We start from the raw sequence: 288358 nt of genomic DNA, 5'->3' as shown, positions 1-288358 counted from the left end.
GTGACAACTTGAATCACCTCGCTTGTCAGTCAGAAAAGAAATACACACATGCACACGTACACAAATACACAACACAATTAATGTGAAAACTGCAGCTCTAGCCATCCAAAGTAGGGCACCCGAGTGCCTATCATTCAAGGGCATAACACAGCAGGACAGTTTTCATTGAAAAGAGCTGCGCAATTACCGGCAAAGAAATAGCCTCCAAAGCCATCTACCTCAGTCTTCCTGTGCGGGACCAGCTCCCCAGACACACTGAAGGGTCATTATCAGTGCATAAATGGAGATGACGCCACCTGCAGCCATCTCAGGCTGAAATATACCATCGCCATTTGCCTCTACAAAGGAGGGTTGCATCACCCTAGTGAATGGGAGCATTACAGTCAATACTGTCACCAATGTGAATTGTGGAAAACTAGCATATTATGACTTATTTTGTTATGAAATGGACCGTTCTAATATTTTTCACCAACATATAAGTGAAATTTGAATAAAGTCAACATTAATTTATTTGCTAATGGGTTGAGCCGTTTTATGTAATAAGTGTTAAGTTCATATGAATATCACCAACCTTAGCTGTGCTTTGCGTTGGCATGCTAATTTGCTATACAAACAAGGAAGCATGCTAACGTGTAATGCTAACATTTTAAACAGAGCTTTAGGCTACACTGTTAATAGTTGATAAGCTAGTTTCTGCCCATAAAAATGCTAGATGTCTGCTGATATGGTGAATTGTTACGTACATACCTCCTGGCAGCCACCTGTTGCTAGAGAAAATGAACATATATTCCCCAAATGATTAGCAAAAACCTCCTTTATCCTTTTGTCACAGTGCTGTGGTGCTAGTTTGAATGGTTGTGAAGTAAGTAAAAGTTGTGCCTTTTGAAAAAAGCTTTTACTTGGAAGAAGATGCTTATCCTTTTCTGGTTTGTGTCATATTTATTCACGGTGTACTACTGCTTGGCAAGTAGTTAGCAAGTAGCTGCAGACAAAATATAGAAAACCATGGCAATCTGCTGGCACCCAAATCAATCAGTGTGAGGTTTTTGGCGCAGTACTTCCTTTGCAACCATTTTCACCCGTCAACCATCAACCTTAAGGAACAACTGCCAAAAAGTCAGGAAATATATATATTTCCCTAGCAACCAGGTGTTGTATCACATCTAATATGGGAGACAACCTTCAAGCAATGTGCACATGATGTGTTAAAACTGAATTATATAACCATTAGCGTGTTAGCATATTCATTGTGCAAATGTTAGCATGATAAATACAGCATCAAAAAGCTGCTAGCATGGCTGTGGCCTTTTAGTCTTATTATTTATTGTTGAAATACATATTTATAGTTGTAGTACCTGCTCATAAATGTAATGTACTATTCATTTGGAAATACTTTTGTAATGTTGATTGTAAAAGCAAGACTTACCTTATATTCTAACTGAAAATATCCATGGTTTTCAGTAGCCTAAAATATTTTTTCATCTACTTGTTACAAAAATGGTGCTCCCTGACCTCCCTTACACCTACAGGTCTTAGTCATTTGTCGACTCCACAGATATGAAAGTTGTTGATATGTTGTTGTGGTCATATCCAATACAAGAAGTGGTTTCTCAAGTTCAGTTTCAGACATAATTTTTCAGTCAATAAGAAAAGTCCACAAAAAGCAACAAAACAACAAAAACAAAAGAGAGTGAACAAATAATGTCAGGGGGGATACCAACACCTGCGTTTCTGCGCCTTTGGATAGTACCCCTCTCCCTCACACACAAATACACACACAATCACACACTCCCTAGAACAAAAGTGTTGCTCTCTCATCACCATAGATACCCAATAGAAGTTTTCCAAAGAAACCTCACAACCCTCAAAGTAGCCAAATCCCTACCATTCTGCGTAACCGCCGGCAACAATACATACACTTGTTTGGCCGATTCATTTTGTAGGTCTCCTTTGTGTGTTAGGTTGAAGAGAAAAAGGAGGGGTGAGGCAGGCTGTGGGGGTGTCTGGAGAGGGTTTTGGACACTTTTTCTGGGCAGTGGGCAAAGATGGTGGGGCACATCAGAAGCTTTGCCAGAAAGATGCCTTAAGCATCAGCCAATGTGTTTGCCTGCGAGTCTTTCTATAGCTCCCAAGTGGCTGTACCTGTGTTATGTTTGTTTGGGTGGATAATTGAAGCATCCCTGTTTCATTCTTTTATTTTGTTATTCTCACTTCTTTTTTTTTACTTCTCCAGTCTCATATATTTCCATCTTTGGCTTGACCTGTAGTCTCCTCCTATCCTTCAATACCCCACTGGCTCAAAACCCTATTGTCTCAAATGGCACACACTGAATTACGTGCACACATACATGCACACACGGCCTCCAGCCTGCTCCATTGTCCTGCCACTGCTGGCTTTAGTCCTAATGCTATGTTGGACTCATGCCCATATAAACAAGCTCCCGGTCTGTCTGTCTGTCTGTCTGTCTGCCTGCCTGCCTCTCTTTTGCATCTATTCATGTCGCTGTGATCACTCTTTTTATTTTATTATGCCAATGTTCGTCTCCCTTCTTTTTCAGTCTTTATGTCTGACTCTTCTCCCATTCATCCCCCTCCGTTCATTCTGTTGTGCTCCGTAAGCTGGGCTGAGCAATTAGTTAATGTACCCTCCACCCCAGGGGTGATTCTGGCACAGCCAACTGCGAGTGCTTGTTTGTGTCTGCAACACTGTGTGTGTGTGTGTGGCTTTGGTGTGGCCATTGAGTGGGGTTGCTGGGCTAATGGAGGCCCATGCACAGTGTCTTGGCACTGGCATCCTTTGGACAGCCCTCACCTCTTCTCTCTGCAGGTCCACTCAACCATAGCAGCCAGCCCTCTGTCCGGGGCTCTAGTAAACAGCCTTTTAATTACCACAGGGAAGGACCCAAACATATAAGATGAACTGATTCCAGTAGCACATAAAAGAGGGGTGTTATGATAACTATGATATTTTATAATGAAACAACAATGTCATGACTATCAAGAAAATCAATTATGTAGTTATTGTTTTTTTGTGTAAAACTGCAACAGGCATCCGTGCTTGCCATTTTTTGTTATCATTTAGCATTAGCATGTTTTGACCATGATCATTTTAAGTGAAAATTCTTACATCCCTATTAAATGGCCTATTACCCCTATATGATAATGTCTTTTTTACTGTATTGCACACATTATAAAATACTTTCTGCTAAGGGCAGATAATTGCTATGGTACTTTTTGCTATAGGTAGATGTTTCATTTTCTGGCATATTTTTCATTGAAATTATTTATGCTATCTTCAATTATCAAAAGTCAGAGTTTTGTGTACACACTTTAAGCTTTTTTCTAATCCGTAGATTAAAAAAGGCTTTAGCGCCACTTCAGCAGGAATTATACACCGGGAGAATAGCCCACAGTGTGTCTACAGTGCATGTCAGGATTTAAAATTAATATACTCAGAACTGTGTTTTTAAAAGGCTTTTTCAATTTGTTTGTTTTTTTGTGTATTTTGGTAATTGCACTTTTGCCATTGTGCATGCAACATCTTAAACACCAGCGTCTCCTGAGGTTTCTTCCTCAGGAGATTATTAATTTAAATCAAAAATATATACAAAATGACCCAATTAATTTAAAATATTTGTTCCAAACAACACAATTCTAGGAACAAATTATTATGATTTTAGCTTCTCATAACAAACATCCAATTCAGTCAATTTGCCCCATACGTCTGAGTTTGTTCTATTTGCAGTTGTACACAAATTTGAGCTTGAAACTCCTATTCTTATGTCTAATTTCCCAATGTCTCCGTAAATGTCTGTATGCTTTGCATCATGGACAATATGATCCCTTATAGAGGAAAACAGCAAACCCATTCACGGTCATCTCTCGCATCATTCTCTCCATGCTGTACTTTAATCTCAACCCCACGTTGGTGCCTTTCAAGCGTGGTTTGGTCCTATGAGGGTGTGTAAGGCCAAACAGGCGCCTTGCTGGACACCTCAGTACTTTTGTGAAGGCCTTGAAGGACACCCAGCATGCATCCCTTGGTACAAACAAGAAATGACTAGAGTGCGTCACAAAGGGACACCAACATAGATGCAGCAGAACTGGGTGTACCACAGGGGGCAAGTGGAAATCCGTGGGATTGAGTCTCTGTTTGTGTTTGAGTGTGTGTGTGTGTGTGTGTGTGCATGGTTGATTGTCAGCTGAATCCTATTAACAGGCATGGGTCCAATTAGAGCTTCTTGGATGCAACCAATTCAATATATTTATAGCTAAGACAAATAACTTTACAAATGAGCAAATGATGCTTGTGACGCAAACCCCAGCCCTCTGCCCTCCTGTTTACTACACGGGCAATAGCTTTAACCTTGATTTTACACTGATGGCATTAGATCATGGTTCTGCACAATAGATGCAGACAGTTAATGGCTAAGGGCTAGGTCAAACAGTGGAATAGAGCCCTTGTGTGTGTCTGTATGTGCATAACGATTAGCGTGTGCACGTTTGTCTGATATGTAACACAACTGGACATAGCCAGAAGGACAAAAGACGAGACAGCAGCTCAACCTTTCACCTCCCCACCCCCACCCTCACATACACACACACATAAACATGCACACAGAAAAATTCTTGCTCTCCAATGATTTCCTAACGCCACCATTTCATAAATAAGAGCAATGTGGTTTTTCATGCCCTGAAAACAGTGGTGTGTATTCCAACCCCTTGCTGTGTAATTACATTAGGGCAGACAGACAGTAGGATGATTGTGATAGGACTTTGTTATGTTTGTATATTTCTGTTGTTATTCTCGTGCCCCATAGAGAGATGACCCACTTCCACAGCTCAGTCTGTATGTCTGTCTGAGCTACACGGCTGTTTTAGTGTGAGCTAGTGTGTGACATTTGTGTGTTGTTCTTTAAGGCAGAGGCGTAAACTCTAGAGACACACAAACACAGCTACTGTCTGTCTCCTCCCGGCTAGCTGAATGCTGCTGCTGTGGGTGTGTGGGTGCTGAGTGGGTGCTTTCCAGTAAATTGGGGAATTTGTAAAAAGCACACATCTGTTAAAATCTGTCTGCAATAAACATGAAAAAGACTATTAAAGCGATAATCAGGTTATTCTAATCTTCATCATGTTAAATTTCAGATTGGACCACCAGCATTTACAGCTTTGCCGCTTGTTGTGGCTGCTCAGTTCAAATATGCCATCCTGGTATTTGTTTCAAGCCCAGATTAAATTTTTGTAGATTTTTTCCCTGCTCCCGTGACCCATTAATTAATGAATTTATCTTATTCATGATCGAGGGGGTTCATCAGTGTCTGACATTGTGTTTGTGCGAGCGCGTTTATGACCATAACCAGATGCTAGGTCATCTAGGAGTAGTGCTAGTCTCTCCTAACGGTTATGGATGAATAGAGATCTCAGTGAAACGCCAGAGGGACCACAGCCTAACCTCCAAGGAAGTTCAACTTGTTTCTAATAAAATGAGAATCATGACCACTGCAAAAGCCTACTGGCAGGTTTGTCTACTGACAGAATCCTTTTCATTTTGATAAATGTCACCAATTTTTGTAATTTTTTTTTCTTGTTATGGTTGCTATGCAAAGTCTGCAAAAGTTGCTTTACTTGTTTTTCTTCTCTTTTCCTGCGGTCTGAAAGTATCTATCAAAATCTACCCACATTAGTCAGCCGGTGTGCTATTTTTCTGGGTACACCTAGCACTTATTACTTGATTATGCAATTTTAGTGCATCACCAATTCAATCGTGCATGCATTTACATTCTGCAATAAATGCAGAAGTGTAGAAGAAGAACTTAAGATTGGAATCAGCAATGTTCGAATCACTTCTGTTATATAGTAAAGCAAATTTTAAAAGATCTTATTCTGTAAGAATTTTAACTCTAATTAAGTACAATATTTGAGAAAATGTTTCCTTCCTTCTCTTAATGCAATGGTGTGAGACAGAAGTAAATACTGGGCTTAAAATGACAAATTCTAATTTTATCATGCCATCACACTGTGTCAGAAACTCAAAAGTAGATCACGAGATTATGATATAATATATTTTGATCCTTATTACCTATAATATAATTCTTTGTACATGCCCAAGCTTCTCCTTCATCCATGCCAATATGGCATCTGCCGTGGTCTGGAGGTGACCGAGAGGTAACAGCAACCTGAGCCAGGCTGGCTCGTGGTCATCTCTGCGCCCATATGCCCACTCCATGGATACACACTCTCCTAGCAGAAAAACTCCCACACAGTTGATGCTTCGTTACCTCAAACACACACATACACACACGCGAGCAAACCACATATACATATACATATACAAACACCGAGGTACACTTTATGTGTGTTGCCACTTCATCTGTGCAGCAGTGTGAAGGGAGTGAGAGAGTAGCAAGGGTAACACTGTGCTTCTGCCAAATCACCACATAATGAAGTGTTCCAGGACAATCCAACCATGCCAACCATATGGCCTCAACACTTCAGTGGAGTGATGGACCCAACACTTACATACAACACATACGTGGAACACACATCTTTAAAACCTTGTTTTCTGGCAGCTAAACACAAACATAACATGTTGACTCTTTATATTGTGCTATATAAGAATATACGTTATGATTTAATGAGTTACACTAAACAGTTATATTTTTGTCACTGGAGCTGTATATTTTTTAATACTAATTATACTGGTTATATTCAACTTTCATCATATATCAGACAACCCAACTAAAAGCTCAAAACACTGATATAGTAACAAAAAGTCTTCAAATTCTTCATTTAGCATTTAGTGGCAACTTGAATTTAGTTGTGGACACAAATATTGATGATCGTTAAGTTACATATACCCGTTAACCATTACGTTAAAACAATTCCCTGCAGATGTGAATACAAAACATGAGTGATGAATACTAAAAATATTTTTATTTAACTTCTTTTTTAAATGAAGCAGAAATAGCAGATTATTAGGGCCCTTTGTTGGCAACCCCAACAAAAATTCATCATTTACTCTCCAAGCTTTAGTGAAACTTAATAATAATAATATAAATTTTCACTACTGCACTGAGAGCAGTTTGCAGAGAAGTCACCATCTTCCATGCAAATTACTGGCAACAGCAACAAGCTCCTAGTAATCAACGAAAATGCAAAGAGAGTTTCAGTGCAGTACCATATATGTCTTTTTCACACCAGCAACCTCCAGTAACCACTCACCAACAGGTCATGACCCCTTGGCAGCTTGCATGAATGCAGTTTTAGCAAATGATTTCACAGTAACCAGCACCAAGAACCAGCACCAAGAGCCATCCCCTAGCGGTCAGGAAATATTCATTTTTCGCCCATCAACAGTGTTTGCCAAACGGTCAATTTCTAGGCCTTCAACAGCTTTCAAAAGTTTGAACATTACGTCACTTTTCTAACTTCATCTAAATTAGGTTCTTATTTCATACCCAAGTGTTACAGTCAGTTGCAACAGAAGAAATTTTAATGTGGATATTTTCTAGATGCACATCACCAGTGGACACAGGTGTTCCTCCCATTGTCCTTTCATCGCTGGCAGACTTTGTTCTGCAGGTGGTATCATCTGTGGCGGAAGAGTTGCGTTTCCAGCTAATGTATTTCATCAGCTACAGCTGTTTGGGACGCTCTTCAATGGGGTGGAAATTAGGGTCGTCAAGTCGCCAAGTAGCTCCTTCATCCATATTAGAGGGATAGAGAGGAGGGGTGCTGCTCATTTATACTGGCTCAGGTGGGAAAGTAAAAGTGTCGAGTGTGTTTCCATGTGTGTGCGTGTGTGTGTGTGTGTGTGTGCCAAAAAGTGCAGAGCATTTTTTTTATTCCCTCAAGTCCTGGTATGAGGATGGATGGCCCCATTATGAAGGGTTTTAACCCCTGACTGGGAGATTGAACCATCACAGTGCAAAATTGCCACAGAGATGCAAGAAGATACTTGACATTGGTACAGAGATTGTATGACGGTGGTGGTGGAAGATAACATCTTTATCTAAGGTTTCTTGTGTTATATAAACACAAAAACACAATATTCCAAACCAGCAGAGTATGGAAAAGCTTTTGTTTAGACAATATTTTTATAAAGAGCATACAAATTGATTGCAGATCATAAACTTGACTGTTTAATATAAGAGGTATTGGAACGTGCAGTGTCCCAGCTGTTTTCAAATCCCTTGTCTTGTACTTCTTAAACAAAATTCTATATTTTTCTTTGAAGAACACAGGAGGCTTTATGTGGGCCCTTCTGAATTAGTCAATTCTCGTACAACCACGATTCTAGAAGACTAAAGGCTTATGGCTGTGTTGTTAAGCAGTAATGCGTTCACATGTCAAATGTGATACACTGCTTGCGCAGCATTTGCATGCTGATGCCTTCAACGCTACTTTCAGTCCATTTTCATATTTCTCGAATTCCTCTGACTACGGGAAATGGAACAAGTGATGAAATTTAAATGGCTTCTATACATAATCATAGAGCACATTCAAAGGTGCATTCTCTGCAGGGATTGGCTCTGGCTTGTTCTTTCCACTCACTGACAATGCCACTGCAAGTGAGCAAAACAAAAATCCCTCTTGCGAAGCAAAAATAAATTCCAGGGAAGAAAGCAGAAAAGCAGATAATGGAATATCATAAATACAGAGTGAGTCTGTATTGTCTTTGGAAAATTGATGCTCCTGAGGGTGGCAACTTTGATTTTAGGCTATTCGGGTATAATGAAATTTTCATGTGTGTGTTTTTCTGTGAAGCTGTACACGCCTGTGACCTTTTATGTCATCTACCGTGTCCGTGTCCTCACTGTTTACAGCCCTCACCACCTATAGCGATAAATCTTTCACATGAGCGTCGCCTCTGCACGTATATCACACCCACCATAAGCTGCGCACATGGAACAACATTTTATCTTAATGGCGCACAAGATTGATGATGAGTGCACCCTTTAATTATTCTGTCCTTCTGTAATTACTCTATGTCAGTGTTATCTCTCTCATATATCTTTAGGTTATTGCAAGAAGGCAGTGCAGGGAATACACATCAGCTGGTGAATTAAGGCAAGCTTAAGTATTGTGCACCAATTTACAGAAATATCTTGTAGGTTTGAACTCTATGTATAAAATTTATATTCAAGATATGCAGAAAAAATAAAAACTCTCCGCAAACAAGAAAAAACATGGGATGAGTCAAAGGGATAATATGTCCTAGATGTTCAGAAGGATAGGGAGAGCATCTAGACTTCCACAGAGCCAACTCTAATGAAAACCATGGGAGGTGATCAAAAGCTCTAAAAAAATGCAAATGGACTTTGGAATATGGAGACAACGGGTATCAAACAAACTAGCAAAAACATTTAGATATAATTAAACTCGATATGACCTCAAAAACAAGAAACCTTTATAATAATTGTGAATGATAATATAACACCCAAAATGTGGCATGTAAATCAGCCCAGCTTAGAGTAAGCAAACTGGATTAGAATTTTTTGCTGTTGTGACTTTTCTGTAATGTACAAACCCAATTCTGAAAAATCTAGCATGCCCTGTTAAATTCAAAAGAAAAAAGAATGCAAGGATTTCCATATGTCATCAATCCATAGTTTATTTACTGCAAACAAAGAAAACATATGCAATGTTTAAACTGGGGAAAAAATGTACATTTTAAGAAACATTTGTGTTGATTTTTGAGGGAGGCAACACATCTTAAAAAGCTGGGATGCTTCACACACATTTCCAGTGTGAAGCATCCCCAGACAACAGTCTGTAAACATCTGGGAATCGAGGAGACCAGCTGTTGGACCTTTGGCAAAGGACTGTTTCCTATACTGAGAAAGGATTCTAGCTACTTAACAGGCCTGGCTCTTCTCTGTTGGATTTTTAATTTGAATTTCTTTGTTTAATATCAGCACATTACAAAATGACACTTTTGTATTTGGTTAAACTAAAACAAATGACCAACCGTCAACCCAAAAATAAAATAAAAAATGCTATTGGAAACAATACGAAAAATGCCTCCTCTAACATGGTTTACAATACCAGGAATCTTCCCTGAAGGCTTTAATGCTACATTAGTTTCTTTCAGACATCATTTCCAGTAACTGAACATGTTAGATGGTTATCTGCTCGCTTTGAATGTAGCACAAGGCTAAACTGCGGGCAGCTTCAGTAACTGATGCCTATTGTCTACTGCCTATTAGCTGCTCGACATCATGACTGTTTTGGAGATTAACCAAACATTATAATAAGAGACAAAATAATCCCCTTGAAAACAGCAAATAGTTTCTGACCTCAGCATAAAGGGAAATCACTAGAAGTGGGTGAATTGATGCAAATATCAATAATATCAATACCAGTGCTGGTACAAGTATTGGGCTGGTGCTGCACTATATGAAAAATGTCTGAACCTTTTTGTGTAGACTGTCACATCTATTTTATTCATAGCCTATAGCACATTTAAACCACAGAAGTCGACCTGAAATCCTTAATAGAAAGGCAAATTTACATTCCAGGTCTCTAAAAACCCAGTTTTAAGGGTAAAACTGGGTTTAAAATACATGAAAATCTGAAAGGTGTGTTTTGTTGTGTTAACTATTAATGGATTAAGAAATCACAGTGACTTGGAATTTGCAAATTAATGTTAATTCTTCTTATATCATATGCCATGTCTCGCTACTCTTCCCTACATAAGCTGCCTTCATAGGTTCAGAGTATCTGTATTTCATTGGCAATAGTGGCTCCATTTACTTGGTATCGAATCAATAAAAAAAATGTCCAGAATTAACCAGAAATGAGACACAAATATCCATCCACAAATGCCCTTAACGCATTATTGGAAAGTTGGATTTAATTTAATGCATGCTAGTATATTAAATGTTCCAAAGGGCTGTTTTTAAGTCGTAAGAAGATTCACAGCCTATAACACAGACCCACTGATTAAACTATTTGTGGACCAATTGTGCTTACGTGCACATTCACGCACCAACAGCTCATTCTGATCCAGGAAAAACCCTGTACATGGTGTACTGTTCAGACTCCTTTCATCATTGTCATGCAGGTCTGAATAAAGGACATAGTGACATCTGCATGGCACAATGCCACTTTAACAGACCGATGTAGCCAACAATGTTGTATCCTGTTAGCAAAAAACAAAAAAACCCTAAAAGGATGTCTCCTTTCTATTGTTTCACTCAGCATACACCTTAAAAAGCACCATTTTAGCCCAAGGCGATCATCAGCTTCTGTTAACATGAGGCAGTGGGCCCTACGCCCACCATATAACTCCTTCAGCCATGTCACCTGCCCATGAGACCACGGTCCCCTCCCTCGGCTCAAAGAAAGAGTTACATGAACACAGCAGGAGTAACAAAGGGGTGCGAAGCATATTCTTTTCCTCGGATAATGAGTTTCACATATCAGAGGGAAAGCTGACCTTGCCTTCCTCTTGAATGTATCTTAATGCTCGATCTCTCCCTGAAAAACCAATTACAGAATGCTTTCCGTATGCATGTGCATGTATGCGTTTGTTGTGTTATGGTTACATGGGGGCAGTTAATGGTGCAGTGATGGCGAGTTTGCGTGAGCGTCATCTGAGGTCCTTGGTGCAATCATGACATAAGAACGCGCTAGATAACACAGAGCCACCCACAAAGCGCAGGTTTGGGCAGGAATGAGTCACCAAAAGAACGGCAGGAGAGCTGTTTACATAAGCACATCAAATGGCAGCCCCCATTAGAGTCTGTCATTACATAATACTGAACACAGCAGCAGTTGCTTCATACTGTAAACAGCTAAGCATCACACAGAGAGAAACAATAGGAAAGACATTTCACTTCAATACAAACTGGCCTAAAGTTGCTCGCGAAGCAACTGTTCTCTAGTTTAGAGTTTAATAATAACACAGACACAAAAACCACTTTAAATTTAACAGTGGAGGAAACAGCCTGTCTAATGTTGAATGGATCATTTCAAGGAAACCACACAACTCTGCAGTTTCTCTCAACAGTATGAACTCTTTTATAGTGTTTTTAACTCATTGCTTTGTTTTAACTACTCAGAGTATCATATATATGCTCTCATAAACCACAATTCTATGTACTGCCAGGGTATAAACTATTGCCTTATTGTGGATGTAATGCATTTTGTTTTCCAATAGCTTAACAGATTCAATGACAAAATTTGCAAGCACAGCAGGTAAGAATAGTGCGCTGGATAATAACGCAGACTTCTCTTTTTCTTAAGACCAGAATTTACTCGTTTCAGAAATAACCTCAAGTAATTTGTGCAAAGTCCCACAAGCTCTGCACACATTCACAAGTCTTTGCACAGGGTCAGTTCTTTGATTATTGCTGCTCTAAAATCAGTTGGTTTCCGAGCACAGACCCAGCTCAGGCTAAAATTTTCAAAAGGGTTTAGGCTGAGGCTTTGGGAGGGCCATTTCAGAAGTTAACCAGTTTTGAAGGATGTCTGGGATCATTGTGCTGTTCTTCTGCACAATTGTTTGAGCAAATGATCTTCCCGACATGTGTAAATTTACAGTTATTCTTCTTCTTCTTCTTGGATCTTTACTGAGTTCCTTGGACTTTGTTGTGAGTACTGACCAATTCATTAAGTGCTGTCAAACAAATCAGTCATAAAGACATTGTAGAACTCTCAGCACCAAATATTAAATGATTTAAATGAGTGGATGTACATATCTGAGGCTATATGTACTTTTGAACCTGTGTACATAAGTGAAAATCCAAACTAAAGTCAAACTTGTGCACCTTGTGTTATTTTTCAAGTCATTAAAGATGTTTGCAGTACATTAACCCTGGAAAACAAACAAATCAGTTAACAACAAATCCTTAATAGCCCAAAATTACGATGCTATTCCTGCCCAAGATGATTGTCTGGCCACCAACTAAATAATGTTATGAACACAAGCTAAGTTAGCCTGTGAAATACTACTTAATAAGTACTTCAACAACATAACAAAGAGTGGTGAGGATGGCCTAAATATTGCAGTAACCGTAAGGACGAACGAGTGTGTTGCATGGAGTCCTGATGGAAACAGTAGGATTTTGGCTTTTCATGTATTTGGAAACTGGGATGCCCTGTTGGCATCATATTTTGGTACACTTTGTTTTTCAGCTTGCAGGGTAAATGTCATGAAACGGCAAATTTTAAAATAAACGCTTTTTTGTTTTTTGGTTTTTTTTACTAGTTTTTACTGGTTAAACCTAACCAGGAAGTGAAAATGAAACTAGTGGTTAGCAGACTTACTGTCTTACATAATCATCTCCAGTATCCATATGTGGACTTGAGTAAATATGAATACTCAATAAGCAGCACATAGGCATCAGACTAAAATAAACCTTTTTCTCAAAAGGCACTCCTACACACCATCTAAATGTAACAATATCCATCTTATTGCTCAATTTTTCATCATGTCGCCAGTCATTTTGTAGATGCTGCTGCCAATTGTACATCCAGACAAGCCACAGATGTCATTGTTGTGCAGCTGTGTTAATTGCTTTAATTACTGTCTGTTACACAAGTTCATATACTGAAAAACACCCTGCCTCTGATTAATTCAGGTTCGTCCATATTACTTACAGCTAATGGACTTTCTCGCTATTCATAATCTCCTTCAGCATGAACACACACACCGTTAAATGTGTGTGCCTGACAGTACTGTGATTACAGTACGTTGCATCAGGCTGCTGTTTATGCTGCACCCTACAATTCATAGACATCTCCTCTCTCGCTGTGCCGCCCCAAATTGCTCCACATATTCACTGCTTACAGCCAGTCAGATGATATCAGTGATTAAGAAAACACTTTGCATCCATAATAACCAACGACTAACATGTTTTGTAGAAAATCACCAACTATTTTCAATATGCAGTTTATGTGAAATTCACTAAAGAATGGATTGCATTTATATGGCGCTTTTCGAGACCCTCAAAGCACTTTACAATTCCACTATTCATTCACTCTCACACACTGGTGGAGGTAAGTTACAGTTGTAGCCACAGCTGCCCTGGGGCAGATTGACAGAAGCAAAGCTGCCATATGGCCCCTCTGGCCATCACCAGTAGGCAGTAGGTAGGTGAAGTGTCTTGACCAAGGACACAATGACCAAGACAGACAGAGCTGGGGATCGAACTGGCAACCTTCTGGTTACAAAATGAGCCCCCTGAACCATGGTATTAATTATAAGATAAAATGTAACTTTTTTTAATATCTTTATATATATATATATATATATATATATATATATATATATATATATATATATATGTGTGTGTGTGTGTGTGTGTGTGTGTGTGTGTGTTTGTTTGTTTGTTTGTTTTTTCAAATATAGAAAAACTACAATATTAGAAATCTCTTAAAGTGTACAGTGTGTTTGAAAAACCAAATAAAGATGAGCTACTTTATGATCTGATGATCATCTGTCCATGACCTGGACATTCACAGCTTCTCTAAGTCTAGTCTCAGGTCCTGTACTTCCCAGAAATCTCACAATCATACTGCAATTTTTTGAAAAAAATATATGACTTAAAGATAGAGGAACTGACCTTTTCTATTTTGAATCAGAATAATGCACTGTTTTGTTTTTAGAAGCAGTTTATGCTTGCTAAACATGACTTTACTCTTAGTCTAAAACCTACATTTTTCACCACTTAGGAGACAGAGAAAGACTAAGCTTTATTTTTCAAATGTAAGCTACAACGGGCAAATGTTAAACTAACTATGCTAAAACCACTTAAATATCCAATTATGCCTCAGCTAAGACTAAGTGACAAGTAGAGGGTGTGTATTTAAACCACAATTAGACAGAAGAAATTATAATTGAAAGGTAAATAGGTAAATTGAAAGGGAAAACAATTACTAATGCTAGAGCTCATGCAGACTATCCCTCAACATCTTATTGGACTCTTTGTGCATTCATTGTTCATTAACCTCAAACAGCCAAAGGATCAAGCCATTTTTTTCTTAACAGTTAGTTATGCAGCACTCAAACAGTACTTCAATATTTAGAATTGCAAGTAAATTTGGTATGTCGTACAAATTGCATTAAGTATCAGGAGACAAACATGTGATTACAACGGTATGAACTTAAACCCAGAGTAAGGGAAGAGTCAAATCATTACAGTAAGCGAATTTTGTGTTGCCTACATGAACAGTTTGTCTCCTTCCCTAAAGTAGGAAGCAGACCGACATAGGGAGAAAACCAAGTGATTGTGACTGATCATTGCATTATTCATGCTCATGCAAAGGCCTCGAGCTCTGTCCGTATGGTGAGCTAGGCTTTGCAACATTGCAAAAGGTTAAGGAAGCTACAATCTAGACACAAACGACAAGTACTCATCTCAGATTCCCCTCTGTCTGCTTTACATTGCATATGCAACCAGATACACCTGTCCCCACACCTCAAAAAGAACATTCAAAGAGAGGAAACCGTAGACACGCTCCTTTCACTGTCAACCACAATCCAACAGCCCTTTCTTTATTACATCACTGCATCCCACTCATGTCCTCATCTTTTCCCCTCTTTTTTCCTGCTGCACGTCACCACGCTTTTGAAGCTTTTTTCCTCTCTCCTTTCATCCCTCCTCCTCTTCCAGTCCTGAAAGGTTGATCTGTGACTGAGCTTGTTGCGTCTTTTATCGGTGTCTCGCAGCAGCCCGGGGACAAAGGGGAGCTGAAATGTCACAATGTCTCCATATTCTGCCCGTGTGCAGATGCACACACATGAAAAGAGGCTGACATTCAATCATCTGCACTGAAAAGCTCAAATAAAGTAGGGGATGGATAGAGGCAGACAATGAGCATGAGGGCGAAGGAGAGAAAGAGAAGGCAGGAGGAGGAGGGGGGCACATTTTGTAATTGATTATGTTAAATCCCAACCCAGGAGCTAAATGAGAGACTAGACTATGGATAACCAGGAAAAAGACAAAACCATCTCTTGAGCATTTTACCGAGTCTTTATTTGTCCTTTGTTTTTAGTCCCCTGAGTCAAAATGCAAATGACGAGCTTCTCCAAATATTTAGCCAGTACATCACTTAACCCCTTCCTTTGTGTGCATCAAATGTAATACTGTCTCAGCTTAAGGGGCAAAGGGCAGTAAGCCATCACCTCTTCAATCAAATGGGTGTATTTGTATATATGTGTGTGTATGTGTGAATGAGACAGCATGCGTTGATCCCGTATCTATATCTGCTTATCCGTCTCTACTGTCTGACTGATCCCTGACTACCCACACAATCATCATGCTTCTGCACAACAAACACTCTGACACTGTGCGTGTGTGTGCGTGTGTGTGTGTGTGTGTCTGGGGATTAATGTTTCAATATATTATGGGCAATCAGTTCCATATACGAAATGAGAAATTTCAGCCTGCCATTATGAATTTCTGTTAATCTACCTTATCCAGCTCTGCTGTTCCATGATAGGCTTCTTTCAAAATCAGCGCACCAATGAGTCTCCAAGGAGCTTTCTCCCTTCCTGTGCATCACAATCACCGACAACCTCTGTGGCACTGGGGAAATTATTCGTAACTGTGTTTTGCAATGATGAAAGACACTTTTAAAAAATCAATAAATGAATGCCATGTTTACTCAGGAGATATCCCACAAACTGCGTTTGCTGTCATTATTTACCCAAAATGATATCAACATAATAACATTCTCACAATGACACTACTAAGATACTGAGTTTAAAGAGTTCAAAGATTTTTTTAAAAATTTAGGATTTTCATGTAGACTCTCAAATCTTTGACTGATGAAAATTAGTCCATTTGCTATACATAGAGTCAATATTCATTGTGCTCATTGTCAGCTTTATGTTTTATTGCCAGGCTGAATGGACCACACTACAAATAACCCTTAGTTCCTATTGCACATGGCCTTCATGCAGGATTACAGGTCATCCTCTTTCTGAAACAAACAGGTGTAGCTCCTTTGCTTCTAACTCAACTATCTGCTGATTGGTCCTCGTGAAAAGAATGTTTGATCAGCAGATGATAAGCCTCCTCTGCTTGCACCCAGAGTTCTGTACCTAAGATGATTTCTAATCTTAGTTACATGATACAGAACCAAGAGTAGAAAAAATGTCTGAAACGGTTTTTACAGTCTTAAACATGTTTTTTTGTTTTTTGCTTACAGAGATTAGTTGTAAATACATTTTTGATACTTTGTTAAAGTGAATATGATCATCCACCGCTTTCAAAGTATAAATGGTCACGTGAAAAAGATTTTTCACAAAACTATAAGGCCCTCCAGGATTCAGTAACTTGTATAAGGCAACAACTTGACTTTATCAGTCTCTCACATCATTATGGAAGAATTTTGAGTCACTCTCCTTTACAGCTTTGCTTCAGTTCATTGAGGTTTGTGTGCATGTTTATGCACAGCGTTCTTTAACTTTATCAGGTCGGGGTCTGGACTTTGACCGGGCCATTGCAACACCTTGATTCTTTTCTTTTTCAGCCATTCTGTCTGCTGCTGTGCTTGGAGTCGTTGTTGCATGACCCAGTTTTGGCGCAGCTTTAGCTGTTGGACAGAGCCTCACATTTCAGTCTGAAACACTCTGGTATACAAAGGAGTTCGTGGCTGACTCAATGCCTGCAAGGTGCCTACGTCCTGTGGCTGCAGAGTAAGCCCAAATCATCACCCTTCCACCGCTGTGCTAGACAGTTGGTATGAGGTGTTATGAGCTCTTATGCTATCTTTAGCATTTGCAGTCATGGTGCTGTGCATTATGCCCAAACACCTCCACCCTTCAAACTTGTTTTTTTTTCTTTGTTTTTTTGTCAAAAACGTTAGCATTTGGTATGCTAGCTTAGGTCTGTAGAGTCTGAGATTGCACAGACATTGCATTGAACATTTTGAAATGGGGTGAACTTGCTGTGACATCCACTCCTCGATATATTGGCACTTGTAAATAATCTTTCTAGAATGATGGACTTCAGATTGCTTGGAAATGGCCGTATAACCTTTCACAGATTAAAGGGCAGTAATAATTGCTTCTCTAAGATCATTCCTTATCATTTTCCTTTTTGAGATTGTGTGAAGACATTTCTGAAAAGGCGAGACCAGCAAACTGCTAAAATGTCATCTTTTATATAGATGGTCACATCTGTTGATAATCAATTATTCAAGTGCATTTGATTATCAGCACCCGATTGTTACTTATCTCCTAATTCGTATGGAAGCTGCAAGAGTGCATTTTCACCTGCTGTTTCTGCATTTTTTCTTCATCTCTGTAACAAACTGAGGATGGAAAACAACTTCAAATAGGTAAGTTCGACACAGATGACAGATGTTAGACGTTTTCTGGAAGGCAGCACTGTTAACTGATTGTTTTATTTGTTTATCATTTTGAACTTGCACATTGTAAGTGATGTAACAATTTGGTAAAACGATTTAGTTTTGAACAAAATCATATGTGCTGTGTTTGGGTTCCAGTAAATTCCCCAAAAATCTTGGAAGGGGAAAAAAAATAATAGAGCAAAATCATTTCATCACATTTTTATTTTACTCCTTCAGGGTTACAGAAAGGGTTACTGTAAACTTAACCATTTACATATCCATCTATTCATCTTTCGCCTGATTCAGTTTCATTTACAAGTCCTATTTTAGTTAGAAAGAAAGACGCCTCGCTTCTTTCTAATTGTAAGAGGTGGGCATTTTGAATGAATGTGGGACACAAAATCAATGGAGCTTTGATCAGGCCGCTGCTCAAGCTCTGCGAATGTTAATGTTACACGACTTGCCCGCTCGCTGCTATGGAAACTAAAGGGCGTCCGAAGGTCGCCTCACTTCAAGAAAGCACTAATACATGCATGCAGTGGGCTGTAGTAGGCCCACCTGGAGATGAAAGGAGGGAAACAGGGGAGGAGATGAGATGGTGGGGGAAAGGAACGATGGGCCAGATGGATGCAGTATACTCACTCACACAATACCCCAAGGGGCTCACAGCCTTCCACACTGTGTTTTTGTGGATTCAGTGAGCGTGTCCTAAAAGACAATCCCATCTTTAGCCTGACTGCACCCACACCTCTGCTCATCCTCTGTCTGGAGTGCAAGAAGATTTAAATACTCTCAACTCAGCATGCCTGGATTTTTCTTTCTTAATCCTGCTACCCATGGTGGAGAAGCTACAGACCCCGAATTTGCCCATAGAGCACAATGAAATGTATTATTGAGCCATCAAGAGCTTAAGTAACATTTCACTTGGAAATTAGAGCAAAGAATTAATATCATGGCATAAACATACCTACTATAGTGGGCTCCCTTTTCCTCTTGTTAGCTCCATCACCATGAATATTGAAAAGGGATAGAGAGGCACTCTGCCCATTCAATACATTCTATAAATTTAAAGTGGCATGTGCAATTTATGAAGATGTATTGGCTGCTGTCTGCTGCCCTGCATATGTGTATGACTGTCCCTGCTGTTGTGAGGCTCAAAGGTGACGTACCTCTGCTGTTATTTATGCATGTATCAGAGCACTGAATCAATCTGCCTGCAGTGTTTCTGGTATAAATTTGATGTAAAATGAAAATGTTCCTGACCCTGAGGTCTTTTGTCCCAGTGTTGCCTTTACTACAGCAGTGTACTTAATCATAAGCACTTATGGAGTAATACATAAGTGATTTTGTGTGCTTCTGTTAAGAAACAAACATCACAGAATTTTTAAATGTCTTCATAAAAATTTCAGTAAGTCACTTTTCATTGTTTTTGTGACAGTTGCTGTTCTTTATATTGATATCATATAATGTAACTCACACTATATTGGTACATGTGATTTATATAAATTCGCTGACACACATTCACCATAAAACATGCAAAGCTCACACAGATGTTGGTCTCAAACCCTGGACTTTCTTCATCTGCAGGAACCGTGCTAGTCACTGCACCACTCCATCGTGTGAATGTGAGCTTTGCCATCAAAATACTTAAGCTGTGTTATTGGTTTGGAGTTTTTTTGCTTTGGTATTTTAATTAAGTTTTGCATCAAGCTCTTACATTCGGCAATATTTTATTCTTTCATGCATTAAAGAAGGAAACAACATTATCTTACTTTTCTGAGGTCAGTGAGACACACACACAGTGGAAGGCACAGGTAAAATGAATATGTATCAGCCATAAAAGTGTGTAATTCCCAGTTTCCGCTTTCCAGTACTACAGTGGAACTAAAAATGATTGCTTTACCATAGAAGTACAGTGCAACTGAGGTTTACATTAACATGCTCAGAATGACCCCTACATAATGACTGAGACAAAAAGTTTGACAATTGCAGCTTGTCCTTTACATCGTTCTTTAACCGCACCCATAAGACCCATACATTTCTGTCACTACTTTTGATTACTAGTTAATTTGTCTTTTCCCAGCACGGGATGCTTCTTCTCATTCTCCCTTCAGCAGACAAGGACAATGGAGGGCGATGTGGTCCTGTGGTCCGCACAGGGATTTCATCATGGCTTCCTTCCAGAGGAAACACACTTAAGCACACTTACACGGAAATGGGGTCAGTAGTGTCATCGAAGTCTCTGCCTTGTGTCCTCTAGCACCTCATGCTTTGCTTTGTGTGATTATGTGCATGACCATGTATGTGTGTCTTAACATCCAGTCTGACTGAGTGCATGTGTGTTTGCGAGGTTACTGTCAGGGCATGGGTGTTCACCACAGCGTGTTGTCTGATTGGCTGATCGGTGTAGTTGTTTACATTGTATCTCTGTGCCCAGTGAAGAGGAACAGACCCCCTACAGACAGTAGCCTCTGCACCAGACAGTCATCTCACCAATCACGCGCACGCACACACACACACACCATTATTCCCCACGCTTGGGCAGACCTTGTTACTATGCAGACACACTTCTGCTATCCCACTTTGGTAGGCTCGCTTCCCAGACGTGAGCATGCTGCTCTTAAAAAGTTGACAGATGTAGGGCATGACGGGGGCAACTGACAAACATGCGGATATTTATGCTAATATGTTTACGCAGGTTTTGCATCATGCTCATAAATTTAAAAGGGACTAATTTTTCCACCCATTGCCTTTTATTTTAAGCTTTCAGGTACTGAAAACTACTTTTTGTTTATATGCTAATTCAGCCGTGCAGAAGAAACACGCATTTATGATTATTATTCAGAATTATTCACTTGCAAATTTAAAATTTCAGGGGGGTTTAAACATGCAACTATAAAACAATCTTTTGGAAATAAAAGTGAAATATAAACAATTTGATCGGCTGTTTAATTAAAACTAATCTTTAGCCATTTAGGGAAACTAAAGGACAGCTGACAAAGAATGCATAAATAATAAATATGCGTCACAAATATCAAGGACCACAGTATCTGGGCAGAAAAGTGTGTTCCTAATCAGTGGGGTGGATGTGTCTGTGTGTCCTTCATGCATTTACATGCATTTACTCCCCATGAATGCATGTAAACAAACATTAGTTAGCTCAGGAAGAGGCAAAGGTGCCAGCCTCCAGTGTTAATTGTATAATGATCCATGTATAATCTGTACATATATTCCTAGCGTGTGTCAAAGGATGTGTGCAAAAGCCTCTGTGATGCATGTAAAAGACTTCATGTTCTCAGTTTTGTGGTAATGATGTAGAATTGCTTACAGGATACTGTGTGCATGTCTGCCTGCGTCATTGCTGAGGAGTGAATATCACTCTCCATCTGTAGCCAGGATGATATGATGATTACTGCTGTGTCTATAGAAGTGCGAGTATGTGTCAATGTCCAGGTGTGTCCCATGGCAACAGCAATTCACCACAATTCTCAACAAGGGCCTTTTTAAAAATTAAAAAAAGCAATACGAATGTTTTTTTCTCTTTGTTAAGCTACTTAACACTGACCTATAAATCGTTCAAGCATAAAAAGAGCACATAACCCAAAAAAATGAATCAGTGTTGTCTCTGCATGCAGCAGACAACTTAGCAAATAACAAATTGGCACTTTGTTTCTAGTAGCCCGCAAAAACAAATATTTGTTCCCATTTCTTTAGTTGAACCTACAAAAAACTGCCACATTTGTGTGCAATGTTTCCTTAAAATTTGAGGAACCCGGACAAGTGAAAGACAAAGAAAGAAGTGACAGTCGATGAACAGTATCGGTAAGTCATGTTCTTTTTGAAATAGGAAAACATCCAGAAAAGACCTAATACAGGACCTGACAGATACATCTGGACCTTCAGTTGATCCGTCTTCTGTTCACTAAAGCCTCGTTAGAAACGGTCTCAATAGAACAAGCCTGAAAGGAGTTTGTTACGGAACCTTTCTTGTAGTTACTAGCAAGTATTCTTCAGGAAGAGTTTTCCAAAGTTCAGGCTGAGATGGAAAATAAAGATGCTCACACCACATGAGCTCATTGGAATTATAAAAACTCTGGGTTTGCCTTATATACAGAATTTCCATTTGTGTTTGCACATGCTCAATAAATTGCTCCACCTATTTCATGCATTTCCTTGCAAAATATGTCAGATTGCTCAAGACGGTTGCACAATACTGCAAATGCACCTTTCCACATCTGCACTACAATCTATGAAAGAGATCATTTCTTTCACAAGAATATTATGTAGGCATATAAACACTATTAGTCTGAAAGGCATTTTTGCACACATGTGCACGTGTCTTGGTTCTGTGGATTTTTTTGTATTATTTTATACTGTAATATACTATACTCTTAAACTGCAAAAGGTTTTTTGCTGAGCCATGCCCATTAACATCAAGCATCAATCAATAAAACAGAATTACTTAATCTCCCATTTTCACTCCAGTGTGTAAGCTACTCTCAACCATGGAAAGAAAACTTCTAACAGCATATAAAAGATGTTTAAATAGTAAAAATAAATTTAAATAAGATTCCTCACAGGAAAGAAAGATGAGCTGGAAGAAAACTGGAAGATTTTCACATAAATGCTGACCACATCCGCCAGTCATGCGTCCTGTTTTATCTTAACATTACATGTCCATTGCAGCTTTTACAGCAGCATTCAGCATGAACACATGGAATCTTCCATTTTCATCTCTGAAGAATCCGAAAGTGGACTCTTTGAAATGCCACTCAGACTCTGTTGCTACCTGGATCTTCACTGTGACGCAGGAATCACAGTCCAACAAGAACGCTTTGTCTAGCAGACAGGGGAAACTTACTAAAGTCATTGAGCGAAGATTCCACGAATGCAAAGGAACATTTGGGGATTTATTGTTTCAGGGAAGGGGCGAATCTTGGATCTGTATTGCTCTAGACACCAGGTTGCCTTGAGTTATAATGTATCTGCTTTTCAAGCTAGCGAAGTACAATTTTGTGCAAAAAAATCATTTATCTTGCTCACTTTGGTCTTGAAAATAGCAGTTTTGAAGGTAAAAAACATACCATTGTGGGACATTATCATTGTATGAGATGAAAAATACAGTAGTAATGTGACAAAGACAGCAGTGTTTTCAACTACTGCTTTTCATTATCAGCTATTTGCTTGCTCAAACTTGTTCACACGCAAGCATGAAAACATACACATGCAACTGTTAAACAATTAAGGTCCTTAGGAGAAAACAATTGTTTCCCAGTTTGAGTAAGATATCCTTATTTGAGTTCGCTGAGTCAGATACTGACGCAGGAGGCCATCCAGCCGAAACATACTGTTTCTATGGTGAGCCTTTCCTTGGGGCAAAGTTCCCTAATTTAAAAGGTGACGTAAAAGCCTAAATACTTCAATTGCTTAATCTCGTTGAGCCTGCTTGTGATTTGAGAGTGTTTATTGTCCCAGTAATTAAGCTTCCTTCCTGGAACATCAAGCAAAGGGGCAAGTGCTTTACTGCCCATGGAACATCAGTAAGAGATTTGCCACATGAGCCAAGATGCCCCTAACAACAAAACCTATCAGCTGTTTATTTAAATGCCGCTGATGTTAGCAGTCAGTTACACATTAAACTTTTATTGCTGGATGGCTAATAATGCCACCAATTTGCTGCCTACGCAAGTCTAAGGACAGTCACCCACTCCATATTTTAAGGGTATGACATGAGTTCAGGAATTCTGGACCAGGATGTCTAAAATTGTGCCTTTTCTAAAGGAGTTAATTTATATTCAGTCCACAGCATTTGACGTCATCTTATAAACACTTTGCAAGCTTGTACCAGTATGTATCTGGAGCAGGAGCCTTTTAAGAGGGTTCCTAACTTTGGCCTGCAGGAAAAAAGGTCAACCATCTCTGCCACTTGATTAGCACTGGCACAAATTTATATTTGTTTTGAAATTTCTAATTTCACAAAGGATAGCCTGCTGACAAATCCATCCATCCAAATTATAGCTGCTGAGCCTATCCTAGGGTGAAGGACTGGGCACACCCTGTATAAGTCACCGGGCCATCACATGGCTAACACAGACACTGACAGAATCAGATATCAACAAATCACCAAGCCGCCTGATCCTGCTGAAACAGACCTAGTTATAAATTATTTATACAGTCTGTTTTAAAAATTTGTGCCTGTTGCATCTGCGTATAAAAAAAAAAAAAAAAAAAAAAGATTTATTTTGACAGCCAAGGCCGTTTGTCATTTGTATACGCAGTTAAGCAGCCGCCACAGTTTGGAGTGAGGGGTGCATGATGCATATTTGATGGTGTACTATGGTGTAGACGTTTTACATAAAACCAATGTAAACAAAAACAGGAAAAGTACATGCCGTGTATCTTTTATGTGCCTAATTTAAAAGAAAACTAGCCAACAGCCACTGAGATAAATATCCAGCTAAACTGAGTGAGCTTTGGTCCCGTTGATGACTCAGTTCAACATCTGGACCAGGGCTGATTTAACATTTGATGACTCAGGTAACCTGAAAAAATGATTTTGTAGACAAAGGCAACATTTTTGCTCCACCTCTGCTGATTGTAAGACACAAACATCAGTGCTTACTGGTCTTAAAACCTCATAGTCTAATCACGGTATCTCCTCAAACAACCTTGTCACTGTTGTAGATCACCTTCACCTTAGGCCACAACAATTAAGATGGAGGTGATATCTCAACACGCCTTTTGGCTCGTTGCCATAGTAGCACTGTTCTCCCAAGGTCAAAGCTGTGCCCCATGAAATGGTTCACTGGAGTCTGCTGCAGAGGTGAAAATGAACTTTAGGACCTTCTCAGTGGGAGTGTTTGAGTGGTTCCACAGAGAGAGGATTAGGGAAGAAAAACAGGAGTGTGAGAAGAAGAGGAAGAGGGGAAGTGGAGCAGGGACTTAAACTGAGCCACCTCAGGGAAAGAGGAATAAAGGAGGGAGATAATGAAGGGGGGAAGCAAGGGGGAAAAGTGACAGCGAGTGACAAGCGAAATGAGGACGAGAAGGGGTTGATAATCAAACTGGTGGAAGTATAAATGGAAGGGAAATTGGCTGAAGTGAACAGAAGTCGTTGTACAGATTAATGGAAAGAAAGTCATGGGATGGGGGAAACAGTTTAAAGCAACGGGAAGGTGAGGGGGGAAAAGCAAACTAAATCCTGAGGATTACTTCCACACTTTCTTGGCATCCCAGGTCACAGCCGTACCCAAGGCTGGTGCAGGGATGGCATTTGCTTTCACCGATTACGGTCTGACTCCTCCTGTCATGTTATAGAACCTCCTGGATCTGCTTTCTTTCTTGGAAGCTCTTCTATTCTGATGCCCTAAAGTAGCGGGAAGATTAGCCTGCAATGGCCTGCGACAAATTCTTCATTACAAAATGGGAAAGTCACACGACTACAGAAATTTACCTCTTCTATGGGCTTATATGCACAATCATAAGCTGAGTGATGCCAATAGACATTTTATCTGTGAAGGTGAAACTAAAGCAGACCTCTGCTTTAAAGAGATTTATAGATTTTTTGTTACTATTATTATTATTTTATTTAGGCTGTGCAAAGTGTACTTCTATCAATTTGACACAACACTATGACTTACACATTATTGTACTTAATGCATTGGTGTGTTTTGCTTTGGTTAGGATTTACTATTTAAATCTAGTCCAAGGTTTCGCATGCTCAGCATAACAGACCTGATAACTACGTGGCTTAGATTGTTTTTTTGGTCTGGTACAAACTCAATGAATCAGCACTGTCCAAGTTTTAGGACCGTTTGTGCAACTGATTACAACAGCAGACTGAGTTTGGTTTGATGAACAATAAGCCGGTACCACAGAAGCAAAACTATTTATTTCTCATCTGTACTTCAAGGCAGTGCGCACAATGTGAGGATTGCGGGCTGACACTTGTTATTAGACAGGCTCATTCGAAACCAGCTAAACATTCATTGATGCGCCAGGAAAGCCTCACCGAAAAGACGTGTTGAAATAAACACGGCACTGGTTTGTTTGAAAGGGCAGGGGGGGAAAGCAAAGAAATCACGACAGGGTTGGAAGAAAATAGAGGAAAAGAACACAAGTCAGTCTGAACCCAGTTCTAATGTCATCATGACATACAAATTCAAATTAACAGCACTTGAATGGTATTACAAGCCTTTCTGTTTGGTTTTCAGTTATAATTTTCTCCTGAGAATTCGGCTTTTCAAAGTGATTCAAAGTGCTCAGGTTATTTTTTGTCTTGCAAGTGAAGTAACAAGTTAATTATGAAACCAAGCCTTGTATTAGTATTCCACATTTTGGGATATAATGTTGTAGTCAGTCCACTTACATGCTATTTTAACTAGATGCTCAAAGTGGAGAATAAAGCCATACCTTCAAATGCTTCTGAGTTTTGCCATTAATAACCAGGGTTAAAATAATCAGTGGTAATGGCATCCATAACATGAAAAACAACTTTGGTCAGCTTTTGACTTTTTATCTTCAACCGCAGGAAGTTGACACTTGTAAAATCATTGTTTCCTTGATCATTTCCTCATTTCATTTTTTTTTCTTTTCATCTAGGGCCTGTTCACAGGGCCTGATTTTAAACTGAGTTTTACCTCATTAAACTCCTTTTTTATCTTTATTGTGTTAATTATAACTGATTTCCAGGGTTGAGGGGACACAGTTTTATTTAGAAATCAGTAGTAAAGAACACGGTCTGAATTTTAACAAAGTTTAAAGTCAACACTATTATGTGGCCATGCCTACAGACTGGCCTTAGGAGCATGTTTCTGTATTTTTTTCTTAGTCACATAAACATAGAACGAAAACAAAAAGCATTGGCCAATTAAAATATTTATGTAGTGGTGTACAGCGTATGGATTTGATTCCACCCATGTCACTAATGAGTTAAATATTAGTCCAAATCCACATGACTTAGTCCTCTTGGATGCGCAGATGGATTTAAAGCTCTGGACGCAGCCAAACTCTCTATCAACTCTCTCTTGCTTTTAAAATGCCAAGACTGCAAAAACTCTCATCTCAAGGCTTCTAAAGAGAAAATCACTAACCTGACGTCACGGCTAAATCCATTTTTTATACTGTCTGTGGCCTACCTGCCTTTCTTTCCTGTTATAGTTAAGCTGAAATATTAATGTGAACTTCTGCAATGCTATTATCAAAGGAGTATAAATCATTGTAGCCGTTTTCCTTTTCTGGAAAAAATGACGTATAATACAAATATTTCCAAGCCGGTTGTATAACTCAAACAAAATCAGATTTACGCCTTATTTGAGTTTATTTGTTCATGAACCTCCACGTATACAAATTCCAAACAGCACACAGGAATAGCAGGGATACAGTAAATTTGTTAGCTCACAGAGCAGATTCATGTGGCTGCAAAGTGCGGTGGGTTAGTGCCTCGGAACCGAGGTGGTCCATACAGGTTACCATGGCAGCTACATGACTGCTCTTATATAACAGCTGAACCAACGTAATTTATCCCAAAGATGTCTTTAAGAAAGCTATCGGAAAAGAGTTTCACATTATATTTATCAGGCTAATAATAACTATAGAAATCAATAGAAATTTGAAGGACAATGTTTAGTGTGTTTAGGATATCTATGGGAGACTATTGCTTGGCATTAGATGGCTGAAATATGTGAGATACACTCAGGGGTTAAAGAGGTATTTGGCAGGTTAGGGAACTCTAAGATCGGGTGTAGCGGTGCAGCATGGGGAAAGGAAGTACTTAGAAATAGTTCACAATACTAACTTGTTTTGTGAGCCTCAGTAGATTTTTCTTTGTGTACAGGTTGTGATCGTTTAACCTGTGTTGTTGCATTTTGTGGTTTAACTAGCTAAATTTAAAAACATAAAAGCAGATGTTTCACAAACTATATCACTGATTTTCAACTGCTATACACTATAATGCTAGTATAAAAGGCAGGATCCATTCAGCGTCTCTAATCAGCATCATCCCTTTAAATTTTTAAAACTAACTGATGTTTGCTGCTCTGTATGTAACGTAGCATTGACCAAGAACACACCAGCCTGTTCTGTACCAGAACAATGCAGTGCACATTAAGCAGTTTTGCATGCACTAAAATATACCAGACGGCCTTGTACAGTATTACATGCAGTTTTTGAATAACACAACACTAGTACACTCCAGCTTATTTGGCAAGCTGTTTCATAAAAATATAATTCAGCAACACATCAGGTTGAGAGCCGATATCTGAGTTAAATAATTTGAAACGGATTAGGTTTAACTGGCGAGTTTATACAATTTCCTTAGTAAGCAGTGGTCCTTCTTACATTTTTCTCCATCACTCAGTGCACATTAACTTTTTTGTTTTTCTCTCTAAGAAATTCAAGAATGTGTCTGCTAGCTAAGAACAATTAGGTAGCAGTAGTGACGAACTGAACAGAAACAGTTTACACGTTTGGTCATGTTGAGTTTTTAAAAAGTTGACTCCTCTGTAGCACTAGCTAGATCAAGGGCCGGTGTCCTGCAGGTTTTAGATCTCACCCTGGGTTAACACACCTGAATCACATGATTAGTTCATTACCAGGCCTCTGGAGAACGTCAAGACATGTTGAGTTGGATCAAGGACATATCTAAAACCTGCAGGACACCGGCCCTTAAGGCCTGGAGTCTGACACCTGTGAGCTAGATACTGAAGTGCTATGGCTCGAACTTTAACTCGTATCCATCTGCAGCATGAACGCAACTCGGGTACAACAAGGATAACAGGATGTTTTGAGGGTGTAAGACGTCTGTGGGATTGCATTATTTTCTCTTTAAGTAGTGAGGAATTATCTCCACGATGTCCTTGGAAGCAACTTCAGGCTCGACAGTAGCATGCATTGGAACAGATTTATACTGCTTATGAGTTGAAGATGCTGGTGTTGTGCCAAAAAGTGTTTGATTTTTAATGTTTTGATGTTTCCATATGTTTTTTCTGTCAAATATGTTATGCATTTATTGGTATAGACTGTGGTCGACAGATTTTACAAGTATCTTTACAACTCTGTGTTATTGTGCCTGCAGAATCCTAATCTAGTCCTTTTTTCTCACTCAAAACTGTGTATTTGTTGCAATTTCTGCTCCAAAAGAAAATGCCAATGACCCTTTTTACCTGGATATTTAAAAATATAAAAAAATGATTCATTAATGAGAGATGTGTTTAAGATATGTTTGACAACCAGTCAGTTTTTGGTAGACAATAACTTTTTTGGCACGATACTGAATTGCCACCTTGGATTGTATCAATAAGAGCTGCTTGGCGAAGCTTCCAGCATACCGTTTTTGTGCTGATGTTAATACCAGAGGAGTTTTGGAACTCTGCAGCTAATGAGTCAGCTTATGTTGTCTGCAGCTTTGTGGCTGATTTGGTGTGGTTTCTAAATGTTTTTGCTTAGTTCAATGGAAAAAGCCTCATAAACTGACTTCTTGCAACAGTTTCATCCTATGAAACTGTTTGAGTACCTCACTCAAATTCAGTGAGCTCTTTAGAACAACCCATTCTTTTACAAGTGTTTGTAAAGGCAGACTGCTTGATTTTATACAGCTTTGGCAACGGCACCGAAAACAGCTGAATTCAAAGATTTGGTGCTGCAGCCTAAAACTTTTGTCCATGTGATGCTGCCTGTTTCCTTGCGCTGTTATTCTAAATATTGCATTTAGTGCTGCCATGTTACGGTTGGAAGGAGGACTCAAGCGCAGGACTCCGGTACTGATGCTTACAAGAAGAGTTTATTTACAAGTCACCAGGTGTATATACAAGAATGTGCAGGGGGGTGTTATATACAGCTGAGTGGGGGAAGAAGGGGTCTCCAGGGAAGTCCAGGGGAAAGCATACGTTCTTCAGAATATCCACTCACACGATCACAGGTTCACACTCCAACACTGCCACACGGGAAACACACGGGGAAAAATCCAAGAGGTTCTGTAGACAGGGAGACAGGGTTAAGGACGATGCACAGAGGAAAACACTCTTCACTAAACTTGCTGTAGCTTTGACTTTACTAACGCGTGGTAGACAACGATCCAGCGACGAACAGCAGTCACCTCCTGGCTTAAATGCTGCTCCCCTTAATGAGACACCTGGGTCTCATCTCCCGAGGGCGTGGGCCAAGGGCATGAACCCACAATGAGTTCCGCCCCGACGAGAGAGAAGAGGAAGAGAAACAGAGAGGGCTGATCAGCGTGCAGCTGATCCGCCTAGCCGTGACATGCCAACTTTTTCCTTGTGTTTTATTCTCCTAAAGCTGCTCTAAGCTATAGGACAGAAGTTCTTCTTTTTTCCCCCCAAATATATTTATGCAACACTTTCATACTCCCCCAGTATGAAATATTTACTGACAGAATGAAAGAGATTTGTCAGGAAAGATCAGAGAATTTCTGCAGTGATGGGCCAGGAATGTGCTTTGATGCAAAGCTGGACTAAAAGCCATTGAATCTGTCATCGGCTGCTAGAGGGTTATGATCACACTGGCTACCTGAGAGCACATTAGAGACCCCTAATCACTCAGTACGTTTTCATGAAGCTGGTCACTCCCCCTATGTCAAAGTAGATAAAATGTGTCTGTGCAGGGGTTTTTGCATTTGGTCACGTGCATGTTTGTTGCTTTCAAAAGGCCTAACACCGTTATGCACTAAAAATGCCCGCATCTTTTCATGGACTCTAGATGTCATAGCAACAGCATGACAGTAGCCTCCAGCCCACGCAATAATCATCACTGATGAGGTAATTAAGCTATAGCGTTCCAAGCGATGTCAAAATACAGCATGCTGTTTTGTTTTGTTTTTAACACTATGAAACAACTCCTTTCACGCAGTTTAACGGAAACGCTCACATGCATTTGTTTTTAAAAAAGATGCACACTTGGTCTCAATTCAAAAGAGAAAAGTGTCAGGAAATGGAGCAAAAGCTCCATTCTTTCTTTTTGGTACGGCATAAACCTTTTCAGATGCAGATTACCCACAGTGAACTCAGACAGAAATAGAGGGAAAGGGGATGACATAAGTCTCACGGATTCATCTATGCATTATTTAGCGTCAACCCCCTTTCACTTCTGAAACAACAGCAATCAGTTCGCAAAGATGTTCCTTCATCACCTGAAGTGTCTGCTTTCCTGCCAGTTGCACCTGCTCAAAATGACAATTTCTGAAAGCACCAAAATGGAAGATGTGAATAGCTTAGGCATAGCGTATTAAAAGATGCACTGGAACATAAAGTGTTCACACTGAAGCCTCTGCCACTAATAGATTAGCTAGATCGCTTGTGAGACATGTGAGATATTGGTTTGCCTGGAAGTCTTCTGGGTCTGTGTAGACAGTCACATCACCTCTGCTGATGAGTCTGCAATCCCAAAGGTCAGGACTGTGAAAACCAAAACTCACTTTTGAGCATGAAAAAAAAAAAGAATAAAGGAATGAAAGGAATCATTGAAAACTTTATTCAGATGTAAATGTTGAAATAAGCACTTGAACTGAATAACAAACTGGTTGTATAATACATGACTGTGAGTGTGCAAATTACCAAAAGGACTCACTTGATATTTCTTATTTTGATTCTTGCTGGTGTTTTTTTTCTTGAGATTTCTTGGATTTCTTTTTTCTGTTATTTCGCCCCACTCAGTACATTCTGGGAATACATTTAATGCTTTTTTTTAGAGCAATATAAGCAAAGTAAACACAATTCAGGCATGTAGCTACATCAATATTCATCTGTGTGGGAAGCAAGCAGCAGTGTCCAAGATGAACATGGTTATGAAATCGTGGCTGAGTAGGTTATGCAAACACATAGGCGGACGCACACGCGAAGGGGACGGGGCGTAACACGGGCTTGACGAACAGCGCTGACGCATGTCTGTCCCCATAGTGACAGCACAGTAGGAAATGAACAAGTAAAACTGACAAAATAATAGCTTTTCCGTCATGTTATAGATCCTCTCTCTATCCTCCTTTGTGGTTATTCGATCTGCTTTTTTTTTTAGTCTGCCACACTCACACAGTCATTGCTTTCCAGGTTAAATTAAAGGTAATTGCATTTTACATCATAACTGAAATGAGAGCGAGAACGCTAGCCTGACAGCACACGCTTATAAAACAGCCAGTCTTTAAAGACTGTGTAGACAGCCACATCCACTTCTACAGCCAATAGAGCTGGTCATACACTTATTTTGTTAGGCACACCTGGCCAGTTGGATCCCCCTTTGCCTTCGGAGCTGCCTTAATTCTTTGTGACAAAGATTCAACAAGGTGCTGGAAACATTCCTCAAAGATGTTTGTCAATGTTGACATTAATGCAGTTGCTGCAGAGTTGTTGCAGAACATCTATGATGTGAATCTTCCATCCCAGCCAGTGTTGGTCAAGTTACTTGAAAAAAGTAATCAGTAACTAATTACTGATTACTTCCCCCAAAAAGTAATCCCGTTACTTTACTGATTACTTATTTTCAAAAGTAATTAATTACTTAGTTACTTTTTAAAAACACGATTTGCAACCTGAATAGGTAATAAAGTGATAGATCTTTCAACCCAATTCTACTTTTTCTGCATAATCCATCATACAAAATGTAATCAACTGGAAAAGTCGCTTTTTTTTTAACTTGTTTTATCAGTTTTAATCTTTTAACTTTATGCATCAAACAAAAATGTAATTATATGCGACATTCTCTGACTTGAATAAATTAGTTTAACATTTAAACCTATTTTCTGCACATTCCAGCACATAAAATAAAATATTTTTTGTGTTTACACTCACTCTTTCAAATAGATGCAAGTAAAACACAGCAGAAAATAAATAAAGTCAAAGACTCAGCGGTCCTGTTGCTCTATTTTCACCTGTAAAGCAGGACTGGGGTAGGCGGAGGTTTACCCTGGTGCAGGTGTGCCGCGGTCAGTTGAAGAATCCGCGAGTTTCTCTCTGAGTTTCCCATTACATCGTTGCGCACTCGGTGCTTGCTTGGAAGTTTAGGGTTTTTTTTCGCTGTAAAAAGTTTTCTTCCCACGCACGATGGACGCTAATGTTTTTGTCACTTTTTATGGAATCAAACTCAAAGTAAGGTCAGTACTTCCACGCTTTAAACGCTGCACGCTCATACTCTCTCCCACAATCGATATGTGATCCATTATTGATCTGCACACAGCTGTTGTCACCACCGGCGCACTCGCTTACGTCACTGTCATGAGACATTCTCGCAAAAAAATCACGGTTTTAGTAACGCAGTTCCTACGGGAAAGTAACGGTAATCTAATTACCGATTTTGCAATAGTAATCCCTTACTTTATCGTTACTTGAAAAAAGTAATCAGATTACAGTAACGCGTTACAAGTAACACGTTACTGCCCATCTCTGATCCCAGCACATCTGAAAAGTGCTCTGCTAGACTGAAATTGGGTGACTATGGAGCCCATTTGAGTGAACTTCATGTTCAGAAAATTAGTTTGTGGTAATTCTAGCTTTGTGACACGGCACATTATCCTGCTGGATGCAGTCATCAGAAGATGGGTACACTGTGATCATAAAGGGATAGACATGGTCAGTAACAACTCAAGTAGGCTGTGGTGTTTAAAAGATTCTCATTTGGTACTTAGGGCCCTAAGTGTGCATAGAAAATAATCCCACACACCATTACACAATTAGCAGCCTCAACTGTTATGCAAGGCAGGATGGATCCATGCTTTTTCCCAGTAGATTAGCAATTCTTGAAAACAGCCCATCAGGCACGAACAACTATGCCTCTTTCAAAGTCACATATATCATCTTGCTTCATCATTCTGATGCTCTGTTTTACCTTCAGCTGTTTTGGGGTTGTTGTTTTTTTCTTTTTCTTTTTGCTCAAGTGTAAATGCATTGACCTTTTCCCCTATTTTTTTGTTATTCATCCCCTCTAAAGAAAACCAAAGTACAAACAGACCCCTGGTTTTGGTGAAGTGTTGCACCCCTAGTCATATTCAGCTTAAGCTCTTCTCACATTACGAATTAATTAACTCTAAATCTGAAGAGGACTAAAGTAAAATGCATTGTCTTGTGGTCATACTGGTTTTTCCAATAGTTCAGTACTATCACTCAGTCATTGTCAACTCAGAATATGAAGGACAGTGTAGCACAAAAAGCAAACAGGGAAGAAAAGATAGGACCAATGATATATTTGAACACACACAGGCTGTCCTTGCTTTCAGTCAGTCAGGGTTAGATTATACAGGAGGGCCCAATGTCATCTGTGTGTGCAGCATGCTTTCAATGTACTGTACTGTGCAAAAGCTTCAAACCGCCCCTCACTTCTTCATGATTCTGTAAATTTTGACAAGATCCCCAACACCACTGGCTAAAATGGATCCTCAATGCATAACAGAGCTTCCACCATGTTTTACAGATGGCTGCTCTTTATTGTGCTCTATTTTTTTTCTTTTGTTACTCTGACACACAGACACCCCCGCACACATGTACACACAGGTTCCAGCTATGAGGACAGGGTGTTCTGGTTGTGCTTGAATCCACTGTATGCTTTAATGAATGTCTCTGAGGCCACTGTGAATACAGCAAGCAGAGAAAACAAGCTTGTTTTTTCTGTTTCATCTTTTTTTTTTTTTCTGTTGTTAATGGAGGTAGCACAACTGTGGACCTGTTGCAGCAACACCCTATTGTATCTCTTTTGTGTCTAAACTAAAGGCCAGCAACAAATCTTACGTTTAAAAATACTGTCACTCCCACCTCTTCACATACTGAAGCTTAGAGAGGAGACTTTCCTGTCACATTTAAAAGCACCGGGTACCTCTTCAGCATTTCCCATTTTTCAATGCGCAGGGTAGCACTCCATGATACCATACTGCTAGATTAAGAAGTGTAAACATAAAAAGTCCACATTAGCAAGTATGTGAGGTGATGGTAGACTTTTACTCAGAGTGCATGATTAGATCGTACCCAACTTCAGTAGGAGCTTGGAGAATCTGGGAATGGATGGCTTTAAACGGGTCATAGATGGCTAAATTCATTTTTTTAATTATGGGAATGAAGGGGAAATGAATTGAATTGAAGTGATCACATTTTCAGTTTATTCAAATGACAGCTGCTTTTTTCTTTCATCTACCTATTGATGAGACAATACGTCTAACTAACTAGAGGGTTAGGGTTCAGCTCAAAGGCTCAACAAAAACATTAGTTCTGGGTTCTTTACCTTATTGGTTGTGCCACACAAGCATTTATCAGTGGTACAGGACAGCAAAAAATGATATATATATATAGATAAATATGAAGGCATGCCGGCTCGGACGTCGCCCGGATCAACAAGGTCCGCGTCAGGTGTTGAGGAACCAGGGCACCCTGACGAAAAGTGGGCTACTGGAACAAGAAGGCATCGGTGGGCAAGAGACGAAAACAGGGCGTTGTTGGAATGCTACTACGCAAGTAACCCCGGAGGAAGGGGCTACATGAATAGGATGAGGGACCTATGGATTCTTCGATACCCAACATCCACAATGACGGCGAAACAACTAGTACCTCAGTGTTCCAACATTCGAAAGAAGGGACTGCTCTCACAGCTAGAGATTGACGAGGTACAACACAAATGCTACGGCAAGGAGGAGTCAGGACGCCAGGTCAGGGGGGAGATATCATCACCCGAGATTGGGTACATAGCCCCAAGTGCGATAGGAGAAGGATCGTTAAGTGCGAGAGGAACTGACCTGAAAAATAGGATCATGGCCAAGCTTGAAACCTGGATCCCCCGTAGCCGGTTACCAAGATTACGTGAAGTACCCTCAGAAGGTCTGCTAGATGATGTTAATGCAGCACTACGGGCAATACCTACAACCACGATTACCGACACTAACAGCTGAATGGTAAGAACAAGATCCGGGCCATCAACACGTACGCCCTGCCCGTGATCAGGTACCCTGCTGGGGTAATAGGCTGGCCAAAGGAGGAGATAGAAGCCACTGACATAAAGACAAGAAAGCTCCTTACCATGCATGGAGGGTTTCACCCCAAATCCAGCACCCTGAGGCTGTACGCTAAGCGGAAGGAAGGGGGCCGGGGACTGGTGAGTGTCAGCACCACAGTCCAGGATGAGACAACGAACATCCAAGAATACATTGGGAAGATGACCGAGTGCTCAGTGAATACCTCAGGCAGCAGAAACCCAAGAAAGAGGAGGGAGACGAGGAACCATCATGGAAGGACAGGCCCCTGCACGTTATGTACCACCGTCAGATAGAGGAGGTGGCTGATATCCAGAAATCCTACCAGTGGCTGGACAAAGCTGGACTGAAAGACAGCACAGAGGCACTAATCATGGCAGCACAAGAACAAGCTCTGAGTACAAGATCCATAGAGGCTGGGGTCTATCACACCAGGCAAGACCCCAGGTGCAGGCTGTGTAAAGATGCCCCAGAGACAATCCAGCACATAACAGCAGGGTGCAAGATGCTAGCAGGCAAGGCATACATGGAACGCCATAACCAAGTGGCCGGCATAGTGTACAGGAACATCTGTGCCGAGTATAACCTGGAAGTCCCGAGGTCAAAATGGGAGATGCCCCCAAGGGTGGTGGAGAATGACCGAGCTAAGATCCTGTGGGACTTCCAGATACAGACGGACAAAATGGTGGTGGCTAACCAACCGGACATAGTGGTGGTAGACAAACAGAAGAAGACGGCCGTAGTGATCGATGTAGCGGTTCCGAATGACAGCAATATCAGGAAGAAGGAACACGAGAAGCTGGAGAAATACCAAGGGCTCAGAGAAGAGCTCGAGAGGATGTGGAGGGTGAAGGTAACGGTGGTCCCCGTGGTAATCGGAGCACTAGGTGCGGTGACTCCCAAGCTAGGCGAGTGGCTCCAGCAGATCCCGGGAATAACATCGGAGATCTCTGTCCAGAAGAGCGCAGTCCTGGGAACAGCTAAGATACTGCGCAGGACCCTCAAGCTCCCAGGCCTCTGGTAGAGGACCCGAGCTTGAAGGATAAACCGCCCGCAGGGGCGTGCTGGGTGTTTTATATATATATATATATATCACCAATTTTTAAAAAAATAGTCTTAGCTCTGCTACATTTACTTGCTTCACAGACCTGCACACACCCATCTATGCACAAACACACACTTCAATTCACAGTGAAATCTCATGAACATGGAAATTGTGGCACGCACACACTCATGTGCTATCTCGCCACACATAGCAGTTAGCTGAAAAGGCAGGAGGACCTGCTGATGCACCCGCACCATATTCTGTGATCCATGTCAGTCCTGTTCACACAACCGAAAACACAAGACACGCCTCCCCAAAGACCCAGAGATCCTTTATTCCCCTATCTCTGCACTTTGCATATGCAAATAGCCCCTAAAGGAGTTTTTCACTTGGTGAGTTAGTCACTAAGCAACCAGAGATAACGGTTAAACTTCCAGTTTTCAATCTTCCCCTGTATATGCACACACTGTCAAGCTTTTCTGAGTCAATTTTTCACAATTTGTCTGCATATTTGTTACATTTTCATGGCACATTTATGAAGCAAATAATCCATTTTGAAGGTAACTTTTATTGATTTTCTGGTAGCATGATTACGCTTCAGAAACATGACAAAGAATTTGAATACACTGGATATTGCAGAACCATAAAACACAGATGACCTGATGTTGTGGTTCTGTTTCTATTAAAAAACAGACAGAGATATCCACAAACATGTATGCATAGACAAAGATTAAGAGATTAAGCTATTCCCTTTCTTTCACCGCATCTTTCAACACTTTGCTGCCTAAATTCAGCGGCATGTAAAGTGCATAATGTGGATATAAGTATACTAACGGATGGACTGGGCACAGCAAATGTTTCAGCACCTCTTGGATATTTGCAGTAATGGAAAAATGCATTCTGTCTTACTCAAAAATGTAAAAATCAGCATAAAAGATCAAGTTTGTTGTCAGAAATAATTGAATTTACACAATTATTGTGTTATCATGTCAGTTTAACTTGAAGCCTAATTTCATATAAATCATTATTGTTATATAACACTAATGTAGAACAATATTTTTGCTGGACCAGTGCATTTCAGCTCGTGGTCTTCATTGTGGTCATGCTCGTCGTGTTGCCTTTGTGAAGGACTCTTACCAAGGCCACAGGCTGACAGTAAGAATATAATTGTTCTGTAGAATATAAAATAAAATACTACCACATTTTAAGTATGTTGAGTATCATAAATATTTAAGTGTGGCTTGAAATTTACACTACATGTGTGGAACATTTTACAGGATTTTTTTTGTGGCACATTATTTTGTTTATGATGTAGTCTACTGACTTTCTTAGAAGTGTGGCTGTATAACTAGACACAAACGCATGCAGGATAATAGGAAACAGTAACAGGTAATTGATTTAGCAGGTAATTCCAGGAAGGAATGCAGGAATGTACTATAACCCTGAAGTGCTTATGTATCTGGATACGTTATGTTTACATCATTAGACGCTGTGAACTGGTCTATTTGCTATTGTTACAATCACTGATGCTCATCATCAGTATTTATCCAGTATTAAACAGCGCCCTGCGAAAAAGCTGCTTGCCCATTGGCTCAGTTATAGTTTGATTGAAAACACACATTTTCCACAGGAATCGAAGCTAAAACCATGCGCTGTCAGGCAGCGAGTCATACACGTACATGTACTGTTACTGTTATTCTGTCAGACTGATTCAGTTTTGTCGAGATATAGCTTACCTGTACATGAACATTTAGCATAATGTTAACAATACGCAAGATCTGATAGTACATCAGCTGAGCATGATGGATAGATTTATGTAGCATGGGGTGCGTGTTCTTAAATTTGGCCTTTCCATTTTGGTAGTTGCTTTGAAGTCAGGAGGCCATGTCTAATATGATGTTATGGGAAGTGCACTCTTGCAGACTTTAGTAAACAGATCAAATAATTATTTAACTGTAGCTTAAACTCTGTGTGACAGCTCATTTGCATGAAATGGGCGGTACACTGTCATCTGCTGTGAGACCCCAGTCAACTCAGTCTCACTGTGGGTGATAATAATTAGGCAATTAAGGAAATTACTGATGTTCTGCAAGCAACTATCTTCCTCTATGTCATTACCCTTCAAAAAATACAGTCAGTTGAAGGACTCCAGTACAAGTCAAAGTGAGACTGAAAACTGTTACCCTGATCATTTCTCATGTCTTTTGTTAAATCAATGATCTCTTTTATGGAACTGAGCAACTCACAAATATATGGTTTAAGTGCAATTTTTATATAAAAATGACCAGGGTGTCCATGCGGCTATGAAGCCGACATATTCAGATGCCATCAGTCGAAAGGGGGCTTATTATGGAAGCAGAATACCAATGAAATATACCAGCATTCACCCAGATAGCAAACCTCCACTGCACTGAGGAGAGGAATAACTTAAGTGTATACATAAATTAAGGCAACTGACGCCAATCTACATGTTCCCAGCAGTGTTTGTTAACGCCGCTGCAAAAGTCCAATACAACACTTTAAATCTCTGGCCTCTTTGAAGAAGTATTTGTGTATGAGACTTGATCACAGCCAATTTCACAAATTACAGCAACTTTTGGCACACCAGAGTTTTAACTCTGACTGTAATTGGCTGAGATTTGCTCTGAACCCATCTAGTAAACAAGGCTCCCTTCTCTGAGGAGAAGTAGGCAGGCTTCCTAAACTTGCACACACACACACACACGTATATGCCACCTCACATATTTTTTATTCATTTTCAGTAACACCAGCATCAGGGTCAATGTGGCCAGTCATGGTGCAAAACTAATCCAGTTTACATCACACACATATTTCATTCATCCATTTTCAGGAAGCCCTTTTATTGTCAGAGAGAGGAAAAATAAAGTATTTGAGCAACCAGGGGAATGCGTCCAGACCACTCAGTTTTTAGCCAGGGATGTAAATCACAGTTTAAGTCAGGAACCTTTACACAAAACTGCTCATCATCTAATTCTACACAGCACTGTGCTCAGAGATAATGGCACAAAAGAAAGGTAACAGATGGAAAATGCTAGTAGATGAAATACTAACAAAATATTGTATTTTTTAGTGCTGTCAGCGTTAACCTCGTTAAAATGAAGTTAATGCCATAACCGCATTAACACGGCAAATCTCCGTTAGCGAGTTAGCGCGGATTGCCCCGTGCGTGGGGCTGGACAGCACTAACGCGTTAACAAGCTAACCGCGCTAACGAGCTAATCGCGCTAACGCTTTGACGCCGTGCATGCCGCTCTAACTCACTAACTGAGATTTGCCGCATTAATGCGGTTATGGCGTTAACGTCATTTTAACAATATTAACGCTGACAGCACTAATTTTTTATGTTTTACTGTGTGGTTCAATGACTTCATTGAATGTACATTTAAAGCATCTAAGAAAATGGATTTAATCATATTAGATGTGCTAGTGTTTGCTGTGTCTGGAAGTACGTTCATAAGGGGATGGTCGCTCTAGCTTTATGTTTTGTTTGTTGGACTTTGGTCATTTTATTACAACATATCTTGTAAACAATTACTGGCAAGCAACATTTAAGCACTCTTTCTTTCTGCTTACAGCTGCTTGAATGGTCACATGCAGTCTATGAATGCAGCTACTTCCTACCAAGCCTACTGTTCACTTTTCGACAAAAATGACTAAGAAATAAACATAAATTAATTAATTAATTAAATGGTTATAAAGCTAGCTTAGTTGAAGGTTCAAAAGCCCCAAAAGGTGATGGCTGATGGCATGTTGGCCATGTCCATCTTTGATGTACAGTCTATGTTTCCAGCTTATTGGCACTATAATCAAAGCCCTTCTTGTTCAAGTCCAAATCACGTAGCACAACACGATCAGCTTTTCATTAATTTTAAGCAAGAATGTCTTTTATATTACAGGAAATGTACTGAACAGCAGCACTTTTTAGAAATGGTCTGCACAAGCACTTCAAGCATGGAAATGGGAAATAAAGCTGGTAAAAGCAGGCATGCATTAGTACAAAAACCACATCAGTGGTTCAGCACATTTTTTTGCTGGGCTGAGAGGAGAAAAATAAGAGCAGTGGAAAGCTCCCACGTCCAATGAAAAGTCCTGCTGGAGCTGCCAGTGCTTCAAAACAGTCTCTAAACCATCTGCTCTATGATCACCTCATTCAGAACCAATAAGATATACTGACGTCCACCACCCTCCTTCCAAAACACATATTTGCAGGAAAATGCCCAGAAAAACTTTCACCCACAGGGAATTGTCTCCAGGTGCAACTGTGTTCTCTTCCTTATTCACATACTTGTTTTCAGCCATTCAAAAAACATGCACTGGATCGAAACCATCTGCTGGAGCTTGAATTCACAAGCTGGCATAACACATCCACCAAGAAATATGTATCACAGTCACTATGGCAACATGTTTCCAAGCACCAAACAAAACAAATCTGCATCAAACCATATAAGGGGAAATCAGCATTAATGCTTTGTTTGTGTTGTGTGGAGTTGATCTTCTAAAATCTACCAGCTACTAATCTAGGGAAATGAGAAGTGTAATCACCCCGCCCAATAAAACTATAAGATGCGTAGTGAGTTTTACACAGGTTTAATGCATGGAATCTGTGTTCATTTTTATAGTTCCAATAATCCTGTCTTTTTTTCGATAATGCAGAGATGGTGGGTGGAGCAGACATCGTAATCCTGGACTGGACTTCGAGGATTAGGCTGAGATTGTCTGGACAGCACAGTGGGAGCAGATTGAGGCTGTTTTCTCACACACGCAGTCTCAGAAAGAGCTCAGGGGTAATTAACGATTTGAACTGTGATTGGTCCATTTTGTTAAACTTCTCAGGATTTCATGTATTGTTACTCACTCAGTGCAGTTTTGAGTTTATGCCCCATGGGTGACCCTGAGATTCCAGACCACACATACAGTGTGTGGTCTGAAAAAGACCGTTTATAGCCCCCAGATTATATAGACAGCCTAAAAACAAGCTGCTCTTGCACCTCCTTGTTAGGTGTAGTACAATCCCAACAGGTTTTCATTCATGTCAAGCTTTAACATTCAGTTCAGTACAAAGCACATACAGCTGAGAGCTCAGCAGCCAGTAATTCATCACTGAGCTATCAGATTACAGTTGTTTATGTGACTTCTGCTGTTTTTGCTGAGCTTCACTCATGAAATCTTTATCAGTCTCATCAGTGTAGTCACTTTCACTTTAGTCAGTTTCTTTTGTACATGTAAAACCTGTGGCAGAAATATAGAAACAATGAAACCATGAAAAGAGTTAATGTGGATTCAAACTTTACATCTACACGAACACATCGACATTTAGACCTTTTCAGCTTGTGATTTGGGATGTTAATATTAATGTATAAGACAAGATTTTCTTATAATATAGTTCAGCCAAATTGTTCACAATGTTCAACATGGCCAGGGGGCACCGATGCAGAAATATCAAAACATTACAACATCATCCCTGACAGAGAAGAATTTAAAGCAACAGCAGTGTTTGACACATAGGCAGCGAAGTCAGATAAACAGTAGTATGACTTGTTTCTTGCCAGGGCCTGTTGTCTTCCTCTTTGACACCTGTTAGAGCCTGAGGGTGTGAGAGCTGCCATTTCGAAGTAAACCAGGTCATGAAAATGATCAACAACAACTGCTGGAGTGTGTCTTTATTGAAACACAGAAGCACAAACACATATGTAACCTTTTTCTTTTGTAACCGGGGGTTAAAGTGGGTTGGATATAGATATTCTTATTTAAACATTTCATGACACCACTCATACCCTTAACATATCCCTTCTCTACCTCGTACAGATGTAAATAAAGATACGGTGGAAACTTGAAATTAAAATCTGTCGTCTTTATAGTTTTAAAGTCAGGTCTTGGATCAACACAGAATGTTTTTTTGTGAAACATCTTCCTAAACTAGTTGAAGTATACTAATTTTGTGTTATTCAAAGGTTGCATGAAAATACTGCACTAAAGAGTTTGGAATAGTTCGGTGCAGGATAAACTGGTAGGCTGTGTTATGGTGAAATCTGATCAGGCTTTGATGTTCGTGGTCAAGAACAGCAGACATCAAATTATGTTTAAGGTAATGATGGTGATTTGATTCACTCACCGAAAGCAGTCAGTATCGGAGTAGCAGTACAGTTTAGCTAATCATAGCCTGCAAACAAAGAAAAATACACTGGAACTCACAAAACATGTTATCATGTGACGCCTAATATGATTTTCCTCACGCTGCACTGCACCAAATCCCATCTTACTCCCCGGTTCATAATGTGATATAGTCATTAAAATTTTGCAAAATTAAATAATAATTAAACCTTAAAAGGGGGGCATCTAAATTAAACTGTGATTTGCCTGGTCCTGAAAAGCTAACAGTGGTTCAATCAATTTGTTCTAGGAACAGAGGAAAATTCAGCTAAAGCCCTCCAGGCGTGAGGTTTCTTTAGTCTCTCAATCATATGCTGACAAGTGGGTTAAAATTTGGTTTACTGGTTTGCTTGAATATGAAAGTAGCTTGCTTGCTTAATAAAACTGCCATCTCTTTGTCGCCTGTTGGGACATGTCTGCTGTGCACAGCACAAAAGATGTGAGGGCATGACATCATCAGAACTTTCTGCCTCTTTAAGCAAAAAGGCCCAAGATAAATGGTTTACCATAAACATGCACAATCCTCATCAAGCAATTCCTTAGATACGTTAACCTCATTTTACATATTTAAAAAAAAATCAAGGGGTAAGACTTGTATGGATAACTCAAAATAAACAAATCTGTATTTTTGGCTGGTTTTACTGTTAACTGGCACCTTGATAATCAAAATTATTATTAATCAGCCAGTTGATTAACTATCATCAAACATTAAAGTATAAAAACGGCATCGCAAATATTCTGTTTGAGCAGCAGATTTAGGTCACCAACATAATCTCTGTGGCAGATATCCATGTACTGTGAACTGTGTCAGCTGCATCATCATCATCATCATCATCACCATCATCATCATCATGGTGCTGCTGGTGGCTGTCAAATCCACTGACTCATAAACACCCACCACTTTGCCATGTCAGCATATCGTAATGTCAGTGTGTTTGTACATTTCATACTGACAAATGGCTGCACAGACAGTGCTTATGTGCATGTGTGCGAGAGAGGTTTGTGTGTGTGTGTCTGCCAGAGCGTCTGTGTGTAATCAGAAGAGTGTTTGCACATGTTTTTAAAGTAAGCAGACCTACGCAGTTTATAGCCCCCTTCTTAACCACATCACACAAGCCACCTCGCCTGTGCCATGCCTGTGTGTCTCTTCACAGGTCTTTTTTGTTTTCTGGAGAAACTGCAGTTGAGATTTCAGAAGAAGTGTAACCTCCAGCGGAGAAAGGAGCTGTGCATCGTGCGTTCTTGCAAAAATCTGCGGGCCACTTTGATTAGTAATTGCAAGATATGCTACATGTGAGTTTGAATCCACCCACTTCACTTTTCTCACAGATACACAGTAAACAAATGCATGGTATACACTCAATACCCACAGAGGATGTATAAGATGACATACAGAGAAAAGATATTTAGACTAAAACGATGCATAGAACCGCATGCTTGTTTATCGCCCATTTCCAAATGTTTTCCGCTCTTCTTTCAGCCTCACATCTACAACCGCATGCGTCACGGCTACTGTAAGACAAACACCTATTATCCTCGAGAGACTGTTGACTCAAATCTACCGGTAAGTCCACTCGAAGCCCTGGAAACACTCGTTTTGCAATGGCATGTCTCTGCCTGCCAAACACAAAGCCGATAGCATCAATAAAGAAAAGTCACCGCCTCCTTGTTGCCACTCAATGCAGGCACTTATCTGGTTGATGGATCCCAGAAAATGTGTATATGTAGTTGTTTTATTTGTTGATACAACCCTACATCAGTAATCTGATTTTTTGGCAAATCTTTCAGGTCTCAAGAATTTCTATGACTAGTTGACTGATTGTTAGCAGTTGTATCTGATATATAATAAACATGAAGGATTTCTTTCCTTTCATAATTGCTACTGTGGCCTTTTTAAGGATGTCAGAGCTAACAGAGTGCGACACAGAAATCTAGGCTACAAAATACAGGATTTGAGAAACATTAAAAGATTTCCATGGTAATCTGTGTGAAAGAGGTTAAAGCTTTAAAAAGTGCTGCCTTCTAAGTATGATTAGTATGTAGCTGTCATTCTGCTTTCTCCGTCTTATCACTCTCTGTTGGAAACACGAGCTGATGTCTCTCCAACTCTTCTCGTGTTTTTTCACGGCAAACTTTCTCACAAGCCTTTCTGTTCTCTCTTTCTCTCTGTTGTGTTTTTCTCCCCCCCCTGCACTTCCTCGACTGTGGCCTGCACGATTGGTCGGAGGAGGTGGAAAGTTGGCCAATGAGAGGACAGTTGCCAGGCAGTCTGTACCTTGTTTGGAGGCGGCTGGAGGCTCACACAGCTGTTCCATTGAAAAGCAGCAGGACATAATAACAGGGGCCCCTCGCCAGACACATACACACACACACACAAACACACACCCACACACGCACACACACGTTCGCTTCACGCACAAACACGCTCGCTTCCACAAAGGCACACAATGCAGGCTGAATTGAATTCTGTGGTCTGAAAAGTTAACTGCGCTACTTTTTCTGTCGACATATGTGTCCGTTTAACATAACAAATGTGGCATACATGTGCTTAGCAGTTATTTTGAGACATTTTTCCCGAGTTTTGTCTAGTCCAAATGCGATGTTTATTTTCTTTTGCGTGCAAAAGTTTGCTCTTGGGGTAATACCTGGCTCTTTAGTGGCAAAAGTTTCTGCTATGTTGACCATTTATTGATTAACTTTGTTTTTCCTCTCTTGGGCGAATTTTTCGGAAAAAAAAAAAGGACTAAAACAAGCTCTTGTATGTCATAGATCATCAGCGCTGGATGCACTGTTTTTCATGCTGTACTAACAGAGGAAACCACAAAAAGAAAAAAGAATATAACAGCGATGTTGTGTTTCAAGGTCAACGACTTGTTTTGCAGTGCTGCAGCGTACCTAATAACACTGGAGAATTGTTAACTGGGCCCAATGACCCACATCACCCGGCAAAACACTGTGGATCCATCTGTCTCTGTGTCCCGCTTTAACAATACAACTCCTTTACGCTGTGTGCACTTTTTTCCACCCACATTTTTGACACCTGTTGCCTGTGAGGACAAAGAATCAATCCAAGCTGCCCTTGAGAATTAAAAAGATTTTAAAAAAAGCATATACATTTTAAATGCACAGAGCCGAATATGTATATACATGAACTGACACATGCATTGTGTGGCATATGGTGAGCTTTTCTTGGCTGATGGCATCAATAACAGCTGTCAAAAGTGGCTTCGGTAACATGAGTCACTCTAGATGAACAAAGGGGTATTTTAAAGGACAAAAGCATCCGCTCTGCTACAGTGCTTCAGCATTGCTTTTGTTTCATCTTGCAATATGTGGTAGCCAAATGTCAAAGCTTCTTCAGATTGTTGCTTTTACACTCTATTTTTCTAAAAAGAAAAAAAACTAATGGATTGTTGCTGTTTTCTCCATGGGAAACGTCAATTTCAAGGGTGTTTGTAAAGGCCTGTACATGTGAGTCTCTGTGTGTAAGCAATCAATAGGCCTCCTGAGTTGTGTTGCTGTTATAGAGATGAGTCTTCTTCAACAAAGAAGTGGGAATGTAAAACAATTTCAAGGTTGGATGTCTAGGGTCATAAAGAAAAATCTGCTAGTATGAAATTGCTGTTCCCTCTTTTCCCACAAGTTAATGAGTTACTAATTCAAACACAGTATAAACCCATGTTGAAACCCATGTTGATGACTTTCTTTGAGTTAGCAGTGCCCTTGTCATTTTAGACCTAACTGTGCTTTGATCAGTCTGTCCTGACCGTTGATGTGATGTTTATGAAGAACTGACTGACCCACAGGTTAGATAAGCTTCATTAACACTAAAGAAAAATATGTTTTTTGCCAGGGTGAGGCTTTCACTTCAAAGGCCTTCTTCCTTCAACTTCAAATTAAAGTGTAAGGAAAGAGCCAAAGTCCTGTTATAATCTATGTTTTTCTGCCTCAACCTCCTGTTTTACTTTCTGAATCATTTTTATTCTTTATCCTCATTTCTCCAATGCTTCTTGCCATGTTGACACAAGAACTAAAACAAAACCACCTTCATTTGGTGAAGCTATTCTAGGCAGGGTTAAGACAACAGTGTTGTGGGGTGCTCATGATTACTTCTATCCTTTTTGGCCAGAAGGACGAGAAAATATTTAGAAATTCTTAAAAAAGTATGCAAAAGGATAGCTAAAGTACAATCTGTGCACTTCCTGTTTTCATGCTCATGTAAGCTCATGATTTTCCTGAAATTCCTCTTTTCTTTTTAGTGCACTTTTTATATCAGGAACACAGTCTGGAATTTTTTAAAGAACAATCCATAACCTTGAAAAATTCCAGTCACTAAAAATCATTAACCATCTACGACAATATCAGATCTTCAAACAACTGAACTGGACTAGTCAGTGTGTTAATGTTTACCTTATGTTCTTCTGCCTGATAACAGAACTGCTGACATTTATAAAAGGAATAGGAAATACACCACGAAAGGCACAACCTTCAAACTGTTCTTTTCTCAAAGTTTTTCTGCAAATTAGTTATGTTAATGAATTGGTATAATATAGCAATAAAAACATCACATTATATTTATATCCAAAATACAACAGATCTAATACTTCCAAGAAGAAGTATCGGGGTTGGTGCCAGGGGAAGAGAACTGTGCGGTCAACCAACTTTGACAAGCAGTACTTGGCTCAACTTGCTTTACTATTTCATTTAAAAAGAAAAAAAATGAGCGGCTTCATGCACACACTTGCACTCAGACTATGCCCATAAAACAGAGGTTATAAACTAAGATGCACAGTCACAATATACAAAATAAGAGAGGCAATCCTATAATTCTATATAATAACCTATACACCGGGCCACCGTTACAGGCGACACAACAAATTTAAGGATAAACAACCTACTTTAAACCACATCATGAACGGGTATGCATAATACACGCACAGTATGCTCATAGTTTTAAAAGTTTAAAAATATCTGTCTCAGAGGCCATAATATGCAAAAAAGTAGACATTTTTCTCAACTGTTAGCACAGAATATCCTCACCACCTTGTGAATGAGTCTAGCACTAGCTCTAATTATGGATACTGTGGTGGTTGCATGTATGACTTGAGCAACTAAAAAATCTGTGCTCAATTTTTTTGTGAGTGAAATTCTAGTTGGCCTATTACTTCAATGATTTATTAACAAAAATTAGCAGATATGTGTCTGTGTGCTAGCTAGACATGCTACTTATTGTTAGCTTAGCACTCCACCCTGTTGACCAAATGTGTCACTTCTGGCTGCAAAACAAATAAGATGGCTAGCCTACGCTAAATATGCTATTAACTGTGCTAACTTTCAAAGCTGGCAAATAGTGACCCCCAACAAATGAATGATGAAGGAATATAGCTTGGATTCATCCTATTTTTATTACACAGTCATAGAGGTGAATATATAACCACAGTATATGACCCTATACATTCAGATAGTATAGATCCAAACACATGCTAGGTTTACACAAGTAATATCATTTGCCCTTGAAGGATAAGAGTGAATGTCAGTTGTGTGTTCTCCATTGCGTCATGCACACTGCACAAATATGGGTGCGACACATTTAGTGGACAAATTGATCACAGTCTGTGTCCTTTGCCCTTTGTTAACCCCCACCCCACTGGTGCTACTGCCAGCAGACAGGCTCCAAGCAGATGGGATAGTTTGAGGGGGGAGGGTTTATTTTTAACAGGCTTGTTGTCACTCAAGACTTTTTCTTCTACTTCTTATCTCTCACTATTTGATTTTACTTCATTCTTCTCTCTCTTGGTCACTTTCTCCCTTAGTTTATGTCCTCAAGTTACACAGTATTCATGTTTGGTCTTTTTATTGTAAAAGAGACTGTGCACTAGTAAAAAACTGGGTTGAAAACTGGGTTAATATTCTCATCTATCACATGTCCAGTTATCAACCAAGATCAGAAAAAGGTCCACTGTGGCTCTGCACAGAGAATGAACTGAAATCATACATCTTTATGTGTGACATTAATTCAGTCATATCTGTGACACACATGCAACCATTCAGACCAATACCACACCGGTCTGTGAAGCTGATCTCAACTGTTTGGAGACAAATACGTTACACATACCTGTCTTTGAGTTTCTTCTTTTCCACTAAAGCCAAATTTAAAATAAATAACTAAAAGGATAAACTTCAAACCAAGCATCTGATCATTTGAAACCTTATAGACGTAAAAATCCGTGACAAGGTTGAAAAAAGTACGATTAAAAATGGTAAATTAAAATGATATCTGAACATCTGTTTTTCATTTGCTTCTTTGGGATTTGGAGCATACAACAACAGTAAGGAGTAACTGGTGAGGCTGATGGGCGGCTTTGAGGATACACTGGGGGAACAATCATTCAACTGTAAAAGTGATTTGGCTAGGAGGCAAAAGTCCAGACAGACAGATTGTGGGGTATATCATACGCTTTGTCTGTGAAGGGGGAGTTTGAAGCTGTCGATGGGAGAGACAGATAGCGAAAGGCTTTGAAATCGGTTGAAAGGGAGGAGGGGCAATGTTCTGTATAAAATATCATTTCATTTAAACACATACACGCATACAGCAGGCCCACATGCTGTACAGTGAAACACTCTCCCATATTTATAGCCTAAACAGGTGCAACCCTACGATACCACCTCCACCTCTGTTCCTTCCAGTATTGCTGCTTTTCACACCTACTCTCCTATACATTACGTCACCTCTGACAGGAAATGAGCCACTACTATTCAAGCAGCTGTAGAGACCGCTCTCTTCTTATGGGCTTTCATTTAGGTTCCCTTCCATGTCATTTATTATTCATGTGTATTAAAGTCAATATTGTTTTCTTCTCATGATCCAGAAGAACAGAACTGATCTAGACCCATACAAAACATTAAAGCCCATCTGCTGTGTTTTTTCAGTGCAGTCTTATGCAATAGGAGGCTCTTTTGGGGCAACTTGTGAACATGCTGCCACTTTGTGGCCTTGCAATGCAACTACTATCAGATTGTTCTTTCACATGACATATTTTCTACACTAGAGGTCAGCATTTTAAAGGCGTGCCAGTGTGTGACCATAATAAAGTAGTGAAACTGCTTTGGTTTGGTACAAAAGGGCATAGTCCACATTTCAAGTGTTTTTGGCTTCTAGTGAGAAAACTCAGTAAAGCTGTTTCTCACATTTGGATATTGTTTTTGAACAATAACCAATTTGTAAAGAGTTTCATCATTTATTCTATCTTGTCTAGTGTGGTTCTATACTCATGGATAAAACTGACTGAAAAGCATTGTTTGTCAGCTCTGCCTTTGTGTATTTTCATGACCATTTATGTTTATCTGTTTTTTTTTTAAAGATAAACATAAATACTCACATTCCCACACATAATAATGCAATGGAAAACTAAAAAGCAGTGTTCACTAAATGAGTTCAAATGATTCACGATGCAACAAAAACACATTCACAGATTATGCGCTTTAAAGACACACATATAAATAAATAAATATCTGAACACTGAAGGGGAACGAAACCATCTGTTTGACATTTGCAGTTCGTTTTTCATTATTTTTAAGATGTGTTTTATACGGCATGGGAAAATTCTGTCCAAAATATTTACAGCATTGAAAATTGGCCCTGATTTTCAGGCCCTCGCTGAGCACGTTGTGCTTTAATCCACATGATCTTAAAAATAGTGTGGTAATGAATGGTTGTTTTTGCACAACACAACTTTGTTCAGCTAAAGAAATAACACAACACAAATCGTTTATTTAACTGTTTCTATTTGAAATACACATGTAACCTGATACAGCGCTGTTCTTCTAAATGTACATTAATTCCAGTGATCGCCAGGACAAAAAAACTGCATGTGTGGAATTGTTTGTCAAATCTGATTAACAACAAAAGCACAAGCTCCATGATTTGTTGCTCCCATTGCGAGTGAGATTTCTACTTTTTTGACATTTAATGTGTTGCAGTTTTTTCAGGGTTGATAGCAGTTTAATTTATACTGAAAATAATGAGTTGCTGCCCTTATCAGCACTCATGCTGCATACCTTAGAGAGTTATTATCTCTGTGCACTGTGGGGCTAGGGCATGAGTCATGAATTGGGTTGTTTTCTGTCTAAGCTAACATTGTTGTTGTTAAGGCAAAACCTATCATGGTCTACTACAGCAAGTATGCTAGGGCATCTCAGCCAAGTTCAAAATTAAACCAGACCAGACATTAATTTATTAGAAGTTTGTAGGATAAAGCCTTGATTAACCCTTCATGTCTTTATATTTTGCTGGGGAAAATAATATGCACGTGTGTTTTGTGGCAGGCTGCTCTTAACAAAATGCCTAAAGATAAAATTTTAAATCGGATCTTTCCTAAGTTGTGTGTTATCTGTAGAGAAAGGTCCATCTTTTGAGTTAGGTGATGTTTTTATGGTTGAATTATGTAAAGGTCAGTGTTAAGTGGCTTAAGAAACATTAAAACATTCCTCTAAAATGGTCAAGTACACAGAATGAGTGAAAAAGCATCCGATGTCCAAAGAAAAATTTGCTAGACCTCCAGGATACCTAGAGAGTTATTACTCTAGACCGAGTCGCAATATGATCTGGCTCCTTGGCTGCAAAACACAAGAACTGAAGGCTGCAACAAGACTTTTGTGCAGTACTGTAACCTAATGCTGAAGAAGAGAATAATACATCTAACCATTCATCATAATCAAATTGCTATCACTGGTTTTTGCACTCCTGGAGTACTTCAAAATATTAGCATATGAGTGAAAGGCCAAGCAGTTTCCAGGATCCACTTCTCACCCTTATATAACCTCTTAGATGCAAATGCCTTCGCGTGGCAGATAGTAGCCACTGTAAAGCGGCCATCACCTCTGACCCCTCTTCCTAAAGTTGCCCCATTTTCCCACTATTGATCCTTCAGATTCCTCTGACATTGAGAGTAAGTGTGACAATCCTCTTCCAGATAAAGGCATTTTAGGAGTTATTACCCATGGCTTACCCAGAGCTTATGTGTGAAACCTCTCCATACAGAGAGGGGCACTGAAATGGACCATTAAAGTTAACTATGCCGGGGTAGTGTGTGGTTCAAAGGTTGCACTCTTTCTCCTGGAGTATTCTGTTCAGTAGCTTTTAAGTCTTCTGATGCTACAGATAGAGGCACGTGAGGGTCAACTGGAAAAGGCAGACAATAAGGGAATTCAGCATGATGGGTAAGCAACTCTCATACATCAGTTGAGCAATGTCTTTGTTGTGCTGTCCTTAACCTTCATTGTTTTACTCTATTATCATATTTAATGTATTATTTTACTGTATTCATATTATCCCTTTATAATTTTGGGATTCTGCATTCTATGTGTATTTTATTAATTTATTTAATTTTTTAGTTTTTTCACCAAAAAGTTATTTAAATATGAAGATGTGTAAATTGTTATTATTTGATATCGGGTTTTTTTAGAATGTGTTTGAAGCCAGAAAGAGGTCAGACCTGTTAAAAGGGAATGAAAATCAAAACCAAGTACATGTTATGGGACCTAAAATGTAGCACACATACACATGGTCATTTATTATATTGTATTACATACAGAAGCCATTCGTAACTTTCTAGGAAACTGGAGATTCATACAATCAGTTCATGTTTTTAAACCTGTTAAGGTTTAAAAGCTACTGGTCAAAAACAAATGTTTAGCACACTTTAAATATCTGTGGCTCAGGATAAATTTATCAGAAGGGGTGAATAAGGCTTGTACAAACAAGTGCTCAAACAGATTAGAAAAGTGCCATATAAATAAGTGACAGGCCATTTATTGATTCAACAGGTTTATAAATGTAACCAGATTTTATTTTTAACGCTGAGAATGTTCTTATGACTCTTGTCTGAAATTTGTTTTACTGATATGTGTCCCTCAACAGAGAAAATAGAAGTGCTGACGCTCACACTTGTCCTGCTGTGCACTGTCTCTGGATTTTCACAGAGTACGTATTACATTCCAGTAAGTTAAAGCTAGAAAGTTTTTAGCAGTTTTGAGTTGACATTCTTTCAGTAAAGATAATCGTTTACAGACCTAAGCCCTGACATTCCCGTAAACACCTTTCATGTTAATTATGCTAGTTGTTGTAACGTGAAAGTGTAGCTTTTTAGTGCTTATTTAAATGTATGAACTTTCTGTCATTGCATTGTACAACAGGACTGACTTTCGCTCAGATAGACGGATGGAACAGCCCTGACCAGTCTGACTTGAGAAATAAGGAGCTTAGCGATGTCTTTACATCTGCAGAGATGAGAAAAAATGGCGCCGAAAATATTACTGAGGAATCCACTCAAATGACAAAAACTGAGGAACAGAGGGGTGAAAGGAATACCTCAGAGAGGAACCCTACTAGAGAGCTTGTCGAGAAAGTAAAGACTGTGAAGGAAAGAAGGGGAGATGGACTGACTTCACAGATAGAAACAGAAATGGAGGAAAACACAGAGCGTGAAACGACCACAGCTGGCAGTATAGAAGGACTCTTTGTAAAGAAAAGTGATGAAGGGTACACCCCTGAGACATTTCTCACAAGTAGTCTTTTACAAGAAGGAACAAAAAGAGAGATCTACTCTGTACCAGACACAGCTGAATATGTAGATACAGATAAAGAGGTTGCATCGAAAATGAGAGAAAATGGACCGAGTTTGGACCCTGCCTCAAAGACAGAGACACACAATGAGAGCAGGAGACTGATACGTACTGGGGGAAAATGGAAAATAGATCATGATCATGATGCAGTGATACCAGAGGAAGCGAATCACAACAGGATAGATGTGAAAGTGAAGAGAAGTGATCAAATAGAGAGGCTAAAACAAAAAATGGTTGAAGAGGAGCAAGAAGGAGAGCTAGTTGCAGGGATCAGTCATCAGGAGAAGAGAAGAGCGGCACAAACTATAAAAGAAATAGGAGACAAGGAGAAGGGCACAAAAAAGAGTGAGGACATAGCCCATGCAGTCTATAAGGAATTAATAGAAAAAGAAGATCAGGTATTAATTAACAACATTGCATCTCCTTTAAGTATATTTCCTGCTCAGGTAGAAAATGCCACAATTCAAATTATCATCCATTCTCAAAATAAGCCTCCCGCTTCTCACATCTCCCCTTCACTTCCTGTCACACCCACACAAATTCCTCCAGACTCCTCTCACCCTCCCACCCTTTACACCACGGATAGTTTTCAGTCTCCTTCTGTCAATATTCACATTCCTAACTCAGTCAGTCACATCACAGACTTAACAGAGAGTCTGGGGGGCCATCTCAAGCAGAAAGAAATGGAAGTGAAGGCTGGCTCAGTTATAGAAGATGTAATGGCTAAAAATGTTTTGTTGAAACCAGCATGGAAAGAGGTACAAACACACAGAGCAGAGGACAAGGGGGAAATAAACAGAGTTGTGCAACCATATGAGGAGGAATTTATCTTGTTGGTCCAAACAGCAACAACACAACCCAATGAAGCAAAGTTTTTCACCAGAGAGCCAAACTCAACATCAAAAATAAATGCAGTTTTATCTGCTGAAGTGCCTCGGCTTGCACACAAATCAAACACGTCGCAGTCGATGGGAAAATACCGAAATGTTGAACTGATGGAGAATTACACCAAACTTACAGGGAAGCAAAATAAAGCATCTTCTCCGCAACTACAGCTGAACAAATCTTCAGCCAAACCACAGCTCGGAACTGCCAAAACACCTTCACCGAGGCCAGTGAAAAACAACAAGCAAAGCAAAAATAAGACCATCAAGAAGTCCAAGGAAAAGAGAAGGAAGAAGAACAATAAAACCCAAAAGCCACCAAAGAAGAAGAAAGAAATCTTACCACCAACGCAGTTTCCTTACTTTATGGACAACTATTGTCCAATCGAGTGTGCCTGCTATGGAAGGTAAGACAAAGGATACTAAAATGAGACTAAGATACCCTTTCAATATTCTTAATATTAAATCACTAATGATTCTTTAATTGTATGTGTTGTTTTTAGAGTGGTCCAGTGCTCAGACAAAGGTGTGGATACGGTTCCTTATGGTATCCCCTATAATTCCCGCTACATCCTCCTTATGAATAACTACATCAACAGCATCCAGCTGGACCTGCTAAATCAATATGACTCTATGGAGTTCCTTGTACTAAGCAACAATCGTCTCACAGATGGTTCAATTGAGGGAGCTTTTGAAGGGGTCCCAGCTCTGAAACGCCTCTACTTGGATAGGAATCTCTTACAAAGGGTGCCAGCAGACCTTCCAGCTTCTCTGGAGGAGCTTCGTCTGGACAACAACCGCCTGACCGTGATCTCGAAGGCAGCCTGGGCATGGTGCCCTGGCCTCTTGGTTCTGAGCCTCAGCAACAACAGCCTTGGGAATAATTCAGTTCCTAATGGCGTGCTCTCCCCTCTAGGGAACCTGCGCACTCTAAACCTGGATCACAACATGTTGATCTCAGTACCTCTGGGGTTACCATTGTCAATCAAAGAACTCTATCTTAAGGGTAACGTCCTTGAGAGTTTTGGCCGAGGAGCTTTCAACGGGAAATCAGGGTTGGTGGTGTTGGACCTGAGTGCAAACAGACTGATAAACAAAGGGCTAGATAGGGATTCCTTCCTCAATACAACGTTCTTGGAAAGCATCAACTTAGAGGGGAACAGACTAAAACAGGTGCCACAACACCTTCCTCTATCTGTTAAAACTCTAAATTTGGAAGGAAACTTCATATCTTCCATAAAGAAATCAGCTTTCATAAGTTTGAAAAAGCTAGAGCACCTAGGCTTAGCATGGAATAAAATCTTTAAAGTGACAACAGGTGCATTCAGGATGCTGCCCGTACTGCACCAGTTAGACCTGAGTCACAACACACTGAAGCAGGTGCCCAGACAGTTACCTAAAGGTTTGCACTCAGTAGCACTCAAGCACAACAAGATTCGGTCAGTGCCTCGTGATGCTTTCTGCTGGGGCAATAAAACTCTCAGCGGACTTGTGAAAGTGCAGTTGGAGCACAATTTCATTGATATGGCAAAGCTGGATGCACATGCCTTCAGATGCTTACGGGGCTTCCAGGTGGTGCACTTCTATTGAGCATCTGAAAAGTTTCATAGGCTTGGATTTTTTTATGCACACAATTGAAATAAAAGTTTATAGTACTGAATCCTGCTTTGAAAGTTTTATCCAAGTGAATGCCACTATTACGAGAAACCAATGATGAAACTCAAAAACAATATTTATTGTGTGTGAAATTCAGTTTATTGTGTGTGACCCACCAAAGTCTCAGTGTCCGACTATTTTTATGACTCAGGCTGCTTTTCCCAAAAGCCCTTATATGGTAGGAAAACATCTGTTTGCATGCAGCATGAGCAGCCTAAGGTACCTAGAACCAGAATTGTATGACTGCAAATCATCATGTTATTACTGACAGTTTTTATTTCTGGCAGTTTTTCCATGACCAACTAAAGCAAACATTATTATTTTATCCTACAGTAATTAGGTTTTTTTTTTTTTAAAAGCTGCTCTGTTTTATTAGGCTAAAAGTTAAATTAAGACTACTTATATGAAGGTAACTGAAGGGATGAAGGAATTAGAAATTAAAAAAAAAAAAAAGAAAGAAAGAAAGAAAAGCAATTATGTTGAATGTATGTAAACTTGTTTAATTTAATTATTGGATCCAAATTTACTTTTCTTTTTAACATTTTCAGCATTGTTTTCATTTGTCCTAGTTTCTAGAATGTGGATATGTCAGATATGCTGACAGTGAGAGACTCTCTGTGGCCTATGGATTCATGTTTGTTTTGGGTAAAGTGTGAGCTCACTGATTGCAACCATCTATTCTTTCCTCTGTGTGTACCAACAATATGTTTTATGAGTCACTGAATAACAAAGATTCTACTGATTATATACCATTGTCGTGACACTCTATTCGGCTTTTCGTCTCCACTATAACATCTTACTTAACTAGATGTCTGTTTTCCTCAAATCTTCAACGAAAAAGTTTAATCATGTAAATTTGTCAGACTCAATAAAAAACAAGTTAAAATAAAGAACTCGTTTGCTGGTGTATTTGATTGTTTGTTCCTCTTTCCCTGTTTGTAACTATTCCAGCTTTCTGGTTCTTAGTGAAAGAACAAAGACAGTGTGATGGGGCAGTTTAAAGGTTCAGTCTTAGTTATCCTGTCGGTTGACTTATTGTTCCACGGTAAATACATGGCCCAAAAATGTAAATACATTCCTAATAAACTAGCCACTAGATGGCAATAATGTATAGAAGAACATTTCCAATGAGGACAGCCTTGGGGTATGTGTGCAAAACTAAAGACAGAAATGTGTTTTTACCTGGCACAAATACAACACTGTGGCAGTTTAAATGCATATGCTTCAGGAAGCTCATCCTGTCAGGAAAATTATATATTTAAGGTTATTTATGGCTTCAAGGCTCACACTACAATGGGAACTTAATGTGAGCATCGTGCACAAACACAGACAGGGGCAAGAGTCATAAAAAGATTTTCACTCTGAAGCAAATGTGTTTAGGATTTCACTCGCAAAAATTAGAGAGGATTCAACCTGACCACAGGCCTGGAAAAAATATACATGACAGAAGATAAATGAAGAAGGGGCATCTTTTCTATTAGTGAAAAGTAAGACAGAAGGCAAGAATGGGGTAAAAGCATTAGCCCACGTGGAGGTGCTTAGCACTTTTCTCCCTTTTCCTTCTTTCCCTCAGTCTAATAAGTTCAGTCAGCAACGTGGCACTGCACCCATAGGGCCTGGGAAAGAGGAGCAGGAGGAGGGGGCAAGAGGGAGAGCCGGGATGAGGGGGGAGAAAAGTAGAAGAGAGGCTGAAGGAGAGGAGGGAGGGCTCAAAGAATGGATCCAGGCTCCACTGGTTCAGTGCGTGTCCAGAAGGGAAGAGTTTTGGCTGCAGAGCTTACCAGCACCTCCTTACGGTCCAGCAGGACCCTGACCCTGAATCTCACCACCATATCTACCTGGGTCTTCTAGAAATCCTACTTATTTCTTTTTATACCTTTGTGCCTTTCTCTTCCTCCATCTGTCTCACTCACTTTTTTTTCTTTGTTGCACATTATGTTCCTGCACCCACTCACCTTTAAACCAAAGTGCATATCAATTTATGCATATGTGCATGCCTGCGCGCATGCATTTTTCTTCTCTGTACTTGTGTGGGAGTCAGATACGTCATGATCATCTGAACTGCTCCCTTGACACAGTCTGAGCCCGTGTGCTCATTTAAGCAGTTTGGCAGATGGTTGATTTGGCAGATTTGTGTACGTCGGTATCCTGTGCTCGATGCTATCTGATATTTAAGCTTATCCTAACAGGAGGAATGCAGGAGTAGTAGTAGTAGTAGTAAAAGTCGGGGCTTTGCCATTCTTTATTAAGAAAAGCTTTTGCACTGATTGATTTTCATTCAAACATGACTTATAAGGCAAAGCAATCATGTAATATTTGACTAAAGCCCCAACACCACTGACTTAAACATTCTGTCTATTTAATTTAGCATTGCAATTTTACACTTATATACAGATTTCACTCAAACAGTCCCATAGGTACAAATGCTGTGACTGAGAACACAAAATATGCAATTTATTTAATTTTTTTTTTCACTCTAATGCTGACCAAAGTCATGAAACTCCTAGAGGAATCTGACCACAAAAGAGAGAATAGGAAGACAGAAAAGAACAGACTGAACAGGATATTAAACCACACCCTAGATGTGATCCAGCCAGACAAAACACACAGGCTGACTGGACTGAGTTGTGGTACTATTCAGCTGTTCAGTCTTTTCCTTTCCCATATTTGTAAAACTTATGAAACTTGTATACATTATCAGATGATTTATATTTTATGCTAAAAGTTTTATTAGCTACAGCAACAATTTTATGGAATACGTATAAACGAAGTGATGAAGTGTTTCAGTGATGGTTGACACTGACAGCATATCATTTGTGGCTGGCCTTTTTCACATACAGTAATTGAATGCAGTTCTAAGAAAGACACACATAAAGAAATCATTTTTGCTGTGTATATGTGCTGGGTTTAAGGGTGTCTTGCACAAAGACACACATACACATACACACCCATCTCTCTCTCTGTTTATCTTGCTGTTCGGCACTATACAAACCAATGGCTGAATTCATCCCCTAAGCCGAGCTCAAACTCTAGACTCCACTATAATTCAACCCCTGTCAACCCTTAACCTTAAATCAAAGAAAAGATGAATCCTAACTCTAACCTTAAGCCCAGACTCTGAAGATAAGATTGACCAACATGACCTCAGTTCTAAATCTCAAACGTAATCCTAAAGAATATAAAAGTCCTCGTGGAGATTCAAATGGCAGCTCGGTCCAAGCACGGTGACATTTCAAAAGCCAAAGGTAGGTGGCGCTTGAGTTAGCCCGGAGAAAGGGAAGGCAGAGGGAAGTAAAAGAGGGAGGGCAGCAAGTGAAGGAGGAGGCGATACAGAGAGAAACCATGGGAGCCAGAGGGACCTCTAGACACACACATACACACAAATTCAGCCCATCATATGGCTCTGCCTCAGGCCTGCACTAACAATACACACAGGCATGAGCACAGAAGTCACACACGCACATATACAAAATGCTAAATTGCTCTGCACCATCAAATTTTAGTTACACAAAGCTACTAAGGAACATTTAACGAAGGCACCCATTGCAGGGCATTCATTACTAACACATGTGTGCACACACTGTGCACATATGTTACTCAGACTCCACAAGGGGGCCTGTAAATGTTTATCTTCTGGAGCGAGACCGAACATCTTGATCTAAAGCAAAGCACAGTGGTATAAGCAGTCGTTACACTCCAAATGGGCCACATAATGTTATCTAAAGTAATTCATTTGTTGGCCAGTTTGAGAAAGCAGAGAGTGGTTTAGGTGGGATGAGGGAGTCTCTAGAAATGTCACACAACAGATAAGAAAACTTGCAGCAGGAAAGGATTTCCTCTTCTCTTCTTTGTTACAGTTGAAAACGTGTCTTATATTTGCTATCATTGATTTAACATTTTACTACTGGCATTAAATCCACCTGACACAGGCTTCTAACTAAAAAAAAACTTTGCAGGGTTGGAGTATGCAGAAATATAATTGCCTGTGAGTTATTCCCAGCCTATAAGTACTCAGGAAACATGCTCACAATAACCTGATTTATCAAGTCTTCTTTACGTGTTCTATCCCAGACCTAAAAAGCTGGTTGACAATTCATTTCACATAAAATAAATCTTCCAACTCAGTCTCCTAGCATTAAACTTGATGGTTGTTTATCATCAAGTCAATGCCTGTTTAGCTTTCAGCTTTCCTGTAGCTGGCCATTTGTTTGAAGGTGTTTGCACAGGGGTTCATGCAAATAGCAATTACTGTACGTGCATGGAGCCAATCAGGGGTCCCTATTCTCTATTCACAGTGAGGACAACTTTGATCTTTTCCTCCCTTTTATCTCTGCCAAATAATTAATAAGCATATTCCATTGCATCTTACATATTCCCTCAGCCTTTTTAAAGTGATCCATATGATCCTTCCAAATAAAAGTAGAGACAGCACGGACTTGTAAAGTTGTCCAATTTCCAAGCTGTTCTGTTTTTTGAGAATTGTAAAATCACCAGCCAGTAATCTCCTGCAGGATTTCCCAGAGCACACAACTTTAAGACCCCGTAAATCTGGTTTTGGAGCCAATCAAAGCACCTTGTTTGTCTCATTCCCAGTTTGAGGAGCAATAAACAGTCTGACTTCATATCCATTCATCGAAATAAGTTTGAAGACATTAATCATTGCTTACTATTACAACAGTGATAACTGGGTTTTATCCAAAAGGACCTCCTGGAATTGGTGTTTGTCAAATAGTCATGCATAAGATACAAACCAACCATAAGCCACTTTCGCACAAATACTGCAGCTTCCAAAATTTGTATTATCTGATGCAGATGCAAGGGAGAATTAAAATATCTGACACAGATTAAACTCTTTAAGTTGCCAGCTCACCAGTCGAAGGTCCATGTGAGAATATTGCAGGTACATTCACTTGGATCAATACCAAGTGAATGGGTGCCATGCTCAGCCTCTGCTTGCTCTAACCAGGCGGCACCTTACCTAAAACCATACTGAGTATTTCCAGTATTTGGAATGCAACCAACCTAGACTATTTCATGCTTTGCGCTTCATGTTAGAAAGGGCATCTGCAAGCAGCTAAATATGCAATTTGAAACATACACTTATACGTATACATATTTTGTTTCCAAATGTGACATGGCTTTACTTCTTGTAATCTTTTAATCCTGGACTCAGACCAGTCCCATAACTATGATAAATATTGAGATTTGAATACATATTATAATGCAAATGTGGAAATATTTATTCTAAAGCCCAGCTACATTTTCTACATTTCTGTGGTCTAAATCCATCTTTTTAGGTGTCTCAGAAGTCTGTTGTGCTTGGTTCTACATCAGCAGCGATAATTTATTCACCAAAGCCCACAAAGCAACCTAAGAATGCACCTTTGCCTTCAGGCCTCTAATTCAGTAAAGAGGCACTAACACTCACGTTTAGTTCATGAACTGGAATCTAACTGAACTGACTTGTGTGTTTTCTCTTGGTTCAGTCTTGGGTTTCGATCATTAGGTTGGTGAGTCAAAGGTTAAACCTGACTCTTGGAAAATTCCTCATTTTAAATTGAAAACCCGCTGAGCTTTCAGGTGTAAAGTAAATGAAAACAAGTCAAAACCACAGACAGGATGCAATGGCATTCCACTTGGTGCATGTAATATAGTTTAAAGACTTCATTAGGGGACAGACGTTTAGCAGCTGAGTCATGTAAAGATCACTGAATGACAAGATTTGTGCCGATCATGATACTCGGCAACCCATCAATCCATCTACGGTTCCAGTGATCTTCTGTGTCTCACTTTTTTATTGGTTCTGAACCATATGTCTGCCATCAACATGGGAAATCTATAAACCAGGTCACCCTCAGGAAGCATGTTGTTTGTTTCTCCAGCTTCCTGTGTGTTGGCTTTTGACATGGGCTTCAAACAGGTTTGTCTGAGGCAAATCAGGTCACAAAAAGCAAAAAAAAAAAAGAAAAAAAAGTAATTCAAAGAAACCTTAGAAATATCATGGGCTAAAAAAAGCCAAACAGTGACAGCTGGCACTTTAAATAAATAAAGATCAAGTAGAACATGGGGTTTTCCATGGTAGCAGACATTACCTAAGAAATTGTTTCCCCACCCCAATTTTACTGATGTCTGTTTTGAATGTCAATGAGCAGAAAGTACGACAGACAAAGCCAGTGGTTTTATTAAAGGGCAAGTAGGGAAAGAACTACTAGGAACTCTCCAACGCCACTTAGTGACATTTTTCTGGACCTAATCCATAACAGCACTATATTACATGACGCAAACACATTCAAACAGTAGTCAACAAATCACCTGACACCACAAATCATCACCCAGCATTAAAACATCTGATAACGCTGTTTCTCCACTTCCTGTTTTGCCTCTAATCTAACAGCTGTAAAGTAAATTAGTAACACTAGCAACAAGATGTTAAATTAGAGGTAAGTTCATTCTCAGCAGGTATTACACAGCTTTAATGTCAACAGTGGGGGTTGTGACACACAATTGGATGTTTTAAATAAGAGGCAAGTCTAAACACATGACGATGTGACGCAGACGTGGAGTAGAGCGGTGTGTATAGACACACGATTGGTGAGTGCTCAAAAACACTGTCAGAGCTAATTTATCTCCCTCGCACACTTCGGTGAGATTAACAAATGTGCCACTGCACGAACAAAAACATGACTGACAAATTAGATCATCTGATTATGTTAACGTGACAGCAAGATGAGTTGGCTGGATTTCAATAATCAGTTCACCCCTCATAGCAGACATTACAGTCAAAGAGTGACTGGCAGAAGTGATTCAGACATTATCTGTGTTCCCTGCAGTGTTATTGGCACTTATAATCTAAGTGGCATCAACTATTTTTATGTGAGAAACACTAAGGATCTAAGGATAACCATACTGTTCAAAGCTGTACTTGAGCAGCATCCTAATTGGTTTTGCATGTATTTTTCTCATAAAATATCAAATAGGTTATAAATTTGAACCCAATAAAGAAAAGACAAGGATTAGCACGTATAATTATGTTTGTCACAAATATCATGGCAATCAATCAAATTTAAAGTTTATTATTAAGTATTCATGTTAATATTTCATTAAGACCCCAAAATAATCGTTGCCATACACTATGATTCATTTCCTTACAATCCATAAAAATGTTGTGTATGTTTATAGACTTGCTGGACACTTTCTTAGGTACATCTTGTTAGTACTAAGTTGGACCCCCGTTTGCCCTCAAAACTGCCTTAATTCTTCATGGCATACATGCAGTAGGCTGTAAACAATCCACAATCCATGCACATCCTTGATGAATCTCTTGTTCCATCAGATCCCAAAGGTGCTCTGTTGGATTGACATATAGTGATTATGGAGTACTTTAGTACTCAGGGCTGTGTGTCGGACAGGGTCGTCTGCAGTACGGGGGCCCCACAGGGAACGGTTCTGGCTCCGTTCCTCTTCACCATCTACACTGCAGACTTCTTCCACAATTCCACCCAGTGCTTCCTGCAGAAGTTCTCTGATGACTCTGCAATAGTCGGCCTCATCACTGATGGGGACGACAAGTAGTACAGAGGTCTGACCCAAGACTTTGTGGACTGGTGCCAGCTGAACTACCTCCAGATCAACGCCAGTAAAACCAAGGAACTGGTGGTAGACTTCCGCAGGCACAAGCATTCTCCACTGCAACCACTGAACATCCAAGGTATGGACATTGAGGCTGTGGACAGCTACAGGTACCTTGGTGTTCATCTGAACAATAGACTGGACTGGACTCATAACTCAGACGCCCTCTACAGGAAAGGGCAGAGCAGGCTGTACCTGCTGCGGAGACTCAGGTCGTTTGGAGTGGAGGGCCCACTCCTGAAGAAATTCTATGACTCTGTTGTGGCTTCTGGTATCTTTTATGGCGTGGTCTGCTGGGGTGGCAGCATCTCTGCTGGGGACAGGAAGAGACTGAACAGGGTGATCCGAAGGGCCAGCTCTGTTCTAGGATGCCCTCTGGACCCAGTGGAGGTGGTGAGTGACAGGAGAACGGCGGCTAAGCTGTCATCCCTGATGGACAACATCTCCCACCCCATGCAGCAGACTGTGACAGCACTGAGCAGCTCCTTCAGTGGGAGACTGCGGCACCCACGGTGTGGGACGGAGAGATTTCGCAGGTCTTTCCTCCCCACTGCTGTCAGACTCCATAATAAAGACTTTAACTGATCAAACACACACATCCATACATATGCAATAATACTAAGTGCAATAATCCTTTCTGTCATCGTTGTATTTTTACTCAGTTGTATATAGTATTTGTATTTGTATTCTATTTTTATCTTATTGTATATTTATTTTATTTTATTCTACTGTATATAGTATTTTATTTTATTCTATTCTGTACAGTTGTGTACTGTATTTATTCTTATTGTATTCTAATTTTTGCCTCATAACTTTTGCACTGTCCACTTCCTGCTGTGACAAAACAAATTTCCCACGTGTGGGACTAATAAAGGTTATCTTATCTTATCTTATCTTAGTGACATGAATGAATAAATTAATTAATTAATGTACTGGGATCATAAAGAGATGGACTTGGTCAGCAACCATACTCGGATAGACATGCCTGTTTACATGCATGTCCATTTCAAGTTTTGGAGAGGCGAAGCGTGAGATGGACACCCTTGCAGAAGTTTCATTGCTGCATGCAGAAATTGCATTACCAGCAAGGGGAGATAATGTATTTAAAGCTATGATGTTGGTAGTGAGCAAACAGCAAGTTAAGTATATTCCAGCGTGTCTATTACATGCTTTGTCGTGATGTGGAACCATAAATGTCGTGACATGGGTTGTCATATCACCTCAGACCGGCCATCCTCCTCGAACATTTGTGAACAACCGGACATTTTCATCCATAGAACGGCTATTCGCTGGCTATTTTCTCCTTCCTGGTGCTGTACAATTCCAGCAGATCAGCAGTTTTCGAAAAATCTATCTGGAAGGTTCAAAGTCATTCAAATCACCTTTCTTCACCATTCTCGCATTCAGTTTGAGCATTGAGTTGGTGCCATGTGACTGGCTGAGTAGTTATTGAACTGAACAAGCAAAGGCTTGAAGAGGCGTGTCTAATAGGGTGATTCTAGTTATTTCAGTTGTAACCCATATGCATTATTGACAGTCTCGATGCATTAAAGCACAATTTTTAATCAAATGTTTAGAAAATAACAAGCAAAAAGTTTTGTCTTACACTTGACACCGTCAACCTAATCAAGATCATGTCGACTTTGGTCTTCAAAAGATCCCTTGTCCTGCTGCATCAGCAGGGACTGAAACAGCATTTGGCAACAACATAATACACTTAATTCCTCGATCCGGGGCAGAGTTTCCCGGAAAGAATGAGCTGTTACATAGAAAACAGATGCACTAAATTCGTGACATTGAACTCTGATTTTCCACAGTGAAACAAAGTTATCCATCCGGGTTTAATTAATTTCGATTTAAAGTTAAGAAACAAATTGAACCATTTAAAAAGGTGGGCAATAGTTTCTCTTATTTTGTTTTCCATAAAAAACTAAATAACAATGGAAATTTCCACACAAAAATGGATTACCATCATGTTTTTTTGTTTATTTGTTTGTTTTTATAACAGCACTATGATATACAGTTATTAAAACAAAGTATTGCATCTAAATGTAAAATCCAAAATCTAAATAAAGAATATGCAAACTATAACAGTTACTTTACCAAAAAGAAATAACTCCAGTTAGCATATTTAAAAAAAAAAAAGATTTATGGACCAGTCAACTGTTTGTGCCAGGTATTGTGAAACAGTGACTTCTTTGTTGCCATATATTTTCAGTTGTGCAACAGTTCAATGACTGTTACTTAAATCAGATATTTCATCCATGTTTTTGTGTGAAAATACTACCGCCAACTTTAACATCTGCCCATTTTTCACTGCCAGGGTCATCAATGTGTCTGACAGAGAACTACAGAAGGATTATGGGAAAACACCCCAGTGGGTGACTTGGATCTGTGAACAGCTAACACCGATGAATCAGTGACTCTTCCTGATTGTGACTTTGATGTGGTTCAGATCCAGTTTTGTAGTGAGTGCTACATGTGTTGTGTAATTTCAGAAAGATAATATATATTCTTGTTGTAAAACAGGTAAAAAGAGGACTCGTGTCTGAAACAACATCAGATTTAGTTTCCTTAGAGAACTGCTTCCTCTTTGTGCTTGAGCTTTACAAACTTTATAAACACTCATAACCGAAGAGGCGGAGGTCGAGATGTCCTGACTTTGAATCCCTAGAATGGAAAAATCTTCAAAAGAAAGAACTGCAAATTCTGTGACGCAAACAATGCGATCTTTTGTTCAACCCAAGCTTTTAAATGTCTTGTCGTTGAAACATTATGCTCTTGCCTATCAAAGACTTTCTGCAGTTGCCAGCTTCAGACTTCAGCAAAGCTCGTCTAGAACCTTTTATACAACAGTCTAAAGGCAATTATGCTGACATTGGCAAGTTATCGCTGCCTGGAAACTGGAAAATCCCACCACACAAGTCGTTCATTGTTGTTAAAATTTCTGTCTGTATTAACAAATGAGAATTTTAGAGTGATATTTGCGGAAAAAAGATCACCGTGTCTGTCAGAACACAACATTAAATGATCTTCTTCTTACTCTAATCAGCTCTTATAGTACATTTCCAAATTTTCTTGCATTTAAATGAAAACATGATGATCTGTGACTCAGCTCCAAAGCCATCAATCACCCGAAACTCTATGGTCCAAGGAGCTTTCACGATGCACATACCTGGGAAACTGATTCATTTAGTTCAATAATATGACTTGCTTATATTTATGTCAAATGTGTTAAGCTTCTACTTGCATTTGGTTGCCATGTGGCTACATACTTTACAGGCTGGCAAAGCAAGCCTGCGTATCTGACATTAGGCTTTCATTGCCAGGGTTACTAATACAGACCATTTTAAAGGTGGAAAAGTGGTTGTGACTACACCCTTGTTTTTGTGTGGTCATCTTTCCCATCAGTAGACTCGAGACACTGTAAAGCTATGCAAACCTGGATGTGAAAATGTGAAGTATGTGGAAAGAATGGGGGCAGACTGTGGAGTAAACTTCAATTGATCCAAGAGTAACTGAATGATCTTTTGGCCTGCTGGTAAAATATCCTGGTTCAATCAGTCAGGCAGAGGTTCTGTACGAGAAATGATGGGCTCTATTAGTACAAGATTAGGCTTAGACACAGAATTCTGACCCTTTGCCACAGGTTTTCTGCTGCAGCAGCATTTAGCTGATCAGACATGGCCACTCCAAGAACATTTCATTTCATCCTAGAGTGAAGAACTCCATGAAAGAGAGGTTTTTCTCTTTTCCTTTTTTGTGGTTTTTTTTTGTTTTTTGGAGAGTTCAGTGCACTTTGGAAAGCTTCATGAGAATACTAGGGAAAACTCTGACCACATCTCATCCGTTCCATGGATAGCCGGTCTGCCATCAACCACGGATAAATTATCAGAGTCTGGGAGAGAACAAATGTGGCCAACACCTAATTGGCTCCACCAACACTCTTTTTGTGTGTTAATCCTTTTCTCCTGTCAGTCTGTATTGTCCTTTCTTCGAAAATCAACTTTGCTTTCTCCCCTGCACATAAAAGACAAACGGAACAATATTCATCATTGTTTTGAAGTTGACCTTAGCATGTGTTTTACACATAACAGGTACTTGAAAGCATTTTCCATCTTTCAGTGAATGCTCCCTTCAGTTCCTGTACAAATTTTTCCAATCACCTGAAATGCATTCCCGTGGAATATCAAGCATTCATGCCAATTCTATTTCTGTCCCATGTGATTTGGGCAATCTACGAATGCTGACGTGTGTGAAGCAATAAGTGAGATAGGATATGTTTACATAGTTATGCTATGAGGTTATTGAGGAACTGGGAGTGAAAAGTAAACGTCTCATATGTCATTAAAAAAACAGAAATAGAGGACTACTTCCTTCAAAACTAAAACATACAAACAGCAGTTTATTTTGTCAGTTTTACTAGCAATAAACAGTAAAATTAACAAAAAAATCTATCCACTGAAGTAGCAAGCAACAATGTTTGTGTTTTCTTTCACTTTCTTCCTTTTTCTGTCACATCTGGTCCAGTAACAAAGTACATGTTCCTACCACACCTCGATGAAATAAACTTAAACAGCTAAAATGGGAAGTTGGACTGCAGCTCCTTTTGGCACACTGAATTATAAATGTGGATAGAACAGAAAAACATTTCTCAGGAGGCAAACATCGCCATTAGTCTGTCTTACTGTCATTCTGGTTGGGAACTGCCATCCAACATATACAAAGGAAGTGTTTTGTCTGGTGAAGATACAATTCTTCTCAGTTTAATTACAATCCACGTTGGTACTTGAACTTCATTGGCCTGAATTCTTGGTGAAGATAGATGGTTGACCCACTATTCTACAAAAGCCCACATGCTGCTGCCAAAGTAGGGTGTGGACACTGTGATGGCTCATGAGGGACAATGTGGAGACATAACACATGTAAGTGTTTTCTTATGGACGTGTCTGAAAAAGGGGGCAGGAAATAGGTCAAACAAAGTTTCCAAAGACACTGTACAGCTGTTACAGAATAATTACTAATGAAAAGCAACACAACAAGATTTAACACCATGCTGCTCCTTTACAGTAACTGTTCTTTGTTCCAAGAGCACACTCAGTTATTAAGGTCTATGAATAGATTAAGACTCTTTCCCTGTTGTGGTGATGTTCAAGAATTTTCCACTGGATCTGCTAAAAGTTGCATCAGTTATGTCCAGTACTGGCCCAAGTTGGTGATAAAATCAATAGAGCCTGTAGCGGTCTGTTTGCAGTAACTGGGTAGGAACACTTAGTCATGGCAAACACACAGAAACCCAAGTCTGAGGTTCCCAACAATGTCAAAGTCCGAGCCAAATGAAGGGAAGGTATTTGAAAGTCCTAACTGCATTCCAGACTTTAAACCTGTGGGCGTAGACCTGGAAAACGTGATAGCCGGAGGATAGATTTAAAGTAATAATCAGATATTTTGGGAAAAGCATGTATTTGCTTTTTTGGGCAACATTTTTGTGAGTTTACTTTAGCATAACTACTAAAACCACTGAAAAAAAATCACAGAAAAAGGTGGAGTGAGGGCGATAACACTAGCTTTTGAGGTTTGCAAACTGCACCTGTAGACTGGGTGTACCACATAGATCTATAGTTCAACTGAAAGTGAAGAAAACTTCAGCAGGGACTTTTTGCAAGGTGTTAGTACAATTAAAGGCCCAGAAAGTGATATTATCTGTTAGTTAGTCATATTAAAAATGCTCCAAAAAGGACTAGTATTAAGGGGTCGATTTTAGTGAATTAAAATGAGCTAACTTAAGTCTATAAATGCTAGCAAAAATATAGAGAGGGATAGTAGCTACATATCGGCTATTTTACTCAGTCAAAGGACTCGTGTTGGAGTTGGCATGTCAATATCTGTGGTAAATTTTGTAAAAAAAAAAAAATATTTAAAACCACCAATAAAATGCACGCAACTGATTGACTAGTTATTAGTGTTACTAGATTAGGCTGTGTCCTTCAGGAAAAAGTAAAAATGCCATTTTGAAAGCTGGCAATGAGGGAAATGGATACACAACAGCAGCAAGTATACCATCGACTCAACGTCCTCCTTTGTTGTAGCATTCATGTTGCATACCAATGACATTATGGGACGTTGCTATAACGACCCATTAGGTGGTAATGGAAAATGATGAAAGTTGAGCCACATCAAGTAGGTACTAGTGGAAAAGGACTACTAGGGCTGCACCCTCTTTCCAACTAATTTCACCTAGCAACAGCTAGCAACCACCATCCACTTGCCAAGTTGCCAAGACGTCACTGACCTTTCCCTAGTTCTGTGTGAACCAGACAGCAATTGGTGAGTTTTGGTGTGAAGTGGATGGATTTTGAGGCAGAGTGAGGCTCACAGTGTGTGCAAAGCTAAAACTGTTGACAAAAACCAGCTGTTTTTGAGCAAAGCAGTGTTCCAGTATATACTCTGGACCAAATGAGAACGAGTTGCCCAAGATTTTGACCTGAGGGGAGCAGTGGGACATTTTTCCATTTTTATTGTAATCATGTTTGCAGCCATTTGGCTTCTTTGCACAAACAGTGTTTTTCTCTATCAGCATCCTGCTGTGTTTGGGCCTCCTGTTGTTCAGATTCAGGAACATTTTAGTCTCATCTTGCTGACAGCTTGTTTATAATCTGCCCTCCACTGTCTGGCGAGGCTGATGGAGATACTCTATTTCACGTAACGCTTTATTTGGACTATGTTGAAAAAAACTAAAGATATTTGACATTTTGGGAAATAACTGACCCCACATTCACATGTGCGCTGGTCAAACAGGATCTCTGTTGGACTGCTGCATTAAATATTGCTACTATCCATTACTGTGTCTGTGTATGTGTCTCAACATCTGTTTATCTCATTACTTTGCAGATGTGTTTTCTCCAAAGTAACAGAGTTGGCTGACTAACACCCAAACTTAGCTCATTATGTCCTGTTGTAAGTTCATATTCTGTGTTTTCAGCTAATGAATTACTTTAAAAAACTACATCCTCGGTAACTTAGAACTTTCTGTCTTCCTAATATTGCTATATTAGAGCTCTTTACAGCTATAAACACTCTTCAAACGAATACAGTGACAGTCAGGCACAGACTAGTGCTTATTAGGTGGATTGTCTCTCCCATTCTAAGCTGACAATGCCACGGCAGGGTTTGACTGTTAATGTGTTTCCCATGCACACACTTTCTGCTTCAGCCTTACCAAATGACACTCGAGAGCCCTGGACTGCCTGCTGAATACATCACCCATTTTACAGCCACTCTTTTCCACTAAAACTCTCATACTGATACTATTTTCCAAGGTTTCTAAGTATTAATCTACATTTAGTGTGAATAAATACTGCATTTATACAAAATAAGTTAATGCAACATTTGAGAAGCAAGTAAGTTAGACATGGCAGGACAAAGCAATGCAATATGTATGGCATTATTATTAGTAAGCATCTGAAAATCAGCATTTTGTTGATGGATGGCTTCAAAGCTGATACACATTGGCAGTGCCTACTCTTGTGCAACAGGACAAATTCCAGTTTTACAAAACACACCTATGGAAAAATATCATAAATCTACCAATCTGTAGCCTGATCCATCCCGGCCTTGCTTTCTTTTGATATCTAACCTTAACACAAGCCAAGTTTTGTGTTATAAACACTATTCAAGCATCAACTGCGCCAACATTCCCTTCAGTCGCATCAAACCTTTACCCTAATTCATCTCATGATAGCTGTTAAGAATACACTGAAATGTTAGGACAGATTCACCAGCTCTTAGGAAGAAAGACTGACAGAGCAGTTTAAACAGATGGTGCAGAAGTCCTGGACACTCCCTTCAATTTGGTTTGGACAGACATCAAAATGGACCGTTGGGAACATTTGAATTTGTAATGTGGTTGTAATCGGTTTGTACATCTTCACTGGTCATTGAATAATTCATTTAGTAAGAATTCTGCACATCGTGCCTCATACGCTCCTAGTATTTTACTCCCGATATGTTTTTTTGTTTGTTTCTTTTACTAGAGGAAATTAACAAATCTTCGCATGCAAACATAAATTCTTGTGCTGGGATGAATTGCAAAGTGCACTGCCATGCTTATTTGAAATGTGATGTGAGTATTTCTGTCAGAAATACTTTTTGTGGTTTACCCATCCTCACAAATTGCTGACTATATCTTCTGCCATAATGGATTACTGGAACATCCCAGTGAATTACCATCATTGGATTCAGACCATTAGAGATCATGTCTAATGTGCTGCTTCTTGGGGGGAAAATTAAAGGCATACATTTAAGGAATAAATGTTTGATATATATATTTCACCCACCATTAAACCTTTTTATACTAAAAAACTTTACTAACTTTACTATAACTGCCTTCACTTGCTGCTTGTTTGTGGGTCTTTCTGTATTCAGTATTGTATTTAATAAAAGCATGCTATGTTATGGACTGAATTTGAGCAGCCCTGTATACTTCATACTTCCCTGCTGTTTCTATCAGCAGTCACATCATCGATATGTGTTATGATGTGTTATTCATCAGATCATAAGCTGTTTCTCTCCTTCTCCATTACAAGTTAATCTTGGTTTTGTCTGTCCAAAGAATTCTTTGCATAATCGTGTGGCTCTTGTAGACGTTTAGTGTAACCAGTGGTTGGCGCCTAGTTGTAAACCGTCTGTATTTCATCCATGGAGGCACTACCTCTTGATTGTAGACCTTTACAGTGATACACTGTATTTCTTCAAGAGTGCTCCTGAGTTTGTGAAGTTGTTTTTTTAAGTATGAAAATCTGACATTGTGCACGTTAGTTGTCTTCTGTGGTCTTTCAAGCCTTTTGGTGGTACTGATCTGACTATTCCCTCTTCTTGATTTGCCCACTCCTGAAGTTTTCGTGTCTCTCCTGTCAAATTATTTTTGAGACTCTGAAAAAAGGAAATGCATTAAACTGGTTCTAGTTCCTAAACAGTTAACCTAAAAAAAAAAAAATCTGTAAACCCCCAGTTTACAGATTAAAGCTGTCTGCACTTCAATCACATGTGGATTATCTGATTTAAAATCTACAAAAAATTGTTTCTTTGTCCAACACTTTTTGGGCCTATCTGTATCCCAGGCTACTTGATGCTGTAGTGTTATTAAAGGTTTGTCCTCCATGAATATTATCACACGCACACATAATAATCGAGTTGATGAATATTAGTCCTGTGGGCAAAATAATTAATTTCAACCAAAGGTAGAACAATATCGGAAAAATGTTGTTTTGCCTCATGTGCATGGAATGTAAAATGTGTATAAAAGACATACAGCCCTTAAATGCCTACAGATTGTCTGGTGTTGTGTGAGGTTAATAGTATATTAATAGAGCTGTCACTGAGACACACCGGCATGTAGCATTTAGCTCATACAGTGTTTTGTGGATCATCTGACTCTGTAAATACACCACAGTGTTAACGCTTAACTTCATTTTGTTTCCATGACTTGAAGGTTGAGCGGAAAGTATTTGTGTAGCTCTCAAAGCTTGGTTCACTATAAAGCTTGGCACCTAACATATCTGTTTAAAAGCAAGCGGCTCTGGAAGGGTCAAACTTCGTTGGCAGACAAGAGAGCTGCTTGGCTGCTCACCTCAGCTCAGTTAATCAAAAACAGACTGAAATGGAAAGAAAAAAATGCCCACCAAACACATGCAAGCCCATACGAATGATTAATGAAGTCTCTCAAACACCCAGTGGCCATTTGTACTTTGCGAAAAAACATTCAAGGCGGGACGCTTGCACATAGTTAACCCTGTATCCACTGCAGATTTGTGGATGTGAGTAATAGCCACTTATATTCCTTCACCATTATTTAAAAGCAGCACAGATTACACGCCAAAAAAGTGTTCACCCTGTGAAAATGTTGCTAATAGTTGAGCAGAAAATAAAGCAGCTTTGGTCACACTTTTGTTTAAGCTCACAATGAACTCAAACCAAATTGGATAAAATAAAAGTTAATTGTGTAATTAACGAAGAAAAACAATAGGTCAGCTTGACCTCCTCACCACCACAATATTTTATTGCCTTTTTAATGACACCACCTTGATACACTGGTGTGGTTTAAAAATGATAAAATCTTTTCCTTTGTTTTCTACCTCAAAGCGTTGGATCAGAAAAGTGTTTTTTATTGTTCTTTTGTGGTGTTCCACAATAAAACACCTGCCAACTGATGGGTGTATTTTCTTCTAATGAGCTTAAACTCTGCTGAATCAAACCACTAAAATCTAGCCATCGTTGCTATTGTTCTCACTTTTTGCTGCAATAGTCAATTTAAAACTGCTGCCTTAGTAGAAATGCATTGGCTTTTTAAAAAACATCAGTGTACATTTGTTGAGACAAAGATATCCTGTCATTTAAAATACAGTTTACAGACAGGCTTGTCAGTGCTTTTGTTTTTAAGGAAAAACAAATAAATTTAGTCTAATCCCACACACTGTCAGGAAAAAAACAACAGTAAAGTTCATTTTCTATCCCTACAGGTGCAATTTACCCCCCAGGGATAATTATTATTGAACAACAATCTTATTTTTATATTTCCAAAGGCTAAAAGGGCAAATATTTTATTCCAAGGCAACAAATGGTACATTTTTGCATTATTTCTTTTAGCAAAAAATCAGAAGAAAAATCAGTCTTTGACTTAATACAAAAGAAATAAATAAAATCTGTTAGTTTTACTCTGAAATGATCATTCTTTACAGTAAAAAGAAAAGAACTGAATCCATAGCAAGCTTTTGTATCTGTCTTTTATATCAGTGGCCTGTCAGCTCACAGCACCGTGTTCGTGACTTGATGAAGTTGACAAAGTGTGATGATGTGAGAGACATAAAGATGTGATAAATGTGAATCAATTTCCAAGTGTTTAAATTATATAAAATCAATTATAATTAAACATTTTTGATACCATTTGATTAAAGATTTGGCTTTTTGTGAAGTATAAACTGTAAGGGAACATAACAGTAGCTAAGAGTGTTCTGCCCACTCGTGAGCACCCCTAAAAGTATGGTGAGGTTCCTTATTTTCACAGATTTCTCAGCACATCAAACATTTGTAGATTTACTCATTAGCTGAGCTCAGCCACTACATTCATCTACCATAATTGATTCATGCTCACCTGAAATTAACAGGCTGTGATTTGGTTAAATTCTGAAAATGCCTTCAGTTCTGGTTGTGGTGATAAGACTGGACGTGTAGCTGGAAGTTCCAGCCCAGCCTTGCGGCAATACAGCCGGCGTGCCCTTTTAAACCTCGAGGTTCAAATTCAGAATGCATAAATGTTTAATTTGGCACGAAAGCAAAATGAAAACACAGCAGAATAAGCTTTGTTAAATATCAAAAGATCAAATCAATTAAAACTGATTTGTTCCCAAGGTTCCATATGAATAATCCATTTTTTATGCCATATGTTGCACTTCCTTAACCTAATTCTGCTTCTTCGATTTAAAACTGTATAATACAACTGAGTCAATATTCTAATACAAAAGCTTTCAGCAACTTTGTGACAAGGTATTTATATTGCAACTACAATACACGAATGATTTTAGAAATCAAAACCTGAGCAGTGCAGAGAGTACTGAATCTCTGCTGCACATCAACTCTTATTTGTCCTTTTTTCTCCTTTATTGTACAGAACAGGTTAGTAAAGGCTTTTTAACCTAAGAAACAAAATTATGAATGTTTTAACAGCACTGCTCAGCAACCAGGCGTCTGTGTTTGCCGATTCCATCGTATCCCTCTCCTCTATTACCGGATGTGATGTAAACTTGGCTGATCGTGTGTTCCGTCTTTCACTTCATTTTCTGCCACACGGGAGTCTGTCTCCATGGACACCGAAAGTCCTGCCGGCCCTGAATGAGCACGTTTGTATCAAAACACTTCTTGAGCATGTTTCCGTCGTCTGTGTGACTCATGTGAGGGCCGAGGTGAAATGCAGAAGGAGACATCTATTTGAAAAGACTTGTGCATTGTTGTGACGATAGGTGGCTCACCTTAATATGGACTAATTTGCAAGGAACATGAAAAAAACAAAAACAAAAATCAGATTTAGCCCCCATCTCTTCTTTCACTTTGTATTCATCCATCTTAGTTTCAATTTCCCACAGTACTTTGAGGAACAACCTCTTACCAAGAGATGATAAATGACATCTCCCCTCTATACACTACCAATGCCACAGTTACTCATTTGTGCAGCGGCACAGCACCCATCTCACCATTAAGGCTGGCAACTGAGTTGCCCAAGCTTTGTGTGTAGCTCAGAGGAAAGGGTGCAAACAGTGAACCAAAGTGACAGGATTCCTCCACAGCAATTATCATATGAATAAGTATCAACACAGCCTTGCTTTGATTGGACCAAATAAGGTCATTTCCCACAGTACTGCTGACCCACAACCCGATTGTCTGCCTGTCACTGCCATCACTGGTGCCTCGACTCTCATTCGTGTGTGTGTGTGTGTGAGACAGAGAGCATGCATGTGTGTGGAGGGTCTGTTTTGTCCATTACAGCTGAGATACTCCATTCAGAGCAATAGGAATGACAGCTCTCCTACACCTCACTGCTGGTGAATTACTTAGAGAACCTGGGATGGGATTTGTGTGTTCAGTCCTGCACTTTAAGGACTTCCGTTGGTTTGTCACTGAGAATTACAGAAAAACAAAACTTTATTTGAAAAGGAATGTCACCAATGTGTACAGAAGCTGTAAATCTATAATGCAGGAACAGGTAAAGTATTCAATTATTTATTTATATTTTCTCTACCATTCGGAAGAATTATAGAAAAAAACTATTTCATGAATTCAAAAGTTTCCTAATTTGTTGTATTAATTTCCTTAAAAATGTAACTAGAACCACAATGGTGCCGGTATTTCACTTCGTGCCATCTGGTTTTGTAGTTTTACACATGCAGCGATTCAGTCCCCCCTCCACTTGTAAATCAAGCCACATTAAGGCTCACTGAGCGCTGGCTCTCTAAATGAAACATAATTTTAGCTCATTATGGTGAAGCAGAGTTTGCTGTCCAGCTGACCACAAACGACACTCAAGGTCATTCTCAGTATGTGAGAACATGACAAAGATTTTTCTTCCCAGAGTTGGTTACGTGCAGGTTACACACATCTGTCTTGTCACAGAATGTAGTATAAAAGCCACTTTGGTGGCAGTGGCACCATAAGAAGCCGATAAAATCTTGGAACGATAAAGATATGTTCCTTTACCCAAAACTTCCCACCAGAATACCCCTCATTAATGCTGTAAGGCTGCACTGTAGTGTAGTGCATTATAATTTCTATAACGCAATATCCATCCAGCTTCTTACAAAATATATCTACTAAACTGTTTTCACTATTTTATGACAGTAGAAATTTCTATACACATCTACTACTACTCTTCCTTGACAGACAAACACAGCGGAGCACTATCAGTCATGGATTGGCCTCCCCAGAGCCTGGACCTCAACATTTTTAAAGCAGGCTGGGATCATCTTGAGAGAGAATGGAAAAATAGGCAACAAGCATCCAAAGAAAAGCTCTGAATGTTCTTCAAAAAGCCAGCAGAACTATACCTGAAGACTACTAAAATTACAAGAAAGCTTGCTTAAGAAAGTTTAAGCTATGTTGAAGAATAAATGTCATACAAAATATTGACTTTCAAAGTCATTTGAATTTCACAAACTCTGTTTTTAATATACTGTATTTCCAGTTATGTTTCAACGTGTTTCAATCAATCAGTCACCACAGCAATTTCTCATTTTCTAAGAAAAATATAAAGAAATGTGAGCTTAGCCAGATAGTTGAAGTGATACCAAACAGCTTTTTTTTCTAGTACTAAATACTTATGCTAAGTACCTAATAGGATAAAGTTCGAATGGACTTTTTCGTATTTTCAATTTATTCTCAAGAACAGGAATAGTGACCAACACATATGCACTTCAAGTTAAAAGAAAACAGTACTCAGGAACTCAGCGTGTGATAAGCAGTGATCTGGTAGCCAGATTAAGCCCAGGTTCAATCAGCACTGCTGTCAAAGTACAGTTGATAAAATGGCAATCATTCTAAACATTAAAAAGGCAAGGTGTTTAAACAAGTTGTTCATCTAGACATTACCCAAGGCTACATTTCTTGCTTGAACCACACCCAATATCCATCTGTCATACTTGGCCAGACTTAATGATATAACCTAAACTAGCCTCTTAGCAACAATATTAAATGTTTGCCTTTAACTTTATCACGCATATTCGTACTTTACAAAGTCTGTGACTTTCAGCACAACCCTTTGTTACCCACTAGTAGCGGTAGAGTACGTGTAAGAGAGGCAGTACATGTAAATGGTGTAGACTCCCTGGAAAATGTATTTTTAAAGGAAAAAAATGACACAGTGAACAGGTTGCATGAATGGTTGGTAGATTGCCAAAATTGAGAGAGGCACAGTAAATACAGAGAGATGAAATAGAGCATATATTTAGCCTCCAGCTCTCTGCAGCAGATCACGTATGTGTGTGTTTGTATGGTGAGTGACGGATCAATGAATCATCACTCCCGTCACTGAATATGTTAGCACAGGCAAACAAACCTTCACATGCCTGTGTAAAAAAAAAAAAAAAAAAAGTAAAACATTTCTAATGCCATTGAAATGTCTGGAAATGGTGTTCAAACAATCTCTGATATGAAGGGAACAAATCCAGCCAGTGGCTTTCTTTAAGACGGAGATCAACTTTTTTTCTGCCCAGAGAATTACAACTGTGAACGGTTATTATTGTCTTGGAGAAAGGCATTGTTCTTTTGTTTTTGGCAAATCCTCTATGATTTAAAAAGAAAATAACCCACTGCTGAGGTCACAACTTGATGCTGAGCTTTTGACCTTTCTTTCTGACTTCTCTTTACAAGAGATTAACCTGGCCACCTTCCAATCTCTTTTTTAGGCACACAAATATAAAGCTATAGGCTACCTGAAATCCCACTTGTAATAGTGTATGTGCTTTCTGCACTCCTCTTCCTTAAACCTATCTTCTTTCTTCATCTCTTTTTTGACTGCTCCCAGCTTATTCTTACCTCTAAGTCCTATCAATATTTCTGTCTCATGAAACTTGTTCTTTTTATTTGCGTCTGCTTTTGACTTTAATTAGTGTTTGTAATCCGACCCTCCTTTGAGCCTGCAGAAATATACTGTAGTCTGCCTGAGGGAGGTCGGATTGAGCTGCAAGGTTCAGCATTCTATATCAAAGCAGAAGACTTCATCAAAACACCCACCCTGTAAGCATAAGGTCAGGGGTTAAATCTTCTCAACACATCCACATCTCCACAACAGCCACGTGTCACGGCAAAACCACCTTCTGTTTTCCATCATCTTCCAAAGATTGAAGGCCGCAGACAGGTTGTTTGGGGTTTTTTTCCCCCTGTCTTCATCCAGTTATTGCTATATGTGCCAGGTATGATCTCAGCTTTTATGCTGGACACCCGATTTTTTTCAGTTCCTCACACAATGCTGTAATCTTTCTGGCCTCTGACCTTTTTCCATGCTGGTGTTTGGCTTGTGTCCTTCCTCTCTCCTCTAGTTCAAGTCTCATTAGAGCATAGATCGTGGATTTTAGTTAAGGTCACTATTTTGTACAAAAACCAGAAAAATCATGGTGCTTTTTCCTCCAAAGTACAGTGTTAAGACAAAGATGGACCATTTCAACACACTTGGGGGCCGCACCATGTGTGGTCTGCCCTTTGCCTTTTGCAGTGAGAGAGTAAGCCAGACAGGATAGAACTTGCTCCTCTGCTATCTGATACTTTTTCAAAAGGAAGAGCCGGAGACAAAGAAAAGGCAGAGGAAGAGTGTAGAGCTGAGATGGTGGAACTAAAATGTATCCTCCTAATGTCTTTTTGATTAGCTGAGTTTTCACAATAAAGACTTCAACAAAGACACGAGAAAAGAAGAGGAGAGACATGAATTTGAGAAAAAAGAAAAGTAACAGCTTCAGACCTTCATTTAAGGTCTTCCCAGGTGTTCATCTCTGCACTGGCTTATTTTACTTAATAATATATACTCACTTAACTCATTCACTGCCAGCCATTGGCAGTGAATGAGTTAAACCCATTGACTCATTCACTGCAATTGACGGCTATAGACGTCAATGGCAGTGAATGAGTTAAAAAATAACTGGGTAACACCTGAATAACACCAAATATAGTCGTATGAATAAAAAAAAGTACAGTACAGCCTTGAGTTATGTCTAGATGAACAATTCAAACTAAGCCAATATACAGAAGCAGCAACTGTAAACCATGTTGATTTGTTACACACAAATCAAAATGGTTTACAGTTGGTGTTTGCACTGATATGCTGTATTTGGTTTTCTGTGCATTATGGCCACACATCTCAACTTCGGTCCCAGACGTTTTGTGGTTTGTTCAGATGCAACTTTGCAAGCCTAAGCTGGGAAACACTTCTAAACAAGCCACTTCAGCTTTTTTCTAATTGTTTCCAAATGCATTTTAAAGTTTAAAATGCTACCTAAGGTCTGTAGTCTGGCAGTTGTATCTAAGATCATTGCTCCCTTCCTCAATGGGTTTGTCTTAACAAACTTGAATGCTCCAGACCAGCAAACTCCCAAAATTTCTGCTTTGTAGGTGGACTTACTTGCTGATAATCAATTATTCAAGTGTATTTAGTTAGCAGCACCTGGCTACTAAATACCCTCTTAATTCCTCCCTTTCATTTTTCCATGGTGCTGTGGTGTACTTGTGTATGCATGAAAACCCAATTTATAAAAAAGCGAGAGAGAAAAAGGTGTGTTTTCCCTTTTAAATGAGAGATGTAAATACATCATCTTAACTTATCTGCACTCTCAGTAAATCAGGTTATGGCACCGGTGATGCAAGGCCTGGTGCCATAAACTGATTTTGGAGGGAAAATTGAGATTTCATTATTGCAATCAAAGCAGAAATAACTCTGCAGGGATAAAATTTGTGACATAATGCTTTTATCCATGTTTCATCATTTCCATTCTAAGTACAATAGCTACTTTTATGACCCAGAGTAAATTACTACAAGGAAGCAGATAGAGGCTTGCCAACTGAACACATGGCTGCACATGGAGATATTGGGTAATGCATAAGTTGAACTTAATGCGACCTTCCTACAGCAGCAATACACTTTCTCTAAACACCACATTTCTGCCTTTCAGTCATGATTATAAGATGACATCTGCCTCACCTGAAGTTGAAAAACTGAACCGCTCAAGCCCTGATGAGAGCATGCTTACACTCATCCAATCAAACACGAACAAAGGCAAGATTTAACACAACCTCACTTATTAGAAGTTTTCTTGAACCTGATGGCTGATTTGGTACTCAATGCTCACCACCCTCTGCCAATGGTCAGTGCATTGCAATCTGGGAACCAATGAGTTCGTCATCTCACTCAACGTTTGGATACTAAAACCAATATTTCAGTGTTTTAGGTGTAGTCAGCAGATATCAAGGCCAAGACTTCACCTTCAGCTGACCATTCTTTGCTTATTAAAACAATCTGAGAAGCTCAGACCACAGCTTTCGGGTCATTTGGGAAATGTTATATTTCTTTACAGTGATTATTATTGACTTTGTAACAATTACCCTTCTTATGGTTTTTCCCTTGCAATGATATTAAGTACTTATTGACTAAATGGTAAATGGACTGGTACTTATGTAAGGCCTTCTGACTAAGTTTGAGCACTCAAAGTCTTACTGCAACGTATCTCATTATTACAACGGTTTTATTTATGTCTAAGTGCTTTGTCTAACTTTCACACGTTCACACTTTGATGGCGTGCATTAGGGGCAGCTCGGTATTCAGTATCTTGCTCGGGGGACACTTCGACATGTGGACTGGAGGATACTGATCCACCACCTGGGACACAGTCGCTCCTGAAAGAGTGAAATAGTTTTGTTGCTAGATAAATGAAAGCTAATATGTCCTTTACCTCAGTCTTTCCCCATCCATAACCACAGCAATAGGTGGGCTGCTGTGGTAATTTTTTAAAATAACACTATATGAGTTTCAGGGTATTTTTTTCTTTTTAATAAAAATATATTTTAAAAATGTAATTTTTTTTTCTCCAAGGACTAAGATTGGAGGGCTCCTCCTCTATTTTTGTCTGGTAAAGCCCAACACACCCTGATTCATGACGGCAGCCTAAACAAACCTCATTAAGATTTGGGCAATGGGGTTAAAAAGGAGAAAGAGGTTTGTGTGTGTGTGTGTGTGTGTGTGTGTGTGTGTGTGTGTGTGTGTGTGTGTGTGTGTGTGTGTGTGTGTGTGTGTGTGTGTTTTTTTCCTGGAGGTAGTCAGTGGAGTTTGAATGAGAATGAATGACAGAGCGTGAAAGAGAAAGAAAAAGAGTTTGTGTGCAGTGTTCTCTGCTGAGCTCCACAGAGGACCTATCATTACCAGATGTCTCAGTATTTTGCTTCCAGACGAATCCCTGCTCACCGCCTTTAATTCGACTCTGCCTCTTTCTCTTTCTATCTTCCCTTCTTTCTTCCTTTCTGTCTGCTCGCCCTCTTTTTCTCTCTCCTTCTTTTCCTTCCTCCCTTCCCCATTCCCAGCTGTTTTTGGAGCACACAAGCACGAAGGAAGTTCTCCACCAATTGTTTCGGTCCTGAGAGGAGCTCCGCAGTTGGACCCCTCCCCCTTTCTGTCTCACTCCCCTTTCCCTCCTGCTACTCTTTTCCTCTCTCACCCTCTCTCTCTCTCTCTCCCCTCCCCTTGTTGTGACAGAGCACACCTGCTTGATCTTGGCTGCATGCGCTCCGAGTCCAATTACCCCATAGGCCCTCTCAGCCACTTCACAGTCTCATCCCCCTGCTCGACTGGATTTTGGGAGTCAAGCTCATCTCAACCACTCTCTTTGCCTAGCTTCCACTGAGAACAGGTAGGTTAATCTTTTAACTCTGATAAAGGATGAAAATCTGAGAATGAATGAGTGATCTTAGCTCAAGAACAACGACTTGGGCTTGACTGTGAACAGATTTGTTTAGTTTGAGAATAGTTTTGAGATAACTCTTCAGATTTTTGTATCATTTAATGTCTTGCTTACACATATAGGGATGAATTAGGAACATCTCTTTGTCCATTATATAAAACTGACATTATTTGCTGACGATGTTATTTTCTAAACATGTGTCTACATGTGAGGCAAAGTGGGTTTAAGTGTGCCTCCTTTCATACTTAATTTTGCATCTGTGTGCATGTGTGTGTTGTATATATTCCCGATTTGTTGCCAAGCCTTGTTCCCACAGCACTCTTGGCTTTGTGATGAGACTTTAATCATTCCCAGTCCAATCTCCATACAGCTCTGAAAGCAGCGACTAGGGAAGGGGGTGTGGTAGTGCTGTTGATACCAGTACCTCGCTCGTCTGCCAAAAAAGTATTATTTTTTCCCCGTATTTGATCTCCAAAGTATCCACCAGTGAGGACTGTGTGAAGTTCTCTCACTTTACAGTTTTAACTTGCATTTCTAATTTGTTGGTTTTTATGGCAGCTGACCAGAGAAGTGTTTGGCCACTTATTTGTTGACTGTTTAGATGTAACCCTTATGTCAGGGGATTATTCAAATGTGTTGTATTTTTACATGGCAATAGAATCAGATTTGCAATGCTTATGGAAGGGTTTAAGAGAGGAAAAGGGAGAAAACTTGGACTTTCTTTCTCCTTAACTTGGTTAATTCTTTTTGTCATTATTTGCTAACGTCAGTGGAAAAGATTCTGATTTGTTGCATTCATTTTTCCCTCTCCCTCTCTCTTTCTCTCTTTGTTTAGCTTTCTTTTTCTCTCTTTTTTTCCTTTCCCTGTGGCGTATTGGCCAGTCTACAAGTAAATGAGTGGAGAAAAAAAGTTGAAACGACAACAATGAGGATTTCTTTGTGTTTATTCAGCCCATCACTGCATGTCAAGATGTTGATTGGAAAGGTTGTTGCTGGTGCTTCTCACACTTTCCATTTCAGTGACTCATTTCAGGCCATTTTAACCCCAATCCCTTATCTGTCTGCTCAGTGAACCTGTTTCCTTTCAGTACATACCTCCTCTGTCCGCCGTGGCATTTGCAACTGTGTTTTCACAGAAGCAGAGCAGCGCCCAAATTGCTAGGGGCAACTTAAAGTGAGAAGAGGAGATGAAAAAGGAGGAGATGAAAAAAACCCTCTACCTGGCAACACACAGCACCATTAATCCTGTAATGGTACAGCTTCCTCTATCAAAGAGGTCTGAAGACTTCCCGGCAAGCCACCACACAACTCTGAGCTAACTCATTACATCCTTTCTTTGCCAGCAGAGAAAAAAACTTAATAAGGCTCAGCTGCACTGAATGACACTGAATGGAATGGAGTAAAACTGGGGAAAACTTAGAAACAACACAGAAAGAAAAATGTCACTTAGAATAGAATCGAAGCCAAAAAGAGGCATACACATTGTGCTAAAATACACCCAGAGCAATAAAAGTACTCCTCCAGATCATAGTTTCTTGGGCTAAGCAGCTGTTTAATGTTTGAACCAGAAACCAGAAATACCAGATTTTAAACTAAAAGCTGGACGGCATTTTTTTCCATTTGGAATTCAATTGTTTGGGTCAAAAAAAGGAAAAGAACAATGGAACTTGAATGGACATCAGCCTTGAAGTATTTTCCCCCTGTGTGTGTTGGAATACCAGAAAGTTCCACATGTCAGTCCTTCAGGCCAAAGTTAAGGGGTCAGACAGAGAAAGAAAATACCAAAAGCTATGAGAGAAAGGCTTGGCAAGGAAGGAAGAGAGCACAAAATGGGAGGAGGAGATGGAAAGAGAAGAAAGGTGGAGAAGGTTGGGCAGTTTGTCCACGTCTGTACAGCACAGACGTTTGATAATGGGACTGAGGCTGATGGCAGGTTGACAGCTCTTCACATGGAACAGCTGAAATGTGGTTTAACCACTCACTGGCTTTCTCATACTTTGATTCCAAACACCAGGCAAGGTTTTAAGACCCAAGAAGTTCTTTCAGTTATATTTTTTAGTCTGAAACTTTTAGTTTCTCTATGAAGAAACTACTTTGAATCATAGTGGTGAAAAACCCTTGGGTTTTTCTTGGAGCCTAAAACATCCCATCATGCAGATATACACGGAAGGAAAGACTGATTTGGCTTTACTCATATTAATTTTAGAGAACTCGTTGGCACTGACATTGTTTGTTGGCAGTGCCTGTGCATATTTTCAGATGTTCATGTTCTCCCTCACAAAATCCCCCAAGTATGTATCAGAAATTCGTTGACTGTAACGACCACTGACTTGTTGGGTAACTGCTGAATTAAAAGTTCTCAGTAATTTTACCATAGTCATCAATCAAGCATATGTGTTTGTGCAATCATGTGGGAGGGGGAAACATATTCATTTGCTGATAGGTTAAAGGGGCCACATGTGTTTTAAATGTCCTGTGGCCTTGTAAATACCTTCCAGTGATTCATGGCCTGCAGACACTCTGCTAAGTCAGGAGCAGGCCTGTGGAGAGTTAAGAGAAGAGGAGCGAGGTAGCAGACAAGGGTCGAGAGTGGCAGTTAGCGTCTGCTTTATGGTGATTGGTTCATCATGGTTTGATTTGTTCAAATTAAAGCCCTGTGGTGTTTAAAGCTCGAATCTGTTTCTGTTCTGCTGTTGCACTTTGGTCGATCGAAAGTGACGAAGCATAGAAGGGAAAATTGCTTTACTCCCTCTTGCAGGCTCCGTTTCCTGTCTGGGATTCATTAGTAATGCTGAGGCCAGTTTTAGGGGAGAGTGGAGGGAGGGAAGGGAGATGAGACAAAAGTTGAAGACAGGAGAACTGACAAGGATGCCACCGCCACAGGAAATGTCAAACCCTTCCCCCCCTTTTTTTCATTAGTAGCCTGGACTGATGAATCCCAGGTTTCAGATACGTAAGAAAATATTGTTGAATGGTAACCTTATCGATTAAAGCTTTTCACAGTTGCCCGAGCTTTTCACATTGCTATACCTAGTTTGATTCTTTGGTCAATGCTTTGAGAAGCCTTTGATGATCACTGGAAGCCCTTTCAAAGTCTTTGGAAGTCATTAAACCATCAGTTGTCTCAGTGCAGTAAAATACGACGATTAAAAATTGCTACTACACCAGTATCTTGATCCAAGTGTGTTTTAAATCTCACTATAAAGCCAAACATATTTCTCAAGTTAGGTTCCAATGAATGGCTATATATCACTTCTGCACATGCTAATCTTTGTTTTACTGATGAGGACATTTTTTGCAGCACTGTTTCTCAAACATGCATTTGTTTTTAAAGTGCAAGTGTTTGCTTCATAGCTCAATAACAGGAAACCTTTTGTCTAGCAGCTTTTGCCAATTAGTTTCTGTCCACTTTTTGTCAACAAAGAATTTCTCATTGTCACCTTCCAAGCTGGCATACAGCCACACCATCAACAATATTCGTCATGTTCCTCGAATAAAGCCACTCTGACCTGAAAGATCAAGCAGGGAGGTTTGGAAGATGGTTTAATGCGGTTACTATTTGTTCACACTTTCATGCGCGTTTAATTTGAAATGTAATTTAGAGATTTTACAAACATTAAATCACTAAAAAAATATATTAAAGTTGGGTTTTTTTGTTTTTATTTTTAATAGAAATAAAAGATGTTTTCTGCATTTTAGGAACAAAATGATAAAATTTTCTAGTGTTATGTTTGTATCTCCAGCTTGGTGGTGTCCTCTGTAAAACTGGAAGTGATAAAGTGAATCACATTTATCCTGTAACAGAAAGTTGTATCTTCTTAGAGGGAATTAGAAATGCACACACTGGTGTGATCTGGGGTTTTGCAGGGTCAAGTCATGTTCCTGCATGCTGTTCAGGGCTGACAGCCCTTCGGGTTGTTTGAGAAGCCATATTTCAGATTTGCAGGCCAATCCTTCGGGGCCTGTAGATGCATCTGAGCAGACTGGTAATTAAGGAAGCAATGCCTGGGGTGCAGCAGGTTGAATTTTAACTTTTTCATTGTGTCTGTGGGTTTTTAGAGTAAACATTAAAGCTTACAGAAAGACTTTGGGTGACCAAAATTTTTAGTTACTAGTTACTAGTTTATAAATTTCTACACCTCTTGACCCAAAAACGCCTAACTTAATAATGCTAATACCACTTAAAGTTTATTCTGCAGCTATGATTCCAATTTCTTAGTTAACGTCCCAAAGAACAATCTCTGTCTGAAAAGCTTTTAGTTTTATTTTTCTTGGGTTTGTTTCAAATAATTTTACTCTCATCATCAGCAACTCCTAAATCTTTATATAAATCATGAAGTAGTAAGCAGTAAGCTTTGTGTTTGCAGTATTGCTGCAGCAGTTAAAGGCTAACAGAGCTCAGTTTGAGATTGCTCTCATCTCGTTCTTCCTTTTGCATGTCTGGCTTCCATTAAAAGATGCTGAAGTGTTTATGGACACCGTCTGACAGATTGATGGCAGGGAAACTGAAATTCTGCACCAGTGAACATGTTCATGTATATCTAGTTGTGTGTTTTTGGCCAGAGGTCAAAGCAGACAGATAAGGTTCAGTAGTCCTTGGTTATGTGTGCCCATTTCTGTTCTGTTCTGTTCTGTTAAATAAACCTGGTTTTGCTGATTAATTTGAGTTTTCAGCCTCTGAAATGTGCCAGATGTAAGGAGTTTACAATATCAGTAGTTCACTGAAAAGATTGGCAAAGTGGCTTGAAATAGTTAAACTATAATGCTTTAGCAAATGAATTATCATGCAAAACAGGTCCATCCAATTTGACATAGATACTTTGTTATAGATACTGTGTCAACAGCACAACATGATGTTGGTTATAGTTATTTTGGTACCATATGATCTGGCATCCACTGGCTCATAATACTCATAATACTGGCCTACGAGTGCCTTACATCCCAAAATCCAACAAAATTAAAGAACACTGCATTCAGTTTCGTAGATGAGGTTTTTATTGGATTGAATTTTCTGCTTTGATTAGATATGAGAGCCTAACACAGCCAAGATTACGCAGCCCTTGGAAGACTGGAACAACTTGTCCTCTGGATCAGATGTTTGCTGAGACCAGAGCTTTTTCATTCAACACATTCAAGTAAAACAAATGCAACATGTTTTTAAAGCACAGAAAGTTGAATCTGGACATTAAACACATGATCATGTGACACAATTCCAGTTTCTAATTTCCAACCTATAGAATCAGCTGCTTTGTTTTGGGGGGGGGGGGGGGGGGGGGGTTTCTGGTTTTTGCACTTCATAGCAAAACAAGGAAAGTTAAGAGGCAGAAACGAACCTATCGAACTTGATTCCCCTCTGAATGGATGTGATTTCAAGCTTGGTCACACTGTATGCAAGCACTGTAACCGCTGGACTGAAGCTGTACAGTGTGTCAAATCGGTGGCTGTTTTGTGGACAGAGACTATAATTACTGCTCATGTTGAGAGTCACTTTGAGCCGTGATCCCCATGACCCGACACAACCTTAACCAGGATTTGCACTACGTCAGCACTCACTGTCACTCCCATTCTCTTAAAAGCTTACAAAATAGTTTAAGCAACAAATCTAGTATTTTCATTGTGACATGCCTAATAATAGAATAGAAAAAGTACTACAGTACAAAAAACAACACAGGTACCTGTGTTAACACACATTAAAACAAACTTTTTGTTTCATCCACACTTGAGAAGACCTTAACATGAACCCAGTCACACAAAAAAAACCCCAATAAAATAAACATATGGGCCACTAACATCCTATGTGTGCTCAGAGGCCATATAAGCAACCTCGGAGTCACTTTTAACCCTGGCCAGCTGATGGTTTTTGTTAAGTTTCATCATCCTGGTCATGATGCTCAGGTCAAGGTCGGCTGCAGACCAGCAGCTCCAAAATTGTTTGTTAGCAGCTGTGGCTCAAAAGCGCCCTTCAATTATTGTGGCACCACGAGGGAAGGAGGAACGTTTGGCTTTAAGGTTGACAAGCAGATTGCTGGGTCTTTGAGACTCTGCATGCGTGTGTGTGTGTGTGTGTGTGTGTGTGTGTGTGTGTGTGTGTGTGTGTGTGTGTGTGTGTGTGTGTGTGTGTGTGTGGTTATCTTTAGAAATAGAAAAAAAAGGAAGTAGGATTCTCCCAGCGACTCCACTTGTACTGTAGATATAGACCCATACAGAAGATGAAGTGTTCGACAAGCAAACGATCATTAGATATGATATACAGCTGCAGCCATGAAATTTCTTGTCATGCATCTTCTTTGAATTACTGTAAAAACGCAAGCAGCTGTTAGCTAAAATGGTTATTAAAAAAAAGAAACAGGTGCAAAAAATATGAAACACGCTTAATGAAAAGGTAAAAATTAATGGAAAATGAGCCTGTAGAGGTAATCCAGGACTTCTTTGATGCTACATACTGGAACCAGAGTACTTGGTTCACCTCATGGACAGGACATTAACAGTTTTGCTGGCAGAATCACAGAACACATTAAATTTTGTGACCACACTATCTCCCCAAAAAGGATTTCATGTTGATTTATAAGATAAGATAAGATAAGATAACCTTTATTAGTCCCACACGTGGGAAATTTGTTTTGTCACAGCAGGAAGTGGACAGTGCAAAAGTTATGAGGCAAAAATTAGAATACAATAAGAATAAATACAGTACACAACTGTACAGAATAGAATAAAATAAAATACTATATACAGTAGAATAAAATAAAATAAATATACAATAAGATAAAAATAGAATACAAATACTATATACAACTGAGTAAAAATACAACGATGACAGAAAGGATTATTGCACTTAGTATTATTGCATATGTATGGATGTGTGTGCTTGATCAGTTAAAGTCTTTATTATGGAGTCTGACAGCAGTGGGGAGGAAAGACCTGCGAAATCTCTCCGTCCCACACCGTGGGTGCCGCAGTCTCCCACTGAAGGAGCTGCTCAGTGCTGTCACAGTCTGCTGCATGGGGTGGGAGATGTTGTCCATCAGGGATGACAGCTTAGCCGCCGTTCTCCTGTCACTCACCACCTCCACTGGGTCCAGAGGGCATCCTAGAACAGAGCTGGCCCTTCGGATCACCCTGTTCAGTCTCTTCCTGTCCCCAGCAGAGATGCTGCCGCCCCAGCAGACCACGCCATAAAAGATAGCAGAAGCCACAACAGAGTTATAGAAGGTCTTCAGGAGTGGGCCCTCCACTCCAAACGACCTGAGTCTCCGCAGCAGGTACAGCCTGCTCTGCCCTTTCCTGTAGAGGGCGTCTGAGTTATGAGTCCAGTCCAGTCTATTGTTCAGATGAACACCAAGGTACCTGTAGCTGTCCACAGCCTCAATGTCCATACCTTGGATGTTCAGTGGTTGCAGTGGAGAATGCTTGTGCCTGCGGAAGTCTACCACCAGTTCCTTGGTTTTACTGGCGTTGATCTGGAGGTAGTTCAGCTGGCACCAGTCCACAAAGTCTTGGGTCAGACCTCTGTACTCCTTGTCGTCCCCATCAGTGATGAGGCCGACTATTGCAGAGTCATCAGAGAACTTCTGCAGGAAGCACTGGGTGGAATTGTGGGAGAAGTCTGCAGTGTAGATGGTGAAGAGGAACGGAGCCAGAACCGTTCCCTGTGGGGCCCCCGTACTGCAGACGACCCTGTCCGACACACAGCCCTGAGTCCTCACATACTGTGGTCGGTCGGTGAGGTAGTCCAGGATCCAGGTAGTGAGGTGATGGTCCACTCCAGAGTTCACCAGCTTGTCCTTTAGAACCGAGGGAAGAATAGTGTTGAAGGCACTGGAGAAATCAAAGAACATGATTCTCACAGTGCTTCCAGCGGTCTCCAGGTGAGCGAGGGAACGATGTAGGAGGTGAATGACGGCATCATCCGCTCCAATGCCAGGCTGGTAGGCAAACTGAAGTGGGTCCAGTGATGAGCTTATTAGGCGCCGAAGCTGAGCCAGGACCAACCGCTCCAGGGTCTTCATCAGGTGGGATGTCAGAGCCACCGGCCTGTAGCTGTTGAGGTCCTTGGGGCGTGAAGTCTTTGGCACTGGTACAACACAGGAGGTTTTCCAGAGCTGTGGGACTCTTCCCAACCTCAGGCTCAGGTTGAAGAGGTGCTCCATCACCCCACACAGTTGGTCCGTGCAGGACCTGACGACCCTCGAGCTGATGCCATCTGGACCCGCTGCCTTCTTGCCATTAATCCTCCTCAGTTCCCTCCTAACCTGGGTGGTTGAGAGAGACAGGCTGGAGCCTTGTGTTGAGTGTGTATTGGATGCTGCAGTTGGGGGTGGGGGGGAGTGAGCAGGGTGAATAGAGGAGGTGTGAAGTGTCTGAGGTGGAACAGCAGCAGTGGGGGTGGGTGAGTCTGCAGCCGATGTTGCAGACTGCCTCATAGCTGAATCAAATCTGTTGAAGAAATGATTCAGTTCATTTGCCCATCTCACATCTTTATGAACAATCCTTTGGTCATTGAAAGAAATGCCTAATGAAAAGATGAAGTCTTCATGTCTAGGGATAGGGTGGAGCTGAAGGTTAAGTTGAAAATGTAAGAGCTCATAGAGGAGGAAATTCAGAAACTCTGCCAAAGCACAACAGACAGCCGACCAGTGGGCAGGCTGGAGAAAGCAAATGTCTTGGCCCACTTGATGCTGCTCATGAAAACATCTCTTGACCCTCTGTAGTTTGCATATAGACCAAATCTGGGAATGGAGCATGCAGACATCTGCAGTATGTGCTGCAGAAAGCATACTCCCATCTAGATAGCAACAGGATCACCTTCTTTGATTTTCCAAGTGAATTTATCATGAGAAGATACAGGAAATGTCAGTAGACTATCTCAGCGGTCCCCAACCTTTTTTGCGCCACGGATCGGTTTATGCCCGACATTATTTTCACGGACCGGCCTTTAAGGTGTCGCGGATAAATACAACAAAATAAAACTAGTACCGGTACCGAAAAAAAGAAGATTTATTCATAACACACGTGAAAAGACCCAGGAAAACCGAGTTAACGATAAGAACGATAACAAAATAACGCTGAAAACCAATACAAACCCTGAAAAAAATACATTTCACACCTGAGCCTCAACTCTCGCGGCCCGGTACCAAACGACTCATGGACCGGTACCGATCCGAGGCCCGGGGGTTGGGGACCGCTGGACTATCTGACAGCCAGGACTCGGTGTGAGTTTGGGTAGTGCTCTGTATGAATTGGTGATACAGTATGAAAGAGACTATATTGTCTCCTGTTCCTGTTCACCTTATACACCTCATAATTTCAGCAAAGTTTGCAATACAACCTACAGAAATACTGACAATTCTGCAGTGGTTTGCTGTATTGGTGATACAGGAGGAGAAGCATGGAGCACTACTGGATGTTTTTTCTAGAGTGGACTGGGAGGTATCATCGTGTGAATATGAAAGGCTACGTGGGCCATGGTTATGCTGGGATAGGATATTGATGTGGTGTAGGTGTAGAAGTACCCAGGGATCCACATGGATTACACAAAGGCTCTATGTAAGAAGGGGATAAGTGGATGATTTTCTCTTACAGACTGAAACTTAGGTGCCAAAAGGACAGATAAAGGAAATCTTTCATTTCATTTCATTTGTATTGTATATCTCATTCTATAAATGTTTAAATGTTAAGCCTTCTCTAGTTCCAGCAGTAACAGTAGAAATGCAGACTTGACCATGGTCACAATAAGGCTTACACGTGGATTGTAACAATGTAAAAAAAAAAAATTTTAAAATATGAAAATGAAAATATATTATTTTATATGATTGTTATTTTTAACAGTATCTGTAAGGGAACCCTCAGTCGGATGACCCTCACTAATCTCTCTAAACTAAAGGTGTTTTTACTTCTACATTTCTTATTCTTTTTCTTATAAACTGAATTCTTTTGTCTGCTTTTGACTTATTGCAGCATTCAACAGCATCCAATTCAACAGAATTTGGTATTTTCTAAACTTATTTTCTAAACTAAAAGACTATATTCAAAGTGTATCCACCCAAAACCTTCTGTGTCATTTCAGGCTCCCTACTATCAGCACCATGAGGTCTGCCTGTCTCTCTCTGCTCCTGGTCACCGCCTGCTGGGCTCTGCCCTTTCGCCAGTCTGGCTTCTTAGACTTCATGATGGATGAGGGGTCAGGGGACCCTGTTACTCAGTCCCCATTGCCCCCCGTGATTGGAGGCCCTAAATGCCCCTTCAGATGCCAGTGCCACTTGCGTGTGATCCAGTGCTCTGACCTTGGTAAGGCAATACACTTCCCAGTGGTGGTTTATATGGTTGTGTAGACTTGTTTTCTAGCACTGATTAAACAATATGAGAATTATCCATGGTTAAAGTCCAAAATCTTTCAGTATATATAGACAAACAGAACTCCATCACCTGTAAAGATATGCTTTGCATGTTTCTTTTGGGTTTGCTTGAGCACAGCTAACATCTATTTTAAGGCCTAATTCCTAAACATTTGTGAGAAGAAATGTTTTCTTCATTCAGTCCTTCATGTGCAGTCCTGTTCTAGAATCAAAATGCCTGAGCTTGTTCCACTGTACCATTCATGGCATTACATTTTTTAACTCTTTTCCTCCTCAGACACCTACTAGGGGTAACCATAGCTTCTCTTTTCTGTCATATTTCAGGCCTGCTTCCTAAAAAAAGATTGGGTGTGCATCAGGTAGTGATGGTTATTTCTCCCTGTACAGTTCACTAGTGCCACCCTATTAGTTGCCAAACCACATCTTAATTTATATATAGAGGTGTGAAAACTCATCATTAAGGGTAGTGGAGAGATCACCAAATGTTCTTTATGGGGGAAGGAGTTAAGAGCCTGAAAGAAGTCACTTGCTTTCCTCGCTCCACCCAAACCCAAAGGGTCATTGGAAGGGTGTATTGTGTTACTCATTCTTGCACAGTCCTCCAGAGAACTTGTTTTGATACATTAACTGCTTCCAGATGCTGCAAGTCTTATTTCATTTCTTGTAACAACAAGATTATCTTCTTTTTCTGGATAACAGCTTTTCTTTAATCGCAGCAGCGATTAAAGGTTAACCTGGACTTCATAAATATATTCTAGTACCGTAAATTAACCAAAAAGTGCTTCTATAAGTTTACATGGTTTATTTACCAAGGTTAGAACTACTATTAGTTGGGTTTTTCATTCATCACACTCACAACAATTTACTCAATAGTCATCTTCTTTGTTTGGACCTCATCTGCCATGTTTGTCTAATCTCATGTATGGTATACACAAAAGGTTCAGTCATCTTTCAGAATCCAACACACAAAAGTCCCTGACCTCATTTATATTTGGTTATTATGTAAAAGTGCTTGACTAGGCAGTTCGGTTTGACAATTCTTTGGCCCTGTTTTTGTTTGGAAAGTATGAGCTTCAAGAAGGAGCAGGACAGGGAGGAGTGTCACTAATGGAGGATACTAGGATGAGGAGTAGACAGACCTCGCATAAACAAACAAAAGATGTTTCAGATTCTGGAAAAGAAGCATAAGGAGACAGGCAAACAAATACGAGCAGGCGACTCAAACGGTTAAGGGACAGACAGGCAGTCACAAACACAGACGGTCAGAGAGACCAGTTCCATTATGTCATTACTCCAAGAGGGGCCGTGAGCAGCAGCACTTTCCCCAAAGATACAACTCTATTCTCCACTCTTGCATCAGCACTATTTTCCAGATCCCCCATCTGCTCCGCAGATCTGCTGGCACATCCACAATAGACATTCAAATGCTCAGATACACACACACACACACACAGGAATAAACATTGCATGTGTTTGGACACACACAAGTCTGGCCATAAAATGTCTGAAAGAACTCAGAGATTTGGATTTTTCTCAGTGAGGCTGATTGCTGCTGGCACGATGACAGTTAAAACATTCAGGGGGAAAACCGGTGTAAGGGTCAAAAGTTGCGATTATATCTGTAAGAAAGAGGTTTTGCTGACAGGCTGCAGAACAGCTTTTCTTTTTCCATTACAAGTAATAAAATGGCGCAATCCCCCATTAAACCTGTAAAGCTAATTGTCTTTTAAAAATATATGACGGTATAAAGTGAGCAACCTGGGCATCACACCCTTCTGAACAACCCAAAAAAGTCCCAAACTTCCCAAGAGCCATTTGGTTCTGTGACAACTCATCCTTCCCAGACACAGTTCCAGAAAACGACAGGAAATTTCATAAATAGTGTCATTAATTCTTTGTAAGGCTCCAAATTAGTCCAGTCTACTCCAAAGCAATCATGCACTTGAGATTGTAATCACTCTGATATAAAACTGAGTGATTAGTGAAGTGAGGACAAAACTCGAAGCCCAGTTTTTTCTTGCTCATTTCCCGATTGCTAACAGATGAAAAACAAGAAGTGAAACATTCAGTTAATTTATGCTGTAATTTTAAACATTTTTTAACATTAGACTTTTGCTATTGTGTAATGAGGCGTTTTTCTTTCAAGCTTTGCTTTCGCAGTACATTTGACAGCTTGGCTACAGTTCATTAACCACATGAGGTTAACTTAAAGTCTCCAGTCACACAGGCTCAGAGAACGATCAGAGACCCTCCGGTAACCACCTGCTTCTAGGGGGAAATGTTTATTCCCAAGCTAGTTGACCAAAACTTCCTTGTTTTGGTCGCTAGCGTATTGGTGCTCTCATAGTATGAATGGAGGTAATAAAGTTGCCTACTGGCCAGCTACTGTCCAAGCTGTAGTGAAACTGTGAAAACTAACCAGAAATGAAGACCGTTTGCCTTCAAAGTTAAACCTGCAACTTTTGAAATGTTTTGGCTGCAGTGCCGAGGCTCAGATTTTATTTTTAAGGCAGCTAGGCAGCGAGTATTTGCAGAACAACATGAAAAACTACAGACAACCACGCCAACTCATTTCACCCACGAGAAAGCCAGCAACCTTCAGGAATCACTACTAACCAGTCCAGGGATACAGATTTGTCCCTAGCAACCAGTGATTGTATCACATACAGGGCAGACAGCTCTCCAACATAGCGTGCATGACATCACATGGAGAACATTAATTAAGCCAAACTTCGTGTCCAGAAAACAACGCATTTGTTGGGCCTTATGGAGTTCATATTCAGGTCATTTATGGCTCAACTACTTTGAATCACATCAGATTGCATGATCATTGCACAACGCCCTTTATCTTGAATGTTTTTGAGTTTCTTGCGAGATTTTTTTCCACACATGAGATGTCAAATCATTATTCACACTCAAATAGAAAACATTCCTTTTTAGCCAAGTTTTAAGTTAAATGTTTTGAAGGGGTGGTTTTTAATTAATTTGACACTCTTATTATAAAAAATGAATCTGCAGATGAAACATGCCGTCATAAAACCATGTATTTTGTTGGATAGTCAGCACCACATGTTCCACCCATTTTTCTTCTAAACCTCCGGTGACATGGAGTACTTATTAAGCTGTATTTGTCACCAGATAGTTGACTGTAAATTGTAATAAATAGTGTCTAGCTGAGGCAGATGACAGATGTTGGAAACTAGGTTAAGGCCATATTTTTCAGCAGTTGTCATTTGCCTGACATATTAATATATATGGCGTATTTTTTGCTTCTATTAGAAACCACAAACACATCCTTTTGAAAGTTTTTCCAGCTGGCTTTCTACAAAATTGTTGCTTTTACAATAGAGGCATCAAAAAATGAGTTTTAGGCCCGTGGAAGCAGAGATGTTTTGACTTTTTAGAAAAGAATAATAAAAGGTGTGTGTGTAAGACTAGAGCTATACAGTGCAGTGATGTAATGATGACCACAAACTGCTGTGTTAATGTGTCATGCACTGCCAAGTTGGAAAAGCTGACAGAAAAACAAACCAGCAGGAAATAATGTTTGGGTGAGCCAAACAGAAGTAGTCACAAGTTATTGAGCCAAAATTTGTCAAGACATACGTATGGAGTGGAGAAACAGAGTGTAACCTTTTTTGTTAAACAGTTTATTCTACGCCTCTTCCTCTCAAATGTAAACTGCCCATTAGGAATCTCGCCGTATGTTTTTTTGTATCACCACCGAAGCATAAAAATCTCCTAGATGTCTTCATTCAACTTTTTTGAAAACTTGTCTTTCACATCAGATGCCTTTTTTTTAATTTGCTCATGACGTGCCGCGCTAAAGTCCAAGCAAAAGGATCTCATGTGACCTCAGTGTCCAGGTATGCAGTTGCATTAATGCCAAAGGAAATTTGTTTCAAGGTCCATTTCCACCATGTGTGCCTCGCAGCACATCAAATAGTTTTTCTGTCCCTTTGGAATGTCTGTTCTTAAGATCTTAAAGTCAAAGCACCATCCTGTACTGTTAGATATTCCCAAGCCAGTATGCAACAGACATCATGGAGAGGCTTTATTCAGTAACACTGCAAGGCAGACAAACACACAACAGTTATCACATGTGGATTTGTAAGTTTAAAGGACCTAAAAATTAACTGTGTGAAATTGTGAAAAATTTGTTTTTCTTGGCTGTTCAAATTAAAAACAAATCATCAAATCAGCTACACCTGTTTTTGTTTATTGCTTTGAAAAATCGAAATCATCGATTCATCCACACTATCAAAAAAAACTGAGTGATGCTCAAAAAAACATGTTTTTCAGTATCAATCTGATTATTTTTATGGGATGGTTTAAAAATCCACACATGTTAGCTGACAAAAAAAAATCCTCCTTCCCAGGATGAAGACCAGTAACTCAAGACATCACATTCAAACATCTGTGTCCAAACTGTCTTTCCTGCAGCTCATGCTGAGCACACATTGCCTCTGGCAACAGCACAAAGTTCCACAAATACACACTACACATTTTCACACAGTCGGACAAAGGCGGACAGAAACCAGGGAAGAATAGCGGGTAATCGTTTTGTATCCATTTCCTCTTGGGGTCAGAGTGTGGTTAACCTCTCAACACCTGAACCACCACTGTCACCGCCTTACTCCACCATCCATCATTCCGATGGATTTATTGCACTTGTATGCTGCTGACTGTCATAACCACACATGCAGTTAATCAGGTTCTTATTGAAATCGCCTCCTTTAGGCCTGAAGGCTGTCCCTGAGGATATTCCAGATGACACCACCCTGCTGGACCTGCAGAACAACAAGATCACTGAGATCAAGGAAAATGACTTCAAGAACCTTAAAGGACTACACGTAAGAGATCATTCGCTTTCACAGGGTCGCGTGCCCATGAACCATTTGTTATTCCCAACATTATATAATGTCTGAAGTTATGTAACTATAAAACTCACCACAGCTGTCTTTCAACATAAAACTTGATTATCCACACTGGGAAACATCTTGTCCATCCATCCATCCATTCGCTTCCGCTTATCCTTTTCTGGGGCGCTGGAGCCTATCCCAGCTGTCATAGGGCGAGAGGCGGGGTGCACCCTGGACAGGTCGTCAGTCTGTCGCAGGGCTAACACACAGAGACAGACAACCATTCGCACTCACGTTCACTCCCACATTCACACCTATGGGCAATTTGGATTAATCAATTAACCTAACCCCACAAATTGCATGTCTTTGGACGGTGGGAGGAAGCTGGAGTCTTGTATTAAATCAATTTTTTGATGTTGGATAGATCCTCCACCTCCATAAAGCACCACCTCCATTTCCCTATACAAATAGTAAATACCACGACTGCCCCTCTCACAGTCCCCCAGTCCATGGAAAGCATTATCCCTATAGGCCTCACAGCCTTACACCTCTGAACTCTCGTAGCTTTCCTTCTCGCAATAAATGCCTCAGTCTGACAGCCAGAGCTGTTTCCAATGTAATGTAACTGGCCTCACAAGGGGATTGGTCCACATACCACATATTGCTTCATGTCTGCTCCAAGAGAGGGCAACAGCAGGAGTGAGATTCCTCTGAAAATGCATTAGTAATAACACCCACCACCACAACATCTGCTGGGTTCAAAATATCTTTTGTTTTTGTTGCGGTTTTATTCGGAAAGTACGATTTCTTTCACAGTCCTATGGTGCATATAGCCATGAAACTTTCTCAGTGGAAAAACTAGAAGCCACCAAGGTGTAAAGTTTCAAATAAATGTTCAAATTCCATATAAATAAATATCAAACAGTGATCTGGATGTGAAACGCTGCTGCTGTATTTTCTAGACTGAAATGTTGCTGTTAATGCCTTGAACTCATCATTTCATGCATTTTTAATTAACTTTAACACTGTTATAGACACTAGGCAGCAATAAAAACATTTTACAGTCAAGAATATCATATTATTTCCCTTGTATTCCCTCTTACAGGCTCTGATCCTCGTGAACAACAAACTCACTATCATCCACCCCAAGGCCTTCAGCCCTCTGACCAAGCTGCAGCGCCTGTACCTGTCAAAGAACTTGCTAAAGGAAATGCCGGCTAACATGCCAAAGAGCCTGCAGGAGCTTCGCATCCATGAGAATGAGATCACCAAGATTAAAAAGGCCTCTTTCCAGGGCATGTCCCATGTCATCGTCATGGGTATAAAAATTTACTGATATAGTTACCACATTATATTTATACATATTCTTTTGCTCTTCCCTCAAGTAATTACATACAGAGGAATAGCTAGCAGGTCTGATTTACATTTTAAAAGAAGCAAACTTGCTCATGTAAACACACAGAGTATGCAGCTGGTGGCTTGACGGCCTCTGGGAAGGTTGATTTAATGTTTTGTGTGTGACCTGTTAATGTATTCTCTATTGTGTCTTAAAATACAACCCCCACTTCTTTTGCAGAAATGTACAGTTTACAAATCAAATGTGCATATTTGGGCAATGAGCTGTACTGCTGTTTATCCATCTAGATTGTTTTGCTATGAGTTGATCCAAATTTTGGAGATAGTGTCTCCGTTCTTCTGAATATTCTCTGCAGAAGGATCTGTGCTTTTCCCTTGGCTCGGTTCTAATGTTAGCTGATTGCACGCTTGTGCAAATTTCATACATGAAATCGCAAAGTTGTTCAGCATAGTGAAGCCTACAAGCAAGATAAGGCAGAGCCAAATGTAACAAAACTCCCTGCGTTCTCCTAAAATACCAACACATCTTCCCAATTTGGTGTGACACTTTCCCAATCATATATGTAGAAAATGATGAGCTTACAGTTTTTATAGCTTAGAATTTGGTGTTTAGGTTCAATTATCAATTCTTCTGCTGTAATAATAACAATATCAAACTTAAGTTGTTTGATTAAAATGTACTGGAACACTAAAAGGCAGGAGTTGTTTATCTTCACTATATTTGCAAGATTAAAGAGGTTTTCACTACTGAAATCTCCAAATCTGGGCAACTAACAACAAAACTTGCTGTGAATTGTCCCATTATTTTCCTCCTCACTTTGATAACTCATATCTAACTCTTAAAATTCCCTGTCCCACAAATAAAGTATCATTGTGTCACTGATTAAACTAAAGCCAGCGTGTGGATTCAATCAGCTGAAATACAGTGAAAGTGGTATGAGAATGATGCTCCGTCTGTGACAAACCAGGAAATCTGGCATGGAGAAAGATGACTGTGCAAACAGAATTATTTCATTAGTCAGCCCTCGTTGTTCCCGTAACACATCCAGGGAGGAACTAATTTGGGATCCATTTCTCTTTTTTCGTCATGTGTCCTCAATTCCATCTTTTTTTTCAGAGCTTGGATCCAATCCTCTGAAAACTGCAGGAATTGAGGCCGGTGCTTTTGCTGACCTGAAAAGGGTGTCTTACATTCGCATTGCAGACACTAACATCACAGAGGTCCCCAAAGGTATTGTTCTCATCTATTACCACAAATAACTCCTAAAAGAAGATTTGTGCATGCGACTGGATTTTAGTTTACAGTGAAACACTTGGTTTAGTGTAAAAAGAAAAGAAAGAAGGAATACTGCATATTCCTAGACTAGAAATATCCTCTTCTTGCTTTTTTTCCCTCACAGAAGATTGAAGAAGTCATAGAAGTTGCTACCTCTTAATACCACTTGGTTTTTGATGTGGATCTATTGTCTTGTGGGTTCGCAGGTCTGCCCAGCTCTCTCTCTGAGCTTCACCTGGACGGAAACAAAATCACCAAGCTGACAGCTGACAGGCTCAAAGGCCTAAATAACCTGGCAAAGTAATATGCATATGTTTATCATTTTAAACTGTGATTTCCTTTGCATTTTGAGCTTTAAAGTGAGTGCAGGTGGGACCACTTCAATGCAGTATTAACCACTTGCAACTACATGGCCGTGAGTAGTTGTAGTAGTTGTAGATTTAATGCTTTATGCTTAGAAAAAAGGAGAAAAACTTGACTATCCAGAGTCCGGAATTTAAAAAAAAAATGCAGATGCCCAAATGGATTTAAGAGTAGAGCACTGGCACATATTTACGTGTAAGAGGGAAAAAGTTTATTATGGGGTTTGTAATTGAATGATAATTAAGCTGAGGGTGCCTGCAGTCGCTTGCAGACAGGCTGGAGTGCAGTCAGAAGGGAGCCGAGTAAGTGGGGCACTCACTCTCCTATGGTTTGGAGTTGGTTGAGTTTTGCAGAGCTAGGTTTTTCTGCAGTACATAAAGAAGAACAGTCTGGGGAGGTTCACTGGAGACTGAAGTAAGCCTCTTAAGACACGCACTTTTTTCCATTAATCCTAGGTCATCTGAATTTGTCAGCTTCAGCTCTGAATGTGCACATTTTGTCACATTTCTCTGCAGTCACTTTTGCATCATTGCTGCTCCCTTTAGGCAGCTTTTTTCTGATTTGGACAGCTGGTGGGCGTGGCTCCTATGAGTGCAGCTCTATTCCTGACATGAGTACTACATCAAGAATATCTGCTATCCCTGATATCATACAGAGCTACCAGACATTTGTACAGCAGGCTGAAGTCTAAGCTTGTGGCTCATAATTTATGATAATGTACCTTTCTGAATGAGTTACCTTTTCGAATTGTGTTTCCACTCTTTGGTTTGGCTTGTTGACCTGGAAAACTAGCTGCAGTGTTACTGTTTAAGCAATTTTCTGTCTGGAAAACCCTAAAGCCTAAACAGTGGTTTCTGGATAATCAAAATAAATGGTTTGCTCATAAATTTGACTAGAACGTGTTTATAAGATCACTGCTCAGATTATGCCAGGGATGGCATACCAAACCAGAACAAAGAACACTTTGATGCAGAAGTTGAGGGAAGAGGAGCATAAGATGCTTTTTGTTTTCCATTCTCTCATAATGAAGTAATTGAGTGGGAGATTCTGGGCTCTGCAGCAGGTGTGGATATTTTCCTGCATGCGCATTTCCTCTGGTAAATCTCTCTCACTTCCTTTCAGCTCATTTTATTAGCTATTGAGGACTTTGGAGTGAATGTCACTGGCTTAGTTTGCAATGTACTACTTTTTTCTACTTCCTGATTTTTCTTGCAGGCTGGGTCTGAGCTACAATCAGATCAGCTCTGTGGAAAACGGCACATTGGCTAACACACCCCACCTGCGAGAGCTGCACCTTGACAACAATGCTCTGACCAGCGTGCCTCCTGGCCTGCCCGACCATAAGTACATCCAGGTACATACTCATCTGATTAACGTTAGGATTATGGCACTTTTCCAGTTTTCAATACACATCTTAATCAAAGGAAGGTTGTTATTGCAACCACTTATTTCCAGCACTGTAGTTATGTTTCTCATTCTCTTATGGTTTGATCACACACAGCTCCTTTTCTCCGATGTAAACCATGCTGAAAAAGTTTACTTTGCTGCGTTTTTTCATTTGGGTTGTTTAGGTTAACAATGCTCGATTACAAGTCAGCCAAGGCTTTCATAACTCAAGTCATATGGATTCATTTTTTGTTTGTTTATTGACTGTTGGTAGCTTACACTGATACAATCTGATCTGGAAAGTAGGGGGAAAGTAGACGGGCCATTTAACGTTTAGTTTGGCACTTTGATATCTCAAATGTGGAACTACTGCTTCAATCTTATCTCAGAAGGCTCCTTCATTTAAGGTAATTCCCTGAATTTCTCAATAGATCAAAACGTATTAGATTACAAACTACCTTTTTCTGTGAATGTTGTCAAGAGCAAACATCCCAGACTTTTGGAAGAAATGAACCAGGTTGTTGATATAACTTTCAAAATTTGCAAACTATGCACAGTCTGCACAAATCCTTTACTTCCAGCACAGATTGGGACACTTCCATTCTCTGAGTCAAAAAGGATATTGTGTGATTCATCTGCAATTCCTGTTCCCAGACATCCCACGCAAGTCTGTGGAAAGCCCAAAGTGGCATGGCAATAATTAAATGACGATCAGATACAGTATGAGAAGGAGAAACTTGCAGAGGCAGCAGCAACTGTAAGCATGCTGGAGCACATTAAATAGCACACCCTCTATGAGATTTACCAATAGAATGAGCAGAAATGTATCAGCCGATGTGGACTGATAGAAGTTGCATAACAGAAGGTTTTATTGCAACTGTAAGAATATCTACACTGCGATATTTAGGGTGTTTTTTACATTAAAAAAAACAAAGAAAGGTGGACAACAATATTGTTTTTAGTGAAACCAGATGTTTAGAAAAGGTGCCACATACAAAGAAATTATTTATAGAAGTCTCTTTCATGCTTTTTGTTCCGTCTTTTGACTTTTCCATTGTATATGATGACATATTTAGCAGGGTGACTCTGAAGTCTGTAATTAACATTATAATGTTATGCCACTTTCCCGCCTTTGCTCCTAGAGCCTAGCAGCTTTGTCATTTTCCTGAGTTCTCCATATTTTTTACACACCACTTGATTAGCATGTATGCAGTCCTTTTCTCCACTGTTTTTAGTTAAACATTCTGAAGAGAGGAGGGAAAAAAGCCTAGCTTGGTTGTTGCTATCATTCATTTTGAGACATATTATTTTCCTCTTAATCTGCTTTATTCTGGAAAAGCCAAATTATTGCCATGCACGTTCGGTGACCGAATGTTGTTATTATTTTAATCCCTGCTCTAGGTGGTCTACCTTCATGCCAACAAGATTGCTGCTGTGGGAACAGAGGACTTCTGTCCTCCCGGCTTCAACACCAAGAAGGCCATGTACTCTGGCATCAGCCTGTTCAGCAACCCCGTGCCTTACTGGGAAGTTCAGCCAGTCACCTTCCGCTGTGTCTTTGACCGCTCCGCTATCCAGCTCGGCAACTACAGGAAGAAGTAGAGCGTCCTACATGCCACTGCAAGGAAGTGTGTGTTTGTAAATGAGTGTGTGAGAGTTTTGTATGTGTGAGTGTTTGACAACAGCCCCACAACACTGACTCCCTACCAACACTGCCTTTCCACAAATGATGATACAGTTAATTCGCATACTCATTTCAAAACTCTGTGGACCTCAAACACAACGTATCAGATTCAATATTCAGCTTCAAGGTTTGTGTAACGATAGTACCCACAGCTTACTGCAACTACTAGCACACTACAGTGACGCTTTCGTGCACAGGGCACATCATTCACGGGACCAGTTACGCAAGCATTAATATTGCATATATGTTCACATAAGTGCTGTAACATATTAATGTGTATAATATGTGCAATTTATTCAGTGGACAACAAATTAAAAGATGAACCCAAACCAAAAAAAAAAACCCAACAACAACAAAAAAATCTCACTCAGTGGAAATCTCAATTTAATCGCCTTTTAGACCTGTAGCATTGTATGAATTAGCTGGCCTGTAGAGCAGGCAGCAATGGGTTAACTTGTGTTTTACCCTTTAACAACCGGTATACTAGAATGTAGTAGATATTGCCTGTGTACTAGGAATAGACTTCAAAGTGTAATATTACCAAGCTGCATTTCAAGAACACAGAGTGTCTATTTGAATTGTTCTCAATCCAAGTAGAGATAAAAGCAGCAGTGATTTCATTTGCTTTGTGATATCTTGTGCTTCCTTCCATGTTGTTTTAGCTCTGGATCTTTTTATATATTTTCTCCATCACATTCCATCTCCTGTTGTGTTCCAAGTGTGTGCTTCCCATAAAACAAGGTGAAAATAGCTTGTTAAATGTAGAATAAATCATATATGTTTTAAACAGAAGCCATGCCCAAAGATTTATATGCATGCTCTTAATTTTTCCTTTCAACTTGAACCTGATGCTTTCTTTATTGTCGTGTTAATGCGTGTATGTATCTACTTCATGTTTACCTTCCCTTTATTTTTATTTTTTATTCTTTTTGTTGGAAGTTGGAGGGTCTATGTAGACTGACATGCCAGCAGCAACCATATTGGTGTGAATGTTGTATGTATAGATGCTGTATATAAATGCTGTATAAAAACCTCTCATTGCTTAAATGCACAAGCACTTACCATAGCTCAGACTTAATATATCAGCAACAAACGTGTTCCTCTTTTTTTCGGAGCAGGGGCTCCAGCTAAGTTGTCATGAACAAAATAAAAATACTAGTGGAAACAGTAGCAGTTTTTAATGGTTACAATGACCAGAATTAGCATTATTATCTTTGGTGTGAATGGAGAGTTAGCTCCAAGGTCACTGGATAGCACAAATGATCAAGCGAACGTACTAAACATGAGAAAGCTTCACTTATATGGAACATAAATTCACATCAAATTCGAATGCTAACAGGAGGCATGTCATTGAGAGAGAACCTTGGCAAAGACTGGAAATATGCAATGAAAGCGCGATGAGTTATCAAATGAAAAACACATGCACCCAAACACTAAAAATTTCAATTTCATTATTTCAGCTGACTGCATTTCAGAATAAAACCAGACTAATAAGCGATCTAGGTTTGACTATGTTTCACTTTCGATTATTTAAAAGTCATCGATTGCTTTCACTTTTATCGCAGCCTTTATCTGCTCGCGCTAAACATCAATGCTTTCTTGCCATCTGGCAACAGTAAGTGAGTCACACCATAAAAACTGTACTTCTCTACAGTTTTAATTATTTTAATTATAGTATACAGGCCTGCAAGAGCTCAACATATCATGACAGAATCAGGTGGGTTTTAGTGACTTATTACATCAAATTAAAACAGCGCTTTTCATTAAAACAGTGATTTTGAGCTGTTATGTATACTGTGTTACTCACTGGTACAATATATTACCAGTGGGGTATGTAAGAGGTGTTTTAGTGTGTTTTCTACATTTACTTATGCTGTGTATGGTTCCGGGGGTTGAAGACATTCCCAACAAGACACTTTGAGCAGATCATCAGTCGACTGTTACACTGTTTATATTTACATGTATGCTGCAAATGTTGCGTCCAGAGTGCACCCAGCCTCTTGCCCTATTACAGCAGGAATAGGTTAAAAATCCAAACTGCAAATACTACACAGTGCAATCACCATAAAGTCTCCTGTGCGGTGTGTTTGATTCTTCAGAGGAAACCAGAGCTCAGACACAAACACATCACGTACACTTCACACAGGTTACCAGGTTTGATAACAGAGCTCTATAATCACCATCACACAACATCCAGATCCCAAGGTGAGTGAAAACACTGTGGTGAAGGCTGTAAAGAGCCTTAAAAATCTAACTTATGGTAGATTAATTTGCTTCGAGCTACCCCAGCAGGCTCTAACTCATTTTGATGGGTTTTGTGGTCCGGGATGAAAAAAACAGTATTTGCAGAAGAAACATTTCTGGCCTGTGAGCCATCGGAGATTTATAGTCAAGGAGTCATTTGGGAGACTTTAATGGGAATATTTAGGTTGAAGAAAAAAGAAACTGGCCTCCCATGAGATATATATAGTGGTTAAAATTCCTGACTCCAAAAAAGGCTGTGACAAGAAGTTTTTTGTTTTTTAATATAGTTACAATATCTTATTTAATTCAAAACTGTGGTTTTATCATTATTTTTTGGCTTCTTTGAGCATTTTTCTTGTTCCTACTACACACCTTCAATTCATTCAATTCAATAGTGCTTTTTTTTGTAAGGTATTGACAGTAGAACTGTCATAGCATTAGCAGCCTGCCTTTTTTTATGATCAACACAGTGCAAAACGTCTCGCATCTTTTCCATTCAAACAGCCGTCACTATCATACCCAGTAACATAATTAGTAAATATGAAATAAGCCAGAGAAGGCCTTTAGATCATCGGATATATTGCAACGTATATACTGCTGTATTTCCTATAAAGGGAACTTACCCATGAAGTTCCCAAAAATGTAACACAGATCAAGGTTTTTTTTTTTAATTAATCCACCTTGCAGTCATGTCTATCAGTGGAAAGTCTACTTCTGTCATACTTCTGTTACAATCAAGCCAAAAAAGCAGTTTACCATGCCTTTACACTTGGACTGCTTATTGTAAAGGCAACTCTGAGGACATACATGGGAAAGTAGCAGCAGCAACAAATGCAGTGATCCTTTTCATTGGATAGTTGTTCAGCAGTCCATGTAAAATAATATGTTAGAACAGAAAACAATATAATTGGCTTATTGAAGTAGAATGAAACATATAACTCAAGAAACACAATAAACACAATTTTGTAGTACATGTACGATGACAATAAAAGGCTATTCTAATCTAGTCTTCTGTTCTAAAACACCAGACACTATTTAACCTGATGAGTTATTCAGTTTTCATGAGATCATCCTGTCATGAAAATGTTTGGGGTTTAATAATAATTTCACTTGGTAAATTAAATTAAAAACATGCTATGTTATGTTAAGTATTAACGAGTTGCCAAAAGCTCAGAACTCTCTGCCTCTGATATGACTTGGTTCTTCTATTTTCTTTAGACAAGGACAGAAAGCATCAGTGTTTGAGCTCTGGCGCTCATCCCAGGACCTCAGAGCGGGTTCAGCTAGACAACATGAATGCTCTTCAATCTGTTGCCCCCATGTGGTGGCTATCGGTAGAGCACTTTCTATTTTCCATCCGCCTTTCTGCCTCAGTCTCACACACACAGACACATGCCAGAGCAGCATGCAACTTGATCTTCTGCACAGTCGTCTATCTTCTCGTTGCCAGGACTTGTGTGTGTTTAGGCATGTGTGTCTGGTGCTTTACTTCATGTGCTGGAGAACTTGAGAAGCACTAGTTGGGGTGTGAGCATGCACAGATCACACCGATTGCTAAGAATAAGTGTCTAGTGTTATGCAATTGAAGTAGCCTGTGCCCTTCACCATGTTATGAGAGGAGAGTCGTGAGATCCTGGTGAGAAGCAGATGTGCCAATGATCCATGCAGATGTTTGCTTGAAACTACATTTATCAAATGCAGCTTATAGAAAAAACCCTGAGCTTATATCTGTCTGACTATCATCAATGTAGTATTCTCCTTAATCTACCTATCAACACCTTAACAATGTGTTAAACCCTGTTATTACTGCACGAGGTATTTTACACGAAATGTGCCTAAATTGGTCTACTTTACACTAAATCCTTTAATTTAGGGATTTAAAGAAAATTGAGGCATGTTTGTGTGTTACAAATAGACGCACAAAGCTCTGTTTTGTTAAGTAGATCCTGTCATCTAATTTTGTTGCCGGGTCACTCTTGGAGCACATGTGAGCCCATGAGACACCAGGTAAGAGAATCACTCGGGCTGCCAGGGATGAGTCTCTCTGTGTTAAGCACAGCCACATGACCACATGGTAGGAACAGAAGGTGGTGTCTGAGTGCTGTCTGAGACTTTATTAGAAGCTTCTGTGTGTCGGTGCCAAGAAGTCCAAGAATATCCTGTTTGCTAATATGCTTGCTTGGATCTCCATCCGTGTACCTGGCAGTCCATGTGCATATGTGTGTTACTTTGTTCAGTGTTCTCTTATTTTCCTATCCCCCTTTATTTTTATGCAATTATCTGTCTGAGTGCGCTGTTGATCAGAAATAAGGTCTAACATTAAGTAATGCAAATCTGTTGATTAAAAAAAGAGAATAATATGCAATGTTTTGTATACAGAAAAAAAGGTTAGTTGAAGGTTAGATGAAGTAAAAATGTGCAGACTATATTATATGGTGCACAAATGCTGTGTAAGATCCATGTGGGATTCAAAGTAGTTAGGTGTCCATTAAGGTCTCTTTTTATTGCAAAGCTTTCAAAAAAGGTCATTTGCACAAAGTTAGCATATGTACCATTTGGAATTGCGTGCTATTTTTGAGAGTCATGCAGCAGGTACTTTTAAAATCTAGATCTACCAATATCTTGCTAAAAGACTGAGGCTAAAGTTATATCTTCATTGCAGAAAATCCAGCTTCATCCCTAGTTAGTCTGAGTGACTATAGCCAATCTATGATGCTACTGTTGTAGTGAATGTATTTATTTTTTGTGTCTATTTCACATTTAATGTTAAACTAATGTGCTTTACCAGATGCCAAGTGAACTATTCACTAAAGGAAAAAAGAAGGAAAAAGGTTGGCCAGGTTGCCCAGTGAATGCTCTACTTTGCAAACCGCTAACTCATAGATTTTTTGTCAAACTACGTTGTCATCATTGAGCAATTTTTGCAACTATCATGAAGAAATTAGCTTGATATGACAAATAGTATATGTTACACCCCGGCCTAGGCAACCGGGGTGCAACGTAGAAAAATAAAAATAAGGAAAATAAAAATAAGGTAAAAACACACGAGAAAAAACTAATACGGGTTTCCGCCAAAATCATCCCAAAACGAAAGTATCAACAACTAATTTCTTTAAAGCAAAACACAATATTTATTTACATCACACACAAGGCGCCAAACTATTTACAACGGGGGGGAAGAAGATCGCGACCATGACATACAGAAACACAAGGCTTAAATACATGGAGGGAGCAATCAGGGAATGGACAACAGGAGGGAAACACAGCTGGGGCAAATCAGAACTGACGAGACAGGGAAACGTAAACTGAACACACTAAGATAACATAGACTTTCAAAATAAAGTAGGAAACACATAACAGTCACGCAAAAACAATACAATACCAACGCCAAATCGTAACATACCCCGGAGGAGCACCTAGACACTCAACTCCACACACAATTAAGAGGAAAACAGTGTTAAAAGTCAACAAGAACATGTTTTATAGGAGCAAGTAAGCTGACTAAGGATAATAACAAAACAAGAGCATAATTTCAGATTGGTTCATAAAACCATTGACAGGAACACAGCAAAGACAATGAGCAACCAAAGAAAAACACTTTTTCTAGTTACATTTGAAGAGTATTCTGTGATTTGTATGTCCATGTTTGGATGCCTTCGTCCTTTTTGTGATTTATCTGATTTTATCTGTAAAAAATAATCAAGTTCCTGTTTTGCTGCCATTTTTACTGATTCCAAAAATATCATAAACCTCAGCCATATGTAATTTACCTTGAAATTTACTAAAAGAAAACAAACATTAGGACATGTGCTATGTGGAGCTTCAGGGGTTTTTTTTTAAATGTGTGAATATTTCAATATATGATCACTAAGGTGGACTCCATCTTTTGAGCCTCTGCCATTTGAAGCATCAGTATTAGATCTTTGTTACCACCATATTGACTGCTAGCAGTGACCAGAGTGTTAAGTTATTGGCTAACATTAACTTAACTGACTGCAAGCACTGAACTTATGATCTTGTTCCGTTTGATACGGTGGCTTCAAAGATGGGGACCAGGTCTGTTCACAGCCAGTAGCTGTCTTGAAGTCAACTTTGGTGCATTAAGACAGCAACAAAACAGGAATAAGATGCAATTACATGCACTTTGTTTGTCATAACGCAGCCGTTAACTGTGACAAATGAGTAGCAATCCCATTCCTGTTACCGTCTACAGTACAAAGAGATTAACCTTGGGTGGTAACAATAAAGGTCAAGGAGAATTGCTTTGTCAGTCTAGTTACACATGTCCGCCAAGGCCTAGTATGTTGTTGCGAAGTTTGAAGACGATCCATAAAAAACTGTGGGCAAGTTTTCACATTTTGTTTGACCTGGACCTTTAACTCCACCCAATTGTCACCTAAATTAAATCAGCTAGAACTGTTATTGGGATCTTCCATCACACAACATATGAAAATTATATCCTAAAAATTGTGGACACTAGACTGCTAACAAACAACTTGAACTGATTAGATACTCCCTTCCTTCAAAGGGGGAAATAAATCACAATAATTGCTTACATTCATCTAGATTTGTAGATTTGATAGATAAATTCCTCCACCAACAGTAACATAGTTGCAGGATAGCAGTATAAAATGGCTCAGACACTCTGCAACTTCACATTTACACAGGAGTTCAATTCAATTTCATTTATATATAACCACAACAACAGTTGCCTCAGGGCACTTTATATTGTAAGTTTGAACTACTCTTTTTCCAGGGTGGAATGATTACACAGCATACTTTTGTAATGACTTTAAAAAACATAAGAATAAGGTGCACAAGTTTGAAGTTAATTTGGATGTTCTCTAATCCACATGGCGTCAAAGGTATGCGTACAAACTGAGTGTCATTTTGTAGTTAAATAACCATCCTGCAGCAACTATATCACTATTTGTGGAGGAATTTCTGCTTCTGTTGATTTCTACTGTGGGCACAAACCTGGTCCCCCTTTTCAAACCAGCCACTTCAAATGTAACAAGATCGCAAGTTCATTGCACAGAGTTGCAAATAAATTTGGTTGTGCCATATTGTCCAACCATTGTTTTCCCTAGTGTGACTCTAACATAATGTGTGCGAGCATTGTGACTGGTACGTCACTACCACATGGGCGGAAAGTGCTCCTAGGTTTCTCAGTCAGTTTCGCCGCTCTGCCATCATGATCAAAAGACCAAGATGGCAACCAGGAAAATGCTGCGATAAAAGCTTCACAATAGGACCTTACCAATTGGATGATGTCGGGTTGGTTATGGCCATCTTTTACATATAGTCTACCTCTGGGAACCAGTCTCAAGAGGCCAGTAGAGGTTTGTAACACTTCCATGTTACTTTCATTTTCAGCCCCAGCGTTTGCCATTAACTGCTTGCATTCAGTTTTACATCTGCATCTGTTCTGTCAGACACACATGGGATGTATGAATATGTCATCCAGGTTAGAGTGATTCATTTTTAGCTTCAGCCTTTAGATTAATAAGTTGTTAGTCAATATATCAATATATAATATTTTTGGAGGAAGTAGGAATCACGGTGGCTTTTAAATGTAGGAAAGGTATGTTATTACATTGAGCTCTGAAAGAAAAAGGAAAAACAATAAAAAAAAAAAATACTTTGGCACAATCTTGTCATTCAAATTTGATGAAGAGAAAATTTATATATGTGAGCCATATAGATAATATTTCACATAAAACAATGTGTTAATTGGAATGATTACTTAAGAGTTACACAAGTTACAGTTAATAAAGCATTAGGAAAACTGTGGTGAGAGCCAGTGTCAGTCCTCTGGTCTAATGGAAAGGATAGGACAGCATAAGGCAGACATCAACACATTCAAAAAGAGACATAGTGACTAAGCAAAATGACTAAATGTCTGTTTTCCAGCCTCAACTAAACGAACAGTCTGGAAAAACTTGAGTCTGAGTTCATACAAAACAGTTCCAATAACAGGGGTAAAAGTACAAACGCCTCAAAGAAATAAACATTTTGGGCAGCTTGTAGCAAATATGTCAACTGTGCTGAGACCATTGAAATAATATTTTTATTCAGTATATAATCTGGAATATGCAAAGACAGTTGTTATTATCAAGAGGTTTTATTGTTTGTGCACACTGGACTATTGGCTCCAATTTGCAGCAACAATGAATTAAATGTGAGGTGGGAGGAAAGTCACTCATAATGAGGAAACCAGTGAGAGGGTTTTTTTTCGTATCTCAGCAGAACTCCTCAGCATTTAAAGATCATTGTTTAGGTTTTATGGTCCACAACTTCTACTAATTTGCTTTATTGTCTACAGCCACTGTTTCCAGTAACAGTAACAGTGTTTTTACCTGACGCCCGTCGCACCAAACAGACAAAAGTTACCGGCTCCTGAACATTAACTGAAGCTGAGCAGCTGCATGGTTACATAGTAGTGGATATACATCTGTCACTTGGACACCACTTCTGGTCTGTGTCCACCTAAACACAAAAGATCAGTGCAGGTTTCTTGGGAATTGGGTTCAAAATCCAGTTGTTGGGGGGTTTTTTTGCTTTGTTTTGTTTTTTTCAAGGGAGTATGGGGCTGTAATACATAATGTGTGACAGATAAATCACAATAAAGCAGTTAATAGATTACTCTTCCAGCAGCACAGAGAGCATCAGCTAAAATATAGTTTATAGTTTTTGATCAATTCTCTGTTCTTTATAGATTTCTGTCACCTGTTCCTCTGCTGTTGTCTCTGGTTGGGGTAGGGGAGGCTCTGTTGATGATTTTTGTGTGAAGGATGAGTCAAATAACATGTCAAGTCTTCCCTTTTATGTGAGTGTGCACAGTACCTGAAGATGAAAGCCTGTTGTTATGAAGAAAGTTGATAACCACCATCTGGACATCTCTTATCTCTGTCTGGAGTTTGAGGTGTTGCTATAACAGCTAAGCCATTTATATCTACTAAAAATATGGAGGCTCTAAAAGTAGCCCAAATTTACTGCAAGTTTTATGTAATAAAAGAACATTAACTGGAACTTGACAGCATCATTAGCTGTCATCTATGAATCATCTATGTAAAACAAAGATAATCCAGACGTTTGTGAGTTATGTCTTTCTGAATTTAGACAGGTTCATTCAATTTGTCACATGTTAAACTGGGTTGTTTTGTCTTAGTTTTGTTTACTGAGTGACCTATAACAGGATTTTTAGCATTTTGGCATTTCAGTGAAAACTTAAGTACACCATTTGTGCCTTTAATTAATTAAGAGGGTATAACACAGCGCTGCAATCTTCTCTGCAGATGAATATCCCAGTAAATTGTCCCATGCAGTGCTCAGAGAAACTTAAAAAAAAAACATCTTAGATTCTACTTGTCTTAGTCAGCATTTTAGATGTTGAATTTCATGAGTACAACTAGAAAGACTGAACAAGGATGGCTTTTTTGGAAGGTCTGCCAGTAGAAAATTTCTTGTCTCTAAAATAAAAACATGGCAGCATGGCTTAGATTCACAAAATTGCATCTGGACAAACCACAAAACTTCTGGAACAGTGTCTTTTGAATAGATAAGACCAAAGTGGAGATATTTGGCCAAAATGCACAAACCGCGTTGCAGTCATTGAGTCGAGCATTCTACTCTAGGGGGAAATGTCAGGCCATCTTTCCGAGAACTAAAGCTTGGTCCAAACTGGGTCATTCAACAGAACAATGAACCCAAGCACAACAGCAAAGTCCAGACCTCAACCCACCTGAAGATCTGCAGTTGCATCTTAAAAGAGCTGTGCATAAATGAATGCCCAACACCCTCTGTGGACTGAAGTAATGCCGTAAAAAACAGTGGGCCAAAATCCAATGTGAGAGACAAAAAACAATTTTTTTCACGTTGTTGCTGCTAAAGGTGCTTCTGCAAGCTTTTGAATCAAGGTTTTCACAGGACTGTACCCTGACTCTGACCCCTTGCTAGAAAACGTGATCCCACTGTAGGTGCAAAAGAATTGCAGGATGTTTTTTAATAAATCACATGGAGTGAGTGCCTAAACATAGTCGTAAAAATAGCATCCAATAAACATTCTGTTGGTCCCATTTCCTAGGTCCCATCAAACCATTCAGTATGAGCTCCTTGGAGACACATGAGGACCCTCTCCAAACTCTGCATATCTATAATGCCTCATTGGCCTTTTAATTTCTTAAATTGCATACAGTTTAAGAAACTGCATACAGTCCTTTGCATTAATTGTAGAACCACATAGCTTTGTGGAAACCTTTGCATGTCATTATGTGTAGCGAGGATCCAACTGTTAAAAAGAACTCTGTTGTTAGAATTTAAATGTGGGAGTTTTCTCCATGAAATGTAAGGGGTGTGTCAAGGAAGGTGTTTATGATTTATATGCGAGTCGGCTAACAGGCTGCACTGCAACCAATTAAATCCAGGTGCCAATTCCTGGAATGCATTGATGGTATGGATGCCCACCAACGAATGAGAGAAACATTTGGCCCTTTACTCCCCTAAACCTCCTTATTCAGCTGCAGTATTTAGAGAAGTTATGGCCACCACGGGCCGCATTCTTCTTTTGTCTTACTGTTTGTTTATAAATGAATATGACACAGATATTCACTGTAAAAGAATGTGGGGAAGCAAAATAAAGGGTGCAAGAATGAAAAGTACAATAATTTACATCGTAGACATATGGGATCAATTGGATCTGCTTTGACCTGCTTTTTTGGTCAAAAACAGAGGAGAAGAAATATTTACGTCAAGTGTTATGTAAGTCTGTTCTGGCTGTTTTTATCTTCTTGGTCAAATTTTCCAAAGCCTGATTCACAGCTCGAGGAGAACAGCTGAATTTATTCTTTTTCATGACCAGTGTCTGCGTTACGGGTCTGCCAGAGATTGTTTTCACATTTTTCCAGACCTAGCTTCTCCTGCCCTTTGAAAATTTCCACGCACAACCTACTAAAATTAAAGTTTGTTTTTTCCAGTGTGAACAAATGCAATGACATGGTTTGACTGTAATAGTGACAGGTAACAATAAAAAGGGAAAACTACTTTTATTTTCGTCGTACATGGTGCAATATTTCTGTTACTTGATGCACCTGCTCTTGGTTAGTTTACAAAACTTTTTGGATGATGCTCTTTCAGAAATTCATTTTGATGACATCTTCAATTTATCTGATGCCTGGACTGCAGTTATTTGAAGAAGCCTCCTATCAACCCCCCCTCGTCCCCTCGTCTCCTCTCCTCCCCTTCCTATTCCCTCTCTGTGTCTCTCCATCTACCCCTCTCTCTCCTCCCCCTCTCTCCTTCTTTCTCTCTGTGTTTTTCTCCAGAGACTTCCAGTTTTTGAACACCAAACTCTTCTTACCTACTGGCCCTCCACCCCACACGCACACTGAGAGAGAAGCACAGGTAAGCTTGCGACTGAGGGCATGGATTTGTGATTTCCTGTTTGAGTATTCTTCCATATTTCTGGGATTACCAAGTGTTACTACAAGGCTTTAGGGCACTGGCTGGTGCTGCAGCAGAGAAGGAAAAAAATACATGTGCACTAACAATTAATGAGTAGAAGTAGGAGTTTGATCATTTGCATTTGGGTGTGTGAGCCTTAGTTTGCTACTTGTTTACATATGTCTGCAATGCATTTTAAAGACTGTGTGACAGACTTTGGTGACTTTAGACTTTGGAAAATAATCTTCTGCTCTTGGATCCAGTGTCTGCATTTTTCATGGGTCTGGATTCAATTATTCTGGTTTTCCTTTGTCTGCAGACTTGAGTATGAAAAGCCATGATTCTGAACGAATATAGATTTTTGTTTTTATATGTGTTAGAGTCATTAATTATGTAGCCAGAAAGCATGTATTTTTAAATGTTGAAAACGTAAAGCGTGCCTTCGAAGCATTTACATCGGCTTTTGTGTATTCTTGGAACATCCACATTATGTTGCTGCTTCAATTCATGTTTTAAAAAACCTCTATCATGCAGTTTGGCTTGTGCTGCAGCTATAATGATGTGATTCAAACAGATTATTAAAATAATCTAGGGCTCAGTGCTCTCCAAATTAGTAATGTCTTCCTTGACTGATCATATAATATGCTTTAATACACTGGGGAGTGGGTGTGGCATTCTCTTGGGTGGGTGAAGAGTTATCCTAACAAATTTTCAACTTCAAAGTTTACATTTTATTCTTACTTTTTTTTATTCCTTTTTATATATTCAGATTTTCAATAATAACATTTTGATCTTATTTCCTACCTCCCCTTTCTTTCTGTCTATTGGATCTGCAGACACCATGTTGCCTCTGCGTGTACCCATCTTGGCTGTGCTGGTCACACTGTCCCTCTGCCAGTATTATGACTATGATTACCAACCTAATCCAGTGATGGGGCCATCATCGCCCAACTGCAATCAAGAGTGCGATTGCCCATTCAATTTCCCCAGCGCCATGTATTGTGACAGCCGCAAGCTCAAATTTGTTCCCATAGTTCCAACAGGGATCAAGTACCTGTACCTCCAGAACAATCTGATTGAGGAGATCAAGGCAGGAGTGTTTGATAATGTTACTGACACACTGCGCTGGCTGATACTTGACAATAACCAGATCACTAATGCTAAAATAGCAAAGGGCACAATTGACAAACTCTCAGGCCTGGAGAAGTTGTTCATCAGCTTCAACAACCTTACAGAGCCAGCCATTCCTCCCTCAAAGTCCCTTGAGGAGCTGAGAATTATGAACAACAAGCTGTCCAAATTTCCTTCTGGACTCTTGACTGACAAGGAGAATTTGACCTCCATTCACCTTCAGCACAATGACCTAACCTCTGAAGCCATTTCAGGGGCTTTCAAAGGGCTAAAGAAGCTGCTGTCACTGGATGTAAGCCACAACAAGCTGAAGAAGCTCCCAGCTGGTGTTCCCAGTTCACTGGTAATGCTCTATGCTGACTACAATGTCATTGAAAGTATTGGAGCAGGATACCTGAACAAGCTGCCCTCACTTCAGTACTTGAGAGTCTCACACAACAAGCTGGTGGACTCAGGGATCCCTGCTGGAGTGTTCAATGTGACATCACTGCTGGAGCTTGACCTCTCTTTCAACAAACTGCAGTCTATCCCTGAGATCAACGAGCAGTTGGAGCAACTCTACCTTCAGGCAAATGAAATCAACAGTGAGTGATCAGCATTTTAACATCACAGGATTCTAAATGTTTTGCCTTTTTTGTTAAAGTTTTTTTAGAACAGCATCAAAGTTCGAGTTCCTGTGTTCTCAATGAAATATCTAAACATGTGAAAATAATACGGCCAAGGTTAATTGGTTAGTTAGGCCAGTTTTGTGCCAATTATACACGCATGACTGGATAGCTTAAATGTGGGCGTGGCTTATCAAATGTAAAACCAGAGAGAGGTTCTAGGTTGAAGCCATTTAGTTTGTTCATGGGTATTGGCATTACCATTTTCCAAAAGCAGAGTAATTGATACAAAGTTCAGAACTTTCCAAACGATCCTTTTTAAATGTTTTCTAACCAGATGAAAGATTAACAGGCTAGCATGTCCAGTTCTCTGTGCCAGTCATGTGACACCCAACTATGCTAAACATCCATATTATTAGATCAGGAGGAAGGGAGTAATTTAAACTAACTAACCAATTTAAACTGTAAATATAAATAACTTATTTTCAGCTGAAATCTGAAAACAAAAACATTGTGTAAAACAAAATGACATTAAGTAGGATGCTGGCTACAGCATGAGTGCTTTTACATGAAAAGAAGGGTTAAACTGTGTATATTTATGTGACCTGAAATGGAGAAGAAATGGAGAAGTTTACATTGGTAACACAAGGTAATGTTTTGTTTTGTTTTTATTTCACTTTATATTTAAAGCCATTGATATTTAACCTTATTATTATTATTATTATTATTATTATTATTATTATTATTATTATTATTATTATTATTATTATTATTATTATTATCATCATCATTATTATTAAAAGTGTGATTCTTAGTAGAAGCAGCAGTGTGATTGCAAATGCACAATTCCAACTCTACAGCATGTGCAAACAAGCATTGTAATGCAAATGTTCATCAAGGTTCTTTTAAACTATAGACTGCAGGCATGTAAAGGATGGACATAGCGACTATGGCATCTCTGATTAGTTATTGACAGTTCTGAAGTCTTGAAACTCTCGTTTTTAGTCATATCACTTTGGCTTTTTAAAAACTGACATAGCCAAGTTTGGGGCTAACATGCTAAGGCTAGCACTAGCTTGTTAGTGATATATTTTGGGATGCCAACTTTAACTACCTAAAAAAAAAAAGCTTAAATGTACTTAACATAAAAACTGAACAGCATTACACTGTTTTTTAAGTATCTTATAACTCAAATTAAGGGGTGGATCTGAGCGACAAAGCAAGGGCAGTTAATGCACATATCAGCAACATGTCAGTTAAAACGTCGCCATACCCCAATGCATTCTCTGCTTTATCATCCATTTTTCTCGCGATATAGCCATAATTAAGAAAAAGAAAATTCCCCCTATGATGAGGGGAAAAAGCAATTGAGGAAAATGAAGGGTCCTTTTCTCAAAGACTTCAATGCAGCTGCAACCAGAGCAGTTGAAGGAATGGTAATTTGGCACACCTCCAAGGCACTTTTGTCATTCTCTTTACCAGGTTAAGGGGTTGAAAATGTAAAAAAAATATATTAAAAAAATCCCTACTGGCAGCTATAACGATCTCCACTTTTTATCATTTGTAGAGTTTGACCTGTCAAGTTTCTGCAAGCACATGGGACCTCTGAACTATTCACGTCTGAAGCATCTGCGTCTCGATGGAAACAACGTCACTCACAGCAGCATGCCAGCTGACGCTGTCAACTGCCTGCGCCAAGCCTCAGATATCATGTTCGAATAAGGACCGGCTCTTCTCTATCATCATGACAAAGCTCAGCCCATAACCTTCTGGATTCACATGTCCTAATAATACGTCTTTCGTAGTACTGCCATGCCTTTGCATGTCCGACATAGGTACTAGATAATCTGGGAAACATTGGCCAAGCTTTAGAACAAATCTATAGCTTAGCCAATGTGTGATACAAAAGAAGGCATGCACGTGCAATCAGATCAATAAATTCAACAGGCATTAAACAAATATTCCAAATGACTCATTGTCAATATTTCTACATACCAACCAATACTAAATCACGAAGTTTAAAAAAATTGAAATGCACACAATCTAAAAATAACCGAAAACTCCATGAGATGAATAACTATTATGCTTTGGTTATAACACACACTTTAAACATTCCAAACTTGTTTTTGAGCACACTGAATAAAGACACAATATAATAATACCGAGAGTTTTCCAATGTCTTAATTCAGCCCTAGTGTTCTCTTTTTCCTTGTCTTGTATGTTTCAGTGTCTAGCATGTATAATATAATCAGGGGGATTTTATTATTAATAATAATCCATTGCTGTGCAAAGGACCAGCACATAAGGACTGCATACTTGGATTTAATGTGTAGAGTAAGAAGAAAATGGGGGTGGGTGGGTGTATAATAGCAGCTACGTTGCAGTCGTGTTTTCATCATAGCGGTTTTAGGGAATATATCAGTGTTGTGAACGTGTCTGCCTTTATATACTGCATACTTTAAACTGGTTTGAAACAAATTTTTATGAAGTCCCAATGACTGACTTTTGTTTTGGGTTTTTTTTACTGAATAAACGATAATTGACTAAGAAATGTCTGTTTTCTCCTAATAATTAACTAGTTCTTCAAAGGATTAGAATTCTGTTCAGAATAAATTACTATTAAAGCTGATATGTTTCTCTGTTTAGTTGTACCTTGTGATGTTAGAATGATGTAATCTCGAGATTAGATTGTTTCTGTATACTAACTAAAGCCTAACTATTTGCTGTCATTCACATTACTAATTTGTATACAACATTTTCTTTACTTGCATGCACCCTTTGGTGCCACTCTTTGAATAAACTACAGCTTTTGCAGTTAAGGTGCTTTCATTACTATGTTGTTGTTGGTGTTTAATACTGATAAATGTTTCTTACCAGCATTACATCAAAATGGCACCAATTTCATGTTGATCGAATGGTGTGTCTATTTTATTAGGTTACTACATCTGTCTAGTATTTTCTTTCCTTTTTTCATGACTTCTTTTGACACCTTTGACTCAGTAACTGTTCATGGATTCACTGTAAGAAAATTAAACACAGTTGAATGAACTATGTTTGAACATATTTTCATGATATCATTGGTAAGCCTGCCTATATGTAAGCCTATAAATAACTTACAAGTCTTACTTAGTGTAAATGTAAAGAATTGAGTTAACTAATCTGACATCCTGTATTTGGGACTTATTTCCTAGAAATGCTGGGGGTGTGTCCCAGAAGCAAGGGCAAAAGGGGAGTACATGAACTGGTTGCCAGTTTGTTGCAGAGCTAATACAGGAAGACAGATAATCATTCATACCCACATTCACGCCTATTGGCAGGTTAGTCTAAATTTCAATTTTGTAACACTTGTAAAAAATGTGTGAGTTTTATAGGAATCTTTATAAGTAAGTACATGACCACTATTGAGTTATGGAACTGCAAAATGAGTGGAAGAAGAACGACTAATGAAATAGACCCTTAAATAACATCTTATAAGATTTCTATTATAGTCAGAAGATTCTTTATTTATTCTCTGAGGCCTGCTAGTGTTCTTTAAACATACTATTTACATTCAACCTTTTTCAAAGCACAGTGCATAGTGGGCTTCAACGTCATCTTGTTTCAGCAGGTTTCTCTCTAGCCATTAATTTAAAGGAGCTGCACAGTCAACCTATCGTGTATATTTCTATTCAGCTATGCAAAACAGCTGTGCTGGTCCACGAGGTAGGCAGGGGTTGCAGGGTTTTGCTTGATATAAGCTTAAGTGGAAATAATTTTTGCTGTAAATCTACCCTCCCAGCTGTCTCAAATAGAAACCACAAGTGGCTGAAGATTTCAAAATTATTGTTTTTACAGTAAAGGTTCCTTGTGGTCCTTCAAAACAAAAAGGGAGGACTCACCACTCTTACTTATCTCACTGTTCAGTAAGGTCTATTTTTAACTTTCTATTTTCCTGTCAACTGTGATAAACATGATTATTATTGTTATTATTATGATTACATACCCTCTGCAAAGAAACTGTAGAGAACAAAATAGGCATCACGTTTTATGTTCATCTTAAGAATGATGTGCTTTCAGACTAACAGTGACTCAGAGTCTGAGAAATGTGGGATTAATGGTATGAAGGAGGAAAAAAACATAAAACCCACACATTCCTTTCCAGAGAGGTACAATCCATTTAAACACGCTGACTGAATGTTAATATAAAGTAGATGTGTTTGGAAAGTTGTATGCTTTCTTTTCCTTCACAAGAAAATGTATCATTATTAAATATGAGATTACATATACAGTCATGTGATAAAAACTGGACTTTATTCAGTCCTGTGAAAAATAAGTCCAACCCATGATTCAGTAGCTTGTAGTACCACCTTTAGTAGCAAAGACTTGGAGCAATCCTCGTCTCTAAGACTATCAGTCTCTCACATTTGTCGTGGCGGAATTTTAGCCTGCTCTCTTTACAATGTGGCTTCAGTTCATTGGTTTGTGGGCATTTGTTTATGCATAGAGGTTTGTTGGCATGCACAGTTCTCTCATGGTCCCACCACAACATTTCAATCATACTGAGGTCCGGAATTCAACTGGGCCATTGCAACACCTTGATTATTTTCTTTTTCAGCCATTAGGTTGTGCATTTTCTGCTCTGCTTTGTATCATTGTCGTGTTGCATGACACAGTTTTGGCCTAAATTGAGCTCTTGCACATTTGACTGTATACTTCAGTATACAGAGGAGCAATGACTGCAAGGTGACCAGGTACTGTGGCTGTTGAACAAGTCCAAATCATCACCCCTCCACCTTCATCCCTGATATTGTTGTGCTGATATCCTGTGTTTGGTTTTTGTCAGGCATAGAGCAAACGTGTCCACTCTGGTCTGGTGTGTCCAAAAGACATTGTTTCAGAGGCCTTGTGGTTTGTTCAGATTCAACTTTGCAAACCCAAGCTGTGCTGCCATGTTCTTTTTAGAGAAAATAGTCTCTTTTTTTTCTGGTGACCCTTCCAAACATACTCATTCAGTCTTTTTCATTGTGCTGTCATGAACTTTAACATTTTGCTAACTGAAGCCTGTAGAATCTGAAGTATAGCTCTTGGGGTTTTTTTGCAGTTTTTTAGGTTCTACATGGTCTGACCTTGGGGTGAATTTGCTAGATGCCCAGTACTGTGAGGTTGTGGCATTATATTAACACAATTCAATGCTCCATACCATCAAACTGACAAAGCCTCTATTGTCATTTAGGTGGTCACACTTTTAATTAATCAAATGCATTTGATTAGCTGCTACTTACCATCTTAATTTCCAAGGAAGCAGTAAGGGTGTGCCTGTAAAGTCCTTCTTTTTCGCATGAATATATGAGATGTTTTCAAGGCGTCAAAGACACAGCTACAAAGTACACTTATTAACATATTTACTTTGTATCTAATTCAAACGGTCGCTTTAATAAAAATGTAACCTTAATTCCTCAATTACTTAATTGCATATTGTGTTTGTATATTCTTCTCACCATGAGGTTAAACTGCAGATCTTAAAAGGACCAAAAGGTGGCTATATCACCAGAAAAATTATCCTCAGAAGAGTCTTGTCAGAGGCTAAAATGCCCAATTTTCATTATCTGTTCCTGTTTTAGAAATTAAAAAAGATTGTTTATAAATCTCTGCAAGCCTCAACACAGCAGAAGTTTCAACATGTACAAAATATGACATTTTTTTCAATTCAATTCAATTTTAGTTATATAGCACCAAATCACAAAAACAGTCGCCTCAAGGCGTTTTATTCTATTGTAAGGTAAATCCTACAATAATACATACAAAGAAAAACCCAACAATCATATGAGCCCCTATGAACAAGCACTTTAGCAACAGTGGGAAGGAAAAACTCCCTTTTAACAGGAAGAAACCTCCGGCAGAACCAGGCTCAGGGAGGGGCGGCCATCTCATCTCATTTTATCTGAGAACATATACAGTTTACAGCCATATTTTTTTTTTGCAAACAACACCTACGTGAATAATAATTTAAATACATCAATTTAACCGTTTTGGGTAATAATCAGAATTTAGTCAGATTTTAGGTTTGCATCTACAAAATTAACTAATATTTGATTCCACTTCATTCTAACTGCACATTCTGCTCATATGAGATCATTAACATGGCAACTATTACAGCTGCCAAATATCATTCTGAACATGTTGTCAGACTTAGATTAAGCCTGAGGTTTGGCTGGTTTTTTATTTTATTTTGAGCCTTGCTTGAGTCTTAAGCAGCTGTAGATAATTTCACAGTGATTAACTCTCTCATCTATAATGTATTTAATGCACACACCTCATTATCAATGTGCATAATAAATTAGTAACACGCATACTGACTCTAGGTATGTACTTAAAATTCACTTATTACAACTTACACAGGATCACCAGCGCCTTTGCAAAGCTTTACACGAACTGTAACAACACTGCTAATCCTGGCTGATAAGCACCATATGCGCTGGAACAACGTCTTTCTTGGTGCATTGGTCTAGGTTTTCTTATTAGATCAGACACCATTTAAAGAGAGTAGGTTAGTTGATTATACGTGGCACTTATAGCTATTATGTAAACTGATTCCAGATGTCCCATTTGACTCATGCTAGGCTCTTATAATTCAATCCTGCTGTAAACGTCAGTTTGACCCAATTATGAAAAGTTATCTGTCTGTCGTTGGGTGCTGGAAATACACCACTTCCCAATGTCATCCAGTCTGTTTTAGCTATTTTTGCTCAGGTAAACCTGATACAAGTCTGGAGGTAAAAGAGTTAGCTGTTGCCTCACCGCTACCACCATTACAAAATGTAACATGTTTACTTTAACAGCTTTTTCACATCTCTAATGTTTTTATACAATCATATTCCAAGTGTAGGACAATTTCCTCCTTTTCCTCCTGTGCCGCCCCTATTTAAATCTTAGGTAGAGCTCCTGCTGCCTATGTCTAGACAATAAAGTCTTTTATAAAACCTTAAGCCTAATATCTTCCTGCTTGGGATGGCAGGTGAAAGTATAATCAGCTGTTGTAGCCTGGCGACCCAGTTTCATAGATCATCCTTCGATCCAGACTGCCTCCAGCTGTTCTTTTTGTTTATCGCTATTTTTACTCATAAACTGTGTCAATCAACAATCACCCCAGTTTTTGTAATTTCCACTAAGCTTACACACTATAGTTCTCTTAAAAAGGTTTTTTTTTTTTTTTTTCACCTTTTGCCATTTAATAGGAATAAATAGAACAAAGTAGCATAACTTTTCATGGAAAGCCTAGTATTGCAAAAAAAAAAAAAAGAAGAAGCCCAGCTAGAACTGCAAGAACAAAGTGAGTTGAAATGTGCACACCTTTTGTTTGATTTAAGTCTTCATGCTTGGTTTGGATACCCATGGATAAATATTTGCCAACATCACAGTGAAAAATATACAAATGCTTGCATTAGAACAATAAATTGATGTGTATCATGTCACATTTACTAAAATTACAGTTTTCCTTGCAATGTCTTTCTACTTTGAGTGGTTAACTTTAATTGCGGTTTGAGACACAAGGAAAATCTTTGTCTTCTGCAGTTGTTTTTGCAGTGAAACAGTGTAAAATCTTCTCCAGTACAATCTAGGTGAGTAAAATTGCTGAGTGTAATTATGTTATTTTTGTAGATAGTGCCAACAGTTGCATCAAGGTACTTTATAGTAAATATCCTATAATACCCTATAATATCCTATAATAATACAGAAAAAATGTGTATGTGCTTGTATCTGATTGTATGAGCAATGTAGGAGAAACAAAAACAAGACTTTCTGTGAAAAGCTGGGTGTAAAGTACCATCTAACCTCACCTTGCACCCTAGAAAATGTACCCCAAGGCATTTGAGCTGAAATGAGCCATAACTAATCATGTGTCCATCCCCCAGAGTTATGAGTAAAGAGCAAAACATCCATTTAAAGGTGGGGTGACATCAGCTTAACTGTCAATCGTTCAAGCATGACTTCATGTTCTATAAAAAAAGGAAAAAAATGGGGGGAAGACAAAAAGATGCAGAAAAAAAATGCTGGGCTGGCAAAAAGTAGGCAACACAGACTTCTGAAGGGACATCCCAGCTCGCACACAATCGTCCTCCCACCAACAACACACGCTCCATCTTCTCGGTTGCACCGGTGACCAAGGTGCAGCCTTGGGGGAAATCAAAAGAATAACAATACAAGAAACAGGGCTAGGCTGGGCTTTTGCTTCAGACCACTGAGACTGCAGACAATCATCAAAGCTAATCATTGGAGGAGCACAAGAACCAAAACTCACCTGGTCGAATGAAAAGCAGGTAAAGATGATTTTGGCTTTCATTTACAATGAGTCTGTTTGAGAGAGTAGTGGAAAGAGTTCAGAGAATTTGCAGATTTCTGATGAGATTGCTCTTTATCTTTGATATGGCTTCACTTTACTAACCTCTATTTAAAAACCTACACTTATTATCTCTTCTTATGATCATGATTGAGCTGGGCACTTTTTAAACCAATTTAAAGCCGTTTTACTAACACACTCACACCTAGAAAGGACTGAACCGCAAAGAAACAACTGTGGTACTTTTGAAGTTTCCAAATAAACATCTTGGAAAGTCGCATTTACTGCCAAACCTGTTTTTTTTTCACGTAACAATTACCCATAAAAACATTTTTTTTGTCCTTTGTGGACACAGAAAGTCATGCCAACTCTTCCAAATATTTCAAAGTCATGAAGAGGATTTCAACAAATGGAAATAATCATGCAAAACTCATACATTGCAAATAAAAGCCATTGTGTAATTAACATAGCTGGCTCTGACACAAAGCCCCTGGCAGGAAGCCCCTTAGTCTGTCAGGCAGATATTACCCAACATTTGTTTTTAGTAAATACAGTTTCCACTTTGCAGATCTATGAAGCCATGACTCATTAAAAACTAAAAACAAAATAACAATAGACGATCTCTTAACCTTTTAATACAGAGAGCATTTCTGAGACCTTAATGTGTTTAGCTTCTCTCTCTTTGGGGGATCCTGTAAAATAGCACATTTGTGTGTAAAATGAATGAATCAAATTGACTTTATCCCCATGTTGCTCATTGGCCATAGTAAAGTAGCACAGGGAAAGCATATTTAGAGTACAACATTAACAGACTGTGTTGCAAGTAAATCAATTTCAGTGTCTGCAGTGTGTGCAAACACAGTAGTCTGATAGAAATGCATCGAATTGGACAAATTGGACAGCTCAACATGCCATTATATGTCTTTTATCACAAGTAAAGGAGCCGCTTTTTGGCTAACCCAGTAAAGGCACTGCTAAGGCACTGAAATGTGTGCCCTTTCAGCTATTCTAGATAGCAACTTGTCTTTTATGCATAATTCCTCCGAATGTGCTTGGGACAAATGTCTGGCTGTTTAACTGATCGTAGAGGATCACAAACATGCGTTAAGGAATAATCACTGTGCACAGGTGCACATTGGAGCTCTAATGGGTTTGCATGGCTGATCATGGATGAGAGTTGCTCCTATCCTCACAAGTGAGCTGGGATTATCCTGTTGTATTCGAGGCTCTGCCGTCACTGCCAGAATTGAGCACAGTCTTATGCTCGCATGTTGAAAGGTCACCAATTCTGATGTAAGCGAGCTTCAGCAAAACATTTTGCAAGGCCAGCCTGCAGTAGAATCTCCTCAGCTTAAGCATGACTTCCCTCCCATAACCTCTCATGTCTTCCGGCAAGGTTTTGTACTTAAGCAGAGTGCGTCAGCTTTGTGCTTGATGCTTTAGCAGTAATGCAGAAAAACGTGCCTCCCCTCTTAATAATGTCAAATTTGCTCAGGAAAATCCTCATGTTTTAAAATTCAACTGGATTGTGGCATTTTCTATGAGTATCACCTTTTGCTCCTTCTCTATGGTAATTTCAAAGTATTGTCCGATTCCTGCAGGTTTTTTAGATAATGCTCTGTTCCATCCCAGTATTTTTGATTAAACTATGGATATTTCTATCTTAATAAAGGAGCATTATATTTCCTTGAAGTCTTATACTACTTGAATTATTCAGAATAAGTTAAACTGAGATTTATATCCCCAAGCAATTCCCTCCCACATTCTTTTTTTCTGCCATCTGTGCAGACAGGGTTGACAACTCTTGACTTTCTGTACTTATTTTAAACATTGATATGGAGGTGGAGATGATCATCTGTACATGACAAATATACTGAGCTGTATGTGTGTGTACTTTTTGTTTATCCCACTAACTGCATTCACATAGTGGACAACCAATGAATAAAATTAGCACAAAAGGTTGATTAAGGACTCTTAAAGTGGCATTAAATCAATTATACCAGCAATGGTTTTACATGTGGAAGTCAGCAAACTAAGGACAGGTATATTTGCATTCTAAGTGTGCCATGGCTCAGGTACTGAAAAGGCTTAGGACAGTACACATCTATTAAGGATTATGACCATTGATCCTGGGAGACTCTAGCTGGCCAAGAGAAGCTTTAACGTCATCCTGAGTGACAGGCTTGCACACCATGAATGAAAAAGCCAGCAGTACAAATAGAGGGACGTAAAAGCCATCCTCATCATTTGAGACCACACTTGATAGGACTCCACAAAAGGAAACTTTACGGGCTAAAGGTAAGATAGACTGGACTGCAAGGCAAAGACATGTATACTGTCTGAATTATAGGGTTGATGGTTGTTAGTTGTTAATCTTGCAGCTTTAGTAACTGGGTTTAAACTTTATAAAAGCATGAATTACATTGCTGCCAATGCACTACGTATTCTACTCCAAAGCTAATTGACAAAGCTTTGGCTTTTCTACAGTGAAAAATGAGGGGCACATCTCCGAGCAGAGGTTATCCGCCTTTGTCTTTGAAGTGTGGCCATCTATGGAAAGCAACCCGAAATGAGTTCCAGACAAACATGGAGTGCATCAAGAATTTAAACAAGCACCAGATGGTAGCTGAGAGGAATCAAGTTGTGGCTTAGAAGATGAGTGGATAGAAGATGGCAAAGCTGACTTTGGATTTTTGTTTGTTCTTGTTTTCATTTATTTTTTACTTCTTACTTGCAGAGCTTTCAATCTATTGCTTTTCTGCAACATCACACCTTTAATCTTCCTTTACGCCTGTCAGGGGTTAGCACCATTTGCATGTTTAGTTGAATATGTTTTTATCTGCATGCATCACTGCATCAGATATGCAGACTGAAGCTGGCATGCATTGACACGTGGGAGAGCTTCTAGACTGACCTAATACAATTAAAGTTGACCTGGATTTGCTTCCGGTGTTTTGAGACTTAATTGGAAGGCAAGTAAACCCCCAGATGAGTGGACTACTTCTCAGCTGGCTGCTTGCCTTCATAAATGAATTAATGATGGAGTAGGTGGTGGGGACTAATTTGGGATTTATTTCAAACACTTAGTACACTAATCCAAATGTATTTGATGATAGCCATGATTTATATATTCTACCTGTTATTAGACATATTGCATCAAACATCTTACAAAGACCGTTGCTAGTAAAGGGGGTCAGAAGTTACTGCATTCTTAAGGCAGTGTGGAATAACTGCTCAACATTTTTTAAAGGAAAGACATTTGTCTGTAGGGCTTCCTGACTGTAATACTCTCTTCTTTTTTAAACATTTCTAACGCAGGCTGAGCAGCAAAATGGAACTTCTACTGAAGCTTCTCAGCATCTGGTGCCTGATTGGGCTAACTGTCAGCCAGGACATAACTTACGAGGAACATATTGCCCAGATTCAAGCCTGCCCTAAAGAGTGTCGCTGCCCAACGAACTTCCCTCGTGCTGTTTACTGTGACAATAAAAACTTGAAGAATATCCCTAAAATCCCTCCATACACATGGTACCTATATCTGCAGAGCAATATGATTGAAGTGCTGTCAACAGATGCCTTGCAGAATGCCACCCAGCTGCGTTGGCTGAACCTTAACCGCAATAAAATCACTAGTGAAGGCGTGGAAGAAGGTGTCCTCAGTGCAATGACTCACCTGGTGCACCTGTACATGGACGATAACCTCTTGTCTTCAGTGCCATCACAACTCCCAGCCAGCCTGGAGCATTTACGTCTGTCTCGCAATCGAATCTCCAAGATCCCTGCAGGTGTCTTCGTCGGCCTGGATAAACTTACTCTTCTGGACCTCCAGGGTAACAAGCTGATGGATGACGCTGTGACTGAAGTCAGCCTAAAGGGTTTGAACAACCTGGTACAGATCAATCTAGCCAAGAACCAGCTGAGTACCATGCCTCTTGGGCTACCACCTTCTACCACCCAGCTTTTCCTTGATGGCAACAACATTGAGAAGATCCCAGCTGGCTACTTCAAAGGTTTGCCAAAAGTGGCATTTCTGAGGCTCAACCACAACAAGCTTGCCAGCAGTGGAGTCCCCAAAAATGTGTTTAACATCTCCAGCATTTTGGACTTGCAGCTGTCCCACAACCAGCTGACTGATGTTCCTCTCATTCCCTCAGGCCTTGAGCATCTTCACCTTGACCACAACAAGATCAAAAGTAAGCCTAGGTGTATTATTTTCTGCTTAATCAGAAATCAATTTAAGCTGGAATTACTTAAAGGAAAGTTCTTTAGAATTTTTCATTTGGAATCTATCCATTCTTATTACATTAACTCCCTTTTTTTTTTAATTTACAGCTGTAAGCGGCTCAGGTGTCTGTCCCGTGTCTGTCGAAGATCTGGGCGATTCACTTAATGAAAGTGCTCCTCGACTCCGCTACCTCCGACTGGACGGCAATGAAATTCAACCACCAATTCCCAGAGATGTCATCATGTGTTTCCGTCTCCTTAGGTCTATTGTCATCTAAACAGAAAAACGAACATTGTTTCTTAGGCCAATTCTTATTTTCCACAAATGATGACTTGACCTTGAAGTTGATTTGGTAAATAAGAATTGTGAAGCCATACATATTTGCATGTTTGTAAAGTATCTGACATTAGTTGGCATGAACTTATTGTATTGTTGTGTCTTGGAAACAGCTTTTTTAGTTAAGTCTGAATAAGATCTAAAAGACACTACTGATGGGTTAGAAGCTTTAATTGTGGTTATTGACCGCTAGCTGTGCCTTATGCAGGTGTAAACAGCTGCATAAATACTTCTGAACCAAAATGTAACTGTACATGAATAGGAGGACAATATGTATTTATGGCATGTAAAAAGCTTGGAGACTAATTGTCATTATGCGATATTGAACAGAAGCTAAAGCTTCTAAATGCAAAATCAAAATACAACTTTTATTTTTTTTTCTATGACTACTTTATATCTTTGGGCTTGAAGCCAAATAACTGGTCTTGTGTTCTTATAGGTGTGTGGTCTTGATTTTCTTCCGAAAATTACTCTATTCTAGAAATTTGCATATTTACTGTAGGTAATTTATTTTTATTTAATACTGGGGGAATAAAAGTGAAATCCTGTGAATATTCCTGGCCAACAGTCCTTAATGTTTTGTACACAACAATGTGAGAACTGTTTTTATAAAAAAAAAAATACCAAGACACTTTTTAATTATGGCCATTTCTTTTTCTGAATAATTTGAGATAAGATGTCATTTGAATTGTCTTCAATTTAAATAAAACTTCTAAGAACAACTTTGTATCCTGGTGTTCCGTTTAACATAATATATCAAGCACTTTGGATCACTATAACACTGAAACAGTAATAATAATATATCCGTGCAAGGGTTTTCATGCACAGATAAAGTAAACATGTATTATATTATCAACCCAGATAACAGAAACATTTGTCCCACAGGACTAGCAAATGTTGTGTATGTTGTGTGGGCCAGACATGACCCAGCTGTCACAACACATTTGACATGCAACCCATATAAGGTGGACTTGTTGTTGAAAAGAGACTCAATAGTCAGCACTATCCGTCAAGGACTGTGGCCATTAGAAAATTGCAGATGTGAGCCACATTTAGGCCAAACATATTTTACTTGGGTAGTGCATGTGGTGATTAAAACATAAAATAATTCAAGGGACTTGTGATCAATGAGTAAAAATAATAAAAGAACCAACCTTAGGAATCATTATACTTTGTTAAACAAACAGTTTAGGAACTTTGATTAGTATTTATAACCTTCAGAGGAGCCACGTCCAATGTCAGATACTGATGTGCTATTTGCAAAAATATAGTTATAGATTTTGCAGTTTGTATTTATTTTAATTTATTAGCATGTAGGTACCAGACTAGATAGGGCTATGTAAAGAGTAGGCTCCTAAATATGTTAGCATACTAACAGTGACAGTATTAAAGATGGACATACCAGATAATCTGAAATCCAGTTTTGCATCCTTTAACATTTCTGCTGTCGCCATCTTGATTGCAAGAAACCAAAAGTGGCTAAAGACACTATAACCGTGAAACCACTTGCTTACTGGCTAATAGCTAATGAACTCAAAGAGAAGCCTTTTTGCAATCAAAAGTATAGCCATGTGGTAGCCTCCAGAAAGGATGCAAGTTTAAATCACTTCAACAATGGCTTTGTTTATTGGACCAGAAAGCTATGTGGGAGAGAAGCAGGAAGTAGCGATTTCTAAGTTCCACTGCAGCAGAACATTCTGACACCCCCCAAGTCGGTGTTACAACTCAGAAAGTTGGGGCAGCCACGCCAGACTAGCTAAAATTGCAATGTATTGACCAGGTTCTACTCAAGAACGTGATATATGATTCATGAATTGCTATTTTCTTGCTTTTTCAACTTTGCAACTAGAATTTTCTCTTCTTTGGAGTGACATCTGCATAAGCTCAAGTCAGTTAGCTAATTCAGCAATATTTCAAACACAGTTGCAATAGCTAAGATATATATGGAAAGACTGACTCATCTAATTTGAATAAGGTAATATTTAAAAAGTGTCAGTTGCTTGTAAATGTGACTAAAACAGCTAGCTAATAGCATTATGGCTAGCAGCTAAAATTGTTAGCTAAAAGTAACAGTTGACTAAACAAGATTTGTTAGTTATACGTAATAAAGTTGCTAAATTTAGTACGTGAATACCTAATATAGTAAGACAATGGTTATGGGAAAAGATGAGACATCTCATTAATGAGGCGTTTTGCACAATGTATTTGTCATTGTTAGGAAGGTTAAGTCTGCTAGCATGAAAATAACAAAGGTTGACATGAAAGGAAAATGTTTCTTTTGCCTCATTCTGAGCCACATTATTATAGCAAGACATTAAGTGGAATAGGGAAATAACGAGTTTTTAATTCTTTCCTCATCAAAATGTCACCAAGGTTTACCAACCCCTGGATCCAACAGGGCTTTGAGGGTAAGTCAAATGAGAGAGATTAGGAACCACTCACATAAATGTTCTGACAGGAGATCAACTTCAACACTTTTTAGGGTACTGTCCCATGCTTCCTGTGTGATAAATCATTGTCTCAGGTATGATATTTTGGGTAAAAGTTCATTGTGTTCTTTCCTCTAAAGAGTGCTTGGCAGAACAAAAGCTGTGGATATAAATCCCAGCATATATGGCAGGTTAGAGGTTTGCCTGTCATTCATCATAAGGTCTAGAGCTACCTCCTGAGGGAGAAGTGGACAGGTTCAGACAAAACTATGGCCAAATAATGCTGACTTGCTCTCTGTGTTTGCATGTGTGTATGTGTCCCATATTTATTTTAACAAGGGACATTAATGAGCCAGGCTGTCTTTGCAATGTCAGTAGAATCCCCTTAAATCTACATCAGGACTTTAGAAGAATCACTTGCCTTGGGGGTCTGAACCCTGATCAGAATATTTTCCATCAGTTAAGACATCCATAGTTCTCCTACAACTAAAATCAGGCTTGTAGTTAAAGCAGACCACTGAGCAGCTGATGGTGCAAAGAGAAATTTGCTTCAACCCAAAAGGAGGACAGAGGCCTTCCTAAATCAGGGACTTCCTCTCAGCACTATGCTAACAGGGGCTTCTTACAGAGGTCCCATTGTGTATAAGGTCCCCGTGGATCCCCCTCATACATGAAAGCAACACATGCCAGAGTTTCACCTGAGGAAAACACAGGGAAATATTTCAATCTGACTGAGCCAACTTCTTAGAAAAATAATGCATATTCTTAAAAGGGATGGCCGGATATTTTGCCAGTGGTAGGCCTTTACTCTCTGTTTCTTTGTGTCTGATGTGTGCGTGTGTGTGCATGTGCGTGTATAGTGTGTGTAATGTTTGAGAGGGTTGTGCATGTGGTTGTACAGTGTGGGGTGGGTGCACTCTGAGTGACCAAAAGCAATCTGCTCTGGTCCAATCAGTCTCAGTGCCTACCTTCACACATAAGCGGCAGGGCACTCAGGTCTGCCAGAGCGCACAGACCTATACATACACACACGTCTACACACTTGTCAAATTCACACACACACACCTTTCACACACTTCACACACACACCCTCCCTCTTCAAGGCACCCTGTGCGACCTCTCACCATTGGCCAAGTCCCGGAGCCCTCAGCATCTCCATCACGGCTGACGGGACCATTCGGGAAAGCAGGAGACGGAGGTAAGAGTTTTTGGTGCTATCTTCATCTTGCTGGTTGAATGGCTCTTTGGTGCAGAGGATTAGGCAGGAAGAGTTGCTCAGCTAAGCCTTCCAAAAACACTCCTATTCAGAGTTTTTAAAATGAGCTACAACACAAATAAGATGGTGTGGCAAGGGCTTTAATTTCTCTCCTGGGTTTACTTTTGAAGATATGCAGGTGCTTTCTAAGGGATTTTTTGGGGGGTCCATAATGTTTTACATGTTATTCAGTTGTGTTAGACAGGTGTTTCACAGTATCAAATTTAAGGCTTTTGATTTTTCCTTGTTTCTTCAAATGTCGTTACGTATTCCTGTAGTGTATGTATTTGTGAAAAATGACCTTAGTCTTTGAAATAACAGCAGGTGTTCATGAAAAAGTGCATAAATAGCACCTTTTCATAACATCTTTTGCTCAACTTCTGCAGAAAACGTCTTCTACTTTGCTGAGAATCTTAAATAATTGAAAACTTTCTGCAAATATTCTCCCTCAAAGTATAGTTACATACAAGTGCATACCATACTTTTCTCACTGCCTAGTCACCTGCTTTGATAGAGGATTTTTTCAATGCAAATTAAACCTTCTTGCAGTCCAAATAACCCAGATTGTTTTGCACCAACAGCCAAGTGGGCATCACTTATTTGCTTGTGGGTTTTGAGGGGAAAAGGCAGAATCACTGAATATCAGGAATGCCCAATGCAAAGCCAAGCATAACAGAGAAGTAGTCTGGAGGCTCCAGTCTTACATACATACAGTTTCCACACACTGTACACTGTGATGGCCTGAGTAAAAGCACACCTCTGTCTTTAGTATAGTTCGTTCAGTCTAGCTGTGCTGGATTGCGTAGCTCCATGACGGGCGGTTTGTTTAAATAGCAATGATAACCAGTCAGATCAAGTTATCTCAGCAGAGTGCACTAAGTTGATGTTGGAGGGACAACGAAGAGACTGATTTGCATATTAACTCTGTCCCTCTCATACTGACAAGGTTAGATTCATGACTTAAATAACCTAGGAAGCTGTTTTTTTGGTTTTATATCTGTCCTCATCCCAAAATAGTAGCAGCAGAGGTTTCTCAGTTTTCTCTCACTGAAAGATAGGTGTGTTAAAACAGAGTGTGCATCTGTGAGAGGATTGCGTCTTTCCAAGTGTGTGCATGAACGTGGATCTCTGTGTGTATGTGTGTGTGTGTTTGAGTGTCGCTGCTGCTGAATGAAGCTTTTCCTTGCAGCTGTAACTCGCTGCCATCCTGTCCACAAACCTCGGTGGAATTTGGAGTTTGAGTGCTGAGACAGGCAGCAACCGGCCCTCATAAAGGCCCTCTGTGAAGGGTGAGGGGTCGATTCAGCTTAGAAACCTGTCTCTCTCTCTCTCTCTCACACACACACACACACACACACACTTGTTGCTCTCTTGCTGCTCTCTTCTACTCAGTCCTTTCCTCGCTCTCTCCATCTAACCCTGAGGGCCAACATTTTGTCTACTATCTTCGTCAAATTCTTCTTCTTCTCTTCCCTTACGCTCCTTTCTCTGTGATAGCCTACAGGACTCTCTTTAATCTGTAAAAATATATCAGTTCCAATGTGACTACACCTGCTATTAGTGTTTCGAACATTGACACACTAGCATACTGACAAACGATTAAAGTCGTAAGCCCACTGTCTGTGGTGCCAGCTAATTAAGCACTAATTAGCATATGTTAATCTTATTAGTGCTTCCCACTTTAGAATAATACTTAAGAACTGACCAACCTTGGTGAACTAAGTAGACCTGTGCAGAAGATTATGAACAGCAGCTATCGTATCTAGGCCAGGGCTAATGATAAAAATTACACATACTAATTTTGATTTTCCACTTTTAGAGTATCCCATTATATGATCAAATATCCCCAAAATCTTTACTTCAGCCATAAATACCACAGGCTGAAAGTGAATTTCTAAAATTCTTTAGCCTTAATGAGACTAAACAAAATCCTCTCCTGGTTCATTATCAGATCAACTCTGACTTTTGACCTTTGACATACCACAGACGAGTACCTATTTAAGCCAAGATGGTTGCTCCATGGAAAAGAAAGCCTCTGGCTAAAGCAAAGCAGGAGGCCCTCATATTTTGATCCCCTGAGCTGTCTGCACCATGATAATGAATTCATTGACCTTACAGATGGAACCCAAAGTCAAGCTTTGGTGTGCAGCACTGTAGACTGGTTATCCTTCCAGTATCTCGAACTGGTTATGGAGTAAGGTTCAAAGGCATGCTCTGCTGTGCACCGACAGCATATGGAACTATATTTTACTACACACCATGTTCACATTACTCACAACAGATGTCTTTGTACTGTTAAAATGAACCATTTAAGGTTTAAGGAAACCTCTTAAAATTTGCTGTCCACGTCTTTTTTCGTGTCATTTTTTACATTTTGCAAGTGACAATAAACTACTAAGTAAAAAAAGTCACCATGTGAATGTGTAATTTCCCTGTAATGTGCTATACTTCACATACGTCTGTAAAATCTTTTAATCACACATTCCCCACTGACTTTGTGACTCTGCCCTCATCAAGGTGGACTATGAGGATGCTTGTGCGGCTTCTGTTCGGACTCTTCGTCCTCAAAGCGGCGGTGGCCAGCCCCAGATTTTCCCGGCAAGCGCACTTAGACACATACAGTAGCACTAACTATGATGACAATTTCAATTTGGAGAGTGACTATGAGGATGTCCTGACAATTGGTGAGCCTCAGGTAAGAAACACAATTTCTTTTTTGAGTTTATGCAAGAGAAAATGTATGTTTCAGGCTTTTAAACCCCTTCCAGACTCTTTTGCCTTTAATCATAAAAATAAATAGGTCACCTTAAACTTTTTACTCTAGAGCAACCGCTATAAAGGCATTTTCACAGACATGGAATTTATTTCATTTAGCAGCATGTGGTCTGTTGAATTTATTGCCGATTCTCAAAAACATTTAGAAGACACATGTCCTCTAGTCTGTGTGTAAAGATTGTGCGACAAATTTTATGCTGATTGATTACTGAAAAAACTTGAGAAGATAGACAGAAAATATGAATCATATTTTATCACATCAACATGACAGACAGCTGATGTTTTAAAATATAAAGGCTGCTGGGACAATTTGATTTGAGGTCACCAGGTTCACTGAGCACAGAGGGAACCGGCTGCTGTCCAGGAGCCACTGGGAAGCTAAATGTTTTCCAGATTTATGCGTCCAAAATAATTTTAGACATTGCAGCCACCAGTTTTACTTACATATTACTGATGTCCAACTGCAGCTGATGCACTTTGAACTGTTGACTGTTTTGCTTATTGTGTAGAAGCTGATTTCAACCTTATTTTATGTTTGCCTTTTCAAGCAGATACATGTAAGTAACAGGTAGAGGGAAAGGGCAAACACAGCTAAAGCTTTATCTGCTTCCAACAGATCTTCATACAGATTTCGCAGGTGCATGTCAGTCCTCTGGAGGCTAGACAGCTGGAATCTTTACTAAAAGCAGTGACTAGATGACCTTCAGTAACGAGAAAACCCCTAGGTGTTTTCTCGTTACTGGAAGTTTCTATGCAGGAGAGCGGCTTTTAAAGATGAATGGAGATCGGTAATGGCTACAAAGGAAAGAAGTGAATTCAAGAAGTGCCCTTCAAATCTCATATCACAGCTCAAGCTGAGAGTGATGTGGCAAGCCTTGCAGACACAGTGGGATTGAAAGCTATAGCCAGAATTCATGTCAATTTATTGTTCTTTGTGACAAGGAAATTAGTCCAAGGCAGTGTCAAAATGACATCAGATTTTCAGCTGGCTCCCTCTGAGCCAGTGACTTAAATCAAACCTGATGTGAACTGCACTTACAAAACTGCTCTTATCTAAGGTCTGCTCCACAATCCAGCTTATGAAAAGTTTTTTGTCATCCACCTCCATAGAAACTAGTGCCACCCAAGCTTTTTAGCCTTAATCAACTTCACTGGCATATTTTATGTGTAGTTTTACAGCTCAGAGTTACATTTGGAGCTGCTGGGTGTGAGAATGTTTTCATGTGTTGTAAGAGAATGGCTTTGATAATGTCTGCGTTTAATAAAATCGGAAATTACTCAGCAAGTTTCAAGAGGTTTTGTGGAAGTCTGTGTGGGTCGGAAGAGGAGAAGCAGTACAAAGTGCATTTAGAGTAACTAGAATCTTTTTTCATGCTGTCCACGCTGAATAAACATAACGCTTTGACTCATAATTGCAGTTTTTAAGGGTCTCTCATTTAGTTTTGTTGAGAGGGCAGATCATCTGAGAGAGCGCTCTTCTAAAAAGAGTGAAGATTTAGGAGAGGTTTTTGTATTTTTCACACAAACATCAGATCTCATGGGAGAAATGGAGCGATGATGAGCTCCATGCCTCTGGAATGCTGAGTCTTTACTTTCCACGGCCAGCTCTCGTTTGGTATTTCTCTCCTTTCTCCTCGGGGCTTGTCTCTTTTGAGAGAACTAAAGGCTCATCTACTTTGTTATCCAAGCCAATCTTGTTCAGTCTGCTGCATTCAAATACTCTGGACATGCTTTAATCACCAACTTTGGATTCATGCAGGCACATTAGTTTCATCATGATCTTCAGTCTGCCTCTTATCTATTTTCTCTTGAGTTTTATAACATCTTAGGAGCTGGATGGTTCACTTAATTAGAGATTCTATTTATTTGTTTTGTTTTTTGTTACCATCCAGAGGTTGGATGTAAGTTTTGAACAATGGTAAATGACACATAACTGTTCAGAGTGTAAAGAAAATATGACTTATTGCTTTCATGTTTCATGTAAGGTAAGAAGACCAATGCCAGGCTAAAGCTTAACCGATTTAAGCTTTTTTGGCTATTGTCATATATTTTTTTAAAAACCATGGAACATCCTGGAATATGGAAACAACATAGTGAGCAACATTTTCTCATTGACATCTAAACAATCAGACCTCTTTTGGCAGCCAAAGGTTTGACCCCCGCTGGCCATTAGAAGCAAAGCAGGTTTAATTGAATTTTTGAATGCACTACCTTGCACAACCTGTGTTCTCTCCACGTTTCAGACCCCATGTCCATCTTTAATTTACAGTCTATGTGGCGCTGCCAGCAGCTTGTCAGGGCAAAGACGACAATCGGAAGAGTAATAGATGGCATAGATAGCATAGCTCTGTCCAAAAGTAGGACAGTTTTACCAACCTGCACTCTAGAAGTAACTATATGAAAAATGATTGATTCAAAAAGTGTAACTAAGATGGAGTATTATCTAAGCTTTGGAGAATAATCCAATTTCCCAGAATGTGACTCTGCTCCTTTAATAGACATTCTGCATGTAGACGGTGTGCTATCTTTTTCACTCAGCAAGAGTTTAAGTGAGTTTAACTCATGTGGCTTTTCGAAGGACTAGATATTACATACATACATACATGCTGCACCCCATATGACTAAGAGCCTATGGCTGGTGTCTATGGAGTTTTCAGTACTTTTCCAAACTGCTCACTTATTTTGTGTCGATAAGCTGGAGGACATTGGTGAAATTTGTTTGGAAAGATTTCATCTGACTCTCAAACATGTTTTACTTGCCTATGAATATATTCATATATACTAATATAACAGTAATACCCTTAATTTTGGCTTGGTCGGTAATTTTATACATTTTGGTTTTGGCTTAACGCTCCACATTTCTCCTTTCACATCCCTTATTCCCCAAAATCCAGGATTTCAGAAACTTTTTTTCAGTGTTGTTTGTTACCCCCTCTTTCCCCTCGGGTGTATATGTTTGGGGGAAAGGGGGGGGGGGGGCAGCAGTTAGATTTTTCAGTGCAAGACGTTTTAAAGGCCTACCTCATTGTAGTATCCTCAGCTTTTTCTCAGGAAAACTTTAAAATGCAAAATATATGAATGAATAGCTTTTCATTGATACAAGCCTTTTTTTCCTCAGTTACATTTCAGGTAGTTAATTATTCTCAATAATTTGACTGCATTCACTTGACATACATTTCCTTTGATGCCTCTTAGCTTACAGATATCTGATTACTCTGGTTAAAACTAGATAAAAAGGCTGAGAAATGGATCTGTGCAGCTACCATGTGAGTCTTGGTTCCACAAGGACCATTCCCTTTTTGAAGGACTGACTCAGCCTTGAGGGGCGTTATACAGTGTCAGGTACTACCTGTGTGAAGTGTGTGGGAGTTCACTGCCCTCATCTGGAGAAGAATAGAACTGCAGGTTTCTTGAGCTGTCAGAAGAGCAACTGCAAAGACTGTAAATATAATTAAAATAGCAAATGGCTATACCCGAAGCCTTTAATGAAGGAACCAAAAGGCACAGCTGTGTATAAAGCTTTCTTGGTTTGGCAGAGCTGTCTCATTTTTATAATTTCCCCAATTAAAATTGCCTGTTTGATCAACAAAGGTGCTAAGTCTTGATTTACAAAGTAATTTGGTATTGTGAAACTTGTGACATTTTCAGAGTTGTCGCTGCATGTTCCTTTTACAGTCTTTAAGCTGCCCAGTGTGCTGGATTATGTAAAATATGCAGTGCCTTTTTACTATAGAAAAAAATACTGTAATATTTACTGTGATGTAGTATCACTGCTTTACTGGTCACTTACTAGCAGATATAAAACAGAGTTCTTGGCTGAATCTCTATAAAGTCTGAGCAAAGGTTATTTTGCATTTTACAAACTGGACAGCACTGGATGTTTTTTAGTTTTTTTATGAATCTGAGCTAGATAAATAGTGCACGCTCTGCAGTGGATAGTTTCTTCAGCACAATTTGCTGCCATCTAGTGGTTAAAATTTAAGGTTATGAATCAAAAAATACTTTCCTGTTTATGGAGATCTTTGTTGGTGTCTTTTCTTAAATCTTTGGATCATTATTTTTTTGTCTGCTCAACCTCTCCTCTAAGTTTCACAGAATTCGACACTGCTGTCTTTACGCAGTCTTGTTAACAAACAGGCAAACAAACAGCAATTATCAGGTGCCTGTGCGCTGACTCTGAGCTTAGCACAGGAGTACTAAATGTGAAAGTAACTGGGAAAAATATGAGTGCTGAGATAGTAAACAGAGCAGGGTTTGCACATCACCAGTGCTGAGGCATATTTTGTATGCCAAAATGCCAAGTACAGTTAGGTCCTTGATTTGTCCACAACAGTTGTAGTTTTGCCTCTTTACACGGCCACAGTGGAATTTAAAACAAACAGTCAATATCTGATTGCAGTCCAGACTTTCAGCTTCTTTTCAGTAGGTTTTAGGAAAATTTTTCATTTAAATTTTATGAATTGCAGCTGTTGTTATGCATAGTTTTCATAGATAGGCTCAGAAATCATTAGAAAATTAACTGATATGTGACAAATGAAGAAGAAAAATAAACATGATCAAGAAAGAGAGAAACAGCTCATGATCCAAATATTACCATATTATGTTTCAAACATGGCAGAGGCAATCTTATGCCATGGGCCACTGGTTTGTATTGATGATGTGGCTGCTAATAGAAGTAGCAGGATGAATTATGAGATGTAAAGGACCATACTCATTGCACATATTCAGACAAATCCCTCAAAACTGGTTAGACAGTGCTTCAAAATAGACGAAGCCTCAAAGCATAATTCAAACCAAGAGTTTCCCGAGGCAAAGAAATGGGATATTTTTCAATTTTTCAGTCAGTCATCTTATTTCAAACGAACACGGTATGCGTTTCAGTTAATAAATACAAAACTGAGTGAAGAAAACCCCACAAACAAGCAGCGACTAAAAGTGGATGAAAAGGGGCCTGTAGATAATCTCATGGGAGGAAACTGCAAATGATTTTCATCCAAGCATTCAAAACTATTTTTAAATTTAAAATGATGTATCTTCTGTCAATTATATGCATAAGGTGACTGTAAAATTCCTGCACAGTTAATATAAACTTTCTGTTAAACCCCCTGAATTAAAGTTGTCACATATTGATTGTTTGATTTAAACTCCAACAGCTGATGTAAAGAGGCAAAATCAGAAAAAATTTGTCTAACAGCACTACACAGTTTTGTCCCCATGCAAGTTTTTGTCACATAGAGCCATAAAAAAGTAACTTTTCTAATGCTTTATTTCATCTTTTATCATGTTTATTTTAAAATGCAGTTCTCATATATTTTTAACTCACTGCTGTTGTCTTTCCCTCAGATAGAGATTGGAACACTGCCCCCACCTGAATATGAGGGCTCACTGGAAACACAGAACGAAGTGGAGCAGCCGAAGGAAGAAGAAGAGTTGCCTCTAAAACCCCAGCTAGTCCCTCAGGGTTCGGGAGGATCTGGGGTTCTCATGGGCCTAGACACACAAAAAGGTCTGAAAAAAGGAGAAAAAGTCTTTATCATAGAACTACTTCATGAGTAAGTTCAGTAAATATGAAAGAGAAAGGGCCTTGTCCAGCATTGGGCCGTTGGATGTGTGAAAGCAGCATTACTTAACTTAGAAAGAAGGCACTAATCTTTCCTCGAAACACATCATCCTCATCGTCTACCTGTGATAATCAGTTCCATGTGCATGTCATCCATTTAACTTGCAGTCAGTGGTTAAATGTGCCCATTTGTCATCTATTGTTGCATGTAATCATCATCATTGTGAACTGTGTTAATCTCATCTATCTGTTCATTAATACCTAATCTTGTCTCTAACAAGAGGTGGAGCTTCGTCTGACACCCACTGATAGACCTCGTATCATTCAGGATTTCTGGATCTCTGTAGAGTCTGGGGCCTCTGGGGCCTCTGGAGCTTCTGGGGTCTCTGGGGCCTTTGGAGCTTCTGGAACTTCTGGGGCCTCTGGGGCTTCTGGGGCTTCCGGAGCTTCAGGGTCTGGAGGCTCAGGAGAGATTCTGGTCTCTAGCGCCTCAGGAGGCTCTGGAGGCTCTGGAGACATTGTGCTGATCTCCGGAACCTCAGAGGAGCTCCACATCTCGGGAGAATCCAGCCAATCATTGATATCTGGCAGTCTCTTGATATCTGGGGATCTCTTGGGATCCGGAGATTTCATGGGATCTGCTATTTCTGGAACCTCGGCCGATTTTGCCTCTGGAGGTTCTGGAATTTCCACTGAACTCCATTTGGGTTCTGGAGGGTCAGGAGACCAGTCTGGCTTTGAGGTATCCGGAGATCTTTTGAGCTCAGGGGCTTCTGGAATATCTGGGGTTTCTGGGGACTTTGAGTCCGGGGACCAAAGGATAACATTTATATCTGGAGGTTAGTATCGTTGCACCATATTAGTATCTAACTTGTCATTCTTTGTGGGATTTATGTTGATTGTCCTAAATTTCATTTAACTGCTTTGCTTTTTAATGTAGTTAAATGTTGTTCATAATTATTTGTGCTACTGGACTTTTTTACTCATAATCACTTTCTTTCTAACATTTTATCTCTCAAGAGTGATTGATTGGTTAATGGGTTGATTCATTGTCCATCTTACCTTTCACCTCCCAACGTTACCATTCCTAACACCAAACATTGGCTCTAACAAGAGGAGGAGCTGCCAATCACTCCAGACATTATTGCCCAGGAGACACTAGGTACTTCTGGGGAGTTCTCAGGAATCCCAGAGGTTTCGGGAGATGATGGAGTCTCTGGAGAAGTATCCGGAATCTCTGGGATTTCTAGTGTCTCTGCATCTGGAGAAACTGAGGTCCCTGTAACTCTGCTCCCCACCACTTTTGAAGGTCAGTACCAAATCTAGACTTGGGGAAGACAGGCAGTACTAAAGGCTATGTCTCACATTATCAGCAGTCTCCGAAAGTTGATTCTGTTCATCTGGACTTAGCGTTTTGTGGGAGAAACGTTTCGTCACTCATCCAAGTGACTTCTCCAGTCTCCGAAACGTTTCTCCCACTAAACGCTTCGTCCAGATGAACGGAATCAACTTTTGGAGATTTACTTTCCTGGATGATTGAAAATGCATCAAGACATTATCAGCATTGTTTTTAGGAAAAGGATAATTATTAGGGCTCAGAACCCCAAAGCAGAACAGAAACAACAAGGATATAAAAGTTTACTTTAATAAAAAATGTTCAAGGTTCCCTTAAACTATGCAAGGTTAAAAAAAATGGGCACAGTTGTGCAGAACGGGAAAATCGATTATAGAAATACTTCCTGTGGCTTTCCCTGAACGTTCTTTCCTTCATAGCTTAGTATCCCACCATAGAAGCCATCTGAATTTGTTTCTGTCGGTTTGTTCTTTACTAACACCCACACTGCAAATCATATTTCATGTTATTAACATCAGAGTCTTATTTTCATTTGTCATTTAAAGTCATAAACTCTTGCTTAACACTGCTAAAACACTGCGGCAAACCATGGGCTACTGTTTGCCAGATGTCTTGTCCCATGTCTATGATCTAACCTTTATTTTTAACACCTAATCTTGTCTCTAACAAGAGGAGAAGCTGCTTCCACCTACAACACAAAGCCCTCAAGAGGGTGCTGGCACTGTAGAAGGGTCAGTGAGCTCTGAGCTGCCAGAGCCCAGTGAGCCTGATGAGCCAGACAAGCCTGAAGAGCCTGTGGTTGACAGACGAGGTCAGTATAGAACAGATGGGAATGTTATATAAAACCTATATCCCCTTTGGACTTGGAAAGTTCTGGTGTGCTTGGACCTGATTTTTATTAACTTTGACCTGTGGATGGTTGTCTCTGGAGGATTCGGGACTTTTTAACAAGCTACTATGGCATGTCTTCCTTTTTCTGTTTTCCTTCTTCTTGTCCATGTATTCCAGGTATGCCCATTTGCTTGCTGTGCACATGCCTTGGTGGTTCAGTCTACTGCGATGACTTGAATCTGGATAGTGTGCCCCCTCTCCCCAAAGACACCACTCACTTCTATGCTCGCTACAACAGAATCAAAAAGATCAACAAGTCTGACTTTGCCTCCATGAGTATGTTTCCATTTTGAATAAAAACACATCACTATTAGTTCAGAACCATACGCAAACTTAAATGCAAGCTTAATTTTTCTTCCGATGTGTTTTCCCACCTTCCTTCAGACAAACTGAAGAGGATTGACCTGACCCACAACGAGATAACATCCATTGAGGACAGAGCTTTTATGGGTCTGCCTGAACTGGAGGAGGTGGTGATTCGAGAAAATCACATCTCCCAGCTGCCGTCTTTCCCAGAGACTATGACCCTGATTGATGCCAGCCACAATAACGTTGGCTCAAAGGGTATTCATAGAGAGGCATTCAAAGTACGTACACCTCTTTTACTTACAGTTGGACTCGCACATATCAAGTAAAACTGTGTGTATTTGCTCACGACAAGAAATTAAAATAACATTTTCTTAGTCATTTGGAAGTCATCGATGACCTGGATGACTGAGAACCTTCACAGACATAGTCATTTGGAAGGAGCAATAGTTTGTCAGCCACACATGTATTATCTCAGCTGAATGCAGGAAACTGTGTTTTTGGATGGAAACAGAATAAAAGGAAAGTAGCAGGATAAGAGTACAACTAAATTAGCAAAATTCTAATGTTAAGCCAGTGTTTGAAATCCAGTATTGTCATGAGTGCCTTAAAATGTCTTTCACAAAGGTAATATCTAAGGTTCTTTGCCATTAATGATTATCTTTCCTTACATTAAACAGGATATGACTGGCCTGCTGTACCTGTACCTAACAGACAACCACATTGATTATATCCCAGTGCCTCTACCAGACACCCTGCGGTCTCTGCACCTACAGGTATATCCTCTGGCCAAACCATAAAATCCATCCATCCATCCATCCTCTTCTCTAATTCAGCAGTTTTAACTCGCTGCTTCTGCATTTTGACTTTGTTCATGCTCTTGTTGTTTATTTCAAGTAATATTTATCTAATTTTAGGACCTGATCCCAGTGTAGTGTAGCTCAATGACAACAAATCACATCTTTCTATTTTTAGTTCTATTTCTATTATCTTTATTATAATTGTTAGCTTTAATATGCATAAAGATTTTATCTTAGTTAAGGGAATTATTGACCGTTTAAAAAACTCTGTTTACGACATTTTCCCATTTCGCATTATTAAGGAGGGATTTAATGTAATTGGGCCTAGTATATTATCACTAATCAATCTTTCTTTGTCACTGGGTTGTGTTCCGGCTGCCTTTAAACATGCCGTAGTGAAACCTGTTCTTAAAAAGCGTTCCCTAGATCACTCAAACCTCGCTAATTACAGACCTATCTCCCAACTTCCGTTCCTGTCAAAAATCCTTGATAGTCCTATCACAACTTCAGACCTATCTGAATGCGAATAACATCTGGGATCAATTCCAATCTGGGTTTAAACTGTGCCATAGTACAGAAACGGCACTCTTGAGGGTCTTCAATGATCTTCTTTTAATTACTGACTCTGGGCGCACCGTGGTCTTAGTTTTGTTGGACCTGTCCTCTGCTTTTGATCTGGTGGAACATAATATCCTCTTAATGAGGCTTGGACATCTGGTTGGCATTACGAGTATGGCCCTTAGTTGGTTTAAATCTTACTTATCAGAGAGGTCCTTCTCTTTCACGATGGGTACCTACTCCTCTTCCATTGCCCCCGTTACCTGTGGTGTCCCTCAGGGGTCTGTGCTGGGTCTCTATGTTACCTCTTGGTCGTATTATTGAAAAGTACAAACTCTCTTATCATTGCTATGCAGATGTTATTCAAATTTATTTTGAATTGACTGAGGATGATACTTCATCGATGCTTCGCTTCTTCCATTGTATAAGACAAGTTAAATACTGGCTGCAGAGCAATTCCCTTATCCTTAATGACAAGACAACGGAAATTGTAATCTTTGACAGTCATACCCCTAGAGCCCATCTAACTGGTGTCCTCGGGCCCTTCACTGATTATCGTTCCGACTCTGCGAGTAATTTGGGTGTTTACCTGGATGGGTCCTTTAAGTTTGTAGAGCATGTGTCCTCTGTTATTAAATCTTGTTTCTATCAACTTCGTTTAATTTCTAAGGCCAAGCCAAACTTACAACGTGAGGATCTAGAAAGGCTTATCCATGCCTTTGTCACATCCAGGTTAGACTATTGCAACTCCCTATACACTGGGCTTCATTCTACCCTTCTTCATAGACTGCAACTCGTCCAAAACGCCACGGCTCGCCTTCTAACTGGTACTCATAGGTTTGAGTCTGTCACCCCAATTCTCACTGGCCTCCACTGGCTTCCAATTAAATACCGCATTGATTTCAAAATCCTACTGCTTACTTATAAAATGATAAATAATATCGCACCTAGCTACCTTATTGATCTCCTTAGCGTGTATACTCCCAGTAGAACACTGAGATCGTCTGACCAATTGCTTTTGGTGCAACCTAGGTCACGGCTGAAAACTTGTTTTTATCGTTAAGTCTTGCTTGCTTATGTGCGTACTTGTGTACTTGTATGCTCGGTTAATCAATGCCTCCCAGCTGCTAGCTTATCTGCCTTTGTACTTTACTACTGTTTGATTGGATTATGTGAAGCACTGTGGCTACCTGTTGTTTTAAATGTGCTATACAAATAAAGTTGTATTGTATTGTTTCAGCGTAACAATATTCAAATGATGCACGAGGACACGTTCTGCAACCTCCAAGATTTCAGCTACATCAGAAGAGCACTGGAGGACATCCGTCTGGACGGCAACCCCATCAACCTCAGCAGAACCCCACAGGCATACATCTGCCTGCCCCGTATACCCATCGGGGATCTCATTTAACCACACAAATACAACCACACGCACACATATTTGTACATATTAACAGCCCACATACGATTCATTCACTCGTCAATCCAAAATCTCATTTACAACAGTGCCTTACCAATAAACTGTCATACATGCTGCTGGATATAACACCATTTAGATTAATTATCAGCCTTAAAAAACAGAAATTAGTGAGTGTAATTCTGCTGACCAAGCACATATTCACTGCTCTACTCCATCTTCATCCCGTTGTTCGGATATTTATCCCAGGGCACACAACAGCACGCGTACACACCAAAAGATATGGATACTCATATCCATATCCACACACACAGACATTCACACAAGAATGTTGTCAAAAGCCAAACTGTCCCACAACTTTATTAAAAGTGAACAACAGGCAGTATTCACAGAAAAACAAATCTGTTAAAAGCCCTCAAATGTCATGTATGTGTTCGTTTTCACAGTTGGCAGAAAAATGACAACATTCTTTAAATGTATTTGTTTTGTAAAAAAATATAATGTTATTAATAATAAATCTAATAACTTTCGGCAATGTATACTAGAATATAGTTATCAAAGCTGGAGCTTGATAAAAAGTCAATTGAGTATCTAATGCAATAAAATGTGCATTTTAAACACACTCAGTGGTTGTAAAGTCTGTACTGTAATATAAAAAAATATATATTCTGATCATGAAAAAGGTGTGTTTTTTTTAAGTGAACTGCAATTTTTCGGTATATTACACTACAAAAAAGTGATGTTTTAACCATGCACAATAGCTGATACCAACAACTCTGATGTGTAGAGTCAGTCAACAAAACACTATTGTTTAATATGGGGACGGGAAGCTGTTGATTTTGATTGTGGATGGGGTAAAGAAAAATGCTAACAGGTTGCTATTGTGTGCTCTGTATGGAATAACCACAAGTGAATAAAGTCATTTTGAAGACCTCTCCAAACTAGGAGTGGCTCAACGTTTTTATTGATAACTAGTAGGTGAATTATTAATGTGGATCTTTAATTTTATGAGGGCAAATGAGAACTGGGAACTGCTCAGAAATGTGCCAAAAAAGGGGGGAATTTTTGCAGATAAAGCCAGTGTATGCAAGGATTTTAGAGCTGAGATTTTCTCAAAAATTCTCAATAAGCTTCTCAAACAAATGAATTAGCCTCTGTTTCCTGTCCATATCGCCTGATTCTTTCACATTGCTGCTGTTGCTGTTGCTTTCTTCTGTAACCTCTTCCTCAGACCCTTCTTTTTCTTCGGAAAGGCTCATCAGTCTAGCTTTCTCTCGCTCCAGAGCCAGCCGGTCCCTGCGCAAGGCATCCCTGTCCCTCTCCACCATCGCCCTCTCCCTCTCCATTACTGCCTTTTCTCTGTCCAGCGCCGCCCTGTCCCTCTCCAGCACGGCTCGGTCTCGATCCAAAACTGCGATCTCCCTGTCCAGCACTGCTCTCTCCCTCTGCAGCACCAGACGCTCCCGTTCCATCACTTCTTTCTCCCTTTCTGCCACCTGTTGCTCACTGCACGTCGTCCTCCTCTCGTCCTCCACCTCTTGTAAGATGCAGTCTATATCCTGAGGTCCCTCCTGTTCCGCCACCACCTCCCCATCCTCAATCCCATTAAGTGGAAATTCAATCTCAGTTGGAGCAGCCACAATAGAAGACTTCACCATTGCGGCTAACTTCTTCTTTTTGGGTTTGATCAAGAACTCCCCATTGTCTTTGTTGTGGGGGAAGGCCTTGAGAATGGGGGCGCTGCCCTCCAGCCGACCCGCCATTGCATTGTCCATCAAGGAGAAATAAGGCCATACATCAGGAAACACTTCCACCCCTTCTGGGGGATGCTTTAGCTCCTGAGGAGACAGAAAGAGGGCAGGAAGTAAAGAGAAAGCTTTGTCAAAAAGCTTTATTTGTCCAAGTGAAAAGAAAACAAACAAACAAGATGCAGGATACCTTGTATCTCTTCTTCAGGTTTTCCCATTTTTTAGACGCTTGATGATGGGTCATCTTACAGTGTAAGCCCATATGTTTCAAAATGGTCCTAAAAATATAATATGCCACGTCTTGTGATTAAAACAATTTTATACTAACATCAAAAGCAACGATGAACCATTATCACTGGTAGTAATAGTAAGATGGGGCAAAGATAAAGGTACAATTTTTTTTAAGTATTTCTGGTTCCGAAATCTATATAGTTGGCATTTTTCAGTGTCTGGGAACTTGAAATTATTGGCATACCTCCATGCCCACATAGAAGTATTTCTCTTTCCAGAGAAGAGGTAGGTATTTGAAACCCTCAGCTTTACAAAGTCTTCGATTTCTTTTTTGCTCACTGAAAACGACAGAGAGAAAAATTCTATAAGTTACAAATGAATATATGAGAGTGTGTGAAAAATGTATAATACTATATCACTATTTATTAATTAAATACACCTATTATTTAATAATATTTAATAATATTATTAAACAGACTTTTTATTTATTTATTTTTTATTTTTTTTACAAATGCTGCATTCATGGTACATCGGAAAAGGTAAGCCTTTACTTGGACTTACGTCATTTTAAACGTTCGCTGGAAAAAGAAAACATGGCTGCTACCAGGATTGCGTTATTGATTTTCTACAAGAAAAACCTTGTCAACAGACATGTAATTCACTTAACAGAAAGAGGAAAAATAATCGAAAGGACGCAAAAATCATATCAATAATATTTCAGCCTTTCGACTCAATGGTGAAGAGAAACAGAAATATAAAGTGCCGAAGTCGTATTTAAAGATCATCTTTATTTTGGTTCTTCTATTAGTCGGAGTTCTGGAATTCACACCCTTTTCAGTGTCCGATGAAGGCAGCATAACTTGTACTTCTCACTTCCTACGTGCGCAAGCTAGCTCCAAGCTATAGTTAGCTTATTTAATCACTTTCTGTCGTTTGTCCTTACTTTTATATGTGAAATCCACGGGCGTATGCATATCGCAAGTGCTGCTGGTGTACTCGTGGTCTGCGTACTCCATTTTTCCTATTTCTCGTACTTGGTGTCAGCCCGTTTATCGAGCGTTCTTTGTAGGAAAAGACTCCTTGCCCCCGTTGTTGGTTCCTTGCGAGGGACCCTACATTCTTCCTCTCGTGTTTGAAAAGAGCGTACTACCGCCACCTGTAGACAGGGAGACTCCAGGGACAGAGTCAGCTCACTTTTATTTCATTTTATTTCATTTTATTTCATTTTAGTTTAGTTTAGCGTTAACAAAATGTATCTCATAATACACCATAGGAAAAAAATATCTATGATGTTATGTTGCAGATTTTAATACAGAGATAAACATTTTGCACAAGCAAAGATGCTGTTCCATTGTACGGGAGAATTGCATATTATTTTAATTCCGCACCTATCTTTATCCTTGTAACGGTGTTTGTTTATTGTTTGTTTCTCATCAGTTATCTGCTTCCCAAAGTGTAGAAAATACCAACACATGTTTACTACTGCCCATTAAACCTAATTCTCAAAAGCTGCTTAACACGTTTACTCTATTTTTTTGGCAACTTTGTTGCATTGGGTAGGCCTTATTAAGATCACATTATTATTCTAGCCTAGTATATATAGTGCCAGCCTCTTGGCAATCAGATGTGGGAGAGGCTCTTCCAAAGGAAAACGAAAGTGTTTTGCAGAAAGCAGAATGGCCTCCTCCTGCCGTGAGTATCTTTCGCGCTATGTTCCTTGTAACATTTCTATATTTTACTGTTCATATATTTTATAAAGTCTGGTGGTATTTTGTTTACTGTTTGTTTATATTTCCCTTTAAATCACATGCGAATTATTTTTAACAGCTCTCATTCTATCAGAGTTTCCATAAAGATTTTCTGTGAGGTCAAACATGCCTAAAATGTGCAAATGTGCAGCATATTTAATATTTTAACAAGACCAATAGTCTAGATTTGAACTCTTATTCTGAGACACTGATCGTCATTGTATAGAATTAGACGTTTACTTTCTGTTTCATTTACTGTGAAGCTCGATTGCATAGAATGCCTATATAAAACCTGAAAGCTGGACTTTAATAGTTATGTTTTAATTCCTCATTTACATAATTTAATTAAAGTTAGTATGCATTTTTCTTTTATTTATACGTTTTTATAAACGTATATTATTAACATGTGTGAAACTCTTAATAGCATGTTTAACTAGCCAGCAGGGGGCAGCAGATAAACAAGTTATTTATTTGCAATACAAACCGGCACAGAAACTTTGTTTTCAGATTTTTCTAATAGCACCAGAAGAATTGTAAAAGTTATTTTATACATATATATAAAATAATTAACATACATTAGATAGAAAGGTGGAGCAGGTGAAAAAATAATAGCTAAACATAGTTCTAAAGTGAAAGGGACAAAGCAGCTCAACAACAAGTGAGGGAATGCAGCTTTACAAGTTTTCAGCCTGCCTTTATTACCAACATATCGAAACTATATTGTCATACGTTATTTCAAAATAAAAAATACCGTAGTGTACAAAATTATTGAGCCACCCCTCACTTCTCAATAGTTTGCTTCCAAGGAGCCAGGCTGTTAAAGCGGTATTGAACAATGCTACTCTAGACTTTCTGATGGTTTTCCTTTGGACATTGGCTGCTTTATCACTCATTTACAGTCCAGGGCTTGTACCTGACCATTGTTTTTGTTTGTTAAGCCACTTAACATTGGCTTAACGATGTTAAGTCATTCCAGCAAACAAAAGGCGCCTAACTCAAGTTATGAATGTCATGTGCTTAAGATATTAAGGGTAAAATATTCGTTGATCCATCTGCTGTTTGCTGAAGCCTCATCACAAATGGTTTCAGCGGAAGAAGAAGCCATTTTTAAAGAACGGAAACAGTGAGAAAAGCCTGAGGTATGCCAAATTACATAACAACAGGGACTGAAAATCAGTGGCAACAGGTCTTAGAGAGTGATGAATCCAAGTTTGAAATCTATGTTTCTAATCATCATCAATATGTGCAAAGATCAAGAGAGAGATACAACTGTGAATCTGTAAAATATGCCGGAGGCTCTGTCATACTTCGGAGCTGCATGTCAGCCAGTAGTGTTAGGGATCTTGTCAAAATTGTTTCATCAATTTGAATTATGAACATAAGAAAAGTGCAGTCAGATTTAAATCCACCATGCAGTACCAGCTGATTGGCACTGGGTTTGTTTCTCAGCATGACAAAAAGCCCAAACACACTCAGTGTAGTAAAAGCTAGAAAAACACACAATAGACCAGCATCCCCAGAGCCCGGACCTCAACACTTTTGAAGCAGTGTGGGATCATCTTGACAGAAAATGGAACAAAAGGCTGACCAACATCCAAAGAAGAGATGTGAATGCCCTTCAAAAAGCCTGGAGAGCTTTTCCTGAAGACTATTTAAAGAAATGGAAAAAAAAGGCTTCCTACCAGAGTTAAGGCTGTGTTAAAGTATAAAGGTGGTAAAATCAAACATTGACAATTTCCATGCATATTTTCACACATTTCAATAAGTTTCTGGAACAATTTCCCCACTCTACTAGCAAAAGCTAAACAAATTAGGGGTAACTCAAGACTTTTGCTTAGTATCATATGTACTTTAACATCCTCAGCTCTGACAAGAAAGGTCTACCACAAAGCCCTGAGCATTAGTGAGATCAGATGTTGTTTCTGTGCCTTCAGAGTCTGGCTCAGAGTTACCCTTTGTAGTTGAATTCAGGCCTCAATGCAGGTCGAGTTCCACAGTGAACTGTATGTTTTGTTATGCTTTTCCATTCTTGTAGCAAAGTTGCCCAAAAATATGTACCTGTATTTGTTCATATTGCTTTATATATTCAGGGATGTATCTCTAGTAAATAAAGAATTTAGCTGTATATCGGAGGAACAAAATATGAAAGCATATCATGCATTTTTTGTTGTTGTTTTGTCCAGAGGCTGACGATGAAAGCACTTATGGTTCTGATGTCAGCAATGAGTCAGACAGCGCTGAACCATCAGATGAGGAAGACAATGAGGAAGACGATGAGGAAGACAATGAGGAAGATGTTTTACCCTGCAAGTTTTACAACAAAGGAAACTGTAGGGACGGAGAAAGGTGTGCTTACCTACACGTTTGCAAGTACGCTCTTAAAGGAAACTGTCGTTACGGCTCCAAATGTAGACTAAACCACACTGTAAGTCAAGGTGTGCCCTCCAGTGCAAGCGGCAGGACTCCGGATCGGTCATCATCTAGTCATGGTGAGTATTTGCTTTTGGGGTTTTCAGTTGTTTGTTTTATCGCCACAAGACGTTTTTTCTTTTTTTCTTTTTTTTTTTAATTTAAGTGAGAAAGATTATTCACAAGTGAAAAACATTCAAGACAGTTTTTAGTCTTCCCAGGACAGGATGTTCCACTAAATTTCCCACAATGTCAAACTGTGCAATGCTCAAAGAAACCAAACAGCTACATTTCAGGCTTGCAGGCCTCTACAGTTCTCAGTAAGCATGTTAAATGTTAAATTTCACGAAAGCAGAATTAGAAAAAAACTGAATAGTATGGGCGTTTTTCAGGAGAACTTCTTCTCCTGTGGTGGAGGGCTGATAATTTGTTCTTGTTTTACCGCCACGAGACCTTGGGCGCCTTGCAGCCCCTGAATCGACCATGAACTCCTCTGTTTATCAAAGTATTTTACAGTCCAGTGTGAGGCCATCTAGCTGACAGTTAACACTTTGGTCTCCAACAATATCAGCTAGTTCCTAACAAATAGCTGCAAGAGCCACATTTTACCTTATACATATATTTACATGTTCGAGCCATATTAGAGCAGCTTTAATGTCCAGTAATAAGTCACCAATTACAATGTAATATATAATGTCTTTTTGTTTTGTTTTTCTAACCAGACCAGAGGCTTACTGATGGCCGACGCTACCAGTGGCAGCTCAATAACGGAAGAGGCTGGAAAGATGTTGAAAATGATCACATCCTTGAGGCCCAGTATTCGCTGCCCCACACCAAAAGCATCAAAATATACAACACATCATACGGGTAAGCAATGAGTTTATGAAGAACTTTTTATTTCCAGGCACACTGTAGTCACTACATGCTTCAACTTTCCTCTCTCTACAGGGCGGTGAGCATAGACTTTAAAAGGATGAAAGTTCTTGGGAAGAAATTGAGAGTGAGACGCCTGGATGACGGTAACACTGAGTGGATTTGGTACTGCATGTTGGGTCGTCGTTGGATCAAGTATGGAGCCAAGGTAGATAGCAACTAGATCTTTGCTTAAGTTAATGGAAATTGTTCTCCTTTGTCTGTTTGGTAATGATTCTTCTCTCCCTCGCGGACAGGATTCAAAGGGCGTCTCCACTCCTGTGAAGAGCTCCGACATAGAGGAAAAGTTTCAGAGAAATCCAACGAGCTCCTTTACTTTTAACGTCAATGGTGAAACTTTGGAGCTCAAATTTAAAGGTGAAGTGAATTCACTAATCTGTAAATTTGTAACACCCTTCCAGCTAAATTCCAGCTTTTTCTTAACAGTCATTAGCCTATTCCTTATTTCTGTTTGTTTGCTTAGAAATGCAACAGGTGAGTAAAAACAGGAAGAGGAAAGTCACCCGTCGACCTACGTACCAGCAACCACAAGCAGTCAGGGGGTGAGTGTTAATTTTCCTCAAGGATTTTTGTTCAGTTAAAAATTGTCAAGAAGATAAGATGAGAGAATTTAACATAGTTTTCTGTTTTATGAAATATTTTTGATTTTGTTGTCGCAGAGTTGCTCTAACATCCTCAGGTTTCCAGAATCTTAGCTTGGGCACTAAGCCACAGTGGGAATTTGAAGGCGACAGTGGAAAATGGCACAAGTTCAAACACAGGGTATGTCATCTGTGCAGTGGATGTTATTTTTAGGATTATTCAAAGTACAATTTCTGAGTTATTGCATTGACATAAATCATCACAGTTTGTCTGTGGATTTTGTCTTAACAGAAAAGGACTTCCACTGACTGCTCAGTAACCAGTGATGACATTGAGAGCAAGTACCAACAAAACAACAAAGGCACCATGCCCTTCACAGTGGCAGGACAATCCTACAATCTTGACTTTGGAGGTTGAGTTTTTATATTTTAATCCTGTAGTAAAAAACTCGAAATAATAATTAATTGTTGGCTCTTAGAGGCATTTTAATAAACAACTGACTATCCATATCTACCTGTTCCAATATGAAAAAGTGATGTAACATTTATTTAACATTAGACTTTTGTTGATTTGTTTATGATTTTCCACAGCAATGATCCAGACCAACGTCAGGACCAATCACACACGCAGGGTGAGACGTGTGCTGGTGTGAGCCATCAAGATGATTTCCTGACCTCCAGAAGACTGTGCAGCAACGTAACCACGATGCTGCCACGTTCCTCTAACTTGAGATTTATATGAGATTTATTTTTGGATGGTTAACACATCCTTTTTATTGTTGAATTTCAGAATTTACCTCATTGCAGGCCTTGTCATGGGTGAAGTTTACAAGGACACTTTTAAATGCTGCCTGACAATCTTCCACTCCAATAATGCATTCTACCAACTTGCCTTTTAGCATCATGGTTGTTTAAATTATTCATCTTATCAACTCAGGTCACAGTAAGCATTTTTTTCCACACTTCCATATGGGGATGGAGGGGAAAATTTGTTCTTATAGCCAATAATTAAACAAAAGGAAGTGTATAACAAACACTTTGAATGCATGGGATATGATACATTTGCCTTTTTTTTAATGTAGAAAAATGAGATGTAACTGTGCAATATTAGTTCGAGGTCTTTTTGCACATTACCTTTGAGATCTTTTTATGCTTTTAACACACAAACTGCCTTGAAAAGTCTCCGTGCCTCTTTGCATTGTGCCACAGTTTTTGCTTTTTGTGGTTTATTTGGCTTTGCACAAATGCACCAGAAACGGGTTTCACTGATTTGGGAGAACAGACTACTGCATCTTTGGTATTCTCTAAATGCAATAAAAAATGTTTGAAAGTCACAACACACCAAGACTTTCCCCTTTTGTATATGCAAGTAGGACACCAGAACCTCAATGACCAGTTCTAAACAAATATTTTTTCAACAGCTTGCTTACATTTACATTTACAGAGGGCGATCGTGGCTTAAGAGTTTGATGGGAACTAGAAATGTCTTATTTTCTAATTATAATAAAATTTGGATTCATGTTGAGTCAACACTAAATTAGTCAGAAATGTAAATGAATATAAATATTTCTTTGGGGTAGTGTAGACCAAGTGGCGAGGAAGGTGATAAGTAGACAGCATCAGCATCAATTTCTTTTAATTGTACTTTATTTCTGACATCTCCATTATACCATTTTTAAAAACACCTCGGTAGGCAAAACCTCACTTGCTTTATACAGGACTTTACATACACCTGAATCTCATTACTCTCTACCACTGAAAAATAGGTTAGACCAAACAATATGATCTAAACAAAAAACAGGAATAAGATTATGCATCTAACTGACAAACTCATTTACACAGCTAAATGGTTTGAAAAGTAAAACACTGCATACAATACAACTCAAAATGTTACTTTAAGGAAAATAAACAATGCTATACACAATGAAAAACCCTGCATTTGGTTGCACCCTGTTATGCAATCAATGACATCATGACGCTATATAAGTAGGAAGTACTGGGGTGGCCCCTCCCACACATACAGAACCTCAACAAATGGACAAAAATGGTAAGTATAACCAAAGCAACGTAACCAAACATAATTTATTAGAAATTTACCTGTGAATAGAAGAAAATTCAAATGACCTGATGGTTAGTAGTATTTGCTTTAAAAACATATGCATGGATGTAATGGATGTAACTAATGCTACCACAAACACACTCGGGATAGTATGTCAAGCAAAGTTACACCAGCAGTGTCTAAATTAAAGCATTATGGCCAACTGTACAAAAACAAAACAAGAGATTAATTATCGATATGATCAAGAGACGAGTGGTAAATGAGTAACTTTCGTCATAATTTATGAATAACTTTTAACAGAACACCTATATAAGTGTACAGAATAGGAACTGACCTCACAGCCCATTGTCCCTTCAATGGTGCTAGTTTCAGTCATTGTGCAAATGTACCAATTTATAAGGTTGGGGAAACCTGCAGTCAGCTGAGACTGAAGAAGTCGCTCCGATGCATGACGAAACGTTTCACCCACTGAAAACGCAACGTCCAGATGAACAGAATCAGCCTTTGGGAACTGACAGCGGGGGGGGGGGGGGGGTGTGACATATAAATGGGGAATGTTACATATGACGGCACTCACACATAATTAAGACACACTTACAGATTTTGTCTGTGAAGGTAAGACAACTCTAAGCCATTGACAAAATAAGGGAGGGGGCAAAACTCAGAGGGTGGGGTGTTGTTTACAGGTAGGTGTTAGTGAGAGAAGAGATGGGCAGCAGTGGGCTGACAGAGTAAGGAAGGGAAACAACGAAGTCTCATGCACAGTTAATTGATTAGCAAGGTAAATAGCAACTGGATGGAGAGGCGCTGTTTCATAACAGTCATGTTAATTAAACAGCATCACAATATGAAAGAGTCAAAGAACTCAGTCCTTCTGAATTTCAACAACCAGTGCAGAGCCTTTTTGGTAACATGTAACTTTCTCATGTCTTAACTTTGTAAAGCAATAGGAATATTTTAAAGTTCCTGTTCCTTAAACTTTGCCACATTAAGTTGCAGGTAGTTTTGTTCACACCAAATATCAGCGTTGTCTACTCTTCCTCATAACATTGTAGGCCACAGGGAAGTACAAAAGGGTAATTTTGCGGTGAACTGTTCCTTTAATACCATGAAAGAGCAACTCTACAGTCATCTGATGGCTTCACTGTGCTTTAATTTTTGTCGCTGTGAAAAGAAACCAAAGCACTGGAATCAGCTGTAGTGTACACTCTCCAGAGACAGCCTTAGGGGAGCGTCATTATCGGTACTTTAGCTCCACCTATGTACCGGTACGCGCTAAATTGCATTAGCTGAAGCCCAGAAACGAAAGTGTAAGCCATCGTTTCAGTGAAACTATCCGCCGGCTTCGGTCCTCGATCGCAAGTAAATACAGCGATTTAACGAAACTATTTTTTCAAGTTTTAATCTGGAAGTGGCTTTTTAAGACTGACTGATTGTGTTTTTTCTGCTTTCATTCTGTCACAGTGGATTTTTATTATGAGATGAGGGTAAGTGTGTGTGTGCTATGTGGAGGGGTTTGACAGGGTCTGGAAAAAAAACAGGCGAGCTTGTGTTCATGGCATCATTTCTATTAATTGCTTCCAGGACAATAATGAGGAGGAGCAGATTCCCCAGAACACCCCAGGTCTGTTTGACGTGACAGTTTAACTTCCTGCTATACTGCCTCTATCATTATAAGGCCATAGTTTAGAACACAGAAGACAGTAAAATGAGAACATGTAGCATTTTAAGAACAAAAAATGTCTAGTTTTGAATTTAATGGCACTAATACATCTCAAAAGTTGGGATAAGGCCATGCTCCCCGCTGGGTGGCATCTCCTCTTCCTTTAACAACAGTCTGTAAACAACGAGCTGAGTGCTGATAACAACCCAGACCGTCCATTTGTTTTTTAGGCTGATGTTTTCTAGAAAGAATTTTAAATTTTGACTAGTTCGATCACATAACAGTTCTCCACTTTGCCTCAGCCTAAGAATCATCTTAGCATCCCACACTGATTTCAGACTTGATTTCTCTAGATTCATGTCACTGACATGTTGCCATTTAAACTAATTAATTGCAAAATGTTCCTCCAGCAGTTTTTTTTCTTTTTAGTACTACTTAATTTTCCTTTTGTTGCCCTCATTTGAAATGTTTGAAATGTGTTGGTGTCTTCAAATTCAAAATAAGCTAATATTGCTCTTAAAACAGTACATATTCTCTTTTTAAACACTTGATGTATTGTGAGTAAGATATTGGTTTATGAGATCACTGCATTCTGTCTAACATATCTTTATTTCAACAGTCAATGGGAAGTATTATGAGTGGCAGCTGTCAGTTGGCCATCAGTGGCTGAAAATTGAAAATGACCATGTGATTGAGACCCACTACTGCCAACCAGGAGCCAAGGGAATCAGTATCAATACAAGCCATGGGTCAGTATGTTGTGATTATATCTGATAGTATCAGCAACTTTAACGAAGTGAGAGTTGGTCAGGGAAGGGAAATGGAAATGTGTCAGATGCCATTTAAAATTTTACAAAGGTAAACCGAAACTCAGTTTTTGGGCTATTATAAATTAACTTTTTACTGTAGGTAGAACAGTCCTGTAAATCCTGTACGCTTACAAGAAAAAGGGTTCAGTCAAGTTGAGCCATAAAATGAAATGGATCAGCTGATCAAACACAACAACACCTAACATCACTGGAAGACATCAGTTCTTCTATGCATTCTTTAGCTTTAGCCTGCACATATGCAAGCCACTTTTGAACCCCTCCTCACGCCATGCAAGGCCATCATGTTAAATATAAACGTTTGACCACAGAGGTCCTGTCTATAGAAAAATATTATTTTATCAACAATAAGTATTGATACAGATACAGATTTTGTGTCAGGACAATGGAAAATAAATTATTGCATCAATAATCTTTTTTAAAAGGAGCACATTCAGAGAAGTATACTTTTCATTTTAATCTTTTATGTTTCCACAGGGTGGTGTTCATAGATTTTGATACGTTACAGGCTAATAATCCAGGTATAAAGGTGCAGAGACTAAGCTTCCTTCCTCGGGGGCAGGCGGAAGACATAGGCTGGTACTTCAGAGATGACCAGCTGTGGTGTGAATATGGAACACAGGTGAGGAAAATTGCAGGAATTAACTCCTTAAATTCACTTGAAGGTTTTCTTTGAGTATTCCTTGTCATCTTCCTCTTCAGGGTTCCAACACCATGTCATCATCAGTCAGCAGTAGACAAGTTGAACAGCAGTTCACCACGAACCCTCAGGGAACCTTCAGATTTACAGTGGGCCGTACACCCTACTTGATCGATTTCTCCAGTATGTGGTGTTTATAGTGATATATTATTGTGAGCTTGCTCTTTTATACAGCTATGGAAATGTGTTTTCATTTCACTTTGTAGCCATGACGCAGAGAAACCTCATCACAGGCTTACAAAGGAAGCTGCGCAGGCGTCCAAAATTATCCTCCAACACTGGAGCGTAAGACTTTTTTCTTTTATTCCTGTAGTTTAGACAGTCTTTGTACACTGAGCAAACTTAGTCTACAGAGATGTCAGTAAGAAAAGTATCAAAACTCCCCAGAGAATAAATAAAAAGTTTCTCTGAAGAAGGCTAACGGATGTCACGGGAAAAGAACATGAATGATAATCACTTCTTGTCTCTGCAGAGTTGGCTTGACCTCAGACTTGCCTGCAGCTTCCTCCTCGCAGACCGGTTCTGTGGGCTACAGGTGGGAATTCATGGGAGTCAGAGAGCAATGGACAGAATACCAAGCACATGTAAGTAGGTCATCCAAAAACTGCATGGAAAAATTTTAAAGACTTGCACTAAGCTGCATAGTAGCATCAAAGATACATCAAGAACTGCCCTTACCTCGGCAAAGGAGGTTATGCTTGCATGGCACGTGTACGGATGTCTGTAAACAGCTTGAGAAGTTTTAATGAATTCTGATAAAACTTTGTAGGAGTGTAGAGTGGGGTCATGTTAGCAATCCATAAAAATTTGGATTACATCGAAAGAGCTCTTCAAGGTCAGATTAATGATTTATTGGTCAAAAATTGACAGAAGGCCTTGTAACTCTGAACCTATGATTCTTACAAGTGTACTGTCAACATATAGAAAGGGCTGTAAGATTTCAAGTATCATGTCACATCTGACCTCTGACCTCTCATTAAAGGAAAGGAAAAGTTTCCACAGGATTCTATGGAGTCCTCTTGAAAAACTAAGTACACCCCAGTAGCTTGTAGCACCAATAACTGCTTTCTATATGTGCTGTGTGCAGATATGTTCATTTGACAGCGCTGCTATTGAGAGACAGTACCAGCTGAACAAACAGGGCACACTGAACTTCAAGATTAACAGATATTCATACACACTGGACTTTTCAGGTATTGTACACACTTCAGAACTGCTCTTCTGTTAAGCCGAACAATTCATGCTTTTTTTTTTCTTTTTCTTTTTTTAAGCAAATCATATGGCCACTGAGACATTATCTTCATTAATTTATCATAGGTATGTACCAAGTCAACAACAATTTAGGGACAAGAAGATCAGTTAGAAGGACTCCTATATATGGTGTTCAGCAGAACATCAGGTAAGGAGAAACATTTGGCCACACAGTGACCACATCTCTTATTTTGTGCTAATTAATAACATGAATTAGGTTAAATATTATATTTTGAGGACATTTACTGATGTTAACACTAAAAGATTGACTAATGTTAAGATTGTTTTGCCTCAAACACACCAGATATGCACATAAAGATGTATATGCTGTGAATGAATGAATTTCAAATCTTTTGTTTTTTTGTTTTTTTTAGTTCAGGCCCTCAGGCACAATGGCAGTTCCTAGATATGGATGGATCATGGAAAGATTATTCCAAAGTAAGCCACAACTTTCTTTTTATTCATGTGTAGACGGTGCTCTAGAAAATCCTATAGAGTACATTTAGTGCATTCCATCAATCTGTCCAGCCGTCCATCAATCTTCTGCCAGGTCTGGGTCATGGGGACAGATGCTCAGACCTACCACTCCTCGCCTCCTCCTCTGCCTGAAAGTCATGGCCTTGAAGTTGGAGATGCTAATTATCATTCCGGCTACTTCACACTCTGCTACAAACCATCTCGGTACGAGCTGGAAGTCATGGTTTTATCAACCCAATGAAACCATGTCATCTGCAAATAAATAAAGAGATAAGAACCTATGACCACTGAACTATTGGCTGTGCCCAGAAATTCTGTTCATGAAAAACAGAATCAATGACTAAGGACAGCTCTGGCACGGTCAAGCTTCCTCTGGGAATGAGATTGTGTTAGTGTGGGCAATATGAACCAAGCTCTCATTGTGGTTGTACCACAATACTCTATACTCCTAAAGCACTGTCAAAAATGCCCTTTTTAGATCCACAAAACACATCTAGAGTTGCTGGGCAAATTCCCACATACCTTAAAATTCCTTGGTGTCTTTTTCGGGTAGAGGGAAACTACCACTCCAGTCTGCCAGTAAGGAATTGGGAAGTGTGTCAACCAAGAGAGCTCCATAACATCCCGAGCTTTTTGAGAAACCTGGGGCCTCGTCCCTTAGAAGCTTCATGTGCCTCAGTGAGCAGAGCCCCAGTGGCATGAACCATAGTGAGTTCTCATCCTGGTCCCCATAGTCTTGTTACTTTACAAAAGGCCAACAGTGGGATTCAGGAAAATTTCAAACTACTCCTTCCACTACCCCACAATATCTTCAGCTGAGGTCAGCACTCCATCTCTGCTGCCTCCCCCTCCCAAGTTGTCTGACTGTATATATGTATAATATAATATAATATAATTATGGTTATTCATCTATAATATTTCTGTTGAGATGTTGTAGGTTTTGGGGTTAATTCCAAACTGAAACACAAACAATCCCTCGCACAGTTTACATACTTTAACATGGAATTATGGTAATTTGAGCAAAGTATTGGGTGACCTAACCAGAATTTAACAACATTGCCTGACTGTGTTTTCTCTGATGTGTTGTTGCTCTGTGTTATTCAGGGAATATGCAGCACATCCAGTCAGGAGATTGAGTTCCAGTACAAACTAAACCCATCAGGAACTATGACATTTTCCACCAGGAACTTCAGCTATGAGTTAAGCTTCTCAGGTAAGCAGCAAACATAATCAGAAACCTTTTAAAGTTAAAAGCCATATTCAAAGATTTGTATAATTGAAGTTGTGAATAAATGCACTTTTTGTCTTTTATAGCCATGACTCAGAGAAACCTGAGCACGGGCACAACCAGAACGGTGAGAAGACTTAATCAGTGACTGAGCGGACAACAGATTTGTAGGTCGGGGGTCAACTTAATGATGATCCTACCAGTTGTGTCACTGCCCACCTCAGGTTGGCTCTCCTGTCAGAAACTGCCTCCTGCCTTCCTCCTGCCTTTAACTTAACACAACTGATAGACATTTACTTTGTCCCCTCTGAAGACATGTTGTTTTTAATGCAAGCGTTATAAATTTTATTTTTCCACATTTAAGATGACACTACGTTTAGTGTTAAGCAGTAAAATGTATTTCCTTTATCAGTTTTCCACATTTCTGGGTTTAGGGCTGGTTTTAGCAGATTATTCCATATTTAAATAAGTGGAATCGTTTACAAAGAAATCAGTGGGAGGAAAAAAAAATTCAGTTTACTTTAAGCCTTTTGTTAACTTAACTATGGTTTCATAAAATGCAACATGCTTTAGTAAATCTTCAAATATTCACAAGTTGTTGTAATGACTGGAATTTTTAAAAGTTTTCACTTTTTATCCTTTGTCCTTAGCATGCATGTTTTTAAGAATTTATTAAAAGTGCCTTTTAATCAGTGCACTTTGCTTGTGTTTACTTTCCTTAATTGAGGTTCCTTACATTTACATTCCAAAATCTAAATTCGTGTTTTAAAGTCATCAAAGAAATAACCACCATATATGGTGTACAGATGTGTATATGTACAGATCTTCAACCTAAGAGACCAGCACTGTGACACATAAAACAAAGCCGTATTACACATGCAGGACAGCAGCTGTATACAAATAATCTTGTGGAAGAATAAGCTTTCAGTTTCTCCTTTGAGCTTCTGCTAGGATGCATCCCACATGTTGATCTAAGTATAACAAACGTCTACTTGAAGACATTTTTAATCTTGCATGGAAAAAAATAGGGAAATTAACAGAACACAAAGATTCAGTTGAACAATTAAGACTCCCATTAGTAGCGTTTTATACAAAAAAAGGTAGTGTAATAAAAGATAACACATTCAAACTGTTAGCAACAATCATCATCTGAGGAATCAGCGTGACAAAGGTCATTACAAAAATGCTTATGTCACATAGCATTCTGTAATAACTTTTCCTCAAATATTTTATATTCCATATTTGTTTTTGGTGTTTATAGGGATGGCTCATTAGCTGTTTACATATTTGCAGGAACATATCAATTTAAGGAAGCAGGAAAGACCAGAAAACCAACATAGAATACAGCCTTTGTGCATTAGCGTAGTAATAATATATCCTAATATAAATTATGTAAATGATAGTGCAGGGGTGTGAAACTTGCGGCCACCCCTACTTACAGCCCGTATATAGATCTTGAAGTTACTTTTTTTGTTAGAGGATTTGCGGGGAAAAACTGCATTCACGTTTGCAGTTTTGTCTTATACAATACTTGAAATTTAAAAAAAAAAAAAAAACACTCTTTTGGAAATATTTGTGGGTGTTTTCTTGTGTGTTTCTTTTAGAGTGGCCCTCCGATGAGATGACAGTGCCAACAGTGGCCCACAGCTTAAGTTTGAGACCCCTGTTGTAGTGTATTGCAATGTTAGAATATAAAGCATCTGCAGAAGGCTGTTGCTGTGTAAATGAAACAAAAATGATTTCTGTTCATCTGTAAACTTATGTTGACAAAAAGAATACATCTACAATGTGATGAACCTTACCATTGACTTATTTTATTGTACTGTGGGAGGTTTTTATTTTATTTTATTTATTTCATTCTATTTCTATTACAAGGATACTCAATTCTGCACTTTAATAAAGAAATGCCCTAAAAATTTCTGGTTTTGTGTGTTTTTGTTTTATTCACAAGTACTCAGAGTCTTGCCCTCTCTCCATTCTAGACTGGCACATACAAGGCTCTCTAAAGGGTAATTGCAGGAAACTAAGACAGCGATAACAGCATTAGTACGTCTTCCTCATAGGCAATTGAGGGAAATTTTATCTTCTCTGAATCATATGGACCAACCAAACCCTAGTCCACACACTGGATGAACTTTAGCCCACCAGCAGAAAGTGAAAGCAGTTGTTTGTGTGGAATGGCACGTTTAGGTCTGTCTTCGATCATAAGTAAGTAAACTGGCGTTTAACAAAGTTATCTAATTACATTTTAATCAACAATGCAGAGAGAGGTGATTTTCTTCTTTTTTGTTTTCACAGGTGGTTTTTCTGAGTTGACGGTAAGAGTGCTGTATCAGTCTAAGCAGTGGGGGAAAAGGGGATAAAAAGGTTTTGACCACAATATGTTTATTTATTGTTATTCTAGATTAATGAAGGAGCAAAGGTCTATTGGCAGGAAACTGTAGGTCTGTATGACACATTTACATGCATACATTCATTTACATAGGATTGCCTTTTAGTCCTTTGACTTAAGGACCATTGATTTTTCTATCTCATCTGACTGTGCCAACAGCAGCTACTTAAAAAGAACAATATGGCCTAAAATAACAACTAACCATAAAAAATAAATACACTACACACGAAGCCATAGCCTTTGTGCAGATTTGCTCAAAAACACATATTAATAAGTGGAGTGTGTACGATAACATGATCTTTGCTTGTGTTTCACAGTCAACAGGAAGAATTATGAGTGGCAGCTGTCAGTTGGCCATCAGTGGCTGAAAATTGAAAATGACCATGTGATAGAGGCACACTACTGCCAACCAGGAGCCAAGGGAATCAGTATCAATACACGCCATGGGTCAGTGTGTTGTGAGCATATCTGATAGTATCAGCAACTTTACAAAACTGAAAGTGAGCATGTCATTGGTCAGAAAAGGACCTTTAAGTATTTATATGGAACTTTTTACTGGGGGGTGGAACAACCTTCATAACAGTGTTATAGAGTTCAGTAAAGCCATAAAATCAACAGATCAGCTGATTTCAGTGACAGCCCACATTACTGGAACATACCACTTCCTCGTCCATGTATCTAGTATGCAAGCTGCATTGGACCCGCCCACCTTAGCTCCTCCGTTTGAGGGTTTCCCCTTTGTTATATGATGTAGGGAAAGGGAAAGGTGGGGAGGTCACAGAACATCATGTCAAATATAAACTACTCCCACCCATGTTGTTTAGAACATTAACAAGCTTCACACAGACGACTGGATTTTGTGTTGTCTTTCAACAGGAAGGTGCTCATAGATTTTGATAGGTTACAGACGAATGACCCAGGAATGAAGGTGCGGAGACTAAACTTCTTTCCTCAGGGGCAGATGGAGGACATAGGCTGGTACTTCAGAGATGGTCAAGTGTGGCGTGAATATGGATCCCAGGTGAGAAAAAAAATTCTAAATAAACTCACATTGAGTTTTACGTGAAGGTTTGATCCCTTGAGTGTTCCATGTCATCCTCCTCTTCAGGGTTTAAGCATGTTGTCGCCATCAGTCAGCAGCAGAGAAGTTGAACGACAGTTCACCCTGAACCCTCAGGGAACCTTTGCATTTTCAGGCTACGTGATCGATTTCTCAAGTATGTGCCATTTACAGTGATGTGTTCTTGCTTGTACTTTTATACAGTGATATTTTTATTTATTTATTTATTTGGTTCATTTTGTAGACATGACCGAGTTCCACACCTTTACAGGCTCTTATAAGAAGGTGCGCAGGCGTCCAAAATTTGCATCCAACACTGGAGTGTAAGACTTTTTTTTTTTCCTGCAGTCAGACTGCAAAGTCTGCAGCTAGCTGAGTGAAAATAAAGACTTTAATCCACCGAGATGTCAGTAAGGAAAGCAAAACCTCTGTATGATTGTGTATGATATTCATTTCTTCTGAACTGCAGACTTGGCTCCACTTCAGCCCTGCTCACAGCCGCCGCCTCCCAGACCTACAGGTGGGAATTAACAGGAGATTTCCCAAATCGGACAGAACACCAAGCACGTGTGAGTAGGTCGTCCAAACATTTCATGTTGTTTTAGCAGAAATGTGATGCACTTAGAGTGGACTTGAAAGATAATTAGCTGTAATTGCTTGGGTTCCCACAGACCTGGCGTGTCCACCACGTCCAGGGGCCAATCATGGCCCTAGGTCAGATTTTATATGTATTTATAGCCCTCCACTGCAAACGGAATGAATAAAGTGTAATTCCTCTTTCCATCTCATGGGCGTGAGTTTTTTTTATACACTCACGCAATACACACAAAAATTAGTCAGATTTAAAATTAACCTGAGATGACGATCTTCAGCAGCTTCACTGAAGTTTCAGGTGTTCCAAACAGCTTGATCTTATTTTTTATTTCACCCTCCACATGTGACAGAAAAGTAGAAAGGTGAGAAGGATTGTTGGCCCCTGGGTGATTTTCCATTAATAAATATGGAAATCTTGGGGGAAAAAGTTTGGACACCATTCTTTCTAATAGTGTGTAACTCCTTCAGTTATTGTGACTGTAAAGATTTCTATAATTACACTATTGTTCAACAGGCTAATAGATGAAATCAGTAAACACTTTCCTGATATGTTTATGGTCTCAGTAGGTTCAAGTCCTACTTATTTCTCATAAATTATGGTCCTGTTTAGAGAAGAACAGATTTATCTTTGTTTGTCTTAAAACTTTTAATCCTTGCCCCACTGAATTTGCACTAAATGTACAAAGTGCATTTCTCTCTTTGTGTTTCTTTCTATATGTGGTGTGTGCAGATATGTTTATTTGACAGCAGTGGTATTGAGAGACAGCACCAGTTGAACCAACGGGGCACACTACACTTCAAGATGAACAGATCCTCATACACGCTGGGCTTCTCAGGTAATACACTCACTTCAGAACTGTTAAACCAAACAATAAGGCTTTTGTTGAAGCACATTATATGACCACTAGTATATCACAGGTATGTCTAAGTCGATAACAATACTGGGACAAGAAGGTCAGTTAGGTCTCCTTTTTATTCAGCAGAACACCAGGAAAGGAGAGATATTTAACTTAGTCACCACATATCTCTTATTTCTTGAGTTGTTAATGTGGATTAGCGTAAATGTTACATTGGGAAGTGAACGCTGCCCCCTTACACACGGATTAATAATTTGACTAGTTATTCTTTCTTGATAAGACACCTGCGTAAAAGCTGAATTTTTGTGAAGGTGTATATGCTTTGAATGTTTATAGTTTAAATCTACAGTCCTGGCTAATACACCTTTTGTATTTTATAACACTAACTCAGATAAACCTGAGCACGGGCACAACCAGAGCGGTGAGACTTAATCAGTGACTGAGGGGATTTGTAGGTCAGGGGTCAACTTAATGTTGATCCTACCAGTTGTGTCGCTGCCCACCTCAGGTTGCCTCTCCTGTCAGAAGCTGCCTCCTCCCTTCCTGCCCTCTTCACCTCAACAGGCTGATCGACATTTATTTATTCCTCCGCTGAAGTCATTTTGTTTTCATTGCAAGTTTGAATTTTTATCAAGCTACACTAACATGCAGAGATGCAGTAAATTAAGCCATGTACGAGTTTTTTACATGGCCGGGTTGAGCACTTGTGATAGTGGCTAATGTAGCCTATTCTATATTAAATAAGTGGAATCCTTTACAGATAAATCTTTGGAGAAAACTACTTACAAATCTTTTAACTTAAAATCAGTTATTTTTTATCAGTTCACCATAAAATACAAGTAAATTCCATGTTTTAGTAAATCTTCAAATATTCACAATTTGTGTAATTATTGGACTTTTTAGATGTTTTCACTTTTTTTTTTTTTTTTTTTTTTTAACCCTAGTTAATTTGCTTATTTCGTGTAATCCTGATTGTCTACAAGCTGTGCCATGTAAATCTTTTTAAGAATTTATTAAAACTTCCTTTGGATTGTGCTTCTCCTTCATTTCTTAAATTTACACTCAAAAATCCAGACAAGATTAGATTGTGCACTTTCCTTTATATGTACAGATTTCCACCCTCAGAGACCAGCACCTTGACACATGAAACAAAGCCCACACTACACATATAGGACAACAGTCATATATAAATGATCTTGTAGAAGAATAAGCTTTCAGTTGTTCCTTTGGGGTTCTGCTAGGATATGTGAAACACTCCAAAAACTACATCCATTTAGCAATGAAATAATATGTGCCACATGTCGACTCAAGGTTGAAAAACATCCATTTGCAGACACATTTTTAGTCTGGTATGTGAAAAGCAGAGGAATTAACAGAACCCAGGGATTAAGTTAAATGAGTAACACTGCCATTTGTGGCATTTTTATACAAAACCAAAAGGGTTTTGTGATAAAAGATAAAACATTTTAAACAACAATCATCATCATCATCATCATCATCATCATCATGGAAAAAAAAACAACAACCTGTATGACCAATGTACACCTAAAAACCCTAAAATTCTGTGATTCTTGAAAAATGTAGCTTTAGAATGAGCACACATTAATATCTAATTCTTTAGAAAATTTCACAGACCTATGTTATAAGAGGTCAAAACAAAGTTTTAGTTAAGGAGAGAGATGTTCGAGCCAATCGATATGCACCCTTAACAACCGACAGTGATTATTGCACACAACTCAGCTAAGGCCTCTTAAACATTACCACAACAACAACAACAACAAACAAAAAAAAAAAAAAAAAAAAAAACAAGGCAAGGCCCTCTCAGAGCAACCCACTTTTAAATAAACTATTTATCTACACTTCATAATATGCCACCAGTACAGGTCTACTGATAGCTGAAAAGTGCTACAATCAAAATATATTGTGATAATCTTTATTTCATAAACTGATCAACATAAATGGTAGCGCAGAAGTCCCTTAAAGATCTCATCAGTAAAAACGTGTTAATATATTTTTTCATTGGTCACTAGAATCATGAGGAATCATAAGAAAAGATGTTAATTAAACTTCAGATCTTTTGTGGTCAAGGAGAGTAACATGCAACAAAGCAAGTGGTTAGAGAAGCAAGTGCCAGACAGCTGATAAAGATGGAAAACATTAATACTTGAGTAACAGATGAGTGCCGTCTAGATTTAAATATGTACCCACGTAAGGCACAATAGCTAAAGCAGTGCATATGCTCTTTTATGTAGTGCCTTTTTAAAAAGGACACTGCTTCAATGGTTACTCCACACATCCGACACAGGTTAGTCACCCATACTGCAGTTACAGAAACTGGTCTTGTTACAAAAGAAGGTGCCTGGGCGGTCAAAACTGTTTACTTTAATGTAGCAGCAGAGAAACAGACTACAGAGGAGCTACTTGGTTTTCTTAGCCTGAACTGCAACGGTGGGGCTGTCAATTCGACACCCTCTCTCAGACTTCCTCCACAGAGGAGCCTCTTGGATGCAGATCAGAGACTGCATGCTTCTCAGAGCCAAAATTCAAGCTACTGCCAGTCTACATTTAGATTACATTTTGTTGTTTGTGGCATCTGTTTCCGAGCCAGCTCTCTGATCATTTTAGACTTGCAGCAATTCTAAAAAACAGTCTGGAAAAGCAGTATAGTTCGCATGGATGTAATCAGCCCACTGACAAGCCATTATGTGTTGTAATCAGTCCCATAAATATAGTCAGCATGCACCCATCTCCACCTACTACCATCATAATTGGCAATAAGCAGAAAAGGCCTCAATTATGCAGGAGCTCTCTAGCGACTGTGTAAAGAAGTGCATTCCATCTTTTCCTACCCAAGTAGTTTTTTAACTTAATATAATCAGCACAAGGACGCCAAGAAGCAGCAAATTCAAGTAAAAAGTAAGTGAAAGTAAAAATCAAGCCTAGAAGAAATGAGAAGAAGAAGATTATACCCCCACTTTCCTGCCTGCCTCTTTATGCACTATTTTCCTTTTGAGCAGCCCTGTTCTACTGAGCCCACTAGCAGTGAGGTGACTACCTACCATTAACAGTCATAGGAATAATAACAACCGATAACGGCAAATTAACGGGGTGATTACAATCCAAACAGGATTAAAGGTACAGAAGCCTGAAAATGACCAGATGAGACACAGTAACCACTTTTTAAAAATATTTTTCCGCCAATTGTGTTGACTCAGACGTCACATGTTCAAGAAGTGAATTGCAGTCCATCCACTCCATCATTCATGTTATAAACACAAACCCTTCCTGAATAATCTGAGTTGGAATTCAAGTCAACCCATCAAGAATGTTAAGTACAAAAACAGTAGGAAACCCCCAGCATAGAAGAAGAAACTTCACCTCGATAGTCTGTCCTTCTAGTCAAGTAAAAATGGAATTCAGGTTAGTTTGCCAACAGAGAGAGTCAGAACTTAAGCCAGGTCAGATTAAAAATGCCAACAGTAAGAGCCTTGAAAGGACTTTCAATCTTCACATTCAGTCGGCCTTTCTGTGAGAATTCAAGGCTCTTCTGTCCACAGTCATTAAAAGAATATACTTAACCTGGAGTCTCTCTTTAATTCTTGTTTAGCCAAATAAGTCTTTCAGATCATTGTTGACAGATGCACTATGTTTTATCCCACTTGGGTTCATGCTAGGGGCAGCAGCAGGTTGAGCAAAGTTCTGAGGGCTGAAAAAAGGGTTTGCTTGCATCCCAAACCCACCGGGCACCCCTCCCATACCAACTGGCACACCCTGCATCTGAGTCTGAGGGTTCTGGGGTGAATTAAACTGACCAAGCCAAGGGCTGCTGGTTCCAGATGGAGCTTTGGGACCGATCTGGTTAAGAGTGACTTTGGGCTTGTTGGATGTAAAAAGATTGTCCAATGCTGACATGTCAGGAGGTTTATTTGTTTGTCCAGTTGTTCCTTGATTCTGTGTGAGGGATCCAAAGTTTGGGGTGCTGGTGGTGGTGGCCATTCCACCGTAGAGGCTGGGACCTGTGGGTCGCATGCCCATCCCCATGCCTCCTGCCTGGAAGCCCATAGCTGGGTTAAAACCATTTGAGACAGAGGTTCCCATGGAGCCGACCATTGGACCAGAGGAGGGGAATGTAGACATGGTGGATCCTTGCACTGGGGCTGGTCGTGCTGTGTTTGCCATGGACATAGATGTCATGTTGCTGAGAAGGCTGCTGGTCAGATCCTTAGTCTGTAACATAACAAGTAGTATGATTAGTGTTTGAGCACGAGTGTGTGTTTGTGTACGCAGATATTGTCAGGATTTACCTGTGAGTTGGAGCCAGCGGTGGCTGCTTTGATCGTCTGTGGCGCTAACGGCTGCTGGTTCCTCAGTTTGGCTGCCTGTTCCTGCTCTTTAGCCAATCGCTGCTTCTCTTCTAGCGTGAGAGACACCTAGAGGTGTGCAAAGGAAGAAAGGAAATAAGCAAACCAGGCTGCATGCTAAATGAACAAAGAAGAAAGCGGGTGGAAATTAATCAAAAGAATTAACTGCATACTCTGCTAGGCTGTGAGACTGGTGCTGCAGATCCATTTTCCTTCCCATTAACCCCTGTGCCACCAAAGATGTCATCAATCTGAAAGCAAAAAGAAGAGATTTTAAGAGAGGCTAACATTTACAGTCACGTTGTCAGAGCCGATGACTGTCATGAAATCAAGCAATCACCTGGTTGCCAGAATTAGGTGGGCTCTTGCTCTCCTCTGCTTGGTTGAGTGGATTTGATATGTTCATGCTCCTGTTAAATGACATTTGTAAGTGCTTACTTAGTCATAACATTACCAACAGTACTGTCTGTTAATTGCTCTCTATTAAAGATTAGAGGTACTTTAAACATTCTAGGACATTTGTAGTTTAAAAAAAATAAAATAAAAAATAAATCACAATTAATATTCACAGTCATTTAATCAAAGATAATTAGGAGTTTTACTGTACGTGGTGAACTAAATTAAGAAAGACACCTCTGCTGCTCCTGCATGATGTGTAACTGCTCCAGCTTGGTCTTGTGCTCTGTCTCCATGCGGCTCAGCATGTCACGGATAACCATCATGAAAGAGTTAAACTGGAAGAAAGCATATCAATTACCCTATGTGTTATATTAATATTTATATAAAGTTTTTTGTTGTTTTTAGAAAGTTACAGTTAAATAACACAAATATTATATCAGTTTGACTGTGCAGTACTTGATTGAGATTGAGGTTGTTGTCTATACTGAGGGAGACGAGGTGGGGCAAACTCTTGGTAGCAAGATGCTCTTTGGGGATGCCCAGCTTCTTGTGGTTGAATGTACACTTATAGATCCCTAAAGTAAAGAGGAATCACGTCAAATAAAGAATTCTTAAGAAAAACAAAATGTGAAATGATATGGTAATATGTGTAACTTCCTCTGAGGAGGGGAGACGCTACGGTTTGTTTACCTAAGATGCCCATGAGTACTGCTGGTTCTCTAGAGGGGATCTGTTGCAGGAAGGGCAGGATCTCATCAATGACAAACCACTTGTCTAGATATTCTAAAATCTTCCCCAGGCACACGAGAGAGTTCACTCGCACCTACACATCGAGACAAGACACACGGTGACACAGCAAATTACAGAATTAAACAGGAAACACATTAATGCATTTCAGTCAGTAGCTAACAACACTGAAAACAAGAATGTGGCATTTTTAGAAAAGGCAAAGTAAAGACTTTAAAAAAAATAATAATAATAATTAATTTTATTATATATATATATATATATATATATATATATATATATATATATATATATATATATATATATATATATATATATATATATATATATATATTTTTTTTTTTTTTTTTTTTTTTTTTTATTGAGGTAAACAGCTCGAGAGCAGAATGAGCGATGTAGACTCACAGCAAGTGAGGATGTCTGTAGGCAGGCTGATTTGATCCGAGGGATGAGAGAGTTCTTCATAGATGGATAATCAATCAGGTTTGCAAAGGTTGGGATGATGTTGAGGCACAGCTCCTGCTCAGCGAGAGATAATGTTATTAAATGTGACATTTTGATAATGAGTTGAAATGCATTCTTACTGTGCTTGCAACACTAAAAGGAGAACTAAGAGTACAGGCAAAAATGAATGTCTCAAACTGACAAAGCACAATTCTAAAAATAAACACCAATGAAGTAAAAATTAGCAACTACTCTTATAAGCTGTGTCCCAATTCCTAGGCCGCATCCTTCGAAGGACCCAGCCTATGCGATCTACATGGGCCGAGTCCTTCGAAGACCGAGAACGCTGGAAGTGCGAGGCTGTGAAATGGGACGGTCTAGCCTTCAGATTTGCGTCACCAGCTGTCTCGGTAGAGTTCAATAAACTCAGCTGTCAGCTCCCTGCTTCCTAAAATATAACAGGACACTGGAGTAAATTCTCTACCATTTTCACACTTCTGTGAGGTCTTAGGAGGTTCACCAGTTTTCTGTTTGACATTTATTAGGCTGTGTGAAAACTATAACTTTAATCTCAGCCAAACCGATTTACTCAGGAACAAATAAAACACTGAAGAAAGCCAAACAATAACATTTTTAAATTAACACCTACATTCACCCCTGAAAATATGTTGAAAGTTTATTTTGTGACCCAGAAAGAGTAAAATTAAAGCACAGTAGCTGCCGCCATTGTTGGAAATAGGTTGGGCCACGAAGGATACACTAACCCATCCTTCAAATCCAGTGAAATGAAAGACGCATTTGTTGGGCGCATTGGGAGCAGCCTTCGAATTGGGACAGCCATTGTCACCAGGCTGTGATGTAATAAGCCTTCAAATGCGGCCTCCGAAGGATGCGGTCTAGGAATAGGGACACAGCTATAGTGTTTCTAATTTAGACAAAAGATATCTAAAGCAAAAAAAAGAACCAGGCATACCAAGAATATCTTAGAATGTTTATAAAACTGCATCTATGTTTTTTCACAAATTATGTGCACAGTAGCTCCTTGAATCATAATCTATTTCACCATTCCTGTTTCCCCTCTGTACCTGGATCTGTACTGAAGGGGCTTCCAGAGCTCTGTAGACCATGGGCAGCACACTATTCTTTATATCATCTGGTGGCGTTTTAGTCAGCAGTAGGTCCATCTTTTGCAGGAATATCAGCAGAATCTGCACAACACAGAGACTCAGTTAAGAAAACAAGAGTGAGGAAATACTAGCCTATGTTCAACAGGTGAGTACAGTGGAAGACGGAAGTAAGAGACTCATTCCAGTGGTTTTAGTACAGCTTTTAGTATCACTAACAACATAACACATACACTAAGCTGATGCGACGAGAGAATATTCACAGCAGAAAAACCACTCACCATATTGCTAGCCTGAAGAGGCATGGGAAGAAAAATACAGAGAAGTCTTGATAATGCGACAGAACAAGACATAAAGCACCATGCGTTTTAGGCAGGCTAAATACAACTGTTCAATCACATATCAAATATTAATTACACACGTGTCTCAAAGTGGGAAAAAAATATATCATGCAAACAGAGTTTTTAAAACAGATATACTTCCATACCTGAGGATCCATCCTAAGGCGATGTGTATATTTCAAAAGTGACGTTTCTTAAAGCACCAGTTGTTGCAAATGTGCACAAGTTTAAATTAGTGTCTGTGTCAGGTTACATTTCTGTATACCTGAATAGGCTCTTGCTGCTTGAAAACAGGCGTGAGGTCAGGCAGGATGAGGCGAACATATTCGTCCTTGGTGCACTCTTCAGCAATCAGCAGCACGTTGGGAAGCACAAAGGGAACCATGTCCGGATTGACGAACTCAGAGGTCAAAGCTGGCAAGATGCGATATACAACCACTCTCTAAAGAGAAGACACAACAGAATAGGTAAAAGATGAAATGACATGACTAATATGAGTCATAAGATCGAGTGTAACACAGTAATACTGCTAACTCAGGAGTAAACCAACGTGTTTATACAAATCCTGAAAATGAAGGTGAAATCTCCAGTATTCACACTGCAAACAAGTCTTTGGGGGGACTTGTTTGCAGCATTTACCTTTGGTAGCTGGGGTAGGACTTTGGGGAGTCCTTTGTAGAACTGGGACTTCTGTAGGTTGTCCCTCTGGAAGAGGGAATCAAAGTACTGCAGAGTGACTGCACCAACATCATCAAAAAATGGGATCTGAAAAACACACACAAAAAAAATATTTTTCCTCAAAGGGAGGCCTATGAACGATGGAATGATATTCTTATGCAAGCAATGAATATGCAGACCTTAGTCATCTGGTCGGCATCAGGCCGGACATTAGGTGTGACACTGAGCAGCATTTTGACATGCTCCCGCACCTCCTCTGGGATCTTGCTCAGCACCGCTGGACTCATGCTGCTCAACTACAATTGAAAGACAAGAATAAACCCCATAACAGTAACATATACCCAAGTTATTTGTATTATAGCTGTAATGTATTCCATAGTTTATCAATACATTAAGTCCACATTAGTTTAGAGCAGTAGTTCCCAAACTACCGTACGCGTACCCTCGGGGGTACGCAAGTGGCTGTAGGGGGTACGCGTGGGTTGGGGTTGGAGTGGGGATCAAAAGTTTTAAAAGCCGAAATTTGCGCTAATGCAGTTTTTTTTTGCCTGTCAAATACATGACTATATACCACCCTCTGGTGTTCAGCAAAAAAATAGCTCTGACAAAATACATGGGCGTGATTTGCCCAAATGACTGACACCTAACAGTTGAAGTTGCCTCCAAGCTTTCAGTGCAGCGCGAAAATGGACAAGTGGTTAACAAGAAAAAAAGGCCCTACCACAGAGACACCGGCCACAACAACCAATAAGCTCATATCTGAAGATGCATTTTCCAGTGACCGCACAGGTGATTGTTCAACAACAATGTGTTCGTCAGATTTGGATGCTAGCAGTGCTAGCAGGGATGTATCTGTGGTTACTAGCCAAGTGGCTAGCATAGATGGAGCCAGCCATGTGGAAAGTGATGAAGTGTCTGATGCGGAGCGTCAAAGTGGGAGAAAGCATGACAGCACGGACTGTAACACAACCTCATCAAAGAAGCGCAAATATGATGACAATTATATTTCGCTGGGGTTTACGTGTATAAATATTGGTGGATTTCCCCGGCCACAGTGTGTTATTTGTGCAAAAGTATTGTCTCAGAACTCAATGAAACCTTCACTTTTGCGCAGACATTTAGAGACAAATCATCCCCATTTGAAAAATAAACCAAGGGAATATTTTGAGCGACAGCTAAAATCACTTTCAACAAGTAAAACCTGCATTCAGGTGCCAGATCTTATGAATAAAAACAGACTACAAGCATCTTACATGGTCAGTTACAGAGTGGCTAAAAACAACAAACCCCACACTATTGTGGAGGACCTCATTCTCCCTGCTGCTTTAGATATGGTAGGGACAATGTTGGGGGAAAAGGCAAAAAAGACGATACAGTCCATTCCATCATCAAACAATACTGTCTTACGGTGCATCAATGCAATGTCAGAAAATGTTTTACAGCAGCTACTTCTGCGCATACGCCACAGTGAATGTTATGCAATACAGCTAGATGAGTCCACGGATGTGGCTGGCCTGGCGCATCTTCTCGTATATGTGCGCTACATTCATGAAGGAACCATCAAGGAGGACATGCTGTTCTGTAAACCGCTGGAACAAAGGACAACTGCCGCAGATATTTTTCAAAAGCTGGACACATTCATGAACACACATGGACTCGTGTGGGACAGATGTGTTGGCATCTGTACTGATGGCGCACGGGCCATGACTGGGAGACACGGAGGTGTGGTTTCGCGTGTGCAAGCAGTCGCGCCAGATGCCTCCTGGGTACACTGCAGCATCCACCGAGAGGCTCTTGCTGCAAAGGGAATACCTGTCCGTTTGAAACATGTTTTGGACACGAGTGTAAAAATGGTTAACTTTGTGAAAGCCAGGCCGCTGAACTCCCGCTTATTTGCTGCGTTGTGCAATGAGATGGGCAGCGAGCATGAGACATTATTACTCCACACAGAGGTTCGCTGGCTATCTAGAGGGAAAGTGCTGACCCGTTTCTTTGAGTTGAGGGATGAACTTAAAGTTTTCTTCAGTAACCATCCCTTTGAGCTGTCTGAACATTTGCATGATGAAGAGTACCTTACCTGCCTGGCTTATCTGTGTGATATATTTTCTCGTCTGAACGAGCTCAATCTCGGATTACAAGGCGTTTCTGCAACTATATTCAATGTTCAAGATAAAGTTGAGGCCATGATAAAGAAGTTAAACCTTTGGAAGAACTGCTTGGATACAAACAACACTGAAGTCTTTCCTGTGCTGCATGATTTTCTGTGCTCTAATGATCTCACACTATCTAAAAGTGTAAAGCGCGAATGTAACGTGCACCTTGAGGAGCTGGCGGTGCAGTTACGCCGATACTTCCCAGAGACGGACGGCTCAAATGATTGGATACGTCACCCGTTCACCGCCGTGCCTACTTCGTTATCACCGTCTGACCAGGAGAGCCTAATTGAAATCGCCACAGATGGATCTCTAAAAGTTGAACACGCTCAAAAGAACCTGGCGGATTTCTGGATAGGGCTGCGCACTGAACAGCCCGCGCTGGCTAAGCGCGCTGTCAAGACTGATGCCTTTCGCCACCACATACTTATGCGAAAAGGGATTTTCTGCTTTAACAAACATGAAAACAAAATACAGAGCAAGACTTTGTGTGGAAAACGATTTAAGACTCAGCCTTTCCCAAATTGAGCCAAACATTGAAGAGCTGTGTGCCTCTGCTCAAGCACATCCATCACATTAAATAAAGTTCTGTTTAATGAAAGTTCATGGCCTTTATGCTCTCGACAAAAAAGTGAATTCTAATAAATCCTTTGATACACTGCTAGTATTAAGTAGAGATGGACCGATCCGATATTACGTATCGGTCCGATACTGACCTAAATTACTGGATCGGATATCGGAGAAAAATAAAAAATGTAATCCGATCCATTAAATATCACGAAAGCACCTCACAAAACTTGCAACACGCCGTAACTCACCTCAGAACGTTAGCACGTCGGAGCAGTGGCTGTGGCATGCGGGACCTGTAGGTGGTCTGGATAGCATGTGGAGCTTCGCTAGCAACCTGGCATTTCATCTCCGACAAAGTTATCCCCGAGAGAAGTAAAGCAAGTGTGTAAGTCCATCTCTGAATGTTTGTAAAGCATTCCTGCGTTAAGCTTAACAAGCGACTGCCTCTCGCTCTCCAGCTGCTACTTCAATCGTGAAACTGATCAGCTGATCGGCTTTTCTGTGGCGAGTCTGTCTCTCTTGTTTGTTTTTGGCCCACTTTGCACCAGAAAGAGGAAACCAGCGGCTGAACAACAGCAGCACGTTTAAGCTTGATAAGCTGTTGTTAGAATTTATTTAATATTACTTTCTACACCAGGATCTTTTTCTACGTAGCTGACGCTGGTAACTGTGCAGGGGCGGATCTAGCAAAGTTTAGCCAAGGGGGCCGATAGGGCATGAACAGGGAAAAGGGGGCACAAAGACTTACTTACTTTTCTTTCTTATTCTCATTTAAAATGTCGAGCTTTTAATAAATAATTATCTGACACCCAAAGTTTTAATTTGATGTAAAATGAATAGAAGTCAATTACTGTATATAGTGACTATTAAGTCTAATATATATACCCTAGTAAGCTATAGTACTTTTTACTTTGGGAAGGTACCATCTGTGCAGTCTGCAATTTTGTTGAAGAAAGATGTTGAATCTATTTAATATTTCTTGAAAAATAATTGATTTCTGTGCATTTTTTTTTCACACTGCATCAAATTAAGGTTGATTACGTCGATTAAGCATCATGGGGTGGCGCGTGAGGGGTGGTTCCCTATTTTTTATTTATTTATTTTTGTTGTTGCTGGGAGTTGGAACCCTATTAGTTAGGTTGCTTAATATTTACGCTAAGTACTCTTTAAAATACCAGAATAGGGAGGATGGTGTAGGTCTAAGTTTATTAGATTGATCAGTATTGCTGAACTATGAAATATTTTTTTTGTATACAGGTATAACAGAATAGCTTTAGTGTAGTTGTTGTTTTAAACTTGAGTATGAACTTGCAGACTTGCAAAATGCAGCAAGATATTTTAAAAAACAGTTTTGTTGATTAAAAAACACTATATCGGATTCATATCGGTATCGGCAGATATCCAAATTTATGATATCGGTATCGGTATCGGACATAAAAAAGTGGTATCGTGCCATCTCTAGTATTAAGTAGTAAAGTTTGTTATTAAAACTCTGTCATTACTAAAAAATATTGATAAATTCATTTGGTGGTGAGAAATAATCGACTGTGCAGTATTTATCTTTATGCATGCGATATTGCAATGTATTTATAGACACTAATTAAGAGTCGTTCGTAGTAGGGGGTATGCGGCTGAGGGTGACATGTCTCAAGGGGTACGTGGCTGGAAAAAGTTTGGGAAGCACTGGTTTAGAGGATCTTTTCTTGGAGTTTAGACTGTTACTGTCATGGTTCTCTTGCGCCTGAACTATGAGTTGGTAAATGACTCAGATCTCAACAGATGACAGTAGCTGAGCATAAAAACTAAACAAACCAGGCAAGCTGGAGTTTACATCTATACTGCCCACACTAATATTTGTGATGAAGACTTTGAAGGAATAGCTGGAAACCAAATAAGTGTATTTGTTCCCTTTATTATGGTCCACTTTTATTCTCAAGGCAACATTGTTATCTTGGCACAGCCGCACATCATTTTTTGTTTACTTCAAACATCTGCTCTCTAATGACTGGTGACAATCAAATCCCGTTTCACAGGGAAATCAGCTCAAGTGGAGGGCATCAAGGAACAAAGGCAAAAATAAGAGGAGGATGGAGAAAGATTGATGCACATGCACAAATGCACCAAAAAAAAAAAACAACAACAATGCCTACAACAAGCATTTTTGAAAATCAAAGCCAAAGACTGTGCAAAGGTTTTGGTTTTTTTGAGCAGCAGTCATTAAAAAAAAGAACCCACAACATGTCTACAATACAGCTTCACTTACCTGGTCCAGCTGCCTGCTGAAACTCTTAAAAATGTCATGCTTGTTGACTTGGAAAACAGGCTTCCCCTCATTGAAGACAGCATGCATGACCACGCCCAGAGAATACATGTCAGAGGCAGCGTCACAGCTAACTGACAGTATGTACTCAGGAGCCAGGTACTCTGGGTTGGGTAGGCAGAGTGGAGGAAGGTTGGGCTGCCACTCTTTACATGTGTACTTGGGCTACAGGAAATTAAAGTAAGACGTCAAAAAGTTGCAAGATGTTATTCTGGTAGAGCTTCGTCACGGCAATAAGCCAAGCAGGCTGAAAACATACCTCAGCATCTGACGGGTTGTTAGAGGAGATGCTGAAGTCAAAACCCATGATCTTCCACGCACCACTCTTGTTGAGGATAATGTTCTCTGGACACAGATTGCCATGGACCATTTTCACCCCGCTGTGGAGAAAGGACAAACCCTCCGAGATCTGAAGAGAGAGAAAACTGAAGTTATTGGGAAATCTGAACAAGATAAATTAATTATTAATCATGGTTTGCCTCAAACAACCAAGATACACCAGTATTATCAGTTTAACTGGGTCAACATACATTTTAACACACTGTAAATGAGTTCTGGGTCATAAAGTTTAAACACAATTCTGCACTGCTGCAGTAAAAGTTGTGTAACAACCAACTGATGCTAAACACTGCAGGCATTTCTTTTAAGGTCTTTCAGCTTCAATCCCCTGCTTTATATAACAGATGAGAAATGCTCTGAGGAAAAAAAATAGAAGAATTAGGACCAATGTGGGTGACAGAGACAATAACGGAGGTGGAGGTGAATGGAAAATGTTCCCTGGTATTACAACCTGTCATAAAACATAATTCTAAAAGGTGACAGGCAAGGCTTGGCATCAAGCAGGTTCAACTGGCTTTGAGAAGAAAGAGCATAGAAAATGTTTTGGATCTCCAAGCATAGTACTAAGAAAAAAAATAGAAGAAAAAAAGAGAAGAGGAAGTGTGCACTAAATAAACACCAGTATTTCTTGCTCTGTAACCTGTAAAGAAAGACTGAGAAGCTGATTATTGCAACTACATTAATAACCAGTACTGTTGTGTAAATAAATGCTTAATTAAAAGCTTTAAAAGTCTAGTTTGCCATGTGCTTTGCTCAGTCTCAAATTAATATAGTGACTAGGGATGGATACCGGTGCCATTATGTCAGATATCTGGATCTGACAAAAGTACCGGTTTGGCACCGGTATCGAATGAAACCTAAACAATACCCATCCCTAATAGTGACAGTAAATTGATCCCTTTACTGTTTAAAAGTCGTAAGCTACCCTTCATTTCTTTATGTTTTAATGGGAAAATGGGAAGCAGATGTAGACATTTATTGATCTATTGTTCTGATTTATTGTTCTGTACTCTGTTAAGATGACCTTCCACTGCTTCAATAAAGTTTAGGTCTAGCCTCTGGGGAAGCTAATCTATGACTGATAGTGTTTATTGTGGGTTTTTCTATCCAGGTATGCTTTTTTTTTCAAGTCATTGCCAACCAGATGCTTTCCAGAAGGTGTTACCTGGTGGATAAAAATCTGATGGTAATGCTCTGGGTTTATATTTCCATCAGTTCTGACAAGATCCCCAACACCACCGCCTGAAATGCAGCCCAAAACCATGACAGAGCCTCTACCGTGTTTTACATACATCTGTACATCTGTAAACACTCATTGTTATACCTCTCTCCTGACCTCCTCCATACATATTAACAATGACTTACAAACATTTAAAGTTTGAAATCTACACTACACCAGACCAGTTGCTAACAATTTTCAGTTGTGTAATTTGGCATTCTTCAGCCTTTTCTCCGTTTTTCTTCCTTAAGAATGATTTCTTGACAGCTTCACTTGGATGATCTGATATCGTCGTGTTGGTGTTGTTCCCAGATCATCATGAAAATGTTGTTCCAGGATCAACATCGCAAGTGACCAATCACATTGTTGTGACGTTATTCTTTTGCGCGCCAAGCCATTTGTGCATTTATGAAATTCCAATGTTGCAAGGACAATATCAATTCTGCTTACCGTTTCTTAAAGGGTTACGGTTAGGGTTAGGGTCAGGGTGCGTTGATTGGCGGACAGAGGCGGTTTCTCGCAGCTTAAGTAGTTTTTGGTTTTACGGCGGTTTTTCCTGAAGTCGCAAAAGAATAACGTCACAACAATGTGATTGGCCACTTGCAATGTTGATCCTGGAACAACATTTAGTATGATGATCTGGGAACAACACCAACACGACGATATCAGATCGTGCGCTTCACTTCCACTGACACCATTTCTGATGAGGCTTCAGTGAACAGCAGATGGGTCAAGTGAAGGGACACATGAGTCTCTCAGGTCCTGTGTCAGGTCTTTCGGTTTATTTATTTTTTTCTCATTTCTTAAGGATATAGCTTTCAGATACTGACAATCTACTGTACATAGTTTTTTGTTAGGAATGCTACTTCTTTTGTCCTCCACTTTCTCCTACTGGAGTGAACTGAAAATAAATGTAAAAGCAGCTCTGACTGACCTTTTTTTTTTTTTTTTTTTTTTTTTTTTTTTAATTATTCATCAAGAAACACGCAGCCATACAAAAAGAAATCTATTCTGCCTACATGCTCACCTGTAGCAAGCCATACTTGGTCTCCACATCATAGAGCTTGTACTCCTTGATGTCGCTGGGCACAGGGCTGGGCAGGTTGTCCCATTGGCCAAGCACGTTGGACAGGCTGGCAAACACCGGCTCTGTACAGAATGCCAAGCAGTCTCTGAGGGCCAAATAAATAAATGTCATCAGTTCAATTCAAAGCAATAACAGACAGAGAATAAACAAAACAGAAAGAGTAAAAACAGACGGAAGAGAATTATGAATTTAGAGCTGTCATGGATGAAAAGAAAGAAAGCACAAGGCCTTAACCTTTACTTGCCATGATCCATCTTCATCTCAAATGTCAAGATATCCTCTGAGCAGTGACTCATTCAGTTTCATCCATGACATACGTGTGTGTGTGTGTGTGTGTGTGTGTGTGTGTGTGTGTGTGTGTGTTAATCACCGTGATTCTTCCAAGGGATGCTGAACAGTCAGGAGTCGAGGGTGACGCAGTCTGGTTAGCTGTTGCACTCCTCTTTTCAGTGAATCGATGATTTGGTCCTTCTCAAATTTCTGATACTTGTCAATCATTTTCTTGTCAAAAACAAAAACCGCTACTTCCTGGAGGGTAAAAGACATACAACAACATGGTGACAGTGCAGTTTTCAGTCTCAAATTAATTCCTTTTCCCCTTTCAGCAAAAGTCGGGTAAATCATTTATGAACTTGGATCAAATCTAAACTTGTGTCAAGAGGTGGTCTGGTCAGAGACACACACACACACAGACACAGACACACACACACACACACACACACACACACACACACACACACACACCTACCTGTTTGGTGGACTTCTTGGTGCCATTATAGATCCTCCAGCTCAAGCCGGGACCTCCACTTGCAATGTGTCGCCCCACCTCAAACTCCCGTGTCACAGGGTTGCCCATAACAGCACTAGTGACATCGGCTGTCACCTTAGTGACAGTGCTTTTCAATTTGTTCAGCATGGACTCCATGTTCAGGCTCGACCTGGCAGCTGAGATAAAACATTGATGATGATCATTAAGGAATGATCAGAGGTTAAAGACATAAGCTAGAGTCAGTCAGATGAGGAAATTCTTTGCAGTTTTTGCAACCAGGCACTATGTTACATGCACAGTTACAGTATACTCCACTGTTATTCTTAATATAGCAATTCCCCAAATTGCAAGTTGGCCATGCAAACTGTAAATTCAGTTTGTATATCACGCATTAGACCTTATTCTGATGATAGAATTTTTCAATAAAGATGTGGAATATGGTGGTAATATTAGATTCAGTACATTCAGCATGTACTGTCTGTGCTGTACACAAACCAACAATAGTTTGGCAGACTATAGTACAGATGCATGCCCAAAAAAAAAGCCCACAACTCTGGTCAGTAGGAGAAAAAAAAAAACAACTTCTTTTCAATGATATAAAAGCCTTGTATATCAACAGGTCTTTGGATTTCTGCAAATACTGAAGAAGCACCTTTTAGAAAAAAAAGACAGTGGTTAAAGAAATTAAATAGGAAGGCTGTGTTTACACAAAACCCCCAATAATGAGATTGATTAAATCAGTTCCTTTTGCAAAAGATTATCAGTAAACTGCAGCCACATATCAATAATTTAATTAAAATATGAAGCTGTTTCAAATGCGTTTCCTTTTCCTGTTTCAGAATAGGCCTTTATGGTGACCCTACTAAGAAGCCTCTAAAAACGCGAGTGTGCATTCCCAAACCCGTTCCCTGGCTTTCACCCCATTCTCCTGTTTAGCAAAAACTTCTACTATATTAAGATGAAATCGGTGGAAGGCTTCACAAAAAGGTTATTTGCTCATTTTGTCAGCTTCATGGGACTTGAAACACAAATATTCTGTGTAGGTAGTTGGTGAAAGAGACATCTGTGTGCTTCTGGCAAAGCAAAAGCCTTCAACAAACCATTAGACATGCACTAATGCACCTGCTTGAAAATTTGCACATCAAAGTCCCCACCAGCATCCTCCCTGTGCTGGCTGAGGAGAATAAGCATAGTAACAATCCGCGCTGTCCCCAGAAATATAAAATGACTCAGAGCAAACTGAGCCACACCACATTAATGCTCTCTTTCAAAATAGTCTAGAGTAAGAGCAAGTTAGGCAACAGAAACCTAGACAAAAGAGCATGACCGATGATTGTGAAGCAAGTTTTTTTTGTTTGTTACGTTTATTTTTTTAAAATGCAAACACTTCCTTCAGTGTTCTTAATCTTTCTTGAGCAGCCTTCTAGACCTTTGATGTTTGAACCGAATAAGCTCCCAGCAAATCCATACATTGCCACGTAAGCTGCAGTTTTAATAATTAATTCTTTACAGAACCCTACATTTAAAGTGTTATGGATGGGTTTGAAATGTTCAAAATACAGTGATTCTTAATAAAACGTTTTATAAATGCTTTCAAACTTAAATTCAATTTTGACTTTGCTGTGGTTTGCTGGAGGAGCAGCATCGGAGCTGCTGACACCAACAAACTGAATAAAACAACTAGGAAAACCAGGGTCTGTGACTGACTGCAAACTGGATGTTTTTGAAGCTGTGGTGGAGAGATGGTCACTGAACAATTTTTTATCCATCCACCGATAATCCAGACCAGCCTGTTCACTTCTTGGACAGGCAGCTGCCAGACAATATTATAATTTCCTCATCATTTCAACTACTGTAACAGCAGAATTTTCCTATTAAGGGATAAATAAAGTATTTCTCATCTCATTATATGTAGCATCACATAGCATCACCTACTTTTGAAGCTGTTAGCGTTCTAGAATTTGTCCCTCAGTTTAAGAATCGAAACCCTAAAGCCCTGATGCTTCATTTGAAAATGTGGCAGTGCTCTGAAAAATGCTGCAAAACATCGAAAGCACTAAAGGCAATCAGATTTGAAGATTTCATAGAACAGACAGCATCATAGCCTATTTTACCACGCCACTGCTTCTGCCTGGAAAGAGTGGAAAGGCCAAAAAACAATGGCAAAAATATCAGTACGCATGAATAGAAACCCATGACCCTGTTTTTCTTTGCAACAAGCGTCCTGACTGTCTGCTGACGAGTAACTAAATTGAAACGCGTGATTTACTTGACTGTAATCTATATTAATACCAGTTGCTAACCTAATAAAGTCGTTAGCACCTTAGCAGCTGGTCCCCAGAGAGCCTGTTAGTATCATGGTGGAATTGTTTATGAAAACTGGACGTATCTAATAACAAGTAAGTAACGTCGGCAGGAATTAATAAGTTCTTCATATTCGACACGATCAAGCCACATGTTAGCATGGGTTTCAAAGTGTTATGGGTCACTCGGCGTGTCTGTCAGATCTGATTGTGAAATACCTTGATGTTAGCCAAGTTAACCATCTTGTTTAGCACACAGCCAATGCAAACGAGTACTGAAAGCACGGCTGGCAGTCAACAGATATCTTTCCAATTCTTCTATTAACCCTTTGCCTACCTATGTCGCAGACATCATCGTTGCAATATGTTGCCTTTTTCCCCACATGAACACAGCAGTCACCTGCCCAAGCTAACTAGCCAACAATGCGCAAGTAGACTGACGTTCCAGTCAAACAGCGATTATTTCTATATAAAACTTTCACTCCGAATGCCTCCAGCTACTTACCTTAATATTAAAAAAGGGTCTCCGCTTTACTTCCTATTGTAAGTGGGCTCTCAGCCGTACCGCTGTCAGTAATGGCTGTGAAACACAGCCCCCATGTCTTCCAGTAGCATACGAAATGAGTTAGCTTGGTACGCTAGTGAACGAAGAGCTCTACTTCCGGGTTTGTTAACGGAGTCAGGTGCGTCAACGTCATCAGGTACTCTTTTTCTTTTATGTTTTTTTTAAATAACCACTTCGAGGTCGGTTTTATTTTAACTAAGTTAAAACGTAACTTTTATACACGGTCATTATTTCACACTTTGTCAATTTATTCAAACAATATGTTTATAATAAATTATTAGAAAAATATAAACCTATGAATACAAATATGAATTTTAAGGATTATTATGTAGTTAGAGGATAATTTAGGCTTCAAACGTGGTTTAAAACGACAGGAACCAATTTGTATTATGTATTTGAGAATAATAAATAATAAACCATCATGTGCGGTGCAACCCTGTTACCAATATTCTAAAAAAGTAGATTTCAAAAATGTTTTTTCATAAATTCTTGACCAATAAGTCAAAGAGTCACCCTCATACTGAACACTCGAATATTTATTAAATTTCAGATAGGAATTAACTTAATGACAAAACATTTGCAGTAATAGTAGTGTTGAAAATCCTAATCAGAAACAGATGAAGTGTGTCAAAAAAAAAAAAAAATCATAATTTATATTTATCCTCACTATTCCATTACAAAACACTGACTTCTAGTTTGCACTGTGGTACATACACTGCAACATCGAAAGTTTTAGAAAGGCTTTATTAAACATGTTAATCTGAAACAAAATAAAGTATGTTTCAGCATCATAAATTGCATTTTTTTAGATGATTTCAGTGTTTCTGAAAATAAAATGAGACCACATTTTTTATTACGACCATGTCTTCATTACAGTGATGCTTATAATTTTTAAAGAAAAATTACATCAGTAGCATATCCAGTTAGAGTACTGCACTTTTTCCCAATGAGGTCATAATGTCTATCTTTCAAGTAAAAATCCTAAAAACTTCCAATTAGAATATTTAAATTATGGCACTAAATACAGTCATTAACCATAAAATTATACATGAGGATAGTTATCCTAACACCCTTCCTGCTTTCATTTAATAATAACATTTTTTAGAACGTTCACAGAAAAAGAAATTATTACAACAATTAGTATTTTTCTTTCAAGTACAGCTACCAAATCAAGGCCTCAAAATGGATAACATCTTTACATCTTTTTGTGATGTAGAGAAATTAATGCTTAATTAAAATGCACAGCCCCAGAAAAGCACAACACTATTCCCAAGGCCTGATGCACACTGGAAAAAAAAGTTTAGTATTACACATACAAATAGAGCACTTCAATCTAGAAGCATAAGCTGTTCACTTAATGTTGCCTCAAAACAACCATTTGATGGCTGTGAGAATTCATTTAGTACTGAAATTTAAGTATTCCCTTTACACCCTTTTAACACTTGATTTTATCCTGCAGTAAAGCTAAATTGTAGAATGTAAAATCTGTGCCAACAATATAGTTTTCAAACTAGTGCAATACTTTTTACAGCAGTTGTTGACCAGATGTACTGAACTAAAATTTCATTGCCTTCAAGTTACCAGCAAATTTAAAAATAAAACTTCAGCTATCATTACCTCGTGATTTATTTGGATTTGGAAAGATTACACCCATGGAAACATGCCGTTTGAAAAGCATTTGTAGTATGTATCCACCTCAGAATGCCATCCCCACTCTGCATACTACACATTAGAGGTGTAACCATATGCAAGTCAGTACTTCCTTGTTAGTTAGAATCATAAAATGCAGTCAAGTTTAACCTTTTTTTAAAATCCTGAAACTGCATGAATTTGTAGGTACACCCATGAAGTCAAACCAGTCCCAGCTACTTGTGTGTTTCAGAAAGTGCTAGAAAAGTGCTGCAGGAAGACCACGGGGTGATGCTTTTCAAATTCTTTGAGCATCCTCCTCTTCTCCTTGGCAGACATCCTCTTGCTCGAGGAAATGTCATGAAGAAGTTGTTTGAGGCTCTCCAGGGTGGTAGCCTCACGCTGGTCCTCGTATTCCTGTGGAGTCACCTGCTGGCAGAAGGTGAACGCTGCAACAAAACATGAAGAGGATTTCATGGTTTTCATGGAGGATGCACAGTGCTCAGGAACAAGTGGGGGTTTTGTTTTGTTTTTTTATTGTGGATCTGGAGCAACAGTGTTTCCAAATAAGATAGGTACACAAAAAAACTGAAGTACAGTGTATCTATACATAGTGAGCTGTTATCTCATCTGATGGTGTACTGTGTGATGGTTTGTCAGAGTGTAATTAACATTGAACTTACTAGCAAATGAGTCAGGATCTTTTCCCTGCTGCACAGTCCTCAGTGTGCTCCTCACAGCTTCAATAAGGGTTGTAGGTGTCTATCATTATTGCAAGATAAGACCAGAGAGTAAAAGGAAACACTGTAACAACTATCAGGTACTTGTAGAGACATTAAAAAGTAAACTTAAGGCTGGTTGAAATCCAGACGGAAACGCATGTTTGTCTAAGAAGACTATTTCAATGTAGTTCTGAGAGCACAGAATTTTACCTTGAAGAGCTCAGAGTGATTGTCCATGAGAAAGAACACCAGAGCTTCACTTTGTGATCGAGTCAATTCATGATTCTGAACAAGAGCTCTCTGAAATGTGCGGCACACCAAGGATCTGTTATCAGTCTGAAAGGACAAAAAATAGGTTTCAATTCAATTTCATTTATAATTTTACAAAATAAAGCTACGGTACTATCAGATTATTCAGTGAAACAGATTCAAACATGTTCAGTTATTTTCTATATGGACTATTTGCCTTTTATTATTCTATAAAAGTGCAAAAAGATGAAACTGGCAGTGTGGTTTAGAGGATGCTGCTGACCTGTTTCTGCAGACGGCAAGCATCTGAGCGAGCTGCTATCGCCATGAAGGCCAGAAGTCTTTGCAGTTCATCTCTCAGACTTGTTTCCAGCAGCCGCAAACACAATTGAGATGCTTTGATGGCATCCTGTAGCTTCCCTTCATCTGGAAATTAAAAGACACAAGTATTAACCTTCATGACTGGAGAAAAAACAAACAAAAAAACAAAACAAAACTGTGGTACAGATCACAGCCCTATCACTTATTGCTCCACACCATGAATCAAAAGTCACTATAAACTTAAACTTAGCTCTTTTGGTTCTTACCCAGTAAATTCAGAACTGCAATATGTATGTCCAGGTAACGCCCTGAAATGAGTGGAGATTTTTCTTGTCCACTGTAGTATTTGGCAATGGTATCAAACAACAGCCTCTTCTTGCTTGTCATATGTTCTGCACTGGGATCCTCCAAAGACGCATTTCCACATTGCAGGCTTAGCTGTTCTCCTGCAACCACGATCAGCTGGTCGGGAAAGAGTTCCAAACAGTCTGCTGCTGCTGACAGCCACTCATCCAACCTGGAAAAAAAAAAGTATGAAAGAACATACTACAGGTGTAATGGAATACATGAACAAATAGGTCTCAAGCCAAAGTGCAAAAGCCTCAAGGGATGAATCAGAGGACTGACTGGGGTAGGGGAAGGGTGTCAGACAGCTCTCGTTCCAAGCATGTGTTAGAGATAACCAGATCCTGGTTGGCCAGAGGAGCTTTGCAGGTTTGGGGATGAACTCTTTCAGGAGAGGTAAGAATGCAGTCCAACACTGGCAATTCTACTAACTGCAGCAGCTGCAACACGGTTTGCTGCTTCCAAACCTGATCTGACACTATGGAAGGAAGAAAGAGCAAAATAAACAAAAACAAAAATATCTGTCCACTCGAAATCCCCCCCCCCCCCCCCCCTTACTATACTGGCACATTTGCTCATTACCAGTTTTGGAAAGAAAGGTAGAAGATGTGGTGGTTCTGTTGTGAGCTGCAGACAAGGATGGCTGCAGATTGATGGCCCTTAGCAATCTTTCAACCCTTCTGTCTGAAGATCCAACAGCAAGAGGATTGGCAATTGTTCTTAATTCATTCAGCCTCCTGAAAGAACAGGAAACATTTGGATGATAACAAACACTTTGGTTCTGTGTATATGTTTCTTTTTTCTAAATAAAAATCTAAATACAAAATGTTGTAATACTTAGCATGAGTGTTGATGTTTATAATGTCTTAGCTATGAAGAAACTGAAATGAGAACATTAAGATAAATGCAACAAATTTACTAAAAAAAAAAAAAAAAAAAAAAATCATAATACACCTATTCTGCAAAGATGAGAGTTTCAGTGTTCAGATCAGCACTTTCAGTGGTGATTCACATGCTTTAATACTGGAAAATAAATGTAAATTAAGCACCAATGTAACAGAACAGAGAGGATTTTATGTAAAACTCACCTTGAGCTCCTCTTCTTTTTTATCTCCTGTTGTTCTGGCAGTATGTTTTCTGCATTAATGTTTCCCTTCACATCAGAATTCGAAAATCCTTTGTATTCCAGAAAACGGTAAAGACTGCAGCTGCTGTCCTCAAAGGTCACCTCCTTGTCCCTGCGAAACAGCTTTGTGCCTACTGGTTCAAATACCTTCGCCTCCATCAAAGCCTGACAGAGTCGAGCAGCTTTGAGACGAGAAACTTCACTTGTGCAAAATGCCACGTTCTGCATCAAGTAACTGAGAACTGCGTCCACAGCGTCTGAGCCTGTGAAACATTCAGCGTAAACACGTAAATGTCTCCTGCAGCTGCGTACTTCCACTTGAGTCTGTAGGGCTTGGATGATGTTGTGCCACAGCTGGGTGGCACCAAAGGGCCCAGAGAGGCCTGTTGGTAATTAAAGAAACAGAGGTTTGAAGAAAAAGTGACTCCAGTGAGTTTAAACTAGAACTTGCTTAACTGTAGCCAAAGGTAATTGTTGGATGTTAATGACTTGTTTAAAAGTTTGAAGGATAAGGGGAGTTTGTAATATTTCCTCCATCTAATTAGAAAGGGTTAGGGTTACAACTGTTGTTGTGATGTGGCGCTGTATAAATAAATTTTGAATTGAAATGAAATGAATTGAACTAGTAAGTAAAAGCTACACTGCATGTCATTATCATGGTGTTTATGTACTACGTTGAAGTACTTTACGAGACTATTTCAATTTAATACTTTATTTTATAAAACTACAGTTGAAAGTTAATTTACAAGCCCACTGATAACGACGTGTTTGTGGTGGCAACCGTGTTTATAATTATCACTAGTTCCATCTAGCATGTGTATTAATTGCTATGCTATGTTTGCATAGTCATTTCTGTAAATGAGAAACTCGTTAAAACGAAACTCATATCTTACCATGCTGTAGATTTTCACGAAAGCTTCGAGTTTGGCTGTTCAACCTTCTAAACCGAGGAGTCAAATCAAGCGCCATCACGAAACTCTATATGTGACGTAATCACGTTCTTCTTCGTCTAAAATGAACCGACTCAACCCCGCTGCTGCCCCCCAGAGGCTACAACAGCCACACGCGCAAAATACCCCGAAAGGTTTTTGTTTTATTTGTTTTGTTTCGTTTTTAAATGAAATTTTTATAACAATGCCTAAAGTCGAATAAAAATAAAATTTTTGCAGTTTTTATATTTAAGATGTGCTGCCATTGGAAACATGCTGAAAAGACTCAATTTATCACAAGTTAAGCATCTGGATCTTTTCTCAAGATGTCATATAACCACACAATGACCATACTGTAGTATTAATATAATAAAAACCTCCCACCTAAGACCCGTATATTTTTAGAGGTCTTATGTTAAGGGAAATAATAGCGAGCACAGGCGTCCACACTACCACAGGTAGTGAAGGTTCTGAGGTTACATCCGTAAACAAAACAACCCACGTGAACACAGACGTTTTGGAAAAGCAGGGCGGGGTGTACCATTTTTCGACAGCTTGATAAAATGTAGCCCGTATTATTACATTACCCTTTTCTGAACTAAATGTCTGCATATTATTGTATCTGCTCTCTTTAAATTGCAGATTCTTTTTAAATTAATTAGATTCTTCTTTTTTTAAAAAAAGACAATCCTTAGAATCGCCTTTATTTTTGCAGTTGAACACACCCGTGTGTAAAATGGTTTCGCCCGCTAGTTCTCAGAGCCAGCTGGGCTACTGAAGGACCTTTAAACAGAGAAGCAAACGCAAGAGGAGACAACTTTATTTTCCTCTTTTCTCGGTTTTTTCTTTTTTTATTTATTATTACTATTATTGAACACTTGAATTCCCTTTGCACAGCTCACTCATTCCAGTTGGTGCTGGTAATGCACCATTGCCAACCACCATAAATATAATCAGAACAGGACCTTTAAAAAGGACGACGGCGACTTTTCTCTTCAGAGCGGGGCTATTTTCGCTGTCAGCTTCACTTTCTAGTGACTTGAATGAGGTAAACATCGCGTTTCTCGAAGACATTTGTGCTTGTGACTTAGTTTATGGTGTCTGCTGCTAAGTTATCCGTCGCTTTGTTGTGAAACAGGAAGAAGAGTACAGTATTTGATGGTTCTGACATTTAGCATACCAGTGACAGCTGGTGTACGAAATTAATGACATTTATGACTCGTATTAAGCTGTAAACCAGGGGTTTTAGTCAAGTAACAAAGACAATTATATAACACTGACATAGTGCTGAGTTTGACGGATGCATCAGATGTATTTTGAAGGGAGAGCGTAACGCATTATTGTTTCCGCACTTCTTTTTCTGTGGTTTCTGTCATGATCAGATACAATATACTATTTGTAATGTACACGGAGTTCTTGTTTTGGTCTGCACCTCGGATCACGTGTACCCACTTCTTACGCATGTGTGGATATTTTTTTTATCCACGTTTGTAGCTGTGCAACCAAAGAGTTTCCATGTAGGGCTGAGAGACGGGGAACTGCAACCAATAAGGAGAGTTCCCGTGGATCTAGCCCTGCCTTCCTGATTCACTGCTTTGTTTACATTATACCGCAGTCAGATCTGGACCCCAAAAGGCTGTCTTTGTTCCTGCAGAAGTTGATGTGTGTGTGTGTGTGTGTGTGTGTGTGTGTGTGTGTGTGTGTGTGTGTGTGTGTGTGTGTGTAAGAGCGCCTGTACCTCTTATTCGATCACATATTCGCTCAGATATGTTTCCAAAACATCTGGGAAAATTATACGATATGTTCATTTATCTTAGATTGCATCCTTCTGGTTATAACAGGACAATGCATTTTACTCTACCTAGCATCTGAACTGCTTAAAGAAGCTTTCTCATAAAGAAGCTGCAGATGACAGAGTACACCTAATCCGTAATCAGTTTTCTGGATCACTCTGCTTTTATCCCTCTGGATAATCTCTGAAAATTGGCCTGCTGCATGGCTTTGACCTAGCTGTCAAGTCTAGCATATGATGTAATAAAAGGGCTCCCCACACCCATTTTCCTCGACCCTTGAGCTATCTTTAAACTGCAAGCGCTGCCAGGGAGTGTGCATTCATTTCTGGCAGCAGATAACTGAGCCAGAGGATAGGAACACCTATGGGTCATTCTGCCAGCACTGTATGTCTTAGGCTATATTAGAAAGGCCTGCAGGCTTAATTTAACCTGTTACAGTACTCAAGTAATGTTTAAGTGGGTTACTCTTTTTTTTTAACAGTGGTAAACAGTCTTTACAATAACGTTAAAAATGTGCACATCCCGTCATCTTTACCTTTTTTCCTATGTGTATTTGTGGAAAACAAACAACAGCACAGTGAGAAGTGTAACACGATCATCTTGACAGTTGCGTAGCCCTCTGTTGTCCCATGTTGCCCTGGAGACACAACTGACATTGGATAGACAGGCACAGGCATAAAGGCTTTTGTGTAAACCTATATGGAAATGTGTTCTGTTTATGTCTAGACTTTGTATTGTGATTTAAACCCTGGTGGCAGTAAACAAACACTGAACCACACTATACACTATTATTATTTCTTTTTATTTTTCAGTGACTTACGTCATGCACCATCATTGACTTTAATAATATGTTGAAAGTGTTTGCAACAAGGCAGCTTTGTCTGTTTAATGGTGCCCTCCAGCTGTTTCACTGAGTATGACTGGTGTTTTTGTTACACTCTGCCTTGGTAACAAAAACTGCAACAGTCACACACTATCTCACTCTCAGACGAGCTCAGGTAAAATGATGGTAAGATTGTGTCATGGAAATTTTGGTTTTCTAATGAGTACTTTGAGGATAGTTTATGCAGGATTCCCTTGAAAGTATCTCAGTAATTATCATTTAATAGTCTGGATCTTCTGAACATATTGAATTAAACTCTGTGGTAGGAAATCCCTTTTAAGTTATTACTGACTTGTTATTTGCAGCTATAATCCAAAATGCCTTTAAATGATGAGCGGCTTAACTCCACATCCAGCGGTGAGGACCAAGGTAGTGATGTGGAGTCATCATCAGAGCGCTGCGACAGCATGACATTGAACAGCGACCTGGAGTGCTCACGTGATAGCTTCACCAGTGACTCCTCCAGCAAGCATTGTAGCCCATCCTGTGAGTCTGTCCCCTTCCTTTCTCATTGATCTATGCATAAGCTCACTGCATATAATCCAAGTTTGTGTTTTTTCTTTTTGATGACCCTGTCTGAGTGGTAAAAAGAAAATACATTTAATCTGCTGTTTTGTTTGCAGTTGTTGTTAGGGGTTAATGACTGTGTTTAATATAAAGGCTTGTAAGAAAGCTACCACCCTCTACACCAGGGGCATCAAAACATAAGGCCCGGGTGCCAGAATAAGCCTGACAGAGACTCCAATCCAGATATAACAAATAACAATTGTATAAGAATCTAAGATTGAATAAGAATATCTAACATGTTCAGTTAACGAACTTTCTGTTTTATAATTGCAGGACAGTCTGGGAAACTTCATCTGTCATTTTACATATTCATTTCTTACAGTTTAAATCCAAAAAGTTGTACTGTTCTTTTATTATTGCATCATTCATTCTTCTTCATCATGTGGAAAAACTGAAACATGCTTATTATTATTAGACTTCTTTTTATTATATTAAGAAAAAGAAGTGTGAAATGCCAAGGATTAAATGTGTTGTTACACTTCAGTTCACTGACATAAAGACGGACTTTTACTGGTTACCTTAAGTGAGCTGTATGTATGAACAGTGTAAATGGAGTTTGACATCTGTCATCTTTAATAGTCGGACATGCTTTTTTCCCCCAATTTATAAATCAGCAAATATTTGATTCCCACAGCAAGCCCACCCAAAACCCTAACGCTGGACGAGGTCATGGAGTCTGCAAGAGACCTTTTCAATCTCAGCCTCTCCCATGAGATTGTTATTAACCGCAATTTCCACCTGGAGCCAAATAGCCTACCTCAGGACAGGTAAAATATGACAAAAGCCTGTGCTTACTAATGTCAAGTTTTGCAATATTAATACCACACCAATACTACATTTCAGATTTTTCCATAATGAAGAACATGTTAGGTATCAGGGAGAGCTGATGCTGCTTTCTGTGCTTTGTACAAACATAGAGATTTTGCAGTGTTTAAAAATCATGTTTACCTTTTTAAACATGGTTATAAACTAAAATAAATGTGATTCTTGTTATACCAACTGTCTGTGTCTGATGATAATATGCGAGAATTTAGAGTTAGAAAAGAAAAGGGAGATCCAAAGACTCACTGTTATTTATTCTCAAGCTCCCAGTGGATAACACAATTTTAAGTTGACAAGTTTATCTTCAAACATCATAGCATCCTGTAACAAACACACACTTTCTGAGCAGAAAGAAAGATTTGAATTTGATCATTGAGGACATGCTTTCATGATTTGCATCTACAGTATATTTGCAGCAACTTGTCTGGGAGTGTTTATGGTTGGTGTACAACCAGAAAACACCAAATGTTGCACTACTGTTTAGTTACTTACTAAATAGTAGTGTTACTTAGTTATATCAAAAGAAAGGAAGATCCAAGAAAATCATTTTAGTTCCTTCAGAGAAAAAAAGTTAATTTACCAGTCTAATACTCTCAAGATAAGTTAATAAAATAAAACTCAAAATCAAAGTGTGCTTTATAAATGGCAGTTTTACTCAGATAAACCCCCTATTATTTATTTATTTATTTATTTTCTTTTAGTTTATTAAAGGCAGTGAGAGATAATCTTCAGAAGGCCTTCTGGGATATCCTGGAGGCTGAGCTGAATGACGACCCTCCTGAATATGGACAAGCCATCAGATTAGTGGAGGAGATCAGAGAGGTCACCACATGCATTCAAATATTTATTTATATATATATATATATATATATATATATATAATTTTTTTTTTTTTCTAAAACAACTTTTTTTTCCCCCTCTTGACGAACAGATCTTATTGTCATTCCTTAATCCGGGTGCCAATCGGATGCGGACCCAGATCATGGAGGTGCTGGACATGGACCTGATTCGTCAGCAGGCTGACAACGATGCTCTAGACATCCAGGGACTTGCCTCTTACATTATCACAACCATGGGCAAGATGTGTGCACCCGTGAGGGATGAGGAAATCAAGAAGCTACGAGAGGGCACAGATAACATAGTGACGCTTTTTAAGTAAGCGCACACTTTTCAAAATATTTCAGTGCTTGCATCCAATATACATTAACAGTGACTGTATTTACTGTCTGACCTGTTCTGTTTAATAATAATATTTTTAATTATAAAAGCAAATTTTTCATAGCATCTTGGTTATTTCTACACATTAGGGAAATATTCCGTGTGTTGAGCCTGATGAGAGCGGACATGGTCAACTGTACAATTGAAAACCTGAGACCTGTGCTGCAGAGGCAAAGTGTCGAATATGAGAGGGCAAAGTTTCAGAGCATCCTGGACAAAACACCCAGTGAGTGAATAACACTACATTCTTCTTTATATATAACCTTTAGCACCCTTTTATACACACAAAAATACAGAAAATATGCCACAGTTTTATTGAGGTCTACATTTGAGAATTATTTTTTTTTATATTTTGTGTGTGACTTTCAGACTGAAATGAAGCAAAAACTGTCATATTGACCTCCCAGTACATCTATTTATAACAAAAGAAACTCTAACTGCTCAACTCAAAACTTTAAAAGGAGAGTCCAAAGTCCAAAGTCCAGTGGAGGATGTCACAGTGGCTATGCCATCTTTTCTTTACAGTCTGTGTCAAAGTGAAAAACTGAAACCCTGCTAGACTTGCGCTAATATGAAACTTTCTCAGGTGCTTTAGACCGCACTACCTCCTGGATCAAGTCTGCACTGGAGGAGCTGCAGTCATCCATCGCCCCTACAGAACAGACTAATGGTCCTGGAAAAGGACAACCAGTGGTGCCTGGGCCATTTCAAGTTCTCAACGCTGCCTTCATTCGCATCCTCACATGGGACTACTCCAAGAGCCCACCGCCTGAGGTAGTGTGTTGTAAATGTAGTTAAGAGAAGGATGTTTATGTCAGCTTCTCTCCTTGTTATTTTTAAAAAATATTTACATAGCTGAGAGATTAGAGATTTTACAGACAATTTGTGCTTTGGAGATTTTATTGGTGCAATCTTCTCCATTAGACGTGGATGACAGATGAGATCCGTCTCCAAGAGATTCAGTGGCAGCTTCAGCAATGTCAGGCTGTGAATGAGGTGCTGCTCATTGTCTACAGCACAATTGGGGGGCCTATCCAGGGTCTACCATCCTTGTCTGACCGCCTGAAGAGGATGATCAGTGTGCTGCTGGATGGGATGCACAGATCGTCAGTACCTTTGTGTCAGACTATTTTCAGACATATCTGTCTCAAACTCCATCTTAAACTGATTTTTTTTTATACCTATAGGGACTTTAACCTAGAAGAGTCACTAGAGGGCATCAGTGCTCAGATCTGCTGTGAGCTTAACAAGTCTTTAACAGAGAGGAGCTACCCTGCACTGACCCCAGCGCTGCAGGGGACCCTCACAGGCCAGATTTGCAACATTACCCAAAAGGACAATCCCATCCGAACCCTAGTTGGTAAGAGAGAATAAGTTGAAAGACTAACTTCTTAAAAAAATTTTAGTTGAGAAATTGATGTAATTGACTAAACGCTTGCTGTGGTTTTTCTGCAGAGGACCGTGTGCAGCAGTACTTCATGGCACTCATTTCTGACCCAAAACCTCAGTCCAAAATTGAACAAGTACCAGCTGGTTTGACTGCTATCAAGCCTGAACTAGCAATAATTGGGGCAAAGTTCATCTCCCTGGTCAACTACAACAAGACAGTCTATGGCCCTTTCTATGCTGACATCCTGAGGAAGCTGATGTTCAGCAACAGCCAACCAGCAGCCAACCCTCCTCAGAACACAGCTCAGGACTCTGTCACCCACAATTAAAATGAAAATATCATGCAGTTGAAGAAGACTGTTTTTCTACTAGACACAGGTAAAGCAAAGGAGGTGGGGAGTATCTGTGTCGACTACAATGTATTTGAGCAGCATCAAGCTGGTTGTTAATACACAAAGAAAACAAGAAAAAGTCGAAGCTATAGGAGGAGGAAGAGAAAGATTTTCAGTAATGGGATGTCAATGCATGGAGTGAAAGAAAAAAAGAGAAGAGGAAAGTGGGTCATTGTGTCATGCAGGTTCTGCAGCTGTGGTTTTGTCATTACATTTGGCAGTAAAAGCACAGCAGTGTATTTATCACATGCTCAGCTTTAAATGTGACTCCTTACTTTGCGAAAATGCTCAAACTTATTTTTCAGCAATATTTGGACAGTAACACAGTTGTTATAATTTTACCTCAGTACCCAATCAGTTTAATTTTATTTTCATTATTTGATTTTTTAAAAAGTGCTGACCTAAGCTGAGCTTTTATTCAATGGCTTGAACAAAAATATAGTGTTACTATATTACATAGCCATATACTTAACAATTAATCCAGCTGCTTATGTCCTTGGTCACTAAAGCAATAAACACTAGTGACCCAGTGCCATTGGACTGCCTCCACCATGTTTTACAGATATAATAAACTTTGGAAAATGAGTTGTCCACAGGTTGACTTCAGGTTCAGCTGTCCAAACAATACTTATTATATTTATTACCAAGCTAAATTCCTGAACCCTTTCTCCAGTTTAGATGTAAAAGTTCCGTAAATACTCACTTGAAGCCCGGTAAACAGCAAAAATAACAAATACCTTGTCAGTGCTTCCCTGTGAACATTTAGGACTTCAAACCAGAAAACCAGTATTAGCTACAATAATCCATTTCTGTACCTAATGTTGACACCCCCTATTTTATCATTGTGTCTGTAGTCAAACTCCTTGAATTTTGGAGGCAGTATATAAGAACAGAAGGGCATTTTAATATGTACAATGCATACAGCAAGCTTTATAAAACACAGATGGAGAGGTTTATATAGAAAAGTAGCAGAGTAGAATTTCAGATTCTTTACATATAATGTTATCACCGTTAAGTACTAAGGTAACAGTATAACTGTTAACTACAGAAAAACTGACAATAAGAAGTGCCACACTTGAAGGTAATGCAAAACATGAGCCCTTTTCCTTGGATTTATTAGTTTAGTTGTTGTCTCTTACCTTTTTATCAGCCAGAAAATGAAACTGTTTGTATCATTTTTAATCCACACTTAGCTTTGACCTCTGAAAGAAAATAATGTCAGTTGTCTGCATGAGTTTCTTTGTGTTGGGATTTGTGCATTTTAGTTGTTGCTTGAGTAATTTGTTGGGGTATTTGTTGCTTGTTGTATGTTCTGTAATTTTATTTGTTAGCTGCCAGTGGAATATTAGTTATGTTGATTGGTTATATTGTTATTTGCTTGTTACATTTTAACGTGCTGTTTTGTTTACAGTACATTTGCGCTGGATGTAAGAACACAATTGTGAGATGAAAGGTGCTGAACACAGAAATGAATTTTGTCTCGAAAAGTTTCCAGCGGACATTTGTATGCAGAAAGAAAAACATATGTCGTTTTACATCAGTTTACATAAGAACATGGAGAGTTTTTGTTTCCCTCTGTATCAATGTTAATATAATAAAACAACAAAATTGAGCATGTGGTGTTCATTTAATGATGAAACCTTATATACAGGGTGGGCCATTTATATGGATACACCGTAATAAAATGGGAATGGTTGGTGATATTAAAGTCCTGTTTGTGGTACATTAGTATATGTGAGGGGGCAAACTCCTCAAGATGGGTGGTGATCATGGTGGCCATTTAGAAGTCGGCCATCTTGGATACAACTTTTGTTTTTTTCAATAGGAAGAGGGCCATGTGACACATCAAACTTATTGGTAATGTCCCAAGAAAAACAATGGTGTGCTTGGTTTCAACATAACTTTATTCTTTCTTGAGTTATTTACAAGTTTTTACCACTTATAAAATGAGTTCAATGTGCTGCCCATTGTGTTGGATTGTCAATGCAACCATCTTCTCCCACTCTTCACACACTGATAGCAACACCGCAGCAGAAATGCCAGCACAGGCATCCAGTATCCGTAGTTTCAGGTACTGCACATCTCGAATCTTCACACCAATTGCTTTCAGATGACCCCAAAGATAAAAGTTTAAGGGGGTCAGATCGGGAGACCTTGGGGGCCATTCAACTGGCCCACGACGACCAATCCACTTTCCAGGAAACTTCATCTAGGAATGCTCGGACCTTGCACCCATAATGTGGTGGTGCACCATCTTGCTGGAAAAACTCAGGGAACATGCCAGCTTCAGTGCATAAAGAGGGAAACACATCATGTGGCAATTTCAAATATCCAGTGGCCTTGAGGTTTGCATTGATGAAGAATGGACCCACTATCGTTGTACCCCATATACCACACCAAACCATCACTTTTGTTGTTCCAACAGTCTTGGAGGGATCCATCCAATGTGGGTTAGTGTCAGACCAATAGCGGTGGTTTTGTTTGTTAACTTCACCATTCACATAAAAGTTTGCCTCATCACTGAACAAAATCTTCTGCGTGAACTGAGGGTCCTGTTCCAATTTTTGTTTTGCCCATTCTGTAAATTCTGTGCGCCGATCTGGGTCATCCTCGTTGGGATGCTGCAGTAGCTGGAGTTTGTAAGGGTTCCATTTGTGAGTAGCTAATATCCGCCGAAAGGGATGTTCGACTAATGCCACTCTCCAGTGACATGCGGCGAGTGCTACGCTGTGGGCTCTTGCTACGCTGTGGGCTCTTGCTGAATGAAGCTAGGACAGCCACTGATGTTTCTTCATTAGTGACAGTTTTCTTGCGTCCACATTTTGGCACATCCAACACTGAACCAGTTTCACGAAACTTAGCAAGCAGTTTGCTAACTGTAGCATGGGAGATGGGTGGTCTCGTAGGGTGTCTTGCATTGAAATCTGCTGCAATGACCTGGTTACTGCGTTCACCAGATATCAACACAATTTCGATCCGCTCCTCATGTGTTAACCTCTTCGACATGTCAATGGCTGTGAACAAAGAGAAACTTGTAAATAACTCAAGAAAGAATAAAGTTACGTTGAAACCAAGCACACCATTGTTTTTCTCGTGACATTACCAATAAGTTTGATGTGTCACATGGCCCTCTTCCTATTGAAAAAAACAAAAGTTGTATCCAAGATGGCCGACTTCTAAATGGCCACCATGGTCACCACCCATCTTGAGGAGTTTGTCCCCTCACATATACTAATGTGCCACAAACAGGACTTTAATATCACCAACCATTCCCATTTTATTATGGTGTATCCATATAAATGGCCCACCCTGTAGATATATTTTTTCAAAGGGGTATTAATAGAGGGAACCTAACAGTTTAGCCCACGAATAGGAAGAAAACCAGGTTTGAACCTTTATCTTTAATTTTGTGTTGCTTTTTTCTCTTGTTGCAAGTTGAAAACACAAAGCTATAATGTATTATTGCTATCATTTTGCTATCTGGGGAATGCATGAGACTAACACACAACTGTTAAGAAAAAAAGCTATTTAAGCAAGGATGAAAATTATAATCACCAACCTGCATCCTTAATTAATTAAATACAGACAATAATTTGTATAGATGATAATTTTAGCTTGCATATACTTCATTTGAGTCTCATTGCACGCAGGTCTGACAACAAGCCTATATGTCCACAGCATTATATAGGTAATCTATTCACAGCTACTTATAATTGTATTATCAGGGCATCAATGTGTACTGGAGTAAACAAATGCTCTCATCACTTGCTGTCACCAGGCAGTAATGTTGCCTTCAAGTGCGGCCTGGAGGTAGATAAAAATAGAGTTGTCAAAGGATTTTTAATTCATAAATCTAATTTCGTCTAATGTGGCGTCTAATTGTGCAAAGTGTTTGAACTGTATCATGAATTTAGTGGGTAATACCACACACTAAAGTGTTTTTGATTAAACAAGACAGAGAAAGTAAATGATGGTCGTTTCTATGTTATGTCTTATAGTAACGCATAATAACTCTTATGTTACTCAAATTTACCATGAAAACACCGCCGCTGGAATACGTATTCATATGACTTTATCGTTGGAAAATATTTGTAAAGCCTAACCGTTTTAGCTGAGCGAACGCAAATATTTACAACACACGAGAAGTATATAAACGCCGCATCAGTTTGCCCAGCTACACATTCTTCCAAAGCGTGAGCTCACCGGTCACGTGAGCTAGAGCTTGCAAAGCAATTGGTTGCTTCACGCCGGGGCAGTTGTTTTTGTTGTGAATCAGGAAGCTCTTCTTTCAAAATTGGGTGTGTAGTAACACGTTAAGACAGAGAATTAAAACCTCTGTTTAGTGACTGGGTTCTTAAATCGTGACCTGATATCGAAGCCGCATACAACTAAACAACCACCTTCTTCGCTGAAGACTAGACGATATTCGTAAGTATCAGCTAGTGGCTACCTGTCTTTCTTTGTTTCATTTACTTCACGCAGTCGGAGTAGGTTGAACTTCCTAACAAGTGCTGGATTGGGCTTGGTTTGTGAATATAACGCTAGAAAAGATGTCGACTAAGAATAAGAAGAGTCAAGTTTAGTCTTCATTAGCACTAGTGAAAGTTCATTTTGAGCTGTCAAAACTAAGTACTCCTACTATTTTTTAATAACAGATGGTAACCTATACCCCAGTGAATGCGTTATCAGCTCTTGTATTTTCACTTTTGATCTCTTCCTGTTTCGTATTGGAACACAGATATCTGGACATTAAAGACTGTTTTCACACACTTTTGTGGCTTTGAGGGTATTTTTAAGGTTTTAGACTACATTCTGCCGTTAAAGCCTGCTAACAAATTTTATTTTTAAACAGCAGGAAACCTTTAAAGCTTGACGAATACATAACCTTCAAGACTGATCAGTTCACACATATACACAATCACAAATACATCTGTATATAGCAGGGGCATGACGTATTGAGGACATATGTCAGGCGAGTTATAGGAAAAACAGTACATGTATTACAATAGAAACCAGTTGACTCACAGGCTTGTAAACATCCAGAGTCTCATTAAACATGCCCATCAGTGCCTCTACAACCATGATGTGATTTTTTTTTAAAAACTTTTTAATTTATTTATTTTTTTCCAAACTAACAAATACTAAAACTAACAATATTTACTCTATGTTTCTACTTTAATTCTCCTTATTAATATATATATATATATATATATATATATATATATATATATATATATATATATATATATATATATATATATATATATATATATATATATTATATATATAAAATATATATATTTGTATTCCCCATGTAAATGGTACAGTACCAGTACTTGGATTGGTACTTATTTAATTTAATTTAATTTATACTTAATTATTATGTTTGGAGGGGAGGGGGGCACTATTGGATAGTTTGAGTAAAGAGAAGATGGTAGAAAGAGGAAGAGGAAGACATGCAAGCCGCTGCATTTGGCCTTGTAGCATGTGGTTGCCTGCTCAACCACTGAGGTAACCGAGTGCCCCCGTAAGTACTGTTTAACTTAAAATTCATTCAGTCACATTTACATGAAAGAGTTGCGCAAACTCTGGGGTTAGTATCTTGCTCAAAGATATTTTGACATGCAGGTTGGAAGAGTTGGAGATCTAACCACTGACCTTCTGATTAGTAGACTACCCACACTACCTCCTGAAGATGGAACAATAAGAAATACATGCCATGCCAAAAAGGATGGACAGATCCACAATTTATTAAACGCCGTATTTTTTTCCAATAGCGTGCAGTGCACCGAGATCCTGTATGGTTGGTGTGTGGCGCAGAAATGGCGCTGGAGGAAGGGGCACGGAGCTGTCTGCTGCGCTTCCGCCAAAAACTGGAGGAGGACATTAAGCCCACCTACCTGATGGATCACATGATCAGTGATGGTGTGATGACTGTGGATGAGGAGGAGAGGATCAGGACTCAGGTGAGCTTCTGGTGGTTTCTACATTTTCTAGAATTAATACTGTGGTCAATGAAAATATTGCTCGACATTACTGAAGCCCTGTCCTCCTTTCCTCCTCTCAGACTTTATTGTCCATGTATTGAGTCACCCTCCTCCTACCTTTATTTACTGAGTCAAGTCTTTGTTTTCACACTTGTGTTGACTTTGCCATTTTCTGTGGACACAAGACATGACGATAACTGTAGATAACTCATTTTCCCCTTAAGGTTATTTAGTAATACATTACCTTGGATTTCGCCATAGAGAAGCAATACTGTGTCATTAAAATGATGTTCCGTTAAGTAACTGAGGCATACATGAACAGAATGCTTTTTGGCTGCTGTAGAAATCAAACTAACAGCAAAACCAATAAGTGTGTACAATTTTAATGTAACTTTACATTCTCTTTTTAAATGATTAATAACAAAACTGTATTCCAACCTTTGCCAACATTTTGCCAACATGGGATTTTCCCACTAGATGATGCAACTGGTTGATTTCTAGAATACAGCTGGCTTAAACCATGCACAAATGTTGTAACATGAACAATCTTTTTTGTGGAATGTATCTCAGACTCTTAACATTTATTCAAAACATCGCCTGGTATGGTTTCTCATACATCATAACATTTCACATCTCATCTCTGATGTTTCTGTCTTCAGCTTACCAGGAAGGATCAGGCTGGAGCACTAATAGAGCTCTTGTTAAGAAAGGACAACCTTGCCTACATTTCTTTCTACAACGCACTGGTCAGAGAGGCATATGACGATTTGGCCAGTTTGCTCCATAGGGACCTGCCACACATCTCATTGAATCCACATAAGGGCTCTTCTGATGGCTCTGCAACTTATGGTAAGAAGTAGGAAGCTGTGGGTGAGGATGGTGGAGGTTTGATAGGTTGTGCTGTTAGTGTGTGGGAGTTCATGAGTGCTGGCAGAAAAAAAAAAAAGGATGTGCAGAGTCTGCTTGTTGTGTGGGAGTTGATCTTGATCCTGACTGAGCATCTTCTTAGTATTAAACTTAGTGTTGTTTTTTGTATGATAACTCTTCAAACACTCACAGTTTTGCTTTGTTCAACAGTTCAGTCAATGCTTAGTGAAGGTGGCATCCCACAGAGGCCCGTAGTGTTTGTCAGCAGACCAGAACTAGTGAACAGGGCCAGGGAGAAGCTTTACCGGCTCCAGAAGGAGCCCGGCTGGATCACTGTCTTTGGCATGGCTGGCTCGGGGAAGTCCGTCCTAGCTGCTGAAGCTGTTAGAGATCATGGAATCATTGAAGGTGAATATTTGACTGATATAAAGCACTAACTATCAATATGAATTAGTTTGAGGCAATGAATGAAACTGAGAAAGGAAAAGCTTAAAACAAAAAAGTTTTTGTAATCGTTGATGTACTTTTCTGGGTCTCTTACTAACATAGATCACCGATGGACTCAGCTAAGATGATGTTGTCGCTAATGATCCACGAACTGACAGATAGCAGTTACTTCTCTGTAGTTTGACAACTCTTGCTCCTTTAACTCTTTCTTCCCTCTTATCTCCAGATTGCTTTCCTGGAGGCGTCCACTGGCTGTCCATCGGCCAGGTGGACAAGCCAGACCTGCTGGTTAAAGTTCAGTCATTGTGTTTTCGTCTGGAGCAGAGCCTTGATTCTCAGCCCCTCCACCGTCCTCCAAACTCTCTGGATGAAGCCAAGGAGCGTCTTCGCTTCCTCATGCTGCGCAAATATCCAAGGTCACTATTTAGTAATTATATGTGATCTCCCAACTTTTTATTTATAATATTGAGTTTAACATGAAATACTTTAACTTTAATCAATCAATAAGACAGAAGTAATATGTATATAGAATAAGTTAGTATATCATTTACATTAACCATGCCATTCTAATATCGACATGTACAAGTAAAATAATAAAGGATGTAAAAAATAATTAAAACAGAAAGATACAGTATACATGTAAAGTATTTTTAAAGTTACTGAAGCAGATGAATTGTGTCGGTCAACAACGCCAACATTATTATTATTAAAGTCAAGTCAGATGTAGTTTATTGGTGAATTATGTTTTATGTATATACCACTGATTTAAACACAGCAGGAAATATAAACTGAGACATTTGAACTGCAATAATGCATTAAAAACAATTCAAATTTAAGTTAAAAGAAAGTTTTAAAAAGTTAAAGACAACAACTTTAAAAATTCGACAGACATTTTAGGTAAAGATGAATTGTTTCGACGGGGTGGGGGAAATAAAATAACTGTGTAATAAATGTATCCTATGTCACCAAACAAAATACCTTGGAAAGTTAAAACTTTTACTAAAGAAGAAACTTGGTTACATAGAAAATATAAAAAAATGATGTGTTCAGTAACTCTAAATCTGCGTATGGAAAAATAGAAGCTTAAAGGTAAAAGGAATGCAGATGGTTTCATGTGCTGAATGTTGTTTAACTGCTCTGCTGCGACAGATTGTTCATATGAAAGTGAGTAAGTGGTGCAGCCACAGTCATTTGGATGGTATCTACGTCAGCAGACGTAAACAGTCAGCTGATTTAAAAAGCAGCAGCTGTGACAAATTCCTTCTTTCTTTTGTGTTTTTTAGATCTCTGCTGATTTTGGATGACATCTGGGATAGTACAGTGTTGAAGGTGTTTGACATCCAATGTCGTGTTCTTCTCACCACCAGAAATAGAAGCCTCACTGATTCTGTTAGTGGTATGTGTTTTGTTGCTTTTCTCTGGTCACTGTACAGACTTAAGTGGGTGAAACTTCTGCGATTACTTTTCTGTATACTGAAAAATACTCTGTATTGACTGTTTTTGTAGGTGCTAAGCACGAGGTGGAAGTTGAAAGCGGGTTGGATGAAAACAAGGCCTTGGAGATCCTTGCTCTGTACACTAGAATAAATCTGCAAGCACTACCTGAGGAGGCTCGCAGTATTGTCAGAGAGTGTAAAGGTATGTATCTTGACACTGACTAATAAAGAAATCTAAGAGAAGCCTAGAAGATGTCTTTGCTAATATGGGTGATGTTATTTTTTATAAGAAAACATGGCTAATTTCGATTTAGTTGTTGCTTTCTGGGAAAACAAATCAAGCTTTGTGACGATTTAGGTCTCATATCATTTTTAGGGTCATGTGCTTTAAAAAAAACCCACACATTTCTGTTTCCTCGCCCCTCATGTCAGGCTCCCCTTTGGTGGTGTCTCTGATCGGAGCGCTGCTCAGAGAAAAACCAAACCGCTGGCGTTACTATCTCTGCCAGCTGCAGATGAAGCAGTTCAAGCGTATAAGGAAGTCATCATCTTATGACTATGATGCCCTGGATCAGGCCATGGCTGCTAGCATCGAGGTACTTCCTGATGAGCACCGAGACCTCTACAAGGATCTTACTGTTCTACAGAAGGATGTCAAAATCCCCGCTAAGGTTTGTCTGCACAAAAGGAGATTGTTTATGATCCCTATATTTTCTGACACAGTGACATGACATTTTAAATTTTAATGCTTTTTGCAGATTAATGGCATATTATTCTTCCACAAGGTTAAGAACGGTTAATTGTGTTGTTCTTTCTTCTCCCAGGTGCTGTCTGTTCTTTGGGATCTGGAACCTGAGGAGGTGGAGGACATCCTGGAGGAATTTGTTAACAAGTCTCTGCTTTTCGTGGACAATAACAGTAAACCCTACCTGTACTACCTTCATGACCTCCAGATAGACTTCCTGTTGGAGCAGAACCGAACGCAGCTTGAGGTCAGTCTAAAGGCATCCTTCAATTGAAGTGGGCAGTGATTGTCAAATTAAGCTACAAGTTTTAAGAGGCCAGGCTAACTAATTAGCTACATTAGGTTTAAATTAGCTCTAGCATAAAATCAAAGCTATAAATCCAGTGTCATTATCTTTAACCCAGCAAATATGGTTCTTTGCTGTTGTGTGTGTGCTTATTTGGGTTTTCTGTGTTAAACAGAGCCTTCACACTAAGGTGGTGCGTCAGTACCAGCAGCATTACAGAGACGGTCCCCCCACTTCAGGAGACGAGGAATCTCTTTACTGGATCCGATATTTGACCTACCATATGGCCAAAGCCAACCTTACCCAGGTAGAAGTGATAATTATTTTCTTTTTCTTTTAAGTGTGTTTGAACCTAGTAATTCATTACAGTGCTGAACAATGAAATGGCTTTCTCATTTTCTGTTCTACAGTATGGGAAACCATTTTTATTATAGATAGATAGATAGATAGATACATACATACATACATACATACATACATACATACATAAGTTAAAGTAGACCAGACTGCACAGCCCTATGCAGTGTTTTAAGATGACGTATAAGTGAGAAATAATAGCAGGGTTTTATTTCTTCAGTCTACCTTTTTTCTCACCATGTCTCTGTCTCTCTGTGTCTTTTTCTCTTTTTGGTTTCTGATCATCTCTGTCTAGGAGCTCTACTCACTCATGTTCTCTCTCAACTGGGTGATCATCAAGGCCAAGATAATGGGTCCAGCTCATCTCATCAATGACTATGTGGAGTATGGATCCATTCTGGACCAAGAGGTCAGGACATAAAAAAATGGCCACTGTGTCTATTGCCCTTTTCACATATGGGATACACATATGTGTTCAGATATGGGTCACTTTAAACTTAATATTTATCACTGCCACACAAACCTTTGTTTTCTATGTATAAGTAGTTTTTCAAGGCATAAGATTAGTTGAGTGGCATGATGCAGAGCCTGAAGATAATTGTTGTTTTTTTTTAATTTCCAGTCATATTTTCAGTGAGTGAAGCAACTCACAAAGATGCATGAGAGATATGTGCAGACCGCAGGAATCATAAATTTGTGCATACCTATCTGTTGCATCAAATTAGTGAAAATGACAGTGTCCTTGATGCTTAAATTTCTGATCTTCATGTACAAAAAGAGTAATTCAACAAAGAATGAGAGTGCAGCTCATTCTACCTCATCCCGAGGAAAAATACAGGTTTAGACTCCGTCTGTCTTTCATGTACTTTGTGAATTAAATAAAAAGGTTGACCTTTAATTTTCCTACCTTCATTTTCTTTTTAATTATCACATTTTCACTTTCTAATTTTCATCTTTGCAAGAGAACATGCCATGGTGCATAATAGCAATTACTTACCAATCAAACTTTTGTGATTTAAGTTCTTAGTGAAAAATAGTTATGATAACAAGCGACAAGCTTTGGGTAGTTTCCCTTTAATGTGACCTGGTGTTTGCAGTGGACTCAAGTATGCTTGTGTTTTCTTTGCTTCCAGAACAGTGAAGTGCGCAGTCAGTTCCAGGAGTTTCTGTCTCTGAATGGCCACCAGCTCGAGCAGCGTCCTTTCCCTGATGTTGTGCAGCTTGCTCTGTCTCAGCCGCCCAACTCCGAGGTCTACAAACAAGCTCAACTGCAGGCACAGAACCGGACCAAAGCTGGGAAACTCTACTTTGACTTGGTGTAAGAAAGCAAGCATTTAATATGGTGTTCTCTTTATAATGGAGATATTTCAAGTTGATTTTTACATCTCATTATTAGTTAGTTTGTTATTGAATTATATGATAACTAATTTTCATTGTTAAATCTGTACTCCCTTCTTTAACATGTAAGATTTTAGATGACATTTGCTGTTACAATGCAATTAAAATGAATATTCAATATATAATATATCTGAAATTGTTATTATTTCCATTTTAATGGTGTGTACAAGCTTTGAACTCCTGCTTTTACTGTTTTGTGTGTGTGTCGTGTTTTTGAATACAGGAATAAGAGCGGTGTAGACAATCTGTCTCGTTTGGTGATTCACCCCCACCAGGGCTCCATTTACTCAGCCTGCTTCTCGCAGGATGGAACCAAAATTGCTTCTTGTGGAGCTTGCAAGACACTCAAGGTACCATTTCACCGGCAAAGCATCAAAAGCAACAGCAGAATGGACCAAAATGCAATCATTAACTAGAATTGTTCAGCTCTCTGGAATCTACAAATAGCTTCAGTAACACTTTGTCGTAACCATTGTTAAAAGCTGTAAATTCATAGTTTATTAAACTTTAGTCAGGAGTTTTTAGTGTTACATGAGGAACTCAATATTGTACTGATGAAACGTGGCTTCGCTGCCATCTTTGCAATGGTGTGCAGGTGTTTAAAAGTACCTCAGGTGAGAAGCTCATGGAGATCCCTGCCCATGATGATGAAGTGCTTTGCTGTGCCTTCTCCCCTGACGGCCGTCTCTTAGCAACCTGCTCTAGTGACAGAAAAGTCAAGGTACACAGTCCACAGCACCATTATAACTATGTTATGATTAAGAAATAAGCGAGTAAAATAACACAGAAATCTGCCATGTTATCCTGATGTTCTTGACACTGCAGGTGTGGAATGGAGAGCGAGCAATGCTGCTTAGGACGTTTGAAGAGGAGCACGAAGAGCAGGTCAACCACTGCCAGTTTACCAACACATCAGGGCGCCTCCTTTTGGCCACCTGCTCCAATGACGATATTCAGAATGTCAAGGTTTGTCTTATTTATGCTTTCGATTTTGTTTTTAAACTTCTGACCTTTCGTGTTCTACTTCCATCAATTCATCTATTAATTTTTATCCAGTTTATCCAGTTCAGATCTCATTTGTGTTAGAACCCAGCTGTCATAGGAAGAGAGGCCTGGACAGATTGCTAGCTAACACATGCACATAAAAACACAAGGCAAAAAGGGGCTAATATGTTATGTAATGTGTTAGCCATTTTTTTTAATGCCACATGCATTTTCTTTGCTTCATTAGTTGTGGAACCTCAATAAGCCATCCTCCCAGAACACCATGTTTGGTCACTTTCAACCAGTCAACCACTGCTGTTTCTCTCCTGATGACAAGTATCTGTCAACTTGCTCCAACGATGGTACCCTTAAGGTGACTGCCATTAGTCCTGATACTTGCTTTCTTTTTGATACGGTAACACACACTGAACTAGAAATAATTATTAGCAGGTGAAGTGCTCTGACATATACACTGTTTTTGTTTAATTAAATCTGAAGTGACGGATTTAAATGGTAAAGATTTGTTTTTCTTAAATACGTTTTTGTACTTTTGTTGGACAACATGTTTCCTAGTCATGAGTTTACAGTCCCAATAGTTTTATAATCCCTGAATTAAAACATTTGATTCTAGAAGAACTTTACTGCAACAAAATAGGCAAATGATGGTACTCGCTTTCTATTTAGATCATTTATTAGTAACTAAATTTAGAAATATTAATATGCTTTACATACCTTGGTCTTGTAATGCACTGACATGCATGATTCTGCATGTTTGCAGGTATTTGAGGTTTCTTCTACCAATGAATGGAAGACGATCAATGTAAGTGACATGTTTACAGACAACAAGGAAGACGTCTTTGTCAAGTGTAGCACCTGGACTGCCGATGGCAAACGCGTCATATGTGCTGCCAGAAATGCCGTTTTGGTGAGCATTTATCATTGTAAGCATGCTGCTGTATGATCCTGTACGCTGTTTTTTTTGTAGGTGGTGCTAAATGTTTGATAAAATTGGGTGCATATGGTTTGGATATTGTTCATTATCTTAACACTTTCTCGCTGTACTGATTAAAAATTGAAAACACATTCACTCTATCCTCTTTGCCCTTGATGTTGGTGTGCTGTTTCATTGAAGGAGACAGGAAAGAGAGCTTGTTTGTCTTCTAGAGAGTCTAAATAGTGTGTCTTGGTTATAAATGTGCATATCCCCTCCTCTCCTGAGCTTTCCAAAGTCAGCCAGTATTGTCTTGTTATCAGCCTCACTCTGTTCCCTACATCTTCATTCATTTGTATTCTGGGAACCCAAACAGAGTGAAGATTGGATAGGTTCTTTTACTCTAAGGTGACTGAAAGGAGAGGCTTTATAAACTTGAGGAAAATTGCAACATTAATCCTAAGGCATGAAGAAAATCTTTTTCTTTTTTTTGATGCAAAGCACAGAGTTATTGTAGAGCACATTAATACCTTGGTATACTTGATATTGTCAAATGACCTTTGAGCTTAACACAAGTTGCGTAAGTTGTGAGTTGGGGCCTCCATGGGTCGGACTTGTTTGCCCAGCACATCCCACCGATGCTCGATTGGACTGAGATTTGGGGAATTTGGAGGCCAAGTCACGGACCAGCCTTCGCCTTCTAAAATAATGTTATGTTTGATTGGTGTAGCTTGTTCCCCAATAGGCATTGAGTTTGATGTTTGCTTAGACCAGGGGTGTCAAACTCAAATACACAGTGGGCCAAAATTCAAAACTGGAACAAAGTTGCGGGCTAACGTTAATATTTATTGAAATATATTTATTCCTCCAGATAAAAGAATGAATCTTTTCTTATGGACTCAAACACGTTTTGCTGAAAAACTGAATATGGAACAAGCAAAGCTTAATACTAAACAATATATATATTGTTTCGTTCTAATAGTAATTAGGTGTGGCTTTGCGGGCCAAATGTAATTAGGCTGCGGGCCAAATTTGGCCCGCAGGCCAGAGTTTGACACCTATGGCCTAGACTGAATACTAAAGATGGCCATGGCCACCAATTGACTTGTCTTAAGCTTGGCATTTTGGCCTTTGCTGTTTTAGGTTTTTCGAGCCGGGCCTGACCTATTTGTACAAATTGGTCGACCGCTAAGTTCTCAGCTATTTTTAGCATTGCAAGGGATGCATGTAGGTACACTGCAGAGATACAAATATTTGCTAATTAGGGCTAACATATAAATTAATGAAATAGTCAAAGAATCAAAGAACTCACTGAGAATAAAACCAGGAGAGACAAATAACTGGGAAAGCCACGTTTTGTGCTTCTCCTTTCTTTTAATTTCAATGTGTTATTTGTACAGTCGTAACAGCTTTTGGACATGTTGATGAGACAACAGGTGCTGATTTGTTGTCTGTCTTTTATTGTTTCTCAGGTCTTTGATGTAGAGACATCAGACATGTTGTTTGAAATCAGGACCAATCGAATGAGCACAGTTCAATACTGTCACGCCTGCCCCACCAGTAACCTGCTGGCCATTGCATTTTCAAACTATGCTGTTGAGGTATCTCACTATATATTTAATGTCTCCTTTTTTTATATAAAATTCAAAATTGTGTATGTAAGTATGTAAAGAAAATTCTCAATAATACTACTACTAATAATAAAGATAAATAAATGTTTGTGTTCCAGCTGTGGGATCTCGAAGCCAATAAAAAGATGGCAGACTGCAGTGGCCACCTAAGCTGGGTGCAGCGTGTCCAGTTTTCTCTTGATGGCTCACAGCTGCTCTCCTGCTCTGATGATCAGACCATCAGGGTAAGACTGAGTGTGTGTGATAAAGCTACAGTATAACAGTACGGAGAGAGGCTGTCAGTGTTGTTCTAATTGCTTATTCTGACAGTAAAATTAACTTCACAAGTTGACTAATTACACTATGTTCCCCCTTGCCAGCTGTTTCAGTTCTTAATGAGCAGTGCTCAGGGATGGTGATGTAACTGTAGTACAAAAGGTATCTGGTCTTTTTTATGGGAATGAAATGCATTTAGGCCATGGCAGAAATAAAGATCTAACTGTTGCTTTGACTTGCTTTTAAATTACTTCTCTGTTATTTGGGTTACATAAAGATGGCAAAATAAATTATTTAACAGGTTTGTCTTGACTCATTGCTCTCTAAAACAAAATAATATGTATCTTAAATAGCTTGAAGACAATGTAACATGAAATATCTCTGCAGTTTAGCCTTTTGGGTGTTTTTTTTTTTCTTTTTTTACAGTTTTTACAGCTGCTGTTTTTCAAACAAGGTGGCAAAACTGTCCCTGACAGTCCACAACTACAGCAGAGCCTTCTGTACATACTGCTTATTAGGGGTGAGAGAAAAATGTCGATACTGCAGTACATCATCTCACTTCAAACTGAGATCGCTATGCTGGCACCAGATATTGATCGTGACACACAGCCACAGACTCACAGCCACAGACTCACAAGATGAAAAGCAGTCACTCCTGTTGTTATAAACTTAACAGGGCAATAAATTGCAGGTCACACTAGGGAAAAGGTGGGATAAACAGACGTGTTTACAGTGTCCTCTTTCATCAAAAAGAAAAATCCTGACCTGCCGTGGCAAATATCCTGCAAGAAAAAAGAAAAGTACTTTGTGGCTATGTGTGGATTTGACTTGTTTTCACCAGAAACCCTCATCTTAACTGCCAAGAAGATTCCAGTGACTTAAATATTGCCACAACCGTCAATTTATTCAGTTGATATTGCATATATTCAACTCTAACTCTGGGTTATTATGTGAGATTTACATATCTTGTTCGTTCTGTTTTAAGATATGGGAGACCAAGAAGGTTCACACATCCTCAGCCATCCGCCTGAAGAGAGATTCTGACGTTCTGTTTAATCATGAGGAAATCATAGTGTCAGCTGCAGATAATTGCAACAGACTGCAGGTGAGTTGTTAGGAAAGTGGATATATCAAAGTGCATAGAGTTTTTTTGTGGCAGGAACGTGAAGCTGTAGTATTTTTGTTGGTTGGTACAGTGATTTTAAAAAAAAAAAAAAAAAAAAAAAAAAGCGTGTGTGTGTTTTAGGTGCGTGATGGTAGAACAGGATCGGTGCTGTTCCAGTCAGAGGAGAAGTCATCCAGGATCCGGTGTACCTGTATCTGTCGGCAGCCCTCTGCTGTTGTCCTGGGGCAAGAAGATGGTACTGTGCAGGTAGATTAAACAGATTCTTACATTACTGAAGGACATAATAAATTGCACATAAAACAAGCATATCGAAAGTACACTCACTTTCAGCTTTATTTGGTACAAATTGCTAGTTCCAGGTTGAACTCTCTTTTCAGAGATTTTAGTATTCGTAGCTGACCGGAGTGGCATCCAGTGTGGTCTTTTGCTGCTGTAGTCCATGTGCTTCAAGTCTGGATGTGTTGTGTGTGGTCTTTTTTTGAATTCTGTGTAAACCCTAGAGGTGGCTGTGTGGGGAAAATCCCAGTGCTGTCATGCACCAACAACCAGACCACGCTGTGTAATGAGTAAATGAAATCACCTTTCATCAAATAATAATCTATAGTGTAATGTTTACTAAAAAGTAATGTTTCTCCTCTTTAAAGCGAGTATAAGTACTCAAATACTGCAAATTTCCTATATCTTTTTTTTCCTAATCAAAGAAGCACATACATGTATGGGCAGGTGTGCGTGTGTCTGTACAGATGTAAAAATGTTGAGCATTTGAGTTTAATGTTCCATTCCACATCACTGTAGGAGGTGTTCTTTCAGGCCGTGTTGAGTCATGAGATCTGACATTATCGCTGTCACTTTTTTTTTTTTTTATCTGTCCTATCAGCGGTGTGACAGGTCAGCACCTCTTTCATCTCCTTTTCCCTTGACTTGTTTCAATGTTTAGCCTTTCCTTTTACCTGTAATTTATATTCTCAGTGCTTTTCACTCCTGCTCTCTGTATTTATTTCTTTTTCTCCCTCTTTTGTTTTATCTATCTTTTTTTCTCCTTTGTTCTGTATGTCCCCGTTCTCTCCTTGCTCCACTGCTCTTTGTCTAGCTGATAAATTGCGGTTTGCAAGCAGAGAATGAGATTGTAGTCTGGTGTGTGTGTACTTAATGCATATTCTGCAGCAGTAGAGGACATCCCCCAAAGTTACTGTCCTATATTACAGCACAAACACTCACTCAAACAGGGTCCCCTGACACATCAGAACTGAGGCCATTCCAGCCCCCTACAGGAGAGAGCAGCTCTAATTAATTAAGAGGTCCTGCTGTCTTAATGAATACAGGAGCTAATGATTTTAATTACAGCTCCTCTCTGGCCCTTCATATGTCTCCCTTCCTGTCTCCTGGAAACCCATTCCATGAAGCTTGCTGCGAACTGTTCTTAAGCTAAACTGAAGGCCATGAAGTTTGGAGGTTTGTAGCGATTGATTCTGCAGAAAGTTGGTGACCTCTGTGCATCTAAGCATCCACCGACGATGCTCTCTTATTTTTACATGGCCTACCATTTCGTGGCTCAGTTGCAGTCATAACCAATCGCTTCCACATCATATTTATATATATTTATTTAGCATCTTTTCACAGTACCACGCAGGAAATTACTGTGGCCCTGAGAGCGACTGATTCTTTCACAAGTGTGAGTCAGTGGGTTGGGCATTATTCTGAACACTGAATATAATCCGATTCCTGAATCTCTGTTGCAGACATGTTTTCTATTCTGACACATTAAGAAATGAATGATTTAGGGGTATTTATTGTTGCAGTTCTAGCACCAGGTGGAGCCCTAGTGTAAGCTGGATAAAATCGTGGCTCCTCGGACTGCTGCAGCTCATTCATATTTTTTTCCTTAAACGTGTCGTTTTATTTATAGCCAGTGTACTGGAGAAAAATTAGCAATGATCTGTCAGTTTGCAGCATTGTGAGCTGCCAGCTTTGTTATGCTAATGTAAAAAGTTGAAAGTTTGTGAAATACGTGCAGGAGAGAGAACATAATGTCACTGTGTGTTTCTGTATGATTGAAAAGTGCAAATGTGTGTTTGTGTGCACGTGTGCATTGTGTGCCAGGCGTCAGGGCTGACAGTTAGTCATCTCCTAAGGATGCTTGGCTGCAGGATCCGAAGACTCCTGAGCCCCCACAGGGGGTTGGTGCTGGCAGTAGCTCTGTGCACAGGCAGCGTGCAGGTATGGTAGGGAAGGAGTATGATCTGTGTGTGAATGTGTTTGCACTTCAGAGTGTTCAAGAATAACTAATTGCTGTTTGTGTGTGTGGCTGTTTGTTTACTTTTTCAAAGGGCTTTTAAAGCTAATAATAGAAAAGGCAGATTATTGTTGTCACTGTGCGTATCAGCTATCACATCTCACCATGCAGGACCAGGCTAATTATTTGGCCATCTCACCACTTTTGTTCATGTGTCTTTGACCACATGAGTCTTAAAGCGAGTCAGTGGCTTGTTTATGTCTATTAAAATGAGCAGTCCCCTTTTTTCCCTCTTTACATATTTCCCCTTATATATTTATTTATTCTTTTACCAGATCTCCATGGACATTTCCATTAAAACCCTAGCCCAGAAATACTTGAGCCTGACGTTTAATGCTTGCCTAGGTGTTCTCTCACAGGCTGTGAAACCCGCGTGTCAGAACATGGAGCTTGACAAACATGGTCAGCACCAGTGTTGGGTAAGTTACTTTAAAATAGTAACTTAGTTACATTACTAGTTACTTCTCTCAAAAGTAACTCAGTTACTTCAAGTTACTCGTTACTTTCAAAGTAACTAGTTACTAGGGAAAGTAACTTTGGTTTTACTCAGAATTCTCTTGTTAATGTGTTGCTCCCATAACTTTGCAGTCTTCTAGCTTGCTTACTTGCCACGGTGCACTGTGCCACCTACCAATAGAAAGAAAAAGATAATGTGCATATTTCCACGAGAGAAATCCCACGCCTGGACCATCATTGACTGCTGCCATGATTCTAGCCTACGTCACAGCGTCATGTGCGCCTTTTACATCCAACACAAAAACTGCAGTCGTGGTGCTTTCGATTGTACTCAGAACTCGGAAATTCTGCCTTCTGAATAGGAAGATGTAGGTAACACCAGACTGCAGATGAGCTGCATACAGGGCTGGACTGGGACAGAAAATTGGCCCGGGCATTTTGACTAGAGACCGGCCCACCATTATAGGAAAAATCATAAAGCCTTTGAATGATAATAAACACTGTTGTGACAGTGATGTACACTGTTCTGATGGTATATATGCATCAATCTATCAATCGTTTGTTGTAAGATTCAGATAATTATTTTTTAAAAGCTAGACATTTTAAATGAGAATAAGAAAGAAAAGTATTTCTTTGTGCCCCCCTTTCCCCGTTAATGCCCTACATGCCCCCCTGGCAACACTTTGCTAGACCCGCCCCTGCACAGTTACCAGCTGTCAGCTACTTAGAAAAGGATCCTGGTGTTATTTGTCTCTCAGAAACAGTTCATAACTTCAACTCATCCATGTCACCTAAAAGGTAAACCTGTTTCTCCATCACAGCTCTGATGGTTCAGTAAGGACATCTCCTGCTTTCATCTTCATGTTTCCCTCTCACCAGATATCCAAACCATCATGACCAGCAGCTTTACAGCTGTGGCTCCAGCAAACATCAGCTGATACTAGAAATTAATATTAAATAAATTCTAACAACAGCTGATCAAGCTTAAACGTGCTGCTGTTGGTTAGCGCGACATCCGCTGGTTTCCTCTTTCGGCGCAAAGTGAGCGATAAACAAACAAGAGAGACGATCAGCTGATCATTGATCAGTTTTCATGATTGAAATAGAAACGGGAGAGGGAGGGGGAGAGAATGAGAGGAGAGGCAGCTGTGCAGCAAAGACACAGAATAACTCCAGCTTTGTGTCTTTTTCATTGTAGCTGAATTACGGGACAAACTGTTCCTTTTCACCTCAATAAGAAACGCGTAATATTTTCTCTGAATACCAGACGGGACGGTTGGCAACTCTAATAACTTATGAACAAAATAAAGTTCAACATCATTAACTTCATAGCACCCACCCAGCTGTATAGAAACTCCGTCATGCTAGCTAGCACGCAGTACGGAAAAGGTCAGAATAACGAAAATAAACTCCACCTAAACTTGGTTCATATCTGACCCAGAGAGACTGCAGGTCATAACTTCTTACCTGAGGTTCAGTTCACACTTGGACCGGCGGCCGCCTCGGGTCTCTTTTCCTTCTGTGTCCCTTTTCCTTCATCCACCTGCTGGCCTCCACCACTTGCTAACGTTACTGAATCTGTGGAAGCTCCGTGATAGCCACCACACGAAGTAACGAGTAACGACCCTATCTAAATCCCAGTAACGAGTAACGCGTTCCTGATTTTGGCATAATAACTAGTTACCGTGCTCGTTACCACAATAATAACGTAGTTACTGTAACGCGTTACTTAATAACGCGTTAGTCCCAACACTGGTCAGCACACCCTGAGGCTTGTTCTGCTCAGACTTTTCAACCCTTTCTCCTGAGACATAAATATTTTAGTGCCTGCTAAAAACCCCAGGTGACATCAGCCTTTACTTTATACCTTCAAAACCGACAGGTGATGGGATGGACTGAAGTTTATTTTGTGCTCTAGGTCTTTAATTATTTATGTATTACTTTGTTGTTTGCGGTTTATGAGGTTTCGCAGATCGCAGATTCCATAATTTATCACAATTGTTGGATAGCTGCAGTGGGGACAGACAGAGATGGGGCAGGAGGGGAGTGACATGTAGCAAATGTCCGGTCTGTTTGGAGTCAAACTGGGGGACTTAGCTGCTGAGGGCATTGCTTTTCCCCATGTGGTGTATGCCCCAATCACATAGCCATCTGTCTGCTCCAAATCTGAATATTTCTTCTATTACTGGATAAATCTGTCAGATGGTTAATTAGAAAAGTAAAGTTTTTGGATTAGTGTTACAGTAGATAATAAATCAAATTTCACCTCAAAATAGCCTAATTAACACTTTGTTAGTCCTTGGCAAGTAGAATAATTAGCTTTGGTGATCAACTAAACATCTATTATATTATACAGTTCTGTTCCACTTTTTCAGTGTTGCCTAAACCCACAACAGTTTCCCAATCAATATAATCTGTGATAATGATCTTTATTCTGATGTGATTTGTGATTGCTGATCAGTCTCAGTAACCAAACTACCAGTTTTGTGTTGTACTTCTATAGCACAGTCCTTAGTGCTAACCTGCTCGTTTAGCCCTTACAGTCCTGTGCAAAAGTCTTTAGCCAGTCATTTGTCATCTGTCACTTGTTTATATTTTGCCAGGGAAATGGGTGTAATGACTTACAGAAACATCTGCAAATAAAGCTGAAAACCCCTCAGTATATTTTGTACAATTCTAATAACCTTGAAAGTCAATATTTGGTATGACCACCTTTATTCTTCAACACAGTCTGAACTCTCTTAGGAAACTTTCTTGTAATGTCTTCATGTAGTCTTCAGGAAAAGTTCTGCAGATTCCTGAAAGACATTCTTTGGATGTCGGCTGCCTTTTCTTTGCGAATCACATCGTTAGTGCAGAAATACAAATTTTATGCCCATCTTTCTTATACTTGCTATGAATAAGTAAAGAAATCGGTAAAAATTGGCTCTTGGTTCTTTGCTAAGATGTTGTTTATATGTAGACACAACACTGGTTCATCTCTTAAGTTGGGGTTCTTTCATTTTTGAATGATTCATAGGTCGGTGTTCAAGCAAAAACCAACATTCCTCTGAAAATGGTCAGATACAAGATGTAATTGGAAAATGAGTGAAAAAGCAGCCGATGTTCAAAGAAGGACTTTCACAAAGCCTGGAGAGAGAACTGTTGTTTAAGACCACAGTAACAAATCACACACCTGGGTGCTTGGAAGAAAAATACATAAAAGTTGGAGGTGGCTTGAGACTTTTGCACAATATTGTACGTTTCAATCACAGTTGATTGATACATCTAACAACTAAACACAAAGCAGACTGATATGAATGTGTGTCATTGTTTTTACAAGATTTTCATCACCAAAGTATCTAAGACATTGCCAAAAAGATAATGAAATGAAATAAATGGATTTCAATTTTTTATAATGTCTGCTGAGTACACTCACACTTCACTGAATCCCAGAAATGTCACCCACACAGAGGTGCTGGAGGAAAATAGTCCAAGTCTTAAGGACTGGCATTTGTATTTCATGACAGTTTCAGTTATTATCTAACACCTTTCTCATATTGGTTTACTTACCTGTAAACTCATTATGGATCTCTGGAAGCCTCCAGGATTTGATGTTCCATCCAGTTGACCTTTAGAGGGCACTCACAAAATCTTATCTCTCTCTCTCAAATCCAGCTCTGGCTATTCTGTGAAGGGTCTCAAAGTTTTATTCAGAACTCAAAAGTGACAACACACGGTTTTTCTTTTTGATGTGCTTATCACTGTTAAGCCAGCAGTGGTGCTTTACATCTCTTCTTTTAAGTTCTCCCTTAAAGTGTGACTTTCTATCAGGATTTTTTTTTTTAAAGAGAACCTTCAGAGACACTTTTGCTGCATAAGTGTATCTTTAGACCCATTTTGGAGCAAGCCATTAACCATTAGGTCTTACTGTTTACTTGATTATTTATGTTTATTTCTTCCTTCCAGGTGCTGGAGGTGCCCTCTGGGAAGCTTCTGGCCACTCTGCAGGGGCACACTAAGACTGTGCTGCACTGTCAGTTCAGTCAGAACGGCCAAACACTCATCACTTCATCTGAGGACGCCACCATAAGAGTAGGTTCCTCCTCTTTCTAGGTTGCTTTGTTTTTGTCTTTATCCTGTGTGTCTGTCTGCTTTATATTTCTGTTTCTCCTAGTCCTATTCATCAGTATGTTCTCCATCCTCACTTTCTTTTCCTGCTAATCAATGGCAAGTTTCTTTCACCTCCCCTGCCAACCTGCTTCCCATTTTTCTTCTCTGCTATCGATTACTCTTTCCCCATTCCCATTCCTCACCTTGAGTAAAAATGCCTTCCATGCTCAATCTTTTAACCTCACAATATTTCAGGTCCCTGTGGTGTTTTCACTTTCCCCTACCTGTTACACTCTACCAACTTCTCTGTCGGCCTCTGCACCTCTCCATTCTTCATCCCTCTTTTTTTGTGTCCTCTCCTTCCTTTTCTCTTTCTTTGCCTCGGGCTGTGCCGCTCTCGGTAGCTCTTTATCTCCGTCTTGCTCATGTGTTGACCGCGTGCAGCTATCTGTTATGTGTTATTGTTGTGCAGTGTGTGAGTATGTGTGTATTGTTCAGGCCGTTATGCTCTGTCAACTCCCAACGTTCATGCTCTGCTGCTCATTTCCCCTTTCCTCTCATCTCCCTCTTCTTCGTCTATTCCCTTTGCCGACAGACCTGTCCACTGCAGCACTTCCTTCCCTCACCGACAGCACAGCATCTAATTCCATATTCATACAGCTACTCTCTGCACTGTTCTCAGCACTCTCAAACAATCCCCACTTATTCAAAAAGAAACTGAGATTTATGCAGTTTGATATGTGCTCACAAGAAGATGGATATCTGTGTTTAAATGTATGCCGATTTAGTGACACTGATCTTAGTTAATGAAAAGTTTTAACCTTCACACCAATGACAGATTCTTTGCGGGGGGTGGAAAGGCAGCACCTTGCACACAAGGCCATGATTGATAGGATTATCTGGATGCTTCTCTCTGTCCTGCCCTCCGTCTTTGAGCTCAGTTGGACTCCTGTTTCAGCTCATTTCCTGTAACTCTCTGCTCACATAAAACAAACACTCTGTAGACTCATGCACAGGTCCAGATTTCTAACTTAACAGATTCATCAGCATTTAGTGAGCACATTTAAAAGGAAGGGGAAAGGAAAGTAAATCAATTAAGTACTATGATATTATGTTGTAAAGATGGATTTATCCACTTAATTTTATGGGGCGCTACACTGAGGAAAAGACTGCTTGAAAATACTTTCCTATGTTGTGTTAGTTAGAAATGTGTTTTTTAAATTCAGTTAATTCTCTTGAGTTTGACCAGTTTGATTCTTCCTTCATGTATAGATACTTAAGAAACGCATCACTGATTAAATTACTCATTAAATACATAGGAAAGGCAAAAATGGCAACAAGGGGTGAAAAGTGATTTTTGATATCTCTGTCACAAAGTGGCTGAAAGACTTTTTTTCTGTTGTCCCCCGTAGTTGTGGGAGTGGCAGTCAGGAAAGTGTAGAGTACTGCACGGTCATAAGGAGCAAGTCAGATGCTTCTCTCTACTCTCCGACTCACCAAACGACTCAAGACTGCTGTCCTGGTCCTTCGATGGTACTGTGAAGGTAAAACTCGTGCTCTTGCACATTTATAATATTACATTTAACAGCCGTGTGAGATCGAATGGTAATTTTTTCTTCTTTGCACACTCTTAGGTGTGGGACACCGAGAGCGGAGAGAAACTGCAGGACATTGAGGCTCATCATGGAACCATTCTGTCCTGTCATGTCTCGCCAGACGGATTCTTCTTTGCCACCACCTCTACTGACAAGACTGCTAAGGTTCAGCGCTCTCTCTCTCTCTCTCTCTCTCACACACACACACACACACACACACACACACACACACACACACACACACACACACACAGAGGAGATGAGACATATCTGTTTGTGCCTCCAGTAACAACATGACATATTACTCATCTTCTCTCAAGGCTCCTTACAGCACAAACACATGGATGCACTGCTAGAGGTGATATCTTAAGAAAAACTTTTTTATCGAGCAGTTTGGTAAAAGACCTTAGAGGTTGGTATGCAGCAGAATGCCCCAATGGCCTTGGAGACTTAGCATCAGATCATCAGATCAGTCTGTCGTTCTGCATCCATGTCCAGTCTAGCTGGCAAACTACCCTGGCAGACTGGCAGGCCCACAATCAACTAACATCCCTGTCAGGATATTGCGTTTGCCAGGTTCCCGTTTGCCGACACCACTGCGCCTGACTTTGGCCTGACTTTGACTGACTCTGTGGACTAGAGGTTTTCTGCAAGCAGCTCTTAAATCATCGCTTTCCCTACTCATCATTCAAAGAGCAGCGAACTGCACCTTCGTAATACAAGCTGAACAATCCTGAGATGTCATGCTCTTTCACATCTTTGTGTGTCATTCCTTTTCCTTTCCTTGGATTCTGAATACAGCTGTGGGTTCAGTGTTAGATATATGCGATCAGTTATCCACTTACAGACAACTGGTGTCCCTGAGTGTGCACCATTAGCAACTATTCAAAGCGACTCCGTCTGGCGTTTGTTGAAGCCGGTGATCAAGAGTCACTGCCGCCGAGTTTCACACGGGAATTTGGATTCGGTTGACACTTACTGTAGAGAACAGGCATTGGGTCGTCAGCCAACCTGGCTTCTGTCAGTAAACGGCAGTGAGAGAGAATGTGTGTTTTATGGATTTGGCAAAGATCATAATTGAGGTGTGTGTGTGTGTTGTGGGGCTGGTTAGAAGCCAGTGACATAGTGCTTGCTCTCCAGACCGAGCAGGAGCTAAAAACACACACAAACACTGAAGTCCCTGGCTTCCCTCTATCTGGAGGTCAAACCAAAAGGCTCAGCCATGACTTGCTTTGTGGAGCACCACAAAAAAGGAAAGTGCTCTGTTCTGTCTGTCCCTTTCCCTCCACCTCTTTTTCTCTCCATCCCCCTTTTTTCTCCTTTCTTTTCTTTTCCCCTGACCTTCAGATGAATTGAACTTTGTGTTCAGACGTAGCTAGTCGACTGCCAAATGAAGTGTCTAATTATGAGGCGTGTTATTTTCAGTGCAACGCAGGATGTGGAGTGAGGAAGGAAGGAGTATAAAAAGAAAAGATGTGGAGGAGGGAGTAAAATATGAGAGACGGTAGCAATGAGGGAAAGATTACTGATGAACAGATAATGTTATTGTAACAACATTAGCTCTGCATTTGGCATGATTGTTTGCCGTCATAAGATCTATCAGTGGGTGATGATTTTTCTGAGCAACAGAAATTAAACTTCTGTGTCATTATTACTGTGTTCAATCTTCAGTATTTACAACAGATTCTGTTCTGACAGATTATTGCTAGGCAAACATTTCTGAACAGAGAGATTTATATTGAACATAAAAAATATAGCAAATGTAACACACTTTAGCTTATTCATCACCTATAAAGCACCCTTAAACTGTGATTTAGATTTCTGCAGGAAATCTACATCCTAACTTGTGTTGCAACTGAACACTCCTTTTATCTCTACACCGCAACCTTCCACGCGATTCAAATTGTTGTGGTATGCATCGACCCAACGTGTACTTAAATTTGTCAGTAGGTGTGCGTCAGGTTATGTAGAAGGTTGCAGCATAGGGTTAAAATGGGGTTTCAAGTATAGCGTAAGTTACGACATAGATCTGATGCAGAATATATTTCACGTAAAAACCGACACAAAATTCAGAAATTTTCAGATCTAAACTTACTTTATGTACAGACCGAACAAGTAGTGTTTTTGCCAAAAATTTGTCCCCAGAAAATACACTGTGGAATGAAGTCAGTATCAAGCAATGCTGGTCCTAATGTTTCTACACAAGAAAAGGAAGAAACGGAGATTCTGGTTTCATCCAGTTGTCTGGAGAAGCCAGCAGCAGGGAGAATTTCATGGTTTGATCCAGGATCTGAAGCTGTATCTCGACCGCTTTCGTACATATTTCAGGATGTCAGTGTGGCAGTTTGGAGATAGACTGGGTCAGTCGGCTCGGAAATTATTGTTTTAACTGTGAGTACGAGGTAAAATAGTATTATATTACTTCCATATCATATATTTACTTTCCATAACATTGTATTTGCAGTACCAGTGCACATTTTGATGCATAAATGTTGCCAAATGCTACATTCTAAATGTTGTGTTTTGTTTATTCGGATCTGAAAAATGGAGCTTGGTTAAAAAAAAAAAAAAATGTCGGCCACGTAAATTACACGGTCGGTTTAAACGGCTGCATTAAGGACAGCTGAGTCTAAGAAATATTTTTAATGCACGAAACATTTGCACGGATTTTACACGTCCGATGTGTAAAGGCCTTTGTCTATCTTGACTAAATGATCTTTGGTCGCAAACTTGTGTGTGAAAGTGTGAATGTTAAGTTAAAAAAAAATTCTATATGTTTTTCTTTTCTTTCTCTTTCATTCTGCTCTTAGTTGTGGCACTGTGAGTCCTGGCAGTGTGCCAACACATTGATCGGCCATCAGGAGTGTGTGAGAAGCTGCCGTTTCTCGTGGGACAGCCAACACCTTGCAACGGGAGATGACAACGGAGAGATCCGGGTGTGTTTTCAAAAATACTCAATTTTTGTTTTGAAGTCCTTTTATTCTGGTTGCTGTTCTAGAAAGAGACTAGTTAGGCATCTGCTGCTGATGTAAAGCAACCTGATACACAGAGCCACACAATGTTTTGTTGGGGAGGGATGATGCAAAGTAATATGGCGGTGTCAACACACTAGCCTGCTCTATGTTACCAATATGACAACGCATTAAACCACCTAATTTGCTGTGGAACATACAAAAAATGCAATTATAGCAGTCGACATTTATTCCAGAAATCACTCTGTAATTACGTCTCATCACTCATTTAGATAAAGTGCTTACTAATGCATCATGATTGCTGCGGTGCACGGAGGAGGGGTGAGATGAAAGGGGGGAGCTAGGGCTCCCTCTCAGGAGGGGGTGTGGGAGCTGGAAGAGTGTGTAAGAAGTTGGGATGAAGATAGCAGGAAGAGGAGGAGACGTCTGACAGTGGGAGGTGAAGGAGAGGACTCAGGCTGCCAAATTGGATCTCTAAGGCTTTGGAAAATGAAGCACTTGTACACAATGTACACAGAAACTCACACATCCAAAGTAAATATGAAGCCATACTGTGTGAGAGGTAGAGGAGAAGATCTGCTATTCAGCCAGCAAGCCGTATCTGGTTAATAAAGGGTTAATGCCCTCTAGTGGCCTCTGCGCAGAGCAGCTCCATTATTTAGAAATGACCGAATCCATCAGATTCAATTACGTAAACTACAGCGAAATCTCGCCCCGGTTTCTATAGAAACAAATGTGAGTCATTCAGCACAAAAAGCATGCAAAGTGTTAAATATAGCGGTATGTGTGATGTGTCACTGTCAAATGAACATGACATGTGAACAGTTGCATAACAGCTGCAGTAGACTCATCATTTCATTATATACTGTATGTTATATATTATATGGTTTTACTTCAAACTATACACAGAAATGTCACATAAAGAGCAATCCTCATACTCTTCTGTGTTTCCTTTGTCATGTTTTTAGGCTCAAGAGAAGCTTATAGCATCAAACCTTAATATTGCAGTTTCAACAGAATTCATGCACATCATAAAGTCTTAGTGGCAGGGGGCCTAGAGAGTGCAAATAATCCCAGACATACGTGCATATTTTATTAGAGATGTTTCAGTCCTCAGACTGTCATCTTCTAAAGTTCTTACTGACACTGGCATACATATATATACAATCATGTGCTGCTCTTAAAATACTGAGGGGAAGCCAAAGATCGGCTTAGTACGTATAGCAATGAAATTAATGAGAGTATAAACTATACAACATAGTTTAAAGCCGTCAAAGATTTAGAAAAAGATGCCACAAAGAGAATAGAGAATACTTGAAATAATGTCAGTACTCCTGTGTCAGCCTGAGAAAAAGTGTATCTCAAAGACAGCGACTTAAAGGTAAAGAAGCTTACCTCTAAATCTAATGAATGGAATCTACAATTTTACTCTACCAGCCACTACATCTGTTTTATTACATAACAAGAAGGAAACATGTATTTAAAACTGACAGCGTAAAATGTGTGTTAGTTGTTTATAGGCCCTAACATTTGTTTATTGGATGATTTATAATGTGTGACTGTGCACCACAGCTCTGGAGTGTCAAGGATGGGTCCTTGCTGAAGGTTTGTTCCCGGGACGGTAAGGATGGCATGGACTCGCTGCATGGAGGCTGGGTAACAGATCTGCACTTCTCCCCAGACAACTCTCTTCTGGTCTCAACTGGAGGTTACATCAAGGTATGCTAATGCATTCTGCACATTCAAACCCATTTGGTTTTCACAGCTGGCAATGGGTGCGTCTGTTCTCAAGGGAGTGAAATGCAGTTAAGTTGAATTGAGCTGTTCAAATCCATGCCGTCTTACTTGTTTTTTCTTCTGCCTCTGCATGGACAAGGTTCTCAGCGTTGTCCGTCCACCTGACATTGTTAGATATACGCCAATAAGTGTCATTCAAGTGACAGAATCTCTTAAACACCTTGTGGAAATGTATTCAGATCTGGCACAAACATTCACTCGAACCTAAAGAAGAAATTATTATATATGATTGTCAAGATTCTAAGGTCAAATTGACCTCACTTTTGCCTAAACCTCAAGAATCATTATTAATTTGGCAACCTTTCAAAGGATAGATTGCAAACTGATGACATTTTAAACTGAAAAGGTCAAAAGTCAGTCTCTCAGTGACCTTATGTAATTCCCAAACTGCTTTGTGGGACATTATTTAATGCCATAATTTGTGAGCAGGAGAGATTTTGATCCTGTTAGTCCTTGGTGAATTAATGACAGGTCTTTGATGCCCACTTGTTATTTTTCCTCTGTGGTTTCCTTTACTTTACTACATTTGTCGTATAAATGTGCACAGACATGGATCTAAACTTCAGCACTACTGGCCAGCAGAGGCATACAGTCACTGGACATTTTATGTCTTCATTAAAACACCAGTTGGAAAGATGACAGGAAATAAAGGGAGAATGAGGTGGTTGATAATAAGCAACAAATGTCTCCATGAGCTTGAGATATTGCAGTTTATGGCGAGTGCTGAATAATCACCTTCATTTTTTTACATTGTGGGTTGTTGTTTTTTTTTTTTTTTACGTGATTTTTCTGGGGGATGAGAGGGGGGCAGTGTTTCATTTTCATGGTATGCAACCCTGATGCTGCCAGGACACTACAAAATATTTACTTTTATAAGGAAACAAAATTAACAGTGTTGGCTGGTCACAAATCCTTTTATTAAGTGATGAAAACCCCCACAAATAATAACAAAGGATAGATAGTAATTTACCTACTATCACCCTAAGTAGTAATCACATCACACACACTCTGTGTAATGTGTGTTTTTATTGCCTTGTATTGACGTATACATAGGTATTGTCCTGCTTCCTACTTACTAATAAACTTGAGTATATTTCTTTATTGAAAAGCTGTTTATGGATGTATGCAGAGTACATTTCTTGATGACTCTATTTTAAAAAATGTAAGGTAGGTAGGTAGATGAACGCTGATTGAGAATCACAGTAAAATCAATGGAAAGATGCTTGCCAGCATGTGTCATCTCTGCATTCACTAGACAGCTGTTGCAATGCTGCAGGTTTACATAAAACACAGTATGCCTTAGAGAAAGATATCAGTGTCTCCTTGTGACGTGACTGGAATGTTCTAGGTCTACGGTCTCGTTCTTATTGCCTTTACTTTACAGCAGAGGGGTCACAAAGCGGACAGTCTCAGCTGAGCTCTGATTGGCCATTTGTTCAGCAATGATGTAATTCTCCAGGGAGAGCACTTCTGATCCATGAGGCTTTATATCTCGGATTACTCCTGATACTGTGTGTGGGGTAGTGCCGTGTGCACGATTGTGTACAAGTGCGCATTTGTTTATACCTGCATGTGTGGGTCGACAGAGTCGTTTCTGTCGAAGGCAGAGAGTGCTGCTGTTCAGGCTTTATATAGACAGATGGCCAAAACGCATCATAATCTCATCTGGTGCAGATTGCTGTTGACAAGATTATAAAACTTGGAAATTATTTCAAAAGTTGAAATAATCGTTGAATGTACTCATTTTAATTAAGAGTCTTTGGTATTTAGAATATAAACATTTAAAAAAAAAAAAAAAAAGCTCTTTCAGACGTATTTTTGTGTCCTCGAGGTATAAAGTGAATGTGCAGAGTAGTCGAAGAATAAAAGTCCTCACCAGGCGGTTCCAAAAGACCACGATTGTAGCATGACATCATACATGAGAATATTTATGATCTTTAGATTTTTTTCTGGATTTAGATAATAAGGGCCATTTTTGGATGTTGAGTTATTCTGTTGCAGCTTTTGGAAACATGACATAAGAAATCACAATAATGGGAGTCGAGCAGTATCCACTACAGTAAAGATCAGCAACTGAACAATAATAAAATAAAAATAGGTTCCTCTGTAAAAGTCCCTTTCTTTCTCCTTGCATTTGTTTGTGTGCTGTGGAGAGTGGGTAAATACCCCTCAAAGTGGCAACCCATCAACTTGCACTTTGGGAGAGAGCATCCCAGTCTCCAGCCAAATCACTGGTAAATAGAGGCTGTAACCCAAAAAATCCTGCATTTTAAAGACTTTGAGTTATTTTCAATGTTTTCCATCACATTGTTGGCCGCTTGCTGTTACAGTAGAACTGGACAATCTGATCTGGGGGTATGTATATATTCATTGTGGACAACTTTGTGTATGTCAAAAACAACTGTAACACTCCTGAAGTGATGCACTTCCTCGTAGCCTTTCTTGTAGCTGAAGATGCAGTTTTCATCATCTGGGGTAGTTTTCGACATCAAGTCATGATCAGTCGCAGACATGTGCATCAAACCATGATCGGAATGAGTCTTTCATTAAGTGTCCAGAATTAATAGATTTTTTTTTTTCACCACCTGAATTTTAAATGCGTAAAGGCCTTCCACTAAACTGCAAGTATAGGTTACTGAATTACCTGATTTATGCCTTTTTTACATCAGTGAATTTAATTTCTTCTCTGATGGCACAGCATATTCCAAGATGGCAATGCCAGGATTCATCGGCTCAGATTGACTGGTTCTGGATATTCACACAAGGATGGGCAACAACAGCATCCAGACCTTAACCTCTTGAGTCTTTTGAGTGTACTGGAAAAGATTTTCATAGTCCAACTCTCTTCATAAATACAGTTTCTGAGTGAAATATTAATACATATTAAAACAAGTCGTGCATAGACAGTGAATGTGCGCCACTATCTAAGCTAAAGGCAGTTTAATTAAAATATGTGTATGTGATTTTTTTTTTTTTTTTAAGTACTTATTTTTAAGCTGGGAAGAGAACATTTGTTATACATTTATGAATAGATATAAACAATATTCAATAGATTTTTACAAATAAATAGCTATTTACTGTTATCCAACTACTTACTCATATTTAACTACTTAAATATTTCTTAAACCAAACATTTCCTTTCCCCTACAGTTGGCAAAAATTTGCACGATGTATTTGATCATCCAAGATTTGTATGTGTGTGTGTGTGTGTGTGTGTGTGTGTGTGTGTGTGTGTGTGTGTGTGTGTGTGTGTGTGTGTGTGTGTGTGTGTGTAATTTGTGTAATCCACATAAAGACAGAAGTGTAAAAGCATCTAGCTAAGCCAACTGATTATCAGCCTGAACTTCACAGTTGGTACACAGACATGATAATGGTCTCACACCAGAATTCTGGCAACAAAGCCGTTTCCTATATTTTCACCAAAATAAAAATATTCCTGTGATCATGGTTTGCTAGCAACAGATTAAAAACCTGAGAAGCAAAACAAAAAACCCCAAAATAAACTTGTTTAAATCCTTTTTTCTTTCTTTATCTCATCCTCAAACTTACCTGCCAGTGAAAATCTAATAGTCATGTGCTGTAATCTGCTTATGTCGCCCTTAAAACTGTGACAAAATTATTAAGAAAAGCATTAGATGTCTACTAAAACACCCTTCTGCTTGTTTATTAATAAACATATACAAACAGGGGTGCTCTACCCGCAGCACTAATGCAGACCTCATCTGCTTCATCTTGCGTCACATCAGGATGACGGTCATAATTATTCTGGGAATCGAATCACTCTGTTACGCCGTTTCATAGACCCTCTGTCTTCTTCAGCGAAGCATGTTGACGTGATAGATCAGCGAGTGGATTTGAGGAGAGGTGATGGATTACTCTGCCTGTCTTAAAGGGTGAACCTCCCTCAGCCTCAGGCTTTGATTGATTAATCACATAGTGTGTCAGCTGGACAGCGATGAGAAGCCATCCCGTCTGTCATAGTAATTACCCTGACAGAGTGAGTATCTCTCATGACAGATAATATAGCCCACAGACTGAGAAAGCACAATAATAATCTGTTTTAACGATTATTGTCAGCGTGTCTCCACGCTCGCCCATTCTGCAACAAATGTCTTCAATTTTACATGGAAACTTATTAGTAAGTAAGCTGATATTTAAAACCTCTGTTTCTGACATCTGGATCTGACAGTTATGAATAAATATAAAGCCAGATACTATTTACTATCACTCAACTATTTTCTCAGATTTGAGAATGATTCATGGAGTCTTTTTATGTGGTAATCATTCTTCTGTCAGTCTTGGAAAAAGGCCTGGCGATCATTTGAGCGCCCTCATAAGGGTATTTGGTTTGTATTTATCCTCAGCTGGTGTAAGGGAAAGATTTCATTATGAAGGATCAGTGGGATTGTGTAAGATGTGCGTTTGGATCATAGATGTAGGCTGATATCGAAGTCTGGCTTGAACACCACAAAAGCTCTAAATAAAGGCTTAGCTGAGGAGCATGAGGGCTGAGTAACTTGTTTTTTTGTTAATTAGAATTTAGAATTAGAGTTTATAACCATCAAACCTGATAACAGAGTAAAGAAAATGACAATGCAGTGTACTGTAAAACTATACCTTCACCATAATAACAAATTCATTCTTCGTGGTTTCAATAAACAACTGTAAAATGCTTAAAACGTTCCTAATATGTTTGGTGTCAGGAGTCGACCAATTTGATTAACTTGGCTAGAAAAAAATCTGATCCAGAATCAGGATGTGATCGCAGTCTTTATTGTTTACGAATTTGAATAATAATCAGCACATATAAATAGCATTACAGAGCTCGAAACTCCACTGACTCGTAATGCTACACGACAGATCTAAACCAATGTGTTTATGCAGAGAAACAGCAAACCAAAATTTAAAGACTGCAGCAAATGTATCTTGGGGGCAATATTTGGAAGTAGTATTAGCATAAGAACAATTTAGATTAGGTTTGATATAAACCAAAATGAACCCTTTAATCACTGTTTTTGTTAATTCTGCAGTTATTTCATAGATTATAATGTAGTAAGTACAGGAAGAAAGTGCGTTCTGGACTACTGGAGAATTTAGGTTCATTTCACAGGTAGTAGCTAGCTCCTACAGACCCTTGCACATCTATAGTACCTTGCCACATGGCAGAATACAAAGCATACGTGAGTATTGGAGGTTTTATAGCTCAAACTTACAACGTACACCTGGTAGTTGATTCGGATCGAGATCGGCTCACGTTCACACCATAAACAAACCGCACTGGAGTTTGTTTGGATCTGCAATGAGATCACCTCCTTCAAAGGGTCTTGGTCCGGTTGTTTTGGTCCACACCCAAGTGCGATTACTCAGTTCCTATCTGAACAAACGAACCAAAGTTCAGTTTAAACGGATTAAACACAGCAGGTGATAACACTGCTAAGACCGAACCACGTTTCATTTGTGCGACAGCGTTTTGGAAGACAGCTGTCATAGTAAGCAAAGCGGAGCACACCCGAGAATGTTTTCCTTATCGCGATGTGATTCAGTGGAGAGTTTTCAGCTATCAGATCCTCTCTGATCACAGCTGTAAACATGAGAAGCCCTTCCACGGTGTGACTCGGTGTGTTGATGCTAGCAGAATGATGATGTTGCTGGCCGGATAAGAGAAGAGCCAGAGCAGTGACAGCGGGTGACATCTCCCATGGATCTCTCTTAGACGATGGCTTGATATGATACAACACGAGCCTTGTAGCTCTTATTGTTTGTCTCCTTCTATTTGTCTCCTTGGCCACCTGTGCAGAATGATGTTTTCTTGTTTGTCCTGGTGCTTTTGTGTTTTCTTGTCTCTGTCAGTACTCCTTCCTTAATCATCTCTCAAGCTGCTGTTTTTCCACGTCTGTGCTGCTCTCATTCTGTGCGTTTTATCACGCCCTGCTTCTCTGTATGCTTGGGTGAATGATGCGAGTGTAATTAAAAGCAGCAGGCCATTGTGTGAGGGTATGTGTTAGTCCAGTCCCCTGTTGTGGGTAGATGCCGGTGTAGAGTGTTTAATTAAACTTCTCGTGCTCCTTGTCACCAGTGTTTCTTTTTCTCTTAAAAAAAAAGAGGAAAAAAAAACACATTAAATTGCTTGTATTTCTTACAAAACAAACGCCTTCAGGAATTGTTTGGGGTGTGTGTGTGTGTGTGTGTGTGTCAGGATTTGATGTAGTGGCGTGGTCCAGCCCTCAGAGAGAGGCCGTTACATTCTACAGTGACTCCCATCATCTCTCTCTTCTGTTCTGGGTCCTGCCAGGAAATGCTGTACCTGTCTCACACCTGGCCTTGATACACACACAAACACACAAACTCTGCAAACGGCGATGAGACAATCCGTCACAGTGCCATGGTCCAACAGGGAGGCAGCAGGTGTGAAAAGGCTCATCCTGACTGCAAGAACACACACGCACCCCCACCAGCCCAGAATAATTCACACCATTATGTTACAAACAAAACAAAAGCACTCAAGTGTCTCTTTGTAAATACTGACTCAAAAGAAAAAGACCTGTCCTATAGTATTGAGCCCTAATCAGTAACTGTGGGTACTCTTTAGGAGATTTTATACTTTCTGCATCCATGAGTCAGCTTATTGGACGGTGAGTTTAAATGACAGTCACCAGCTACGCATGCACCTGGGCAGTGAACTTCAAAGAAGTATAACCCAAATGAATACTAGGCTGTTGGGTCCCCAGCTTTGCGTGTCCATATCCTCAACAGAGTTTAACCCAGGCTTCAGGTTTGTTCTGTGTTACTAAGCGACCTGTCATAAACCAGGCTTAGGAGCCATGTCGTTAGCAGGGATCTGAATCCTGTTTGGTTGATCATCTTGCATCAGTTGGATCAGACTTGTTTTAAAATTAGAATCCAAGAAACTTGTTGGATAATCTAGCAAGCCCTAATGAGAAGTCTTCTTCCTATTTCAGCTACTCCATTTAGGGGTTGCCGCATCAGATTATCCGCTTCTGTCACATCCCATCCTTCATTTCCTCTTCTGCCACACCAACCCTCTGCATGTCTTCCTTCACTACATCTATGAATCTTCTCTGATCTTCCTATTCTGTTCCTGCCCAGCTTCAACAGTTCTTTTCCATATCTTCATGATATGGCAGTTCAGCTATATCCCCCGTAGTTACTGTAGCTCTTTCCATCACCCTTGTTCACCCAATCTCCAAGAGTCCTCTCTCCCAACCATCTCTCTACCTGCACAGGTATGTCATCTGACCAACCACTTTGCTACTGTTCATCCTCTTTGTACCAGGAAATGATAGGAAGTAAGAGTTCTGTAAAAAAGGCTACTAATGTGAGAAAATAACCTTCAGCATCGAGACTGCATTGAAAACTCATTGAATGTGATTTTTTTTTTTGCATTATTGGGCGGTGATTGTACCAACTAACTTTGATTAACTAACTAAATTCCACCTTAAATTAACATAGTCTTCACTAGAACAGGGCAATAGCAGCACAGAATTGCCAAACACATACTAAATCGCACACAAGCATACATATATACATACACTTCTAAAAGGTGTAAGCCCAGATGGATACGAGTATTTCAGGTGATGGTTCTCCCCTGCTACTTCTGTTGTCAGCCATCACTTATCAGGCGAACGTGTGATGGAGGAAAAAGGGAGAAACACAATTTCACCTTTTTACTTTCTTGGACTCCCCTTGCTTCCAGTCCCTATTTTTCTTGGGTTCCCAGAAGACCTGTTCATCCTGTTTCTGTTATCTCTGTTTTACACCTTCCTTCAGTTGTCGTTAGATTTTTTTTTTAATACAATCACACACTGTGGTTATCAGTGTGCCTTTTTAGCTTTCATCCATCATATCAAAATCCGTCTCTTTGCTGTTTCATCAGCTCAAGCCAACATTATTAAGCGTCCTAACAACTCCTTGGCGGCCAGTGAATTGTTAGAGCCAGTCATCACTCCAAGCAAGACTCAAAGTGAGGTAGGAGGGCGGGGAGACTAGATGAAATGAAGGAGTGAAGGTTGCGCTGACCTTCCCTCAAGAGACAGTTGATAGCATAGCAGCAAGTTGCGTAGGTCTGAGCAAAAAGAACTGTCCAGAGTAACTGCATTCACCTCTCCCGGGGGATGGGTGAGGTATCGAGCAGTCAAGACTCTCGTATAATGAGGTTGACTAAGCCATGAGTAAATGTGTCTCATGTTTCCTCACCGGCAAAGCCGATCTTAATGCTTTCTCTCAAGGCTAAACATTAGTCATTACAACTATTCATTCTTCTGTCTCTAGATCCTGTTGTGTAAAGTCTTTTTTCTTCTTCTGCATAAATAATACTTGTTGCATATGTGATATTTATTTGTATTTTTTTTTGATTGGACATAAGAAAAAGGGGGCGGTGTGTTTCAAAATGTTGAATATTTTAGAATTCACGTGTCACCAAGTGATTTAGTGAGCCTCTATCCCAGCCATTATAGAGTATGGGGACGCCACTCCATTACAGGACAGACCTCCACACACTCAGATCCACAGCTGCTTCCAATTTAGAATCACTTATTAACATGGATGCCTTTGGACTCCAGATGGTATTGCATTGTGGATCAAAATTTGACTGCACTTTTTTGTTTTCAAAATTTCACAATGTTTGACAAAATCCTCAACAAATGCAGCTCCAAACCATGAAAGCACCTCTACCGTGTTTTACAGATGATGTAGACTCTCACTGTTGTCCTGAACTTCTCCATACATATCCCAACTGTTTTATCCAAAAATTGGAAATTTGGATTCATCACTCCATCAGACCTCTCGTCTCTGATTTTTCAGTCTACTTCTTTTACAATTTGGCAATTTTCTTATGATTTCCATTATTTAAAAATGATTTCTCACAGCCACTGAGAACATTTCTGATAATGCTTTAGTGAACAGCACATGGATCAACTGATGAGCCAGATACATTTTTCTATCTCTTAAAGACATAACTTTCTACAGAGCCCCGCAAGGGACATGGGAGGAAAAAAAAATTACAATGAACTTTTGCGAGATCTCGCAAAACAAACTCGGGATCTCGCAAAAGTTTTGCGGGATCTCGCAAAAGTTGAATTCCAACAATGGCGGCAGCTACTTAGTTGTAATATTACTCTTTCTGGTTCTTCAAAATAAACTTTTAAGATATTTTGAGGCGTGAATGTAGTTGTGTAAATGTCGAATATCTGCTCGGTTTACAAGACATCACATATTTGCAAAAGTGCTGCGATGTTTTCGGAGATCTGACACCCACCATCTCGAAGCTAACGGGAGGTCGAGACCTACTACAGCCGGGAGGAACGGCGCTCTCCCGGCACTCCCGGTCGGCTTCGAGCTGGCGGCCTCCGAAGAATGCGGCTAAAAGTTTTGCGAGATCCCGAGTTTGTTTTGCGAGATCTCGCAAAAGTCCGTCTTAATTTTTTTTTTCTCCCATGTCCCTTGCGGGGCTCTGTAACTTTCAGATCCTGTTCATCTGCTGCAGATGTTTTATTTTGTCCACTATTTGCCCAGTTTCCTTAAAATATTGTGATGGTACACTCCAAACTGTGCCAGTTAACTTTTAGCTAGTAAAGGGTGACCATAATTTGAGGGCACTTGTGCCAGTCATGAAGATCTTTAATAATACTGTTTACTTAAAGAAAACTTTAACATATTTAAACGATGCCTTCTCTGTGCGGTAAATGAATGGTGAAATAAAAATATGTCATATAGGCTTTTAGAAGTAAACAAGTGCAAGAGGACGGTTGGTCAACAACTGTGTTGTTTTGGGGATTTTTCCTGGATACAACTACAAAAAAAATGTTTCTGCAACAGGCAGCCAATTGTCTGTTATGTGTATGCACAACACTGGTTCATCCCTTGAGTAAGGTGCTATTTTAAATGTTTGAATGATTAACAAACCAACGAACAAAACAAACATTCCTCTGAGAATGATCAGAAAACAAGGGCTGGTACAAACCAGCCAATGTTCAAGGAGACCTTCAGAAAACTTGGAGAACTACTGCTTAAGACCAAAATATAAATAGAACAGAATAAGTGGGCTCAAGTCTTGAAAATGTTGTTTACTAAGTGAACTGGCACTCTTTGGCACCTTTCGCTGCTGTGTCACAGGGACCAACGCTGACTGAGGAGCTGCCATGTTTATTTCCAATCCTAGTGTGTCACAGGTTATTACCTCTCTCCTGTGATTCTAATTTCAGCCCTTCATCAAATGTAGGCCAACAAACAAGTCCCTTAATTGCGAAATGAACTGCAGTTCGTGATGTTTTGTCTGTGTCCTTTATTCTGACACTGGAAGCTAACTCTGTTACACTAATAAATCATGTAGAGCTCACTTTGGTGCTTATTCAGATAGAAAAAAACACTTACATAGGCTGCCAGTCATACTTACAACTTTTGAAACAAAAGCAGGCCTAGACAGAAATCTGAAGATGGCATGACTACATCCTGAAAGAGAACGATAAATATTTGGACTGAATGATGCTTATCGTGAGAAAAAGCATCAAAATCTGCTATGCCTGTGTTTTTTGTTTTATGAAAGGATGGGATAGGCCCATGTGAGAGCGTTCACACTTTGCCACAAGCCCTTGGTCAATAATCTATTAATACAGTGAATCGCAACTTTATTTATAGCTGCAGTTTGTGTGGCTGTGACTTTCTGGTTTTCTCTTTCTGTCGTTCCTCTAATATGCTTTGAGGTTATGTTATTTGCAACAACAATGATAACAATTAATTTCTTCATGAGGTTCATTTTATCTCCATGCAACGCTTGTGTGTACTTCGAATCTTTCTTTTTTGTGTAGCAACAAAAAGATAGCCACCTTTAGTATATTTGGAATTTGTTGCACCCCTTGGCTTTCACTTTGATCAGTCCACTCCCACTCCTTCAAAATTGGTCCAGAGATGGAAATAACACATTTTTATAGCCTTCTAAGAGTCAGTGTAATAGGCCACCATGTTGGTTCAGGCAGCGTTTGCAGCTTTGCTTTCATTCAATGGGTTCGTGCTTCAGAAATAAGCATCCCGCAGTGCTGCTCCAACGTAGAAGCAGACCTGGCTCTAAAAATACCTGCACACACTCACAAGATGCAAAAGACCCCCTGAAAGCCGACTATCTTTTTCTTAGACAGAACAACAGTTCTCCTTCTTGTTTTTTTTAATGCATATTTTAACATGCACATGCTCTTTCTCATGTGGTCAAAATACATCCAGAGCAGACACGTACTCCCTCGACTGTCTGCTTGGGAATTTGTTTCTGTATGAGATAAAAGAAGAGCGAAGAACTTTAGAGAGAGTTGATATCGGAATGAAGATGGCCTGGTTTCTGTACTCGTTGTCAGGCTTTGGGTATGAACACAAGCTGGTGAAATATTTATCTGCCTCTTGGAGGCGGTTGTTTCCTCTGCGTCGCTCATTAAGCCAGGGTTAATTGTCTCGCTTGCTGTAAAAGAAGGGTCTCTGTTTGTTCTTAAAAAAAAGGAACAGCAAGACGAAATGAGGCAGGGAAGATGTGTTAGATTACTGATAGAGGGGAAAAGTAGAGCTAGGTGGTGTGTGCTTTTCAAAATGCAAAGACGCTCGCTCACAAATGAGCTTACTCAAGCTTGTTCTTTAAAGTAGGCTTTCATGTCACATATATATACTGTTACTGTGGTGGGTGCTCATAGGAAACAGCCAAAGTTTCACATAATGAGGTCGGCATATGTGCAAGTGATCCCTGTGAGCCAAAAACTCAGCTTCAGTCTGCAGTTTCTTCCTACTCTTGGCTCTATATAACGGCAATAAGAGCAAGGTAGTTAGTTGGTCATTTTCATCCCATGTGGGTCATAAGGCTGCAACAAAGAGAGTGGGTATACGTTATGTGGTCGTCTCAAGCACACAGCTCTGGTGGTAAGCGCAGAAGCCCCACCAGCTCGCTGTTCAAGTCTTCTCTTTGCAAGAGAGAAGCAATCAGGCAAAAGTCAACTAGAAGGGAACCGTTTGTGTTAGACAGGGATGTTCTGAGTGGCTACGGCAAGGCATAGATACAGAAGGATTGTTTTGAACTGTGAATCATGCAAAGCTATTGTGATGTCAAAAATAAAAATACATTTTGAAATGGCGCATTCCTACTGATTTTATTTATTCTGTATCTTGATATGTTTTTGGCTCAAGAGTTGGGAGTTTGCCTTGTAATCGGAAGGTTGCCGGTTCGAGCCCCGGCTTGGACAGTCTCGGTCGTTGTGTCCTTGGGCAAGACACTTCACCCGTTGCCTACTGGTGGTGGTCAGAGGGCCCGGTGACGCCAGTGTTCGGCAGCCTCGCCTCTGTCAGTGCACCCCAGGGTGGCTGTGGCTACAATGTAGCTTGCCATCAAGCATTCGTGTAAATGTGTGTGTGAATGGGTGGATGACTCAATGTGTAAAGCGCTTTGGGGTCCTTAGGGACTAGTAAAGCGCTATACAAATACAGGCCATTTACCATTTTGTATTCTTTTTCTGGCATTTAATTTTGTTCTTTATTGCTTTCGCTAAGGAGGTTATGTTTATGGTAGAGTTTGTGTGCGTGCGTGTTATTTTGTCTGTTAACAGTCCATTCAAATTGGCTTCTATCCACCAAGGTCTTCAAGGTCAATTTAATAATTTTTGGATCCAAAATTGACAGAAAGCCTTTTAGCTTAGAAACTATGATTCTTACCAGTGTGATATTGTCAACATATAGAAATTACTGTATAAATATAAGATCAATCGATTAATCTGAAGGTCAAAGTGATGAGACTGCCGTATGAGAACAGGTTATCAGACTGACAAGAACATATTGGCATGGGATACTTTGTGAGTATAGTTGTTTCATTTTTTAGGATTTTGTTATGCACATCAGAGTAACAGGTTATAACAATTTAAAGTCACAGAAATACGAATATACGTAGAATATTCTGAAATAACTATTATTGTTTTATTATTTTTATTTATTACTACTACTACTTTATTACTAAACATTTAAACAAATTTTGCCAAACAGTGAAACAAATGCTACACATGGATCATATCCACATAATTAAATCAAAGAATAATAAACAATTGTGCTTTAAAACGGAGCAAAAAACAAAAGCTTGCACATTGCTCTTGTTTTCACTGCTCTAGAAAATTCTTAGAAAGGAAAAATAACAAAAGTTAGTTCAGTCTTTTTTATCTTGTTTGAATCACAGTTATCACCACCATCTGTCCTTCCAGCCCTGCTGGTTGGAGCTATGATTTCATTGTTGTTTACTTTTTCTAAATTAAGCGTGGCCACTTATTTCTGTTGCTGTAGAATCTGATTTTTATTATTTTTTTGTAATAAAATCAAGATTTAAATGGTCACACCTGCCCTTTCCTTATAAACCCAACAAATGATTTATTATAAATGTATAAAATAGCTGTTACATGTATGTGTTGTAAATGTAACAGTAATTTTCTGATTAAATCAAATGAAGCTCACTCGTCACAGCTTTCTAGCTTTGGGCCAAACTGTTAATGTGAAAACAAGATTTTCTGTTGAAGTTAGCTCTCCTCTTTTCACTCGTTGTTTTTTTTGCCAGTTTCACACATAATCTAAGTGTAAATTATATATTTGTCTTCTTTTCTTAATCCCCAGCTGCTCTTTTATCCATCAAGTACATTTTTTGTCTCTCGCCATTTCTTTTGATGTTTCTTGTTCTTTCCCTGTTATGGAGTCTCTTGATCTGCATATATATATTTTTTCATTTATCTTTGCTACATTTTTAAATCATAAAGTCGGGGAATACATGACAAAGAACAATAAGACACTGAGGATGAAAAGTGGGGAAAAAATTCAATGATGTGATGTGTCTTTGTTGCTTTTCATTTTTTTCTCTGCAGAATCCATATTCATTTCCATTTTTTGGGAGGGGGGGGTGGTTCTGGTTTATCTGCAGTGAATAAGGAGTAGCTGGTGGGAATGCTGGTGAGAGAAAAGTGAAGGAAGAAAGCCAGCGTGTGAGGGAGAGATGTGTAGAGGATTGTCTGAGCATCAATATTTCAGCAGCGGAACCTTGGATAAATAATTCAGCCTCATAGTCGCGCTGTGTGCCTCTCTGCTAGACTCATGACCTGCTCACACGCTAAATCCCTCACTTTCTCTTTATGAAATGGAGGTGGCCTTACAAAGTCACCTCTGGTTGGTCCCTTTTTTTTTTCTTTTTTTTTTTAAATCTTCTTCCTCTCCAGCGTCCACTCCTTGTGGTCTGGCTCTAGATACTTTTCTTCTTATTTCTACTTAGCATAGAAACTGTACTTATTCCCCCTGGACTCTATTTATGTAAGAGGAAGATGAATTACCTCCTTCCTCCCTTCTAAAAGACCCAACTGTGTTCACACATAAGCATCACTCTGGTCCTCAAATGAATATAAAAACTGTTTTGTTTTTTTATTACATAAGCAATCCTGACTTTCCCTCAGGTAGCCCGAATAAGCAGACCTATTTAGAATCACCACAGCTAATGGTGAGGGCCTGTCTGAGCCAGTCTGGTTCTCCTCTGTTGTTGCCTGAGATGAACTGGGGTTACTCACATTCACACAGACGCTATCAGGCCTTCCCCAGATGTCATTCTAACTTCTGTGTATGTGAGCTTGACACTATCTGAATCTACAGAATGCTTTGGCTGTATTGATAAGGGGATCAGTGGCCATTGTTTTGACATCACGTTTTAGTCAAAGGAGATGCCATAAATATTTGTGCTTTTCATCCAGTGCCATTTGTACTCCCACTGATTGTTGGTATAACTTCTATCATTTGCTATCAGGGATAATAGCTTTTGGACTGCTGCTTCACTTTCCCTTGATGGTTACAGAAGGAAGTTCTTTTTGTTTTATGTTCTTTTTTTGAGTTTTTTTATTTATTCATTTATTACATAACAGTTTCCCCCTGTCCTTCTCTGGCAATAAAAATGTACTACAAGCTCACCGGTTTTACCCAGAAACTGATGGTTTCTGCTCCTGTGGCTGCCTAAGGCCCTCAGGGACTGGAATGAGACGTGCAAGAAGTGTAAGTGTAAGAAGCCACAGGATGCCAACTGAGTTCCTGATTTCCAAAAGCTATTTCCAAAAGCTATTCCAGAAGTCAGTCATTTAAAGTGCAGCGTTTACAATATTATACTGTACTGCACCACCACGGCTCTCTTCTCACATATTCTAGTGTCAGGTGATGCTTTATTTGTACCTCAGCCCAGTAAAAAGTGACATGACAAAACCAGGATCTTCCCACAACACCTCCATGTTGGCCTTGTTTGGCAGCATTGTTTTGTTATAATTTTGTCTTCAGTGTAGATGAAGGTGGTCTCCCACTAGAAAACTTTGTTCTTAGCCTGCAGGCTTTCTTGTGGTTTCTAGAGTTTTTCTAAATAGAATGGGAGACAGAGCTTTCAGCTATCAGGGTCCTAGTTTAGTTTCAGCAGACAGACACCTTCTCTAAAGTAAAACTAGGCTTAAAACTTTCCTTTTTGATAAAGCTTTTATTTTAGTGAGAATTAAAAGGGAGGTTTTTTTTATTTTCTTCCCATTGCCACCAAGAGTTCATGAGAGATCGTCTGATTGTTGGGATTTTCTCTCCAACATTAAAGGATAATATGTGATTTTATGCTATATAAATGAAATAAAATTGAAATGAATAAAAATAAACATTGACAACTGAACCTGCTGCTCCTCCAGTATGCATGGCAAAGTGTCCTTGGGGGGTTCTGTGATAGAAAAAGAAATATATTAATGTGTCTGTGGTCGAAAGTGTCTTCAAATATTGCTAAACTATATGTAAGCTAATGTGAATAATAAAATTAATTAATTAAAAGAAAAAGGCTAACGAGAGGATCCTATACTGTGTTTATAGAGCTCCTTTTGGCACAACACTGCCTTCAGATCATAATTCTGCTTGCTAAGCTGCCTGGCAGGCGGATGCTATATAAGTGAAGTCCATTATTAATGAATAATCCCCCGTGTTTTTAGTTGTAGTATTTGTGTAACCTACACTTGGTTTTGCTTGTATATTATTTCCATGTTGATGCACTGATGCATTCTCTGAATACGCTGAATTTCCACTTAGCCTCACCTGTGCGTTGTCTTCTTTGCATTTGCATATTGTACATGCAAACATTGTCACAAACCCATTTCCCTCCGCTTTCAGCAGCTTCACTACAGACTGCGTTGTCTTACATCTCAAAGAAGACCCAAAGTGGTCACCAAACACACACAGAACACCCAGCAAGCAACTCCAGTTTAGTTATTTAGCATCACTAGCTGTCTCCCATATATCAGTGGTCTCACGGAGATGGTGTTTATGTCAGCACATCAGCCATCTGCCCCGAGGATATGGGCCCTCCATGTGACACACGAACGCAAAACCCAGCTGCATATTCCCACGAGAGAGAATAAACAGTTGTTATGACAAATGTGAAATATGTTTTACTGTTTTCAGCATCTTTTATCTGTCTGGATTTGCTCACCTATCATTTACCTTTCTCCCGTCTGCAGCTTTTGGAAAAAGCTCACTTTCCTTCCTGTCACATAAAACTATAAATATGCATGCCACCCAGCATAGTCTCATCCTCATCCTCCTGTGTAAATGATTAAACATAGCGATTTTCTGGCTAAGTTTTTTTTTCCTCCTAGTAAATCTAGACTCACTCTGAAATGATTTTCACACTTTCACTCCACACATCTCCCGTCGTCCTTCCTCAAAGCCAACGGGCTTTTTTAAACATTCATTTTGCACCAGCTCTTTTCTCCATACATTGCGTCTCTCTGCTAATCCCCTGTTTATAACCACTTGGAGTTATAGAGTTTTTACTCCCCTTATTATCAATTTCGTCAAAGAGTTTCATCATTCGTCTGCAGCCGTTGTTTGCTGGGAGGCTCAGTCTTGTTTTTCGACTCTGTTTGCTCTCTTCCTCGCCTGTTTCAGTCCGTCTATTGGTCTGTTTATTTTCATATATGTGTTTGTGTGCTTGCGCAGCAGGCGTCTCAGTATTATTTCTTTGTTTGAGCTGTCAGCTCTTTGACAGGCAGCAGCCATCTTTGTTTCATTTCAGATGCAATTAGGCTTTAGCCAAGTGTGTCTCTGCCCTCCTCTGGTATCTGCGGTATATACTCGGTTTGTCGCCTCACCAATCAAATTGATCCCACCTCTATCGTGTTTTTGTGTTGTTTCATGGCTGTATTGTAGGCATCATGGTTTGACCTTGAAAATCTCTTTGCTGAGATACAGGATGAAAGGTCATCGGTACTCGAGTTTAAATCTTGTTAGCCAGACTCTCTCTAATGGTAATTTTCCACCAGTTTGCTGTAGCTGACCTTTTTACACTAAGTAGTGTAGATTCCAGGCGTTTTTGGGGGGTAGTGTGATAAGCCCATCATTAGATAAATGTGTTGGGATCTGACTGATTAAGCTCTATTGATGATTGAATGACAATTCTGCTAAGGCCGCCTGATTTAAAAAAATTAAAAAAAAAGTTTTGAGTGGACTGTTTGAGGTCTCACTATTTCGGAGAAGCTTGAAGTGGGTCAAGTACTCAGGCAGCTTTTTGTAAAATGAAACCTAACAGTCTTCTGTCAGGCGTCTTCTGTTTTTTGCCTCCTTAGAGGTCTCTAGCACAGCCTGGCTGCTTGATTTCAAGTTTGGGAGATAACTAAAGAAAACTCTCTGAGGAGGGATAACCTGCACAGTGGGGTTGATCGTGCCCTTGCAATCTGGGAAGCCATCGGGCAGTCTGCCGACTTGTCTGTGGGGGCAATTTTTCTGGGCCTCTTGTGTATGGAATAAAAAAAAAAAGGTAAATAAAAAGCTGAATTATTGTGGATGATAGCAGACAGTTTTGGGTGTGCAGTCCGGCAGTCAAAGCCCCACTTAAACAGGGCTTTGGCTACATGTAGAAATTGTATTTTGCCTACAGATTACATAATTTAGAATGCAGATAGCTGCTTAGAAATATGATTCCTGCTGTAAAAAATGTGCCCAATAACTTTACCTTGATTTTAATACTTCCCTTTATTATATACTTTCTGTTTCTCCTGACTCTTGTCAAAGAGAAATTCAGTTTGTATTGATCATCATCAAACCTCATTTTATTCAACTTAAAAGCTAAGGTCAGGCCACACTTGTAGCTGGCCTTGTATTAAATACACCCTATATGCATATGCATAAACTGCTGCCACTGCGTATAAGAACAAAAATAGGAGAAGCAAGGCTGTTGCTCCACATTATATTGATGATATACCTCCATGACCTCTGTATCAACTTCAGTTTTTCTTGTGTTATCCGAGAGGAAGGTATTTTGCATGCTTATTCCTGTCTCTCTCTATTCACATTCATTCTTCACATTTATGAACCATGTAGGAATTAATTGCTTTGACATAAAGTCATGTTTACTCTCAGGTCACGTTTAGCCTTGAAGGCAGTAGCAAATTACATAGCATAGCTTTGAAGTTCAAGGTAACAAATCTGTACTAATAGCTTTTATGTAAAGCAGCCTTTGTATGCAAATGTTTTGTTAGACAAAGTATGTTTAATATAATATGTTGTGAAATATTTTCTTGTCTGATTTATGGCTGAATATAGACGAAGGAGATGGAGACATTATTTCCATTTCCATAAGGGTTCCTTGTCAGATACGAGCTGTGTAATGATGTGAAAACCACAAAAAGGGGGGCTTAAAATAACCTAAGTGTAACCCGACCTGCTTTTTGTTCCATTTAAACTCCGTAGAAACTGTCTCATATTCACCACAAATATTTCATAGTAGTGTGTCCAGGTGCTGGGCTACCAGGAGAAGTCTGGGCATGAGAGAGAAGATTATTTTTAGCAATTAAAGAAGGATGTTAATGGAAAAATGCACCACATTGCACTATATTTAAAAAAACATCTTTAATCTTCTGGGTCACAAATAACCTAGATTTAAAATTATTCACCCTGCAGACAATAAGATTGTTTTTTTTTTTTTGGTTTGTTTGTTTTAATACCAGATACTCCTGTCTCCATTTCCCCCAGTGCTAAAGTAGTGAATACTTTTTCTTTTAAAGTCAAAATCCTGACACGGGGGCTTAGTTAAGATGAAATCATCTACCTGCACCATATAGGACATTAAGTAGGACATTAACTAGTATAGGCAAGTGTCACCAATTTAAAGCAACTGCTTTGATTATAAATTATAAATATGACATTTTAGGAGACTATTATAGGAGTCTTCTCTGTTGTCTTTTCTACCAAGATCTTAGCAGCCAATAGTAACAGTGAAGGAAGTCTAGTGAACAAGTATTGCCAGTGCCTTGAAGCAGCAGCAACAACAACAACACACACGCACACACACACACAGTGGTGCAGCGTGAAAATCTGAACAAAAGGAACCTTGCCACATTTTTTTTGCGATGCCTTTTTGGGGGGTATGCAAATGAGCTCACTTTAAAGTTGCTGTAGGGTTTGTGTGATTAATGGGCTGTGTGTGTGCGTGAGTGTGCGCACCTCCTATAAGCCAGCAATCTGCTGCTGCCACCTCTTCTGTTGCAGTCTGTCGATAGACTTAGGGATTCGCCTGCTTTCCTTTATTAACCCACACTCAGAGCAGCTAAAGGTTCATAACAAAAACATGCTCAGCTACTAAAGATTAAACCTATTAAAAAAGTCACGCCATCTTTATTTAGCTGGAAGGGGCATCGTTTCTTGTTTTGATGTGTCATCATCGTGCCTAATATTGTAAACGCTGAATACACACACACACACACACACTCGTGCCAAGCTATTAATGATTGACTTGATGTGCCTTTGATGATTCATCCCAGTGTGAAGGAGCTTCAATGGAAAATGTCAACTTTAAACTGAGATTAAAGGGAATAACTCAAAAAAGCTGCAGGGGGTGGTGTGTTTATGGGTCTCCATCGAAGTATTTGAGAGAGCCTGTGGGTGTGTGCGTGAGTTTGAGTCTGGAGATTTTAGAATATTAAATTCGAAATGGTCTTCTGGGCAGCCATCGTAAACTACTGAGTCTTTTTAGTTTTTGTTGTTGTCTTTGTTTCATGAATCAGACAAATCATAATGTACATTACACGACTTCTGCCTTGATTTACTTGTTCCAGAGAAATGTAACTAAATACATATTTTCTTCAATGGTTTGTACATAACTTCTTGTTCTTTCAGATACCCTTGGGTCAAACGTAATGATTTGAACATGTTCTTGTTTTTTTGTCCTTCTTCTTTATATCAAGTGGTGGGAAGTGAAGACAGGCAAAGCTCTGCAGACCTTCTATACAACGGGAAGCGCCTTAAAGAAGATACACGTGTCATCTGACTTCTCCACCTTCGTCACTATCGACAATATCGGCATCCTCTACATCCTCCAGAGAGTGGTGTGACGATAACGCCGCCGGCACCGCTCCAAAAGATGACAGAAACAGACACCATCATCCAGCTTATTGCAAGAACTGCTCAATTGCATAATGTATGCAGACTTGTCCAACGCTAAACGCCCTGCGCATCTAAGAAAAACAGTTTACATTTTCACTTTGCACAGTCAGTAACAATAGCCTTGAGAGCATTAGACAAATACACTTTGCTGGGGTCACATGACCAGTTTGCGCCAGCTTTAAATGATGCACTGTGAAATCTTCTTCCTTGAATCTGCATTACACACATCTTTTTAAACACAAAGAGGTGCATTTAAAAGGTAACACTGATTTCTAAAAAGCCAGCAAACCTGATCATCGGTTCTTCTCAAACCCATTTTTTTTCTATCACTACTATTTACCAACAGATGAAAGATTTAAATGAAAAATATGTGTTTTTTGGGGTTGAGGATTGCACATGTGCAAGAGATTTTCCACTTTTGTATGTATGTATGTATGTAATCGTAAAAGCTATCATAGACGTCCTATGATTTGTTAGAAGTGATGAAGTGAGTTTGGTTTGTCTGTGCTGTGATGCTTTCGAACTTCTGCATTGGGTCAGTATTCATCATTGACAGTTTCAAACCGTTTCTAGACACTGCAGCCTTTTCGTGAATGCACATACTGTGGGTAACAGAGGGTATGTGTGCTTTGTGTCAACACTTTCTAAACATACCAGCACATTTGGAGCTTTTGGTGCACTTTGATGAGCATTAAAAATGGATAGCATGATAAAGTTTTTATGAATTAAATTCTTTTCAAAGCTGAAGAGGTTATTTGTATGTCAGAACTGTTTGTACTTTTGAACGTGGATCAAAGGAAATGTTTTCTATAAAATATAATCACAGCATGTGATTTATAATTTATACTCGAATTTCATGTTGCCAGTCTTAAGACATTTTTCTGCTTTAATTGCCTTTTTTTCATATAACTATATAACTGTTTTAACTTTAGATATTACTTATTACTGCACGCTGTCTTACTACTGAGCCTTCACTTGTTGAGAGCACTTGGAAAAAGTAGTTACAATCTTTAAGGATGCTTTTCTTAATGTGACTTGAAAAACAAATCCTTAATTTGAGTGAAAATTCTGAGGTTTTACTGAGAGAGGCAAGTGTCCCTGTACCTTTATCGAAACCACTCACGTCAGTGAGAAAGGTGTGGACTCCATGTGCAGCTGGAGCAATAAGCACAAAAAAAGAATAAATCAAAGTAAGGATGAAATTCAATAATGCTTGTGTTATTCTCACACTGTGCCCTTCCTGATTGGTGCTTTTTTAAAGTTGCTGTTCAATCATCAAATTTCCTTCTAACTGATATCAGCTCAGGATGTAAACTGTTATATGATGTGGTTCAATGGAAAATGTAATTTATTAAGAATAAATCACATATGCTGTGAAGTTGTATGTGTGTGTTTCCCCTTTCTTTTTAGTTGTGTTTTGTTTAGCAGGCGCTAAATTTATGGTTAAGACCTGGTGTGCTCTGCCCTATAAAACCACCTCCTTCCTGCCGTCTGACGCTCCCCATGAGGAGCGAGAGCCCTGCTCTCAGGCACAGTGACAGCATGATTCATCCTCACATGGCCTGCATTGTAGGGACGAAGGATTTGCTTGACTTGCCTTCCAGAATGATTCAAAATCAGCTTCTCTTTATTCAACTGTCTGGAATCAAATTTGCAATGATATTTTTCCCTGAGTAAATATTTTGATCTGTAATGTAACAGAGAATGGGCTCAATTCGTGTGCGCAGTGATTAGGAGCCTATACATTTACCTGTTTTGCTTTTCTGCTCATCTGGGGAAAAAAGTACAAATACTGGTGATTTTTTTCTTAGCAGAAGATATGAAATCTTCCTCTTGAGTTCATTATTTTTCATGTGCAGGAAGAATTCCCATCTTTATATCTAACAGAATAACAAACTGGCTCAGTCTACCATTGTCCAGAATCTTGAGGCATTTTAGTCAGTGAGGGACAGGAGGTCACTGAACGAACCATCACCTCTCCATTTCACACTGTAGAGATAGCAGAGGCTGGTTCTTATTCGACCGTGCTGCCATAAAGAACGCTGCAGGAAATCATTCCAGCCGCTTTCTATAACACTTCACAAGAGCTCTTCTTATGTGACAGGTAAACACACCTGTCAGGACATAAGACTCCACAGACACTCCTGTATCAAGCCTCTTTGCTGCTCTCATATTTATAGCGCATATGTTATGAAGGACCTTTGCCAGAATTCTCTTTTTCACAATCTCAGTTTTATTTTATTTTATTTTTTTATTTCTTTAACCTTTTTATTATTTTATCACTGTTGTATCACTATATACATTTTCACACAGCCTTACATTATAAGACCTTCAGTGTAGACCTGTAGCACTTTTAACAATGTTGTTTTATAAAAGATTATACAATTTTTATGATTTATGCTGCTCCTGTATCTATCTGTTTTGGATTTATAGATCTAAAACCTGCAGGACACCGGCCCTTGAGGCCTGGAGTTGGACACCCCTGCTTAAAGATTTCCACTCATCAGATGACTTCCATTTTACTGAATGAGCTCAGTTTTAAAAGTAGCTAAATACTAGATAATTAATCAGAATCAGGTGGATCAGGTAGAATATGTACTGCAGTTAATAAACAGTGAAACCTAAGAGACTGGAGTTAGAGGACTGGCTGTTCATAATATAGTTGGTAAAGCAAATGTTAGCATCATGCGTTAAAGCGCTATTTTATGCAATCAAATATTCTCTCTTTTCCCAGCGTTTCATGTCTGCTTTAAATATATTGAGTGCACAATAGAAGCATTTTTGCTTTTGTTCACATCAATTTCAAACTCACCTCTCAGAAATTTTGCTATTTTTTATGATTCCAACACTTCTAATTATGCTAGAAGTTTTTTCAGGGTATGTAATTGGTACTAATATATCTTTGTTGGGATAAATCTGGCATAACCTTTATTATATATCTATATATTTTAAAAGTGTTCATTATTTTATTCCTGCCAGAACTTTTTGTGCATTGAATATGAGTTCAAAAATGCATCTTAGTAACTGGAAATAGAGTTCTTGTTTCAATGAAAGCATTTCAGACTACAAGCCACATTTAAACATAAGTTCATGCAGTTTTTACCTCACATCCATGGCCAGTTTAGAATAATCAGTTATCTTAACAAATGTGTCCAGAGACACCACTTTTTTGTACTGATTGTGAAACGTGGGATTTCAGCTTTTCATCAAACTAATTGGAAATATTTAGTCAGCATAAAATCGATCTGGTACAATAGATAAACATCAGCAGTGGTTAATGAAAGAACTCAAAGCTGATGTTAGCAATACTGACATTTGGCCAATACTGGTGCGCACATCACTCAAAACGCATGCCAAGGTTTCATAGGATGCATTTTTTGGCACACATTTCTTAGTTTAAACATCAATGTGTTCTGATGCAAGGATGTAACTGAAATATATCATGTAAAGGTGGGCAAATTGGACAAATAACTGGATGGGCAGTTACATTAGATTTTTCAGCTGAAATCCCCCCTCAAGTTGAACTCTGGTAGGTGGAAAAGTCACAGAAAAAACATAGCTCCTGTATCATCACCCATTGGTTTGTGCAGTGCAGTCTCGTGTTCTGAAGTCTTGACACGAGCATCAACTTTGTCACCGACATGGTGTTTTCAAATCGGATGTGATGAGCAAGAGGTGTGTGACTAAGATCATGAACTCAGAAAGAAGGTTTTTACAAAAGGTCTAGACCAGGGGTGTCCAACTCCAGTCTTCAAGAGCTACTGTCCTGCAGCTTTTAGACGCATCCTTGTTCCAACACACCTTAATCAAATGAATGGCTCGTTACCAGGCCTTTGCCAAACTTGATGGCATGCTGTAGAGGTAATCCAACCATTTGATGGTCTATAGATTTAAGAGCATAAAGTCTTTTTGACCCCTGCTGGACTTTGTAAATAATGTAGGTGCAAAAGACTTCCACTTTGGCTTCACTTTTTAGATCAGAAAGTTAGGATTGTCTTTTATGTTGTATTTAGTTTGCTAACAGGAAATGAAAGACTGCATAATACTAGAAATACTATTCACTGTAAAGTTGTTCCACACACTCATGTGGAAATAGGTCGTAATTGTTAGATATTTCAAAATATGTGTTCCTTGCAAGAAAGAAGAACCCACAAAAAGCTCTGTATTTTAAGTTCACCTTTGCCTCCTTGAGTCCAGTATTTTGGGTCCTTTTTTCCTGCCTGCCTGCACACAGCCATGACGGTTCATAAGTTAGCTAATTGAGAAGCTGAAGTTGATGTAAGCGCTGTCAAACAATTACGTCAAATTATTTTGAGCAAAATAAAATGAAAATGAAATCATAAAATAAGGCAGAGGCAGAAACCATCAATTCAGTTTGGAGGTCATGAAACATCCTCCAGCCATCTTTTGCCAAGCTCTGTTCATTGGGTAAATTTTCTCTGCCATGACTTCACCACCTGTTTTTCATCCTGAGAACCAGCTTTGAATACTCATAGTAAATCTGTCCTGTCTATAAATTTACTGAGCTCTAGCTTGACACAAACACAGCCCTCGTTATCTGGCCAAAAACATGACGACATTACCTACTTATATCCTGACTAAACTTGAAACCATTTGTCTCTGGGTGCTCAGTCATTCAGTGTGCTGCAGTGCATCACGGCTGTCGTTTAGATTTGGGAACAGGATCAGTCTTAGAGCAGCCATATGACATGCTATAGCATCGTTGCCAGTTGTCTGTCAGACTCCAGCGCTTTCTATTTATATGCTGTCGTTTTGTGGGTGATGTAAACACTCGAGTTCTCTGCTGCACGAGCCTACTTATCAGGTTGTATATTCTCAGCTAACCCTGAGCTGGATATTTCCAAGAGAAAGACAAAATTATTTGAAGAGGGTTTTAATCATGCTCAAGCTGCAATTACACACATTGTCTTAAGAGCCCAACTGTCTGAATTTAGCATTCAGTGAGCTATACGCTAATGGGCATCTTAAATTGCTGCTGTTCGTATCTTGCTCGCAATTACACCTGGATGGAGTAATCAACTGTGATCCCTATGCCTTCAAGTGCAAATTAAACATTCCTGATACTGTTAGCCCCTGAAGGTAGGATTACGTTTGGGATTAGGTCACTGCATGCTTTGAAACAGCCTTACTTTCCCTCTGAATGCATATTTATGTAACAACAAAATGAGAAACGGGGAAATATTAGTGACTCTTGCAGTCTCTACGGCAGTGGTGTGAAGTTTTTAAAGTCTGGTTGAGGTGTGCTAACCTCATTAATTCTGCTCCCTCTTGCTTAATTAATCTTTGTCGTCTCCTGAAGTAATTACAGCTATCTGGCTGTCTGAGTGTCTACACACCACTGACACCACCTTCCCCCTCATGGTTGCAGCAAGGCCGGGGCTTCTTTTCTTGATGCCTGTCATGCTGTAAAGTACTAATTCGATACAGCAGACTCGGGGTAAAGAAAGGCAAGCTGAGGCGTCATTCTTTTTCCCCTGAATACTGGCTGCTTTTTAATGTCTCAGGAGCTAAAAAAAAACCACTCTCCCGCTGTGCTACTGAGCATGAAAAATTGTCAAAATCTCTCAAAAGTGTGTCCTTGCGTCATTTTATTTTCACGTGCATTTAGATTTAATTAATTTTGAAAGGAACACAAAGAAAAGATGTGATAAAACTGATGTGGATATCCAGATTCAGTAAATTGCGCCCTGAATAACATTATCTCCCCCCCCCCCAGTTCCTCAGTGAGAGGTCTGCAGTCGAACGTGGACTCCCAGGAGATTTAAAAAGGGTCCGTTTCAAAAGAACTAAGCTCCCCTCCGGCTTTCTGTCTGCTGTCTAAGACTTTCATTTTGTTTTCTTTCTCCCTCTGTTCTCTCGCTTTACACGTCTTTCCTCTCATTAATTTTCTCTGTTTGCTATTTCTCAGGCTGGTGGCTTTGCAATGTGCAATTGTGCATGCAGATTTTTTGGGTAGTCAGCCAAACATACGCATGCACACTCGGAAAAGTGAGGAATGGGGTAGCCTAAATAAAGTCGCACGTACGTCCTCGGGAAGGGAGGTGTGAGGCACGTCTGAGTGTCAGCTTGTGTTTGTAGGCTGGAAATGTACGTGTGACTGTGTGTGTCATAAGACTTAAAGTGGCCACAAGCTGCTATTTTAGAAGCTAATTATGTGATATGTATGTATGTATGTATGTATGTATGTATGTATGTATATATATATATATATATATATATATATATATATACACACACACACACACACACACACACACACACACACACACACACACACACACACACACACACACAAGGTAGGGTGAAATATGGGATCCCATCTTTCACCAGTTTCCTGCATTAGTTCAAACCACATGGTTGACAAAGTATTTAAAATCTGGTCACAGATGTGATCAGAAGTTTACCTGTGCTTCTCTAGGAGGTTGACTTTTATGGTAATTTGGGGCTTTTAATAATTTCTTTGCACTAAAAAACAAGATTTTTGACTGGATGTTTGATATTTTTATTTATCTATGTATGTATTTATCATTTTTGTGATGATATGAGAGCAAAATTGTCCAAAGCAAATTTCTCCCAAAGATGACAAATAAAGAGACTTTTAAGTGTAGTCCACATATTCTCAATAGAGTTTAAGGTGGAGCTTTGCAAAAGTCATTTTAGGAGTTTATGTTTTGGACTTTCTGAATCTGGTTAAAATGACATTCTAAGCTGTGTTATATTTTCTGTGTGGTTTATGTTTGGTTTGCCTATGAGTGCTTATTAGATGGTTTAGTTTCTAGCTCTAAGTTTCTTGGTAATTCTTTCTTCATGTTTAGAGTGGGTTTCGGTTAACCTTCAGTCCTTACTGATCATCGTTCTCCCTTCCTCAGTGTCTAAGCATCTCCTGTGTTTAGTCAATCTCAGCTCTGTGTTTATGCTTGTATACTCAGTCTCTCAATCAAGTGTGCGTGTCTTGAGTCTGGGTTTCTGTCTGTGTGTTTCTTGTCTTATTTTGATAGTCTCTTTTCCTGTATGCATCGTGTTCAGTTTCACTTCCCTTATCTTGTTATGTGTTGTGATATTTTGATACCATGGTAGCATTTACAGGATATTGTTTTATAGTGATATTATACAGGAAAACTGTTACTCAATAAGGCCCATTTACTAGTTGTTTTTCTCTTTCTCTGTGACCCAAGAATTAATGTGTAAGAATCACAGGATGGTACCTCAAGGTTGAAAACACCACAGAGATCACTCCCTTACTCCCATCCTCCCTTCTTTATCTCCTAGAAAAGAGCTTGTTAAAGGCCAGGTGGTTTGTTTCAGAATTCACTAATGAAAGAACTCTGTATTCTATGTCTAGGAGTGTATTTTGCTGGGATGATCATAAATTGTAGCTGAACTGATAAACTATACAAAGGATACTTCTTTGCTCAGAGGGCAGGAAGACGTTTCCTTATTTGGTCTGTACCGGTTTGAACTGAGAATCTGCTGACACACGAACCTTTTTCCTCTATATATACTGTTGTCTGATGAATAAACCTTTGAGTTGATTTTGGGAAAGCAACCTGAACAGTCTCTGTATCATTTTGTTCTCCTAACTGCTCCCGACGTCGTAACTAACCCAGCTGAACGGCATACCTGAGTGTTACTTTGAATCATTTTGAATCTTATACAAAACTCTGCTTATAGGTGCCCACGCCTCGGAGGAAACCCGATCCACGGAGAAACCCGGGACGGAGATTTCCTTCATTATGTCTGATTTATTTCTGCTGTGTTCCCTCCTGTTTCCAATCCCCTCATCATGATGATGATGGGGTGGCTGTAGCTCAGGTGGTAGAGCAGGTCAGCTATTAACCGGAAGGTTCGGGTTCGATCCCAGGCTCCTCTAGTCTGCATGCCAAATATCCCTGGGCTAGATACTAACCCCATGTTGCTCTGCGATGCATCCATCGGAGTGTGAATGAATGATAGATAGTAAGCTTTTAACATGCTTGTGTGAATGGATGTGATTGGGTGAATGAATTAGTTGTATAAAGCGCTTTGAGTGCTCAGAGTAGAAAAGTGCTATATAAGAACCAGTCCATTTACCATGTGTGCATTTCATCAACTCATCAGTCTTTTCCTGTCCGTTGTCGCGTCCTCCACATTAGCTGCGTCTAATGGTCTTGGGTTCCTTAGTTACCAGAGCCTTTGTTTCTAGTTTATCTTATGCACGCTTCTTTTAGTGTTCCTTTCTTTTTAGTTTGTTTTCTCAGCTGCTGCTAAAGTCAATTTTTCCATCTGTAAGTCCTGCGTTTGGGTCCTACCCCTGCCTGCCACACAGCTCAACCTTAACACTTTATTCATTCCAAAAGTTCAGAGTCCATCCAGTTTTGATGTGTGTTTGGGATCATTGTCCTATTGTAGCACCTAAGTTGGTCAGAAGGTTCCTTTGTGAGTGCGCATGCGCCATTAGCGTGCTGCCTGCTGTAACCCCTAATTTCCCTCGGGATGAATAAAGTATTCTGATTCTGATTCTGAACTCCGCCCAAGTTTTAACCATCTAACGGTAGATTTTTAAGGGGAAATTGAAGAATTTGGAGGTACTTGTCATTAGTCATGATTTCATCCAAATTGTGCTATGTAAAAGCAAAACAGCCCAGAATCTTGATGCTACCACCACCATGCTTAGTTGGGCAAATAGCTTAGTCTTTGTATTTAGAAATGGCTCCAAGAGACAACTTCTGTAGCTCTAAATCTCCTTACATCTTCGCTGAGTTCCTTGGACTTTCTCAATATTCTGAGTGCTGTCAAACATTTTTTATGTTGGCAAAAATAAACTAGTTGTAGTCTTGTTGTTGATCATTAATTGGCTTTGCCAAGTTAGAAGATAATGTAAATCCTTCAGCACCACTTATTAAAAGATTTATATTTTTTGAGTATCCATATTAGCCCTGTGTGGGTTAGACAGAATCCAAAATCAATAAAAATAGTGAACACAATTCTTCTTTTGTTATCATTGGTGTACAATTATTTCACCTTGGAAAAAGAACACGAGTGTATGTAAACTTTGATCACAGCTGTACGTTAATGTTACTGTGAAATTTATCTTTTCGCTACTGAAGATCATAAATAACAGCAACACAGAGTACTGTAAATACTGCTATTTACATGCAAATAGTATACTGTGTATCCTGCTCTGAGACGTCTCCGGGGCTTCTGTGGATCAACTCTCTGATTTTTTTATTTTTTATTGCTTGATCATTGTTTTCCCTCTTTTACTTAGAAAAGAAAGACAGATGGATCACATGATTGCATGGAGCTGAACTGTACACAGAGTGTGCATTTTCAATCATTTTTGTAACTAACATAAATAAAAACCAGCCTTGTACAGCCAGGAGGAGTATTTCTTGTCTGCCAGGTGGGTCAGAACCTGTCCTCCTGTGCATTGCTAGATTATGCATTTGCAATGTTATCAGCAGGGGAGCTGTTAGTCCTGTGGCCTGGACTAGCTACCCTGCTGTCAGCAATAGTGCTTCTAGCATCCTAGCCATTGTTGCCAGATTTAGGTCTCATTTAAAAAAACACTTTAACTATACGTTGGAGATTAGCTGGGAAGTGTTTGTGTATAAGCTGGATAAGCAGCCTGGAGTGCACACAGAATTATATAAATTATCAGTGAAATATGAACATGGGTTAATAATTAAGAGTAGCTATTAGCAAGTTGGCTGTTATGGGTGTGAGCATTTCTAATTATTAGCGCATTATGTATGTTTAGATCTACATTGTTATTTGATCTACTTGAAGCTGATCAGTCAGAGACTGGTTATAGCCAGTCAGTCTACAATTTTTAGTCTTCCTCGTTTATCTTGTCAGTGAAATTTAAAAGAAAAAAACCCCCCAGTTAAACGGTTATAAAATTGGCTTTTCAATTCAACAAACAGTCCAAATTGCTATGATTATTTTACTGAAATTATCTATATTTACTTTGACTGCTAATTTATCAACTAATTGCAGCTTCTATCCTAATAATTTTCTTACACGAACACACCAACATTTAATTGCTTTTTTGTCATTATTAAAACATCTACAGGAAAAGACAAATGCTGGTATAAGCTATAAGCTAAGGTATAAGCCTGCCACTGTTCATTAATTTATTTTTAAATAAGTTTCACACCGTGTGTTTAGAATTAATCTTGCACACTGAAAAGCCCTTTGTATTTGTTTCTGTGTGTCGACTGTACCTGCTAGCAGAGCTCGTAATGTCTGCCAACAATAGCAGGTATGCTGATTACATGACTCTCTCTCATGCCAGTGTTCAGACAGACACACACACACACACACACACACACACACACGTGTTGTCGTTCTGCTCTATGACCCTTAGGTGTCTGACACCCATTGAGTACTGGGTCACCACAGTCTCATTCCCATGTGACTTTTGACCCCATTTTTCTGTTTATTCTCTTACCCCATGTGGATGTGAGTGGTTGTATGTGTGTGCTCTGATTTTACTGACCTTGGCCAAACATTGGTTCCTGTTCCTGTCAGCTGTTGGCTCAGCTGCGTGCCACCTTTATTGCTTTCCCTCGCTGAGCCAGAGGGCTGAGAGCCAGATCTCGTTCCTTGTTGGGCCTCTTCCCATCTCTCCTTAACTGCTTCACCTTCTCTCACCTATCTGCCCAGTTGGTTTAGGTGACTTTAGGAAATGCAGACGTGGCTACGTCATGGGGAACTATGCTGGTTAGTGGCATAAATGCAGACTTAAGTTTTCGTTTTTAAGGAGAGGGTTTGAATTTGAAATGGAAGAAGGCCCAGAAACAGCAGATGCTGTGGTCACCCGAGCCTCACCTTGTCCTGCTGATCACCCAGCCAGACCAGCAGCATCCATGCTAACAGTCCACAGGAAAATGGAAGCGAAGAAGAGGAGGTGGAGGAGGAAATTGTTAACTCTTCAGCCATTGAGCTGAAGAGCATCAGTGAATTTAATAACCATGTCTGTCATAGTTTAAAAAATATTCACTGTAAAGTCAGACTGGTGGTGATTTTCTAAACTTTTGCAAAATTAATTAGGATTAAACTGGAGAGAGGACACAGGATTGTGTAACAGGAAGTAGCTCTGGATGTTTGATTTGGTTTTAATGAGTTTTACACAATGCAACCCAAAAGATTTGCCTCCAAATGGAATTGAACCAGTAAGGTGTTGCACACTCAACCTCTAGTTGCGCAGATTTCAGATAATTGTAGCAATCAACTGGCTGGTTACTGAAACTACTTGTTATTGGTCACTGATCGTAAACAAATAGATCCACTTGTGACTGAGCCATGAGATGGCACTCCACAGTAACATGGGGGTGTAACGGTGTTATGAGACCATACTGACTGCATTTAGCTGGAATCTTTCTGTTAATTTTGTGAGATTGTCTTTTTTTTTTTTTTAAGATTAATTGCCTCTTATACTCAACATGCAGACATTTTACTTTATTCAATAAAGCCATGTTCAAAATATTAGAGGTACTTCCTGTTTGTGTTTTTGGGGGTTTGTTGTTTGTTTGGTTTTATAGTGGGAATAGGAATAGGAATAGGAATGTACTGGTTGGGTTGGTGAAACCGTATGGCTAACATAGACACTTAAGTATTTCTTTAATCACAAGTCATGTGGTCATTGCAGATTAATGTCATTGTCAGTTTGTCAGACCTCAGTCTGGCTCCTCTATATTTAGGGGTGATTAGTAGAGTGTAAGAACATTTATTTTAGTGTGTGCTGTTTATGTTTTTTTTTTTTTTTTAACTGTAAGTTGTTGGTGGTCTGTGTATCTGACAGGTGGCAGGAGGGGGTCCTGAAACAAATTATTATCCAGAAATATATTGTCAGGGCAAACTTATTAACTGTTTTGTTTTTTTCAGTTTACATGTTTTCACTAACAGTAAAACCTGTAGTTGCTGTGAATGCTGGAAGTCTAGAACAGGCATTATGAAAGCAGTGAGAAGTAGACATTTATGATCTACTTGCCTTGTGAAAAAGTTCACTGTGTTACTCATTTCTACTTCAACCAGCCCATGGATGATGCACCACAGGCTAAGCATTTCTGCTTAGCAACATAACCATAAAATGACCAGACATTCAACGTGCTCAGGTAGCAGATAAACCACCTTGCTTGACAGGCCATTTGTCCCTGTCGAGTCAGTCTCCTGTCACCACATGTAGTTTAGCCCAGATGTCTTGAATTATAATGCAGGGATCATTCAAACAGTCAACGGAGCAGCTTTTGGGATAGTGCTCCCAGAAAATAAGCCCTGAACATGCACACAGTTTTGTTTTTTTGTTTTTTAAATACCCCAGTCTACTCTTTAATGCCTTGAATCTTGTTTTGCACCCATGAACAAAATTCATGGCAGCTGGGAAAGTACACGCCAACAGAAGTTAAGCAGCAGTTTTAAAAGCCTCTTAAGGCAGAGTGCTGCAACAGTCAGTTTTATCTTACCAGCATTATGGCTGGAATATGCATATGGTGCACTGATCAGATTATAAGGTCCCAATTTACAATCCCCAGTGTTTTACAACATGTGTGTCATCTCAGGGACAGATAGACAAAACTGCACTTAAAATCCAACTCCCACATAAAATCTGACCTCCTTAAGCTCTGTATAGTAGTTACATAAAGAGTTTGGTGGGATGTATAAAAATGTTTTATACCTACAATCAGATACTTGGATAGGTTCAGTTACTCAAAGTAAGTCCAAAATGTAATTTATGCATTAAAAAGAGAAGTTGTAGCCCTATAAATGTTTAATTTACACAGATAACACACTGACAGGTGAAGAAGTATTTATAATTTCAGTAGAGTATAACTCCGTCCCACAGACCAAGAGACCAGTCAGCAGCCCCCTAGCAATCACCTGTCACTGAGTAAAAAAATATACATTCTCAAACTTACTGGCGAGTGACTGCTACCTGTCACTGGGAAATTGGTTGCAAAGAAGATGTTGCACGAAAAACCGCCTCATAATTGCTTTGGTCACTATCTCGGATTGCCATAGTGGTCCATAGTTTGCAAGAAAGAAGCCAACTTCTCTGCAACCACTTGCCACTATTAAGCATTTATACCTTAGGGCTCAACCAACATTTGTCAAAAGGGTAAACTTTTATTTTGGAGGATTTATCTCCAGTTTGTGTGCATTTAATGATTTCACTACAGCTTGGTGAGCATATGGTGAGTATTTGCAGACAAGTTGGTGTCTTTAATGGCAATCTCCTAGAACCAAAGCAATCGCAAGGAGATTTTTGGTGCAGCAATAGCAAACGGTTTTACCTAGCGACTAGCAGCAACCTTCACCAACTGCTCAAGGAATGAACATTTTTCCCTAGCAAAGTGTAGTGTCACGGAATCACTAACTGTGTGATTGAATTGTATTTACCTTCATTCATTCTCGTCTTTGAGTTAGCTTCCTTGTATTAAGTTATCAGCACTTTTTGCCTCTATCTTTGTCTCCGTCTTTGTGAACCACACTGGCAGCTGTGTCTCTAGTATCACGACGGAGTATTGTGTTCATCAGCTAGCGATACACTGGTAAGTTTTACCAAAGAGACTTTGTGGCAGATTTGTTCTTTCATGGCTAATGGAGAAATCTGAGTTGGCTTGATGCTGCCTCATGCAATACAGGGTCTTCTGCTGTTGAGTAACAGTTTTGATGGTTAAATTGCTGCAATCTCATTAGATACTGCAATGGCAACTTCAGATACAGTCTGTGTGCATCTGCTTTTTGTTGTCTGATAACAATTCAGTTTGATGGCTTCTTTATAGACTCATTCACCGTAAAATATTTACACTTTTTAACAAACGTAAGGGAAGACTCGATCATCAGTGTAAAAATTGTATAAAACCACTGTGTATCAATTTCACCTGTCCTTAACACTCTGCGTAGCTTTGGGTTGTTACCTGCAGCCCTTTCAGATTGTACAGGTAGCCCGGCACATCCATAGGCATTTTGTCGGAAGGAGGTTTTATTTGTCTCTGTTCAGTCTCAAGAGTGTCATAGAGATACCAAGAGATGGGCATGAGGAGAGCTGGACAGAGCCGTAGAAGGGTCTCAACTTGGCATCGGGACCAGTATCTGCTCCTCTGTGTAAGGAGAAACAGAAGGAACACTACAAAGTGACCTCCAGCAGCCTATTAATGTTTATGTTCCCAACCAAACTATTAGAAACAGACTCTATGAGGGTAACCATATGTTCCAGTTGTCCTTTAGTGGAACCTGTGCTCACAGCGCTGCACTGTGTAGCTCAGTTGGTGTTCTCCAGGGAACATCAGAACTGGCAGCTCTACCACCGATGTCCTATTCTCTTCACACAAAGAGTTTGGACACCTGTGCCAAATGCTGTCTGTCTGTACATGGTACACTTGTTTTCCTGGTAGCGTTTCATTACGATGCCTTAAGAGGCTCTGACTCGACTGACTCCACTGATTATGGGCACACTAAAAGCTTTCAAGAGAATTTCTTAGAAATGTCGCAGAATTGTATTTTTAAATGACATTTAGAACATGAGAGGCTAAAGCCGTCATCACAGCAAACTTTTCCGTGGAGCTGGTTGGTGGTATTGAAGATGAATTTTGTTTTTCTGGGTTACAGCTGAGAGAGAGAGCTGCTGTCTGTGGCTGTTAGGTTGTGAGGCAGATTTTCCTTTCTTGTCCTAAATTTTGGATCCAAAGAGTCTCTCTTCATCTCACATCACTACCCAGAGTTGTTTTTTGCTCTTTTTTTTTTTATCTCCCTTTCTCTTATTTGCAATTCTTTATTGGTGTTACTTTTATCTTCTCACTCTTTTTTTCCAACTCCATTTACCAGCGGATCGTATTTTACAGTATTTATTTTGTGCTACACTTGAGCTCTGATTACTGAATTTGTGTAAACTGACACGGTGCTTTGTGTTTGATGGGGTTTTGTTTTATATTAGTGCCATGGCAGTATCTGAGCTTCAGTATCAGTGGCAAAACAATACAACAGATTTATTAGAGGCACCAAAATGTCCTGAACCTTAACATAGCCTTACTTTATGCTTTGCCCAGCCCTACTTGCACAAAATTGTAGAAAAAAAACAAAACAAAATTAACATAGTGAAATTTTAAACCATAATTAAACTAGCAGGGAATGAGAAGCACCAGACCACATGTGGTCTGTCCCATAAAAATTACATTATATAATCATCCGGCTTCTGGTCTTCATTGTTGTCTTGGCTACCTTTTCAGTTTGACACAAAACAAACAAGCTTAGTCGTGCATAACTTGGTTTTCTAAGGAAGAAATGACCAGATTTACTTGTTCTAACTTTCTCGCAACATTTAGCATTAATCATTGGTTGTCCCAGTCAATTAGTGTTGCTGCTGCAGAGCTCAAATAAAGGCAGACAGATCTGGAGCAGAGTGATAGGAGCAGGCTGATGAGCGCTGGGTTTGTAGTCTGTGTAGCCTCAGGAAAACTCTGCATCTGTGCTTATGTGCACTTTATCTGGTTATTTTCTTATGAGATTTTATTTTTATTATAAAATAGTGAAAACAAACCCCCTGAAGACAGAAACATGCACACAGGCTTTGTACGTGTGTTGTTTTGGAGGATTGAGAGGGGATGGAAGTCATTAAGGTTTGTCACTCGCCTGATACTCCTTTTATGGGATTTAACAATTTAAGATAGCAGATGGCTTAATTTTGCTTAAGTGCTCTGAGGAGTTTGTCTTTGAATATAACATCTTTATGCGTCAGCGACTCTGAGTGTTCAGCAGATACTTGAAATTTAAGTTGTTTAATAGCAGAGGTGTGGACTCGAGTCACATGACTTGGACTCGAGTCAGACTCGAGTCATTAATTTTATGACTTTAGACTTGACTTGAAAAAATGTTCTAAGACTTGTGACTTGACTTGGACTTTTATACCAATGACTTGGGACTTGAATTGGACTTGAACCGGTTTACTTGAAAAGACTTGATATTTCACCTAGAGCTGGGCGATAGAACGATAACGATATGTATCGCGATATAACTTTTACTCGATAGAGAAATTAAGCTATCGCGATAGACCTCGCCGCTCTTGTCCTCAAAGAAAAAAAAAAAAAAAGGTCAGCCAATCCAAATTAAGTAGCGCAGAGCCGAACCAATCACAGCCGCAGCGTCACGTCGCGTGGCTTGTTACGTACAGCACAAGTGCCAAGCCGCACGTGTGTTTGTTTGGGAAGCAGCCAGCGGGTAATGGAGGAAATGAGTGTGCCGACTAGAAAAATCAACCGAGCGTGACCGAAGAGAAAACAGATGATGGTTCCAATGCCGGAGAGATTGTCAAACGGAAGAGCCATAGAAGTTCCGTAGTGTGAAGGTATTTCGGCTATTTCAAGTCTGACAAAAAATAGAGTAGCGTGCACTGTAAATTGTGCCGAAAGCAAGTCTGGAAATACAATAAACTGGTGCATGCGTCACACTGTGCGCCACGTTATTGTTTCGGTGAAATGAATTTCTACAATACTGTTACTGTTAATTCTACTCTCTGCAGTGTTTAAATGCTTACATATACACACAGTTACTGTCCCTCCACACATACGACTCGGTTCTGCTTCTATGCCCCAGCTTTGTTTACTTTTTCCCACCGAGGCTTCTAGACTTCTGATTGGCCAACATTTCGGCACGGTTAGGAATCTAGCGCCACCTGCTGCTTTGGCATGTTCATAGCAGCGTTTTCCTTCATTTCTGCCTTTATGTGTGGACGGGATTATTTTTTAAAACGAAAACGGTTTTCAAAAACACCCGTGTACGTGTGGACGTAGCCTCAGTCTCTGACTGGAAGCGCTAATTCGTCATTCGGCTTTTGTCAGACTAAAGTGACTGTTAAAACTGTTTGAAAAGCTCAGCTATACAACAAGGAGAGATTGAGAATTTCCTTTTAGTTCTCAGTTTATTTGATATTGACAAAAGTTAGTCCGTTTTGTCTGTTCTTCTGTAAAACAAACTAAGATTTATTTTTAGAATTAATATTTTGTTTCTAAGTGGAATTGACAATTTAGTCTGTTTCGTTTGTTCTATTTTGAAACTTAAACGCTTTAGCGGCTGCCTTTTGTGTAGTTTGCAATATTTGCCTTTATTTATCTGAAAAAGTCTCATGTTCCTTAAGTACATCTACCCTGTTGAACTTATTATGGGAAATAAATATTTAAATAAAAACAAGCTGCTGATTATTTCACATTTTACTTGTGAGCAACGGCACATTTAAATCTTACAAATATAGTTATTTGGCTTATATCGTGATAGATATCGGTATCGCCTGAAATGAAAAAAACATCGTGATATGAAAAAATCTCATATCGCCCAGCTCTAATTTCACCCCAAATATAAAATTTAACACGCATATTATATAGAGATTGAAAATGTGACGTCATTCACGGGTAGAACCGCAAAGGATTCTGGGAACTCGTGGCAAGAAGTACTAGCGCACGCAGGCTTTCAATTAAAATCAGTTACACAGCGATAAAAAGAAACACAAAAATGTCAAGAAGCTGTTGTATTATTAACTGCAATAGCCGGTCGCATGACAGCCACGGGAAGCCGACGGGTAAAGAGATCGGTTGTTATCGGATTACGACGTTTAAGAGAAATTGTTCGAGCCATGTTTCCGAAGTGACAAACAGGCGACGGATGGCCTGGATTGCAGCCATTCAAAGATCAAATATAACGTCCCAGAACACTCCAGCTCACAGGTTAGTCTGCTCCAAGCATTTCCACAAAGGTCAGTGTTTTTTAGTAGTTAATACGTCATTTTCATAACATAATTGGTGATATAGGTTACAAGCAAGTCTGGCGCTGAACAGAAATTGTCGCGCTATGCTCCTTTATTTATTGTGCATAAATAGTGAATTGTCCTGACACAATATTGCGTTTCGCTTCTGTTATTATGGTACACTGACAAAAACATATACTTTTATTCACAGGATAAAACAGGTTTTTTGTATCACTAATTGTCCAGTACAATTACAGCATACAATATTATTGTCACTGCTACATTTCTGTGATGCTACCAGAAATTATTTCCACTGCTAATTAATTACCGTTGAGCTCAAAGGTCCTATTAATAAACGGTTAACGAATGTGTATTTATGACGACAATTTGTGAGACTGGTAAACTTATGATATGTACGATGGTCTTTCGTTCTACACGGTGCGTTTCAAGGTCCTGCACCCATCCGTCGGTAAACTGTACCTGGACTTGTTGCAGTGACCGGAAGTTACTAAACTTCATGAGTGTATGCACTCACTCCAAGAACCGTATAATTATAAATATGCATATAAATATGCTACGATGAGATAGCTGACTTCATCTAACTAGCAAATGTTGTCCAGGCTACGTTGGTGATACAGTTTTTTTTAATGTGTATGATATTTTTGTCATGCGATTTTAAAGCCGGTCCTACAACCGCATCCAAGAATAACATGCAGCTTATCTCAGAACTGTCGGTGAAAATTATTCTTGGAGCTAGGTTTAATTGAGCTGCATTCTAAAGAGGTGCAATTTCACAATTTGTGTATATTTTCTAAGTTCACTATTTTGTCATGTGTTGAGAAAAACACAGATTTTAAAATTACATGGTCTAATATTTACATTTAGCATAACTGCAACATTCTTTTTTCTTTTTTTTCTTTTTTTTTAAAGACTCGAAAGGACTTGAAATTCAAAGTTTCAGACTTGTGACTTGACTCGGACTTTTACACCAGTGACTTGAGACTCGACTCTGACTTGCCTGACATTACTTGAGACTTGACTTGAGACTTGAGGATAAAGACTTGAGACTTACTTGAGACTTACTTGAGACTTGCAAAACAATGACTTGGTCCCACCTCTGTTTAATAGCATTGGACTGAGAACTAGAAACACAATACTGAGTGTACTTATTAGTGGTTTAATGACCGCCTCCACTAATCTATTAAGCAGAAAAGAAGGTTGAGACAAGTGTACGTTTTAACAGAGCATAATGGAAGGTGTTATGTTATATTTGTTCTTATGAATACAAGTAATACCACGGCGGTGGTAAAAAAGGCCCAGCAGCGTCTCCACTTTCTGAGAGTGCTCAGGAGGAACAACCTGGAGGAGAGGCTGCTGGTGACATTTTACAGAGCCACCATAGAGAGCATCCTAACGCACGGCATAACAACATGGTATGCAGGGTGCTCAGCTGCGGATAGGAAAGTATTGCAGAGGGTCATCAACACAGCCCAGAAGATCACTGGCTGCTCTCTGCCCAGCCTGGAGGTCACTGCAAACTCTCGATACCTCAGCAGAGCTGGCAATATCATTAAGGACCACTCTCACCCCAGCAATCAACTGTTTGAACTATTACCGTCAGGCCAACGGTACAGGTCACATAAAACCAGGACAAACAGATCCAGGGATAGCTTCTTTCCCAGAGCTATCACCGTAGTAAATAAGCACAAAAACAATTGAACCTGCTTAGCTATACCATACCGTCACTGCCATTATATTATGCTGCTATTCATACTGTCATTATATTAATGCTGCTATCCTGTATATATCTTACTTACTATTGTTTGAATACTTGCGATTGTTTTATTGTACTTTTTATATTTTACATTTATATTTATTATTGAATCTTGCACCAAGGGAGTGGCACTCCAATTCCGTTGTACTCTGTACAATGACAATAAAGGCTATTCTATTCTATTCTAATACAAGGTATGATAGAAATAGCCTGATATTCAATATTATTAAGAATTAGTCCTGTGGTTTTTCATAGTAAACCAATTATGAAAGTCCAGTCCTGCAAATATCTTGGTGTGCACACTGATAGCACCTTGAGTTGGCATATTCATATTGACTGGGTATGTTCTCAACTCCTGCAGAGGCTGTTTCTTACACATACTGGATGTGTATGGAGTTGAGGGGAAAAAATAAGTTTAATAAGAAGTGGGATAACCTGCATGGTTCAGGTACCTTTCTGTGAGATTGAAATCAAAGTTAACAGGCTTGGGTCAGGCTGCAATGAAAATGATTGGTTTAAACAATATTTGACCAGCGTGCATTTTAAAAATCCTTTTGTGAGCCATTCTGCATTTGGCACTCTCAGTATGAAGTAGTATTATTAGACATAGGGTGCAGACCCCAATGCAAACTAAACCAGGTTACAAAATATAATAAGATGAGGCTATAAAGGTTGCAGGGGAGTCGGCTATGTGATGTCTATTGTTTTATTTATTTTATTATTTTTTTAATGCCTGTCTGCTGGTGTTGTGTACCCATATGTGATGATAGGTGTAGCTTCAAAGTCAAATTTAACCACGGAGGTCTGTCTATAGCTATCTATGACCCATTCAGATAAAAACTGTATGTCATCGTCTTTAGTGTACTTGTGAATACCAAACTCTTGTGCATGAAGTAGTTTCACTGACGGTGTTCTTGATAAATACCAGTTTGTCTCCCTGTGGCAACAGTAAGGCCATGAGATGCTACTGCACCCCACTTTTGTTCATTATTAAGAAACAGCTGGGTTAGGAGTTTATGAGCAGACCCTATTTTCAACCTGGTATGCTAAGATAATCCCCTTTGGGCTTAGGGTCTGTATGTAAATGATGCAATGTTTGCTATTTTTAAAAGTCTCTAGAAACAATAATCTGGTGCCAGTATTTGCCCAAACATTCCTTGTCTCCATGCTGACCATTATGACGTCCCTTTCCGATGGGCCTTCCAATAAAAGTGAAAGCTGGAAAATCCACAGCTCTCATTTTGTCTAAAAATGTATTTCAAAGATTATCTAAAGCGATTGCAAGGCTTCAGCTGTCTTTTGGATAATTGGATAGAATTACAAGTTTGATTTCTTCTTCTCTGTTGCCGCTCCACTTTAATTGAGGCCAAACAGATGAGTAGATTCTTATATAAAAAGCTTTTCTAGTGCAGCTTAAACCTCTGATCATCTTTCTTTCATATTAACGTCTGTTTCTCTAAATTCTTTATTGTGTAAAAGGTATGTTTGTGATCTCTGCTTTACCATTTTGGGGCATAAGAAAGGTGACATAAGAAGCTTTCTGTGATGGTTTGGTGTCACAAAATCATCATCAGCTGCCTAACAACTTACTAGGAACCCACCCCGACATAAGTTTAAGGTGTTTTGGGAGTAGACATCAGACTCTGATAAGTAAGGCAGGCCGGAACGTCAACGAGAGCCTGTCGGCTCTTATCGCAGTCGTGCCAGTTGTATTTTTTGTGCTCTTCAGGGTAGGTCTCCCACATGCTTTAAAAACCACCTACCTTGCATGAAACATTTCCGTTCTTCATCCAGTTGTAGAAAATTGTTATGTAAAATACTTCCTCTGAGCCTTTTTGCAGTGCTGTCAAATCTCATTTTGCAGTAGCACTTAACCTACATGCTTATCCTCTGCCCCATTCAGCACTCTGAGGAGATTCCAGCAAACAAACACAGATTTAGTTTGTCTGGTGCTGGCTTTTAAACAAATGTAAACATTTAACTGAATACAAAGTTGATGCACATCTAAAATTATTTTCCTTCATCTCCACCACCACTAATCAGGTCATGCTTCAACTCTGTTTCAAAAAGTTCAGTATGCAGAGCCTTAGTCTTTGAGCTGTAGTACAGATGATAAACCATATCTTGTATTTTACTTTTTAGGCTTCATTATGAGGTTCTTGCTTTATCTTAGATTTGTGTAGTCAGCTTGGTAAGTATTTGACCACTGCTTTTGATTTTTGTAATTTTGCCTTTGTACACCACAACAATGGATGTGAAATCAAACAGGCACGATGTGATTGAAATGCAGACTTTCATCTTTAATTCAGGGGATTTCACAAAGTATTGCATTAACTGCTTTTTATAGTTTATATAGTCCCCTATTTTCAGGGGTATTTCATGTCTTTCTTTGGGAAACCTTTCCAATTCACAGGCTTTGTGTTGTCAGACAAAGCCTTCATCTCTCCTTTCCAACTGTCCACCTTTGTGGATAGTTTGACTTCTGTCTTTGGGCCAAGTTAAGAATGCAGGGTTTCCACCAGCGTGTTGAGATTTCTCATGTGACATCATAAACACAATGCTCAAGAGTTATCCACCATAATCGACATAATTAAACCATCGGTTGCTAGGGGAAAATGTGTATTGTGTATGTATTGAATCAGGCCCATAGATGGATTGTTCTCAGTCATACTTGCCTTTTCATCAGTCAATCAGGCCAAGCAAAATATAAGACTGATGCTGCTTTTTAAGGTAAATTTAAGTCTAAATAGATGGATAAACATAAGATAAGATAACCTTTATTAGTCCCACGTGTGGGAAATGTGTTTTGTTACAGCAGGGGACAGTGCAAAGTTGCATAGAAAAATAAGAGAAAAACACTGGAATAAGATATCAATAAGATAGAATAAAATACTATATACAATCGAATAAAATAGAATACAAATGCTATATACAATTGAGTATAATACAACGATGCCAGAAAAGAGTATTGCACTTAGTGTTATTGCTATTGCACATGTGTGGATGTGTGTGTTTGATCAGTTGAAGTCTTTGTTGTGGAGTCTGACAGCAGTGGGGAGGAAAGACCTGCGAAATCTCTCCGTCCCACGTCGTGGGTGCCGCAGCCTGCCACTGAAGGAGCTGCTCAGTGCTGTCAAAGTCTCCTGCATGGGGTGGAAGATGTTGTCCAACAGGGATGACAGCTTAGCCACCATTCTCCTGTCACTCACCACATCCACTGGGTCCAGAGGGCATCCTAGAACAGAGCTGGCCCTGCGGATCAGCTTGTTCAGTCTCTTCCTGTCCCCGGCAGAGATGTTACCACCCCAGCAGACCAAACCATAAAAGATGTCTGAGGCCACCACAGAGTCATAGAATTTCTTCAGGAGTGGGCCATTCACTCCAAAAGACCTGAGTCTCCGCAGCAGGTACAGCCTGCTCTGCCCTTTCCTGTAGAGGGCGTCTGAATTATGAGTCCAGTCCAGTTTGTTGTTCAGATGAACACCAAGGTACCTGTAGCTGTCTAGTCTCAATGTCCATACGTTGGATGTTCAGTGGTTGCAGTGGAGGATGTTTGTGCCTGCGGAAGTCTACCACCAGCTCCTTGGTTTTACTAGTGTTGATCTGGAGGTAGTTCAGCTGGCACCAGTCCACAAAGCCTTGGGTCAGTCCTCTGTACTCCTTGTCGTCCCCATCAGTGATGAGGCCGACTATTGCAGAGTCGTCAGAGAACTTCTGCAGGAAGCAGTGGGTGGAGTTGTGGGAGAAGTCTGCAGTGTAGATGGTGAAGAGGAACGTAAAATTTTACATTAAAAGTCCTTGAAATCAAAGAAATTATAAATTTCATGATACATTTTTTAATCTTTACAGATATTAGGTAGACAGCAGAATAATAATACAATTAAGAAAGTTAGCAGTCTACACAACTGCTTACGTCAGTTACCTTATATTTCATGTGTAGTCCAGGTCAAATTATATGTGAGGAAAGGGCATTCTGTTTTGCCTATAGTTGTGTAAATGAGTGCATAATAAATATTGAGGTGAAGATTACATTTACAAAACCTTTTCATTTCTTAAATATAAAATTTTATTTTCATTTAAAAAAAGAAAAAAGATTAAACTGGAGGCTAGCTCTGACTCTGCCTAGCTTTAGCTTTAGTCATAGCAACTTTTCCATTGTCAGCTTGTTTATAATATGCATGTTCAGCTGTTCGAAGGTGGTTTAAGTAGATTAGGTCTGTTACAAAAGGTTTTGCAGTGGTTCCCTTCGCAGTTTAGTTTGGTTAAAATTGTGTCATAAGTCACTAAGAAGAGCTTTTACCATGCTAGCCTGTAGCTTCCATGTTTCTCCTGAGGTCTTTATTGCAAAGATTTTTTTTTTAAAGTACATTTCTATTCAGATAATCAGCTTTTTATTTGGATAAGTACATTAAACTTGTCAACAAGTGCCAATGTCAAATCCCGCACTGCGTTTGTGTTTGTTTCATTTTGAGAATCCAGGTTGTTCGCTCGGGTGTTTCTGTGTTAAGAGAAGGTGATAGTCTGTTTGGTTTTTGCTTCTTTGCTTTTTGGACCAACACTCTTCATTGTGTCCAGCTTTATCATGTTGACATCACAAGCTGCTGCTTAGCAGTGTCTCTCTGTGTGCATGTGTGTTGATTCACCTTTTGTTCAACTCTTTTGCAAAACCAGTTGATTTCTCTGTTGCACACTTTCTAGCAAGCCCATTTCTATGTTGAGCTCATCCAGGACATTATGTTAATGCCAGTGTTGCTGCAAATCTGCACAGGTGTAAAAAAAAAAGGTGTTTTGTGCTCAGCCAGTCATTTACCACAAGCAGCAAATTGTCTTTTATGTAAAACAGTTTCTCAAGGCAGATACTAATCCAATTTTTTGGTTCTCTTTGCATATTAGAGGCATGGAACGGTGGATTCAGGTGTGTCCAAGGAGCTGAATCTAAATGTCCACACAGACCTGTTTCTTTTCTCCCTCATTTCCATTCATGACTCCGTAATCTTGCTTGAAGCCGTCTCTGTTTAACGAATGCCAGATATAATTGTGATTGTTACATGAGTTGTTTTTCTAAAGTATTCTCATTTTAGTTAGTGGCCGTGGGAAGAACACACCATCTGGGATGTTGGCCCTGTCCCACAGTCTGACACAGACACTGAAACAAAGCGTGCACTCTTCCTGCTTAACACTTCGTTGCAGACAGTACAAAATTTAAAAAATTGGTGTCAACAAATAGAACCATTTTGCCATTATTGGTCATTTTCTCGTAACAGCAAAAAAACCTGCCATGCTTGTCCGTGTGTTCATGTCCTCCCCCATTATTGTGTCCTCGCTGTATCTCTTTGTGCTCAGTTAAGTGTCTCCACCGCTGCCAGCAGTAGAAATAAAATTGAGCTAGTGGAGATTTGGGAAGCCTGCATACAGCATCCACTGCACCACTTCCTCCACTCTTAGTATAATCTTCCAGAAATAATATCTTGAATTAACTCCCACTCTCCTCCTGCAGTAGTGTCCTTTTATAAAAACAATATAATGCATTGTCAGTTTTCAACAGAATGCACCAAATTGCAGATTGGCAGTAAATCTTCTGCAAACGAATGTGCCACAGCACCACGCCTTTCTCCTCCGATCTCAGAGAACGGCCCAGCGGTCTGTCGGCTTCTTTAGGCTGCAGATTTGAACTGTCCAACCTGCAAACAGATTGCGAGCCATTTTGCTCTGAGGTTTATAGCTCATGGCAAATGCTTGTTCAGCCTTTCACAGACTTGCTGTAAATGTCAGTCCTCTGTAGTTTCATAGATAATAAACCACATCCACTCATCCATACGTCTACATGAGTTGGTAAAAGACGTTGACAGCGATGTAAACCGTGCACTAAGCCCTTGTTTATATATTTATGGAGCATCCCGTTGTTTATTTCTAACGTTTTTCTGAGCCAGCACCAACATTTATGCAGCGTTGGGATTTAAAGCAATTTATATTCCTTAAAATCCCCCATTAACTCTCATTTTATTCTGCTTCTAACAGCTTCTAGGTTGTAAATTGCAAAAAAAAAAAAAATTTAAAAAATAAGACTTTTAGACACCTTTTGCTGACTGAGAAGGCAGTTTAATTTTCACATTACTGCAGCCTCAAAATGTGGGAGATGGCACACAAGAAATGCCAGTTAATTACACAGATCAAATCTATCACTTATTTTAAATAGTGTCTCTCTACATAGAGACAGTATTTCAGCTAGCATAGTGCTACAGAGTCAAGTTACTTTACCTCTGATTTGCCTGAAATTGATAAGGTTTACAATTTGGACATATTATATCATGTTTACTGTGAAATTTTAGCTTTATATATTTAAAAAAGACTCATCTACCGACTCTCAGGCTTTTTATTTTCTTGCACATTTAAATCTGAGGCAGTGTTTAAACATTCACTTTAGTTTCATTTATATAGTGCCAAATGACAATAACAGTTCCGTCAACTTGCGTTATATTTATAAAGGTAAAGACTCTACAATAATACAGAGAAAACAAAGAAAACAGCAACAATCAGATGATGCCGTATGACCAAGCAATTTGGTGACAGGGGGAAGGAAAAACGCCCTTTTAACAGGAAGAAACCTCTGGCAGAAGCGGGCTCAGGGAACGGCGGCTATCTGCAGCGACGGTTTGGGAGTGAGGCTGAATTTTCTGTGAATAATTTGGAGTGATGCTGACTGTATTTGGATACACCATCTACTGATATTTGTTTATGATACAACTTTTTAGTAATATTTTCAGAATCCAGCATGAAAGTTGAATGTAAATCACATAACTATTTAATTTAATCTATTTGTGAGGCTAAAATTGTAATAAAGCTTGAATAATACATAAAACATTTTTGCAAATCAGAGATTGTCAAGCAGACGGCCCACGATGATATGAAATTGAGTGACCGAATACTTACATGATTTGATATAAATGTAGCAGGTGGCTCATTCAAATAGTACTTCTTGATCAGAAATACACTCACCTTCAATAGAGTGGATCTTTGCAAACAGCTGCAGATCCAAACCCTACCAGCCTCTTCATGTAGATTTTCTTTTTTTAACTGCAGTTCTCGTCTTTTGTTGTTTTTGAAAGACTAATGTTAACGTGAGTTTGTATCATAAGGTGAATATTTTATTTTTTCACCTGAAAGCATGTGGTGCACCTCCATTCCTTCATTTTGCACCTTCAATTTTGTGTCAGATTTACAAAAAAGGAAAGACATCGGATAAAATCATGGTGTGACTTCAGAGACGTACCTTACTCAAATAGACTGCATGTTTCTCTTTAACTGCAAAATTTCTCTGACACGATGTGCAGAACGGTAACTCAGTAATGGCCAAAGGCCTTTGCCTTCCTGTCACAATCTATCTGCCTCCCATTCAGTGGTTGGAAAACCAGAAGAATGCAAATGAAATGTGGTTAATCAGCTGAGAAGTGAATGTAATTAGGAAGCAGAGGGGAGCGGTCATTTTTGAAAATGATTGTTTCTGTTATATATGCAGAGATTTGTTGCTCGTTATGATTTCATATTGTGAACACTTTACAATAGGGAGTCTCTCTGCAAATACACAGCAGCTGCAATGGTTCACTGCAGACGTGTTGTGTCAGTGTGTGTGCTTTTTCTACATGCAAAGTTCGATGATTTGGTTAATGAGGAGGCAGCTAACTGCTCACCCTGCAGTGACCTCAGTGTCAGAGCAGGAAGTTGCTCATCTGATCAGTTCTGAGCTCATCTGCAATCTGTTTTTAGTATACTAAAAAATTCCTATATATAATTGTATACACCTAATTAGAGGTTTGTAGTGCACAGCAGTGGGTTTTGTTCTTTTTCTTGAGTATGTGTTTTCACTACAGTCTTGATGCTGAGTGTAACTATCGGTGAAAGTACACTTTAACAAACTCCTGGTCTGTTTCACTACTGTCTCAACATCTTTCTGTCCAGTGGATTCACAATTGTTTTCACTTTCACTAACTCCTTTTACACGACTGCCCTGAGACCTCAGTGATTTTCACCACCTGAAGGTATAAATAATCCACCAGGATTCTGTGAGGAACTTCCTACAAACCAAAAACAAGCTAGTGGAGGAGAAAGTAACTCTGAGAGCTCTGCAATCAATATTGTACTGATTTATTAACTACAGCTTTTCCCATGAGTGTTAATTTGTGTTCAAATTGTTGAGCAAGACTAAGAGAAGAGCTCTTTAAGAATGAATACAAAGAGAAGATTTGTAGAGATTCTTAATGCTTTGAAGCCTGGAGGAGCCAAATGATTCTCCTCTCTTTCTCAATTTCCTTGGTAGAAAGCGGTGAAGTTTTGAAGTCCCTGACATCACAGCTGGGCAGCAGGTCCAGTTTGAGGTATGTGAAATATTACACACACTATAATGTGCGAGTAAGTTCTGAGATGGTGATTGTTGTGCAGAAATGGGGCAAGACCCAGATGGTAAAAGTACATTTTGCAAATGAGAATCAGTGCAACGTGATTTGTGATACTTGGAGATGCATCCTTATCATCTGCAGAAGCTGCACCAAGGGTTAGTACTACAAACAGAGTAGGATTTGCAGCTAAAGCTTCATTGAAATATTCAGGTTGAAAAGTTGCAGACACTACAACAGAGGAACATTACTCAAATATCTCCATCTTTGCTCTCAGTCACAGTGGTAACCAATACCAAAATAAGCCACTATTGTCAGATAATGTGTGTCTAGGAATGTTTATGTTTACTCTGGTATTAGATCTTCTATGCAGTGATTGAGAATGGAAAAAAAAAAAGATGTAATAACAACTTCATTCCATGGATAAATATGGTTGTACAAGTCATATTTTATTTAATGTGATTTACAAGGATATAAATAATGGCCAAAATTACAAAAATCAGTGTGCTGGAAGCCCAAGCCTATGTACATTAGTTGGTCAGCAGTGATGACACCAAATAATTCATGTTAGTTTGCACTCAAAATACAGTCTCTACAATCTACCACTTTTTTTTTTTTAAATGTCCAACCTTTATTTTGGTACCATGTTTCCAGTGCCATTTGCTGCAAATCCTTTATTCTTTTCTTTTACATGTATGAACAATGAGTTGGCAAAATATCTATGTACACTTTATAACTGGATGATTTCTCATCCAAATAATACAGTAATACTGCGTTTTTAAAATAGTACATCTGTTAGATAAGAGTAGAGCCCCGTGAGAAATGATGGAGAGTTGACCTGACCTAAAAGTTAGCTAGCCACCTGCGACATTCGCTCTCTGTGTACAAGTGTGATCGCCTAGTTTCGGATTTTATTTTATTTTATTTATTTTTTTTGTTAAAGGATTGCCATCATTCTCAGGCCCAAGGTTTTCATTTCAGCATATCATAGAAAAATAATGTAACATTAAGACAACAGTAGACAAGAATTGCACAAGTATAATCATAATCCTCATGGTAATATAATACTCTCATATTAAACATTAAAATGTCAGGCAATACGAATAGAATACTTTTTTTTTTTTAGACTCTAGATGCTTTGTTCACATAGGCTCTTCATTCATTATGAGACACCCGTTGCATCTTGAGCGTGTTGCAGCTAGTCATTTACACACTTGTGCATATATCTCTTTATTATTTTCTGACATTAAAGGAAAAACAACAACAAAGAAATAAAATAAAGAGGACCAAAAGAGCCAGCCAGACATCGTGGAACTCATGCCAACACTGACACATGCCCGGGGATGCCCTTTAGTCAGCCCGCCGTCTATTACCTAAACATGCCCTGTAACCATACTCACAGTCTCCATGGAGATGCTGACCTGCCAAAAAGTTCGAAGGTCATGCCTCCCAGTTGGGCGCATAAAACGGATCCTGCTGGAGTTGCAGAAAGTTGAGGCTGCTTTCAAATAAGTGTACATTCAGAGCAGACGGTCGTCTGTCAAGATGCAGTCCTGTCAGTGTGTGTGTGTGTTTAATTATTAGTTGGTCCGATGTTTACCGTGTCTAGCAACACGTGGATGAATGACGTTAAAATTTTGTAGTCAACTTTAAACACTGTGGAGTAGCATCCATGTTTGTAGTCCTTTTGAAAAGTGAACAAGAGGGTCCTTTGTAGTCCTTTTTGCATTGTGTGTGTGACAAGGTCCATGTTTAGGGCTGGCTACATTCTTTGCATTCCACAGTAATAGACATGAGCATCCGGCATTGCCCTGCAAATGAGATGACATCACTTATCGAGAGAGCCCTCACACCCCGCCTCTCCACTGGCCCCCCTGTTCAGCAAATCCAAAATGGCCACCATGCGTTTCACAAGCCACATGCTAAACCTTTTACATACAAGATTTATTCCCCCAAATAAAACAAGGTTTATGGGCTGGGAAAAAAAAATGAAAACAAAGTAAAAAAAAAAAAAAAAAAAAAACTCCACGTGATTAAAGTAATTCTGAACATATACACAAACATGTGCTGAAAAAAGGTGCTAGAAAAGCAAAAGTTCACCTAGATCTTCCTGTGTCACAGGTCAAGTTTAAAATATAGTTTGTCAAAGAAATTTACAAGTTTATCTCCAAAAAATAATCTGATATAAAGAATCAAAAAGTTGAAATACATTCTAGTAGCCTGCTGGATGAACCAGTTTGAGTCAAAGTTAGACTGTGCTACATCACCTCTCCCAAAGTTCAGCTCTCCTCTTTGATTAAAAAGTGTTTAAAAAGTCTAAATTTCCCTCCAGTTGTCAAGTTAGGACAACATCCCTCCTCACTGTCAGCTCCCACACGGTGCTCAGAGACAGCTAAAACACTGTTTCGCCTCTTAGCAGTGCTCTGGTTTCAAATCTTGTTCAAGTTATCAGGGGCAGTTGGACAAAAGGGCTAAAATGAATAGTAAAGTGAGGGATGGAGGCAGTTGGAGGAGAAAAGGAGGAGAGAGACGAAGCCAAATGGTTGCACCCATAAACAGGAAGAAAAAGAAACAAAAAAAACAAGAAACTGGAAGCAGAATAACCGAGTGGTTGACTGCTGACTGACCGACAAACATGAAGTGGAAAAACAGAGCTGACCATTCCCCCTACAGGTGGAGACAGAAGTGCACCACAGCCCTGGGTTCAAAGGTCATGCGCCAGCCCTGCAGGCAGGAGGATGTGGCCCAGGCCAAAGAGAGGGGGGGAGAGCAGAAATAAAAGAGAGAAGAGACAAGGAGGAAGAAGAGAGAGACAACGCAGCGCCAAACGTCATCATGCAGTGGACAGGCTCGGCTATCGGGGGCGGGGCGAGATGTTTTTTTAATTTAATTTTTTTATTTTTTATTTTTTCAGCCGGTGAGGTGGCGCGGCGGCGTGCGTCGCTCGTGCCCAACTCCGGGGCGGGGCCCCGGTACAGGGCAACCTCTGAAAGGCACACACACACAGGATTGGACAAGGCGGGTGTATGTTAGAAAATAGTGGTCTCGTACTTGGTGTTGACTCCTCTTTTGGCCTCCTGACCTGGCTCCACAATCCACGGCACGTTGGCATGGCCCTTCTGATCCATGGATGGCTGCTCCATCTGACACAGAGAGAGTCGGAGGAGGAGGACGGGGAGAAGCAGAGTTAGAAAAAAAACAAGAGGGGGAGAAGCAGGACAAACGGCCAATTTATTATATAGTATCGCTGTGTTGAATGATTTCAAACCAAACAATGCAAAAGTCTGTGTTGTAGTTTTAAAAAAATCCACTTGAGGTGCAATTTTCAGATATTATTTCATGCTGATAGTCGGTGACATCAGAGTGATACAGTAGAATGAATGAGATGGAGGTGGAGGATCGGCTGCTTACAGAGAAATGAGGTGGCGGGAGAAAATATTACAGATGAGAAAGCAGAACTGAGAATATACACTTTTTTTTTTTAATATGAATAAATGTCATGTCTGTGTTCACACTGAGGCAGTGCATCACCTATAAGCTGTACAAATGGTAAATGAACTAGTTCTTATATAGTCCTGTCCCACTCTAAAATGCTATACAACCTTCTTCATTCACAAGCACTTTGGCCTTGGCTTACCCAAGGATGCTTTGGCACTTCCAGGGATCGAACCACAAACCTTCCGTTGAGCAGACAACTTGTTCTACCTCCTGAGCCACTTCCTGCAGCTTCGAAGACTTTTAACAGAGATGCTGTCTGTAACTGCAAAGCCATCGTGGTGGCTGAGAAACAAACCAAACAATCTAGAGCGCTTTCAAAAATAACCCCAAGGCAACAATCAAGAGGCGTATTGCCGAGGGTGGCTTTCCTCCAGTCTGTTGGTTTGTTTTCAGATGGTTTTGGGGGATGGCAGCGGCGGTAAAGTTGACTCGGTACAGGAATACGCGTGTTTGTAAACTTGAATTGCAAACATATATGAGCAAATTATTAACTGCATCTCCATGTAGTGTTAACATTTTATAATAAAGCCAAAAAAGATCAGCTTTGAAAGGTGTCGTAGTGTTGTTGGAGGAAACTGGATTAACTCTGCGGTGCACTGACAGAGCCATGGTTCTGTTATCTTCTCTTAACACACTGCTACAGCAACAGTACTGAAACTAACTGTAATTTTAATATGGTTCTCTATCCTCTTCTTTACACACACACACACACACACACACACACACACACACACACAGCCAGAGCAAGACCATATAATCCTGTTTTGGGGTTATAGGATTAAGGCAAACACAGACACACTTTCGATCTCGCGGCATCACAACACATCACGCTCAGTGAAGAGCTCATCCAGAGCATCACCAGTATCAAATTCATCAACCACACATGAAGACGCTGAATGAATCGTCTGCCTTCAAAATGAATTTTTCCCAAGGAAGGGGTGGGAAGAGAAACTTTAAGTGATGCTACCGGGGCGTCCAATGTTTGATTTGGCTCCGAAGTCAGTGGTCCAAACCGATGTAAAACATGCTCTTTGTAGTGTGGGTCTATTGAACTTTTGAATAATTTCTTGGCGCACTACATACACTGTGGAATGGCAGTCGTTCTTTAATGACCCTTTATAAAAATCATATGCTTTGTGTGATAGATGAAGATGTTTCTGGGCGAGTGTGAGGTTGGGCCAGAAGTGAAAGCACTCGAAATATAAAAGTTCAGTGCAAGCATTTAGTTCTGGAAGTACTGAACCTACGTGGTTTTAAGTGTGTTTAAGCATTTAGCTCATTTTTAAGCATTTGTTATAAAGGGTAGGCAGTGTCTTAAAATGCTCCAGCAGGCCACTCTGAGTCCAGCGTTTGATTTGATGATTCGCATGAAAATGACTTGTGAAGTTTTAACTACACATTCAATCCCTGAGAGATCTTACCGGTAATATAAGTACAACAGTAGACATCAGTTTTTCCACATGAAATTAAATGAAAGAATCTGTCAGCACTCTTCAGGCTTAAACTGGAAGGAATAAATCTGTAAACTGCAGATTTATGCTGTAAAAAAACAAATAACACATTTCTGTAGATGTTGAAAACCCAGAAACTTTTCTCCCATTTAATTCTTTATTACCCAATTACATTGGTGTATGAGTATGGAGGGACCCATGGGGATCTTTATAAAGGAAAAATGCAGTTAAAAGTCCAAAATTTGTCCCTTGTTATCATTTTCCAAAGCTATCCAGTGAGGCAGACTGGAGTCTTTGCCAGACCGATTCTGGCCCCCGGGACTTATGTTTCACAGCCTTGATCTAAATGAAGTACAGCCTCTAATGTTACAATCAAACTAGGGAAAACCATAGTTGGAGACTGCAGGACGACCACAATTATTGTGAACTTCCAGCCCTATTGCCTTAGTTGCTTCAAAGAACAATCTTCAAAGTAAATTTGACATGTGATAAATTGGCAAGAAGACCAATTTGCTCCAATTGAATGGAGTCAAGTTGTTCAACTGTAACAAATCAGTAAAAAACGCAAATCTGTTGCCATCTATATACACAGAAATTCACATAAAATTCTAAGTCCTGCCAGACCCTCATAAATTTAAAACAGAAATTCAGAAATTCATTCCCACATAGTGATATAGTTTCTGCAGAACGGAAATGTAACTGCAAAATGCTATAGGCAGTCTAAAACCTTACTTTTATATAGGAATATAAACAGAAAATAACCAGTTGAATCAAGTCCCCTATTGCGATGCTTTCCTGCTGAGTTGCACTTGTCGGTGAAGACTGACTCAGGGTGATTACAATATGCTGGAAATCTGTCTCCATTTATAAATTAGATGGAAATTATTTGCAGACTGCTGCTAGTCTATCTGAGGGTGACTGCAGTCAATCTGAGTCATACTGCGATGGTGTGGAGACAGGTTGCCTTCTGCCAGTTGACCCAAGCAATCACCATGTGATTGAAATTGGTTGCCCAGAATTTGAGTGTGTTGCACGTTCAACACACTCAATATAATATATAATATACTATATAACTATAAATCAACGTAGTCTTTGGGCAACCACCAGTTTTTTCCAAATCGGAAAGAGGTTGCGGTCCTATTTTCACTGTAGTATGACTGAGCCATGAAAGAGCAAGTAAATGGGGAAAATTTATGTAATTCAGTATTTAGGCCACACAACCTGCAGCATGTGCCACTGAAAGGCTGACAACACTTGTCGTAGCTGGCAAGCTAGGACATACAAGGTCACTAATGATGAGAATCTTTGGCAACTCTAAGAATTTATTAAACACAAAAAAAGAAAGGAAGGAATTCACGAGATAATTATTGACTGAGTCGAATTCTCAAGAGCCAGACCCTTTAATTAGCATAATTTAACAAAATTTAAAAAAGACCAAAAAAAATCCCTCATCCTTCAGCTCGGTCCAATTACTGTTAGCTGGTTTATACGTCCAACCACTCAACTCTACTGTTTATTGATCAAAGCGCTTTATTTATATTAATTTACCATCTCAAATATACCACAAAGAAGGAGGCGGTGCATCTCCATCCAGAGGCTGAATTGGTACAGACAGACACGTAAAAACTGAAGCACTTATGAAATGGATTGGCTCTGCAAGATTGGCTGTCTTTTTAATACCAGCGCTACTAAAAGTGATATGGAGCCATGGGGTAGTAAATGAAGAAACACACACAGCAAAGAGGACACACAAGGATGCAGAGTCAGTTGAGTAAAAGCAACAGAATTAAAATGGAAGCACTTACAGATGGCGCCTTCTCCTTGAATAAATGAAAAATTATGTGAAAACAAAGGATAAGAGAAGGAAAAGCGTGGAGGACCTGTGACTGAGCTTTGTGAGGAAGATGGAAGAGTCGAGAGGGAGGAAGAGGAGGGTGAAGAGGAGGCCGGTGAGGGGTGTAAATGTGGCCCAGTGACCAGCGGCTGGAGGGGGGCATGATGACCTACAGGGAGGCAGAGGTCATACACAAGTCAAAGTCGGCCTGCTCCAAAAGCAACAAACCAGCAAGGCAAAAACCACAGCCAGGACAGAGCAGCTACATGGCAACAGAAAAAAGGCAACAGCGGTCTAAAACCAAGAGCAAAAAAACCATGGCAACAACATGGCAGCAAATTCATTGCCCTGGAAACAGCGGGGGACAGCAGCATTACCACAACACAGCAAAACTCAAACTGGAGAAGGCAATGTTACGCCACACTTATATAGCAACTCCTGCATGGCAACAACACTCCCACTAGTATGAATATGCCACAGCAACTGTACAAAAAAAGCTCTCTAACACTCAGGCTCAGTTTATTCAAATGGATTTAGACAATTTTCCCCAGGTTCATGATGGGTTTCCAGTTGTTTTAAAGGTTGTTAAAGGGTAAGGGCTTCCTAGTCTCTCAGTTTGTCAGTTAGATTTGTCTGGTTAAGTAACAAAAAATATAGCAACAGCGAAAACACTTAAAAGCCCGATTTTGCTAACCAATTAGTGAAACCACGACTGCTATGTCCATCTTTAATATACAGTATATGAGGTGGAGGCATTTTTCTACACTCATAGTCTCCATCTTCCATAAGGACTTCTAAACAGCTGTTATAATCTGATACGGCCCAGGCCTATTGTAGACCATCTAAAATGAAATCTGTTGCTTTACAAGTGTCACATTACAGATTACAGTAACATACCAGTCTTCGTTAGTTCAAAGTTCACCTTTGTAAGTTAAGTGGAAGTTGGGGGGGATTTGCAAGCTGATATGCTCACAGGGGAAATATGACAATGGGAGGTTGTGGAGAAACTGTTACTGGTGCACAGAGAAACAAAGCTACTGTATTTTAAAGGACATGGGTTTAGAGGTGCTGGAGGATGGAGATCATTGCTGGCGGGTGGCAGGAATATTAAATGAATCCTGCAGTATCTTTGCCCTGCTGCACACCACAAGCCATTAACTACATCACACACACATACATATACATGAAGCAGGCAGGAAAAAAGACAATTAATGGTTAATGTAATGGTTGCCGACTAAGCAGATTGTGTGTACACATGCCATCATCCATCATCTCTGTAGGCACTCTCCTTTCCCATCTTTCCTCACCATCTCACATCTCACACTAACTTTAGAAAGCGAGAGCAGTCCTATGAAACTGCTGTTCCACTCAATCACCTTTTTTTTTCATGACTCACAGTATGTAAATTTGGTCCAAGCACACCGTTACAGCAGCAACTATAACTCTGTACCAGGCCTTTTGGACTCACATGTGTGCTGCTGAGCCTGAGCTGGTGTTTGTCAGTGGAGGAGGGTAGTGAGTGCAGAGTGGGTTAGGGTGACTATTTTAATTGTCTGTTGTGGGGTTTATGGAAGGGCTGCAGGTTTATTGATAGACTTTGTGACGCCGTATTTGATGGAGGCATGACACATGCTTTTATGATACCATTTGGGAAAGAAGCTGTTAAACAGCGAGGGCTGGGTATTGATTACCATAATTTATATGTATCAATATAAGTTGCATAACTGTTAGGGGCATATAGAGTCCACTAGAAGCATGACTGATAAATTTTGACTTGTCTGAGACCTATTAAGCTCATTTCAGCTTCAGATTTTAAGCCTTGGACTCAACTCGAGAGGCTTTGAATGAATGTGTCCAAAGTAACTGCTGCAGACTCTTAGTTCACCACCTGCCTAAAACAGGCCATTTTACTTCCTCTCCTTTTTAAAGCCACAATCCCTTTAAAATTTCTTCTCTTTGCCGTTTGCAAACGGGAGGTTTGACCAGTGGGTGGGTGCATGAGATAATATCCTCGCTTTGGTGTCATATAAGAGTACAAGAGTACATCCAAGAACAGAAAAACACTCTGAAATTGAGCCATTGGTGCATCTGCAGCCTGAGCTTTTGGAACACTATAACTGTAATATTTGAAACCTTGGACACTTTTAATATGACCATCCGTCATTGTAGCTTTTGCCTGGGCTCAGACGTTGGACTCATCCCGATTATCGAGTTGACACAAGACATGAAACAGTTTTCGTTTGCAGAACGATCTGTTCAATAAGCACTATTGAAGGGCTATCTTTTAGCCCATCGATGCTACAAGCTGGAGTAAAGCCATTGTCAAGCTACTATACAGCCACCAACGAGGATATCTATTACACTTCAGGGAATGTCAGGCTAAAGGAGGAAACGGAACAAGTTCACAGTTCTGAATGATATCTGCGAGCAGAAATAAGGGCAAAAATGGAGCACTTTGCTCTGCTTAACCATCATCGTTCTCTAAATCCATTACGGTTACATTCAAGTGCTTTCCTGCAGGTTTGAGAGAAGACTAGGTTTTTTCCTCTTTTGCTCTGTATGCACTGATGCAGCTTAAGTGAAGCTCCTCAGCTTATCATTTAAACCATCAAAGCATTTGTATATCAGCATTTGTATTTATTTCTTATAATACCCAGCCCTACCTTAAGCAGATTACTGCACATGAGCGAAAAGCTCTTCCCTATAATGCAGTCCTCCACATGAGAATTCTTTATCTTCTTTTACACAGAACCCCCCCCCCCACACACACACACACACACACCCGGAGAGAGAGCGGGCAAGCCTCCCTGGAGCTTTATGCAAACACGCATCATCAATC

At 39.5% G+C, this 288358-nt stretch overlaps 14 protein-coding genes and 3 long non-coding RNA genes across 25 annotated transcripts in view; 12 read left to right on the top strand and 5 right to left on the bottom strand.

Annotated features, from left to right (window-relative positions):
- The first annotated feature begins 44593 nt into the window (after nt 1-44593).
- LOC146689613 (uncharacterized) lies at nt 44594-47972 on the top strand. 2 transcript variants are annotated; one of them, XR_014916166.1, is made up of 3 exons: nt 44594-44768; nt 44956-45039; nt 45706-47972. It is a non-coding gene; the product is annotated as an uncharacterized LOC146689613 (long non-coding RNA). The 2 variants fall into 2 exon arrangements; XR_014916167.1 differs by having other exon boundaries at nt 45703-47972.
- Nucleotides 47973-53101: 5129 nt separating this feature from the next.
- LOC146689612 (uncharacterized) lies at nt 53102-57494 on the top strand. Its single transcript, XM_085437424.1, has 3 exons — nt 53102-53457; nt 53670-55389; nt 55486-57494. Exons 1-3 carry the CDS (start codon nt 53379-53381, stop codon nt 56570-56572), a joined length of 2886 nt encoding a protein of 961 aa, XP_085293550.1. The 5' UTR covers nt 53102-53378; the 3' UTR covers nt 56573-57494.
- A 25523-nt stretch (nt 57495-83017) lies between these two features.
- On the top strand, nt 83018-105699 carry dcn (decorin). Its single transcript, XM_085436552.1, has 8 exons — nt 83018-83196; nt 93314-93534; nt 98343-98455; nt 99570-99783; nt 100938-101051; nt 101303-101396; nt 102675-102813; nt 104247-105699. Exons 2-8 carry the CDS (start codon nt 93333-93335, stop codon nt 104445-104447), a joined length of 1077 nt encoding a protein of 358 aa, XP_085292678.1. The 5' UTR covers nt 83018-83196; nt 93314-93332; the 3' UTR covers nt 104448-105699.
- A 10359-nt stretch (nt 105700-116058) lies between these two features.
- Nucleotides 116059-120998, top strand: lum (lumican). Its single transcript, XM_085437284.1, has 3 exons — nt 116059-116175; nt 117051-117929; nt 119518-120998. Exons 2-3 carry the CDS (start codon nt 117056-117058, stop codon nt 119670-119672), a joined length of 1029 nt encoding a protein of 342 aa, XP_085293410.1. The 5' UTR covers nt 116059-116175; nt 117051-117055; the 3' UTR covers nt 119673-120998.
- Nucleotides 120999-125242: 4244 nt separating this feature from the next.
- On the bottom strand, nt 125243-130066 carry LOC146689609 (uncharacterized). The gene is made up of 3 exons (XR_014915963.1): nt 129941-130066; nt 126229-126281; nt 125243-126102 (listed from the first exon to the last, which is right to left on the bottom strand). It is a non-coding gene; the product is annotated as an uncharacterized LOC146689609 (long non-coding RNA).
- On the top strand, nt 128521-131499 carry kera (keratocan). The gene is made up of 3 exons (XM_085436538.1): nt 128521-128565; nt 129586-130460; nt 130600-131499. The coding sequence occupies exons 2-3, from the start codon at nt 129599-129601 to the stop codon at nt 130767-130769; spliced, it is 1032 nt and encodes a 343-aa protein (XP_085292664.1). The 5' UTR covers nt 128521-128565; nt 129586-129598; the 3' UTR covers nt 130770-131499.
- Nucleotides 131500-132468: 969 nt separating this feature from the next.
- epyc (epiphycan) lies at nt 132469-149023 on the top strand. Of its 3 annotated transcripts, XM_085436484.1 has the most exons (12): nt 132469-132803; nt 133202-133236; nt 134361-134455; nt 137030-137207; nt 142631-142793; nt 143129-143686; nt 143962-144156; nt 144872-145012; nt 145210-145368; nt 145477-145679; nt 146079-146174; nt 147997-149023. In XM_085436484.1, exons 4-12 carry the CDS (start codon nt 137037-137039, stop codon nt 148165-148167), a joined length of 1857 nt encoding a protein of 618 aa, XP_085292610.1. In that variant the 5' UTR covers nt 132469-132803; nt 133202-133236; nt 134361-134455; nt 137030-137036; the 3' UTR covers nt 148168-149023. The 3 variants fall into 3 exon arrangements, with proteins under 3 accessions (XP_085292610.1, XP_085292611.1, XP_085292612.1); XM_085436485.1 differs by lacking the exon at nt 134361-134455; XM_085436486.1 differs by lacking the exons at nt 132469-132803; nt 133202-133236; nt 134361-134455 and adding an exon at nt 135530-135801.
- LOC146689606 (uncharacterized) lies at nt 148518-151503 on the bottom strand. Its single transcript, XM_085436488.1, has 4 exons — nt 151096-151503; nt 150397-150490; nt 150112-150199; nt 148518-150011 (listed from the first exon to the last, which is right to left on the bottom strand). Exons 1-4 carry the CDS (start codon nt 151166-151168, stop codon nt 149286-149288), a joined length of 981 nt encoding a protein of 326 aa, XP_085292614.1. The 5' UTR covers nt 151169-151503; the 3' UTR covers nt 148518-149285.
- A 281-nt stretch (nt 151504-151784) lies between these two features.
- Nucleotides 151785-157160, top strand: LOC146689605 (uncharacterized). The gene is made up of 9 exons (XM_085436487.1): nt 151785-151844; nt 154084-154389; nt 155032-155176; nt 155258-155390; nt 155479-155599; nt 155706-155784; nt 155902-156004; nt 156116-156236; nt 156415-157160. Exons 1-9 carry the CDS (start codon nt 151829-151831, stop codon nt 156474-156476), a joined length of 1086 nt encoding a protein of 361 aa, XP_085292613.1. The 5' UTR covers nt 151785-151828; the 3' UTR covers nt 156477-157160.
- Nucleotides 157161-159127: 1967 nt separating this feature from the next.
- On the top strand, nt 159128-165944 carry LOC146689604 (uncharacterized). The gene is made up of 13 exons (XM_085437252.1): nt 159128-159244; nt 159347-159369; nt 159467-159506; nt 160165-160294; nt 160850-160994; nt 161075-161195; nt 161279-161357; nt 161545-161656; nt 162160-162265; nt 162390-162471; nt 162698-162761; nt 163905-164013; nt 164115-165944. Coding segments are annotated over exons 1-13 (1074 nt in total). The 5' UTR covers nt 159128-159243; the 3' UTR covers nt 164177-165944.
- A 232-nt stretch (nt 165945-166176) lies between these two features.
- On the top strand, nt 166177-166472 carry LOC146689603 (uncharacterized). Its single transcript, XR_014915876.1, has 3 exons — nt 166177-166236; nt 166327-166346; nt 166433-166472. It is a non-coding gene; the product is annotated as an uncharacterized LOC146689603 (long non-coding RNA).
- Nucleotides 166473-166491: 19 nt separating this feature from the next.
- Nucleotides 166492-169363, top strand: LOC146689602 (protein mono-ADP-ribosyltransferase PARP12-like). Its single transcript, XM_085436178.1, has 8 exons — nt 166492-166525; nt 166738-166867; nt 167297-167441; nt 167529-167637; nt 167725-167803; nt 167950-168049; nt 168805-168910; nt 169323-169363. The coding sequence occupies exons 1-8, from the start codon at nt 166492-166494 to the stop codon at nt 169361-169363; spliced, it is 744 nt and encodes a 247-aa protein (XP_085292304.1).
- A 1400-nt stretch (nt 169364-170763) lies between these two features.
- scyl2 (SCY1 like pseudokinase 2) lies at nt 170764-188448 on the bottom strand. Of its 3 annotated transcripts, none has more exons than XM_085436367.1 (19): nt 188291-188448; nt 185462-185658; nt 185084-185241; nt 184654-184798; nt 182328-182477; nt 182012-182233; nt 177205-177321; nt 176987-177112; nt 176613-176789; nt 176288-176299; nt 175968-176090; nt 174844-174957; nt 174382-174514; nt 174148-174266; nt 173926-174026; nt 173633-173702; nt 173466-173543; nt 173236-173361; nt 170764-173158 (listed from the first exon to the last, which is right to left on the bottom strand). In XM_085436367.1, the coding sequence occupies exons 2-19, from the start codon at nt 185636-185638 to the stop codon at nt 172535-172537; spliced, it is 2772 nt and encodes a 923-aa protein (XP_085292493.1). In that variant the 5' UTR covers nt 185639-185658; nt 188291-188448; the 3' UTR covers nt 170764-172534. The 3 variants fall into 3 exon arrangements, with proteins under 3 accessions (XP_085292493.1, XP_085292494.1, XP_085292495.1); XM_085436368.1 differs by lacking the exon at nt 188291-188448 and adding an exon at nt 188123-188184; XM_085436369.1 differs by lacking the exon at nt 176288-176299.
- A 628-nt stretch (nt 188449-189076) lies between these two features.
- On the bottom strand, nt 189077-193838 carry depdc4 (DEP domain containing 4). The gene is made up of 9 exons (XM_085437238.1): nt 193636-193838; nt 192705-193125; nt 192199-192353; nt 191899-192094; nt 191538-191788; nt 191234-191376; nt 190912-191037; nt 190663-190741; nt 189077-190428 (listed from the first exon to the last, which is right to left on the bottom strand). Exons 1-9 carry the CDS (start codon nt 193709-193711, stop codon nt 190229-190231), a joined length of 1647 nt encoding a protein of 548 aa, XP_085293364.1. The 5' UTR covers nt 193712-193838; the 3' UTR covers nt 189077-190228.
- A 594-nt stretch (nt 193839-194432) lies between these two features.
- Nucleotides 194433-202347, top strand: tcp11l2 (t-complex 11, testis-specific-like 2). The gene is made up of 10 exons (XM_085436779.1): nt 194433-194719; nt 196653-196833; nt 197549-197681; nt 198438-198558; nt 198668-198891; nt 199044-199180; nt 199541-199728; nt 199879-200060; nt 200142-200314; nt 200410-202347. Exons 2-10 carry the CDS (start codon nt 196665-196667, stop codon nt 200670-200672), a joined length of 1590 nt encoding a protein of 529 aa, XP_085292905.1. The 5' UTR covers nt 194433-194719; nt 196653-196664; the 3' UTR covers nt 200673-202347.
- A 2546-nt stretch (nt 202348-204893) lies between these two features.
- apaf1 (apoptotic peptidase activating factor 1) lies at nt 204894-252207 on the top strand. Of its 2 annotated transcripts, XM_085436499.1 has the most exons (28): nt 204894-205163; nt 206513-206701; nt 207382-207571; nt 207800-207997; nt 208263-208452; nt 209320-209432; nt 209543-209674; nt 209905-210143; nt 210297-210464; nt 210679-210810; nt 211156-211269; nt 211994-212178; nt 212482-212608; nt 212854-212979; nt 213084-213224; nt 213490-213615; nt 214021-214167; nt 215646-215774; nt 215903-216028; nt 217045-217164; nt 217306-217431; nt 219286-219402; nt 223883-224008; nt 225439-225570; nt 225661-225786; nt 228432-228557; nt 230166-230312; nt 250637-252207. In XM_085436499.1, exons 2-28 carry the CDS (start codon nt 206558-206560, stop codon nt 250781-250783), a joined length of 3894 nt encoding a protein of 1297 aa, XP_085292625.1. In that variant the 5' UTR covers nt 204894-205163; nt 206513-206557; the 3' UTR covers nt 250784-252207. The 2 variants fall into 2 exon arrangements, with proteins under 2 accessions (XP_085292625.1, XP_085292626.1); XM_085436500.1 differs by lacking the exon at nt 219286-219402.
- A 26957-nt stretch (nt 252208-279164) lies between these two features.
- The window catches only part of anks1b (ankyrin repeat and sterile alpha motif domain containing 1B), a 274373-nt gene continuing 265179 nt past the window's right edge, over nt 279165-288358 (bottom strand). For 2 of the 3 annotated variants that reach the window (XM_085436747.1, XM_085436748.1), the window contains exons 27-28: nt 281788-281879; nt 279165-280547 (exon numbers count right to left, since the gene is read on the bottom strand). In XM_085436747.1, the coding sequence (XP_085292873.1) occupies nt 280499-280547; nt 281788-281879 (141 nt within the window). In that variant the 3' untranslated portion in view covers nt 279165-280498. Of the gene's footprint in view, nt 280548-281787; nt 281880-285565; nt 285689-288358 lie in introns of all 3 variants that reach the window. The other variant, XM_085436749.1, reaches the window with a different exon arrangement.

The sequence above is a fragment of the Copadichromis virginalis genome, linkage group LG17 (genome assembly GCF_057382275.1).
Source record: "Copadichromis virginalis isolate Kocher_CV1m ecotype Utaka linkage group LG17, C_Virginalis_male_GT1.1, whole genome shotgun sequence".
Classification (NCBI taxonomy): domain Eukaryota; kingdom Metazoa; phylum Chordata; class Actinopteri; order Cichliformes; family Cichlidae; genus Copadichromis; species Copadichromis virginalis.
This window is presented reverse-complemented; position numbering and strand designations above follow the sequence as displayed.

Excerpts from the sequence above, each read along its gene's own strand:
- LOC146689612 (XM_085437424.1), top strand. The coding sequence starts at position 53,379 with ATGTGTCCCTCAACAGAGAAAATAGAAGTGCTGACGCTCACACTTGTC. Across the intron at positions 53,458-53,669 it reads TGTCTCTGGATTTTCACAGA|GACTGACTTTCGCTCAGATA; the intron begins GTACGTATTACA and ends ATTGTACAACAG. Across the intron at positions 55,390-55,485 it reads GAGTGTGCCTGCTATGGAAG|AGTGGTCCAGTGCTCAGACA; the intron begins GTAAGACAAAGG and ends TGTTGTTTTTAG.
- dcn (XM_085436552.1), top strand. The coding sequence starts at position 93,333 with ATGAGGTCTGCCTGTCTCTCTCTGCTCCTGGTCACCGCCTGCTGGGCT. Across the intron at positions 98,456-99,569 it reads AGAACCTTAAAGGACTACAC|GCTCTGATCCTCGTGAACAA; the intron begins GTAAGAGATCAT and ends TCCCTCTTACAG. Across the intron at positions 101,397-102,674 it reads GGCCTAAATAACCTGGCAAA|GCTGGGTCTGAGCTACAATC; the intron begins GTAATATGCATA and ends TTTTTCTTGCAG.
- lum (XM_085437284.1), top strand. The coding sequence starts at position 117,056 with ATGTTGCCTCTGCGTGTACCCATCTTGGCTGTGCTGGTCACACTGTCC. Across the intron at positions 117,930-119,517 it reads TCAGGCAAATGAAATCAACA|AGTTTGACCTGTCAAGTTTC; the intron begins GTGAGTGATCAG and ends TATCATTTGTAG.
- kera (XM_085436538.1), top strand. The coding sequence starts at position 129,599 with ATGGAACTTCTACTGAAGCTTCTCAGCATCTGGTGCCTGATTGGGCTA. Across the intron at positions 130,461-130,599 it reads TGACCACAACAAGATCAAAA|CTGTAAGCGGCTCAGGTGTC; the intron begins GTAAGCCTAGGT and ends TTTAATTTACAG.
- epyc (XM_085436485.1), top strand. The coding sequence starts at position 137,037 with ATGAGGATGCTTGTGCGGCTTCTGTTCGGACTCTTCGTCCTCAAAGCG. Across the intron at positions 145,369-145,476 it reads GTCTGACTTTGCCTCCATGA|ACAAACTGAAGAGGATTGAC; the intron begins GTATGTTTCCAT and ends ACCTTCCTTCAG. Across the intron at positions 145,680-146,078 it reads TTCATAGAGAGGCATTCAAA|GATATGACTGGCCTGCTGTA; the intron begins GTACGTACACCT and ends TACATTAAACAG.
- LOC146689606 (XM_085436488.1), bottom strand. The coding sequence starts at position 151,168 with ATGGAGTACGCAGACCACGAGTACACCAGCAGCACTTGCGATATGCAT. Across the intron at positions 150,491-151,095 it reads CGTGGATTTCACATATAAAA|TGAGCAAAAAAGAAATCGAA; the intron begins GTAAGGACAAAC and ends TGTCGTTTTCAG. Across the intron at positions 150,012-150,111 it reads ACCTGAAGAAGAGATACAAG|GAGCTAAAGCATCCCCCAGA; the intron begins GTATCCTGCATC and ends CTGTCTCCTCAG.
- LOC146689605 (XM_085436487.1), top strand. Across the intron at positions 155,177-155,257 it reads ATATACAACACATCATACGG|GGCGGTGAGCATAGACTTTA; the intron begins GTAAGCAATGAG and ends CTCTCTCTACAG. Across the intron at positions 156,005-156,115 it reads GGCACAAGTTCAAACACAGG|AAAAGGACTTCCACTGACTG; the intron begins GTATGTCATCTG and ends TTGTCTTAACAG.
- LOC146689604 (XM_085437252.1), top strand. Across the intron at positions 161,196-161,278 it reads CTACTTGATCGATTTCTCCA|CCATGACGCAGAGAAACCTC; the intron begins GTATGTGGTGTT and ends TTCACTTTGTAG. Across the intron at positions 161,657-162,159 it reads GGACAGAATACCAAGCACAT|ATATGTTCATTTGACAGCGC; the intron begins GTAAGTAGGTCA and ends TGCTGTGTGCAG.
- LOC146689602 (XM_085436178.1), top strand. The coding sequence starts at position 166,492 with ATGCATACATTCATTTACATAGGATTGCCTTTTA. Across the intron at positions 167,638-167,724 it reads CTACGTGATCGATTTCTCAA|ACATGACCGAGTTCCACACC; the intron begins GTATGTGCCATT and ends TTCATTTTGTAG. Across the intron at positions 167,804-167,949 it reads TTTGCATCCAACACTGGAGT|ACTTGGCTCCACTTCAGCCC; the intron begins GTAAGACTTTTT and ends TCTGAACTGCAG.
- scyl2 (XM_085436367.1), bottom strand. The coding sequence starts at position 185,638 with ATGGAGTCCATGCTGAACAAATTGAAAAGCACTGTCACTAAGGTGACA. Across the intron at positions 174,958-175,967 it reads CCCCTTCAGTACAGATCCAG|GAGCTGTGCCTCAACATCAT; the intron begins GTACAGAGGGGA and ends CTCGCTGAGCAG. Across the intron at positions 174,515-174,843 it reads TACAGACATCCTCACTTGCT|GTGCGAGTGAACTCTCTCGT; the intron begins GTGAGTCTACAT and ends CTCGATGTGTAG.
- depdc4 (XM_085437238.1), bottom strand. The coding sequence starts at position 193,711 with ATGGCGCTTGATTTGACTCCTCGGTTTAGAAGGTTGAACAGCCAAACT. Across the intron at positions 191,789-191,898 it reads GACACCCTTCCCCTACCCCA|GTTGGATGAGTGGCTGTCAG; the intron begins GTCAGTCCTCTG and ends TTTTTTTTCCAG. Across the intron at positions 191,377-191,537 it reads TGCAGTTCTGAATTTACTGG|ATGAAGGGAAGCTACAGGAT; the intron begins GTAAGAACCAAA and ends TTTAATTTCCAG.
- tcp11l2 (XM_085436779.1), top strand. The coding sequence starts at position 196,665 with ATGCCTTTAAATGATGAGCGGCTTAACTCCACATCCAGCGGTGAGGAC. Across the intron at positions 196,834-197,548 it reads CAAGCATTGTAGCCCATCCT|CAAGCCCACCCAAAACCCTA; the intron begins GTGAGTCTGTCC and ends TGATTCCCACAG. Across the intron at positions 199,181-199,540 it reads CATCCTGGACAAAACACCCA|GTGCTTTAGACCGCACTACC; the intron begins GTGAGTGAATAA and ends AAACTTTCTCAG.
- apaf1 (XM_085436499.1), top strand. The coding sequence starts at position 206,558 with ATGGCGCTGGAGGAAGGGGCACGGAGCTGTCTGCTGCGCTTCCGCCAA. Across the intron at positions 216,029-217,044 it reads CTGATGATCAGACCATCAGG|ATATGGGAGACCAAGAAGGT; the intron begins GTAAGACTGAGT and ends TTCTGTTTTAAG. Across the intron at positions 217,432-219,285 it reads AAGAAGATGGTACTGTGCAG|GCGTCAGGGCTGACAGTTAG; the intron begins GTAGATTAAACA and ends ATTGTGTGCCAG.